At 38.1% G+C, this 288,358-nt stretch overlaps 1 protein-coding gene and 1 long non-coding RNA gene across 2 annotated transcripts; one reads left to right on the plus strand and one right to left on the minus strand.

The window, feature by feature from the left end:
* Positions 1-55,261: 55,261 nt before the first annotated feature.
* slc7a11.L (solute carrier family 7 member 11 L homeolog) lies at positions 55,262-172,876 on the plus strand. The gene is made up of 12 exons (XM_018268696.2): positions 55,262-55,858; positions 67,927-68,053; positions 71,688-71,803; positions 79,550-79,675; positions 81,468-81,567; positions 88,033-88,077; positions 137,019-137,142; positions 140,062-140,165; positions 142,496-142,592; positions 153,275-153,424; positions 153,883-154,060; positions 171,852-172,876. Exons 1-12 carry the CDS (start codon positions 55,588-55,590, stop codon positions 171,914-171,916), a joined length of 1,503 nt encoding a protein of 500 aa, XP_018124185.1. The 5' UTR covers positions 55,262-55,587; the 3' UTR covers positions 171,917-172,876.
* A 90,384-nt stretch (positions 172,877-263,260) lies between these two features.
* On the minus strand, positions 263,261-272,903 carry LOC121401171. Its single transcript, XR_005966156.1, has 3 exons — positions 272,561-272,903; positions 271,000-271,205; positions 263,261-263,473 (listed from the first exon to the last, which is right to left on the minus strand). It is a non-coding gene; the product is annotated as an uncharacterized LOC121401171 (long non-coding RNA).
* Positions 272,904-288,358: the final 15,455 nt, after the last annotated feature.

Genomic DNA, 288,358 nt, shown 5'->3' on the forward strand with positions numbered 1-288,358 from the left:
TTTGTGCTGAAAACTCTGTCCAGCGGGGGGCTCAGTTGCTCTGCCTGCACTCAGGCCCCGGTGCTGATTAAATTAAGGCCAAGGGTCAGATTTAGCAAAGGGCGAAAGTATAAAGCGAAATGGCGAAGGAGGAATACTTTTTTTAGGTACTCAAGTTCTTGGGTTTGATGTTGCAAAATCTTATCAGCACAAGATCACTAATGCTCCCATAAAGCTGGGTAAAGCCAGTTAATCATTTACAATTGCATATGTTACAAGATCAAAACTAGAAATGAGCAGATAGCATTTGTTTAATAATGTAACTGATCTTTAAAGCCCAATATTGGTAGCTGATTGGCTTTGTGGAGGAGCATTATGGGAAAATCTAACTCATTTCATTTAGCCAAAAATTAGTGAAACAGCAAATAATTTGCCAAATGTGTTGGTCAATGGGTGTTTCTTCATGCAGCGTTTTTCAAATTACGCAACATTTTTTTTACAGGAGAAGTTTGGCATTTTTTCACAGCTGGACACAGTGAAATATTTCCCCTTTACCTAAGCTATACTTACATTTAAGAAACGGACACTTCTCAAAGAGGTAGAATGTCTCATGGGTTTTAGACAAATGCAAGAGGTCCTCTGCACTCAACCCATTATAAATATATTTAAGACAGAGACATTGTTTGTTATAGTTAAACAGGAGCAGTGACCAGCTCCATGTTGTAGCTCCCACCCTTCCCAGCTATAGTCAGGTGATCCCACTGGTGTCTAATAAAAGGGCAGCCAAGTTTGGGAGTTTTACTTTGAAAGCAGCGAGTAAGTTGCAGGTAAAACCTAGTCCCTTTGTAAAATGTATAATGAAGCAATACAGTTCTTAATGAATCAGATGAAAATTGAGCATAGGACTGGCCAGATATGGGATGACTGACGTAGTTGGCCAGCTTAAATATATTGCAATATATGGACAAACAATCCCTGTTTTGTTTAAAGGGAAAGGCATTTTTCAGTAGCAGTATGCACAAAATGTCTCTGTCTTAAATATATTGATAATGGGTTGAGTGCAGAGGACTCTTGTATTTGTCTATATGTATTTTGTGGTCACAGCCTCATTGCACCCGCCTAATGTTTTTAAAAATTAGTGGTGAGCACAACTTTCCCTTGTTTGTTATATTGGGTTTTAATCAGAAGGGGTCAAACAGTAAACCAGAGAAATTCACTTGGCCTTTAAGCCCAAACATTACAGTACATACAGTATGATAGGAAGGGAGCACCATGCAGTAAGCTACTATATTTAAATTTAACTAACAGCCACATGAGGAGAAACTTGTCTGCCTTTATCATCAAGGAAAGAGACTTTAAAGTGTAGCTTTCGTCCATGACCTTGAAGGCCTTTGCGTGGGTCCTGACTTGCAACTTGGAGGAGGAAGAAGGAGAGCACAGAGCAGCAATCTGCTACATTTAATATACAAAAAAAACATTGTATATAGAAATTAGGATAGAACACAACCCAGTCATATATTGAAAATATCATGTGCCACAAAATATTTGACAGAATGACATGTTCTTGGAATATTTTCTGGCTCACATTGTTATAAATATTTGTTGAGACAGATTTTAAAGTAAATGCACTTTACATGATGTACAGATGTACAGATTTTAGAGCAACTATGCACATTTTATAGGCAGGGTGAAAAAAGAAGTTAAAGGTGCATCTAGTTATGAGGAGAACATGGCATTGGTATATTAGGATGGTATCAGAGGCATGGGACTTTTTTACTTGGCACACCATGTCAACACCTACAGGATATATAAATTGATTAAAGGTGTATTTGGAGACCAAATTAATCTGAATGTATAAGAATTTTATATTGCTTTAAAAAAATTCCATCTAAAACCTGGCCAACCAGGAACCCAACAAATATAACAATATAAATGCATAAAAAGATTTTTCAAAATGATTCAGGTAGGTGGTCACTTAAAATCACAGTAATGGGAATTTTCCAAATCTCCTAAGATGTATTGAATGATTCCCCCAGTCTTGCAACAATTATGTAGAGCAAAATTGAGTTATAGTTCTCCAACTTGGGAGTATTACAGTGTGAGATATAGTTCTCCAATTTGGTAATCAAGTAAGAGGTAGTTTCCCCAAATGGGTTGCCCGGCTTATTATGTGGAGATATATGTAGAGAAGGTTACAAAAAGGGGTTAAATGGGATGTCCCCCACACCCCCTCTCTTTTGAGCTACATATGCCCCCCAATAATGGACTGATCTCACCAGAGCCTGCGTTCCGGGCTTTCCTCAAGGGTACAGTTGGGCACGGTCACTTGGTGACAGGTCACTTAGCGCTGGATCCAATTGCCTTTTCGTGATGTCTCCACTTTACAAATAACTCTTTCCAAAAATCCAAGATGGCACCTGATGCATCTCAGCGTATTCATTGAGATAAACTCCGAATATGCTCACACCAAATCTCAGCAATTTACAGATTTTCATGGTTTCACAATATACGGAGTCCCGGTAGCTTGCCGATTTTCAAGATTTTGGGGTAAATTCACCAAAAATGTAATTTCAACCTTAGGAGTGCCACACCACCTAGATACTGATACTAAATGTGTTTGTGCATTTTTTTACCACATTGTACACCCTCACCCACAAAACTAAGTCTATGCTAGTGATATCCAAACTGTGTAGCTGACCACCCTATGAGAGACCAGAGAGGTTCTAGAAGCTTAGCCTCAGGGCCAATAAGGGTGGAATTTGGGCAGAATTTATTCTTGGAACAATGACTGAATAATTAATAAATATTTAACTCATACCTATAACATTTAATGGGTCGAAAATATGTGCCAAGGATGAAGTTGTGAAGTGTTCTCTTTCATAATTTCTTTTTACTTTATTCAGAGAAAGGTAACGAGAAAAAAAATGTTCCAATATGCTTCCAAGAAAATATCTTCCTGCATCATCTTTGTATTTATGTTAATAGCAGCTATAAAAAAGCTGCTATTTTCTTGTTTGCATTAAATCTGTGATTGATACAAAACAATGGGCTTGGTGATACAACCTTTTTTAGACAAAGACTTTCCATTGTTATTGTTCGTACAGTAGTACCCTTTATATGACTACAACTACAATGGCAAAACCTAATTTCTTTTAAGAGAGGACCTTCTGTCCTTCATAAATGTCTAATGATGAATAAGCCTCTGAATACCTATTGTATTTATATCTTACATATGTGTACAAAATAATCATATCCTCTTAAGTACCTCATCTCTCTCTGTCCATCTTATAGACAACCATATTGTACAACTGTAGTGTAAATGTTCATGCCATGGAAGAAACAAAGGTGTGGATATAGATGAAGATGATGGAGGCTGCATTGTTGATCAGAGTATAAATGTGGGGTCCACATCAGGAAATAACAATTATTTTGCTGGTGGTTTAGTTATTCTGTGGGCATTGTTTAACACACACGACAGATTTTTAGTGACTTAAGCAAAAGACAAATAAAACAGCAAGGCATTTTTTGGGCCTCCAGTCCTGAAGAAGGATATTAATGTGCTGGAAAAATCAGAGACATGCAACTTAACTGGTAAAAAGGATGGAAGAATTAAGCTATTAAAGTAGACTGTCGAAGTTGGGATTTCTCTCCCTGGAGAAAAGGCTCTTGCAAAGGGACATTATTCTTTACAAATACATCAGAAGACATTACAGACAGATAGTGAGAGGGATTTTTTCACATAGGTATGAACAAGAAGCCATCCCTTTTAGAACGGATTAACAAAGTTTCAACTTGAAGCAACGCAAATTGATTCTTTGTGGTAAGGGCAGTGAGGATGTGATGGCAGTATCCATTGATGCCTTCAAAAGTGGCTTGGATGACTTCTTGAATATGCACAATATCCAGCAGCCTCAAACAAATTATCACTATAACTATGAACTCAAGTTGATTAACTGATCCTCAAGTAATCAGTGGAGTAATAGATTAGTTGTCGTGTTCCTTGAACATATGTTACAAGCATGTGTATAACAAGCTTGCTCATTTTGTTCAAGCATATGCCCCAACCTGGTCAAAGCACTTGATAGATGTCTTTTAAGTGGTTTTAAAGAAGATGCAACATATTTACACATCAATATAGTGGCTTATGGTTATTACTCAAACTGCCAGGTGCCTCTCTCCAGCATGCAGATATCTCTCAGTGTTGCCTCAGGAATGGTGCACACTACACTGGGCCCTAACCAGTGGAGTTCCTAGAGTCTGGTTCCTTGAGTCTGGTCCGCAAAGTTAGACCTTGCATCTAGGATCCCGGCCATCCATATATTATGGCTAGAACCAGCAGAGTTGCTCTCAGGGGATGCACTGCAAAATTGGACTGGCTGTCACACCAGAGGTGCAGTCATCGGCTGTATCTTTCATTTGTCCAAAGGCTCTGTGATGGCGGTTGTGAGACAGGTTGCGTCTGGAGTAGTGATGGGCGAATTTGCGCCGTTTCGCTTCGCCGAAAAATTCGCGAAACGCCGAAAAATTCGCGAAACGCCGAAAAATTCGCGAAACAGGCCGTTTTCCGCGAATTTTCGCGGGCGTTTTGCGAATTTATTCGCTGGCGGCGAATCGCGCAAATTCGCCGCGAATTTGCGCCTGGCGAATAAATTCGCCCATCACTAGTCTGGAGCTAATAACACTGCACAAGGATTTCTTTACCACTTCTGTGTAGTGATGGGCGAATTTATTCGCCAGGCGCGAATTCGCGGCGAATTTGCGCGATTCGCCGCCAGCGAATAAATTCGCGAAACGCCCGCGAAAATTTGCTGAAAAAATTGCCGGCGCTGTTTCGCCCATCACTACTTCTGTGGTTACAAATGTCTTGTTTTTAACTGTAAGTGAAATGAACTAGGGGATATATATTGTCTAGTTTTTTATTTGTGTTTAAGTGTGGATTTTGTACAATGTAAGTATTTAAAGTGATAGTACTAATAGTGATTGCATTACTGATCATGTGACATTCACCAGCTGTCTTTTCCCGCCATTGTGTATATTTAAGGCGGCTTAATGCTCAGTTTGTTACTTTGAGAAAGGCTATGGATCTAGCCGACACGTTAGTCATATACAATAAATACTATTATTTTTATAAGCCCTGAGAGTGCGGACCTTCTTGCATATAGTCATATGGCTTGAAGTCCCTGTAGTTCAAAATACTGTAATTGTAAAGTTTTTTTTTTACATTTTCCAAAATCTAAGCCCAGAAAGAATTTTATGTAAAATAGATAAAAGAAAGAATGGTCCTTTCTACATTAAAGGGCATGTAAAGGCAAAAAAATTAAATCCCATTTTTACTTTCTTTAATGAAAAAGAAACCTATCTTCAATATACTTTAATTAAAAAATGTGTACTGTTATAAGAAACCTGACTGTATGCATTGAAATTCTCCCTTCATTTACTGCTGTGGATAGGAATTGTCAGATGGCCCCTAACTGCTGAGCAGGGAAACAATCATACTTATGAACAGCAGGGGGAGCCCCCGCCTTACTTTCAAGCAATGCAGAACTCAAGCAGCTTTGTTTATAACGATCCCTAAGCAGCCCAGACCACACTGAGCATGTGCACAGTCTTAGTCTTGCAAAGATGTTTAACAAAGTTACAAGATGGTGACCCCCTGTAGCCAACTTTGAAAGCATAAATTATTTGTTTGATTAGGCTTGGGGTGCAGTAAGTTCATGTTTATATTTAGTATACAAAATACAGCATTTCTAGCCTTATTCTCTTTTATACTTTACATGCCCTTTAAAGTGGCAATGATATAAATATCTATACAGTGGATATATACTTTATCCACAGATGTCCACACTCGCTCTCCTTTGTATTAAGATCAAATCACACTGGGTGCTGTGCTCAGTTTGGTAACAGATAAATATTTGAAATTAGCATGCACTCCTGTTCATTTGCCATGTATTGGATTTAAGGCATCATATCATCAGTGTTTCCGGTTCATGGACTAGAACCTTTGTCAAGATGTATTGCCATTATGGAAAACACTTGTATATTATAGCAAACAAGGGAAAGTTGTGCTCACCACTAATTTTTAAAAACTAACGGGGGTGCAATGAGGCTGTGACCACAAAATTCATACAGACAAATACAATACACTCAACCCATTAGCAATTTTGTTAAGGACATTGAGACATTTTGTGCCTTAAGCTACAAAAAAATGCCTTACCCTTCAAACAAAACAGGGATTTTTCGTCCATAAATTGCAATATATTTAAGGTGGTCAACTACATCCAAGTTTATATATATATATATATATATATATATATATATATATATATATATATATTGTCTACTTACTGTATCCATGAAGAAGACAGTGTAACTTCTTCCTCCAGCCCTCCTGGATGATCGTGAGTCTGCCACCCCATGTTAGTGCACCCTACACACACAAACACAAACTCATTTTACCAATACACACTTAGGGGCCAATTCACCAAGCTCGAGTGAAGGATTCGAAGTAAAAAAACTTCGAATTTCGAGTAGTTTTTTGTGCTCCTCGACTATCGAATTGGCGTAAATTCGCCTGAGTAGAATGATTCGAATAGATCGAGCGCAAAAACTCTGCGACTATTCGCCATTCGATAGTCGAAGTACTGGATCGAGCACAAAAACGCTGCGACTATTCGCCCATTCGATAGTCAAAGTACTGTCTCTTTTAAAAATACTTTGACTGCCTACTTCGCCACCTAAAACCTACCAAATTGCTTTAAAAGCCTATGGGAAAGTCCCATAGGCTCGTTTTCCAAGTTTTTGATCGAATAAAAAGGCATTCAATCGAATGAAAATCCTTCGAGCGAATATTTGATTGAGCGACTATTCGCCAGCGCGTAAATTTGCCCGAATTGCCTATTCGATTCTATTCGATTCTATTCCCCAGTCGAATTTCGAGGGATTTAACCCCTCGAAATTCGACCCTTGATGAATTTGCCCCTTACATTCACAGCACTCACACATGCTTGCACACGCACACAACACCCAATTCGCCAATTGTACAGACACACACAACTTTATTTTGGGACCTCTAAATGCCAGATACATATGCACAATGGGCACCAAACTGTTTGTAGGACCCCTGGCAATCATATTTAGGGTGCTTTTGCTTGGTACATAATGATACATGGGCCATATGATGATTGAAAGTTGAAGCTTTGAGGCAATTTTCAGATACTTCACCAAAACTGACAATTTTGGGAAAGCCTTGTGACTCATTACTTTGGAGAAGAAAGACATGGGTACCCATTTTAGATTAAAATATATTTCTGTGTTTTTACCCACACAAAAAATGCAGTCGATGTGATTTTTCATTACCTGAAGTTATCCACAGGACTATTTGTATGCACTAACTTTATTTTGGGGCCTCTAAATGCCAGATACTTTGGTAAACCTATGAACAACGGGCACCACACTATGCACAGTGGACCCCTGGCAATTATATTCAGGGTGTATTTTCTTGGTACCTAATACAGTGTGGGATATGCGGAGCAGCAAAATAAAAAAATAAAAATTATTCATAAACCAATGTTAGCAACAAATACATACAAATTCTATTTTATTCTGCGAGGCAGAAAATGGTGCTGTTTTATTGAACATTACCAGTTGCCTCGAGAGACAATAACCACATAAAATGAAAAAGTAATATCTTCAAAACAAAACTATATACTTGAAACAAGAACTTTTTTTTCTAATGTAGTGTTCTAAAATATCAATAAAACATGTGTGAATTTCAAACAATAGATTTTCAATGGTTTCCTCATCAATCAATTGGATCTGAGCCCTCCCAAGTCATCCTCCTGTGTATCTCAGGAACTGTCCAGACACCATGTTTGGACGAAAATGATAACTTTTGATGTTCTATGAAGAACAGTTGTACATACTGGAAAGGAGCTTCTCTAGCAAGGTAGGGCAATATATAGGCTATTGCACAGCTACAAACACCTTAATATTTTGCCTTCCTATAGACTTATTTCAGGAAAAATATTGCAGTTTCACAAAACAAAAAAAAGTTGCTGTTGAGAATATTTACATGATACAAAATGCTAATCACTAATTATTAAATTTGTTGGACCTCTTTTATAGAAATGTAAGGTGTTTCGTAAATGTTAAATTATGTAAAATGACAGCAATTTGGGGATTTACAGTTCTTCAATTCTGAAAAGTTCTATTTTGAGCTTACAGCGGAGATTGTACAGTATTTCGTAGCTGTTCTGTTGTCTCTGCTAACGTTGATTTGTTGCCATTCTAGCTATAGCATCATAACACAAATGCTTTTGTTAAAATCAGGCTGATCTGATTTTGGAAATGATGTGTTTTGAAAAGCGTGATGCACATGAACAATATCTGTCTATGTATGAGCCCCACACACAATGCACTTACAGTATGTACTGTATATACACTAACTTATAGTTCCGATCTGGAAAAAAACAAATCACTATTAAGAATGATATTGCCAGCACAGTCTCTGAAAATAAAACATATTTGGCTAGAAAATTCTGTGATTAAATGTAATAATAAAACAAATTCTTAGATGGCCAGATTATTTATTCCAATGATTATGACTAAAATAGGCAGTAAATGAGGGCTGCACAGAGCATATTAAATATGCTAAGTGGTATCCTTGATCCAGATTGTTAGTGGCTTGTGTATGAATCACTTGCTTTGTGTTTTACTTAAGAACCAGCAAACATTACACATTACGAAAACTGCACTCACAGGACTTTCAAAGTGGAAAAAAGTGCTTTTTTACATGTATTTATTGGTTTAATTTAAAAAGAATGTTTTTTTACTTTAAAAGTCCTGTAAGTGCAATTTTTGTATGCTGCTTTATTATAAAATAATCTGACACCCAGGCTTTCTAAATGGAGTGCACAATTGTGCTGTTTTTTAATGTGTGTGTGAGTTATTGCCTGGGTGATGGTTAAACCAATATTCACAATGCATAATAAATAACCACACTCACAGGACTTTCTCAAAATTAAAAAAAATGTATTCAACATTTCGGCCCTCAGAATCGAACCCACATCAGGAAGACTTCCTGAAGACGGCTCGATTCTAAGGGTCGAATTGTTAAATAATTTTTTTTTTGAATTTTGAGAAAGTCCTGTGAATGCGGTTATTTATTGTGCATTGTATATATATATATATATATATATATATATATATATATATATATATATATATTTATATTTATATATATATATATATATATATATATATATATATATATATATATATATATATATATATATATATATATATATATATATATATATATATATATATAGCTGTACTCCTGACACATAGGTTAGCATATTTGATCAGTCATCATGGAGTCTAGTTACTTCACCAATTGTAGTGAGATTATAAAAGTATAAAATATATCTGCTGCAGAGATCCCATGATCTGCCACTTGCTTTTTCCGGTGATATGAGGACTGTTTACAAAACAACCTTCAAAGCCCAATTTACCAGAACCACCCGGGGGCACATTTACTAAAGCGCAAATTCGCGAAACGGTGAAATATTTGGGAAACGGCGCCGGCATCTCGTTTTTGAAGCTGTCGTCCAAAAAACGGACGCCGGTGTCACTTTTTTTTGACGCCGGCGAATTTTCGTGCCCGTTTTGAGAATTTCTTCACCGGCGGCAAATTAATTCGCCCATAACTAACACTGAACCAAAATGCGCTACTATTCCCACTACAACTGTGCTCAACAGAGAGAAATGAAAGTTGCTTATAATAAAAGGCATTTTATTGTAAATCGGTCTAACCTTGTCTTCCATGTATAACTTAAGTAAGGATTTAAAATATTACTTTGTCTTTTAACCTGTGATGGCATAACAAATGAAAGATGCAACTTCTCACAATGTCAGTATTTAATTTCTATAGTGCATGGCTGCTTTATCTATTGATGATTGCTGATCAGTTTACCAGGCTAAGCTGATGACAGGCATGGTGTGCAGTCCAGCTGTTACTGCACTTTTAGATGTCAGCGATATCAGTATACAGGTATGGGACCTGTTATCCAGAATGCTCAGGACCTGTGGTAATCTGGATCTTCATACCTTAAGTCTACTAGAAAATTATGTAGATATAAAATTAACTTAATAGGCGTGTTCTGCTTCCAAAAAGGATTAAGTATATCTTAGTTTGGATCAAGTACAATGTACTGTTTTATTACTACAGAGAAAAAGGAAATACTTTTTTCAAATTTGGATTATTTGGATAAAATGGAGTTTATGGGAGACAGCCTTTTCGTAATTCGGAGCTTTCTGGATAATGGGTTTTAAGATAACGGATCCCATACCTGTACACCTATTATATAGGTGTACAGGTATGGGATCCGTTATGACTAAGGGATAACTCCCGAAACGCGTTAGGTTCTTCCAGCAGGAACTCCAATAAACCCTATTTTCAGAAGTGCCGTCTGCCTTTCGAGTCTTTGTCACCTATTATATACAATCGTCTTTTGCATCACCTGATCCTAGTATTTACCTTGTGGTGTCCTGTAATTAGCTTCTCGCATATTAACATACTAAACTGTTACATCTACCATGTCAAATAAATAAATACAGCCATTTGGTAATCACTGTCTCTCCTTCTCAAACTGGGTCACAAAATGTTACCATAAAAGATAAAATGCTCCCACTACTAGAAAATAGACTTATTAATTATTATTAGACTTATTAATATCAATTGAACTTGTAACACATTGGTATGTAACACCTCATATGGGTGTAGTAATGGCTTTATACAACATGCTATAAATTGCGCCAACTAGTTTATTATAATAATCTATTTATTGAAACTGAAAAGGTTCAAAATGCAGGTCTGGTTTAGAGCAATTACAGAATTATAATATATTTTTTGCACATTTTTTTTTTTCAATATTTCCATCGTACAGTAATTTACAGTAAGGCACATATTTTATATTTTTTGTGTTGGGATGAAATAACATAGTAAGGAGATCTGTAGAGATGGTGAATAGGGGATGGGTGAATTTTTTCCCGCAGAAATGACACCCAAAAAAACCAGACACGTGTCAAAAAAATTTTGACGCCCATAGACTTTAATGGGCGTCGTTGACATTTTGCCGGCAGCAAATTTTTGGCGAAGCAAAACGGGTCAAAATCGCCCAAGCCTAATGGTGAATGTCTATTTTCTCAAAAACTCAAATATACTACAGTAGATTGTAACAGAAACCAGCTGATAGTTGATCTGATTAACTGTTTGTATTAATTTCCATGAGCTTCCTTAATGAAGTGGAGGTTTACTTTATTACTGAATAAATTACTATGTAATGGGTATTTATCCTCAAAATACATTGTATATGGAACTTTACTTACAAATATCAGTTCCTGATTGTTACCAGTTGAATGGAGCAGATTTATAACTGAATCTAAATTATTTTATTTATCCACAATGAAAAAATAAATACACCTTACCTTATTAACCTTAACAAATCACAAAAATATAGTATAATCTCATTTAATGATTTTAAAAAGTTTTCTTTTTAAAAGAGTAATGAAATGCACATACAGTACATGCACGGACACTAAGGGGCAGATATATCAAGGGTCGAAGTGAGTTTTCTCGGGAATTTTCGAAGTAAAAAAATTAGAAATTCTATTTTTTCTGTAATGTGGCAAAAATATGTTGACATGTATGTCTCAAAGTATTAAATATATGCTTGCAAGTCAACTTGTAATTGTTGAAACTTCAATAAAGCATTTTTCTAAGTTTTTTTGAAGTCGAAGAAAAATCGTTCGATTGATGGATGAAATCCTTCATATCGTTCGATTCGAAGGATTTCATCGTTCGATCGAATTATTTTATTTCGACATTTGATGTAAAAAAACTTCGATATTCAAAGTCGAAGTATTCCAATTCGATGGTCGAATTTCTAAGCTTTTTCTACTTCGAAATTCGACCCTTGATAAATCTGCCCTTTAGAAAGCATAAAAGACAGCACTCAGAGGAAAGAAGTCAGAAACGGAAAAAACAAAATTTATTTTTATATATATATATATATATATATATATATATATTGTACATAGATTCTGTTTTTTCATTTCTGTTTTTATATTATTACTTTTTGTAAGAAAGAGATTTTGTACGGTGCAGTTTTTCCTTTTGTGTTTTCTATTATATTGCCTCAATTTCACCGGCTTCAGTTACAGTGCCATAGTGACACACACCAAGAAAGTTCACAGACCTTCTCCACTAGACACTGACTTACATGCCAAAATCCTCTTGTCAGATTTCCAATTCTTTGTTCCCTGACATGAGCACATGACCTTTATGTTCCGCTATGATGTACCGTACTCCTTTGACACAATGATACTGTGCCCTTACTAATCAAAGATGTCTGCTTCTTTTTGCTAATTCCAAAATAACACTTAAAAATGTCCTTTTCAATTTATAATTTGTGTTATTATTTTTGCTTTCTCTAGCAGTTCAGATTTTATATGTGTGTTTGTATATTAACTTGTGCAACACATTGTAATATTTTTCACAGATTTACCTGCTTCAGTTGTTTCTTTTTTTGAGTATGCAAAAATATTTCAAAACAGATGTTTTTGTTCAAGATATTTCTTAAAAATCTCAGCCTTACTTTTGAATTAAAGAAAAACTAAACCCCCCTAATGAGAAGAGCCCAATCCACTACCCTCCATACTTCTCCCTCCCCGCATTAGTGCAAAATATGTCTCTGAATCTTAATCTCATGAATAGCTGTAACTGAACTGAAAGTAACTGAAAACAATGGAGCTATGGAGCAAACGCTGGTATGAGTGTTTGTCAGGTGATTTAAATGTAAGACAATGGACTTTTGTACCAGCCCAAGGCAACCACAACAGTAAAGATCTGTACCTCCAAAAATGCCCCAATAGCTCCCCATCTTCTTGTACAATATACAGTACACAAAGAATAGAAATGTCACAATATAAGGCTGATTAGTAATTAAAGAGGTTGTTCACCTTTGAGATAACTTTTAGTACAGTATGATGTAGAGAGTGATATTGTGAGACAATTTGCATTTGGTTTTCATTTTTTATCATTGACGGTTTTTGAGTTATTTAGCTTTTTATTCAGCAACTCTTCAAGTTGCACTTAAAGCAATCTGGTAACTAGGGTTCAAATTACCCTAGCAACTATCCATTGATTTGAATAAGAGTCTGGAATATGAATAGGAGAGGACCTGAATATAAGGATCAGAAATAAAAAGTAACAATAACAATACATTTGCGGGGGAATGTAATAAAAATCGCTCACGGAAAAACTATTCTCAATGCGAAAAGGTATGCCTTTGCGCGAACAAATTTTGCTTTGTGCGAATTTAATATAGCTTTTGAAAGCCCGGAAACTGTTTAGCGACCACTTCCGACAGTTAAAGACCGTTTGCGAATTTTATCGTTTGCGCCAATGCGCAGTCAATGTAATAAAACTTCTTACTGAAAAAGTCGTTATGTTTGCTCCAAAAGAGTACGACACCTTCAAGCACTTCTTATGAGTGCGCAATTAAAATTCGCAATGCAATAACAGTTTAAAGAACAATATTACATTGCAAGATGTGGATTTTTAGTCTTATTGGTGCGAATTGTTTTGCTCTTTGCGACTTTTATTACATTCCCCTGTTGTAGCCTTATAGAGCTTTTGCTTTTTTAGAAGGGAGTCAGTGACGCTCATTTGAAAGTTGCAGAAGAGTCAGAAGAAAAAGGCAAATAACTATAAAATTATAGAAAATAAATAATAAAAACCAATTGAAAAGTTACTTAGCACTGGCTGTTTTATAACATAATAAAAGGTTATAAAGGTGACTCAGTTCTTTAATACAGATAATTTCTACATGGCAGCAAATAGCATCAGCATTTAATAATCAGCCCTGTAGCATCAGTTTCCATTACAAGCAAACCTCATTTTATTCTTGATAATTTGTGACGACCCCTAACCTCAGCTTCTCAACAGCTGCTCAGAGCCCACTGAGCATGTGAGTGTCACAGACACTTTCCAAGATGGTGACCCCCTGTGACAAGTTTCAAGTCTTGGATCATTGCTGCTATTGACAAGCTGAAACTTACTCTGGTGCAATACGTTCAGTATATAAAATATGGCATTTTTAACCATATTCATTTTTAGGGTTTAGTTCTCCTTTAAAGGACCTCCCAAACACCTGCTTTTGAAGAGTGTGCTTGAACTATAATTCCAAACATCTAAATATGAGTTCACTCTCATTTTATAGTTAGTCAGACTCAAAGACACTTCAGCCTACACAGAGCAGTTGTTTTATGTTTATCTTGATTGAATCATATTCTATATAGATCTAATGTTGTTATTGATTGAATAATATTCTGTACAGAGCTAATGTTTTCATTGATTGATTTATTTTCTATCTAAGAAAAGCGGCCGAAAAGCAAGAGCAACAAAATCTATAAAGAATGAAAGTACCAACTACGATAAATAACAAAGACCACTATAGACTTTTGCCAGCTTTCAATATCCCACAGCAAGGGAAATATTTATAAAACATTTTCTTAATTACATTTTATTCCCATGATAGAGTCTGCACAGCTAGTGTTTAATGGTAAAGAGACTGTTGAATGTGGCACTATAGATTGCTCTTAAACCTTACAAAATACTAGCTGAACTTGGAGTTCAAGGTAGAAACGGACTTGTTTTCAGCAAGAAGCTACTTGTAAGAGAATAAGCGTGCATTTTGTGTCACTAGCTGGTTTTCATTTTTTGAATGAGAGATTAAGAATCTAAAGGACGAGCTTGCAGGTTAGAGAGGAACCACAAACCAGAGAAGGTTGATAACTGAACAGACACTAATAGGAGTGATGGTAGCCTAGAGATTGTTGAGGTTAAAAAGGTGAGACTTGGTTGTCTGGTTATAAGATGATTCTGAGTTTCTGGTCCACAGCTAGCGAACTGCCACAGGTTTGCCCTTTTGAGTGAAGATTTTAAAGAGAACAGCTCTGAGCGGCATTCTGGTTTTCAGATCACTCTAAAAAGTCAACCAGTCTAATAAAAAAAGGAGTAGACTGTGGTCTGTGCTTGGTGCTAGGGCACATCATATAATGCAGCAAGTGGAAAAATATCTGGATCAGAAATTGGACAAACAGTTGAATGTAATAAATATTTGTCTGCTAAACAGCCCTCCACATGCTATTGCCTTTCGGGAGAGAAGATTATAAATCTAACTTGGTGGTTCCTGCAATCTGCAGAGACCTTTATAAAGACATCTAGTACCTGTAGGAATAGTTCAAACGTTGAGGGAATAAGGTTACTTTAGAAAAAAAATGCAGCATTTGAGCAACTTTTTGATGCTCTGGCAGACGGTTATACCTTTCATTTATAAACTCTAGGGATTTGTACCAACCATTAAGGGGAGTCCGATTAGGTTCATTGTGTTTTTTCTATGTTCTAGCGTAACTATATTACCATAGAGCTTAACGTTTGTCAATAAATATCATCTTTATAATTAACTTGATATTTTACTTACAGCACAATGCATTGAAAGTGAAATAAATGTTCCTGATTTTGTTCCTGAATCAGGTTTCCATTTGGCTCACGTTTTACAGAATTTCCAAAAATTCTAAATATGAGCTAAGAGGGAAAAATGATTTCGTTTGCTTACAAAGCTTGACATTTCCACATAATGAACAAATGCTTCAAAAAAGAAAATTAGCCTTTGGTTCAATAAAGCGTATTATTTTCACCTCCTTGGAGAGATCTTGCCTTTTTCTGTGATGTTACCTTTAAAATAAAATTGTGTTTGATCTTCTTTGAACACAACTTATATTGACGTCTTTGATTTCATATTAGGAAAAACAATAGTTGGTGAATAAATATCAAGTGCCTATCAAATAAATCTTTTTCCAGCATTTTTAAGTTTAGGACTGTATTTTACAATTTAAGACCCGTAACCTAATATAATTTTTCAGTCACTTAGCTATAAATTTAACATCGATTTTTATGTGCTTTTCCAATTCTACATTTTACATCCAACTCAGTGGACTTCTCAGGGGATCATCTCCATATCAGCTTTAAAATAGCTCAGGCAAATTGAACTTTTTTTAAAATATATAGCTGAAAGGATTTCTAAAATAAAATCCCAGGAACTGGGGATATTCTTTAATACTAGGATTGGGGAAGGTAGTCAATAGTTCAGGCAAGAGACAGCAGGGGCCCAAAAGCAAGATCGAGTGGGCAGAGGTCTGGTCATGCAGGAACATGTCTAGGCAGAAGAGGACAACATGGTCATAGAGAAGGAGAGATAAAACAATACAGATAGCATTACCCTTCTAATAAAATATCAAAACCCTCAGCATTCCTACAGATCTTCAAGCCAAGCAAAAATTACATGAGCTGATAAACTGAGACACTTAATATTATATGACGTTAAAATCACTATGTAAATAGATGCCACAAATAAATGAAGGTTAAGAATATACAAATATGGACCAGGCATAGAACAGAGCACACTGGTTACAGGATATGAGAATACTATGACAAGGCAGGGTAGGCAGGCTAGGATGCTTGAATGAATCAGGATGCTCATGCCTTTACAGATGGCAAGGCTTGCTGGACAAGCAAAGCAAGGCAGAATTAGCAAGAGCTAAGGGCAGACCACAGTGCTCAAGCTACAAGCAGTGATGAGTGCTAGATCCTCAGCCTCAATGTTCCCATGAAGTGCTGATCTTAAATTGCTGGCGAGGATAGTGAGATGGAACATACAGGTTTAGGAAGGCAGGATATAATTCCAATTTCACCAGTAATACCTCTGCCTTCCTGACCCATTGGCTGAGGTGGCTAAAAATGGGCTGATAAAAGCTGTCTCTTTCTGGAGTTTCTGGAGTCAGCAATGTATTGGCTCATGTATGGAGTCATCCAATGGGACTGACCAACTGATATCTATCCGAAAATAGGCAAGATAACGAATGGGCAGGTTGAAAAACCTTGTCAGGATAAGGGCTACATCATTGCGCTCTTCAGTTCTTGGCCTGGTGTCCTGCATTTACTGTTGTAGAGATCGATCAGCCTATCGCACACCTCAAGGTCAGAGGTCATAAACTGGAACATTCCATGTTTAAAGTCCATCAGAGCCAGAGTCCAGCAAGTAAAGTACATGCCATTACAAATTTTGCAGAACACTAACTCTAAGACCAGCTTGAAAGTGTAAAGTTTAAGCAAGCAAGAAGACATCCAAACAAGACTATTCACAAGACTTTTAATGGTGGTTTTCCACCATTCTCATTGTTGCTATGAAAAGGCTTGATGTGCCATAGCTCTTAAATGCTCTTCGGAAATTCTAAGTATACTCTGTATAAATGGTTCCATTAATTGATTCTTAAAAAGCAATAAGGTACTATGTTTAGTTATATCAGTGAACAAATAAAAGCCTGCCAGAACCATATTTAACTTGATTTTTAATGACGGCTTACAAATTTAAAAATATTATGCAGATTAGCAATGCATTCTAATTTATAAAATACTCACCCTGTCTACCTTAAAACAGGGTTTGTTATTCCTGGTGTAAATCTATTCACTTGGGAACATTCTACAGACTTTGCTAATTAGCAAAACAAATCTCCTGGTGTCAAGGAGATCTATTTATTTAATAATTTATCTTTCTAATAGGAATATTGAAATGGCTTCCAAAGGAATAAATACAGCACATTTTATCCAGCATACACCTTGAAAGTAACCCTTAATTGATTTGTCACAATTGATTTTTTTTTTTTTTCCATTCATGCCAAGTTGCTATTTTGAGAAAATCAACACTTCTTGTCCATCTAACTAACTTCAACACAGTTTGTATGTGCAAGTCTTTTATTAAATGCAGGAGTTCTTTACAAATAATTCTCTGTAAACTTGAAGGGTCAGGGCTTGCAGTAATGCAAACAAAAACACACAAACAAAAATGCAGACAGTAGGGCTCATATAGGAATGCAAGCAAAAGGGCAAAGTGCTAGACTTTTGCTAGACAAAATTGGGCCCACGTCAACAACATTTACATTGACCAGGAAGTAATACCAAGGTCCCCTAAGGAGTTACATGTATGGACTCAACAGAGCTGCAACTCTAGCCCTTGTCTCTTTACTACATATTTCATGTAAGAGTTGATCAACAAAGCTATATCTGTAAACCCCAAAATGTTGAATTAAGACTGAACCAGGAGATAAAGGCCAAAGAGTTTTCAGTTTCATAGACTGTCTGAGTTAAATATGTTATGGGAAAAGCCTATTCTCTCTGTGCAGTAGATTCCAGAACTTGTAGGGTTAGTGGGGATAGTAATTATATTTAATATCTTGAAATCAGCTCTTTCTGAGGCCGTCCTGATCTAGCTAGTTTTTATGAACGGCATGTGTGGGGGTTCCTCTCTTATTTTCTATCTGATCCACCCTTAGTTTTATTCCTTCATAATAGGTATCAATCTAGTGGATCATATTGTGAGAATATTGACGTTCAGCTGTCACATTCCATTCAGATTTTATATCTGTCTGGGAGGGTAAGAATAGAGAAAAGTTATAAAAACACTATAGATACAACTGATTGAAATATTTACAGTGTACACAAATAATTTGTCTTTATACAAAGAAAGGAGTAAGACAACCCCTTAAGAGAAAATTATTGGTTTCCAAACACTTGTTTTGTCAAATCCAGCTGTAATCTTTATATTACTAGTGTAGCAGTGCTTCATTCAACGGTTTCTGGAGAAATATGTCTATAATGTGTCTGATCATCAAAAATATAATCAGTTCAGTGGACATGAATATCAGCTTATTGCATACAACAAAGGGACCGGGTGCACAGGCTACAGACCTTCAGCAAGAGGAGTTAGCACAGGAATACTTTGTAGCAGGCATGACACCCATCAGGATCAAGTAGTTGAAACCAGGAGCCAAAATGTAGTTTAAAAGAATCTGAATTTATGTTACATTATGAATATATAAAATAAGAATATATCCTGTGTACTTACCTATAGTGTACAATACAATATAATAAAAACATCATTAATAAAAACATGGTCATTTTAAAAAGAGACCCTTTTCCAAATACAGGTATGGGACCTGTTATCCAGAATGCTCGTGAACTGATTTTTCTGTAATTTGGATCTTCTGTATCTTTTTCTGTAATTTGGATCTCCATACCTTAAGTATCATGTAAGCATTAAATAAAGCCAAGAGGCTGGTTTTGAATCCAATAAGGATTAATTATATCTTAGTTAGTAGTACAAGCTACTGTTTTATTATTACAGAGAAAAGGGAAATCATTTTTACAAATTCTAATTATTTGGATAAAATGGAGTCTATGGGAGACAGCATTTCCGTTATTCAGAGCTTTCTGGATAACGGGTATGGAAGTATTGTATCTAGGAACACAGAAACGTTGAGAAGTAAATTTACACCCAGTCTCATCCAAACTAATGACACTCAATTAGTGATGGGCGAATTTCTCCAGTTTCGCTTTGCGGAAAAATTTGTGATTTCCCAAGAAATTCACGAAACTGCGGAAAATTTGTGAAAAACTTGTCAAACCTGAAAATTTATGCCTGTGTCAATTTTGAGGCTGGCGTTAAAGTCAATGGGCGTCCCAATAGTGTTGACATGCGGTGATTTTGCTGCTAGCGACTTTTTGGACGTGCATTCTAAATTGTTTGATGCTGCCAAAATTTCTGGTGGCGAAACTCTGAAATTTGCCGCCATTTCGCGGCAGGTGAGTTTATTCACCCATCACTACATTTATTACAATGCTATGCACAAAGGGCATATACAAATGCGGGTCCAGACAATACATAACCTGTAAATATATAAACACAATCTTTTTTCTCTAACCACTACTTGCATAACCTGTCAAATCCAACACTATATTAACTGTAATACCAGAAATGGTATTTAAATTCTAACTTGTGAAAAATTAAAAAAAAAAAAAACATTATGTAGGACAAACCAGTGACAAACTTAAAGAAAGAATCAGGGAACATGTACTAACAATTAACTTTGATGAATAGCAAATATCTATAGCAAAACATTTTGCAGAGTGCAGTCATAGAACCCTTTCATTTGTATTAATTGGTATAGACAAAGTTATCTAGAATGTAAGAGGAGGGAACATAATCTCTGAGCTCTTAAAGTTTCACTGTTGTGAAAATGAAAATGTAATATACTGTAAGCTTCATCATACTGAAATAAGAAACTTTCTAAATATAATTAATTTTTATAAAAATTGTAGCGATTCTGAAATAATCAAGTTTATCTTCACATCTTTACTCTCAGCATCTGTTTCTCTTCATTCTGTCTTCTGTCTGGCAGCTTTTGTTATATGCATTGTACTGGATTACATATGTTCATATACTCCGTTATACTTCTCGTTGGGAGCTCCTCCCACCAATCTCTTATTGGCTCATATTCCTCTGAATATTGTATGTTCATGGCAAGTTAGTCTATGATTAAATGTTTTCCTTTTTGACTCAACACTCATAAGGCTTTTGTTTTTTATACATTCATAATGTAAAATAATTTAAAATTCTTTTAAACTACATTTTGGTTCCTGGCTAGTGATGGGCGAATTAATTCACCAGGCGCGAATTCCCACCAAAAACGGATGCCGGCGTCCAAAAAAAAATGGATTCCGGTGTCAAAAACGGACGCCGGTGCCGTTTTTCGCACATTTTTCGGCAAGCAAAAAGCCCGAAATTCGCCCATCACTATTCCTGGCTTCAACTACTTGCTCCAGATTGGTGTCAGCCTTCTACAAAGTATTCCTGTAACATGTAAAAATAAAATGTTGGTCCTATCTGCCAGGAACTCATTCTCAATACTTAGTATGTGAATGGTTAAAATAAAGTCTTTCTTCTGCACAAAGAACATTCCCTGCTAAGAGTAGCTAAGGCTGTCAGGCTATTTTCTAAAATAAAACTTCTAACAGAATGACTTGGTACCAAATAGAGATAATTTCACTATCGATATGCCATAGGCTAATTCACTGCTGGAAGGGACATGATTGTAAAGGGCTCTTTTTCAATTTGTTTGCAATGAAGTGAACCACATACTGTAGTTTACTTAATGGTTATGTGCCTCAGTAAAACTTTAAGCAATCTAAATTTATGTGGGAAGTTTTGTATTCTAAATCTCCGAGTGAAAAAACAAAGACGTATTTAATGTTTATATCCACGGATGTGAGTCAGCATCATTCATTTGGGAAATTTGGAACATTGGTAGATGAAGTACTAGTTATTGTTCTATTAACCTTTCAGTCAGAAAATGATTTTGTGGTTCTTTTAGCTCTAATTAGTAAAAGAGGGCCAGACAATTGAAGTGCTTTGGATGCCACAGTGCAAAAGCGTTAGATGAAGTTCTAGGCCACAATATAGTTCCCTCATCTAAATGATTAGATTTCTAGTCTTCTTGGCTGACAAATACATTCAGTAGGAACTGCAGCTCTGTTATTTTATTATTACATTTTCCTTTTGAGTTTCACTGACTGATTCCTGTTTCAGTGAATCGAACTGACTAACTTGTGTGACAGGTTTCGTCATGCTCTCTCTGGATTTGTTTACCCCTCTCTGTGGCTAGAGCATAAGGAAATGCAACCAATAACTATCAATGGAACTACACTTTCTATAATATTATAAGATTCAACGCACATTGTTAAAAGAACACTGTGGATAATACACAATATGCCAAAAAAATTGATTAAATATACGTATTCACATTTTTAAAGCCATATGGGTACAGCTACTGCAGGCATGGGATATGTGATCCAGAAACCCGTTATACAGGAAGGCCATCTCCCATAGACTCCGTTTTAATCAAATATTTTAGTTTTTTAAAAATGACAAGTACAGGTATGGGATCTGTTATCTGGAAAGCCGTTATCCAGAAAGTTCCAAATTATTAAAAGGCCATCTCCCATGGCAGGCCTGGACTGGGAGTCAAAATAGGCCCTGCCATTCCAAGTACACAGAGGACCAAAGAGCCCCGTACCAGCCCAAACAGCCCCCTACCAGCCCACTATATGGTAACTTTCTATGGAACCATACAGCAGCCCCTCTGGCATTTGCCAGAACCCACAGATTGCCAGTCCGGGCCTGTCCCATGGACTCCATTAAAATTAAATAATCTAAATTTTTAAAAATGATTTCCTTTTTTCTCTTTAATAATAAAACAGTAGCTTGTACTTGATCCAAACTAAGATATAATTAATCCTTATTGAAAGCAAAAACCTATTGGGTTTATTTAATGTTCACATGATTTTCTAGTAGACTTAAGGTATGAAGATACAAATTATGGAATGATCTTTTATCCGGAAAGCCCCAGGTCCCGAGCATTCTGGATAACAGGTCCTATACCTGTACCGTTACGATTGGTATCCCAAATCCAGAACATTTACCAAGGTCCCGGTCGCAGCTCAATCTTCCACCTACCTTTTGCTTCGGGAGGGGCCCTCCGAACCTCGGTTGCCACCAGGTCTTAGCATAAGAGGACCAAGGAGAATTCTGGGCAGGCAAGAGAACTGTTTGTGATGCAGGAATGAAGAACGATGATGTCACCCGTGTCGCCTCTTCAAAGCAGGAAGCAAGTGGTGCGGCAATCCCTTTCAGAACATTCATTGACACTCACGAAGATGGACGCGCCAGGCATCCCTGCCGTATGTGCAACGGATGTCCCTTTCACTCCCCCGCTAAACCACCAGAGAGAGAGAGAAAGAGGGTCACATGTGTCCTCCAAAACAACAGTTTGACATCCCTGGTCTAGGAGTATCAAAAAAAAAATCAAAAAAAGTTTGTATATTTTCCAGGACATGAAAAGTCTGCCTGTCCCTCTAAAAGTTTATTTAAGGTGAGGAGGAGAATGGCATTTGCAAGGGGAGAGGGAGGATGCTACGTGGTAGGAGCTGCCACGTGTGATCAAAAGAACAGTGTGCGAGGGTAGAGAGGGAGCTGTAGGACCTGCTGGGGTTTGGAACCACAGGACAAAGCTGATGAATTTTTAAAATCTCTACTAATTGATTTTCAGAAAGGATGTATGCAGTGGTTCTTATATATATTCCATTTATCTGTCATTTTATGCTTCATAAATGAGCTACATCAAAACAGTTTAAAAAAGCAGTCTGTGCATAGCAAGCATTTACCTTGCATTGAATGAGAGCCAAGACTAACACTCCTCTTGGTAAGCTGAGCTGGAAACCATTGTCCTTTAAGCATATGCTATGATCATACTGTAACAAGGCCTGGTGCCAAGAACTGTATGGTATGCATCTGCGCAGCTAGTACAAGTTGGCTAGTAAAAGCTTCAATAAAAAAAGAAAATACATTAGTAACACACCGTACCATGCTTGCTTTTTGCTACACAGAAATAGTAGACACAGTTTAAAAATAATACATAGCTGTCTAAAAAAATTACTTTGAAAGCCTTATGAAGGTTTTGTCGCCAAGAATGTCACTGTTACTAGATGGAGGGACTGATTTTTCAGAAGATAATTAAATTATTGTATACCGTATAATAACTCATATTTAACATTGAGGGGCACATTTACTTAGCTCGAGTGAAGGAATAGAATAAAAAATACTTTGAATTTCGAAGTATTTTTTTGGCTACTTCGACCATCAAATTGGCTACTTCGACCTTCGACCATTGGATAGTCGAAGTACTGTCTCTTTAAAAAAAACTTCGACCACCTACTTCGCCACCTAAAACCTACCGAGCATCAATGTTAGCCTATGGGGAAGGTCCCCATAGGCTTTCCTAGCTTTTTTTGATAGAAGGAAAATCGTTCGATCGATGGATTAAAATACTTCGAGTCGTTCGATTCAAAGGATTTAATGGTTCAATCGAAAGATTCTTCCTTTGATCGTACGAACGAAGGAAATGCGGTAAATCCTTCGACTTCGATATTCGAAGTCAAAGGATTTTACTGCGACGATTGAATATCGAGGGTTAATTAACCCTCGATATTCGACCCTAAGTAAATGTGCCCCTGTACGTTAGTCTTAATGTGAACATTTATTGACACAATCAGCAAATAAAATATAATTGTCCACTGTGCAATAAGGTAATTGCACATCTATAATACATGAATACAGTGTCAATCAATTCCCCAATGTGTAAGTCTTAAAGTGAATGGGAGGCTGAATGGGCAGTTTTACCCATTTGTTTACTTACAAAATACTGGATAGTTTCTCCACCAGCATGTGCTATTAGCCCAAAGCAGAGCAGAGTTAGCATCATGGAGACACGGAGCTCCTATCAGTTCAGGCAGCTGAATCATTCATTAGAGGTATCTAGTTTCATGTCCAGAATAGACTCTGTATAACATCAGTTGGTGGTGATGATGGGGGTACTAATAGAAATTTTCAAGGCAGCAGTAAAGTGCATTTTATAAGATTATAAGTTTATTACATACACTATGAACTATCACAAAATACAAATGACGCAATCTTTTTTCTGTTAACAGATGAAGTTCCTTATTTGCATACTTTTCCATGAACAACTTATTCTTAGGAAAATTCTGAAAGCCAGAAAGAACTTCTTTATGTGCTGAACATCTATCACTAAGGGTCGAATTTCGAAGTTAAAAATACTTCGAAATTCGACCCTCGAATTGAAATCCTTCGACTTCGAATATCGAAGTCGAAGGATTTAGCGCTAATCCTTCGAACGATTCGAACGATTTTAATTCAACGATCGAAGGAAAATCCTTCGATCAAAAAAAGATTAGCAAACCTATGGGGACCTTCCCCATAGGCTAACATTGACTTCGGTAGGTTTTACCTGCCGAAGTAGGGGGTCGAAGTTTTTTTTAAAGGGGAAGTACTTCGACTATCGAATGGTCGAATAGTCGAACGATTTTTCGTTCGATTCGTTCGATTTCGTTCGAATTCGAACGAATTTAACCAATTCGATGGTCGAAGTACCAAAAAAATACTTCGAAATTCGAAGTATTTTTCATTCGAATCCTTCACTCGAGCTTAGTGAATCAGCCCCCAATTGTTTCCCCCGTTACCCTGGTGGATTTGATGATAGCACAAAAGAAATTTCTAGGTTCTCAATTTTAAGGGGCAGGGATAATGGACAGAATGGGGGTACTAGATTAGGAAGGATTTTAAGATGTAAAAACAAAATTGTCGTACAGGTATTGGACCTGTTATCCAGAATGCTCGGGACCTGGGGTTTTCCGGATAATGGATCTTTCCGTAATTTGGGTCTTCATGCCTTAAGTCTACTTGAAATTCATTTAAACATTAAATAAACCCAATAGGCTGGTTTTGCATCCGATAAGGATTAATTATATCTTAGTTGGGATCAAGTACAAGTTATTGTTTTATTATTACAGAGAAAAAAGGAAATTATTTTTAAAAATTTTGATTATTTGGATAAAACGGAGTCTCTGGGAGACAGTCATTCCGTAATTCAGAGTTTTCTGGATATCGGGTTTCCGGATAAGGGATCCTATACCTGTAATTGTAAAAGATTTACAACAAAACCAAATCCATCACGTCAGCAATAAAATGAATTGTTTAAAAATAAATATTAAATGTGATTATATATGGAATTTTCCAGACAAGATGTGGAAACTAGTAGAGGAATAAAACACAATGGGGGTCATTTATAAACTTTGCGCAGGGCAGATTGGTTCGCAACGTGAATATATTTGCCCTGCACATGGTTTTATTTATAAAGCTGAATAAGAGGGCGCAAACAGAATTGCGATTTTTTTTTCACAATGCGAATGTCTATAGGAGCTTTTTAAATATGTCACAATTAGCAAGTTGTGAATATTTATGTGCACACTCTGCGAATAAATTACGCCAAAACTTTGGTGGCGGATAAAATATTCGCAAAACAGTTTTGCAAACTGTGAATTTAAGTTACTGTCAACGCTATTTTCGTGCACAACAACAACTCCAGTCTCATTTGCGCGCCATTTGCGAAAATGTATTCACACTGCAGGCAAGTCTATAACCACTTACATGAAGATATCAGCTTCTAACTATGATTTAGATTCTGCCCATAATAAAGTGGTTTAAAACATAAAGCTGAACATGTGTTTTTCCTTTCATGAAGTCCTTCTTCTTCCTTCTTCAAACTTTGCCTTACTTTATTTACTCCTGTTGCTTTTAACTTTGCCCTCTAACCATAGCATATTGCATGCTTTTTTCCAGTTACATTTTACTTTGTGATGTCCTCATCACCATTAACCTGTTTAGATTTCATGATATTGCAGGATATTAAAAAACGTATCTTCCATATTAAGGAGCACGTAGGACCTATTTTTTCTGCTATTAAAGTATAGAGGTTGAAACACGTTTTGTCACTATCTACAATTTGAACACCAAAGGCATATCATACATTTGTTGCATTTATGTTAGATTAAAATGCTTTTCAAAATGTTCCTACGTTTTCTTTCTCTAATCATCTAAGTGCCTTTTATCCCATGATCTGTTTTGTTCCAGCTTCCTTCATCTGAGTCCATAGAGGAAACAAAGTTCAAGATGAAATTAATGTGCATGTAAAAATTCCCTGGCAGAAAAAATTGCTTTAGAAATGTCTTTTACATTTCAGTATGTTCCAAAGAGCTTTCTACAGGCCCTTGTGAAAAATAGAACTGATGAACTTGATGAATCGTATAATGCATGAGAGGTTTTAAAGCGTTTGCATTTGTCACCTGAATTAATATTTTGCATTTATCTGTGTCTTCACTTTGAAGGTTGAGCACAGAAATAAAGTGCCTGAAAGATTCTGTCAAATCAAGGAAAGTGTTCTGATTTCAAGCTGTGTTGTTAAAGAGTGAGCATAGACTTTTTAACACATGAAAGTAACAATTCATTTTTTTTCTACAAAAAATACAAATTTTCCCCCTAAAAACTTTGACCAGAAAAAATCAAGGTTTAATAAAACGGATATCTAGTAAACCTTGGTAGTTGCTAAAAAGGGAAATACTCATAAGGAGTTACGTGGTTCAACCACATCTATAAGGATTGACACTGCGTTTCATTTATCAAGAAAAACTAAATACCAAGAAAAAAGTGTCTGCTATAGTCAATGGGCAGCTCACTGCGTATTGTACCTGGGAGTCAGAAGAATGATTCTCTTAGGATAATAGTAAGCATTTGTATTGAAAAGTATTTGTGAGAAAATCATTGTTAGTAGAGGTGTGGAGTGATAGGAAGTATAATGTGGCAGTTATTGTAGCTTTCAAGTATCATGACAAGAAAGCATATGGTTTTTGATAACTTTTAGCTTACAGGCATCCTTGACCTTCATGACTCTTCTATAGCATTACAGCATAGATATATACTATAAAATTAATATTATTATATCAGTCATCCAATCACAGCTACTAGGGGGCAGATTTATCAAGGGTCGAATTTCGAAGCGTAAAACACTTCGAAATTCGTCCATCGAATTAAAATACTTTGAATTCGAATATCAAAGTCAAAGTATTTTTTCACCGAATTTGGCCATCGAACCATCGAAGCAAATTGATTTGAACGATTCGAACGATTTTATCGTACGGACGAACCATTTTACTTCGATGTGTAAAGACTTAGAAAATGTAGAAGGTCCCCATAGGCTAACATAGCACTTCGGCAGGTTTAATTTGGCAAAGTATTGAAGTCGAAGTTTTTTTTAAAGAGACAGTACTTCGATTATCGAATGTCGAATATTCAAACTATTTTTACTTCAAATCGAATTCGAAGTAAATTCGAAGTCGTAGTATCCTATTCGATGGTCGAAGTATCCAAAAAATTACTTTGAATTTCGAATTTTTTACTCTAGAATTCACTTCGACCCTTGATAAATCTGCCCCTCAGTGTCTTCCACCATAAAAATATTTTCATTCAAGTATCAAGTTGGGAACCCTTAAAAAAGTCCAAAGTAGATATGTAACCTTCTTCTTCTATATTGGTGGTCTACTCATTTTAGCTTATTAGACATTTATTGAGTCTTATTACTATATTTTGATAATTTCTAGGAGTTCTCCTTTAATTCGTAGCCATCAAATTAACAAGCAGGCAACCAAAAGGGGCCAGGTCAACATAAATATTCTGCAACCCTCAGACCCATGGTCCAATAGAAGATGTGACTCTAGCAGAAGCCTGTAGATAATAGGACATGTGATGCTAAAAGCAGAAGAAGGTAGTTAAGATCTTTGCAACAGAAAAAAAACTCTTTTGAACATTACAAGAAAGGGTTAACTATTTCTTCCTTTATTTCTTTGTATTAGTACTGTTAATGTTTCTTGAAAAAGAATGGAAATAAATTTCTGTTTTAGATATGGTCACACTATAACATGGTTTTATTTATTAAAGAGTAAATGAATGCATTACACTGTGTTCACCACAATAAGCCATTGTTGTTTTCATTTTCTATGCAGTAATTCAGCAAACAAAGCGTTATCTTGTTTCCCGTACAGATGTTCTTTTTGGTGCAGCCAGTGATCCCCTACTAAGATAAATGGAATGTTCTGTATATGAAAACAGTATGGTTGTGCTTCCTACAGGTACAAGGTTCAGTGTCAAACAGAAGTATGTCGTTATTTTTGGCAATCTATATTCAAATACAAAGATGCTCTGTACACAGGAATCTATCAGATCTCTCACCCAGTTTTACTTCCAGATGGTAAGCATTTAATAATAGATGTGTCATTATATTTGAAATGGTTGGAAATGATAGGAAAAAAATTGGATAGAATTTACAGCAAAATAATGAAACACATTGGAGGAACAGGTTTAAAAGAAACTTAAAACACTTGCCAAACCGGGTTAGCAGATGAAATGTAAAATGGATAGTCCATAAATTCTGTCTTGAAATAGCACTGCTTATTAAATTATCTGCTATATAGAATTAATATAGGGTGTATAGAATTTATGTGAAAGTAGGGAGGGGTGTGTGTATGGATGCTGGGTTTTCATTTGGAGGGGTTGAACTTGATGGACTTTGTATTTTTCAACCCAATTTAACTATTTAACTATGTAACTATGCTCCTCTGCATTTTAATTTTGATTGTGATATGTTCATGGAAAAAATCTTTCTCTCTCCTTTCACAGTTATTGCATATACATGTGCTCACACTTACAAAGGACATTATTCAATTAGAAAAGTGTTTCTTCCTGCCTTTTTTTTAAATTAAATAATATTTATGCCAGGTTTGTATTTAGAATGATTGTATAGTTATGCTGTATTCAGTGGATATTTATTAATATGTTTTATTGTGTTTTTTAAGTCGACTTTTTTATTTTTATATTCTCCTTTATATTTATTTATAGCAATATCCATGGGTGTCTTCTAGGCTTGTCTAATCTCTTCTAATGTATTTCCTTGTGAAATTAGTTTGTTTAATGGGCGTGTCTATAAAAAGGTAAGCCTATAAATTTATTTTATTTATCTAGTAATATCTTGATAAAAGTCCCTGTTAAGAATTCCTTTAAAGGGCATGTAAAGTCTAAAATAGAATAAGGCTAGAAATGCTGTATTTTGTATACTAAATATAAATATGAACTTGCTGCACCACAAACCTAATCAAACAAATAATTTATGCTTTTAAAGTTGGCTACAGGGGGTCACCCTTTAGTTGCAAGACTAAGACTGTGCACATGCTCAGTGTGGTCTGTGCTGCTTAGGGGTCGTCATAAACAAAGCTGCTTGAGTTCTGCATGGCTGGAAAGTAAGGTGGGGGCTCCCCCTGCTGTTCATAAGTATGATTGTTTCCCTGCTCAGCAGTTAGGGACCATCTGACAATTCCTATCCACAGCAGTAAATGAAGGGAGAATTTCACTGCATACAGTCAGGTTTCTTATAAAAACGGTACATATTTTTAAATTAAAGTATATTGGAGATAGGTTTCTTTTTCATTAAAGAAATTAAAAATGGGATTTTATTTTTTTGCCTTTACATGCCCTTTAACAAGTCCTTCATATAAATCAGCATTATGTTACTGTATCCATATATACAAACACAATAAAGTCTTGAAAATAAGCTTTAAATATTTGTATTTTTTTTAATGTGCCTTCACTGTGTTTTCACTGAATTGTTAAGGGAGGCATGTATCCACATTAATGTTCTACCAGTTGAGTTGAGTTGTAAGGACACCCATTATCTGATGTTTCTGCTTCTTTTGCCAGGTTAAGTTGCTAAGAAAAAGCTTGTCTGGGATAAGTAAAGTCTTAGGAAAAGTGTAGAAGAGCCCACTATGTTTCTAAAATGTGGACCGTCATTTTTGAGGGAAAAAAATTTAGCAATTGCTATAAACTATTTTTCTTATCCACTTTGCCTGTGAATAATAGGCAAACAGAAAATATGTTGCATGCCATGTATCGATGGATATATTATTATTATTTATTTAGTACTGTACTTGTATATGTTTCACTCAGAGCCGGAACTAGGGGTAGGAAGAGTAGGCACGTGCCTAGGGCACAAAGCTGAGGAGTGCACCAGGCACGTACCTTCTCTGTCGCCTACCCCCAGTCCGGTCCCCTCTCTCCCCGACTCTCTGTGCTTTCTCCACCAATTCACGCATGCCCATGCAAGCGCCAGTTGTTACCACGTAAGGCCACATTGCTTAGGGCGTCTGGCCGGCCTGGCCTGGCTCTGGTTTCACTGTACATTTTAAACAAAACATTAATAGGAAAGATCAAACATTGCAATTAATAAGAAACCAATAAAATTTTCTAAAATGAGCAAATCCATGTTATTGACTGGTAGGGGCAGATTTACATAGGGTCGAATATCGAGGGTCAATTAACCCTCGATATTCGGCTGCCGAATGTAAATCCTTCAACTATCGAAGTCAAAGGATTTACCGTGAATAGTTCGATCGAACGATTAAATCCTTCGAATCGTTCGATTCGAAGGATTTTAATTAATCGATCGAACGATTTTTCTTCGACCTAAAAATTGTTACAAAGCCTATGGGGATCTATCCTATAGACTAACATGGCACCTCGGTAGGTTTTGGGTGGCGAACTTATTATTACAGTATTGTTAACTTTAACAGAAAGTTGTGGAGGTTGTTGCCATGCATACGTCCTTGGTTTGTCAATTCTGAATGTACATTTTGTCCAGGTCTTAACATTAGAAGCTATCTAATAATAGTCCTGTGTTGTCAACATGTACAGTGGTTTTACACTGTACTTTTTTGTAATAGAAATGGGAAATATTTTTTGGATATGTTAAATGAATAAAAATTATTTGTAAAATGAAATCATTCCCCTGTCAATGTGTCTGACTCCGCTTGTACTCTGCCTGCCCAACCCGGCCTGTTTTGACTACGCTTTCTACGCCTACGCCTTATACTGTGATCTTCTGCTTCTGCCCAATAGACTTTGCTTTACCGTCGTGCCCCTTTGCTTGTCCAGAACCCTTTGCTTGGCACCTCTCTTAATAAGACCTGGCAGCATCCGATTAGCCGAGGGCTCCTCCCGAGGTGAAAGGCGGCTGTTAAAGGCAGAAGCAAGAGCCGAGAACAGGTTACTTAGCATCGGTTCTGGATTTAGAGTGCCGACGTGGCACATAAGATCTGGGAAAAAGAACCGAGCATAGGGGAACAAGACCACAAATAATCTGGGAAACCATAAATTCGGGGGAAGTAAAATCAGGATTCTACTGTATTAACTAAAAATATTAAAGGATTAAACTGATGCATTATGTCCCTCAGTCTGATTTTGTCATGACATTCCATAAAAACTGACAACAAATAGGGAAACCTGAGCTTTAACTTGTTTTTAGATCCATTTCTCTTTAAGTTGTCTAATCCATTGCCATTTTCTATCACTGGTATGAATGAGATCTATTATGTTTCTTGCAACATACCAGACACCTGTTGTTGCTTTTTTTTTTTTTTAAATGTCAGCAGTTCGATGATCACAGAACTGCGAGCACAATTCATTGTAATGGTTTATGTTGTCTTTTTTTAAGCATTTGGACTAGAGCAATCTTTTATTACAACTGGTATGGATTTTTAGTTGAATAACAGCTGCTAAACACTTTTTCATTGCCATGCTTGCTACATGGGACAATATAGTCTTCTGTTTGCTATGTAACCTTGTTTTTTTTACATTATATCTGACACATTCTGACTGAGAACTTTAATATGTTATTGATTTTTTCTTTTGATATGTGGTATTAGAGAACTGTTATAGAAACTGGCCTGGAATTTAATACAACATTACAAAAACAGATTATCAAAAACATATCTTTTTGAACTCTCATTACACCTTCATTATTAGATTTCAGACCTTGGCATGTGATGCGGGAATGCAACCCAAACATTTCAGTTCATTTGATGAATTTCTGTTGGACGTGCTTATTAGACAGATAGATTCATGTCATGCTAATTTAAGCAATACATTATACCTTTAAAAAGTGCTTCTTTACAAAATTAAGATTTATTTTGCAAAAACACTTTTTTAAAAATAAATTTTTATGTCACCGTTTCCAATGTACACTATGATCCCAAAATAAGTGATTGGATTAGCTTTCTCAGTTGATTGTGTGCAAAACCATACAGCATACAATCCATCTTCAGTTTAACTAAATGTATTTATTTTAATGCTACTCTTCTAAATAAAGCAACCAAAGGAATACAGGCACATTTTATTTCTCATTTTAGTTTTTCATTTCAATATTTTTCTTAGCTTGGTGCAGAGCTCAGAAGTGGCAAGAAAAATAATAACGTTGTTTCAGATATTGGCATTTATCCTCTCTTCCAGAATTGTTTTAGATTTTTGTCTATAAAATATGTTTCAGGTAGACAAAAGCACCCAATGTATGTGTCACGGCTGGCACCCGATACCAGAACAAATGGCAAGCACCCTAGTCTCGGCTCGGCTTCACCAGTAGTGTGACCACCGTTGGGCTTCGGGAGGAGCCCTCAGCTTACTTGGGTGCCACCTGGACTTAACGAGGGGTGCAAGGCGAGTTGTTCTGGCTGGCGAAGGGGCACGGCTGTTTAGCAGAGTCTTTAGGCTGAAGGTCACGGTACAAATGGAGCAAGAGAGAAACGTCAGACAGGCTGGGTCGAGGCAGGCAGATAACAAGAATCGTCAGGCAGGCAAGGGTCAAACCGGGTAATCAAACAGAAGGGATCAGGCAGAAAGAGTAGTCAAAATGCAGGCAAGGGTCAGAGTTCGGATATTAGAATAGTCAGGAACAGACAGGGATCAAAAACCAGGAATCACAGATAAAGTTTACAAGAACAAACAGCACAAGGCTTCAGGAACCACTAGAATAACAATTCTATCACGGGCAATGCAAAAAGTAAAACTGTAGGTTTAAATACATTTTGAATTTCGCGCCATTACGCGCTGACGTAATTACACCAGCACGCATGCGCCTATAAAATGCAGAAGTGCGCCCCGCGCGCACACTAGGAAGCCGGCACACAGAGAGAAGAGGAGCGGCGTAGCGGGCATACCCGCCGATGGTGCGGCGACGTCCCCACCGCACCACTAGACTACCAGGGACAGGTAATTTTATTACAGTATGATTTTTTGTCCCTATATAATGAAAATAGGAATGTCCAGATTTTACTGATGCAGGGGTTTTATTTTAGTGATATTATACAATCAGGTGCTCCTGTCTGAATGAATCAGCATTCTGTGCCTTGGAGAATGTACCTTAACTATACTCAGTTAATAAGAAATACAGGGGATCCCTTATCTGGAAAACCCAATACAGGTATGGGACCTGTTATGCAGAATGCTTGGGACCTGGGATTTTTGGAGAAAGAATTCTTCCGTAATTTGGATCTTCATACCTTAAAGGAGAAACAAACCCCTTATTAAAAAAAAACGACCCCCTTCCCTTCTCTCCTAGCCTAGCTACTATCCTGGGCAAATGCCCCTAACTGTTTACTTACCCCTACGTGGGGTAGGGGGTAGAGTTTTTTTAAATAAGTGTTTTATTTCTCTTTTAAGTCTACTAGAAAATCATGTAAATATTAAATACAAAAAGTTGCTTCCAATAAGGATTAATTATATCTTAGTTGAGATCAAGTACAAGGTACTGTTTAATTATTACAGAGAATAAGGAAATCACTTTTAAGAATTAAGATTATTTGGAGAAAATGCCACACCCATTTAAAATAAATAATTCATTTTTTTTAAACACTTAATCATTTTTCTCTGTAATAACAAAGCAGTAGCTTGTAAATAAGTTGCATAAATCCATACTGGCAGCAAAACAATCCATTGGGTTCTTCTTTGTGTCAAGAAGTCATATTTAGCCCTTCTATTTAGAAATATTACTGAAAGCTTAAAGCCAGAGGAAAAAACATACAAATTGAAACCATAGGAGGAGGGTGATTTTTGTGTTTAAGAAGGCTAAAAGATATAATAACCCAAGATCTGTGTGACATTACTATGTAATGAATATAATTAAGCAAATCCTGTGGAAATGGTGGAATAGTTTGATATACTTGTTTCCTCACCTTTCTCGGCTTTCTTTTTTAAATACACATTAGAAACATTTCTCGCACCCACTTATAATTCAAGTAGTGTATAATGAAAGGAGAAGAGGTTTAGTGACTTTTGTCTGTTCCTACTAAAGTAAATACAAAAGGTACACTATGATCTTTCTATCTGTAAGTGTAGCTTTAAATGCACATATTGTAAGCCTAAATGTCACATGTTCAGTAAGATAGCAACGATTAAAAACACTATGAAATAACTAAACAGGAAATGACATGCTCTCTTTTTGCCTCCCCCCTCATTTTATTTTTCCAGTAATTGCATTTATTTAAATACATATATTTATTAATTGAGCTGGACATTTTTAAACATTGTCAGTGATTTCCTTACCTTAAACGTTTATAACTATATAAAGAGTCATAAAATATGGTATTTCGTAGAGAAAAGAGCAAATGAAAGCATTTTTAGGGTATCATTATCAAAGAGTATATATATATATAAGACCTATAAAAAGAGGGTAAGAGTAAAAGGGGAGCTATAAAATTGTATTTTGGTTAAATATGAAAAAAAATATTTTCAGCCTTTTATAAATATGCGCCATAAAAGGGAGTCACAGTTGTGTGCCCAGAGAAGCACCAATGCACTGCAAATAGGGATTGGCAAAAAAACCCATCCAATGTATTGGGGGGAAATTTGAACATTTGGAAAAAGAAAATCTCTTTAATATGATTGGCAAATATTCACGTTTTGCTAATTTTGGGGAAGCAAAATGGGACAGATTTGCCCATGACTAAGTGCAATGTCTTCTTATTATTAGTGGATCTAGGGTAGCAACATCCATCCAATATTAAGGTTAACTTATTAGATGTACCCTATGCAAAGTTCGTACAGGTTTCTTGTTTGTTTAAGAACTTCCTTAACCCATGGACATTTGGAATCCTGGCTAATTCTGGAATCTGGCTAGACATCATCTTTCATACTATGCAAATATAAATGATAAGGGAAACAACTGCACAAAGATTCTGGCCTCTTTGTATGAGTATTTACAAGGAAGATGCAACCACTTTTATTAACTGTGTGCTCAGCCCTCAGTCAATATAGTTTTCACTTTCACTGCGCTTAATGGGGTGGAAATTCCAGCGTAACTACTTTATGCTGCACATAGGAAAGATATATGCAACAGGAAAATATGTCAGTGCTGCCTTTCTATACACCTATAAAAAGTGTGTTTGAACCTGTATTTATACAATGAGAGTGATGAAAGGAAATGCAAAGTGAAGCAGGTTTGACCCATCCCAACCAATTAAACGAAACATATCATTCTCATTTACCTCTATGGAATTACATGGGAGGGGCACATTTACTTAATGGGGTGGTTCACCTTTAAGTTAGCTTTTAGTATATTATAGAATGGCTTATTCTAAGCAATTTTTTCAATTATTTATTTATTTTTATAGTTTTTTCATTATTTGCCAGCTAAAAACAAATGCTCCGTATGACTACAATCTTTTTGCTATGTCTGCTTTTTATTATTCCTCTTTCTATTCAGGTCCTCTCCTATTAATATTCCAATCTCCTATTTTTTTCACTTCATGGTTGCTTGGGTAATTTGTACTCTAGCAACCAGACTGCTTAAACTGCAAACTGGAGAGCTGCTGAATAAAAAGCTAAATAAATCAATAACTACAAGTAATAGAAAACGAAAACCAACTGCAAATTGTCTCAGAATATCACTCTGCATAATACTAAGAGGGTTATTTATTAGTGCTCTTACAGACGAGCATTTTTACCTGCGCACCCCTGCGTTCCGTTTTTCTGCGTTCAGCCGCAGGGGAGCGCAGGGATAGACGCATTACATTTTTTCCAATGGGGCTGTACTCACACAGGCGCATATAGGCGCCGAACGCAGGAAAAATGCAGCATGTTGCGTCTCAACCTGTGTTCGGCACCTACACGCGCCTGTGTGAGTACAGCCCCATTGGAAAAAATGTAATGCGTCTATCCCTGGGGAGCGCAGATAAAAACGCTCGTCTGTAAGAGCCCTTAAAATCCAAATTTATCTCATAATTAAAATAAAAAAAGCTCATCCAAATTCCCATGCCTGATTGTGCCTTATTTATTAATACAATTACTCGAATAAACCAGATCGGGAAAAATTTTTATAAAATCGAGCAAAAACCTGAAGCGTATGATTTTTTCAGACTTTTTCCCGTATTGTTCTGAGAAACCAGAATTTATTGGATTATTGGGCTAAACCCATCACAAACCACAATATCTTCAAATTGGGATAGTACATCGCCCATTGATTATACTGTACATGACCTTGACAGGTCTGAGATGGTAGATTTTTTGATTTTGGCAGCAAAATAAATCTACAGTACAATAAATCTCGAAAATTTTTTGGTTTTTTTCCCATGAAAAATTTGAGTTTTTGTCCCAAAAAACCTGACCAGATAAATTCAAGGTTCAGCGCACAAGAGGAATTCATGCTACCGCCACCTTTTTGCCTTTCTCCTATGGCGCACTATGCAAGTCAAATTCAAGCTGATGATTTGAAAAAATTCAAGGGGAATTACCTACTACTATAGCTGTTTTGGGGAGAATTAAGTATTAAAAAAATTGGTGTTACTGTTCCTTTAATAGATGCACTTGGGTATTTTTCCTCATGGTGTTGAGTGCAGTTATATATAAGTGCAGAGAGCGTGCTTGCCATCAAATGACCATCTAGATTTTTTTGTTATCTGGAAAGTGGTGGATCAAATCAGGCAATGTATCACCACGTCCAATAACTGACACGAACTTTAATCAAGTGGTAGTGTGCTGGACTGGCTTCATTACATGATGCACATATATAGGTAGAAATAAAAAAAAAATTTTGGCTGCTGATTTATGATCTTGTTACTGTTCCAAGTAAACATTAGTTCACTTTGCAGTTGGTAATGACTAAGTGGGAATCACATTCTGTGCTGAACTCTCAGATTTTGTCATCTCAGCAAGAATATGTTGCAAAGAACACCTTCAGTCACCACAAATAATAGGTTTGCTGCAGACTAGATAATCGCTGAGCTTGATCACAACCTGTACTTTCTGTAAGGCAAATTACTGTAATAAAAACTGTGTTTTAATTATCCTGCCTGACTCTGGGTTATTTATTACTGTATATCATCTCCTTTTATTTAAGAAGTCGCAGTGGGAAACATACAGTTCTTCTAAACTACAAAAAGGTATTAGCTTGCCCAAACATTCAAATAATATTAACTGGATTATAAAACACATCGTATAGTATAATCTGGCTGTGTATATAGAAACATAGGGGCAGATTTACTAAAGGGCGAAGTGACTAACGCTGGCGATGATTCGCCAGTGTTACCGTTTTTAGGCACTTCGCCGATCTACTAACGGGTGCATGCGTAACTTCGCTATGGAAAGAAACAGACACTAGTGCTCCTTCACACTCTATCGCCAGGCAAATTTTCGATCTGGCGAATGGACGTTACTCCGCAAATTAACTAAGAGGCGGATTTTACTGAACGTTACCTCTTTCGCCAGACTTGCCTTTACCAGCTCAGGCCAGGAGAAGTGCACTGCAGTGCATAGATCTTCCTCATTCCTCTGGTACTTACATCATATTTTTAGTGGAAAAAGTCCAAAAAACGCTGCATCTTTTCAATTTTTTCAGAGTGGTAGCCTGCAAAAGTCCTTAAAAATTTTTTTGGGTGAGAGAAAATTCGCCACGTTCGGATCCCTGGACACAAATTCGCATTTTAGTAAATTAGCACTGTCTGGGCGAATTATCGCCTGTCAAAGTGTTGCGATGGCTGCGAAGCAGTCACTGGTGAATTTTCACCGGTTAGTAAATTACCCCATAGTGCAGTACATTTACTAATAGGCTGCATCTGTGAAGATGTCAAAGTTAGACATTTGTTTTTGTGTTTTGCTGACACAATTTCTGGGGACCAATGAGTCAACTGATTTGGAATGTCTGATATCTGATGCTTGTGAAATGTGTAGCTTCCAAAGCAATATAAATATAGTGGTATAAATCGCCTTAGTTTTCAAAATTGCAGAACTCATTACAGGTATGTAAGTATCAAGTTTACTTTGTTTTTATTTGGTTAACATTCACATGGTTCTTTCTTTAAAAGGAAGAGGGACTGGTAGGGCGGCTTCAGGCTATAACAGATGGCAGTTTAGAGCTGTAGTTTAGAGAATTCGATACTGTTCTATTATGTATTCTGGAAGCTGGTATAAATTGGTAGTTTGGTTTGTACACACAAAGAGCTCCAATAAGACATATATTTGTGATGGGTTGCCATGAAACGAGCTTTGGAAATATCGCTGGATTTAGTTACTTTATGTGGGTTACATTAAACTACAGCTTTTCTGGGAAAATTTCATATTCAGATAAGGGGGAAAAAACAAACTGTGTTTGTGACCTTGAATGTGTGTGAAGCAGAAGTAACCAAAAGTTCTGGTTCTATAATATTGGCAACAAAGTGTGTGCAGTACACCTCTGTCTGTGTGTCTGGATTTCACTTGAAAACTTTCATATGCTTACACAAAAACGTTAATATCAATGAAGAAGGGAAGTGATGTACACGTAGTTGTCAATGCAATGAAAAAAAAATGCTGAAGTAGTGAAATATAGCTGAAATCTTAGTTGTTTAATAGATTTTCATTGACTTTGGTCAGATGATCAATGAAAAGTAAAATATTAATGACTCCTCTCTTTGCCAACCTGAAGTCCTTCACCCTTTAATAGGAGAAAAGCAAATTCAATTTGTGTTGGCACACACTCACTTTAAAGTTATCATTTGGTCACAGCGAAACTGAAAATTCTTTAGAAATAAGGTGAATTCAAAAAAATTGATTCTGCATCAGCCTTGGAATAGAACATTTCTGTCACGGATGTAAAATCAAAAAAAAATCTGCAAATATGTTCCTAATTTCAACACTAGTTTGCCATTGACCTCAATAAGACCTAACTGTTTATACAGCTGTACCTATCATTCACTTCCCTTAAATCTTATTGCATCTGTTAACCCTGAAAACTATTAATAGACAAATGTGGCTCTTTAGATCAAACTATGTCTTAAAACAGAACCTACTGTACATATAAATATTTTGTATATTTTACTTTTTAATAACAGAAATGTAGAAGAATTATTGAAACCGTATGATTCTCAAATATCTGCTATAAATGAGTTCAGTGGAAAAAATAAATAAGGACCATATTTAGAATTACACATAGCCCTGAAAGGGTCTTTACACAACAAAGCAGTTGAAATATATGAATCTGTGTTCTCACAGTTGCTAACACACTGCTCTGCTATCACAGGGAGTAGAGAGCTAAATAATGAATAAAAGCAAACACTTATGTTTACTTAAAGACTCACTGCTGATCTTGCCAAGCTGTGTTAATCTAGCAAGGAACTTGTATTATGTGAATCTGTTGTTCTTACATACGCTTTGACCCATGTATTGTGTTTGTTTTTCTAAATTGTATTTCATGTCTTTTCCTCATTTCCTTTAATCTTAGTGAGGTTGCAACATGTTTAGTAGTGTGATTATATACTAGCCATTTATCTTTGTTGCACCATTTAAAGGTGGCAGGGTTTGCTAGGGGAATAGGATTTTTTCTTTAAGGTGAAATTAAATCTGTTGACATGAGTTGTTATTATACGTTATTGGGCCATTTACAACTATTTCCATGTTACTACATATTCACAGAGAGTCTTGCCCAAAAATATTAGAGGAAATAGCAGGTATCTCTCAATAGCAAGATCAGTAACAGTGGGCAAAGGTGAAATAATAAACTACCAGCAGCTCAATGAGACCATGATAAGAACAGCGGAATTCACGAAGCAGCAAAAAATACGCAAACCGTGAATTTTGATGCCCGCATCAATTTTGACACCCGCGTCAATTCGTGTTAAAGTCAGTGGGTATCCGAATAATGTTGATGTGTTTTGTTGAACAACTGTTTTCAGGGAGCAGTGCTGGTTGTGTTGTGCTAAGACTATTATGTCTCAAACAATACAATCATTCTATTCATGTTCTTTAAGGGAAATGAGCCAGGAATAACCTATGCTGAAGCACTGAATCTCATTAAGCAAAACATACATGAGGTGTTGGACTGGTCCACCGGGATAATGAGAGCTATGCTGGTGGGCTCCAGTCCTAGTGGGCCCTATATCATCCATCTACATATTGTAGGGATCCCATCCAAGAGGACCCACTGTCCCTGGGTCAGCTGTTGACTAAGGCTCCATGAATCCCCAGCCCACAGAGATTGCAACCCTTAATATCAAAATAGCTATGGCCATTACCATTAGAAAGAAAAGGCAGCTGGGTTGGTGGGCCTTTAAGTCATGACCTCCGGTGGTCCCCAAGTGATCCAGTCTAACACTACATACATGTGTTCCTATGTCTGGTGTGTGTGTGGGGGGGGTAAAATGTATAAAAATACAGTGGTGTCTATTGGCCCTATACTTCTACTCTTCCCAGAGGTGTAGTAATAAGTGTAGTAATAATAGTCAGGGTTGTAGATCTACAGAAGAAGTTCCAGGTACCTCGTTCCATTTTTGATGTTCTATCTGGCATATAATATTTATAGATTTTTTTTAGAGGAAGTGAGTTATTTATTTGGATACTTTCTTCAATATAAATGGCTTTAAATAGACATTCTTACAGATTCTAAGATCCTGGATACACTAGGATAGGAATATAGCAGTTATATATTATTCAATCTAAATCAAACCCACTGCTCACCTTGAACTCAATTGCTGGGAAGCAGTATTGTCCTTGATTCTATTGAGGAAAAGTGCTGATAACATATATTCATTCAGTATTTGGCAGGTATCCGAAAATGCACCAAGGAACTGTATTCCCAGATGGTACAGTGGTTGGAATGAAGCCAAAAATATTCTTTGATTTCTGATATAGAGAATAAAATACTACTCATATGCTAGAATCCTTAGTATATGTTATGTATGAAATATAGAGCTGTGTATTTAACTGAATGCAGTTATGCAGATACAGGGACCAACATGACACTTGTGTAGGTATTTAAACTTAGAGACAATTGTGTTATAGCCAACTAGTATAACTGTATCTTTAGAAATTAGGAAGTTAATTTATTAAATAAAGGATGATTTAAAATTAGGAATATATGAAATGTCAGTAGATTTTATGTGCCTTTCACCCTAGCCTTGCATTCCTGTTAAAGGCAGAATCCAGGCCTCAAAACGGAAAAATCTATTTTGAAAATACAATCAGGTCTACATACAGTTTCAACTGTTACTATCCTTTACATATATATTTATATATATATTTATATTTATAAAAATATTTATAAACTATGAACAAGTTCCCTGAAGTAGTAATAGTACTTAAAGGAGAAGGGGGCACCTCTCAAGGGGGCAGATTCACTAAGTGCCGAATTGGCGCTAGTGTCCACTTCGCTCACATTACAACACTTCACCAGGCATAGATTCGCCAGGACAACGCTAATTCACTAAAATCAAAGTTGCGTCCAAATGCTGGCGAAGTTGCGTTATCGTTACTGCGGCAAGCAAAGCAAAGTTGCACTAGCGTTGCCTAATTTGCATACGGCAATAAGTTAAAGTTCAATGGGTTTATATGTTGCAGCCAATACATTACATTACACAAACCTGGGAAACCTTAATAAAATAAAATAGAGTTCTTATATTGCCCTACATATGAGCCCAGTGTATAGTTTATGTGCCATATGTTAGGAAATGTAGGGGGGAAGCCAGGTACCCCAGAAAAGATTTACGATCTTTTGCAGCCTATCACCCTGAAAAATGAAAAGCGAGCATTTTTTGGGACTTAAAAAATGTTCAACTATTTTTTGAAGAACTCCTATCTACTCTTTTGCACTTCGCCTGGTCTGAGGTGGCGAAGGCAAGTTTAGCGCAAGAGGTAACGTTCACGGGGCCCTGTACATCAAAATTTTCTGGGGCCCCTGGTCCCCACCCCCAAGCCCCACCCCATATCTCGCCCACCACACTGTAAAAAAGCCAAACAGACAGAGCTAAAACAGTAACTCCCCCTAAGTTATAAAAAGCCATTGGTGGATACCCCCCCCCCCACATGTTATAAAAAGCCATTGGAGATAAGGGCCCCCTGCAAGTAAAAAAACCCTCAGATTTTTTCCTGGTGTCCCACCAGCCCAGTCTGACCCTAGGTCCAGAGACGGTTCCTCTGCATCAATGGGAGCAACTGCACTAAATTTTTAACAGGAAATTGGAAGCACTGATTGGTGCCTATTTCAACTATATGGAAGACCATAATTTGACACACGCAGCTTTAATGAATGGGGTTTTGCATGCAACTGACTGCAATAAAATTGGTGCAATTGCAACTGAGGTAGTAATGTAATGTAATATGACCCATATTGTATGCTATGTCCAATATAATAAATGATCTGCATGTCTTTCCATAGTTATTTAGCTCTGCCGTATACAGTTTCAGTTGCATGTCGATTTCTAACAATTTATAATATTGCAGTTTATGAAGAATGCTGAGGCATAGTTCCCTTTAGGGGAGACCCAGGCATTCCTTTGTTCATATGTAATCTGCCAGTTTTACCTTTCTTTCTGAGCAGAAGAGAGACTAGAATTACATGATAATTGAATTACATGAAAAACAGAAATGAATGAGAAATGTACAACTTTTTTAAAAAAAAAAGAAAACTTCCCTTAGGCCAAAATCACAGGGTTTCTAAAATCGGTTCCGGTTGAACTATATCACAGAATAGATATCAAACTAGTAAATGATCGGAACAAGTTACTGGCAGATCTTCTAACATGAAGCATGTTCATGAGCAATTTTATGCTAAATAATGTTATTGGGAAAGACTTGAATGAACCTATTATTTGAATCTGCCTGTCACATGATTACAAATTGATTTCTTTCCTAATTATTGTACTAAATCGATGTTTAATTAATCCACTTTTTATTGTTAAGAACCAGTGGTGCCCAGTATATTTCTAAATTTATGTTGACATTGCATATGAGAGTTACAGTTCATCTAACCCAGATTAGCCAGTATAATTACAACAAAAAACTAATAATCAGCATATTAACTTCATTTGTGCCAGGTGTGGACATTTTTCAACTCCAGTTGGGTAAGGGGGGCTGGAGGGGTTGGATAGTGTCACACAGAATCACGGATCTGTGGGTGGAACAAATAAAAATCTGAATCTGGTAATAGGAGAAATACAGAAACCCCTCAGTACAGAGATCCATGTCATCAGTTGGTAACCCTATTGGCACTACTAGAATCAGGACTAGAATCAGGACTGAACACAATTTTACCCAAGTTATCAGTGTGAGTAACAGGTATAACCCCTTACAGAATGTGGGTAATGACAACACCGATACAATCATTAATAAAGGGGAGCAGCAACAGTCTGGCTTGCAGCCCAGGGATTTTAATTTATTACTGATACTATGGGGACAGAGGAGGGGAACCAGGGTGGGAAAAGAATCCAAAAGCAAAATGTACCTAAAATAAATAAACTCCCATCCAATAGATTGTTGTCAGTTGGGGAAATATCGGTCTTTAATAAACGTGCAACAAAATGTGCTACCCAAAATGCTCAGAATCTGGGGTTTTCTGGATAACAGATCTTTATGTAATTTTGATCTTTATACCTTAAGTCTAGTAGAAAATCATGTAAACATCAAATAAACCCAATAACCTGGTTCTGCTTCCAATAAGGATTCGTTCAATCTTAGTTTGGATCAAGTACAAGGTCCTGTTTTATTATTACAGAGAAAAGGGAAAACATTTCTAAATATGTGGATTATTTGATTACAATTGAGTCTATGGCAGATAACCTCTCTGTAATTCCGAGCTTTCTGGATAATACGTTTCCGAATAATGGATTGCATACCTATACTAGCTCTATCCATACCACCTACTGTTCTAAATTTCTTCCAATTTCTTCCGATTGCGCCTATTGATGCTGGTAGCTATATCGTCACTATTCTCACAGCAGTCTGTGTCAATATGCCAGAAATGAAGATATACTGCAACTGATTCCGATTGATGTCAAACTCAAGTGCATTGTGTATGTTTTAAGGCATCAGCAGCAACAATGATGATGGAATTGTAGAAAAAACACTGTATTCTGGGTTTAAAAAACATGGAAAATTGCTTCTTAAATGACACTTGGACTGTGACCTAAGGACACAAAACCCAGCAACTAGTAGCCCCTCTTTTCCCAAAAAAATTTATTTACTGCCGGCCTTAGGGGAACATAGGGTAAAAAAAACAAGAAATACTCAACACCAAAACAATGATAAAATTGGATAATATTTAGAGAAACTGAAAGGATAAAATAGGAGAACAGCAGCAGAAGCCACCAAAAGTGTCAGCACTGGGCGAAGACATAGAGAAATGGATGGACAAAAGTCACATTGCTGCAAATTTTATAGGGAACAAAGCACTATGATTCAGGAACCCTGTGTGTTACAGGAATGCATGCATACAATAGACAATTGCTGCAAGGGTTCATACTATAAGTAGTAACAAGAGCTCATTACCAGCAATGAGTTCTTCAAGGAGAGCAAAATAGATCAAGCAGCCTGGGAAGCAATATTCTAACCAGAGACAATTCCAAAGCTTCCAAAGCAACAGGTGCCCAAGGCAAACCCCTTGCCCTCATCCATCATCCATTGCACCCCCTTGCTCAACAACTCCAACAGGCAACAGAGGTATGCACCTAGGGTCCGAGTGTTCTCCCCCTTCCAAATGCCCAAATCCAATTCCCTGGCCATATCGAATCCTTAAAGAAGAAGGAAAGGCAAAATGCCTTTGGAGCCAAAATCAGCCCCAAGTGATTATATTCAGTTACCTGATGCCTCCGCTCTCTTGTTAGCAGGAAGCTGCAAGATTCTGAGGTTCTTCTCAGTGAGCACAATGGAACAATCATCTTCCTGCTTCTTCTTTCTTTGCATGGGTGTGCATGTACAGTAGCTGAACTTTAACAAAAATGTCAGCTTATTTGTGCATGCGTCAACCACTGGATTTTAAAGAAAGACAAAGGGAGGTAGAGAGTCATTCGCAAGTACCAAGGGACGGTGCCGTTTTTTGCTAACAGAAGCAACAACCAGGGTTATGACTAGTGATGGGGGAATTTGTCCTGTTTCACCACAAATTTCATGAAACTGGCAAAAAATTAGCAAAATGTCGATTTTGACGCCGGTGCCCATTAAAGTTAATGGGCGTCCGTTAATCGTCCCCAGCGTCAAAATTTTTTTCGACACCAGCAAATTTTCACGGCAAATCCACTAATTTATTCGCCAGTGGAGATACATGCAAATTCCCCGCAAATTCACGCCTGGCGAATAAATTTGCCCGTCACTAGTTGGTGATTACAATCTTTGAGGGTTTCCCTAACAGTTGGCACCACCCGCAGATTGGACCTTTCTTTTCCTTAAACATCATTTATCATATATATGGAGTGAAGAGTGCACCAGGGCCTCATCACAATTGCATATGGGCCTCACTATCAGCACCAGGGTAGAGAAGAAAGAGCAGAAGAAGAGAATAGCCATGGTGCTAGCTGAGCAAAACAATGGGCTGGTGCAACTTTCTGCTAACTGGAGCACCATCCCAACTAGGGTATTAGGTAAGTGAATTCAATGAGGGGACTTACATTTTGCACTCTTCCCAGAGATTTTCACCTTTCCTTCTCTTTTAAAATCACTTTTTTGTCACACAGGAAATTAATTTGTTTTTCTTGTGCAGTTTGCAGTTTGGTTCAGTTTGAGATTTGGCCGATTCCTTCATAAAAGTTTCGACCAAATCCCAAAATAGTGGATTTGGTGCGTCTTTAGTTTTTATAATACATGATTGATACGATTGATACTAGCCAAAGTGTTTCTCCAAAGTACATAGCATCTTCAGAATGAATCTTTGTTTGGGGAAATGTTTTAATTGGGAACAATTATTTGTGTAATATTGTATTAGTGTGAAAATAACTTTTTTTTACAGTTCCTGTAACATGACTGTCAGTAAAACTTGCTTTTTTTTTTGCCCAGCAGGGTATTGAATGTTGATATTTTGATATAAATCATATAAATCTCTAAATCTCTGCACTTTAAATGTTTCAGAGGTAAATGGATTTTCAAAGATCAGTGTCTATTGAGTGACATCATTAAATCTTGTTCATACAGAAAGGTTTATGGAGCTGGTGTGATTCAACCTGAGATTGGTATTTGAAAGCAGTTGACAACCCTTTCTAATCCTTTGGGATTAAACTGGAAATGTGGTGTATTACAAAGCCATAGTTACGGAGCTCACTTTAGTACAGATAAATGACAGTGTGTGCAAAGTGAAATCGGTTCTGTATGTCCATCGCCTCCAGTCTTACCATGCGTCTTTCTATTAAACTACAGGGCTCATTTACTCACCATCCGAAGTGTCCAAAGACGCAATCGCATATTTTTTAACCACAATGCATTTTTCCATAATTCCAGTGTCATTTGCCGAATAAGAGAAATATGAGAAATATGAGAAAAAATAAAAAGGTAAGAATGTTCACAGCTTTGCAACTAGTTTTTTTTGTAGATTGTGAAAAAAGGAACACAAAAAGGCAGAAATGGATGAGAAAGTATCTGTATGAATAACTTTACTGTAAATGGTGTGTTTCTGTTCAATCAGAATGTGATCTGGCAAACCCTACCACTTCAAACAAGTATTTAATTTAAGACTTAAATAAGTATGATGATGATGTGAAGTAATTATTTCTATGTTTAGTTTTGTGCTAATTTACGTGTATTACCTTTATACTGAGACCTCTATGGCTTCAGCAAGTCAGTTGTAATAGTGATAATTATGATTGTCATTGACTGAGAAAGTGAGAGATGTGATTGGACATTTTGCCCTTGAATGTAGTATTTCTAAGGGCTGGGACACACTGGGCGATTTGGGGAGATTTAGTCGCCTGGCGACTAATCGCAGCGACTTTTCTCCCCGAATGCTTCCCCTCGCTCTGCGCCTGGCTAAAATGAAAAATCGCCTGCGCTAATCACACGCGGCAATTCGTTTTCAGAAGTCGCCCGAAGTTGCCTCACGAGGAAACTTCGGGCGACTTCGGAAAACGAATCGCTGCGTGTGATTAGCGCAGGCGATTTTTCATTTTAGCCAGGCGCAGAGCGAGGGGAAGCATTCGGGGAAGATTGGTCGTGGAAAGTCGCGGCGATTAGTCGCCAGGCGACTAAATCTCCCCAAATCGCCCAGTGTGTCCCAGCCTTACTGTGGCTTCTTTTTTTCTATCTACGTATCTTGGTTGGGCTGCATCCTTATGTGTTTAGTAATGTACAGTGAGGTTATTTGCAATCTCATTGTTGTTTGGAATTCTTCCATTACAAACTCCTTAGTACATAAAGTTATACTTTGGTGTGCACTGATAGCTCTTGCAATGCAAGAAATAACTTACTCTTTGGTTTAGATATCTAGATTTATTTGACAAACCCAAAAAGGAATTGTTAATTAAATTGGGATTCGTTAGGTCATCTGAACAAGGAGATTGAAAATATTTAATGGAGATTGTATAATTATTTCCCATTTTATGTTCTAAGTGCTTTGATGCTTTTATTTCATGTATTTTTCTTTGCTCTTATTTAATTTTGGACCTCTACATTCAATATTTTGGAATTTTGTATATGTACTGCTCCATTATTGACTTGTTTATGAAAAACAATAAACACATTGTTAAAATGAGAAGAAAGAACTTACTGACCTCGCATTTTATTTTACTTATGTAACCCTATATTGGCTAAAACTGGCCATTTTCAGCTAGGAAGAATAACAATAACGTGGGAGCAACTTACTGGCTGTGGCATCACACTGTGCTACACCAATATCAAGCTCCCAGTCAGACGGCTGAATCCATACGAATGCCTAATATTACTATTGTTCGGCTAGTAAAGATAGAAATGATAAATGTCAGATACAATTACAGGCAGAGCAGAGGTCTGTGACACCACTGTGGAGGTAGCCTAGGAAGTTTAAAGTTTTTTAGCAAATGTGATCCGCATCGCTTACAGCAGAAATAGATCAAGGAGAAGAACAATAAGGTGAATGTTTTTTCAGATCTGTGGTCCCTTCACTTATGCTAGGGGCACACAGACTGAAGGCTCCGGCTGTTATCAGCCTGTGCTCACACACAGTGGAGCTGAAGCTGAGATCAGCACAGAGATGCCTCCTTTTGCATATTTGGGCTGACCTCAGCTTTAGCCCCATTGTGTGTGAGTGCACACAGGCTGATTGGATTCAAATCAATGAAGCGAAAATACCCGGGCTGTCAACAGCCAGAGCCTTCAGCCTGTGTGCCTGCAGCCTTAGGCTAACAGAGACCTCCAGCTATCAATCCTTGTTGGAGCACAGGCTGCTCTTTGTAACTAGTTCTGTCTGTCTCACCTTCCTAGAACATGCTATAACAGTAATTTAATCCTGTGCTGAATAAACCTGTTCCCCCGACTTTCCCTAGAAGGGTTGTCCCACTAGGGTAGAACAGCTTTACTGGGCCTTGTTGAACACAGGCTCAACAGATTAAGACCAAAGAGAGAGATTCACCCCTTTACAAACACAACATTAAAGTGTGGAAGGATCATAAGTCTATTGGCCAATAATGCTAATTTGAAAAAAAATATTGAATTTCGAGCTATTTTTGTGTACTTCGACTATCGAATAGGCCAAAATTTGATTCAAATTTGAATATTGAAATTTATGTATTGTCTCTTTAAAACTTCGACTTCGACCATTCTCCATCCTTGCTGTTTTAGCCTATGGGGGACCTCCTAGAACCTATTTCAATTGGTGAATAGGGATGTAGCGAACTGCCGATTTGGTGTTCGCGAACGCCGTTCGCGAACACCGGCAAAAAATGCGAACGTTCGCGAACAGTTCGCGAACTTCGAACACCCGCTAAAATTGTTCGATTCGAACGATCGAAGGATTTTAATCGTTCGATCGAACGATTTTCATTCGAATCGAACGATCGAAGCATTCGATCGAATGCTTTTCATTCGATCGAATGCTTACAATCGTTCGAACGAATGGAAATCGTTCGATTTTTAGCGGTCGAAGGAATTCGAATGGTCGAATGGTCGAACGATTTGTATTCGAATCGAACGCGAACTCAAAATGCGAACGTCGCGCGACGTTCGCGAACATTCGGCGGACGCGAACGGTCGAAGTTCGCGCGAACAAGTTCGCCGGCGAACAGTTCGCTACATCCCTATTGGTGGATCTTGAGAAATCAAAGTTTTTTATTGAAAATACTTTGAATCAAATTTGATACAATGTTACTTCAATTCGAACGATTCGAATACAGCCTATTCAACCGCAGAAAAAAACATTGTTTTTCAAATAAATGTTGGTTGATCTTTTTTTTTTCAAAAAAACTCTCATTACTTTGAAATTTGACCCTTGATAAATCTGCCCCTTATTGTTCATAAAATTGTACCTTTATTGCAGTAATGGTGATTATTTGTAAAGGCTGTTGACAAGTGGGAGCTTTCTCACTACATCCAACCCCAATAACAAAACCTAACTATGCAGTAGTTGTTGTTTTGGGGACAGATGGGAAATAAATAGCCTTCCTTTTAGTTTTCAACTTTCCAAAATGCTCTCCCCACCTACTCAGCAACTGCATGCTCTTTTTTACAGTAATTTTGGTGGCTAACTCCTAACCAGAAATACTGTAGCTACAGATAATACCACACTAGGGGCACAGTACCTGTGAGTTTTTATGAAGTGTGTATGTGCAGGTATTTAAGTTATATGATCACTTCATTTTTTACATCCGGATAATCCCATGCACTCCAATGTCAGCAAATACAGGCTTCATAATGTGGTGACAATAAAGAAAAAATTGTATATATATATATATATATATATATATATATATATATATATATATATATATATATATATATACTATAACAAACAAGGGAATTCTTAATGAATCAGATAAAATTGAGCATAGGACTGGCCAGATATGGGATGACTTTGACGTAGTTGGCCAGCTTAAATATATTGCAATATATGGACAAACAATCCCTGTTTTGTTTAAAGGGTAAGGCATTTTTTAGTAGCAGTATGCACAAAATGTCGCTGTCTTAAATATATTGATAATGGGTTGAGTGCAGAGGACTCTTGGATTTGACTATATATATATATATATATATATATATAGTGAAAAAGGATTGCGGCACTCACAGGGTTTTAGTGAAAAAACAAAAAATGTTTTATTATTAAGCCTCAACGTTCCGATCCCACACAGGGATCTTCGTCAGGAGCAAAAACAAACTCCTGACGAAGATCCCTGTGGGGGATCGAAACGTTGAGGCTTAATAATAAAACATTTTTTGTTTTTTCACTAAAACCCTGTGAGTGCCGCAATCCTTTTTCACTGCTTATTTCCCATGCTGGCACCCAGGTATTCATTTTGTCTAAGGAGTGCCACCATTCCTTTTGGTTATATATATATATATATATATATATATATATATATATATATATATATATATATATATATATATATATATATATATATATATAGTATATAGCTTTGATGTAACGTATTAGCTAATTTTTCCAGAGATATGAAGTAACCCTTATTTCATCTTGACACATAGTGAAGAAGAATTATAAAATCCAAGACTGAATCATAATCTTCCTAATGGAATGAGGCTAGTTTTAGCTAAAATGTGGTATTTACACTTCATTATATAATATTACTCACACACATACATGTTTTCTTTGCCAAGAACAATTCTTTGATCCTTAATATGTGCAAATAATTACTATATATACTGTATGGCTTCTGCCCTTTACCATCCTCTTGCACTTGTTTTATTAATCTGTGTGGGCTGTAGTGCCCTTGAAACCTTTTAAATCCATATTCAGTTCAACAAAGCTTTTCTGTTTCCAGTTTTCTAAATTTGTTCAGTGAATTATTTAATAAAAAAAGCGCATAATATAGGCATTTTATTGCATAATATACTGTAGGTATAGAATGTATTATCAGCAATGTCTGGGACCTGGGATCTTTACGGATAAGGATCTTTCTGTAATTTGGATCTCCATACCTTAAGTCTGATAAAAGAAACATTTAAATGACAATAGGATTGATTTGCCACCAATATGGATTCATGCTGCATAGGGATGGGCGAATTTTTTCGCCTTGTTTCACCGAAAAAATTACGCCCATAGACTTGTATGGCGTTGTGCGTCAAAAAAAAAAAAACGATACGGGTGAAATTCGCCCATCCCTCATGCAGCTTAGTTACCATCAAGTACAAGCTACTGTTTTATTATTACAGCGTAAAAGGAAAAAATTCGAATGACTTAAAATGTTTAATGTTGTAAAAGTTTAAAGTGAGCACAATGAATAGAGTTAATGCTAAAGATACCTGTGTCTGTTTTTATAATTAATAAATATCAATATGAATAAAATATGTTTTGGACTATGGTCATAGTTTTTATGGTCCCCAGCTGCTTGTTCATAGGTGCTGCAGTGCTGGTTGTATAGGGCTGGACTTAGAGAACTCATCACAGGTATGTGCTTAGCATCCCTGCTGCCACTTGTAAATTTTATCTATACAGCCCAGTTCTCTGAAGGGCTGTCCTGTATAATGTGTAACACTGTGTAAGTGTTTACAAATAAAATAGTGGATTACTGATTTCAGATTGCAGGACAAAAACATGACACTGGGACTCCTCAATTGACCCTTTGCCTTCAGCCATCCCATTGAACTCCTTAGTTACACACAGTAAAGAAACACAAGGAGCCAGAAATGGTGAAAATGGCCACAGCGTTTATTAACATTTTATCCAATAAATAGGACCTTGCCAGTCTCACCCCAAGGCAATATTCAAAGGCAGAATTCCATAAGGGGTCGCTACTATGCTCTGCTGCTCCTCACTTGAGATCAGCACTATGTCATTATATCTACCACTGAGTATTAAGCTGCCTCTACTTACAGAGAGTATGGCCCCAAACTCTGCTATGAGCAGGAGCTGCATCTCCAACCATTAATGAGGTTCAGCAGCCCTGCTGTTGGCCCTGAATCTGCAGTGTGTTAATGATAGGAAATCCAAGCACAAGCAGTAGTAGCGTCTGTATCAATCAACCCACTGTGCAGTCACAGGAGAGAACCTCCTTTCTCCCTCTTCTAAATTTACCTGTGCAGTACTCTGGCAAGGTCCTACCACTGCTGTGACAAATAAAACCAAAAATATCTTATCATATATCCATTGTTTTGATCCAGAGTAAGGCAAAAAACCCAGCCTGAAGCTACTGCCAATTATGCCTCAAGAGGGAAAAAATCCCTTCCTGACCCCAATGGCGATAGGAAACATTCCCTGGATCAAGAACTTGACATTCATTTAACATGAATAATAACATGCAAACTCTCTCATGTTTATACTGTATAAACCACAATATAGCAATACATACAGTAATACATTCACATCTGCTTATTAATAGATAATATGGGAACATAAAGAGAAACTCCTGGCATTTGACAAATTATGCAAAAAAAAAAAGGGCGGGGTGGGTTGGATGTTTCTACCTGCTTAGAAGATAAGGAAGTGAACAGCTTCTTCCCCTGACTAGGTATGGGCGAATTAGTTCGCCTTGTTTCGCCGAAAAAATGATATCCATAGACTTGTATGGCATTGTGCGTCAAAATAAAAAGACGCGCGTCATAAAAAATTTGCCGTGCGACGCCCATAGACTTTAATGGCCGTCGGCGACAAATTTTTGCTGAAACAAAACGGGTCAAATTCGCCCATCCCTACCCCTGACATCACATTCCTCTCTGTCTCCTTCCCCAGCCCAGCTTTCCCCTGCCTTAACTCTTTCCTTCTCACCCACTCACAGCTACATCTGATTCTGCCAATCTTTAAATATAAACCAGTGTAATTAGGCTGCTGGTCATTCAGATCCCTTGTCATGCAGCCCCTGCGTTTATAGCTCCAGGGCTTTCCTATATAGGCTGTATATCTTATGTCTACAGGGACAAGAGAGGAGCCATTTGGATCCATAACCAGATAACTTCAAGTCCCAAGAATTCCATATAATAGATCCTGTATCTGTATATCCTATAGCTGAAAAAATATGTACAACATGTAAGTCATATTGTTACTACTGTACATCTTCAGAATTCAAGGATGTTAAAACGTTGTACTTCAGTTGTGCCCAGTGTTAATAAATGAGTTACGGTGCTATTGTGACATGAAGACAGACATGCCAATAGTGAACATGATGTTCATAGACACAATATACTTTTGTTTGATGCCTCTGCTTAGGGTGGTGACACACGCTAAGATTCCCATCGACAAATCACCTCTCCTAATCTCCCCGAAATGCCTTCCCACCGACTAGAAAGTAAATTGCCGGCAGGATGGCACTCGGAACGTTTCGTTTTCCGAAGTGGCCCGAAATTTCCTCTTGAGGCAACTTTGGGCGAAAATTCCGAAAATGAAGCGTTCCAGGTGCCATCTCGCAGGCAATTTACATTCAAGCCGGCGGGAAAGCGTTTAGGGGAGATTAGTCGCCAGAAGAAGAGGCAATTTGTTGTCTGCCACCACCCTTATGCACAGCACACTCTTTGTAATGGTGATTTAGCCTTTTCAATGAAGCCCTGAGAACAAGAGTATGAATTGTATTTGCTTTAGGCAGCTATTAAAGGAGAACTAAACCCTAAACATTAATTTGGCTGAAAATGCCATATTTTGTATATTGAACTTATTGCACCAGCTTAAAGTTTCAGCTTCTCAATAGCAGCAATGATCCGGGACATCAAAGTTGTCACCATCTTGGAAAGTGTCTGTGACACTCACATGCTCAGTGGGCTCTGAGCAGCTGTTGAGAAACTAAGTGGTTATTACAAGCAGAAAATGAGGTTGGCCTGTAATATAACCTGATGCTACAAGGCTGATAAATTCTGATGCTAGTTGCTCTTGTTTCTGTGCTGCCATGTAGTAATTATCTGTATTAATTACTAATCAGCCTTATATTGTGACATTTATATTCTATGTGTACTGTATATTGTGAGTCAGTCCCTAAGCTCAGTAAGTGGCAGCAGAACAGAGCATGTGCAGTGGATAAGCAGAAAAGAAGACGGGAGCTACTGGGGCATCTTTGGATACACAGATCTTCACTGATAAAGTATTGTGGTTGCCTTGGGCTGGTACAGAATCTCAAAACATAATGTATAGCATTCCTAGCTTACTTCTTTAGTTAAGCTTTAGTTCTCCTTTAACACTATGATACCTGTGTAAAGTTGTCTATGTGACATGGGCATGGGACCTGTTATCCAGAATGCTTGGGACCTGGGGAGAAGGGGGTATTTCTGTAATTTGGATCTCCATACCTTAAAACTGCTAAGAAGTATTTAATAAATAAACCCAGTAGCATTGTTATGCCTCCAATAAGGATTAATTACATCTTAGTACAAGGTACCGTTCTATTTTTACAGAGAAAAAGGAAGTAATTTGTATACATTTTAATTATTTAATTAAAATGGAGTCTATGGGAGAAAGCCTCAGACCTTTCTGCATAATTGGTTTCCGGATAACAGATGACATACCTGTTTAGAAAACTTTCCCAAGTTATAATAAATTTGGCTGCCTAAGAGTAAATAGCCTTTGTTCTTCAGGCATTTTGCAAGTCACAATGATCTGCTTAAAACATCAGGAGTTTGTGTCACTCCTACAGATTCGGATAATCAGATCAGGCTTTGCCTTGTGCAACATGCTGTTTGTGGAAGTGCTGAGTAATGCAAAGATTTTCATGTGGCTGATGCAAACCTGTGGGATTTGCATCATCATCATCGGGCAGCAATAACCCAGAATGACAGGAGCACAATGAAACAGAAATGGTCAGAGGCATACGGAAGTTAGTCTAGTCTCTCACCGTAGATAAGAGTAGACCAGCAAACTACAGGTGTTGCTGAGAAGTGAAAGACTGCTCCTGGAATTATTCTTTGGAAAGTTAAAAAGTAGAGCAGATCTCGCCGCTCACGGCTGTCAGACTACAGAAACCACCTGCAAATCATTTTTTCTGAGTTGGAAAGGATCCCTGCTACTGTTCAGCTCATCATGTATAAGCAAGCAGCTGATGATGTATACTGTGTAACCAAAGGGAAGGACTCACTCCGTACGGTGCCCTCAGCTGATACAAAGATGTCTGAGAAAAGAGAAAAAGTGGTGCTGAAAAAGAAAGTTACTCTGTTGAGAGGAATTTCAATAATCATTGGAACTATTATTGGAGCTGGGATTTTTATTTCTCCCAAAGGAATCCTCCAAAATACAGGGAGTGTAGGAATGTCGCTGGTTGTATGGACGGCCTGTGGCATTCTCTCATTATTTGGTGAGTGAGGTGCTTGCTTTTGTATAATTTGCTATTTGTCGATGACTTTAGCCAAAATGTGGGTATCTAGCTTTTTTTTATTAGGCTGACTCAGCACAAATGGCAATTTGACATAAAAAAAAAGTTCAGCCAAAAGTAAACAAAAAGTTTTGGTGCATTAAAAAGTAAATGTATAGAATGTATCTTTCTCTTAATCTATATTGTTATTTTCTGAATTTGTTATTAAAGGGTATGTTAACCTTTAAATTAACTATATATATATATATATATATATATATATATATATATATATATATATATATATATATATATATACATATATATATATATATATATATATATATAATGGCCAATTCTAAGAAACTTTTTAATTGGTCTTCGTTATTTCTTTTTTTTTATAGGTTTTAAATTATTTGCCTTCTTCTTCTGACTCTTTCCAGCTTTCAAATGGGGGTCACTGACCCCATCTAAAAAAGGAATGCTCTGTAAGGCTGCACATTTATTGTTATTGCTACTTTTTATTACGCCTGTTTCTATTCAGGTGCTCTGCCATTCATATTGCAGTTTCTTATTCAAATCAATGCATGGTTGCTAGCGTAATTTGGACCCTAGTAACCAGATTGCTAAAATTGCTAACTGGAGGGCTGCTGAATAAAGAGCTAAAGAACTCAAAAACTAAAATGAATAAGAAATAAGAAATGAAAACCAACTGCAAATTGTCTCAGAATATTACTCTCTACTTTATGCTAAAATTTCTCTCAAAGGGACAACCCCTTTAACAACTGAAGCTGCTAAAATTAATAAATGCAGCTTAACGGGGAACTTATTTCCTAAATAAAGATGGCCCCATATGATAAGACCTAGGTAACAGGGTTGCTGTTGTTTCCTATGATCAGCTGATTGCTGGTTTTCAAGCCCCATTCCACAATTTCATTCCCCCCCCCCTGTTTTTATACCAAATACTCTTTTTTCCAAGTCCTCTTTATGCACTGCTTTATTTGCCTTTTAAAGTATTTGATTAAAATCGATGGGAGATCTGCTTTTTCTGGATAATGGGTTTCTAGGAAAAAATTAAATTTTTTCCATATACCCATTATCCAGAAAACTCAGATCTTTCATATATTTTAATCAAATAATTCAAAATGTTACAAAATATTTCCTTTTTTCTCTGTAGTTATAAAACAGTAACTTGTAGGTGATCCTGGCTGAGAGATAATTAATCCTTATTGGATGCAAACTATCCTATTGGGTTTAATTAATTAAAAAAAAATTTTTTAATTAAAAATCGTATGGAGATCCAAAATAAGGATAGACTTCATCTTGATAGCAAACAATCCTGTGCCTACATGAGACCATAGCTTCAACCATACTGGATATAAAATGAATATTTTTCCATGCATTGGCTGTGCAATAGATGTTCGTTTTTAATAGTCACGGGAGTCCTATAATCACTGTGCCGGCAGTTGGGTGGATACAAAACTTTTCCCCGAGTGCTGCCTGTACTTCAGCTGTTTGTTGTGACGTCGATAGGATGAGGCGTGTACTGCAATAACTGAGCTTCATAAGTGTGCTGGCTATTTCCATTCTGGTTAGGCAATGTGACTGTGTGCTTCACACGAGAATAATCATTTAAGTTTGGCGTGTTGGTTCATTTTAATAAAATAAAAAAAATTATTTATGCTCAAAAATATTTGATTATATTTAATGAAAAGAAAATGTTAAAGTCCCGCTGTATTACCCTGAACAATGATTTTAGTGCAATAATGTCCTTTTTTTATTTTTATTCTTCCCTTTCTAATTACATTTTATAAATAACTTTTTTTTATTTGGTTTCTCAAATAAAAATGACGGTCTGCCATATATAGGCATATTTCCCTGTGTCCGTCATGAAGATGATGAAGATTACGTTCTGTTAGTACCTGGTGATTCTAGTCTCAGTGACATGTTGGTACAGCTTTAAGCAAAACCTTTGTGTACATGTAAACAGTGGGGGCATGGTGGCACTGGTAAAGTAAAAGGAAAGCCACACGTGTTCTTTGTTTCTCAAGAAAGAATTACGTATAAGGAAATAATATTGATGCCTGCGACTGGGTGTGTAATTTGCCTTAAAGGTATATTATTATCATACTTAAATCAGTACAGATTTATGCGTCTTTTGTTGTTGAGTAAGACAAGGCTTTGCCAAGCAGGAAGAATTGTAGATGGAGAGAAATAGAACTGATTATTTGTTAAGGAGCCATTTGTTAGTTCTCATTCATTTAGGTAAACACAAAAATTCCAATAAGGATACTCGTGCAGAATGATCCAATCTAACATGATATACTAAACATCTATAGAAAAATTATAGGAATATAAACCTTACTTATGAATAGTGTATATTATTTAATTACATGAATCTTTCCAGTTATGAGCAAAGTTTATATTAAATGTATTTTCAAACAGAGAATCCCTCCCCCTGTGGCCATATTATCATGAATATTATGGAAAGCCTTGCTTTTCCAAATAAAGTAATGTTCAATGTCTGATTTTGAATCAGAGAGTCCAGTTTTTGCAAGAACCGTCTGGTTCCAAACTACCTGTCTAACAGGGGAATGTAATAAAAGTCGCAAAGAGCAAAACAATTCGCACCAATAAGACTAAAAATCCACATCTCGCAATGTAATATTGTTCCTTAAACTGTTATTGCATTGCGAATTTTAATTGCGCATTGCGACTTTTAATTGCGCATTGCGAATTTTAATTGCGCACTCATAAGAAGTGCTTGAAGGTGTCGTAATCTTTTGGAGCAAACATAACGACTTTTTCAGTAAGAAGTTTTATTACATTGACTGCGCATTGGCGCAAACTATAAAATTCGCACACGGTCTTTCACTGTCGGAAGTGGTCGCTAAACAGGGCTCGCAAAAGCTATATTAAATTCGCACAAAGCAAATTTTGTTCGCGCAAAGGCATAACTTTTCGCATTGCGAATAGTTTTTCCGTTAGCGATTTTTATTACATTCCCCCGTAAATGTTCTAAGTTAAATTACCAGAAAGGACTCTGCTCTGAATGATGTGGAGGTCATCCAATCATCGCCCGCCATGTCATATCCCTGCCCCATAATGATACATAATGATACATGTCTGCCCCTAAACATCATCACTCAGCAGCTGATGTCACCTGTCCTGCCCCCCTCTGGATTCTGTGTCATAAAGGTTAAAAAAATTGGGGCCCCAAAGACAATTTTTTAAAAAAACATTGGAGCCAGGGCCCCCTTAACAAGTTAAAAATAAATTAGGGTCCCAAAGAATATTTTTTTTAAAAAAACATTGGTGCCAGGGCCACCTTACAAATTAGAAAAAATTGGAGCCCCAAAGAACATTTTTGTAAAAAAACATCAGTGCCAGGGCACCCCTTACAAGTTAAACAAAAATTGGGGCCCCAAAGAATATTTTTTAAAAAAAACATTGGTGCCAGGGCCCCCCTTACAAATTAAAAAAAAATTGGGGCCCATAGAATATTTTTTAAAATAACATTGGCGCCAGGGCCCCCCTTACAAGTTAAAAAAAAAGTGGGGCCCAAAAAATATTTAAAAAAAAAAACATTGCTGGCAGTGGCCTATAGAGTATTAAAATAATACATTGGTGTCCAGGGGATTAAAAAAAACAAAAAAAACACATATTGGTGTTCAGAGGAATTGAACTTGTGACTTCAGGACTTCAACTTCGCCTCCTTTCGTGACTTTGGGTCTTTTCGCTGCTTCAGGAATTAAATTTTGTCTGTTTTTCGGCACTTCTGCATTTCAGCTGTTCAGGACTTCAGAAGGAGGCGGCAGGCTTCGGCGCTGTCAAGGGGGGCCCGGCTCTTTCGAAAATTTCAGCACTGCCAGGCCCCCCTTCAGGCCCGGGCCCGGTACACTTCTACCCCCTGTGCCCCCTGATGGCAGCCCTGATTCAGTGTATATAATAACCCACTGATTAAAATGCCACCTTTAAGTAGGTCTTTAAAATGTGCAATCTATATTTATCCATATTTGTCAAACAGGTTTGTTTGGTATCAACCGACCTACAGTATTTTAGATCTTAAATAATAGGCTTTAAATCCATCTATATGAGGCTCCCCCAGGACCTTGAACCCTGTGCAACTCACAGGCTGCCACCTAAGAAACCCTTGTTGTGCTCAGTTCTGTATGTTAATGCATATAACTAAATAACTGAAGTGATAACACAGTTTAAATATAAATCTTTATATGTTGCCTATTTATTATTATTTTAGACTGTGCTTGCTGTCCTCGTCGATTTTGTTAACATATTTCTTGTGTCTCTGGACCAAAAACATAACACATAAACTGACTGGCAAGATCTTTAAATCTAAGGGCAGTTGAGGCCACTGAGGCAGGCCGTACAGATACATACAATAGCTGTATGAGGAGTTTTTTCTTGGAAATACAGTGTGCTTCCTGCTCTCCATATATAATATGGAAAAAGTACTTTGTTGACTGCACCTTAACGTTATTATGATATATGACTTGTGCTACGATTATTTGTGGAAGGTTGGAGATTTGCAAAAGGGAGCTGGTAGGGATTAAGCAGTTGATGAAAGGCATAACAGAAAAAAAGTAAAATCTGAGGCACCATTTAAAACTCTGGTAGGGCGATGCCTAACATTAATTTTGTTACAGATTCCATAGGAAGGGTGAACATCTGATTAGCTGTGTTAAGTATGCTTGTGTGCATCTTAAAAAGGACAAGCAAAATGCAATGTCCTGTTAGAAATGAAGCAGTGAATAAAGAGAGTATCTGGAGGTGAACTGAAGAAATAGGGGGGTCATTAACAAAGGCCTAAGATGTAACTATAGGATCCATTATCCAGAAACTAGTTATCCAGAATGCTCCAAATTACAGGAAGGTTGTCTCCCCTAGACTCCCTTTAAATTAAATGAATCAACATTTTAAAACATATTTCCTTTTTCTCTGTAATAACAAAACAGAACGGCTATGGCATCCGCTATCTGGAAACCCGTTATCCAGAAAGTTCTGAATTACGGGAAGGCCATCTCCCATTGACTCAATTTTAATCAAATAATTTGAACTTTTTTAAAATAATTTCCCTGTCTCTGTGATAATAAAACAGTACCTTTCTACTTAAAGGAGAAACAAATCCTTAATGAAAAAACCCTACCTCCCTACCCTACATAGAACCCCCTCCTCCCCCCAGCCTAGCTGTCCCCCCGGGCAAATGCCCCTAAGTCTTTACTTACCCCTCCATGCAGATTCTGTCCAGCGGAGTTAATCCGCTTCGGTAATCTTCTGAATGAGACCGGCACTTTGGCAATTTTCGTGAGTTTGGGTGCATCTGCAGTGCGCATGTGCCGCTTCGCCAATCTAATTTCGAAGATTACAGAAGAAAAGAAGATGGCGTCCGTGAACTTCGCTGGTGAGAATCTGCAAGGAGGGGTAAGTAAAGAATTAAAGGCATTTGCCCGGGGAGGGGGGGGCAGCTAGGCTGGGGGGGAGAGGAGGGAGGGGGGTCTATGTAGAATAGAGGGGTAGGGTTTTTTTTATTAAGGGTTTGTTTCTCTTTTAACTTATTGGAAGCAAAACCAGCCTATTGGGCTTATTTAATGTTTCAATGATTTTTTATAGTTTTAGTGTATGGAGATCCAATTTATGGAAAGACTTCTTATCCATAAAACCCCAGGTGAGCATTCTGGATAACAGGTGGTACTAGACTACTTAGGGGTTTAAAAATCATGTTCCTAAGTGCTCATTTACTGTATGTGTACAGGGCCTTACTATGCTGTGCATCTCTGCAGCAGACTCAAGGCAGCCCTTTGCCATAGGAAAAGGCTCCTAGCATCCTGTGCACATTGACACTGCATAACTTATATTTATAAATGATGCGAAAGTTAGTGGGGTGGTAGTGGATGGCATGGGGGGATGCCCATGTGCCTTACCTTAAGCTTTTCATCTAGAAAGTGTGGGGCATGGTGCAAGAATGTCCCTTTTTGTACTTTGCACCTTGCAATTACACTATAAATAAACCAAGTTATATAACTGAATCAAAATCCATTTTTGGGTTCCTGGCTCCCAAGGGAACATTGCTCTAAACTTTAGAAATGTAGAGCACTTAGGATAACATTTACTTTTCTTCTACAGCTTGACAGAGTGTTCCTGTTAGCCTCTTTTCACAAAAAGGCAAGCAAACACATTCTAAGTTTGCTTTGGTGTTAATTGCCAACAATGCTTTTGCAAATAAACCGTTGTAAACAGTCCAAATTGTATACAAAGTTGTATTTACATTACAACACAAACACTGTACTAACACCCATAACAGTTACATTACTTTGCAGATAACCCATGACCACCAAAGGGCTTAACCACACACTTTTAATATTATCACATTTGAAGAGACATTGCAATGGAGTAACACAGGGTTTTCAAAAGGCACCAATTAATAATTCTCTACACATATAATCGTTTACTGTGTTTTTTTTTTAAATTAAACTTTTTTTTACTGTGCTTTTTTTTTTTACATTTACAGTATATACTTGAGTATCAGCCAACGCGAGTATAAGCCGAGGTACCTAATTTTACCTACAAAAACTGGGAAAACGTATTGACTCGAGTATAAGCCTAGGGAGAGAAATGCATTTTAGGACATCTTCAGCAGAACACACGCTCCTGATCCCGACTGTGTGCAGATGCCAGTGAAATACAAGCCAGTGAACTGAGCAGAGTGGGGGCTGGAGCTGAAGGAGGGCTGGGGAGAATGAGATTGAACATAGTTGTGTGGCCAGACCAGACGTGACAGGAAAGTTGCAGCAAGTTCTACTCCGCACACACTCACCTCCATGGCCTGTTCCAGCTCTAGATCAAATCCCACCACACACACAGCATGCAGCCAGGTGGAGAAGCGATCCAGGGAAGTGCTAAGGGATTCCTCGGCCCTCCCCTGTCCCATCCATCCCCAGAACTGACTACACTCCCCGCTCAGACTCTATATCCACAATAAACACACGGACACCGCCCATGTCTCACACACAAGCTGGGAGACATCGGTGCTACCTGAAGCCGTGGAAAAACAATCCAAAAGCGGACTGCCGCCAGGATGTGGGCACAAGCGTTTGCTTTAGCTGGGTTAGAGGGATAGGTTAAAGGGGTGGTTCATCTTTACGCAGGAGCGTGTGTTCTGCTGAAGATGTCCTAAAATGCTTTCTGTACTGCATACGTCTTCGTTGAGAGAGCGCACGCAGGAGCACTTGTTCTCCTGAAACGCAGCCATTCGCGTCGATCAGCTTATACTGACTCGAGTATAAGCCGAGGTAGAGTTTTTCAGCACATTTTGGGTGCTGAAAAACTTGGCTTATACTCAAGTATATGCAGTAACTTATAAAATAAAGACACCAGGCTAGACATTACGGTTATTTTCTAGGCCCCATTACCACTAGCTGATGTGCTTAGTGCTTTTTATTGGCAACATGTTGCAAAAGAATAGTTGTCCATAGTAACAAATGAATAATTTGTTTTTGTCTGCTACCAGTTAAAAACATTAAAAAGAAGATCCGAACGGTAACTATGGGCAACTGTACTGGTAACATTTTGCACCAATGTTAGTAAATAAGGCCCACTGAATGTTCTGTTTGTTGTCCAATATCTGTTTTATTTGAAGTTTTTACTACGTGGGCATGATGACTTTCCGTCCTGATAATATCAAGGTACAGTTTAGCAAAGGGGAAAGTCAAGGCAAGTTATTCAGAATTTCTCAGGAAACACAGTTTACAGCATTCCCTAGGGATTATTTAAACTCACAGAAACCAGTCTTTCTGAGGCATAGCTAGCAGGACACAGCTGGGCACTTTTAGAGTCCTTTAGCACAGTGCTTCAATGTCTCCTGTCTGGTCCCATCCTTCATGGTGGTTGTTAATTAGCAAACGGGCTGCCTTATTTAACATTTCTAATGAATTGCATTTATTTATGAAGATCAGAAACAATAAAGCATTTTGGAAATGGATTTATGCTTATGACTGAAATACTACACCTTCTTTACAGTCTTCATTTGTCTGGTAATAAAGATGAAATGCTGTAGGCAACTCATTGTTTTTATTTTTTATAAAGGGCTTTAATTACTGCCATCTCATTACTAATCTCAGAGGGAAGGATTCTAATGTAGCAAATAATGTAACGCTATCATTTATTCTTCTTTTATTGCTTTTAGTACAAAATAATTGACTCTTATTTGTAACTAAATGTAATATCTGCAATGGTTTCCCTAATGGAATGCACGCATAAGTAAATCTACATCAACATCAAACCATTTGAAACGTACTTGTGACAGTATATGTATAAAGGAGATAATAATTTGGGGCAGCAGAGTATAAATAACTAGCTTGCTTGGTATTTCTATTCTCATCACATAAGGAAACATATTTTTTTTCATGATTGTTTCTGCCAATGCCTCCAACAGCTATCCTCCATTTTCCTAATGGGATATGATCCGAAATTATTTTTACACTTGCAAACAATGTGTGATGTTTAGTTGATCAGAAAACAGATTTTTACATTTTTAAAGGATATATAATTCTAACTCCTTTCTAAAACCTGTAAATGGGATTGTTACATAAAGAGCAGTGTGTGAGTATTAAATAAGATGAATGTTATACAGGTATGGGATCCATTATCTGGAAACCCATTATGCAGAAAGTTCTGAATTATGGAAAGGCCATCTCTGATAGACTCCATTTCATACAAATAATCCCCATTTTTAAAAATGATTCCCTTTTCCTCTATAATATTATAAAAGTAATTTGTACTAGTTCCAAACTAAGATTTAATTAATCCTTATTGGAAGCAAAACCAGTCTATTTTGTTTATTTATGATTTCCTAGTAGTCTTAAGGTATAACGATCCAAATTATGTGAAGATCAATTATCCAAGCCCCCCAGATCCCGAGCATTCTGGATAACAGGTCCCATACCTGTATTGGACATGATTTGACAGAACATAGGGAGACATGAAATAGCAATCCATCAGGTTCACATGTTGATGGTTTATGGGTCCCTGTGGCATATTGTCTGGGAAAACTCTAGGGGGAAGGTACATATCTCCCAGAATGCTCTATAAGAACTCAGATATATATAGACTAACTGCCCTAAGTGGGAGCTAGGATTTTTCTGCAAGACCTGTAACAAGTCTGACAGTGAACCAGGTTGGTTTAAATACAAACCATTTGTTTGTTGCTTTTTTTAGTTATGCACTGCTACAAATTATTGTATCCCTTGAGAATTCTGTTGTGAATAAAACAGACAGATGTCTATTTAATGTTGCCCTGGAAGTCACTGCCTTTTTTAATTTGAGAAGTTATTACTAAAGCTGCTATCTGAGTGAATTCCCAAAGTCCCCCGTTTGATTTATATGTGGAAAGAGTCAAAATCTACATTGGAAACATGTCATATATTTACTTAACCAGCAGGCCACAAACAATGATATTTGTCACTTCAAACACAAACGCAGGCCCTGATTTGTGCGAGGCCACAAAGGCCCGGGCTTATAGGGGCAAAATTTCAGAGGCGGCATGCCACCACAGGTCCCCAGCGATCTGGCGCATGCATGCCTATGCACGCTCTTTCTTGCGGTGGGCGGTGAGCCCCAAAGGTGGCCGGCTCTAGGACCAGTTGGCCTAGGGGCACGATACAAGGAAATCCGGCCATGCACAAATGGCTGACCCAACCCCAGGGGAGTATCTGGATCCCAACCTAAGCATAGTTTTCTGTCTATAAAAGACACTTTTGGTTTTGGGACTGGCCCTCAGTTACTCGGGTGCCACCAGGACTTACCACATGTAAATCCAGTGACTCCCACAGGGGCAAGCAATGGAACCAAGTTTATACTGCAGGGAAGGAGCTGTAAGGACAGAGATGGACATAGTCAGACAGGTTGGGTCGGAAACCAGATAAGAAACATAAAATCGAAAGACAAAAGTCGGGAACAAACCACAGTCAAAACCAGGGAGTCAATACATGGGACAGGACCAGGAAACAGCAGTAGCAGGAATATGACCATCAAGGAACAAACAAGCTTGGCCTATAATGGGCAGTGAGTGAGTTCAGAGTTGAGAATTTTATAGACAGGCTGATAATTAAATCTGAGCCCCAACGTCCAGATTAGCAACAGTTGAACAAGTCATGTCTACCTGAAAATACAAAGTCACTAAAGCAATGACTCAGGACATTAGCTGTCTGCTCATATAGATCAGAGGTTTAACACTCTGCAGAGTAAGCTGCAGGTCACTGTTTTTAAATCTAACCCACCAAAAATACACCATAAAAAAATACACCATAGTTGTTATCACATACTTTTAAATTTTGTTAATCACGCATATTTAATAGTCCTAAAATCCTTAAGTCAGTGAAACTTTGCTCTTTAAATATACAGTACCAGCGGCATAAATAAAAAGGCTTTGTACCTCTGGATAGATGTGTATTTTATGTGCCGAAATAGACAACTGGAATCCTACAGCAACCCTACACTACTTATAAGAAAAGAGTGCAAGGCTTTATTCAAGCATTATTTTTAATCTAAATTAATATGTTCAGGTACTGAGGTCTTTAACTAATCTTTGGAAAATGTTACTTTTAATGTAGTGCCTTATTGGCATTTGCACAGTCATTTTAAGATATGTTAGGAAACACAACTCAACAATGTTTATGCTCTTTTACGGTTATTTAAATTCTACGCATCTTTCAGATATTCTGAAATTCAGGACGATGCAGAAAATGTAAAATTTGACAATGCAAAAGTTTTTTTGACGCCGGCGACAATTCCGACGCTGGCGACAATTCTGATGCCGATGACAATTAAATGAATGCCTAGTGACTTTAATAAGCGTGAAATTGTCGATTGCAGTTGAATGGTCATCTGTGTTGATTTTGATGCCCACAAATTGACGCCAATGTCAAAATTCGTATTTTTTGCCGTTTTGCGAATTTCGCAGGAAATTTGCACATTTTTTGGCGAAACGGGTCAAAATAGCCCATCGCTACTCTGTAACCCTGAGTTAGTCAGTGACTTTAAGAGGGGCCACATGGGACATAACTGTTCAGTGAGTTTGCAATTGATCCTTAGCATGCAGGTCAGATTCAGAAGCAAACAGTTATGACCCATGTCCCCCCCCTCTCAATTTACTGATTGGTAACTGCCTGGTAACCAATCAGTGGAAACCAAAAGAGCAGCAAAGCAGGAAGTAGTGTTCTGGCTTTTATGTTACACATCCAGTCACTACAGCCTTTATAGATTAAGTTTTTGTCTAACTGACTATGCTGAAAACATTTTCTGTTTTACCTTTAAATGCTGCATAGCAAATTACTGAACATAATCATTAAATGTAAAAGGCTCCTTCTTATACTAATGTGTGGCTGAATGTCATAGCTAACATCTAGTCTTCCAGCTTCTGAGCACATATCCTTACTACAAAATGTAAAAAGAAAATGTGATTACAAATGGTATAGATACCCAGTGGATATCGTCAATATTATGAGGCAGCTCCTTCCGCTTTGGCAATATAAATAATAATTAGCTTGTGCTCTTACTCCTGCCAAAGTGTAACCTTAATCTCCTGTTTATTGGCATCATAATAATTGCCCTGTAGTTTCTCAGATAGACATGTTATGTGGAGTTGTGGTTCTTACAACTCTCTTAATGGTCACTTAATAGAGCATAAGCTGCTAGTAATGATACCCTGTCTGCTGAATGGCTGTATCTTCTCTATGAAACACACATTTTGCCTGAAACCTACTGAGAGATCAATGCTTCTTGTATACTGTTGGGCTGCACACTCCATTATATGATCAGAGGTTTAGTTGCTTGAGCAAGCAGTCAAAATCTAGTCTACAGGAACATCATAGATTACCTCCTGAATGTTAATCTGCCATCTTGCCACCTATAGTTAAAGGTAGAGCATTTCTTGTTCATAGTAGAGTGTTTAAGAACAGCATCACTTTGATCTCTCTGTGTAATATGAGCCACAGGTAGGTTTGCTTTTTATTGATTGTCTAGCACATACAAAATATATTTTCTTTCTCTGTTAACAGGTGCTCTCTGCTATGCAGAGCTTGGAACTTGTATCAAAAAATCTGGGGGCCATTATACATATATTTTGGAAGCTTTTGGCCCATTACCTGCATTCATAAGAGTATGGGTAGAGCTCTTGGTTATACGGTGAGTAACTAGGAGTTTGATTTAACATTTTGTCTAAGCAAACGTAATGGAAATGTGTTCAGGTGTGGGATATGTTATCCAGAAAGCTCTGAATTACAAGAAGGCCATCTCCCATAGACTAAATTTTAATCAAATAATTGACATTTTTATAAATGATTTCCATTTTATCTTTAGTATTAAAGCAGTACCTTATACTTGATCCAAACTAAGATTTACTTAATCCATATTGGAGGCAAAACAAACCTATTGGTTTTATTTAATGATTTTGCAGACTTAAGGTCAAATTACCCCTTATCCGGAAAACCCCAGGTCCCGAGCATTCTGGATGATAGGTCCCATAACTGTAATTGCAAAATCCTTTTAAATATAAGGCCACGTGTTTAACAAAAAAAATCCCTCTGTAGTGCGACAAGATGCACAATTGTCGCTTGATATTCAATATAAGATGATTATTTCAACTTCCTCTAAAACTCATATGAGAATCACAACTTTTGGGATGACACTCGCCCTTACCTTATCTAATGTGGACCTGGAAGATCTAGTTGATAATCAGTTTGCTCACTGACAGTTGCAGAATCAAATCTGATCAGTGAAATAAGGTCCATATACAGGTCTGAAAAGATTACCCCTATCTTGATCTTATCCTCACTGGCTGCCTGGATGACCAAATCAGACAAATAGTTGTGTTTTTTTAGCCTATGTTGGGCTTTATTTACTGCCTTGTGTACATCTAGATCCTTTATAACAGACAGGTTGCAGTTTCCCTCTTTTTAAATATTTGACCATAATGTATTTTGCAAGAATTTCAACAGTTTTATTTGTAATTATTTTATCACATTCTAATTACACTCTTCTTCCAAGTTGTAAGAAATAGCTTAATTTGCATCACCGCCCTAATAAAGTGACTTACAAACATGCAGCAAACTTTCTAAATGGCTGTTTAATTACAGGAAGACCTGGCAGTTCCGAGTAAACAAACTCACTGCTCTGCAAATCACAGAAGACTAACAAACTACCCGCACTTGATAATTTTTCTTGTGCTAATGTCAGCCAAGTTTTAATAAGAAACTTGCAGATTGTTCTACTAGTTCATGCCAAAATAATAATCCATCTTAAAATGGAATCCTTGGAATGAAAATATGATTAATGGATAAATAAACTTACATTGGGTCCAGGATTGTGCCACTGTATACTCATTAGGCATCTAGTGCCTGCAGTCAAGTAGCACATTAATGACCATGGGAGTTACACAACAAGGCAAGGCAGTTGCAATTCTTTCAAATCTTGGGTCAGAACCAACAGTGCCAATTTGTTATCTATGAGTCCCATTATTTTGTTTTTTATTTATTCATATAACTTATAACATTGATACTTGTATGAATGATGTGTGACTCTTTAGTCATAGACATTATATACCCCCCCAAACGCAACAAGGGGTTCAACCAAGGAAATGTTTTATTATAATGTATGCCCTTCTGTGCCATAAAGCTTCTACTTATCTCCTCCTGCTTCCCAATGTAACAGGAGTGCTTCACCAGCCATTTCAGGCAAGAGTCGATAATCTTTTGCCCACAGACTTCTTTTTAATGTTCTCACTAGTGTTTGATTGGCCCAACATGTAAACCTCAAGATTGTTGTACACTACCATCACAAACTTAGCCTAAACGTCTTTGGTTGGATGAGCTGTTGTTGAATACTAGCAAGAGACTCACAACTATTCCTGATGTAAATATTAACGTTATTAGTTATTACACAGTCTAATAATTTATTTTACCAGGGGTACAGGGCTAGAATTCTCTTTGTCAACACTGAATGCAGTCCTGTTGACACCTGTAGTTTCATTCATCAATGTGGATGACTGCAAATAACCCGATATGTTGATTTCAAAGGCATGAAGGTGGATAAAAATGTGCAAAAATACAGAATGGCAAAATAGAAACTTTAACACTTTATTCAGTGCTGCTCTACCTGTAGCTACCTGCTAAATTATGCTTTTAAACTGGAGGCAAGGCAAAGTGTCACTGTTGCAATCTTGCCCTGCTCTACAGTTGTACACTAGCCACATCTATTATACTCACAACAGCTGCAGGCCATAGGTTGGATGAACTTATTTCATATAAACAGCAGGCCCATAAAGTCATTTTTGTACCCCAGTCCCTCCACCATTTTGGAAGGTACAGCACATGTGTATGGGTTAAAAGGAACCTGTCACCCAGAAACAAAATCTAAATTTTTAAATTAAATAAGACCCAAATTATTTTTTAAAATAAATCACCCATTCCTGTTATAAAGTTGTTTAAAAAACGTAGCTGTCAATCATACAGTATATTAACCGCCCCTCCTCTATTCCTTAGAGGCGTGGTAGGCAAATACTTTCTCTTTCCATTCTGCACTTCCTAGATATTACTACTCTCCCCAAATTCGCCCTCCTTACCATCTGTGTAGCATGTATATGGCCATGGCCATCGGTTGCCCAAGTCTGGTGCATAAACTAGATTTTGGCATGATGCAAAGCATGCCTCAATAACAGTGTCCACAAAATGGCTGCTGCCTACTTGCTGTTATTTTGAATTCCAAGACTGAAGGAAACAATATTTTAAATTATTTATATAGTCTAAGTGACATTTATTTTGCTTGACTAACAGCATAAAATTGAATTTGGATTTATTTCTTAGGGTGACTGGTCCCCTTTAAGATTTCATAACATAGGTTTTCTGGGCAAGAGAAAGCGACTAGCAGCCATATATAATTACAGTAATACACTGCCACATAATACTCCATGGAGGTTAGTGGTCCGTTAAAGAAAAATCATTTCAAGAATGGTTTACAATAGAAAGGTTTACCATTGATGGATATGAGACGTGATTTTTACACATCATAAAGTTTCTATACCAATACATAATTTAAGGGTCACTGAAATGTTTATTTAAACTAGCAATGCCAAGTCAATTTAGATGCCTCAAAGGCAAACCTCGCTCAGATCTAAACCTGTTATTTTTACACTGGTGTGGCAGCATAAGCAAAGCCTCAGAAGACTGAGAAGAGGATAAATGCAGAGTGTCTACAGAGCTCACTGCATGACTGATCTTGTCCTCGCTAATTGCCCTAATACACATCAGTAATTCATATATTCGCCTTTCTCACCCTGTCTCCTGAGGGATGTGAGATTACTGACAGTTTCCTTCTGTTACTGAAGCCAAAAGGCAAATTTTACACCAAAGAATTAGTTTCAACATCATTTCATTTCCCCTACATGGACAGTTTCAGATTTACATTCTGTCGAGTGCAACATTCTTTATATCTATGGCACTAATCAAGAACTTATGACTATGAAACTGAATCTACAACTACCACCATCCTATTGTAGCGAACAGCTGGTGTTTAAAAGTCCCATTCCAGTACAAATTGGTTCCGTTTTAATAATTAAATTGGTATAAATATGCATAAACAGCAAAAAGAAAAAACATTTTGTATAATCTGCATAATGACAAATATGTACTAAACCCAGGTCCCTATTAGCCTTTTTGCTATTGCAGAATAAAATGCATTAATAAACTTATCTTTGACTTTCAGTGAACAGAACTTTTATTCTAATTTCATTGGAATGATTGTCTTTTTTCCGCTTTCTTTTCAGCCCAGCTGCTACAGCGGTGATATCACTGGCATTTGGACGGTATATCCTGGAGCCTTTCTTTATACAATGTGAAATACCAGATCTTGCTATCAAGTTAGTGACAGCTTTGGGCATCAGTAAGTGGCAAAATTGAATACAACATACACATTTTTTATTCTTGCTTTTACCAGGTAAAGAAAATGCAACCAATCAAATAAATGGCTTCCCAATATATAAAGATGTGTGAGTTGAGAGATCAAATTTTGTTACCATTTATAGAAGACTGCATTATTAAGGATTTGAATTTGTTAAGTATTACAGCACTGTCATCTGATAAAGCTAACAACAAATTTCTTGTGAAACCAGGACTGCCAATTTCACAACCTGTCTGCTGCTATAGATGTATTTTATGCTGCAAACTCAAAACTTATATGTCTTGTGACCTTAGGTGGATGCGTTTGCCGCTTGAATTATACAGCCTTCTTCCTAAATGAGATTTATCAAACCCTTATTTAGCTTAGTTGTTTTTTTTTTCTTCAATAATCTCAATCATATAAGTAACATAGACCAAAGCTGAACTGTATATTCTAAATGGGGGTTTTAACAGTATTTTGTAAAGGGGAACAATGACCCTCTATACTATAAAAATGATAACTCTTTTAGTACAGGAGATTTTCCAAGTGGTTCTTATAACTTTTTAATGGAGAACAATCCACAAAGGAGATCACTGATATAACTTAGGTTGCAAATATTTGACAAATCATTATATACAAATAGCATTGTGAGCAGAGCATTCACCTTTATAGAACACTTAGATAGGAGTTTTCTTGTAATTCCTCTTAGAGTGGAACCAAGGTTGAACTATCTAGGCCCTAAGGCCTGTACACTGGTTCCCTTTCTTGGCAACAATGCCACTGGCAGCCGAGTCCCTTTAATACTCCTTGTTGGAGCCAAAATGTAAGATGTCTGCACAATGTTTGCCACAATATCACGATGTGTGCATAAATAAAGTCACAGATTAAGGTGGATGAAGGTCTCTGTTGATTTCATCCTGTGAGCGCAAAAGACGAGATCGGAGCTGTGGACTCCAGTGTAATTTCATGATTGCTGTTGCCAGGAGAGGAGACACGCCAACACACTATGGATTAGGGTGAGCTCAACTTTAAGCAAATCCCTTTGTTTTGCTGATATATGGAGACCAGGGACGCCATCAGGGGGGTACAGGGGGGACTGTTGTCCCGGGCCCTGGTGGTTTGGGGAGTTAAGGGGGGCCCGGCCGTGCTGCATTAACTTGCACTTACTTGCATTTACTTGCACAGCCGGGCCCCTGCATCAGAGCTCCGATGACTGGCTTCTTGTGTTCTGATTCGCCATGAAATGTAAGTCCCGGTAAAGCCACATGCGGATTGGTTGGGAGAAGTTTGAACCTCCCCTCTACTTTAACCAATCACCATGCGGGTTTACCGGGACTTACATTTCACTGGCGAATCAGAGCACAAGAAACTGAAGATACCGGCATCTGAACTCCCTGGCTAAGGTACGTGCAGTTTTTTTTTTCTTTTAACTTGTGGGGGCCCTGACCAATTGTTTATTTGTTTATTTTAAATGTATGGGGGCCCTGGATAATAGTTTTTTTTAAATGTGTGGGGGGCCTTTGCTATTTTTTTTTTTTAAAATGTGTGGGGGCCCTGACCAATTGTTTTTTTGAAATGTGTGGGGGCCTTGCTAATTGTTTGTTTTTTAAATGTGTGGGGGCCTGGCTAATTGTTTTTTTTAAATGTGTGGGGGCCCTTTGCTAGTTTTTTTTTTTTAAAGATGTGTGGGGGCCCTGGCTAATTCTTGTTTTTTTAAAAAAAATGTGGTGGCCCTGGCTATTTTTTTTTTTTGTTAAATGTGTGGGGGCCCTGGCTCATTGTTTATTTTTAAAATGTGTGGGGGCCCTTGCTAATTTTTTTTTTTTTAATGTGTGGGGGCCCTTTGCTAGTTTTTTTTTTTTAAAGATGTGTGGGGGCCCTGGCTAATTGTTGTTTTTTAAAAAAAAGTGTGGTGGCCCTGGCTATTTTTTTTTTTTAAATGTGTGGGGGCCCTGGCTCATTGTTTATTTTTAAAATGTGTGGGGGCCCTTGCTAATTGTTTTTTTTTAAATGTGTGGGGGCCCTTTGCTAGTTTTTTTTTTTGAAGATGTGTGGGGGCCCTGGCTAATTGTTGTTTTTTTAAAAAAAAGTGTGGTGGCCCTGGCTATTTTTTTTTTTTTAATTTGTGTGGGGGCCCTGGCTCATTGTTTATTTTTAAAATGTGTGGGGGCCTGGCCACAAATGATTTTTTTCTTTAACCACCACCTGACACCAAAACTTGTAGGAGGGGCCTGGGCACCAAAGTTATTTTTTTAACTCGTAGGGGGGCACTTAATGTTTTAATGCCTGTGTAATGCCTGTGTCTTGTGTGGCCTTCATACTAAGGGAAGGGTGGCGAGGGGGGCCCAGAAAATTTTGTTGTGCGGGGCCCCGTGATTTCTGATGGCAGCCCTGATGGAGACCAAAACTGCTTGGATAAATAGACCTGCACAAACTGTCTCAACTATAGAGACCTATAACAGGAAATAGCTGACCAGTTACTAGATCTTATCTGGAGTTCCACTCTTGACAACCTTCCCTTTATCAGAGAGTCTCTGACACAAAAGCCCTTAGAACCACATGGCTTCCAACTAAATATCCTTACACAATGCCATATTGTGGCTACACTAGGGAGCTCTAAGGGTCATAATTTCACAGAGGAAGAGGAGATTATCTCCTCTATGAACTATGGAGGCATTAATTACCAATTTGCTCTATAGAGACTGCACTATGTACAAGCCCCCTACAGAAATAAGAAACATTGTAAATATAATGAATAAAATGTATCAATTAAAAACACTGCACTGGCTGAGAAAAAAATCAAGTTACTCTTTAGTATCTCCTCTCAGCCAGCAACGAGAGAGACAGATTGCTGAGCATGATATTATAAAAATAAATGGATTATTTAGAAAATTTCCCTTTAACTCTACAACTTGTCTAAACCCTGTGCTCTTCATTCAATTATCTGTGTTTTTAGTAAGACTTTGGGACTACCAGCAGACAATAGGCATTAAGGAAAATAAACATACAGTCTTAATTCATTAAACAAAAATGAAGGTATATTATATTATAGTAAGACTGTGGGGAGGGGATAAATAAACTTGTGTCCTACTACCAGCAGACAATAGGCATAAGGAAGGTAAACATAATAGTAATACATTATACAGAATTGAAAGTATAGCAGTAGCCCTTTAATTTTCTGATAGCTGTAATTTATGCTATCATTCTTTTGTGAATAAACATCATATATAAAACCCCAACTTAGTGTAGTCATTCACTTACATACAGCATTCATCCAATAAGTCTACACAGATTCTCAATCAGGTTATATTCTGTAGTTTGATGTGACTGCCAGATAGAGCATATTCTGCCTTTAAATATTCAGGTTTGTATAAGTAGTAGTTACTGCCTCTAGCCTCTGAGTGGCATTTAAGAGCTTTAATGGGAGCCATAAACAGATGGAAGCAGGTCTGAGCAAGACAGATTTGCCTATTACTTAAGACAATACTTACTAAGACACCTAGAATATGTTTTCTTTTAAAACATTAGACTTCAAATCAGAACATATATTTGCATTCAGATTAAAAAAAAAAAACTTACAGTAGATGCCAGGTGTATGGTTTGCTTATGCTGATATGTTGACTATGAAAACCAGAAAAGCACAGTAAATACCAGGTGTACATATACATATTTGTCATCAAACTCAGCACTCAAAACTTATTTCAACCAGTAACATCTATAAAAGCATCTTTCCCCAATTTCAGCACTTTCTATACTTCTTTGAATGATGGCTGCATTTTAATTCCATTCCACTGTTTCAATCCTCGAAGTGTATAAAAAATAAATACTGAAGTAATACTTCTGAGAAATGCACGTTCTTTATTGGAATCTCTACTAATATTAGTAAATTAACTCGATTGTATTACACACTGCACTCAGTCCTCCTTCTGCATATTCCTATAAATGATTACAGGATATTTTTTTTATGTCAGATGACTTCTTAATTAGCTATGTCTTTCATATGACAAACCATGGTGTGGTCTCTAGTTAGGTTTAATATTGCCTCCACAAGAACTGCAGGTCTAGAGTCTTTGCATTAATAACCCTAGTGGATTTGCAAGATAGTTGTCATGCAAGCAATGGCATTAATGCTAATTATGTCATCATGTTAAAACAAAGGGTCAGAGAGCATTATGCCTGAATACAGAGCTGCATATTAAATAAATATTATTAAGAGATGTGAATATTTTATCTCCATGTTATTTGAGAGTGACAATTAATTAATTGGAAAACTAGATTGTATTTCCCTTAAGAATCATATGCATAAACGCAGCAAGATTTTTTTTTTTCTTAATTAATTCTTTTTCAATACATATTTTCCTTTTTCCAATTCTAAATAATAAAATATCTAAATTAGCGGACTGACCACCTGTTACAAGAAAAAGCCTTTTACGAACACAGGGGCATTAGTAATTAAACGGTGGCTGAAGTGCCAGATTGAGTTTTAGAGGTTAATTAATTTATTCATACTTCTCCTTAAAAAAAAAAAAGAGAAAATTGGAATGAAGCAGATGTTGTGAAACATCAAGGTCACTGAGATCACAGGAGCGTGAGAAAGCGGCTCCTCTGGCATAGCTTTACTGCTTGTAAATTCATGACGGAGGGTGACCACATTTGATAGCAATAATCCTAGGCTGCTAGTGGTAATTAACGAGAAGTGAAATGCCAGGGAGGGTGGAGATGCCAAGCAGTGCTTCCTTGTGGCAACTGAGAGGACATGACTCTGAGACATGGTGCTATGATAGCAGCGTCATGACTTCCTCTTTCATAAAAATATTTCATCAATATGTCCCTCATCACATAATGAATCTATGACACAATTCAAGCTTTAAATTCCTCATACGGAGACGTACAGGGAAAGCACTGATGTTCTGTTTTCTTTTGTAACCCCTTAATACTCCTTCAGGGTATTGTCATGGCAGCAGTTTAAAAGAACATGCAATTATTCTGACTCTTTGTAAGTACCAACATAAGGATCGGTAAAAGCAGTCAGGAATGAAGAGGGACCATACCTGTCTTTATAAATGCTCGATATGGTATAAATTTTGCTTGCCTGACACTTCAAACTTCCAAAATCACAGATTTGCTGAAATCTGAAACAGAATGTGAAGGCATTGCTTTTTTTTTTTATTATTAATAACATGTCTTTGAACTATAGTTATTAAATCTCATATCAGAATGGATAGAAAAAAAATATCTGCAGCTCCTTGACCTTATAACATCCCTTGAGTTTGATCTTAAAGTGTTGAGTTGGCAGCAAAATAGCAAAATATATAAACAGAAAAGAAAAAAGAAGGGGAATAAGAAATTGAACCCACATTAACTACAACAGACCTTCTAATGGCAAAAGGCAAAAAGAGATTCAAAAGGTCACCAGCATATTCAAGCTACACAGAGAAGAAAGCGCCCCATTTACTGTATAACTAAATCTGATGTTTATGCTTGTTAAAATGAAGAATTGTTGGTTATATCAGAAATAAAACATCTGTATCGTTACTTTAGGCACAATGATTTTGCTATCAGCCTAAGATGTATCACTTGATTCCTAAATTGGCATGTAATTATGGATGCTTCAGAATTGTGTGGAAATCTATGTGCACCTGCATAATGGTCAGCATCGTCCTTTCTTTAGTACTGTTTTTACCATTTAGTAGCTGCTCCAGTGCAGCTTAGAATCTACTATGCACACACTAACATGCAATCTGAAGACAGACTGCAGGACTCGCATTGTGCAAAGTACGAAAAAACAGACTCACTCCATAATTAATTTATTTATCTTTTGCATTTTGCATCCAGCCTAAATGATGTTATGCAGATTTCTGGCTTCTGCTTCTGATCTGGGGAAGGTCCCATGAGTACAGGTTGATGACAGCTCTGTATTCATGTGGGGCATGAGAGGGGAGGCACATAGGCACTAAGGGGCACTTTTGCTTAAAAGAGAAAACAAGAACACCTAAATAAAACCTCACATATCCATAGGAATAACATGCATACTCCATGTACATAGTTCCCTAGTAGTAAATGTACCCAGCATCACAGTTCTAAAAAGGTCACAGTGCTACCTCATAGTTCTTCATATTAATCTTCATATTGTTAATAATTGTTGGTAATTAAAGAACTTTCTGCCATCTGGTATGACTGTGGTGTATATACAGTATATAGTTCAGCACTCTCAGGTCTTAATAAAAAATAAAAGAATCATTTATTGTTCAATGTTTCGGCTAACATTAGAGTCTTCTACAGGAAAATAACACATTGAATATAAATACACATATCAACAACAGAAATTTTAAAAAATGTCACCAAAGTTCAGTGTATGATGTCATCATCATCATAGCCCTGTCCATTCAGTGGTTTTCAAGCAAGAAAAACAACAATTTTTAATCCGTTGAATTAAACATTTAGAACCCCCAAAAGTGAAGTGGATTAAAACAAGCATCCTGAGTATATCCACTGACTAGTATAAATAAATGTTTCCTGAACCTAGCAATAAAGTTATCCAAAAAATCATAAGTATACCCAGCAACCAGAGAGAGAGAGAGAGAGAGAGAGAGAGAGAGAGAGAGAGAGAGAGAGAGAGAGAGAGAGAGAGATAGATAGATAGATAGATAGATAGATAGATAATGGATAGACAGATAGATAGATAGATAGATAGATACATAGATAGATAGATAATAGATATATAGATAGATAGATAGATTGGACTGGGACACCGGGGGCCCATCAGAAAACCTTAGACCAGGGGCCCACTCTCAGTACTATATTATTATTTCTCTTCTCACTCAACCTTTGTTTTCCTAGTCTCTTTTCTTGACATACTATAATCTATTATTCCATCTATTAAGCCTCTATGTTCTCATAGAAATACAGAATGACCATGAAATATGCCAAATGTTTAGCAGCATGAGGGTCCACCAGGAGTTTTCCTGGTATCCCTGTTGGCCAGTCCGACACTGGATAGATAAATAGAGAGAGAGAGAGAGAGAGAGAGAGAGAGAGAGAGAGAGAGAGAGAGAGAGAGAGAGAGAGAGAGAGAGAGAGCGCGCGATATGATGATAAATAGATAGATAGATTATGATAGCTAGATGATAGAGAGAGAGAGAGAGAGAGAGAGAGATGATAGATAGATAGATAGATAGATAGATAGATAGATAGATGATGGATAGATAGATAGATAGATAGATAGATAGATAGATAGATAGATGATGGATAGATAGATAGATAGATAGATAGATAGATAGATAATTGATTGATAGATAGATAGATAGATAGATAGATAATTGATTGATTGATAGACAGACAGACAGACAGACAGACAGACAGACAGACAGATAGATAGATAGATAGATAGATAGATAGATAGCCTGCAATCAGTCCAGCCTGTAATCACTGCATTGTATAATACTATTGTGTGTCTCAGAAAAGAGAAAGTTGTAACTAAACTATTGACAGAAGGATGCTAATTGGTCTAATACCCTAATGACATAACAGTCATCTGTCATCTTGATGTGCGAGCATGAACTCCCGGAATGCTCTGGAATATGTTATAACATTGTGCTGCGATCATTCTCTTTTGCAAAAAGTTTGCATTTGGTTTAATATGTGTTGCTGTACAATATAGTTGTTTTGTTATACATGTTAAAACACACTGCCTGTAAAATCATTGTATTGTAAAAAAACCAAAAACTAATCATCTTTTCTTCATTTTAGCTATAGTAATGGTCTTGAACAGTATGAGTGTCAGCTGGAGCGCTCGGATACAGATTTTCTTGACCTTTTGCAAGCTTATAGCAATTCTGATAATTATAGTCCCTGGAGTTCTACAGCTAATTAAAGGTATGAACTAACATTTTGTTTCAGTTATATGCATTAACTTCAATTATTATCTTCCATCATATGCTTATGTGTGAGTCACCATCCTTTTTGTTTCAATTTAACTTTTTACCTTGTTACAATGCACACGTATAAAATAATATAAAGATAAATTATATCCGATTTTGGAGTGAATTGTTAATGCCTGTGGATGTGGATCAGGAGGCCATCGTATTTCACAATCAGTGATCAAAGACTTTGTTTGTAGTACTTTTGTTTCCAGCTTCTCTAGGTAAACAGAAATGAATCATTATACTTCACAGCATGTAGATTCATTTAAAAAGAAAAACAATGGTCTCAATTTCATATAAAGAAGAGCATAGCTTCACATGTATACAGTGCTAAAAGTTTTAATGCACCAACTAGAGAAACAAAAATTTGATTGGTTGTGATAAGGTTATGATCAGTGGCGTAACTAGATATTACTGGGCCCCACAGCAAATTATTTTTCAGGCCCCCAAAATGTTTAGAGGTTGACTTGTTTCTCCAATATTTATTGAAATTGTATATGAATTAGGGCCTCATGGGGCCCCTATACCTCCTGGGCCCCCCTGCAGCCGCAGGGTCTGCTTCCTCTATAGTTATCCTGGTTATGATAATGCAATCAAACTGCCCACCAACTGCCATTGCCATTGACATCGGAACAACGGAAAGTGGTGTGTGTCAGCCCACAATAGCAATTGTTACCCAAAAACATACACTATGGTTTGGGGGCCTTCCGTTAATGTGCAAGGTGTAGAAGGTGATGCCTTCTAGCAGCAATCAAGCTTTATACCATTATTTAACAGGCAAATGGGGCAATAATAAATCAACTGGGAATTGTAAAAAAGATGACAAAGATATCTTGAAAATGTGTACACATGAAAAGGGGGAAATAGGGCTGAACATAGGTTCCAAAGTACATTACTTTAGTTACCCATTATAACTAGTGATGGGCGAACTTGTCCTGTTTCAATTCGTTATGAAATTCACGGATTTCCCATGAAATTCGTGAAACAGGCGATAAATTTTCAAGACGCTGGCGTCAAAATTGACGCCGGCAACAATTCCGACGGGTGTCCGTTAAATTGTCGCCCGAGTCAAAACTTTGTCGCTGGCGTCAAACAAAACATTAAAAATCCACCGCAAATTTGTGCCTGGCGAATACATTCGTGAATCGCTTATTATAGCCATCCAGACCTTTGCTTTAATTTTCTAAAATATAGTTGACTGATCAAAACGAATTAGTTGCTATGGTAAACTTCATCAGTGCAATTAAGCACCTATGTAGCAAATGAGCTCCAGTATGTATTTGTCCAGGTTTAGAAATAAAAAAAACCTTTACCATACCATATCTGATTACCAATTACAAACGTTACATACAGATACGGTATCTAATCAGTGTTATCGGGTATCTTGCTGCTCTGATCTATTTTAGATAAGAGAGGAACACAAAACCAACTGGTTTGTTAAAGTGATTTATTGATTGATTGGCAAGTACATTTACTGCAGGTGTTACTTAAGATAGATGTTTCTTTTTCCTTGAAAATGTTAACGCTTTATGACTTCCTTTTCGTTATGTATTCTCTATGTAAGGGTTTCTTTGGCGTTTATCAGAAGGAAGATCAACACTTCTTTTCATGGTCTTTGACAGCTACATCTTAAATCTTGACTCATGCCATATTTTATAGAATAAGTGTTTCTGTGTAAACAAGACCAAATGACAAGATGTATTAAATCATATCAAAACAAACCATGTCTGAAATTTGCGTTGCAGGAGAGACACAGAACTTCAAAGATGCTTTTATTGGAAAAGACGTCAGTGTTATGGGGTTGCCCTTGGCATTCTATTCTGGAATGTATGCATATGCTGGATGGTAAGTAATATTGCTTCAGTTATATATTGCCTTATACTAGAGATGACCAAAAAGAGGATATTTAAAAATCTCTTACCGTTCCCCTATAGAAATATATATGTGGTGTTCCATGGCATTTAATTATCACTTCTTGTATTTCATAGTCTTTACCATAATGTCTCCCTACACCTGCAACCTTAATTCAAATTTTGGCAACAGCCAAAAAAATAACCACTGCTTTATAGGCACGAACAAATCCAGTAAAATATGAGAGTAAAGCTCCGACTTCTATTCATCTCTCTAAATATGTTAGTATTGCTTAGGATTATATGTTTTTGTTTGTTTGATCTATCATTAATAGGGATGTAGCGAACCGCCGAGTATGTGTTGGCGAACGCCGTTCGCGAACACCGGCAAAAATTGCGAACTGTTCGCGAACTTCGAACATCCGAAAATCGTTCGATTCAAACGATCGAAGGATTTTAATCGTTCGATCGAACGATTTTCGTTCGAATCGAACGAAAATCGTTCGATTTTAGCGATCGATTGGTCGAATGGTCGAACGATTTTGACGCGAACGCCTATTGGCGAACGTCGCGCGACGTTCGCGAACTTGCGGCGGACGCGAACAGTCGAAGTTCGCGCAAACTAGTTCGCCGGCGAACAGTTCGCTACATCCCTAATCATTAATACTACTTATCCTAAACCATACATATTATCAGGGCTGCCATCAGGGGGTACCGTCGTACAGGGCCTGGGCCTAAAGGGAGACCCAGCTGTGCTGCACTTTTTGAAGTAGCAGGGACCTCCTTGACATTGCCGAAGTCATGCGAGGAACCACAATTTTATTGTATGGGGTCCCCATTATTTCTGATGGTGGCCCTGCATATTATTAAGTACAGGTATAGGATCCATAATCTGGATGCCCACAAAACTCAGAATTACAGGCCATTTCCCATCCACTTCATGTTAATCAAATAATTCAAATATTTAGAAATTATTTGCTTTTTCTCTGTAATAAAAAAAGAGTACCTGATACTTTAGTACACATTAAATTATTAGAAACTTATTATTATTAGAAAGGTATTAGAAACCTGTGCATTTTATATATCATCTCTTGCTTAGTAAAGTAGGAGAACTTACACATGTCAGAGATGCTTAGATTAAATAGGTTAAACCAACACATGTATCAGGTAGCAAAGATGAAAACTTTAAATGAAAACTACTAAAATTAGAGGTTGCATGCTTTTTTACAATTTGAGAAATATGAAATACTTATCCTAATTCGAGTCTTCCGTACTTTAATTTTATTATTTATCTATTGGAAAAAATATCAAAAAGTATGATGAAAATATATAATCTCTCTAAATTTTATAGTTGTGGTAAGTTGGAATCAAATGGTTCAAGGAATCCGCTAGGATATAGAGGAAGTGTTAGTTAGTTAAAGGAAAACTATACCCCCCAAACAATGTAGGTCTCTATTAAAAGATACTGAGTAAAACAGCTCATGTGTAAAACCCTGCTTCATGTAAATGAACCATTGTCATAATAATATACTTTTTTAGTAGTATGTGCCATTGGGTAATCATAAATAGAAAATTGCCATTTTAAAAAATAAGGGCCGCCCCCTGAGATCGTACGATTCACTGTGCACACATACAAACCACATGTAAGGTCACATGAGCCAATTAACAGACAGAGTTCTGCCTTTTGCTTCCTCACTTCTTCCTGTTACAGTTAGAGTTGTAGTATTTCTGGTCAGGTGATCTCTGAGGCAGCACAGATAGAGTCACAAAATGGTGGTTCAAGGCAAGAGATGTAAAAGGGCAATATTTATGTAAATATATATTCCAGTTTGGTAAGATTCTTTAATATGTCATTAAATTTGATATAAACTATCTGTTGCTTAAGTATTCATTTTGGGGGTATAGTTTTCCTTTAAAAGTGATAGTTCAACCTATCCCAGATGGTTAACCGTGCAAACATTTAATAAGATGTATTCATTATGGGGCCTATTTTTTAAACTTCAATTTTTTTCTGGTCGAGTTTTTAAAGAGGAAAAACTAAAAAATTTTAGATCGAAAAAAAAACTTGCTTTTTTTGAGATTCATTATACCCCGAAGCTGCTAACTATACAAATCCAAAAATACTCCCTCTAAAATCTAACATGTAGAAGTCAATGGCAGATGTCCCTTTTACAATTGGAAGATGTTTAGTGACATTGGGTACTGCTCTGGTATTCATACTATAATGTGAAAAAGGCGAGGTTTTCCGGTAATGCCTCGAAAAAGTCGTACGTCAAATTGGAAAAAGTTGTACGATTCAAATTGCTGCACAATTTTGCAGAGACTTTTCCAAGCTGATTTTTTGAGGTAAAGGAGGTAAATTCGTGGATGGGAGTTAGGTTGACTTTGTTGTAATAAAAAATGGGAAAAAATTGAGTTTTAGTAAACCAAATTCCTATAGGAAAAACTTTAGATCCATAATATTGATTTTTCAGAAAGCATGTGTTGTTGGCCTTCCTTCAGCATAGGAGTTTTGGATAGGTTCTTCAATGTTGCACTATTATTACCTCCAAAGTGATCTAAGTACAATTTCAATTTTAGCAATTTACAATTATTACAGAGAAAAAATAATAATTATTAAAAATGTGGATTATTTGGATAAAATGTAATCTATGGGAGATTTGCTTTCCATAATTCAAATCTTTCTTGTCCTTCTTTCAGCATAGTTGTTTTGGGTTTTCTTCAATCTTAAACTATGATTACCTCAGAAGCAAACTATAATATATAAGCAAAATATATAAGTATAATATATGTAAAATTTCAATTTTAGCAATTCACAATAACATTAATACTAGTGAATGTGCTTTTACAGTTATATGATTTGTATTTTGACACTTCTAAAATGCTCTTGTGACATAGAGTCTTTACAAAGCAAATTCATCTGTGCTTATCCACCCTGAAAGTAACTTGTATAATATGAAATTTCAAAGTAAAACACACATCCAAGCTTTGCATCTCTATACTATTTAGGATGCAAATCTCTTTAAATTCTTCTCTTTATTCCTCTTGCGTACTCTTTAAATCAAGTGTGCTGCTGACTATTGAACTAGCTATCAAGCTGTCTGCATTCATCTCATGTAATCTATCAGAAGCTTAGTACTCCGTTTCTTAATAACATAAAAAAATGTAATAAATTTGTTTTCAAATTTGATGGATTTGATGCTACATCCAAAGACAATGCAAGGTTAGCACACATTAGAAGGCTGATGACAAGTTAAAAAAGAATGCAGTTTCTGTTTAAGAAAATGAATAAACCAGCTTTTTTTCTTAGCACTTGCAGTCGCACACTGAAATTATAATTTTAGTCGTTAGGATAGAGGCAGATGTCTAGTTCGAAACATGACACCCAAGTCAATTGATTTTCAGCTTGTAGTGTGCAATAATGAGCAATAATATTGTACAATAGGGCAAAGTCTAAGAGAAGTGAGAGAGAAGGACTTTGGTAATATGACAACTTTGTGAAATGGATTTATCTGGAAAAATACTTTCCTTTTCTGTGGCCCGAATGGCAGCATATACACTTTGGTCCACACCCAGCAGGACAGGAAATAAATGAATGTCCAATAAGAATCTAGAAATAACTGCAAGCCACCATCACCCAAGAAGATCATTATGGAGACAGACTGATGATGCCAAAATAATTTTATTCAGGAGAGAATTCTATACTGCCTTTCAGACAAAAGCAAAAGAAAATGTTCATGAAAGGCTAAACTTTTGTTTTTCTTTACATCCTGTAGGCAGCACGTACTGTACACTAAGGGGCATATTTATCAAGTTTCAATTTCAAATTTTGAAAACAAAATTTGAATGAAAAAAGTTTATGATCCAATAGGTCCATATTCGGCCAAATTCGAATTGTACAATTTTTTTTTACCAAAAAAACCTTAGATTTTTCAAAGTCCACCAATTGACTCCAAGTAGGTTCCAGAAGGTCCCCCAGAGGCTAAAACAGCAATTCAGCAGGTTTAAGATGGTGAATTTGGACTATTCCCTAGTCGAGGTACACAAAAATAACTCGAAATTCAATTTTTTTTTAAATTCAAAAATTCACCTCGACATTGGATAAATCTGCCCCTCAGAGATTAAATTAAACAACAAAAAAGGGGTATGGGTTGTTAAGCTTGACAAGCAATATTCTGCTGCTAAAGGCTGCGTTCTGAGAGGCTGGTAGATTCAGCATATAGAATTTTGCAAAAGTTTGTAGACTTGACCATGTCATAATTTTGCAGATTTTCACAATGTGAAGGTCTGCTCTGTCCAGAAAGTTTAAACTGCCCTTGTAGAGTGAGCCTTTAAATTTGGAGGAGGCACTTTTTAACTCAGTTCAATGGACATTGCCATCTTGACCCAGGTTGCAATAGTTGATTTTGAGAGATGTTTATTTAAATTTCCATTTCTTTATTTAAGACATCCAGGTACATTCAGAGAATTTAAGAAAAATGGTAGGATAACCTTAGATCTCGGGTTCTTCCATGAAAGTTATTTTGGTGTAATATACAACAAGGCTTTTAGAATAACTTTTTTTTGGGAAGGAAGACTGCGTACAGTGTATCTGCTGCCAGAATCTGAAGTTTCTTTACTCTTCTAGCTGAGGTAGTGGCAACTAAAAAGTCAGTTTTCCATGATAAATAAAAAGGAATCATTGACAAAGGCTCAAAGGGACTTAGAGCAGCTAGTATGATATTTCTGTCCCAAATAGAGGTTTTTATGAAAAGACTATTCAGAGGCTGGCAGCTATATTCTTGTAAAAAAATTGCTGACTAAGAAGAAATGTAGACTTTTAGGGGGTTATGTAATAAAAGGCACTAAGTTTTTTCAGGATCAGTAACCCATAGCAAACAATCAGGTAGCCTGGTCACCTGTTTAAAAGCAAAACTCATTGATTGCTATGGGTTACTGTTCCTGGGAAAACTTAGTGCCTTTTATTACATATGGGGTTTAGGATGTTGCTTGTTGGAGAAGCCATCTTGAAGAAAATCATGATGTAGATCTTAAATTCTGAGGATTTCGTCATAATGAAGTTTGCACTACATCATTATGAAGACCTTGTTCTAGCAAGCACTCCATATCAAGTGTGACACCATAAGGTTCAGCCTCCAGAACTGCCCTTTGAACAGATCTATCAGATCTGAGAAGCAAGATCTTTGGGCCACAATGGAGAGACCATAATCACTGCTGCTTTCTTTCCTGATTTTCCAAAGAAGATCAAGGGTATTCATGGAAAAACATAAGCTAGATTGAAGTTCCAGGAAATAACCATGCCATCCAGCAATGCCTGTCTTCTTAAGGAACACAATAGCCATTGTCTATTTGCAGTAGACCCTACTTCTCCACCAATTGATTAAATACTTAAAGTGTTGCTCCTTGATATTAGGAATGTCTGCTCAATGCATCTTAATTTGAAGTGCCCTGAGAATAAAAAGAATGTTCTCTGCCCAGATTGATTGATTGATCTTTTAACCCTCTTTTATCAATAAAGGAGCTCTGGTAAGCGACTGTCACCACATTTTGTAACTGAATCATCCGTTCTTGATTCAATAAGCAGAATCACTGCTGCAAGGTGATTTATTGCAGACTACCAAATACACCTAAGATTTCACTGACATTGCAGACTCTCAAGATATCTTCATAGACATCTTAGTAAGGTTTGGTATTCAGGACTACCAATCCACTTTTTGACGTATCAATGCATGTCAAATAAAGTGCTTCCTGATTAATGGTGTTTGGCGATGTCTTTAGTTATAGTTGTTGTAATCAGTGCTTAGTGATGCCTCTTGTGTCATGTGACACATTCAAATTGTGTCATATACTAATATCAAACTAGGGGAGATTGTGGATGCACACCTAAGGCCAATTTCAAAAAGTTTAAATATCAGATCTGTTTGTCTGCAGTGTTGTCTTTGCTTATATACAGGTTTGCTACATTATTGTTGCACTGTTACTATAATTCATCAGATAAATGTGTGCTAGAAAATGCTGATAACAGTTAATAACTGTTAATCTAATAAAACAGAAACAGTGATGAGTGAATTTTCGACAAGTGTGGATTTGCAGTGAAATCCCGCATTTTGCCATCTGCACATTTCACCACGAAAGAAAGTCCTAGAGACAAAAAAGTCACCGCAAGAAAATATGCTCATTTACTTAAATGCATTTTGAGAGAAAAAAACATGCGTGTGTAAAAATTTGTCAATGTGTTTTGCAAATTTTTCAGCAGTTTCATGAACTTTTCGGCGAAGCAAAACAGGACAGATTCGCTCATCACTAGCCACAAACATCATTTTTGTGATTTTGGGTATAACACTTGGCTTTGGACACAAACATCAATACTGCACCAAATAAAAGCCATTTTAAACATATTGTTTATTTATTATAGTTATTTTTACCAGTGACAGTAATTTCTTTTCACATTTGTTTGCAGGTTTTACCTTAACTTTGTTACTGAAGAAGTTGAAAACCCAGAAAAGTAAGTAAATATATTCTGTTACTCTTTGGCTGTCTCTTCTGATTTTACAACAGCTTGTAAATGAAGCATAATACTGTGCACAGAACTGGCAGTTTAGAAGGAGAACCATTGCAAGATGTATAATGTGTTCCAGTAGTGCATTTAATTGTTGACTCATGCTAGAATCAGCCAATTAGAGTAGGTGAAATCTGTCACTGATTCACATGAGTGTGGTTGTTGCTGCTGGAAAAAAATAGGTTGAAGAACTCAATAAATAAATCATGAAATATATAAATAATTGTTAGAAAAAAATTATACAAACCTATGAAAAAAAGATTTATTAAACAACCACTGCCACTCCATTACTAAATTACAATGTGTACATTGCAAACAATTCATTCTTCCATTTAAAATGTTATTCTTGATCCAATTAATGTATTTTTGATAATTTTTTTTATCCAATTAATTTTAATTTTAGTTTAATATTGATGTGTAGGCAGCTATCTCAGTTCATTTGTGCCTGATCCTGTGCTTTCAAAAAGAGCCAGCACATCCAATACAACTGTTTTCAGATAAGCTATTGTTTCTACTACTCAATGTAACTAGAGACATTGTGGTCGGACTTGTTTTACTATTGAGTGCTATTCTCATTTCTACTGGTAGGTAATAAATAGGAGCATTTTTTGCAATGTACAGGTTAAGGTTATCTTGTTACCTTCCCATTCTTCTGTTGATAATCTTTTTTGGGGGGGGGAGGAAGGGAGGTGATATCACTCCAACTTGCAGTGCAGCATTAAAGAGTGACTGAAGTTTATAACTGCATAAGTCATGTGGCTGAGGGTACTTTGAAAACTAAGAACATTTTTAGCCCCATGTAAAATTCTACAATGTAATATCTGTTTGTCTTTTGAAAAATGGATTTTAGTGCAGAATTCTGCTTGTGGAGCAATTGAGGATTCTGCTGGAAGAATGCTAATGCATTGTGTAAAAGAACAAGAATCCCTTTAACTTATTGCCCCTTGTATGAGCCATAGCCATGGTCTGCCTGTCTGTTATCTTGCTGGAAATCAGACAGATATTGTAAAGTCTCACCCTGGTGGTCTAGTGGGTCGGCAGGGATGCCCGCCGTGGTGATCCTTCTCTGTGGCTTGCCTGTTCTCCTATGGCGCGTGGTGCGCACTTCCGGAATTTACATGCCATGTGCGTGACTCCATCACATCTTTGGAGCGAAAATTTAAAGGGGCTTCAGGCCTAAAATCATTGCCGTTATTAGGTCAATTTGATTAGTTCCTGGGTGTGATTTCTGTCTGTGTATATCTGTTTTTTATCCCTGCCTGTCTGACTCTGCCAATCCTGACCTTTGCCTTCTTGAACTCTGCCTGTACCAACCCGGCCTGCCTGACTATTCTTGAACTCTGCCTGCACCGACCCCAGCCTACCTGACCACACTTTATTGTTTAATCCTTAAGTAGCTGGTGTTGCCTTCCGTCCTATCTTGGTAACAAACGTGCCCCTTTCTTCTTCAGAATGCTTGCTTTGCTTCTCTCGTGTTAAGACCTGGCGGAATCCGAGTAGCTGAGGGATCCTCCCGAGGCCAAAGGTGGCTGCTACAGGCAGAAGATTGAGCCGTGACTGGTAGGGATGTAGCGAACGTCGGAAAAAAAGTTCGCGAACATATTCGCGAACTTGCGCAAAAACGCGAGCGAACGGTTCGCGAACCCCATAGACTTCAATGGGAAGGCGAACTTTAACATCTAGAAAAGACATTTCTGGCCAGAAAAATGATTTTAAAGTTGTTTAAAGGGTGCAACGACCTGGACAGTGGCATGCCAGAGGGGGATCAAGGGCAAAAATGTATCTGAAAAATCTGCCTGTGTGTGCTTGGAAGAGATAGTGTAGGGGGAGAGCTGTTAGTGATTTCAGGGACAGATGATAGTAAGTTTGCTGGCTAGTAATCTGCTTGATACTGCTCTGTATTGGAGGGACAGAAGTCTGCAGGGATTTGAGGGACATTTTAGCTTAGGTAGCTTTGCTGGCTAGTAATCTGCTGTTCTCTTTAAACAACTGCCATACGTTGACCTTGTAGGCATTGTTTGCCCAGTTTTTTTGGACGCAGCCACTGAAGCACAGTTGCCAGAAAAAATATGCCATATAAATGCTGAAAATAGTCATTTTTCGCCATACGTTGACCTTGTAGACATTGTTTGCCCAGTTTTTTTGGACGCAGCCACTGAAGCACAGTTGCCAGAAAAATTATGCCATATAAATGCTGAAAATATAAATTTTTTTGGTTGCAGCCACTGAAGCACAGAGGCCAGAAAAATTATGCCATATAAATGCTGAAAATATGCATTTTTTTGGTCGCAGCCACTGAAGCACAGTTGACAGAAAAATTATGCCATATAAATGCTGAAAATATAAACTTTTTTGGTTGCAGCCACTGAAGCACAGAGGCCAGAAAAATTATGCCATATAAATGCAGAAAACATGCATTTTTTTGGTCGCAGCCACTGAAGCACAGTTGACAGAAAAATTATGCCATATAAATGCTGAAAATATAAATTTTTTTGGTTGCAGCCACTGAAGCACAGAGGCCAGAAAAATTATGCCATATAAATGCAGAAAATATGCATTTTTTTGGTCGCAGCCACTGAAGCACAGTTGCCAGAAAAAATATGCCATATAAATGCTGAAAATAGTCATTTTTTGCCATATACGTTGAGTCAACGTATGGCAAAAAATGACTATTTTCAGCATTTATATGGCATATTTTTTCTGGCCTCTGTGCTTCAGTGGCTGCGGCCAAAAAAACTGGGCAAACAATGCCTACAAGGTCAACGTCGTTGACCTTGTAGGCATTGTTTGCCCAGTTTTTTTGGCCGCAGCCACTGAAGCACAGAGGCCAGAAAAAATATGCCATATAAATGCTGAAAATAGTCATTTTTTTGGTCGCAGCCACTGAAGCACAGTTGCCAGAAAAATTATGCCATATAAATGCTGAAAATATAAATTTTTTTGGTTGCAGCCACTGAAGCACAGAGGCCAGAAAAATTATGCCATATAAATGCAGAAAATATGCATTTTTTTGGTTGCAGCCACTGAAGCACAGAGGCCAGAAAAATTATGCCATATAAATGCAGAAAATATGCATTTTTTTGGATGCAGCCACTGAAGCACAGTTGCCAGAAAAAATATGCCATATAAATGCTGAAAATAGTCATTTTTTGCCATACGTTGACCTTGTAGACATTGTTTGCCCAGTTTTTTTGGTTGCAGCCACTGAAGCACAGAGGCCAGAAAAAATTAAACCAGTAGGGTTTGCACCCTAGTTTGTAACGGTGGCGGAGGGAGGAGGAGGACGCTAAAGGACAGCTGTGTGTGGAGTCATGAGGCTTGAAGAGAAGGACAGCTGCATAGAAGTCAGAACAAGTCTTCCGGCGTGCAGTAACCCTCCGAGATCCACCCCTCATTCATTTTAATAAAGGTCAGGTAATCGACACTTTTGTGACCTAGGCGAGTTCTCTTCTCAGTTACAATCCCTCCTGCTGCACTGAAGGTCCTTTCTGAGAGCACACTTGAGGCTGGGCAAGACAAGAGGTTCATGGCAAATTGTGACAGCTCTGGCCACAGATCAAGCCTGCGCACCCAGTAGTCCAGGGGTTCATCGCTCCTCAGAGTGTCGATATCTGCAGTTAATGCCAGGTAGTCCGCTACCTGCCGGTCGAGGCGTTCTTTGAGGGTGGATCCAGAAGGGTTGTGGCGCTGCCTTGGACAGAAAAACATTTGCATGTCTGACGTTACAGACTGGCCAAAGGGCTTTGTCCTTGCAGGTGTGCTCGTGGCAGGATTACTGGCACCTCTGCCCCTGGAATGTTGATGAGTTCCTGAAGTGACATCACCCTTAAAAGCATTGTACAACATGTTTTGCAGGCTGGTTTGTAAATGCCGCATCTTTTCGGACTTGTGGTATGTTGGTAACATTTCTGACACTTTATGCTTGTACCGAGGGTCTAGTAGCGTTGCGACCCAGTACAGGTCCTTCTCCTTAAGCCTCTTGATACGGGGGTCCTTCAACAGGCATGACAGCATGAAAGACCCCATTCTCACAAGGTTGGATGCAGAGCTATCCATCTCCGCTTCCTCATTATCAAGGACTGCATCATCCACGGTCTCCTCCCCCAGCCACGTACAAGACCAGGGGTCCCCAAAAGGTCACCACTAGCCCCCTGGGAAGCCTGCTCCTGTTGGTCCTCCTCCTCCTCCTCCACAAAGCCACCTTCCTCCTCTGACTCCACTTCTGGCACCTCTCCCTGCGTTGCAGCAGGTGCCTGGGTTCGTTCTGGTGATTCCGACCAGAAATCGTGCGCTTCCAGCTCCTCGTCACGCTGGTCTACAGCCTCATCTGTCACTCGTCGCACGGCACGCTCCAGGAAGAAAGCGAAGGGTATTAGGTCGCTGATGGTGCCTTCGGTGCGACTGACCATATTTGTCACCTCTTCAAAAGGTCGCATGAGCCTGCAGGCATCGCGCATAAGCACCCAGTAACGGGGGAAAAAAATCCCCAGCTGTGCAGATCCAGTCCTACCACCCAGTTCAAAAAGGTACTCGTTGACGGCCCTTTGTTGTTGCAGCAGACGTTCCAACATAAGGAGCGTTGAATTCCAGCGAGTCTGGCTGTCAGAAATCAAACGCCTGACTGGCATGTTGTAGCGCTGCTGAATGTCAGCAAGGCGTGCCATGGCTGTGTAGGAACGTCTGAAATGGGCCGACACCTTTCTGGACTGGGTGAGAACGTCCTGGAATCCTGGGTACTTGGAGACAAAACGTTGGACTATTAAATTTAACACATGTGCCATGCAGGGCACATGTGTTAAATTGCCTAGTCTCAACGCTGCCAACAGATTGCTTCCATTGTCACACACCACTTTTCCGATCTGCAGTTGGTGTGGGGTCAGCCACCGATCGGCCTGTGACTGCAGAGATGACAGGAGTACAGATCCGGTATGGTTTTTGCTTTCCAGGCACGTCATCCCCAAGACAGCGTGACAACGGCGTACCTGGCACGTCGAATAGCCTAGGGGGAGCTGGGGGTGCACAGGTGTGGAGGAGGAGAAGGAGGACCCAGCAGCAGAGTAAGAAGAAGAAGAAGACGAGGTAGAGAGCGATGGAGGAGTAGAGGTGGTGGCAGAACCGCGTGCAATCCGTGGCGGTGACACCAACTCCACTGTTGTTGTTGAGCTACCCATTCCCTGCTTCCCAGCCATTACCAAGTTCACCCAGTGGGCAGTGTAGGTGACATACCTGCCCTGACCATGCTTGGAGGACCATGCGTCAGTAGTCATATGGACCTTTGGCCCAACACTAAGTGACAGAGATGCGGTAACTTGGCTCTGCACATGTTGGTACAGGTGTGGTATTCCCTTTTTAGAAAAAAAATTGCGGCTGGGTACCTTCCACTGCGGTGTCCCAATTGCTACAAATTTGCGGAAGGCCTCAGAGTCCACCAGCTGGTATGGTAAAAGCTGGCGGGCTAAGAGTGCAGACAAGCCAGCTGTCAGACGCCGGGCAAGGGGGTGACAGTCAGACATTGGCTTCTTACGCTCAAACATGGCCTTCACAGAAACTTGGCTGGTGGCAGATGACTGGGAATGGGAACAGGTGGTCAAGGTGGAAGGCGGAGTGGAGGGTGGTTCAGACGGGTCAAGGAGAGCAGAGGTAGAGCAGTAAGATGCTGGACCAGAAGGAGTGTGGCTTTTAGTTTGCCTGTTGCCTTTGAGGTGTTGCTCCCAAAGTGCTTTGTGCTTGCCGCTCATGTGCCTTCGCATAGAAGTTGTACCTATGTGGCTGTTGGGCTTACCAAGGCTCAGTTTCTGACTGCACTCATTGCAAATTACAATGCTTTTGTCAGAGGCACACACATTAAAAAAATCCCACACTGCTGACTTTTTGGAAGTGTGCGATCTGGCGGTAACAGTAGAAGTTGGCGGAGTTGGCGGTATTGGCGGCAATGGCGGGTGCGTTGGCCGGCTGAACACAGGTGCCGATACATGTTGTTGCCCTGCTGATCCCTGCGGGCTGTCCTCCCTGCTTCTTCTAAGTCTTATTCTCCTACTGCCTCTCTGACTCTCCGTCTCTCCATCTGAACTACCCTCCTCTTGCTCTCTTCTACTAGGCACCCACAAAACATCAATCTCCTCATCATCATTCTCCTCAGATGCATCAATTTCTTCTGACACATCACAGAAGGAAGCAGCAGCGGGGACCTCCTCCTCATCACTCATTATGTCCATCTCTATCGTGTTCTCTGCCAGAATTAAATCTGGTGTAAGGTCCTCATCTCCTTCATCTTCTTCTGGCAATAATGGTTGCGCATTACTCAGTTCAAGAAACTCATTGGAAAATAACTCCTCTGACCCCAGTGAAGAAGGGGCACCGGTGGTGGAGGAAGTGTTACGTGGGGTGGCCATAGCAGTGGAGGATGAGGAGGATGTTGTGGTAAAGTTAGAAACGGTAGAGGATGGGGTGTGCTGTGTAAGCCAGTCAACTACCTCTTCAGCATTTTGGGAGTTCAGGGTCATTGGCTTTTTAAAACTGGGCAATTTGCTAGGGCCACAGGATTGCATAGCAGCACGGCCCCTAGCACGGCCTCTGCGTGGCGGCCTGCCTTTGCCTGGCATTATTTTTAAAAAAACAACAACAACAACAAAAACTCAGTTGGTTTTTCTGGAAACGATAATACACACAGCTAGATGGCGGGTTGAAGAAAACACTGTGCAAATAATGCCTACAAAGTCAACGTATACACTACTACAGCGGTGGATACGGATTACGTAAAATATATGAATGCTGCTTGAAAAAAAGTAACTCAAGTGGTTTTTCTAGAGACGATAATATTATCAATATTTAGACAAAATGTGAACAAGGTCACACAGCTCGATGGCGGGTTGAAGAAAACAGTGTGCAAATAATGCCTACAAGGTCAACGTATACACTACTACAGCGGTGGATACGGATTACGTAAAATATATGAATGCTGCTTGAAAAAAGTGACTCCGGTGTTTTTTCTGGAGACGGTAATATTATGGATATTTAGACAGAATGGGAACAAGGTCACACAGCTCGATGGCGGGTTGAAGAAAACAGTGTGCAAATAATGCCTACAAGGTCAACGTATACACTACTACAGCGGTGGATACGGATTACGTAAAATATATGAATGCTGCTTGAAAAAAGTGACTCCGGTGTTTTTTCTGGAGACGGTAATATTATGGATATTTAGACAGAATGGGAACAAGGTCACACAGCTCGATGGCGGGTTGAAGAAAACACTGTGCAAATAATGCCTACAAGGTCAACGTATACACTACTACAGCGGTGGATACGGATTACGTAAAATATATTATGGCTGCTTGAAAAAAGTCACTCCGGTGTTTTTTCTGGAGACGGTAATATTATGGATATTTAGACAGAATGTGAACAAGGTCACACAGCTAGATGGCGGGTTGAAGAAAACACTGTGCAAATAATGCCTACAGGGCAAATAATGCCTAAAAGGTCAACTTATACACTACTACAGCGGTAGTAAAATAAAAAAAAGTAAAATAAAAAAAAATGAATATTAAAAAAAAAAAATTAAAGTTGGTGCTGCTGAACTACTAGGAGCAGCAGATTAGCACACCAGTCCCACTCCCCAACACTGCTAGACTAATAGCACTGGGCTCTTATAGTAGTAGTAGTAGTAGTAGTAGTAAAACAACAAAAAAATAAATAAAAGCAGTCCTTACAAGGACTACTGTTATTGCAGCAGTCAGCAGATGAGATCAGAAGCAGGACAGCTGCCCACTGCAGCTACATACAGAGCACTGCAGTAGAAGGTAGATTACTAGCCAGCAAAGCTACCTAAGCTTAAATGTCCCTCAAACCCCTGCAGACTTCTGTCCCTCCAATAACAGAGCAGTATCAAAACGATTACTAGCCAGCAAACTTTCAACTGTCCCTGAAATCACTAACAGGCAGCAGCTCTCTCCCTACACTATCTCTTCAGCACACACAGGCAGAGTGAAAAAACGCTGCAGGGCTTCGGTTTTTATAGGGAAGGGGAGTGGTCCAGGGGAGAGCTTCCTGATTGGCTGCCATGTACCTGCTGGTCTGGGGTGAGAGGGCAAAAAAAAGCGCCAACAATGGCGAACCCAAAATGGCGAACGTCGCGCGACGTTCGCGAACTTCCGGCGAGCGCGAACACCCGATGTTCGCGCGAACAAGTTCGCCGGCGAACAGTTCGCGACATCTCTAGTGACTGGGAGCTTAGCACTTGTTCTGAATTTAGGGAGCCGTACATGACAGATATCTATTTATACGGTTTTAAAATCTTGTCAGACCTCCATAGGCCACTATTATGACATAACTTTTGCCCTGAGTCTTCTTTTTTGATGATGTCAAAAAACAAGCCATAGAATACTTAAAATAAAGTATAAAAAATGATTTTGCTGTAGTGCAAAGTGTTGCGCTATGATTATTCTTTTAATGCACTGCTCTTTTATTGCTTGGCATAAGATTAGTAAATTTAGACAGTATCATAAAGGTACGGTGGGAAAACTGAACGGCAGAATTGTAATTGTAACTGACTTCTGTGCCTTATCCATACATATGCCAATATTAGCTGTCAGTCCAGCCTCTAAGGGACAAATTAAACCAAGGGGGCAGCTTATTGGCTCATGTATAGGGACAAAATGATGACCCATCTCACTGATATCTCCTGTCCTGATAGCTAATGTTTGAAAATACCATCTGAAGAGGTTCATATTGAGCCGGATAAGATTCCTTTTATTTGGTGTGCATAGCTAACTTTATTTGCTGCTTGACATGTCAGTAGGTTGTTAAAATGTCAAAAAAGTTAAGGAACAGATATAAAAATGACTGTAATATATGTGTGTATCTGCCCACACAAAAGTTTTTTTTCACATAGTAAACATTAAATCACTTCACATTCAGTAAACTCTGAGAAATGTTATTTTATGAGCCTATGCACCCAGTGCTAACATTATTTCTCTTGCTGATCACAATGCATATTCCAGATCATTGTTTCTACACTCCAACCACCTGCACATAATGATGAAAATGAGAACAAATAATCATAATGAAGCCTGATAAATATCTTAATCAAGCATATCATCTTTTGTACAAGTAAATTAAGGTCTATGCCTTCTCTTTGCTCACCAGCCCATACAGAATATGTTTATTTAATTTTTCTCGGAGAGTGTGATTGTTCACTAATCACCGAATTGTTCGCAGGAGTTCTAACTTTGTAGCTATTGTAGTTTTTACATTAATTGCCTAAACGCACAGATGCCATTATTGTGCTTCTTCCAGCTGCTTCTATTTGGAGCAATCTGCCTGTATTATTGTCAAGCTCTTTGGCTGGTATCTTTCTTCCTGAAGAAGACATTTAACTGAAACACAAAAATCGAAATTAATTTGCATTTGCATACAAGTTTTTCCATCCTGTATTTGTAAAAGCATTTACTTGGCACAATAAATAGTAGGGCTCATTAACTTACTGTAAAGGGCAATCACTGCGACCACCAGGGGAAGTAGTGCAGTGACATTGAAGTTCAATTGAAGCCCAGTTCTTTAAACAGTGTTTTCTTTGTGCACTTTGACAAAGCATGCATGAAGTTAACTCCACTTTTGAGGAGACACTAACTCCAGAGTTTCCCATGCATCAATTGCCTCTTTTGATTCACCTGAAAATATTCATCTGATATGTATTCATTGGCACCTGGCATCAAAACACACAAGTGCAAGAAAGATTTTGGGCATAAATTTTCTTTAATGGATGGAATCTATTTGTGTAAATACTGTGTGTTGTAAAGTTGAACAATTAAAGTTGAATGATTATTTTTAATACAATTAATATTAATAAATATTAATTAAAGTATAACTTAATTACACTTTAGAAATGGCATATTCCAGTGCATAGGAAGGGCCAACAATTGTATCACATGGAGAACTGTTCAGGATAGAGGACCAGGATCTGGTTATAATTTCATCACCATACATAACAATGGTTTGAGATCCTATCTGAAATCCATTTTTTCTTACATCCCTGTAGTATATTCAGATGTGTAATATAATTAATTAGCATGATAACTGAGACAAGAAAGCTTAAAAAGAGAAAACTCCACAAACCTCTAAATGAAATATTAAGGCTTAAATACCTCTTCTGCGGTAATGGAGTTGTGTGTGTCCATTCATTCCCCATATTGAAGTCTCAGTTCAAATCAATAGATAAGCATCAAAGGATTCCTGTGAGACAAAGATGCCTAAATCAGAGAATTATAACGTATTGATACTTCTTTTTTTATCAATATTTATTGCGTTGCAGGCATACTTTCCTATAGGATCAATCTGAATTACCCCGAGTCATAATTCATTATGTGAATTTATTCTGAACTTATCTAATTTGATCATGATTTTTTTTACAGATAGGTCAGGATTGATGCATTACATTGATAAATCTGCCCTCACCCCAACTCATAGGTTCTTACAGCTTTTCATATGAAATCTAGTTAATGTTGTTATTTTAAAGCTGTGCTATATGATCTCTCATGTCCTTCATGATATGAATTTGCATTGTCTTCCCATTACAAATATATTCTATAAAAACTTACAAACTGTCACTTTACTCTTTAAAGCCTTTGTTCTTATTAACATTTTCTCCACCCGTCAGGTTTTTGAAAAGAACAAATAAGCCTTTGTTTGGGAAATTCGCATACCTAGTTCACAGTGAAAAGGGTTTGTTGCTCTAAATTGTTCTTCTGTTCTCCCACTAAACATTCATTTCCCATTTTGCTTTTGTCCCTACAATAGCAACAGCCCTTAATGATGTGACAGTGACCATTTAAATGACATACTAGTATTAAAAAATACAATAGCACTAAAAAAAAAAAAAGGATCAATCTAAAATCTATCTCATATATAGTCATCCGCTGAAAAATGAATGCTCCGAGATACCTTTCAACTGGGCTTATGTGTGCATTAATAACAATAACAATGCTATAGAATGTATGAATTATGAAATACAGAAACTGCCAAGAGGCTCGAACTTCCTTGCTCATTATTAACAGTCACTATCATGAACTGGAGATAGCAGTTCCAAATCAATTTTTTCTATTGAATTGCATTTTGTGAGATCATCAGTGAACACAGTTGCACAAACAAAATTTATCATGGAATCAGTGCTAGTTTCAAGTAACAATGCAGAAAAAAAGATAAGAAAGAAAACCACCAAGGGCTTTTCAGTGCCAAGAATCATGTACCTTCAAGAGACAGGATTTAATAATATAGCAACTTGACTACAGAGCAGATCAGTTGTAGTTTTGGCAGGAGGTGGCGGTCAATGCCATATTTAGTAAGCATGCTGGTTGATTAAAGGTGGCCATACATGGAGAGATCCGCTCGTTACCAAACGAGCGGATCTCCCTCCGATATGCCCACCTTGAGTTGGGCAATATTGGGCTGATCCGATCGTGGGCCCTAGGGCCCAATGATCGGATCCTAATGATGCCTAACGGGCGGATCGCGGGACCGCATCAACAAACAGATGCGGCCGCGATCCGACGGGATTTTTAGTCCCTTCCGATCGAGATCTGGCCGACTTTCGGCCAGATCTCGATCGGGGAAGCCCATCGGGGGGCCCCATACACGGGCCAATAAACTGCCGACTCGGTCTGTCGGCAGCTTTTATCGGCCCGTGTATGGCCACCTTTAGACCAGTGATCCCCAACCAGTACCTCGTGAGCACCATGTTGCTCCCAACCCCTTGGATGTTGCTCCCAGTGGCCTCAAGGCAGAAGCTTATTTTTGAATTGTATTGCAAGTTTTGGTTGTATAAAAACCAGGTGCACTGCCAAACAGAGCCTCAATGTAGGTTGACAATCCACATAGGGGCAACCATATGGCCAATCACAGCACTTAATTGGCACCCCAAGAACATTTTTCATGCATGTGTTGCTCCCCAACTCCTTTTACTAAATATTTCTCACGGGTTCAAAAGGTTGGGGATCCTTGATTTAGACCATAAGTTATTGGCATCAGTCATTTAGTGAGATAATCATCACTTCAGCCCATTCATGGCCCTATAAAATTGCCAGTCCTTTTTTTGGGGGAGGGGGGACATAAGGGGCCTAATTTTCAAATATCTTACTCAGTACAAATGCCATAAGTTGGTGGAAAATAAAGGAGTTTTTTGCATCCCCCTAGTGTTCTCAAAATATGCTTTCAGAATGACTTGTAGGAGTCTTCTGGGTACACCTATTTTTCTCCAACCTTCTGTTCTTCCTGTATGTAGAGAAGGCACAGGAAGCAAAGAAAAAAAAATAGCACTTCATAAACGCCATAAACAAACCCAAATATCTGTCCATTTATGGGGACCTTGGGTGATGCGTGACCACTATTAAAATGTTACTAATTCATATATTTTCAGAAATACCTTAAACTCTAATAGGACTAGAAAACAGAAGGGTGAAAACTCTTCTATATTTCCATGCATACGATTACAATTGTTAAGCTTTCTTTGTGTTTATCATATGTTTGTGCTGCCATGGTACAGACTCACAGGGCAAAGTAAAATGAAAACTAAAATGAATTTTGTTTAATGCCATTGTTTTTTTTTACATTAAGAAGAGAAAATTAGAATTTTGCCACAGATCTGTACCAGCCAAAAACTTTTCTCATCCCTAAAGCTGGCCATAGACGCAAAGATCCGATCGTGCGAATCATCGTACGATTGGACTTTCCCATCTCCCGACCTGCCACTAACCATTCCGATCAAATAAAGTACAAAAGAACAGATCAGACGATGTTCTGCCCCTGACAGCAATCGTACAAAAGTTATGTCCGACCAAACTAGTCTCCCTCTGAAAATCGTATGATCGGCAATAGATGCAGAGATATTATCGGCAGCCGACAGAAATCTTTTTTTTTTTTTTGTAACTTAAATTTTATTTAGTTTAAAGAGTAGAAAAAAAAAGAAAAAAAAAAAAAGAAAAAATTGCAGTTACAGTCAAGGCAAAGTTCAAGGGATACATGCAGTTCACATTGCAGTTCACAGAAACAGATGATTACAGCTCTTCATATATGTATATTACGCCGCATAGCCTAAAACACATAATTCCGCAATTGCGGATTGTAATCTATGCAATTAAGAACAATGGGATCAAAGTAAATCAGAAATAAACAAAAAAAAAAAATAGATAGAATCAGAGAAAGAATAAAAAGACATAAAAGAGTAAGTAAACAGAACTAAGGTCAGACTCAATGCCATATAGTTCAGTTCCCATTAACTCAGTGGGACTAAGGATAGTGTAGTAGGTGCCCTCTAGTAAGTGTCCTCATCTCCTCCCAGGTCTATAGACCGTGGACTTAAGCAAAATTAAAGGAGGCGGAGGTCCCAGGGTGACCATATTTTTAGAAACTGAGGGATTTTGTTTTGTAGCAAAGCAATAGTATGCTCAAACCTTTTGTTACTGTCAATCCTATTGTTTATTTCCGACCAGGAGGGGATAGACGATGATTTCCATTTAGATGCTATAGAAATACGTACCACTGTCAATATATGGTTAATCAGTTTCTGAGTATGTTTAGGTTGGCTCTCAAAGGGCTTCCCCAACAAGAAGGTAGTAGCCTCCAAGGGAATGTCTTCATGCATCAAACCGTCTAGCAATTTTTTAACCTCTAACCAAAATCGCTGTATACAAGGGCACTCCCAGAATATATGATATAATGTGCCAATATTTAGGCACCCCCTCCAGCATAATGGCGAAACATCAGGGAATATATTATGTAATCTAGAAGGAGTGAGGTACCAACACATTAGTATCTTATATATGTTTTCTTTTTGCTTTACACAAGTAACGCTACTTTTAGCGTTGAGCCAAATATCCGACCAATCCCCCTCGGGGATTTAGTAACCAAGCAGAGTGTCCCATTTTTTCATATAGTTATGCTTGTAACCTGCTAGGTGAGTAGGGTCATTAATCAATCTATATATTTTAGAGATCAGGCCTTTCTGCGGTAAACCTTTGAGTGCTAAATTTTCAAATTGAGTAGGAGCTTCACCCCTAAATGTTCTAATAAATGGATTAGCATAGTGTCTCATTTGAAAGTAGAGATACCAGGGTATAGCAGTGCTAGATGTTTTAGCAATCAATTGAGACAGAAATCTTTTAACCTGTCCGATCAACCAAACGAACGATCTCCCCTGGACGAAAAATGTTGGGACTCTCCATACACGGTCCGAAAATCGTACGAATCCTCGATTTGTACGATCAGATCTTAGCGTCTACGGCCATCTTAACTAGTAATAGCTTCAAGTTTGTCTTTGTAAATTAAGAGATTTTAATGTAGGTCATCCAGTTGATCCTATACAGCAGTAATCCCTAACCAGTGGCTCGCGAGCAATATGTTGTTCACCAACCCCTTGAATGTTGCTCCCAGTGGCCTAAAAGCAGGTGCTTATTTTTGAATTCCAGGTTTGGAGGCAAGTTTTAGTTGTATAAAACCAGGTGTACTGCCAAATAGAGCCTGCTGCCGGCTGCCAGTCGACATAGGGGCTAATAAATGGACAATCACAACACTTATTTGGCACCCCAGGAAAATTTTTTATGCTTTTGTAGCCCCTACCTCTTTTTACAATAGAATGTTGCTCACGGGTTAAAAAAGGTTGGGGATCTCTGCTATACAGTATACATATCCCCAATAAAATCTAACTTCAGCGGACATTGCTCTTATCAGTTATAATTAATTCAAGTCCTTTAATCTATATAAATCTCTGGGGCCAGCAGGAGAGCCTACTAGAGCTGATAATACAAATAGTTCAAGTAATTTACTGACTTTACTTTGCTTATCCCTTTAAACAAGACATTCATTGTTAAAGGTGATAACCATTTTGCTATTTACCTTGTGTGTAATGCACTGCCCTTACAGGCTCAGCCCTTCTGTGATCCTAATTGTGCATTATCCATTTAAGGACAACTAAGGCTTCTAAGGTTGTACAGCATTATATACTTGGAACACTCCCCAACAAGGTTGAAAAGTGTGAATGCATGATTAGTAGCAAAGGAATGTATAAACGTACCCATATATGACAAGAGAGAAATCATAAACTGTATGTGCACCTTCCAGTTCAATAAAGACCATTAACTATCCTGGGAAATCTGATGAGATCATATATTTTTTCTAATGTACCTACAGTTATTACGTGGTTTTTATGTATATTTGTGTATACAAATAGCTTGGCGTTAGGGACACTGAACGTTCTATTGAACTTATATCCACTCAGTCAGGTACAGACTTACAGAAGACGTAGTGGTTGTAACCTGTGTGTTGGAATCTGTATTTAAATTTCCTGTTAGATTAGGCCATACACTATGCTGTAAAAATCTAGCATCATAGCTTTGGAACATATTCCAAACATTTAGGGGAATATTTATTGCAATTCAATCATCTGGTTCAGTATAACCCCTGCTAGAAAGTGCAAGTGTGTTCCTTAATGGGTTGTTCACCTTTAAATTAACTTTTTAGTATAGTTTTTAAGTTATTTAGCTTTTTGTTTAGCAGCTCTCCAGATGTCAATTTCAGCAATCTGGTTGTTACGGTCCAAATTACCCTAGCAAGCATGCATTGATTTGAATAAGAGACTTGAATATGGATAGGAGAGGGCCTGAATAGAAAGATAAGTAATAAAAGTAATAAAATTAGCAATTACAATAAATGTGTAGCCTTACAGAGCATTTATTTTTTAGATGTGGTCAGCGACCCCCATTTGAAAAATTAGAAAGAGTCAGAAAAAGAAGGTAAATCGGAAGAAGAGGTCAAATCATTAAAAAAAGATAAAAAAAGAAAAAATGAAGACCAATTGATAAGTTGCTTAGAACTGGCCATTCTATAACATAATAAAAGTTAACTTAAAGGTGAACTCACTAAAATGTTTGATGCTTTTTTTTTATTTTGCACAGAATTTTTTTCCCAAACATAAATGTTCACACATAAAACCTACAAGCTTTTTTTTTTTTTTTTTTTTAAACCCTCAAGGAGGGAACTATTGATGCCAGAAAATGTATTTTAATTTTCTGAAATTGTATCACCTGAACCCGGCCCTCAACAGGTAATAAATATACCTGTTTGTGTTCTAGTTATTTATTTACTGTATTAAATTCTGATTAAAAAGCTGTATTTTCCTTGCTCAAGTGGCACAGGCCTGCATAGGCAGTAGAAAAGTTGTGTAGAAACACAGCAGCTAGGTCTTTTTTATATACCGCACACACGCTCAGATCACACTGCATCCTAAAGAGATCTATGTGTCAGATTGCTCCAAGCTATTTTTTATTTAAAAGGGAGCAATACGAATGCCAAAAGGAATCAGTATGTTCCTGGTGCCTTTGAAATAAAACCTTTTTCAAAGGATTTTATCAGAGTATTTCATCCAGAATTTGTTGTATCATTATATAGTATAACCAGAGCCGGGCCAACCCAGCCAGGCGCCCTAGGCAACCTGTCGGGCCACGGCGCCGGCTCAGTACTGCGCATGGGCGAAACTTGGCTTGACCGCACTTGCGCGAAATTTGGCTTCAGTGCACATGCGCGAAACTTGGCTCCCACGCGCATGTGCAAAAATTGGCTCCAGCGCGCATGCGCAGAAGCGCATTTACGCGAAACATAACAGCAACCGTCGGGGAGAGAAGGGACAGGACACGGGGTAGGCGACAGAGCAGGTATGTGCCTGGCGCCCCTCCAGCTTTGCGCCCTAGGCACGTGCCTACTCTGCCTACCCTCCAGCTTTGCACCCTAGGCACGTGCCTACTCTGCCTACCCTCCAGCTTTGCGCCCTAGGCACGTGCCTACTCTGCCTACCCCTAGTTTGGCCCTGTGTATAACTATATGACATTATTTCTAAATAGCATGAAGGAAAATGGTCAGTAAAAAAAATAAAAGTAGTTGTGTACTTTGCATTGACAATCAAAAAAAAATGAGGAAGATGAAAATGCCTTTCCTCTTACTGCACATTATCACATTGAGTGCTAATGGCATGTGCACGGGCAGTCAGGAGTGTATTATTTTGGAAAGCTCTTATATATTTCGAAACGATCCCTGTCTAATAGTCCAAGAATGTTCCATAAATAGTATTTTTCCCATCTAAATGCATTAAGAAGAATTTTTGACCTCCGCTCTTCACTGAGAGACAGTACTTGTCAAAAACCTACTCACCTAGTGCATATTGTAAATGTATGATTCTTCACCACACTTTCATAAATAAAAGGCAATAACATGTTTCATCCGTTGTTTACAAGCTTCTTCCTAGTGAAAAGATTATGGTTTCTGTATTGTCATAAAACTATAAGGAGTTCAGAATGAAGTCTTAAAGGAGAAGGAAAGCTACGGAGGCATTTTATTGCCAATAGATTAGCTGCAATAGTGAAAGCTAGAATGCTATATTTATTCTGTAGAATGTTTTACCATACCTGAGTAAAAAGCTCTACAAGCTCTCTGTTTGTTTAGGATAGGAGCTGCAGTCTTAATGTGGTGTGACATCACTTCCTGCCTGAGTCTCTCCCTGCTCTGGGCTCAGATTACAGTAGAGAAGGGAGGGGTGGGGGGGAGAGGAGCAAACTGAGCATGCTCTAGCCCAGGGCAATGAGGTTTAAGCTGAAGGCAGGAAGTCTGATACAGAAGCCCATGTGTACACAATAGAAGGAAAGAAATGCAGTGTTTCTTTTGACAGGAGACTCAGAGCAGCACTACTTTGGGGGTTTACTGGTATATTTACATGGACCTTTCTGATAAGGCTTACTTAGTTTTTACCTTTCCTTCTCCTTTAAAGGGAACCTGTCACCCCAAGAAATAATTCCAAATCCTATACTATAATGTTAGTCAAGCAAAATAAACATAACTTACACTCAGCGGCGATCCTGCCCATTTTGCCGCCAAGACGGCCTTCGTTTTGCCGCCCCCGTCCCCACAGCACTCATCTTTTCATTGCCGGATGGGAGAGATGCTAGTACAGAGAGCGTAATTGCACTCTCTGCATTAGATGAGCTGAATTTCCGGAAATTCGTCTCTTAGGGGCCGATTCACCAAGGGTCAAATATCGAGGGTTAATTAACCCTCGATATTCGACTGGGAATTAAAATCCTTCCACTTCGAATATCGAAGTCGAAGGATTTTAGCGAACGATTCAAAGGATTTTAATCCAACGATCGAAGGATTATCCTTCAACCAAAAAAACTTAGGAAAGCCTATGGGGACCTTCCTCATAGGCTAACATTGACTTCGGTAGCTTTTAGATGGCGAACTAGGGGGTCGAAGTTTTTTCTTAAAGAGACAGTACTTCGACTATCGAATAGTCGAATAGTTGAACGATTTTTTGTTCGAATCCTTCGATTCGAAGTCAAAGTCGTAGTCGAAGGTCGAAGTAGCCCATTCAATGGTCGAAGTAGCACAAAAAACACTTCGAAATTCGAATTTTTTTTACTTCGAATCCTTCACTCGAAGTTAGTGAATCGGCCCCTTAAAGTTACCAGGAGCGGCATTTTTGTCTCAACTCGCCTCATTGGCTCCGCCCCTTCTTACACTATATAAATGGCAGCAGCCCTTTTATTGATGCTGTTATTAATAAAAGCTTTGCATCTCGCCAAAATCTTGTTTATGCCCCATGAAATGGCTACACAATTAGACAGCGAGGAGGGGGAATATAAAGCTGCCCAAAGACGCAAAGATCTGATTGTACGAATCAAGGATTCGCACGATTTTGGACCGTGTGTGGAGAGTCCCAACATTTTTCGTCCGGCTGAGATCGGTCGTTTGGTCGGACAGGTTAACAGATTTCTGTTGGCTGCCGATATATTCTCTGCATGTATTGCCAATCGTACGATTTTCAGTGGGAGTCTGTCACCAGCTTTGTCAGACATAACTTTCGTACGATTGCTGTCAGGGGCAGAACATTGGCTGATCTGTTCTTTTTCTACTTTATTTGGTCGTAATGGTTAGTGGCAGGTCGGGAGATGGGGAAGTCCGATCGTACAATGATTCGTATGATCGGATCTTTGCGTCTATGGCCAGCTTTAGGGATGAGAAAAGTTATTTTGGCTGGTACAGATCTGTGGCAAAATTCTAATTTAGGGGCAGATATATTAAGGGTAGAATAAAAAATTTGATTTCGAATTTTCAAATTGTTTTTTTGGTTGAAACTCTCAAATTCGAATTGGAAATAATCCAAACTCGATTTGAATTAGAAAATCGAGATTTATCAAACCTTGGCCCTTGGAACAATTTGAATTCTACTATTCACTACCTAAAACCTGCCGAATTCATGTAGAAGTCAATGGCAGAGGTCTAGCGACCCATTTGAAGATGTTAATAGCCTTCCTGACATTCAAGTTTTTTTCTGAGAAAAAACTCGATACGAGTTTAGTCGAATTCGAATCAAATTTGATTTGAGTTTTCGAGTCAGTAATATTCGTTCAAGTTTTAGAAGTTCTAAATTTTCCTTAAATAACCTTCCATTCAAATTTCGAGTTAATTTGAGTAAAAAAAAATTTGACCTTTGATAACTGGCCGTCAATGCGGCTCAATGGCGACTTTTTGAATTCTGACAATGGCACTATGACATAAAGAAAACAAGGTAGCAGTGGTACTAAAAGGAATTTGGAGAAGTAGATTTTTTATTCTGCCTCGTTAATTTCTATGGAATCTAGAAGGACATTTGACCATCTAGTATATAAAGCAAGCAATATATTACCTTTGTTCTATGATACTATTCTAGTCCTTGACATGCCATTAGTTTTTCTAATTTGTTCCTAATTGATTTGATTTGCTGATGCTCTCTGCATTGTTACAAAGATTTCATTTTGAGTAGTGCCATTTGATAAAATAAAAGAATTGCGGGCACAATGAATTAAAGTGGCATGCAGTCTTCTCTGAAAAATCAATTCCTTTGGGTGCAATTATCTTTTGTAGGCCCCTCTATACATTAATGGGCTGTTATCTTCCTAGCAGCAGGTTAAGCATTGCTTCTGTCTTTATTCTCCCTCCTGCTACCTCTTTGTGTTTTACCATTCTCTAATGTGTTCTCTTCTGGGGTACAGAGGTTCATGCATGTTTTGCTAATGGTGGGGGAAAGACATAGGTTTTATGTGCACTGGGTAATAGCAAATAAATAGATTTAATGCTGAGTTTGCAGACATTAATCTTTAACTTTGTTTCAGACAGTTTTATTGTGTATAGAAGAATGGCACAAAAAAAAGAATAGGTAACTAGCTAGGCAAACAATACATATAAGAATATGAATTGCTTGCCTGTATAGATTGTAATCAGTGGTAGGTTGTACTATATTAGGGACATTTTTTTCTACCTTTGAAGTACTTTCTTCCCGAAAACAATATCTCATTGCTCAAAATGTTAAGGTACATAGTGCATGGAATATATTATTGAAATGCATAGTGTTTCCAGCATCAGTACTGATAAATCACGTTTGATGCGACTGTGAAGCTGGAAATGAATTACCTCTCTATGACCTTGAGTCTGAAAGCTGAGCTTTTTTGCTTTTTTTTTTCACTTCTACTTTTTTTCCCCCTTAATTTATTTTGTTATTGATGTGCTGGGCAATTAGCTATTTGGTGTTTTTTTTCTTAAAAGTTACTGTATGTTGTAGGTACATATTAACCTATTAATTATTGTGCTCACATACTAAAATAGAGAGGATTGGCCAACATGTAAAATCTGGTTGACTAATAGCTCCCATATGTGCATGTATGGTGTCATTGGCTAACCTGGAGCAGAACAGATATAAAGGAATGTTATTGATCATGCTGCATTCTAATCAATGAGATCAGCCCAATCTTATTAAATAAATGGCTTCTGTATAGCCACAAGGTTTACTGAGCTTTGGAGTGTTATTTTATAAGGTATGGGGCTTCTAAAGCAACTAGGGTTGGCATCTATATGGTTTTGACCTGGACAGCCCTTTTTTGGAAAGGCTGCGTGGATCAAAACTTCCCGTCTGGTTTTCAAAATTAGGAATTCAGGATAGGACCTTCCCTAATTGAAGCAATGCCACATCACAACCCAACCCCCAAAGTCATGGCCACCACCCCAGTGGCACCTGTAATGTCACCAACCTGCCCCCTGTCCAGAATCAAAAGGTGGCAACCCCTTTACTCAAAGACATTATGGGGCAAATTCACTAAGCGCCGAAGCGCCGAACGCTAGCGTTAATTCGCTAGCGTTTGGCATTTTCGTTACTGCGCAAATTCACTAACGAACGCTGGCGTAGTTTTGCTAGTGTTACTTCGCACCCTTACGTCAGGCGAATTTTCGCTAGCGACGTAACTACGCAAATTCACTAACTTGCACAGTGTACTGAACGCTACCTTTTACGCTAGACTTCCTTCGCCACCTCAGACCTGGCGAAGCGCAATAGAGTAGATAGGGATTGTTTAAAAAAAAAATCAGATTTTTTTCAAAGTCCCAAAAAACGCTGGCGTGTTTTCTACATTATGGGTGATAGGCTGAAAAAGATCGAAACATTTTTTGGGGCTCCCCTTCCTCCCCCCTACATTTCCTGACTCATGGCAACTTACCTAGGCAGTGGGCACATGTGTAGGGCAAAATACAATTTTTATTTGCTGATTTGAAGGTTTTCTAGGCATTTGTAGTGCTGATACGTATTCCTCCATTGAAATTTGAATTTCGCGCCGTATGCAAATTAGCCTTCGCTAGCGTAACTTCGCTTTACATAGCGAATCAATGCTAGCGCAACTTTGCAACCTTACGCTAACCCTGAGCGCAACTTCGGATTTTAGTGAATTTGCGGAGCGCTGGCGAAACTACGCCTGGCGAAGTGCGGCGAATCGTGGCGAAGTTGCACCTGGCGCAACTTCGCATCTTAGTGAATTTGCCCCAATGGGTCATGTATGGTTCATCAGGAGGAATGGCTATGCTGTATACCTTGTAGTGTTTCGGAATGCCGGTCAGCCTAACTGCCTGCCATGTGCCACTTCCCAACTCCCCTATTAGGCAGCTGTCAATTGTGAAAGCCTACATAGTCATGTCCATTGTGAGATATTTCAAAAAACTTTCATTTTCTAAATTTTTTTTATTGTTGTTACTGTCCTGTTATTCCCCATGAATAATACAGTACCATCTTTTGCCTGCTGCTCCTTTCTACTATTGAAACAGAAAGCAATTTAAATACAAGTCCTTGTGAATGGTAAAGAAATGCATTTGTGAATGATGTTTTCTAGGATTAAATAAATAATTCATTGCTGTGCTCTCTTAGTATCATTATCTAACCCTGCTCTTTTTTGCTTTGGGGGAAAGAAAATGAGCACTTTTCAGTGCATCTTGTTCCGGTACCATCAACTGTAGGAAAACATCACAATGACATTCCACAGATGATTGTAACAGATGTCAGCCCACTGTAGGCAATGTGTCACTATACCCTAACTTTAACTCCTGACTTGAACTTAATACAAGGCAATTGGTATGCTGGTTGTTATGATGCTAAAAGTAGATTATTCCATGTGTTTGTTGTCAGTAACTGTGCCCTGTTATGTCTATCGTTAAAAGAGTGCACAACATAGTGAGGCAGCAAAGCACTTTAGAATTCTATCATTTGCCAGTTGTGCAAACCATTAAATGGCTTTTTGCCACCCAGGTTACACGTGGGGAACTGCCATCTGGGGTAAGGTTCTCGCTTTGTCTCATGGCATAAACACCCCTACTTTTACTTCTTCAGCACCATCCACCCCTCTCTGGCAAGTGTGGTCCAAAGATATATAACCACATGGTGATTCCCCACAGATGCATGGCCAATATAAGAACTACTAGGCATGGATCAAAACTTCCCATCTGGTTTTCGAAATTAGGAAATCAGGGTGATTTTTTTTCTTTGGGTAAGCTAAGTCTAATGTTACTTCAATAGTTTCTTCAACAGCAATTTTCCACTGGTGGAGTAACAGCTGATTCAGTCCCATGTAGTGATGGGCGAATTTGAGCCGTTTCGCTTCGCCGAAAAATTTGTGAATTTCGAGTGAAATTCGCGAAACGGCGAGAAAATTCACGAAACGGCGTCTTGTTTTTGACGCCAGCGCCCGTTTTTCACGCCGGCACCCGTTTTTTCGACACTGGCGCCTGTTTTTGACGCCGGCGCCCATTTTTTTCCGCGAATTTTCACGGGCGTTTTGCGAATTTATTCGCTGGCGGCGAATCGCGCAAATTCGCGCCTGGCGAATAAATTCACCCATCACTAGTCCCATGTTATAAGCACTGGTAAATATTAATTAAGTCTGAGCACTACAGTCTGAAATCTGTCCTATACATGGGCTGACTTAAGAGCTACTAACTGATGCTCCCACAGACAGCATGGTTGAATACAAAGTCATTTTACACTTGAAATGGACAAAGCACAGACTATTTTTTTTTTGCATTTTTCAGAGGCTCAGAAAAAAATAGTGTAAAATCAGATCAGGGAAAAGCATATATATTGGTGGAACCAAAAACAAAAAGGGGTAAATAGTGGGAAATGTTAAAATCAGGACAGGGCTGTGCTGTAGGCAACCCAACAATCAAACACGCCTCCTCATCCCTTGCAGACGCAAGTGGTTCTGCGAGCAAGCACGTACTGATGGTGCAATGCTGAGAGTGAAATTGTGAGGGGGTGGAGGGGGGACAATGGGCAGCACTAGAGTTAGGCAGAAGAGGAACATGCCTAGCACCCACCACCACCACCCTTGCACCCTAGGCAATTTCCTCTTCTGCCTATCCTTAATTCTGGCCCTGAATCAGGGTATTTCAAACTGACATTTAACTGTATATGAATATCTATAGTCTTTAATTGTAACAGTACAAATGTGTGCAAACTATCCCTTCAGCCAAACAAATCTGAGCAACCAAATTCATTAGCTAAACTGTCCCTGTTCTATGATATGATGGCATTTTTAATCACAACACTATTGTTCCTTGGTCAATTAAAATCTACAGTTGTGTCAAAGCATGCAATAGCCCCTGAAACATCAGAATAAAAACCTTCAAAATCCTTCTTTTGGCCTTATAGAATCGCAAAATTCATTTCGATATTACTTGTAATAATTATTTTTCTGCAGTCATGTAATGAAGGAACAATGTCAATTCAGTTATCTGAGAACAAAAAGTAGACTTAGAATATTGGGCAGATAGTGAATATTTAACAAGCAGAACATAGCTTTGAATGCCATTCTCTCTGATCAGCTCATGTTAAAGAAATCTTGGCACATAATCACATAGAGATAACAGGCAGGAAAATTTCCAAACCTCCTTTGTGAGACTAAACTCTTCTGGGGCATATCCAAACAAAACTGTAATGAAGAAAATGTGAGTGGAGAAAGAAATGATTTGCATGAATGACAACATGGGAGCCAGTGGAATGAAGCTTAGGAAAAGATATGCCAGGAATATAATGGTTAAAATACAACTTTTACTCCAACCTTCGTACCCCCAAAAAATGCTTGAAAAATGAAATATGAAAATAGATTTATAATCAAAATGGAACATAAGATGATACTAATAAAAAGCACAATAAGAATTCTTGCATTTGAAATTATTGGGCTACATAATCGTGTCCTACCTTGTATTGACAGCAGGATAAAGCTTAGATCCCTTGGGTGTTCCAGGGTGTTTTAGAATCTGTAGGGAAAAAAACTTTTTTTCATAATTGCATATTTACAAATATCTCAAATTGAAAAAACTTGATGGCATCAATTGGAACAAAATCAAATACAAAGAAAATCATGTTGTTTCATTCATTTTTGCAAATTTGAAAACTCAAAAATAAAATAACCTGAATGTTGAAAATACACCTTCCATTGATATAATAGGAGCTTAGAATGTGTTAGCTGCTTAAGTTTTTTTTATTTGAATTTTCGAGAGATACTTAATTGCTAAATTTTGAGTTTGGAAACCCCTATTTTCTTGTTTTTTCACCACAGTTTTCTTGAATTGAAAAACTAATTTGGAAAGTTCGGAAAAAAATGTAGGTTTGATTCTTTTTCAACAATTTCCTCAAATAATGGGAAATATTGCTCTCATTTTTTAATAAATAGACCTTTAATCTGAAAATATGCTCTCAAACCTTTATGGATCATATAATCAAACACCTTGATCTGCATGCATTCAGAAATGGTTTAATCAGCTGACAGCAATTTCAAAAAACATTTATACCAGGGGTCCCCCACTTTTTTTTACTTGTGAGCAACATTCAGATGCAAATAAAGTTGGGGAGCAACAAAAACATGAAAAATGTTCCTGGGTGGTTCAAAATAAGTGCTGTGATTGGCCATTTGGTAGACCCTCTGTGGACTGTCAGCTGACAGGAGACTCTGTTTGGCAGTGCACCTAGTTTTTATGCAACCAAAACATGTCTTCAAGCCAGGAATTGAAAAATAATCATCTGTGTTGAGGCCAATGGGAGCAACATCCAAGGAGTTGGTGAGCAACACATACCTCCCAACCGACTTTCATCGTAAAGGGCAATTTACCTTCATTAGCTAAACTGTTATAACACAAAACATTTCCCTAAAACTTACAGAAATGTGTTTAAACTTTCCATAAAGTGCCAAATTTTGTAAAATGAACATGGTATTTAGGGGGTGTGGCCATAAACTTGACGTGGCCAAACATTTTTCGCTACACACGCAGCTCTTTTCGGCCCTCTTTATGTTTTTTAAAAGTTGGGAGGTATGGAAATATGTTGCTCATTAGCCAATAGTTGGGAATCGTTGACTTAGACCAGTTAATCACTTTGCTGTGTATGCCATACAGGACATTATATAGATACTGTATATAGAATATAAATGTCAGAATATTAGGTTAATTACTAAATAATTCAGATATACAAGGCAGCTCAGAAACCAGTGAAATTAGCACAAATATGTTATAGTTAGCCCTGAACCATCAGCTTATTTGACAGGCTGATAATTTGTGACAAACCCTAACTTTAGCTTCCCAATAGCTGCCTAGAGCACACCAAGCAAAATACAAGATAGTGAGCTCCTGTGATAGATTTGAAGGCAGGGGTCCTTTTTGATATAAAGATGCTGACCCTTTAGGCTTGTGCAGTAAGAGCAGTATATAAAATATGGCATTTCTAGCCAGATTTCTGCAATCGCTCAGATGATAATCTTATTCCTATACTGAAGTCTTTGTTCATGCTTGCACATAATGGCCAAGCCATAAATGTTGAACAAATATTGAAAAAATATTTTTTTGTGAATCCACCTTCAGACCACCTCTTTAAACTAGGGTGGCAGAATTAGATACGGAATTCAGGCAAATCCAATCTTCAGGATTTGATTCCAACTCCAAATGACTAGCCTCACCAAATCAGAACCCTTAACAATGACAAAAATTGTTATGTGCATGCAATAAGTTTTGCTGCACTTGTTTTAATATTAATCCTTATGATAATACAGTATAGATACGAGCATTTGCACTGTATTATAATTATCTTTAGACTGACCCCTCATTATATCCAGAAGCAATTATAACGCATTTACTTATTGTATAATAAACTCATTTCTTATGTAGTATAATTAAACTGGGACATTTCTTCTTGTATTAATTAATGTTATTCATTGTAAGGAAATTCAATCTTAAGCCTACTTTGTTCATACTGCCAAATTTTGGAAATGAAACACAATATTAATATACTGTATGTATATTGAATTACATGGAAACTAGTTCATGAAACTAATACAATTTTGATTCTAAATCATATTTCTGCCACAAAAGAAAGGCAAAGAGTGATATGTACTGAATGAATGGGGCATTTTCTATGCTATTCTCCCTGTTGCTTAGGATACATAGCTAAATCTTTCAATATCAGAAGCTACATGGGTGTCCTATTGTAATCCAGTTTTGCTCAATTCTCGAGTCGCTTTGTGTCATATTGGAAGCTCAAGACTTAGCAGAGGTTCATTTATTGTCACACTATGGAAAAGGAAAAAGAAATTACATGTAGTTTAGACTTTAGTAATTTCTGCCACTGGAGGTTTCTTTCTGACAATCTATATGACCTAGAATTGGATTTCTCAGAAGTGCCAGCTGTCTGTTCCTTAGAAGTAGATGTCTTTTCCATCATGCTGTTGGATATCTCTAAAGTATTGTCTCTGTCTTAATGTGAAAGAGACAGAAGTGCAAAGCTCGACGGTTGTATTGGCAAATTGGAAACCATAAGAGACAGATGATTTTAATAACATACCAGGGTTTAGATTCTGCAAGTTCTTTCGAATTTGATAGCCCTGTTGAAGCTAATAAAAATACAGTGGGAATAAAGGAATCCAATGAATATTGCCACAGTGTGACTATCAAAGTAAATTAAATTATCACAGGGGGCTCGCTCTCTATGTATAGTTTACATAATAAAAAATTCTAGAACTGAACTGTAAAAGTGTTATCAGAAAAAGACAGGAGCAAGGAAACTTTGGGCCACCTGCCGACATCTCTGAACAACTGAAGAGTTTGTTATCAAATGAGGTTAAAAGTAAAAATATTAATCTTTGTTCTGCAGTAGACTAAAAATGGAGCTTGAGTACTAAATACATTTTGCCTCTTTTAACCATAAAACCTGTCCTGTTGATTATATGAACGGGTCTTCCATGTCAATCAAATGGAGAATTGTGTTTTATTCCTGGAAACCTGGGGATGAGTAGGATGATTAAGTGAGTCCCTGGTGATGTTTGTCTCCAATGTTAATATATATGCCCCTGAAGCAAAATCTTTTACCATGCCTCAAGCGCTGTTTGACTTGGAAATGGTATACACATGCCACAGGGCTCAGCATGCAAATGTAAACTGCAAGGAGAATATAATAATCAATAATATTGATTGTTATACTTCACGAAAATACCTACTTACCTAGATACATACTCTAGCAACATAAATGTAAAAGGAGTTTTTTTGGAATTATTGATCATTGTGCATAGTGATTGTTTGAATCAACACACTGCTTATAAGATACAAGTTTACACTTCTTCAGCGTTGTGTCTCTAGTGGGAACTACTGTTTTAGGATCATGTGTCTAGGAAGAATAATAAAGATGAACAAAAAAAAACTGTAGCAGAGATAGCCTCCTCCTACTGTGATTTGGCCCTATAATGACCAAAATGTCAACAGAGTCAAAGAAAGTCAAAAGCATACATATTCTAGCACAGGGAAGGGTTGGTTAGAGCTTGAAGGCCAGATTTCCTAAGTCTGTTCATAACCTATATTATCTAACTGTATCCACTTTATAATACAGCCTATTATTACAAGTACAATGCATAGAAACAGACAAGTTAATACATAGTAACATAGTAAGTTAGGTTGAAGAATAACACATGTCCATCAAGTTCTATGTCTATATATATCCTGCCGAACTGATAATTCATCCATGGGAAGGCAAAAAAAGGGGTATCTTCCTGATTCCAAACCAGCCCCAGTGGCGGAACTACCGGGGGAGCAGGGGGTGCGAGCGGGCCAGGGTCCGCACCCCCTCAGGGCCTCCGGCAGTCCGCGCGCCGATGTGCGGCGCATATTCCCGGCCAGTTACGGGTGTACAGAGGGGGGCGGGGGCCCGGCTGCGTGTCCCGCGCCAGGGCCCGCCCCCCTCTTGTTACGCTTCTGACCAGCCCCATGATCAATTTGTATTATCTTCCTCAACCCCTTATTTCCTCACTGGCTAAATTAGGTACCCTTCTCTGGACCCTCTCTAACTCAATAATATCCCATTTGAGAGATGGAAACCAAAACTGTACATCATATTCTAGGTGGGCTCCTTTCCAATGCTCTCTAAAGGGTGAATTGATGCCCCCTTTAAAAACAGCTCAACTTTGTTTGCCCTTGTAGCTGCTGACTTGCTACATCCTGTCTGATCACAAAAAGGCAGTGTTTTTCTGTAAAGTATAAAAATTGCTTTTTTCTAATAAAAAAAAGGTATGTTTTATGTGGAAGATAACCTTTGTTCCAAAGGTATTGCTTGTGATATTCATGTGTTTTATCATTTTTATTATAGTATGGTCACTGCATATATATAATAAAAAAGTAAGTATTGACTGTAGGCTATTATTCACACAAACTCATCAGTTAATTATTTTCTTTGTTCATGGAATTATCAAATATTCATTAATCCCCCTGGAATTCTATGAACCCAGTAGAAGTGAGACATGTAAATAGGTTCTGCCAAACAGCTCAGGATGCAGTAATTTAAAGGGTAAATTATGCCAAATTATTGACTGCATCATCAAGACTATGAATACATTTGCTATGGAGTTTATTAGTGTGCTGATGTGTCCTGAAACAATAAAGAGGAAACAGCCCAATGGCTTTCCTACTATAAACATTCTTTGTGCTTGACATATTATGAACAGGAAAAAACTGTAGTCCCCCTCACACAGCACATTTATCAACAGCTATATATGTGACCAAACTGCACATAATCTAAACCTTTGGGCTAAATGAATACAAGTCATTTGTGACAAGCTTTATACATACAGTATAATTCAGCAGCTCAGATTACTTTTATTTAAAGCTCCCCAGTGCTCTGAATACCCTCAGCACTTTCATGACCATAGTGGTGAGCCAAATGCAACAGAGAAAGAAGATGCTGTTGACTAGTGATGGGCGAATCTGTCCTGTTACGCTTCGTCGAATAATTCGCAAAACGCATTGAAGTCAATGGGCATCATAATAATCTTGACGCATGACAATTTTTGATGCGCAACTATATTGTCCAAATGCATTAAAGTCAATGGGCATCCAAACTATTTTGATGTGCGTCAATTTTTATGCACACCACAAAAAAAGATTTTTCAGCAGTGAATTTTTAACGCACTTTCGCGAAAACATTCGCGGGCGCTGGAAATTCGCCGGCAATCCATGCCTGATGAATGTATTTGCCCGTCACCACTGTTGACAGATTGGGTGGTATTTATCATAGACAAGACAATTAGGCTTAATGTAAGATGTTCTGTTTATCTTAGAATATAGACTACTCAGAATGTAAATTGCAATACCGGTAGAATAGTTGTAGACACATGTCAATTATCTCTTAGTATTTACTTAATTAGTTCTGTTTAAGCTTTGTTTTGCGGAAAAGACTGGGGATGTGCTCCCTTTTGGCGTGTGTGAGTAAATTCTCTTTAGTACCTGTATAATATTTATGAAATATGCCAATGACCCAAGTAAAAATGATGTGATAACATTTAGAAAAAGGAATGTTATTCAGAAAAGAAGTACTGTAATTTGCTCTATTTTTCATTGCTTCTTAATACAATTATGAGAGGACAAAACACTTTCCTAAACACTTCTATTACCAGACTGATTTAATAAAAGGCTGTTTGTCCATTGTACAAAAACAACCTAGAGCAGGTGATTTATATAATGACTGCACTCAACTAATGTTGTTTTAAAAACAATTATACAGCATGCGTTACCCTGGAAACACATTCATAGGATAATTTAATTGATTTGCTAAACTTTCTGGGTAGCCTGCAAATGTATCATTCTAAAAGCATCTGTTTTCACTTATGACTTTATTTTACCATTGCCTTTGTTGGTTAATGATATTCCGGTTTCCATGGTGTTGCAGTGGATACAAGTAGCTCTATTCATCAGCGAATGGTGCGATTCCTATTATTACTGTAATATCATTGGTAGCATACATCAGCAAACTGTTTCTTTATGATCTCTGACGTTGTTAAAATTCTCCCTTTAGAAATTAAATGTCAAAGATTCTTGATAGTATTAAAATCTGAACTGAGTTTCATGCTCTTATGAACTTTTGTAAATCATGTTTTCTTATTAAAGTGCTCATACAACTTCACCATACAAAAATAAATATTTTACAGACACTTTCTATTTCTAGATGTTTATAACACAAAACAGAACTGACTCATACATTTCTTCTCCCTTTGCATAATTAAGCAAACCGCTTCTATTTTTTTTTTCTCCTGCTGTCGGATGCAAATATTAACTGTTAAATATATACCTAACAATATTTCTTTTGGGAAACCTCCCCAGCTCATATAAAGGTTTTACTGATTGTAATATAATGTATAATGGATTTCGTAAAATTTTGGTTACATTTTCTGTTTTAAATTTACTTTTATCTTCTTTCAAATACCTCCTATTATGCTTCATTGTCTCTGCTATTTGCTTCATTTTTACTACACATTCATGAAATTTCACAGACTTTTTTCTGTTCTATGTTATAATATCTTCCTGTTCTCTCTATCAGGGTAGTGCCATGTGAATGTAGTACTCCACCATTCCACCATTCAGGATGTTTTGGCCTCCAAATTTCATCCTAACAGAGATGAAATTAGATTTTAAATTGGGGTTCCTGTAGGCTTACTTCCACTGTGGCAATCCATCGATTTTCTAAAGGAGGATTGATGAATTTGCAACATTATTTTTTTTTCTTTTATGATTAGTGGTTTTTAAGTTGATTAATGCAAACAATGATGCAATGAAACATTTTCAGTTGATTGGTCTGCATAAATTGATGGTGTTATTGATACTAGAGCCTTTTATTCCACAGCTAACGTTTTTTCATGTATTGCATAACATTGAGTGGGTTACATCTCTTTTTTGTTTTGCTGACCAAAAAATGGGATTATCAAAATACAATTTGAATTTTAAATAATTAATTCAGTTAATTCATTAAAAGTAATGATCAAGTATTGCTGCATCTCATGATCATATGATCATATATTACTTGTTTTGAATCCTTGTTTTGTTTCTAAAATGCTTAATTAATATTCCATTATATCACAGTCCATCCTTATTTAGACAAACAACTTGCATGAAAATTTATTATCGAATTGAAGAGCATCATTAAATTGGATCTTAATTACTGACTATCCTCTATGTACTACATCAAATGGGATTTGAGGTAGTTTTCATAATACACTTCCAAGATGAAACCACTGAACTGTATATACCGACAGTGCAGGCATTTTTCTGTATTATATTATATTGTAAATGAACTTCAGGAGGTCTGTCTTGTTTTATTAGAAATGATTTGGGCTTAGGGCAGTATTATCCAGCTCATAAATCAGGTATTCAGAGAAATTCAATAATTCATTCATATGAGAACCTACTGGGATAACATACATATTTTCTGATGTGGCTTAAAATATCTTTCAAATATTCGCTGAAATAAATCAAGTGAATCTTTTATATGGAACCTGTTGAAATCTGACAACTAGGTGGTGGTGATACAGTTCTGGAATTGAAATACATTCCAAGCCGTACTCACTTAAAATATTTTGACAATACTGTGTATTGTGTATTCTGTATGGATATGTTATTTTGTTTTAATGTGTTCATTCATAAAAATGCTACATAATTTATTTACGCAATGGTAAAAAGATTAATATGGTCAAAAAGATAAAGAGCAGTTAGGGAGTTCTACCACAGATATATCAATTCATAAATATTAGTGATGGGTGAATAAATTTGGCAGGTGCAAATTTGCGGCGAAGCTCCACGTTTCGCCGCTGGCAAAAATATTTGTGAAACTGCCACCAAAATGCAAATAAATTTTGGATGCACTCCGGAAAAGTCGCTCGCATCAAAACCATTGCGCGTCAACATTATTCGGATGTTTATTGACTTTTTGCAAGTTTTGCAAGAGGATGACATTTTTCTGAAACTTTTCCCAGACGGAAGTCTTGAGATCTGTGCACCTGGACACAGTATACATTTTTGAGAAGTTTTTTTTTTACTTTTTTGACTAATGCTTTAATAAAATCTGACCTTATTTTATTGTAAATGTTTCTATACTGTATACACAGTAATTAATTGGGTACCATTTGTTCGTTTTGCACCAGATATTATAGGACCAAATTGCTTGTGAAATGATATTAAAGCACTATTTTGAATTTTATGAAATAGTAACAATTTATTTTTTCATTTTTCCTTGCATGTGTGATTAAAATTTCTAAGCAAAATGTATACCACACATTTAAAGCTTGGTAGTGCATTCAGATCTCACTCTAGTGTTCTTTAATTTGCAGACATCTCTGACATAATGATATATGGAAACAAATGTTTTGACACAAAATGACGCCCATATACTCCAAAGGGTGAAAAAAATGGTCGCACGGCAAAAAAAATTGGACACCCATAGACTTCAATGCATTTTGACGAATTTTCAAAATTTTGCGAATCTTTGGCAAAGTGAAAGGGTCAGATTCACCCATCACTGGTTGTAACTTATATACTGTACTAGTTATAGCAGCTCTGCAATGAGGTATTAGTTTTATATAAGGATTTATATGTCTCCTTTGAAGTTTGGTAGACTGTTTTTGCATATTTTTATGTCAGCCCCAATGGCAGCAAGTAGAACATTAACAAATTATGGGGAAAAAAAGAAATACTTCTGAAGATAAAAATCTAAAACTTTTAATGGCTGCGATGTTAAGTGTATTGTTAATGTTGTATTATCTAGAAAAGAATGTATAGCTTTGTACAAAACAATTTATTTTACAATAGCTGAGTGTCTCAATGGAACCTACACCAAGGACGTACATAGACAAGGTAAAAGTAATAAAAATTGATTTAGCATAATACATTGCATAAATAACCTTGATTGTTACCTGTTGCCTGCTGACAAGTAGGTACAGTAGATGCATATTTACACAAAAAAGACTTGAGACATGACTAGTATGTTTACACAAACAATAAGGTATCACTTTAACTTTGAAAGTATGTCTGTATGAAAGAATGCAATCATAAAAAGCCCTTTCTAAAATGTCTCTTTGATATCAATCCCTAAGGCACATCCATTTATTCTTAAATTAATGCTGTGTTTCATTGTGTTAAAATGATTACATGCCTTTCACATAAGCCCAGGGGAGGTCACATTCATGAGTCTCTATGTAGATTAACAAATTATATAGAATAAAACCTCCCTTTATAAAAGGCTTTTTCAAAGAAGTGTTGACGGTAAGAAACTTGTTTAATGGTTTATGTGTCCAGTGAAGTGACTGCCTGCCAACAACATTGCTCAGAATTGTATGTAAGGAGTAGTGATGGGTGAATAAATTTACCAGGGGCAAATTTGCTGCAAGTTTCCGCGTAACACTGCTGGCGAATAAATTTGTGAAACTGCATCGGAAATTCACCCACGAAAAATCCAATGCATCAAAGAAATTTGGCCACACGTCAGAATAGTCGAACGCCTAAACAGTGGACGCCCATTGACTTTAATGTAATTGGCCAAATTAGGAGTGTGTATAAAAAATTTTGTGGGAGTGTAATACAAATGTTTGTTTTTGCTTTTTTGTTGATTTGCATTAGTGTCTAACTTAAGACCTACAGGTATAACAATACCGTCCTTTCCACATATCAACATCAAAGCCCCTTAAAGGGGACCTGTTACCCAGACATAAAAGCTGTTTAATAAAAGTCCTCTTCAAATTAAACATGAATCTCAGCTGTCAATCAAATATTGATTTCCTCTATGTCTTAGGCCAGAGATCCCCAACCTTTTTAAACCCGTGAGCAACATTCTATTGTAAAAAGAGGTAGGGGCTACAAAAGCATAAAAAATGTTCTTGGGGGTGCCAAATAAGTGTTGTGATTGTCCATTTATTAGCCCCTATGTGGACTGGCAGCCGACAGCAGGCTCTATTTGGCAGTACACCTGGTTTTTATACAACTAAAACTTGCTTCCAAGCCTGGAATTCAAAAATAAGCACCTGCTTTTAGGCCACTGGGAGCAACATTCAAGGGGTTGGTGAGCAACATATTGCTCGCGAGCCACTGGTTAGGGATTACTGTTGTATAGGATCAACTGGAAGACCTACATTAAAATCTCTTAATTTACAAAGACAAACTTGAAGCTATTACTAGTTAAGATGGCCATAGACGCAAAGATCTGATTGTACAAATCGAGGATTCGTGCGATTTTCGGATCGTATATGGAGAGTCCCAACATTTTTCGTCCAGGGGAGATCGGTCGTTTGGTTGATCGGACAGGTTAAAAGATTTCTGTCGGCTGCCGATAATTTCTCTGCATGTATTGCCGATCATACGATTTTCAGAGGGAGACTGTCACTAGTTTGGTCGGACATAGCTTTCATACGATTGCTGTCAGGGGCAGAACATCGACTGATCTGTTCTTTTGTACTTTATTTGATCGGAATGGTTAGTGGCAGGTTGGGAGATGGGAAAGTCGGATTGTACGATGATTCGTACGATCGGATCTTTGCGTCTATGGCCAGCTTTGGGGATGAGAAAAGTTTTTTGCTGGTACAGATCTGTGGCAAAATTCTAATTTTCTCTTCTTAATGTATAAAAACAACGGCATTAAACAAAATTCGTTTTAGTTTTCATTTTATTTTGCCCTGTGAGTCTGTACCATGGCAGCACAAACAAATGATAAACACAAAGAAAGCTTAACAATTGTAATCGTATGCATGGAAATATAGAAGAGTTTTCACCCTTCTGTTTTCTAGTCCTATTAGAGTTTAAGGTATTTCTGAAAATATATGAATTAGTAACATTTTAATAGTGGTCACGCATCACCCAAGGTCCCCATAAATGGACAGATATTTAGGTTTGTTTATGGCGTTTATGAAGTGCTATTTTTTTTTCTTTGCTTCCTTTGCCTTCTCTACATACAGGAAGAACAGAAGGTTGGAGAAAAATAGGTGTACCCAAAAGAGTTTTGGAAGCAATCCCTATCTACTCTATTGCGCTTCGCCTGGTCTGAGGTGGCGAAGGAAGTCTAGCGTAAAAGGTAGCGTTCAGTACACTGCGCGCGTTAGTGAATTTGCATAGTTACGTCCGTAGCGAAAATTCGCCAGGCGTAAGGGTGCGAAGTAACACTAGCGAATCTATGCCAGCGTTCGTTAGTGAATTTGCGAAGTAACGAAAATGCCCAACGCTAGCGAATTGACGCTAGCGTTCGGCACTTCGTGAATTTGCCCCCCTGTTTTCAGCATAAACCTCCAGGGCAGGGCTTGAGCATGCTCAGTTTTCTCCTCTCCGCCTCCCTCCTCTCATCTCTGCTGTAATCTGAGCCCAGAGCTATGAGTGAGCAGGGAAACCAAAGTGTCATTGGTGTGAACCAATGTCAATTTGTGCTAAGCCAATTATATTATTACAGTGTAAACTTCCATACATGGGCTCACTGTGTTTTGTATTAGGAAAAATATCAGTCTACCCATCTCTTGTACCCAAAATCATTTAATTTTTAATGAATGAACACTCTGCACCCTCTTGAATTACAGATAGCATTAATACATTCGGTTTTTTTCTTATACTCTTTTTCATACTCACTTTTTATTATATTTGCATATTGCTGCAAAAGTTTTACCTTTTTACCTCATTAGTTTCCTTACTTACTAAAAAAATGATCATTGTTTAAAAGAACGGAAAACTCTCACTTACACTTTCTTATCGGAGAATATATTTTCCTAATCCATGTGTCTGTGTGTTGAAGCAATGTTCTTTGAAATGTAAGATCTGCTTTCTTGAAGATTATCATCTCTATTGATCCAATTTATCTTTTTTGCAATATATATATCAAATTAGACAGTTACCAAGGCATTTCATTACTTGAACACTTGTAATACTTTCGGTGTTGTTACTAATCACCACCTACAACAGACCATCATTTCTGGTTAGTGCCTCCTGTCATGAGACATGAAATGTTCAGGCATCAAATGTAAAAACGTTGTTTTCTTTTACTGTGGGGGCAGTGAGAAATTTAGAAGGGACATTAATGCCTAAGATAATGCCCAACACATTTCAACCCCTGCAGGGCTGTTTTTAACGGGGACATGAGAAAACAAAATAAACAGAGTATTAAAATATAAATAACATATAGCAACTGTTTCACAATAATGGCTGCAGAAAACTAGGGTCTTGTACCATGAAAGTGTATTAATAAAGACAAACTCTCTAAATCCCTTGCAGAACATAAATGTGCATAGTTACATAGCTAAATCGGGTTAAAAAAGACAAAGTCCATCAAGTCCAACCCCTCCAAATGAAAACCCAGCATCCATACACACACCCCTCCCTACTTTGACATAAATTCTATATACCCATATCTATACTAACTATAGAGTTTAGTATCACAATAGCCTTTGATATTATGTCTGTCCAAAAAATCATCCAAGCCATTCTTAAAGGCATTAACAGAATCAGCCATCACAACATCACCCGGCAGTGCATTCCACAACCTCACTGTCCTGACTATGAAGAACCCCCTACGTTGCTTCAAATGAAAGTTCTTTTCTTCTATTCTAAAGGGGTGGCCTCTGGTACAGTGATCCTCTTTATGGGTAAAAAGGTCCCCTGCTATTTGTCTATAATGTCCTCTAATGTACTTGTAAAGTGTAATCATGTCCCCTCGCAAGCGCCTTTTTTCCAGAGAAAACAACCCCAACCTTGACAGTCTACCCTCATAATTTAAGCCTTCCATCCCTCTAACCAATTAGTTGCACGTCTCTGCACTCTCTCCAGCTCATTTATATCCCTCTTAAGGACTGGAGTCCAAAACTGCACTGCATACTCCGGATGAGGCCTCACCAAGGACCTATAAAGAGGCAAAATTATGTTTTCATCCCTTGAGTTAATGCCCTTTTTTATGCAAGACAGAACTTTATTTGCTTTAGTAGCCACAGAATGACACTTCCCAGAGTTAGACAACTTATTATATACAAAAAAACCCTAGTTCTGCACAATTTAGTATCATCTGCAAAAATAGAAACAGTACTTTCAATGCCCACCTCCAGGTCATTAATAAACAAGTTGAAAAGCAAGGGACCTAGTACAGAGCCCTGCGGTTCTCCACTAACAACACTGGTCCAATTAGAAAATGTTCCATTTACCACAATTCTTTGTAGTCTATCTTTTAGCCAGTTCTCTATCCAGGTACAAATACTATCTTCATACCTTAAGTCTACCAGAAAATCTTTTAAATATTAAGGGGTTATTTACTAATATCCAAATTTATCTCATAATTTAAATTAAAAAAGCTCGACCAAACTCCCATCCCCGATTTTGTCATATTTATTAATAAAATAACTCAAATAAATTAGATCAAGAAAAAACCCAATAAAATCTAGTTTTTTGCCTGAAAACCCTGAAAATATGGGAAAATCGAGGTGCAGTGCAAACCACAATAACTTCCAATTGGGACATGTCCCATTGACAAACATGAACTCAACAGGTCTGAGATGACTGATTTGTGGATTCTGTGTTTTTTCAGCATTTGGTTATAAAAAATCTTGAAAAATTCTATTTTTTTAAAAATTTAAGTTTTTGCCCCAAAAAGTCAGACCAGATAAATTCATGGTTTAGTAAATAAACCCCCAAATAAACCCAAGAGGCTGTTGTTGCTTTCAATAAGGATTAATTTAGTACTGTCTTATTTTTACAGAGAAAATGGAAATTATATTTAATAATTTGGCTTATTTGGATAAAATGGTCAAATTTACTAACAGGCAAAGAGTGTTTATTCGTGAAAATTCTGCAAAATAACAATTCGCAGGTATGCTAAGCGCAAGAGAAGTTTCGCCAGGTGAACGAACTTTAATCTGCAAATTTGTGAAAGTGCGAAGTTCCTAATACATTACCCTTTTCACCAAAGTCTATTTCACCAGGTTCTACTTGGTGAATTGATAAGATGAAGCTAGATCCTAAACATTATTATGTCAGTTTCATCATATCCTGTATTGCAAAACAGTCATAAAAAAAGACAAAATGCCGGTGTTCTTTCATATTTTAATGTGGGATTATGTCGTAAATCTAAGTATGCTAACAAAGTTTTGCTAGGTAGAAAGTAACGCTAGACAAAACTCACAAAATTATGTCATTTCTATCCATTAAAATGTAATATCAGGGAAATATGTTAGAACAACTTACTCTTCAAGTACTCAAATGATATAAGCACAGGGGTCAGTTTTACATTGAAATACAATATACTCTGTTAGTGACAATGGTAATGAATTGCAGTATTAATGTTACACTATGGGAGGCATGTGCAAGACCTCACATCACACACAGTCACATGTACAACCTAAAGCAATAAGTGATTTGTGTATGGCTAAATGGACTTGAGTATGTACAGACAGAAGCAAGTATGTATGCATCTGGTTAGCATTTCTTATCTTCTTTATTTCACTAATAATAACATTCATAGAGGACAGACAGCAATTTCTGGGAACATTGGGACATCTGATTGGATGTTGAACTTTGTGCAATCATTGTGATTTTTATAACAGGTAATACCTTAGTTTATAAGCTCCACTGGGGCAGTTATTAGTGTGAGTGGTCAACCATGCTCTTTAAAGCTGTGAGAAATACATGAATGCTAAATAATTAAAAGATAATAGCAAACTGAAATAAGAAGGGGCTACCAGTGGCTCATGACATTCTAATTACCAAGTATTCTCTGAGTGGATTGTAGTAATCAAAATGCCAAGTCGGTTGTTGTTAAATTACTACTGCCATAATGTTTAGTCTGCAATGTTAAAGGAAAACTATACCCCCCAAACAATGTAGGTCTCTATAAAAAGATATTGCATAAAACAGCTCATATGTAAAATCCTGATTCATGTAAATAAACCATATTCATAATAATATACTTTTCTAGTAGTATGTGCCATTGGGTAATCATAAATAGAAAATTGCCATTTTAAAAAATACGGGCCGCCCCCTGGGATCGTAGGATTCACTGTACTCACAAACATACCAACAAACCATACATGTTAGGTCACATGAGCCAATTAACAGACAGAGTTCTGTATTTTGCTTCCACACTTCTTCCTGTTACAGTTAGAGTTGTAGTATTTCTAGTCAGCTGATCTCTGAGGCAGCACAGAGACCATCACGAAATGGTGGCTCAAGGCAAGAGATGTAAAAGGGCAATATTTACTTAAATATATATTCCAGTTTGGTAAGATTCTTTAATATGCCACTTAATATGATATGAACTATCTGTTGCTTAAGTGTTCATTTTGGGGGTATAGTTTTCCTTTAAGCACTGTAATAAAATTTGAAATTGTTGCTGACCTATCACAGGCAGATGCTAGACTAGAGATATTTTGAAGATGTATCACCAGTGGTGTAACTAGATGCTACTTGGCCCCACAGAAAATTCCTTTTAGAGCCCCAACATATCCAGAGGTTGTCTTATTTAACCAATATATGTTGAAATTGCTCTTTATTTTGGACTCATGGGGCCTCGATACCTCCTGGGCCCCCCTACAGCTGCAGGGTCGGATTTATCAGTTATGCCCAAATGTATCACTCTGAGGAAGTTGTCCTGCCGGTTACTTGAGTGATTGTCAGATGACACATTTCCTAGTGAACTCTGCAGCCAAATTCTCACCTTGCTCATCTACCATATTCTCAGGGGCAGATTTACTAAGCTTGAGTGAAGAATTAGAATGAAAAAAAAAATCGAATTTCCAAGAATTTTTTTGGGTACTTCAACCATCGAATTGGTCAAATTTGATCAAATTAGATCGAATTGAATGATTCGAACGTTTCGAAGTAAAAATTGTTCGACTATTCGACCATTCAATAATCAAAGTACTGTCTCTTTAAAAAATACTTCGACTTCATACTTCACCACTTTAAACCTACCGGGCTGTAATGTTAGCCTATGGGGACCTTCCCCAGCACTTTTCTAACCTTTTTTTGATTGAATAAAAATCCTTCGATCGATCGATTAAAATCGTTCGATTTTTTATTTGATTGTTCGATATTTCAATTAGAAGGATTTAACTTCGACCCTTGATAAATCTGCCCCTAAGTGTCCCCACCCCAGTGCCATTATAATGTATCTTGCTTCTTATGAGGTCTATGTGAGTAGCTGTCGTCCCAAAATAAAACACTGTCAATGCCTTCAAATATGCTCAGAAAAGGAACACGGTGCTCTGACAACAACACCACCATTATCACTAAATGGGTTTGTTTCCAGGAAACTGATAAGACTTTTTAATGCATCTCAATGGAGTTGCGTCCAGATGAATTAAAATTAGCTCTGCATTTGGAAAAATACACAGAAACATATGAACTCAAGTAAAACTGTGCATCATTAAAAGGTTTTTTTGTGGTTATACACTGCTGATATATGACCAACTGCCAAGTACAGTCATGGATGATGTGTGTCTGTAACTGTAGTATCTCATATATAATTAGTGTTGAATGAATGTGTCCCGTTTCGAAAAATTCGCTAAACTGAGAAAAAATTTGCAGAACTGTGAAAAAATTCAGTAAACGCATTGAAGTCAATGAGAATCAACAATTTTTTTATGCACGCAAAATTTTTCTCACTCCAAATGCTTTTTTTTTTATAGACTTTTTTGTCAAAATGCATTAAAGTCAATGGGCGTTTTTCTCTGACTTTTTTATTGCTGCAATTTTTTTTTCTACAGTTTAGCGAAAAAAGTGTCAGATGGTGAAATGTGAATCCATGGCTGGCACAACAATTCGCTCATTACTGTATATAATGAATACATTAAACGTATTCTATTGATTAGGCTAGTGACCAGCTCTCCCTTCTTTTCCCAACATACTGGAAGATCACATGTGGCATTGATTTAAGCCTTTTCAAAAATTTGACCAGACAAAAGTTAATACTCCTTAGCTGAACACACTGCATGCGAATATCCTGTTGCATTTTAAACATCTAGAATACTACTGTATGTGTATACATTTTATGCTGATATTTCCTGCTGATATAACCCAAGTCATTTATCACAAACAAAATAAACCAGATTTTGGATAAATAATATTCACAGTTCATTTATGGGCTTTCAGTGGCATAGCTATAGAGGAAGCAGACCCTGCATTCACAGGTGGCCTGGGGAACAGGGGAGCCGGACTGTGAGGTCTGCTTCCTCTATAGTTAATAAAAAAATCGCTCCTCCCCAGCCGATCTCTCTTACCGGAGTGGGCAGACTTGGAGTGGGACATGGGTTGGGCAGGGGGGTATGGGAAGTGGGTGGGGGGGATCGGGATTGGAGTGCACTGGGCCCCTTTTTTTTTTTTAACACAAATGCTTTATTGTCACATCCACAAAAGCGTCACATACAGCATATTCAAAATAACTGTGGAATGGCACATACAATGACCTGCACTGAAATATTGCTACGCATTGTGAACAATAAACAGAAAACAGTAAATCTCTCATAACTGTGTCTCATCAATATGAATGTCGTCTCCATAGGTTGTCTAAAATTAACTGGGTAGCCGCATTAAAAGAAAAAGAAAAACAAAACATAAAGGGGGGTAGAAAAGGAAAAGGGAGGGGCAATAGAAGCAGGGAGGGCCTAGGGTGCATCTGCCTGACTGGATTTAGCAATATATTGCTGCCATGGCAGCCAAATTTTGTTATGCAGTTCCCGTTTAACCTCCAGAGTAGCTGCCATCTCTTCCATTTGTTCACTGGAAGAAAGCAGGGTGATGAAGTCCATATGAGCATAATCAGTATTGTTTCCATTTCCTAGCAATGATCGTAGCTGTCGCCGTAAAGATGTGGAACAACAGCTTCCTCATAGTGGGAGTAGAGTCCGGTGGGGCTGCATTAAGGAGTGCTATCTCTGGTTTGGTGGGTATTATCCATCCTAAGTGAGTTTTAATCCATGCAAAAGTTGAGGTCCAAAGCTTTTCACTTGCGGGCACTCCCACCACATATGTAACAGGGTACTCGTGGTATCACAACCTCTCCAGCATTTTGGGTTATAGGTAGGGTTGATGCAATGAATTTTAGCAGGTGTCAAGTGCCATCTGAAAAGAATTTTCTTGTGGTTAGTGCACCGAGTTGCGCCCTTAGAAGCTGAAAAGATCAAGTCCCAATCTTTTGGTGCAAGACTTATATTGAGATCCTGTTCCCATCGTAGCTGGTACAATAATTTCCGATCTGGGTCTTTCTGTATAAGCATTTTGAAACAGTCTGATAGCACTCCTTTGCACAGGGCCCCTTTGAAGATTTTTTTTCAGTGGGCCAAGCGCACTAGTTACGCCACTGTGGGCCATAATCCTATTAATCTCATTTTAAGAAATACATTTAGATCAGGAAATAACTGAGCGCTCCAGGAATGTTAACTGATGGCTACACTCCAACCTTCAGCAGCTGCGGCTGTGACTATAACTTTAGTCGCTCGTTGGGTGTCCACAAGTTACAGCGACTTGTTTTAAGATAAAAATGACCTGTACAACAGCTAGTGCAAATAGGAAAAAATCTAAGGATTTTCCTTGTTCGCAAAAAACTTTTGTTCCCAATGCAAAACGTGTGCTTCTTTAGCAGCGCTTGTCAATTTTGGATAACACAATTCTGATCAAAGCACTTGGAAGCAGTATGAGCTGTTGCCTTATCAAGCCTCCAGACTCCAGGTGAATGCCAGCTTACTGATGCTTTCAGCTATTAGCAGGGGTTAGTCCTTCTCAGCATACATAATAGATAAAAGCACAGCTGGCTAAATACAGCCATGTTTGAAAATGGTATTTTATTTTTTTCCTCTTCAATTTCACATTTTTCAAGGAAGCCGGCGGGTAAGTCCTTACAGTAATGGTACTGCTCCCTTGGAGAGCTCATAGTGGGCAGCCAGAATATCTAACCCAAGTTTCCTTGTGATCACAAAGGTCACTTACTTAACAGCATTTTGTGCTGCGTTACTTAATGGTCCCAAACTCACTAATATTATTCGTTATTTTTCTAGCTCTTTCATAAAAGGCATTATTACTAAAAAGTGTTATTTAACACAAAAGCATTATTAAACTCTTCTCATCCGCCGGCTGCAATTTCATTCAGAGTAGGTTTCACAAAGGGTAAGGACATTGCATCAGCATTTTAAATGTCATACGCCTGGCCTAAAGAAGTTCTTTCTCTGAGTTCGATGGGGCTCATTTTTAAAAGGTTATATTCTGTCTTGTTCCCCTTTCAAAACTGTTCAGACATCAAGAAGTAAAATATTCATTGGTACAATTCCATCTCACAATACATTCAATACTTTTTTTTACGTTGTATGAATTGATATAGATATATATTGTAATTATATGTATTTGAACATTTTTATATTCTGTGTATAAAGCTGATTCAGGCTAAGTGTAAGAAATCCAATGGTTTTGCTTTGTTGCTATAATGCATAATGCAAGCAGCCTAATCCCATCTGGGACAATGTAAAGTACATTTAATTGATGCAATAGCTAATGACATTACGGCGATATATTTATTGATAGTAATTTAACTTAGCGGCCATGTTAAATCACTGTTAATGGTTCAATGACATGCATGTGAGCAGCAAAGTGTTGTTATATTGTACATCCTTGTAAATAATGGAATTGTATTGACTGCTTTATTAAAATGCCAGCAACTGCCCTGTATTACTGGGTTTTATTTGCACACTGCCATTAATGTGTTTTGAAAATACTGAATACAAGTTTTTCTTGCAGTGGAAAATGACAAAATGCTGAACTACAATGCCATGGAAACATACAAGGGCCAGCATAAACATTTCTGCAATATAGAAATTTAGTTTTTTTCTGATGCTATCTTTAAATATATTCCAAATTAACAAGGTGCATTTTTGCTGTTGGTCAGGCAAACCTGGGAACCTGTATGGCGTCTACTTCTGCTTCCAGAGGTTCACTCAAATTTCAAAAGAGGCAATACATTTTCTAGAGGAGACAGCAACACCCTATTTAATATTATGATATCATGCGCCTGTGTTTCATTCACAGCAGGGTTATCCACATCATTGATTCTCCAAATCCACAGGAGACCAGTTGAGGTCTCCAATGTATTTAGTTTAGTATTTAGTATTAGTATTTAGTGAGAATACAGTACAGAGAAGGGAGGTGGTGACTCCTACCACTGAATGCTGACCTTCAATACACCAGCTTTATGAGCAGTAAGTCTTACGGAATTTGTTGATTGCATGTTATCCACATCATGAAACAATTTCTTTAGTTAGACTGTAAGCAGACTGTATACCTCAACAACCAGTGTTGACAAGGCCTTGGCTACTATTAGTGCTATTTAACTCAGAACACTATGAATGAGTTTTCCCTCAGCTTTTTACTTTCTGGGCACATGGGACGCCCAAAGCTATTTCACATTTTCCTAAGTAGTGGATTAATTCCAGCACCTGCATGGGCTCCCCAAGTCCAGCTGAACATTGCCCCTGTTATTCTCCCCATCTGCTGTGTTTCATAGAACATTCTAAGAAAGACATACCTTACCTCTCGGGTTTTTCCAGTCCCTAGCCTACATGCCATACTGGTAAACACTATAAGAATAAACATTATATAAGTATAAAGAAAAAAACTAAATACAATACAATAGTACATAAACGTTTTAGGTTTATGTCCCCATTTGGAAGAATCTCAGTTGATTGAGTTTATGTTAAAGTTGCTTGTATTTTCTCTCTTTAAAGGGATACTGTCATGGGGAAAAATTTTTTTTCAAAATGAATCAGTTAATAGTGCTGCTCCAGCAGAATTCTGCACTGAAATCCATTTCTCAAAATTTTGAAATCTGACATGGGGCTAGACATTTTGGGGCAGATTCACTAAGGGTTGAATTTCGAAGTTAAAAATACTTCGAAATTCGACCCTCGAATTGAAATCCTTCGACTTCGAATATCGAAGTTGAAGGATTTAGCGCTAAACGTTCGTTCGATCGATCGAAGGATTTTTCGTTCGATCGAACGATTAAATCCTTCGAATCGAACGATTCGAAGGATTTTAATCCAACGATCGAAGGAAAATCCTTCGATCAAAAAAAGTTTAGCAAGCCTATGGGGACCTTCCCCATAGGCTAACATTGACTTCGGTAGGTTTTATCTGCCGAAGTAGGGGGTCGAAGTTTTTTTTAAAGGGAAAGTACTTCGACTATCGAATGGTCGAATAGTCGAACGATTTTTCGTTCGAATCGTTCGATTTCGTTCGAATTCGAACGAATTTAACCAATTCGATGGTCGAAGTACCCAAAAAATACTTCGAAATTCGAATTTTTTTCATTCGAATCCTTCACTCGAAGTTAGTGAATCGGCCCCAAAGTCAATTTCCCAGCTGCCCCATGTCATGTGACTTGTGCCTGCACTTAAGGAGAGAAATGCTTTCTGGCAGGCTGCTGTTTTTCCTTCTCAATGTAACTGAATGTGTCTCAGTGAGACATGGGTTTTTACTATTGAGTGTTGTTCTTAGATCTACCGGGCAGCTGTTATCTTGTGTTAGGGAGCTGCTATCTGGTTACCTTCCCATTGTTCTGTTGTTAGGCTGGAGAGGGGGTGATATCACTCCAACTTGCAGTACAGCAGTAAAGAGTGATTGAAGTTTATCAGAGCACAAGTCACATGACATGGGGCAGCTGGGAAATTGACAAAATGTCTAGCCCCATGTCAGATTTCAAAATTGAATATAAAAAATTCTGTTTGCTCTTTTGAGAAATGGATTTCAGTGCAGAATTCTGCTGGAGCAGTACTATTAACTGATTCATTTTGAAATTTTTTTTTTCCCATTACAGTATCCCTTTAAAGATACAATCCCCTCAAAATCTCTAGTAAGGTTGTAAAGTCCCACCATAAGAGTTGTTATTAGTATTTAGGTTAAATTACCTTTCCAAAAGTATTTTTCACTGAATAATGGCATCTGATTCCACATAGCACATAGTAAACAAGGCATTCCCCATTAATAATCATCATGGTGAGTTAATAAACTTGTACTATGACCAGTAGCTTACACACTTGGGTAATGATACCAATCCTGTCTCTGACATGCCTCCTCTGGGCTGACTCTTTTAACAGTGCTTGGGTCAGCTCTTGGGCTTTAAAATTCGTGCTTTGGTTATTTTATTTTTAAAAGCTCTAAAAATTTGAGATTTATTAAGTTTAAAAACCAAAAAAACACTTCACCAGGTAAAAGTTGGTGAGGTCCTATTGAAGTCAATGGAAGCTGCTCTGATCCTATTTGACTGTTTAAAAACAATTTGGAATTCTAGAGGTTTTAAAAAAAATCACTAGGAATTGTCTGAAAAACTCAAATTTTTATAGGTTTTGGAGGTGTTCATATTTTTTAAGTGCATCGTTCATTGTAATCTTCCGTTCGTAACTTTTTATTTTTATTGTTTATAAATGTCATGACATTTGTAGTTTTAGAGTTTGTGAGTTTAGTTGTGGTTTGAAAAACCTCTAAAACCACTAAAATCCAACCTTTGATAAAGAGGCCTCTCTCACTATCTCCCTGCAGAATTATACGTTGTATAAAATGTGAGTTTCCACATTTCAAACATTGGGATTCATATGTAACACCAATTTCATGGTATTGAAAAATACATTGAGAGTATTAAAAGCATGATGATTGCGGCTGGGGACATTTGTTGAACTCCATGGTGATTTGTAACACAGCTATCTCCATCTCCATAATTTGTGTTTTCATACCTCACCATTCCTTCTCGGCTAGAATAACATTTAAACTAGAAATTTAACTTGGCACAATATGATTAAAATGGTAAACAGTAACAGAGATACTGTAAGAGTGTGTCAACTATAATTTGAGAAGCAAAATAATTCTGGAAGTTAAATGGCTACACATCTAGCCAGTTTGAACAAAATCACAGTACAAATCATGGCAAAAGTGTAATAAACATGATTTGTGCTAAGTTGTAATGGATTTAAGCAATGGCTCAATGATGTTAAGCATAATATTGGGAGAAAAATGTTCTAATAATTCTTCTGAGATTATGATCCTATTTATAGGTTTTCCAAATTAGTGACTTTAATGAACTGGTATGAACATGTAGAGTTGGACTGGAGGGTCCGAAGCCCAGCGGGGCTTCTGCCACGGGCCCCTAGTTTCCCCCCAGGGCCAGTACCAGCTGCAACCCTTCTCAGGCCCCCAGCCACAACCCCCCTTCTGACACCTGCACCTGTTCTGTTGTTTTGGTCGTGATCAGGTCCAGGGGGAAGGTCAGGGGACAGTGTGGGATCCACGAGGGTTGGGCTCACCATGTTTTTTTCCTAGTATCCCGCTGACCCAGACTGGCCTGTATACATGTCACATAGGAAGTATTATAATTCCATGTTTATTTGACTTTTTATAATTGCATTTACAAAAGATTACTAACACAGCTAAGATTACGAAGAAATAAAAAATCCATGGCTTTTCATAACAATCACTTGATCTTGGTTTTTGTGAAGCTGAAGTTATTCACACACTGTCAAGGTGGACAGAACTCATGGCTCTGTTTTGTGGTCGTGATCCATAAACTTGGCACCACTGGTTTAGAAGAAAAGGTGGAGTGAGACACTAGGAAAATCAATATCCTCATTTACATAAAGGGGCCGATTCACTAACTTCGAGTGAAGGATTCGAAGGTAAAAAATTTCGAATTTCGAAGTTTTTTTTGGGCTACTTCGACCATCGAATGGGCTACTTCGACCGTCGACTACGAATTGAAGGATTCGAACTAAAAATCGTTTGACTATTCGACCATACGATAGTCGAAGTACTGTCTCTTTAAAAAAAACTTCGACCCCCTAGTTCGCCATCTAAAAGCTACCGAAGTCAATGTTAGCCTATGGGGAAGGTCCCCATAGGCTTGGCTAACTTTTTTTGATCGAAGGATATTCCTTCGATCGTTGGATTTAAATCCTTCGATTAGAAGGATTTAATCATTCGATCGAAGGAATTATCCTTCGATCGTTTGATCAAACTATCTGCGCTAAATCCTTCGACTTTGATATTCGAAGTCGAAGGATTTTAAGTCCTAGTCGAATAACAAAGGTTAATTAACCACTGGTTTAGAAGAAAAGATGGAGTGAGCCACTTGGAAAATCAATATCCTCGTTTACATAAAGTATTAAAGATAAAATATAAGTATTATATTTATAAAATAAATATGCTGCTGACTTTTTGTCTTTCAGAAACGTGCCTCTTGCGATATGCATCTCGATGGCCATTGTTACAGTTGGCTATGTCTTAACTAACGTGGCCTACTACACAACCATAACTGCAGAAGAACTAGTCCTCTCCAGTGCTGTTGCCGTGGTAAGATAGATAAGCGTTAACACGATCGCAGTTGCTGTTTCAATTTTTCTATAAAATAATTTGATTTGGGAGATTGATACGGTATGGCGGGCTCAGACATATACGCAAGTGATCATAAGAACCGCAAGGATATTATTATAAGAGTAATCTCTCAATCAGTTTAAAAGCTTAACTACCTGTTTGGTCTATTGCCTTGGAAATCAGATTACATTTTATGACATACCTTCAGTTGCTATTAAATGAATAAGTAATATTTAATATAAACCCTTATATTAAAAAAGTTAAGCAATTTAAATAAAAGATCTTGCACACAAAAAAATCAATCCAACTTTAGGATAGCCATACGTTGTTTGATTTATTTGAAATAAAATCCCTTAAAAATGTAACAGTATTGTAGCATACATCATTGTGCAGTTAAATCTGCAGTTATTCCAAAGAGTATAGGAGGTATAATCACCATTTACATAGTTTCATATTTGTTAGAAAAGATGGGCAAGTTCAATATACTGTAGAGGATTACTCATATATCATCCATACAAGTTTTCTATACATTCATAATGATATACATTATAAATGTATCTTTTTTTCTTATCCAGAAATCTTAAATCTCAGTTTCAAATATCTCATTTAATAAGGCACTTTCAGAGTTTAGGTCACAGAGTCAATCATTCCTTACATGTCACAGAACACATTGTGCTATAATGTCATTTCTATATGTGCATTTCAGAATGATTTCCTTGTGGGGAAAAAAGGCAGAGAGAATATCCAGCTCATTTTTGCAGTTGCATCTTCTAAGATAAATTTTAGATTTTTGTACTCCTTGTTGCTATGCCTGAAGGTTACCCTGTAATTACTACTTAAATCTTGGAAAAAAGCAGTAATATTAAGGCAGTAGATTAATAGCATTCTAATTGCCTGTTCAGAAATGATTACTGACAATGTGAGGCGTATGTTGCTGAATTGTATATTACAGTAGGAAAGTTCGTTATTTGTGCTATCTTTATGAAATGCAAAATGAAACAGAATGATAAAATCTTATTGCATAATTTATGGGTATACATTGAGTTTGCTTAAGGTTGGATTTGAAGAAAAAAAACTTTCTACCAACAAACTTTTATAATATACTGTACAGGTATGGGACCTGTTATCCAGAATGCTTGGGACCTGGGGTTTTCAGGATAAGGGATCTTTCCATAATTTGTGTCTCTCTACTTTGTCTACTAAAAAATCATTTAAAGGAGAAGGCAAAACATGTCATACTTAGGGGTGACAAAAGTTAGGCACCCCCAAGTGATTGTATTTACTTACCGGAAGCCCCGTACCAGTGCTCTTCATAAAAATCAGAAGAAAACTGCACCAGCATTGGGTTCCTCCAGCAAGAACCATGGATCGATCGTCTTCCTTCTTCTTCTTTCTTCTCGCATGCACAGTAGAGCTAAAAGCCATGCTTTAACGAAAAAGCCAGCTATTGCGTTCTACTGCCCCAAGTAAATTTTTTTTTCTTCTCCTTTAAACAATAAAGAAACCATATAAGATTGTTTTACTCTAATAAGAATTAATCATATCTTAGTTGAGATAAAATGCAAGGTACTGTTGTATTACAGAGAAAATTAAAAAATGTCTCAAAAATGTGAATTATGTTATTAAAATGGAGTCTATGGGATATAAGCTTCACATAATTGGGAGCTTTCTGGATAAATGGGTTTCTGAATAACAGATCCCTTACCTGTACTGCAATAACAGCGTAGTGACTAAATAATGGTCTCTTTCACCTTATTCCTTGGGGGTATATTGATCAAAGAGCGAAATAAGATATCACCACAGTCTGCTAGAGTGAAATACCGCCTCTCTCCCTTCATTTCTATGGGATTTTTAACGGCGAATTTATCAAAAGGTGAAAGTAAACCCTTTGATAAATATGCCTTTAAAAATCCCATAGAAACGAGTGAAAAATGTGGCGGTATTTCACGCTAGTGGACTGTGGAGACATCTAACTTCACTCTTTGATAAATATACACCAATTATCTTTAATGAGGAATGAATTTGTCCTGTTCTCAAAACCGCTAGAAAATTGTGAAATGGTGAACATTTGCAAAATGCACTGAAGTCCATGGTCATTTTTTCTTGCATATTTTCCTGTGTCCTGTTTATTTATTTTTTTGGCAAATTTTCTTCTAAAAAAAAAATTGGAGTCTATTTGTGTTTTTTCGAGGCAACTTTTTTTCATGCAGAATTTTTCCTGCAAAATGTTGTGGCGGCTTTTGCGAAAATATTCACAAATGTTGAAGTACAGAATTTTCAAGAACTGTTGGAAAATTTTGCCCATCAATAATTATCTTCTCAAAAGCCATTGGGGCCTTAGTAAGGCAGACACTGTAATGTTAATAAAATAATACATTTTTATTTTGCATTTATTTTAAGAGAAATACATTTTGGGGCATATTTATCAAGGGTCGAATTTCATATTGAAAAAACGTCAACATTCGAATTCAAAAAGACCAACCGAAATTGTCTTTTTTTGGTTGAATAGGTCTGTTTTTGATCCAATAAGTCTGTATTCAGCTGAATTTGAATTGCACGAATCGAAGGAATAGCGCTTTCGATCAATTCAAAGTTTTTCCCCCAAAAAAACTTTGATTTTTCAAACTCCACCAATTGACTCCAAATAGGTTCTAGGAGGTCCCCCAGAGGCTAAAACAGCAATTCTGCAGGTTTTAGATGGTGAATGGTCGAAGTCTAATTTTTTAAGAGACAGTACATGATAGATTTCGAGATTCCAATTTTTTAATTTTTTTCAATTTCGATAACCTTTGATAAATCTGCCCCTTAAAGTAACTGGTTTATGTAAAGTAAGAAATGTTGTTCAGGAAATATTATCATGCTTTATTTAGGATGCTTTATAATGTTGTTCTTTTCCAGACATATGCCGAGCGCCTTTTCGGGAGCTTTTCACTTGCAGTCCCAATCTTTGTCGCTTTGTCTTGCTTTGGCTCAATGAATGGTGGTGTTTTTGCAGTTTCCAGGTAAATCATTTGGTTAGATATAGTAAAAAATGAGACAGAATAAAAAAAATGCAGTAGAGTTTGCTCTAGCTGTAGCAACTCCATAAATACTGTCAGTAGGTACCATCTACTAGTCTGCTGACTGGTTTCTATGCATTAATATAACTGTAGGAGAGAGCCTACAGTGAAAAAACAATGTTCTTGTCCTCGCATCTAATAAATCCCTTGCCGACTGTGGGATAGAATTGGGTGTACATTACATCCGGAGTCCTCCTTCACCCTGATAGTTATGTAAATGAAGTTCTCATACCCAATTTATAACTGGGGAGGTTCTGCAGCATATATTCTTACTCTATTTCTGGATAAGCTGAATATCATCATTATCTTTGTTATTTTAATGTCCTAGGCAACACTGACTTCTGGCAAGGATTTTTGTTGCTTGAAGATTCCCACTTGTTTATATTGTTCTGTGATTTAGCAAGGCATGAGTGTGTTGACTATTTTGGCTCTCACTTGTTTCTTCTGACATACCCATGAATCATATGGGTTACACGGAGTTCTTAAATAGTCAGAAATGTTCATTAAAGCTGGTCATACAAGGCTAATTTAAGTTGACCATACATGGGCCCCTTCAGACCAAGTTGATATCTGCCTGTGTATGGGCCTACCTGATATATATCTATTAGATCAGGGCAGGGGCCAAATGCATGCATTGATGAAGTCCTCTTGTGACAAGCAGGAGTAGGTACCCTGGGGCCAAATGATTGAATTAACACAATTTGATCCAAATAAAAGTGGCCAAATTGGGCAAATATTGTCTTATTTGGCAACCTCACCAAATGAGATTATCTTAAGGTGTATGACCAGCTTCACTTAACACTTTAGCTAGAATACTGCAACTGGCTGTAGCTGCTGGGGCCTATTTATCAACAGTCTCATTTTCATGGTTTGTGCGATTTTTGAACCCCCAACTTAACTCACAAACTCTAAAACCATGAATGTCACGAGATTTATTAAGAAATCCAAATAAAAAAGAATGAACAGAAAATTACACTGAACTCTGCGCTATAAAATATGAATAGCTCAAAAAACTGTAGAAAAATTTACAACTCCTAGCAAAAAAAAAAAAATACCAAAGGCTCTAAAATAATTTAAAAGGGTCCAAAAGGATCAGCGCAGCTCTCATTGACTTCTATAGGACCTTGACAACTTTTACTTGGCAAAGTTTTTGTATTAGCTTTAAAATAGCACTTGCATTAAGAAATAAGGCTTAGTTTGTGAGTACATGAATATTAAAGTGGCATGATGGGTGTAGTTTGGATTAAACTCTGCACATGGACTTTTACATAAAGGGGGATATGCAGAAACTGAAAACTTGAATAAATCGAGTTTTCGGTAGGAAAAAACCTCAATCACTCAAATTGATCGAGTTTTCAGGTAAAACCCTCTGAAAAAGCTCAAACCTCACAAAAGCTAGTAAAATCTACAAAAGGTCCAAGGGACCTCTGCCATTGACTCCTACATGACCTCGACAGGTTTTATATGTTAGTGCGTTTTTAGATTCAAGCTTTTTCCAGGGTTGGGGTGTAATAAATATTCAAAAAACTCAAAAATTTGTGGTTTGACAAAAAAAAAACAACCTAGAACAATCGTAATTTTATGTAAAACATAACTCAAAACTTAATAAACAACCCCCTAGTTATACAACTAATACTGAGAGGTCTACAACAGTGGCAGTAAAGATATGATGGTGCACAACTCAAACAAATGCTATACCCTCATTTTTTCCCTTGGTCTAATGGAAAAATGAAGATGTACCTGAATAATATTTTCCTTTTTCCACTACATTTTATGAAAGTGTTAATGTCTTGGGTTAGACTCTCTGTCTGGCCTTTTTTGCCACCTCCAATAGTGTTATAATTGCCATTAGTGATGGACGAATTTCTCCCATTTTGCTTTGACAGAAAATTTGTGAATTTCCCGTGAAATTTTCGAAACATTTGTGAAACGCGAAAATTGATGCCCGCATCAATTTTGACACTGGAGTTAAACTCAATGGGCGTCCGAATAGTGTTGACCATGGCGATTTTGATGTGAGCGACCTTTCGGACACGTGTCCAAAATTTTTTGACGCAGAGGAATTTTCACTTGAGTTCCGCAAATGTATTCGCGAAACACTAATGTTTACTGCAAATTCAGCCCAGGCGAATTTATTCGCCCATCACTAATTGCCATACAAGAAACCAGGGGTTATGGACAAATAACCAAAGGAATATATGATATAATTGGCTTATAGATAGAATTGTGAACACTAACTCACAATGGAAACACAATGTTTTTTACACCACCAGAATGTTTTATGTTGCATCCAGAGAGGGTCACCTTCCTGAAATTCTCTCCATGATTCATGTGCGCAAACACACTCCATTGCCAGCTGTCATTGTTTTGGTAAGTCAAACATTTATTGTGGATATATACTGTGCTCATTTTGGAGGAATCATTTCATTTTACAGGTTCTGAAGAGAGGATTTTATTTACATGGCTCATTATTTTTATTTATTTCACGTTACACGTAGATAAATAATTTTTCCAATTATCCAAATAATTTCACAGATGCTCTCAGAGGAGAACAGGCTGTTCTATAATAAGGTGTTCATAATTTAATTGACGGTACATGTCCATGTCACAGCTATAATTTGAACAAAAGCATGCACATCATAGCTGAACACACGAGCGCTCGCTCCTCCAATTTGAAGTGCTTTGTATCATACATGCGCATTTATACCATAAAATTGCTTTACAATAGTTGTATTTGTTTTCTGCTGTAAGACAGCAGCATTATTTAGAAAGCAACCTTCCTGTGATTTTTTGCTTCCAGCTGTGCCAAACAGAAAGTCAATTCCGGCAAGACACTGTGCATTTCACCATCTAGTTGTGCAAACATTAAAAACAGCTAGTAGATTTCGAATATATCTCAAATTATTGGGGTAATTTACAAAATGTAGGGTAAGGGGCAAAGTGTAAAAGAACAGATACATACAACCTGGGTTTTTATACGTTTGCACCATGTGTCACTTGATAATGGAGCACAAAGACATGTTTACTAACAGACTTCCTAAAATTTGAAAAACGCAATGAGGGACAAAAAGATGTGACACGTGTATCGCAGCAAAATGTTTGCTGGCCATGCCAGTTTTATGGCCCCCTAATTACCATGTCTATTTTTTGGCAAGTTATGAAAGTTTGAACACATTTCTGAGAGTTTTAGGGTCATGTTTTATGTGTCTTAACAGTTTTACTAATGAAGGTGAATTGCTCTTTAACCCTTTAAGTGCCAGCAGAGTTTCACATTTTGGTTACGTGAAATGCCAGCCGTTTTTGAAACATTTTGTGCTCTCTCACTTTAGGGGCATTTTCTGAGGGGAAACCTATAGTTTACCTAGGAAAACTATACATTGTTTTTTTCGGTAGAAACTGAGCTTTCTAAATCTGCCTGAGTTTTCATGTATTTACACCTGTGCAAAAAAATTTATAGTGCTAAATACCAAAAAAAAATGAAAAATTATGATTTTTCATCGTATATCAATTTATACCAGAAAAATATTTCATTTTACGGATGAAAATCCAACTGATTTGGAAAGCCTTATGTCTCTCGAACGTGCCAATACCAGATATGTATAGTTTTAGGGAGATTTAGGACTTCTGTACCTCAAAAACTCCCGGCAGTATATTACTGAATTTTGAAAGCACTAAGGCTGAAAACGGCATGCTTTAGATTCCAAGGCAAAAAATCCTGAAACCGTAGGTTTACCCCAGAAAACCATACATTTTTGAAAAGTACACATTCTGCCGATTACAAAATGGGTAACTATGTCTCTCTACTCCCAACTACTAAACATAAAAGCTTGTCTGAACATAGTGGTTTTTCAAAAAAAAATTCAAAATTCTGAAAAATCATTTCAAAGGTTTTATTTTGCTGCTCCGCATATCCAAAACTATATTAGGTACCAAGAAAAAGCACCTGAAATATGATTGCCAGGGGTCCACTGAACAGTTTGATACCCATTATGCATAGGTTTACCAAAGTATCTGGCATTTAGAGACACCAATATGAAGTTAGCACATCCAAATTGTTCAGGACTTTACTTCAGCTACTGAGAAATCAACACATTGACTGCATTTTTTGTGGGGTAAAAACACAGAAATATATGTTTACCCCCCAAACCCATATATTTTTGGAAAGTACACATTCTACAGAATCTAAAATGGGTACCCATGCCTTTCTGCTCCAAACTACTGAGTCGCAAGGCTTTCCCAAAATTGTCGGTTTTGGTGAAATATCTGAAAATTGCCTCAAACCTTCAACTTCCCAGCACCATATCACCCATGTATCGTTACGCAACAAGAAAAAGCACCCTAAATATGATTGCCATGGTTCCTCCGAACAGTTTGGTGGCCATTGTTCATAGGTTTACAAAAGTATCTGGCATTTAGAGGCCACAAAATGAAGTTAGCGCATACAAATAGTCCTGTGGGTAACTTCATCTAATGAGAAATCAACACATTGACTGCATTTTTGTGGGGTAAAAACACAGAAATATATGTTTACCCCCCAAAACCCATATATTTTTGGAAAGTACACATTCTACAGAATCTAAAATGGGTACCCATGCCTTTCTGCTCCAAACTACTGAGTCGCAAGGCTTTCCCACAATTGTCGGTTTTGGTGAAATATCTGAAAATTGCCTCAAAGCTTCAACTTCTCAGCACCATATCACCCATGTATCGTTACGCACCAAGAAAAAGCACCCTAAATATGATTGCCAGGGTTCCTCCAAACAGTTTGGTGGCCATTGTTCATAGGTTTACCAAAGTATCTGGCATTTAGAGGCCTCAAAATGAAGTTAGCGCATACAAATAGTCCTGTGGCTAACATCATCTAATGAAAAATCAACACATTGACTGCATTTTTGTGGGGTAAAAACACAGAAATATATGTTTACCCCCCAAAACCCATATATTTTTGGAAAGTACACATTCTACAGAATCTAAAATGGGTACCCATGCCTTTCTGCTCCAAACTACTGAGTCGCAAGGCTTTCCCACAATTGTCGGTTTTGGTGAAATATCTGAAAATTGGCTCAAAGCTTCAACTTCTCAGCACCATATCACCCATGTATCGTTATGCACCAAGAAAAAACACCCTAAATATGATTGCCAGGGTTCCTCCAAACAGTTTGGTGGCCATTGTTCATAGGTTTACCAAAGTATCTGGCATTTAGAGGCCCCAAAATGAAGTTAGCGCATACAAATAGTCCTGTGGGTAACTTCAGCTAATGAAAGATCAACACATTGACTGCATTTTTGTGGGGTAAAAACACAGAAATATATGTTTACCCCCCAAACCCATACATTTTTGGAAAGTACACATTCTACTGAATCTAAAATGGGTACCCATGCCTTATTGCTCCAAACTACTGAGTCGCAAGGCTTTCCCAAAGTTGTCGGTTTTGGTGAAATATCTGAAAATTGCCTCAAAGCTTCAACTTCCCAGCACCATATCACCCATGTGTCATTACGTACTAATAAAAAGCACCCTAAATATGATTGCCAGGGTTCCTCTGAACATTTTGGTGGCCATTGTTCATAAGTTTACCAAAGTATCTGGCATTTAGAGGCCCCAAAATGAAGTTAGCGCATACAAACAGTCCTGTGGGTAACTTCAGCTAATGAAAAATCAACACATTGACTGCATTTTTGTGGGGTAAAAACACAGAAATATATGTTTACCCCCCAAAACCCATATATTTTTGGAAAGTACACATTCTACAGAATCTAAAATGGGTACCCATGCCTTATTGCTCCAAACTACTGAGTTGCAACGCTTTCCCAAAATTGACGGGTTTTGTGAAATATCTGTAAATTGCCTCAATGCTTCAACTTTCCAGCACCATATCGCCCATGTATCATTACGTATCACAAAAAAGCACCCAAATTGTGATTGCCAGGGGTCCTCCAAACAGTTTGGTGCCCACTGTGCATAGGTTTACCAAAGTATATGGCATTTAGAGGCCCCAAAATGAAGTTAGCACATACAAATTGTCCTGTGGGTAACTTCAGCTAATGAAAAATCAACACATTGACTGCATTTTTGTGGGGTAAAAACACAGAAATATATGACCCCCCAAACCCATACATATTTGGAAAGTACACATTCTACAGAATCTAAAATGGGTACCCATGCCTTTCTGCTCGAAACTACTGAGTCGCAAGGCTTTGCCAAATTTGGCGGTTTTGGTGAAATATCTGAAAATTGCCTCAAAGCTTCAACTTTCCAGCATCCTATTGTCCATGTATCATTACCAGCATAAAGCATCCTAAATATAAACATAGGGGTCTACGAAACAGTTTGATGCCCAATATGCATAGATATACCAAACTATGTGGCGCACAGAGACCCCCAAATGACAATATGTATAGACATTTTCACGGCTGACGCGCTGGCTGCTGCGACATAACCACCCGGTGTGTGTATTATGTGACATTAGACCACCTAACAGTACAGATACCCCAGAAAACCATATATTTTCAGAAAGTACACATTCTGACGAATCCAATATGGGTAAATAAGTGTTTCTACTGCAAACTGCCAAACTGCAAAGCAATGCTGAACATAACGTTTTTTATCAAATTTCTGAAAATCGTCAGAAAGCTTGAATTTTACCCCATTATATGCCCCACATTTCGTAACTTATCAGCATAAAACATCCTAAATATGAACGCCCGGGGTCTACTAAACACGTTGATGCCCAATATGCATAGATATACCAAACTATGTGGCGCACAGAGACCCCCAAATGACAATAGTGTATATACATTTTCACGGCTGACGCGCTGGCTGCTGCAATATAAGCACCTGGTGTGTGTATTATGCGACATTAGACCCCCCTAACAGTACAGAGACCCCAGAAAACCATATATTTTCATAAAGTACACATTCTGACGAATCCAATATGGGTAAATAAGTGTTTCTACTGCAAACTGCCAAACTGCAAAGCAATGCTGAACATAACGTTTTTTATCAAATTTCTGAAAATCGTCACAAAGCTTGAATTCTACCCCATTATATGCCCCACATTTCGTAACTTATCAGCATAAAACATCCTAAATATGAACGCCCGGGGTCTACTAAACACGTTGATGCCCAATATGCATAGATATACCAAACTATGTGGCGCACAGAGACCCCCAAATGACAATAGTGTATATACATTTTCACGGCTGACGCGCTGGCTGCTGCAATATAAGCACCTGGTGTGTGTATTATGCGACATTAGACCCCCCTAACAGTACAGAGACCCCAGAAAACCATATATTTTCAGAAAGTACACATTCTGACGAATCCAATATGGGTAAATAAGTGTTTCTACTGCAAACTGCCAAACTGCAAAGCAATGCTGAACATAACGGTTTTTATCAAATTTCTGAAAATCGTCACAAAGCTTGAATTTTACCCCATTATATGCCCCACATTTCGTAACTTATCAGCATAAAACATTCTAAATATGAACGCCAGGGGTCTACTGAACACTTTGATGCCCAATATGCATAGATATACCAAACTATGTGGCGCACAGAGACCCCCAAATGACAATACTGTATATACATTTTCACAGCTGACGCGCTGGCTGCTGCAATATAAGCACCTGGTGTGTGTGTATTATGCGACATTAGACCCCCCTAACAGTACAGAGACCCCAGAAAACCATATATTTTTAGAAAGTACACATTCTGACAAATCCAATATGGGTAAATATGTGTTTCTACTGCATACTGCCAAACTGCAAAGCAATGCTGAACATAACGGTTTTTATCAAATTTCTGAAAATCGTCAGAAAGCTTGAATTTTACCCCATTATATGCCCCACATTTCGTAACGTATCAGCATAAAACATCCTAAATATGAACGCCAGGGGTCTACTGAATACTTTGATGCCCAATATGTATAGATATACCAAACTATGTGGCGCACAGAGACCCCCAAATGAATCTATAGCAGACAAAATTTCCATGGGCAAAACGAAGTAACATAGAACTGAGCCAAATGGTATAAAATCAGTAAAATCCAACAAAACCACAAAAATCAATGGCTTTTTTTTTTTAGCCTAATGTAATTAACGGTCAGAATCAAAGTTTGATTATTTTAGCATAGCTAAATAGGTTTTACAGATAGAAATAAGCGAACAACACCTACGCAAAGCTGAAAATGAAATAAAATGGCTAAACATGCAATAAAATGGCTAAAAATGTACAAATATCACTGAAATTGCAATATAATCACCGAAATAACATACAAAAGGTATTGCGCGGTGCAATTAGCAAATACGCTATTCGCAATGGCAATAAAACAGTTTTTACAGGCAAAAATACAGACGATGCGATAAAAGAAAATAAAAACACACAAAATAGCGTATGTGTGTGTACAACAGGCAAATTGTGTGTTGTATGCGTGTTGTTTGCATGTGCAAGTGTGTGCAAGCATGTGTAAGGGCTGTGAATATATGTGACCCCCCCTGATCCCCCAAAATTGAATGTATGTGTGTGTAAGTGTGAATATAAGTGGGAATGTAAGTGTATTAGTACAATAGGTGTGTGTGGGTGTGTGTTTGTGTGTATGTGTGTGGGGGGGGCACTAACCTGGGGTGGCAGGCTGTAGGTTGTCCAGGAGGGCTGCATGATGAGCTGGAATCGTCTTCATTGCTGGATCTGGTGAGTGGGCGGTGCTGTAGGGCTAGGAAGCACAGGCAGCAGCAGGGCACCTAGATTTCATTGTGCCTGCTGCTGCCTTGGGGCCCCTGGGCGATCGCGCCTCAGGGGCCACTCGTTCCCCGCTTCTGCTCGTTGCCTAGGGGCTGGGGGACGAGTATGAACGGAGCGAGCGGCTTTTTTAGCCGCTCCTCCGTTCAAAAAAAGCAGGCAGCAGGCAAACAGCAGCAGAGCACGTTTATTTTGCGTGCCTGCTGCTGCATTGGGGCCCCTGGGCGATCGCGACCCAGGGGCCCATTTTCCCTACGTAGGCTCGTTGCCTAGGGGAAGGGTAAGCTGGCAGGGACACTAAGAACGGAGCGAGCGGCTTGTAAAGCCGCTCCTCCGTTCTGAAAGTGCAGGCAGCAGCAGGGCACATATGCTGCACGTGCCTGCTGCTGCCTTGGGGCCCCTGGGCGATCGCGACCCAGGGGCCACTTGTTCCCCGCCTAGGCTCGTTGCCTAGGGGCTGGGGAACAAGCAGGAACGGAGCGAGCGGCTTTACAAACCGCTCCTCCGTTCCCAAATCTGCAAATGCTGCAGAACGTAGAATCTACGTTCTGTGGCATTTCAAGTTATTTGCTACAGAACGTAGATTCTACGTTCTGTGGCATTTAAAGGGTTAAGCTGTGAGTCAGCTTATTGGCACGTGTCTGGGGCCACCCGACAGACTTTCCCGATCAATATCTATCTGAAAGTCGCCAGATCTCGATTGGGGGGGGTTAAAAAAATCCAGTCGGATCGCGGCCGCATCTCTGCGTGTATGCAGTCCCGTGATTGGACAGTCCGTTCTCCTGCATTATGATCGTATCGCTGGGCCCTAGGGCCCACGATCGGATCAGTCCGATATCGCCCACTTCAATATTGGGCTTATCGGGCAGAGCGGATCTCTACGTCTATGTCCACCTTAAGTGCAGGTCCTGCGTGTTCTGAGCTGTCTGCCAAAAAGCCACTTATTTAATTCTCAGAAACGTTATATAGTACAGGAGATCAAAGAGAAACTTGGGACATTTCAGTAAGAAACCCACGACTTTGGCTTTCAGCAGCACTGTATTCATGAAGTGTAGGCTGGGGGTATCATATAGAGCAAGTGCCCTCAATCATGCCTCCTGCCCACCCCCTAACTGCACATATTTCAGATAGACAACTTAGGGAGTGTTGGCAGGCTGCATTCTGCTCCGCGAATGCTGTTCTAAGATCAATCTAAGCTATTTATATGGTCAGTGAATACTGCATTTGAGTGTAAACTAAGAATCAGCCCAGGCATAATGCAAATTCAATAAAATATGCAGCTGTATCTTGTGTCCTTGGATTTTGCAAGACACCACCAAATGTATAATGTGGTCCAGTGTTTTTATTGCACTTACTGATCTAGTTCCATCTATAAAGAATAGTCTTTGACTTTGGCATACGTTACTGACGCTCTTCAATGCAGCATACCTTAAAGGAGTTGTTCACCTTTAAATTCATTTTCAGTATGATGTAAAGAATTCTTAATTGGTTTTAATTTCATATGTGTAGTTTTTGAGCTATTTAGCTTTTTATTCAGCAACTCTCCAGTTTGCAATTTCAATCTGGTTGCTAGGGGCCAAATTGCCCAAGCAAACATGCGTTGATTTGAATAAGAGCCTGGAATATGAATAGCCTCAATAGAATGATGAGTAATACAAAGTAGCAATAACAATGAAATGTGTAGCCTTACAGAGCATTTGTTTCTTAGATGGCGTCAGTGACCCCCATTTGACAGCTGGAAAGAGTCAGAAAAAAAAGGCAAATAATTCAGAAACTATAAAAAGGAAAAAAAAAGGGTGAATTGAGAAGTTGCATTTTTGTCAATTTTCACGGCGGTTTTGTGAATTTATTCACTGGCGCCGAATCGCGGGAATTTGCCGCAAATTTGCGCCTGCCGAATAAATTCGCCCATCACTAATATTAATATAGCATATATGATGCCCATTATGTTTGGCATTGGATTAGAAATATTTATAGGCCACTCAATATATACAGTACCCTGTCCCCTTTGTCTTCTTCATGTATTCCAAGTAGAAATCAACCAATGCATACTTTGCTTCTAATAGGTGAAGCATTTCTTTTCTCATGTTCTGAACCTGCCCATATGACTTGTAAGCAAAAAGATGCATCGCTATTGTAAAATGCATTTCTTTTATAACACACTGCACTGCATTATGGGCTTCACTAGCAGATATGTGAACCTGCTACTGGTATTTAACTCTCGAAGGCAGAAGAGTAAATCATTTCTTATTAGACTGTATTTCCTGGGAGTGTGTGGATGGAAAGGGACTGATTATTTCAGCCTCTTTCTCAGACATGAAGTCTTTTGAAACAGAGGTATGACTAATAAAAGCTAAATTTGCTTAATTGGAAGTGAAGTAAAACTCTATCGTCTCAGAATTCACAGCGGACTCATCACAGGCTCCACTGTAATGAAGGACACAAACAAGTGTACGCATTTATAATGGAAAAAAGACTAGTCAGTAAATTGATTCTCTGGTTAAAAAGCATGTTTTACAGGGGATAAAAACAAAGAATGACTAAACAGTGAGTTATTGCTATCAAATGACAACACCTTGCTGGGTAAAAGATACAGTTTTACTGTAAAATGTACCTGTCACTTGAAAATTTTTAACCATTCCTACTGTATATTCGGTATATACAAACATATGTGCAACTTAATATATTTAATAAAGGGCCACACATCAGAATAAGATTATTTTTTTTAAACAGGTGTAAAAGCTAGTTCCGGTTTGATTGCTAGGGGTTACACCTCTATTAGTTAATGATGGATCCAAAATAAGCTACTGATATTAGTCTGTGTAGGGCTTAGTTACTAATATACAGTAGTTGTTTCCCCTTACCCCTGGAATAGGCATCCGCATAATATAAGTTGGAGTCAGGGCCTCCATCGAGAGGAGGGACAGTTTGGGACAAAGACATTATCCATAAACATTGCTGCAGTGCTGCTGCGTATCCCACTGCTGCTCCCTATTTTCCCTGGCATGCCCAGCAGTTGCAGAATCTGTTTTAGTGATATACAGGCACCCGTTTCTTACCCACTCATTTCCAATCCACACCCAAATGCAACTTCTGTTTATAGACCCATGCATGACCCGCCCATATTTGATGTCATGAAAAGAGGCGGGGCAGGTGCATGCCTATAAAAAGACATTGCCAGAAAATGAAGCCACCATAGGAAACACCCGCAAACTGTGTGTGGAAGTTGGTACGAATCCGCTCAACCTGGGGTTCTGTGGGTTTTGGTCCAGCCCGGACATCACTAACTTGCTTCCTCTATAGTAAAACGTCTGATTCTCAGTGGGTCATTATCATAATAGCTGTGTTTAAAAAAAAATATCACACAATCATCAAGTTTTTGTCCTAAAAAAAACCTGCTGGAGCGAAACGTTTTGGTACCAGACTCTTGTGTCTATTGGGGTTGGCCCCAGACAAATAACTTATACAGGGTCAGAAATTTCTGATGGCAGGCATCTTTTCATTGTAACCGATTATACACAAACACGCAGCAGGTATGGAAGGCAAGGGGACAATCAATGATGTCTGCTGGGAGCATTGTTTTCCATCAAAACAGGCCACATGGAGAAATTTCTCTATGAAATCGGTTGCCGCTGACAAAGCCATGAATTTCGACGCACATCTGTACCAAGCAAGAATGTCTACTAATCCTTAAACAAATACACTCCATATTATTGGATATGCAGCAAACCTTTATTATGTTCAGTTAGGGCTACTGATATTTCTTTTTATTTGTCACTCAAAGCTACCACTAATAGCAATCAGCGTAACAACTGTCAACTTTACACATGCAAGGTATATGTTGTAGTTAGTGCTTAGCAAAGCAAGTGAAAGGTTTTCTGGTTCAGTGTTCTCTCTATAGGCCGGCCCTGTCAAACCTAAGGTCATTCAACCACTTTAGAACTACTATTGTCTGTACCTTCTGACTCCTAAAGCCTTCTGTAGCTCGAGAGAGATGGAGGATCCCAGGCGAAACAGTCCTGCTACATTGCAGTCTTCATTTCTGACACATGCAGTTTCTCATATTCCATTAATAGACACAGACCCCCTGTGTTTCCCATTATAGCATTAAAGAAAGAGATCGGGGGAAAAAAGGCACTCACAAGACAGCTCTCAGTCATTCTACAGAGCTTTTTACAATGGGCACATTTCAAGTATCTGTATTAATGCATCTTGTATAGAAAGTACACGTGATAATGTACTTTAACAAAGGCATTTTGTAGAATTCTTCCCCCAACAGAGAATATGGATCACAAAATCCTTTTCTTTTACAGCTTCCGCTTACAATGGTAATGCTTTTCACTGGGGATATCTACAGCCTCCTGAATTTTTTCAGTTTCGTTAGGTGGCTTTTTATTGGCCTGGCTGTGGCTGGACTCATTTATCTGAGATACAAACGACCCGAGATGCATCGCCCTTTCAAGGTACATTCACCTCTGCGTCTGTTTACCATTAATCATTATCTGTTGCAATGAACCTCTCAGTGTCAACACATATTGAGAGAAATGCTTTATTACAAGCTCATAAAAATTACTTGTAACTGCACTAAGTAAAAGCAAATGACACTCGGAAACCCCTTCTGGCTTTACTAAATGTATAGGCGTTTAAAGCACCGACTGCAATATTTATTCCAACCATTTTATACTTACTTTAGCTCTCATTTTATTTCTTTGCATAATGTTTCCATTTTATGTAGAATTGATGCTTTTATGATTTATTATTTTCTGATGGTCATAAAAATATCATAGATGCTTGATGCAATTGTATTAATATACACAACCTTTACTCAATGAGTTACAGTATTTCAGTCTAGAATCATATTTTTTCCTGAAAAACAAAAATCCAGCGATTGCAAAAGTTAACCTTCTCTCTCCTGTTTCAGGTGCCAATATTTATACCAGCTTTATTCTCTTTCACCTGCCTCTTCATGGTTGCCTTGTCACTTTACGCAGACCCCATCAATACAGGGATTGGTTTTGCCATTACATTGACTGGAGTGCCTGCCTATTACCTGTTTATCATATGGGATAACAAACCAGAGTGGTTTCAGACATTCTCAGGTATTATACAAAATGTTGTTACTGTATTTCAAAAAAGTGTCTCTCTTCTTTGATGTGTTTTTAAAGAAACAGTTTAAATATGAACTGGGTAAATAGATAGGCTGTGCAAAATAAATAAATGTTTCCAATATAGTTAGCCAAAAATGTAATGTATAAAGGCTGGAGTGACTGGATGTGTAACATAATAGCCAGAACACTACTTCCTGCTTTGCAGCTCTGTAACCTCTTAGTTAGTCAGCGACTTTAAAGGGGGCCACATGGGACATAAATGTTCAGTGAGTTTGCTTTTGACCTTAGCATGCAGGTCAGATTCAAAAGCAAATGGTTATGACTTATATGGCTCCCCTTAAGTCACTGATTGGTTACTGCATGGTAACTAATCAGTAGAAGCCAATAGAGCTGCAAAGCAGGAAGTAGTGTTCTGGCTATTATATTAGACATCTGGACGCTCCAGCCTTCATAAATTATATTTTTGGCTAACTATATTAGAAACATTTTTTATTTTGCACAGCCTGTTTACCCAGTTTTCATTTTCACACTGAACAATTCATTTAATTATTTTGTATCTATCTATCTATCTATCATCTATCTATCATCTATCTATCTATCTATCTGTCTGTCTGTCTGTCTGTCTGTCTGTCTGTCTGTCTGTCTATCTATCTATCTATCTATCTATCCATCTATCTATAAATCAAATTAGATTGCAATGTGGTTGTTTGGGAATGTAACAGCTCTGTTATTGTTCAGAGTTGCTGAGATCATAAGTCAAATTCATTCATCTCTACTGCAACTTTATGGTTCGAGCACATCATTCATTCCAGCTAGATTTCCCTTAATGGGATTACACATCAGACGATTTCGACAAGATTAAAATGCTTAAAAGCAAGCCTTAACTATATTTGCTCTACATCTTTAGGTATAGGGTTATATCAATCTTAATTCAAAGTGCACAAATATACCTAATCTCAACAGTCACAGTACTGATATATTTATAGAGACGCTCATGTATGTACGTATGTATGTTTCTTTTTGAAATATGCCACCTGAGTCTGTAAAGGCTCTTAACTTGACAATTATAAACACATACATATAATCTATACATTGTATTACTTCTTGTAAAAACAATACAGTAATGTTGAGTATTTTCAAGATTTTCTCTGTGTGTGTGGGTTCACAGACACAAAAATTTCAAGATGTATAATAACAAAAATGTCTACAGACCTTTGCAGAAATATAAACGTCAGCAAAAAACACAAGTCCAGGTACAGGCCAAAATTCCAGGGTAGGCAGCAGACAAACATATGAGGGGCAGGCTAAAAGTCAGGACGGGCAGTTTATACAAGGTCAAAAACAGGCTGAGGTCAATACCGGGAGACTAAAAATCAGGAGTAACTGGGAGCAGAGAAGAAACAGAGCAGGGAAAACAAGGCAAGAACAAGACTAGATGAACCAGAATATTTCAGGAACAGGAGAACAGGATCAAGAACACAATCAGGGTATCACAAGGTCATGAGGCTTGGAGTCAGCAGTAGGGCCAATCATCCAGCACGCGGTATTGGGGAATCAGGCTTAAATAGCCCTCAAACGAGCAATTGCCCTCAGCTGGATAGAGGGCGTGTACTAAGGAAGGCTGAACTCGAGGCAGCAAAGCAACAGGCATCTTATCAGATCCAGGCCACCACCACATTGCCTCCTGTGGCTCAAGCAAGAGGATCAGTGCCTGGAACACAACAGGTCTCTGGTTCGAAACCAGCGAGTTCCTCACACTGTTTGATCCAGCCGGTATAAAATAACTTTTTAATTTTGCTCTTTGAGTTTCCATATACAATTTGTGGAATTTATATTATATTTTGTGACCTGCTCAGGTGGTTGAGTAGTAAAGGGTTAAGTGCAATAACATTGCCTCTGCAGTTTGTTCTGTTCTCTGTACTAAGAGCATTGTCCAGGTTAAGTTCACAGTGGGAGATCTGAACAGAAGTAACACACATTATTGTTCTTCCTATACAGTCACTGTTGAAATAAGTAACATCAATAGTATTTTATGAAGAAGCAAAGGGGGTATTTTGTTCTTGATTTGGAAGTAGCTGATTTGGAATTAGAAACTGGCCATCATGTTGTTTACACTTGATTGTGAGACTGCAGAATGGTGTAATACTAGCATGAATGTCAAACCAGCCATGAAGAGTACAAATTATTGTCAAATTATTAAAATGCATGCATATTCTGTGCTAACAGCCAATATAATTCTGCATCAGAATATGAGGTAATCTAGTTTCACATCTATTAGACTGTGTGGCCATCTTATATCAACTAATGTCACAAGGTTAGTACAGTATGTCCCAAATCTCGTCAGAATCCAAAACAAATTTTATAAGGATACCTGAAGTTGTGTTTTAGAAAGTAAATGGTTACGTTAGAGTGATACCGCCTAGGACATTTGTATAAAAAGTAAAAACGACTGTAAAAAAAAAAAAAACCTAGAAAGCTGAAACATAGTACAGGTATAGGATCCATTATCTGGAAACCCATAATCCGGAAAGCTCTGGATTATGGGAAGGCTATCCCCCATAGACTCAATTTTAATCAAATAATTCAAATGTTTAAAAATCATTTATTTTTTCTCTGTAATCATAAATTATTGGTGGCAAACAATCATGTTGGGTTTACTAAGTGGGCGATTCACTAACTTAAAGTGAAGGATTCGAAGTAAAAAAAACTTCGAATTTCGAAGTGTTTTTTGGGCTACTTCGACCATTGAATGGGCTACTTCGACCTTCTACTTCAACTACGACTTCGAATCGAAGGATTCAAACTAAAAATCGTTCGACTATTCAACCATTCTGTAGTCTAAGTACTGTCTCTTTAAGAAAAAACTTTGACTCCTAGTTCGCCATCTAAAAGCTACCGAACTCAATGTTAGCCTATGGGGAAGGTCCCCATAGGCTTTCCTAAGTTTTTTTGATCGAAGGATATTCCTTCGATCGTTGGATTTAAATCCTTCGAATCGTTCGATTCGAAGGATTTAATCGTTCGATCAAAGGATTATTCCTTCGATCGATCGCACTATTTGCGCTAAAATCCTTCGACTTCGAATATCGAAGTCGAAGGATTTTAATTCCCAGTCGAATATCGAGGGTTAATTAACCCTCGATATTCGACCCTTGGTGAATCGGCCCCTAAATGTTCAACTCAATGTTAATGTTTAAATGATTTTTTTAGTAGGTATAAGGTATAAAGATCCATTCTGGATAACAGGTTCCATACCTGTACTCTATATTGGAGAGATAGTTATGTGTAGTGCACATATATATCGAACATTGTTTGGTGTTTTGTAGTTGGCAAGCTTGAACTCTCGTGAAGATCTTTCTTATAAATAGTTAAATGAAAAAGGTGGGATAAAAAGATTTGTGCAGCACATAGATATTAACACTATTTACAAATAAGCATGCCTCCTGCAAAATCAATAGATGAAGCAGCAAGTATGAGCAGAAGGGCCTTATTTGTTATCAGAAGCATAATTAAAGACAATAAAGAAAGTGGCAAATTAGTCATGCAAAGCCTGTTATCCAATAGCGGTAATAATGTTCAAAGTAGTTGGTTTGTTGACTGACAGTGGCCAATATAAATTTGTGTAACTGAGCCTTGGGACTTAGATTTATTAACACTTTAATGAACAGCCAATTAAGATTAACCAATTAAGATTAAGTAGCAAGGTGTTAGTTATAAATGTTCAGTATATATATATATATATATATATATATATATATATATATATATATATATATATATATATATGCGTCCTGTGGGTATCAGCACTCGATACTTGTATGAGTTTGAGGTGCAGGATCAAATTAATGATACAGGTGATGCAAGGATCAGCACACTCATTTGTAGAAAAGCAAAGTGTATTTTATTTCAACACAGCATTGTGTCCAACGTTTCGGTTCCTCCTGGGAACCTTTTGGGACTTAGATTTATTAACACTTTAATGAACAGCCAATTAAGATTAACCAATTAAGATTAAGTAGCAAGGTGTTAGTTATAAATGTTCAGTATATATACTGTATATACTGTATATATATATATATATATATATATATATATATATATATATATATATATATATATATATATATATATATATATATATATATATATATATATATATGGGACCTGTTATCTAGAATTCTCAGGACCAGTGGTTTTCTGGATAATGGATCTTCAAACCTTAAATTTACTAGAAATTTACTGAATAAACCCAGTAGGCTGGTTCTGCTTCCAATAAGAATTATATATTATTTGGGATCAAGTACAAGGGACTGTTTTATTATTACAGAGAAAAAGGAAATAATTTTTTACGTTTTGGATTATTTCGCAAATTTGCAGCGCCAACTTTGACGCTGGCGCCCATTTTGATGCCGGTGAATTGCCTCCGGTGCCAAAATTGCAGTTTCGCTGGAAATTCACAAAATTCATGGCGAAGCAAAACGGGACAGTCCTGCTTTTGACAGCTCAACCTGCAGTCCTGGATATGTGCTGATATGTCCCCCAAAAAGTTTCTCTTTGATCTGCTGCACTGAACTACCAGAAAAAAAATACAAAGATTATAACTTAATTTGCTCTTGGCAAAGAGCCTAGAATACATACTTAACATACTTTTGCAATGGTTTTAGATAAGATAAGAACTTACACAACTTAAAGGGTAATTTACCATCATTAGCAAAACTGTAATAACACATAAAAAACACAGAAATGTGTTTAAACTTTCATAACCTGCCAAATTTTGTTAAATGGACATGGTTATTATTGGGTGTGGTCACAAAAATGGGCGTGGTCAATAAATTTTTTGTCCCTCTTTCTGTTTCCAACATGTCGGGAGGTATGCATAAATCCAGACATGAACATATATATTTTCTACAGTGACCCCTACAAATAAGAAAATGAAACCAGAGTTTTAGGTATGGCAATCTTTTAATAGGAAAAAGATGTACTCATCTCTTACATTTTTCAAATAAACAGTGCAACTGAAAGAAAGGGTTAGCGTGCCTTTAAGCATCAGAAGCCATTGTTAGCGTTATGGAACATTTCTCTTCATCCATATATTATGAAGAATCTGAGATCTTACATTGAAATGATCTCCTGGTTTAATGACCCAGTAACTCTGTTGCAAGTGACCGCAAGTTCAACATGCACTGACTTGGAAATCTATAAATTTTGAAAGCTAGAAAACACATAGACCTTTACATCTATACAATGATTTTATGCTTTGCGCAAAAGCTGGCATTTGGCAGCTGATAGAAATCAACTTTTACCTTAAAATAATGGTGTATAGTATTTAACTTTATTGGAAGCATTTATTAAGAAGACTCAGCACCAAAAGCAGGTCTAATGCTGCTGTTGTCACCACATGGTTTTCTATACTTCATCCTGCAGAGGAGGACCAACAGGTGCTGGCACCCAAGCTAGGTATTTATTTTTCCTCCTGCCCCTTCAGCATCCACCTCAATCACCTGCCACCCGCTCACCTGAAGTGTAGTGGAGCATGAAATATAGATTTTTTTTTCCGAATTGCCTCTTCTGTCTACCCCTGACATCATGCCATTCTGTGGTGGTAATTCTTGATGAGTGTCATGGGGAAATTGTATGTCCTGCAAATATAATTACTCTACAAACATATTGGGGTACACAGAGTAAAACAGCAGGGTACAATGCTGCACAATATGATGGCGCTGAGCATTGAAGGGTATAGGGATGGACTGGGCTGGTGGGACACTGGGAAAAACCTGATGGGCCCTGGTCCTCATGGGCCCCATCTACTGGGACCATATCCTCACCTGCCCTCGGTTGTTGCTCCCCTGCCTGCCCTCAGCCAATGGTCCCCAGCTGCCCTACCTCCTCCGATTGTGGCAGAAGTAGTTGTAGGACTGGGGCTCCTACCCAGGGGCCTCCACACCAGAGGCGATCCAGGGTAGGTGCCTGGTTGACTCTTCACACCTCAGTCTGACCCTAGTTGAGTATTACACTAATCACAGACACAACAATAGAGGAACACAGCAGCCTCAGCTTTTACAATTGTAAATAAATCCCCAATAGGGATGTAGCGAACCGCCGCCGATGTGTTCGCGAACGCCGTTCGCGAACACCGGCATAATTTGCGAACTGTTCGCGAACTGTTCGCGAACTTCGATCATCCGAAAATCGTTCGATTCGAACGATCGAAGGATTTTAATCGTTCGATCGAACGATTTTCGTTCGAATCGAACGAAAATCGTTCGATTTTAGCGATCGAATGGTCGAATGGGCGACCGATTTTGACGCGAACGCCTATTGGCGAACGTCGCGCGACGTTCGCGAACTTGCGGCGGACGCGAACAGTCGAAGTTCGCGCGAACTAGTTCGCCGGCGAACAGTTCGCTACATCCCTAATCCCCAACTCCCTAAGGGGCAAATTTAATTAGGTAATGTGAAAATTTGTCTCAGCAATTGAACGCTGGCATACTTTCCCAACGAAAATTCGCCAGCGAGAAAGTTTCTTAGCGGATTTTCTTTAGCGTTACTTTCTTCCTAGTGAAACTTAGCTGTCAATTTTAAATATGGCGGGTATATATATATATATATGTCATATACAGTATATGTCTTTATTAGTGATTGTTGGTGAAATTGCTTGAAGTGGCCACTTATTATTAAAAATGTCCAAGGAAGCAAAATAAAGACAAAGGAGATCCTCTATTGTCCTAGACATGAGCCCACCCTAAAACAAATGTGACATTAGCTTCAAATAGTTAAAAAAAAAGTGTAAATAATATATATTTAACAGTTACTACTTGTAAACATAATACCACATTAAAATATGAACCTGGCGAAACACACTTTGATAAATTTGCAGATTAAAGCTGGCCATAGACGCAAATATCCAATCGTACAAATCCTCGATTCGTACGATTTTCGGACCGTGTGTGGAGAGTCCCGAAAAAATAATCGGCTGCCGAATTTCTCTGCATGCAGGGCAGCCATCAGGGGGGGACAGGGGGGAGAGTTGTAGGGGGCCCCGAAGGTAAGGGGGGCCCGGCCATGCCACACTTACTTGAATAGCCGGGCCCCCCATCTTTCTGAGAGCTGCTGACTTTGGGATGGCATGGACATTTAAGGGGCCCTGGCCACCAATTTTCTTATAATGGGGGGGGCTGGCCACCAATTTTTTTTTCTCATGTGGGGTCCTAGCCACCAATATTTTTTAATGGGGGGCCCTGGCCACAAATGTTTTTTTATGGGGGGCCCTGACCACCAATATCTTTTTATTTTTTATTAACATGTGGGAACCCTAGCCACCAATATTTTTTTTGTTTTCATACTGTGTGGTGGGTGGCGGACCTGTGGGGTGGGGAGGGCGGACCTGTAGGTGGGGTTTGCGGTGGGTGCAGCCCAGGGGGCCCAGGAAATTTTGCCGTATGGGGCCCTGTGATTTCTGATGGCAGCTCTGTCTGCATGTATTGCCGATCAGATTTTCAGTGGGAGACTGTCACCAGCTTTGTCGGACATAACTTTCGTACGATTGCTGTTAGGGGCAGAACATCAGCTGATCTGTTCTTTTACTACTTTCTTTGATCAGAATGGTTAGTGGCAGGTCTGGAGATGGGGAAGTCCAATCGTACAATGATTCGAATGTTTGGAACTTTGCATCTATGGCCAGCTTTACGATCGTTCGACTGGGTGAAAAATTAGCCTAACAATGCAAAACTTCTCTTGCGCTGAACTTTTCGCTAGGAAATTGTCTTGTTCGTCTTTTAGTGAAATGCTGTTGTCCCTGGGAATTGTCATTGTCATTAAAAAAAACACTGCTCACCCTTAACTAAATTTGCCCCTAAGGGCTACAAAAAACCTGGCAGGCCAAACATTTTGAATTGTTATTGCTGTGAAACATCCCCGGGGGCCAGAATATTCTTTGTGTGCAAGACTCCATTTGCTTTTCCCCCATAGCATAGAAAATAAAGTATTAATTGAAGATATACACTTAGCCAAAGTGCAGGCACATTCTACTGCTCACGGTCCTTAGACACAAGTGTCATAAAAGCATTTCAGTAATCAAAATGCCAAATAATATTTTTCTTAAAATGCCTCTCAGAGATACAGTAAGTGCCGTAGAAAAGTTTTGCTTAGTATTGTAATTCAGCTGTAATTTTATTGCAGTAAACATCATCACAAAGCATCATTAGATGTGAGTTTAACAACCACTGCAGACCAAAGCAATGTTTGGCACACAGGATTAACTATAATTAAAACTCATCTAATTAAAATATGTTTTTTCTAGCAAGCTGTTCTTTCTATACAGGTCAGAACGCTATTGAACCCTGTCAGCAAGGGAGGAAGGGGCACCTTAAAAGAACAGCTTGCATCTTTTAGTAAGATTTCCATTGACTTGCATTATGCCTTCCAGCTTGTTAGTACACACAATGAGAGCGCCTCTGCACTAAATGCTTTTTATTACAGCAGCATTGTAGGCTTATATTGTAGCAGACAATGCACTCTAGCATGCAGCATGTTCCGCCTGGGTAATGTATACAATGTACAGGTATTGTGTTTTCATTTTGTGTTTTATAAGGCAATGCAAAAGAATCAGAGAGGACTTGGAGCGGTTTTATTAGAAGATTGTTGCAGGGGGAAAATACAATTGTGTCAGCCTTTATGAGTTGCCCAGTATACTCTAACTGGTTTTTAAAGATTGCAGCCATCCAAGTGTTTACTGTAAAAAGGCCCATTAGAGCCATGTATTATATTCTAGTGCAGTTGTCAGGCGGTCCCCATGAGGTTAGGTTACCGCTAAGTTACCTGTATGTTCATGAGAATAGAAAGGATTGACTTTTCTGTATGGTACTAACAGCTAAGCTTCATGTTTTCTGCCTTGTAGCTTAAAACTCAAGCAGCTCCACTGGGTATTGAGTAAATTGAGTGGAATATACTGGTGGTATAGAAATAGTCCATTAGATGGATTTTCAAACCACTGCTGGGCTTATACACTGGACAAGAGATACGGGGATGCTGGTATTTTTTTATGTGTCACGTAGAATAAAAACAGAGAGCATTTCACAGTGAAGAGAATACAAACCGACACGTTTTAAAATCCAAATCTGTTCTGTATCAGTGAAACCAAGCTGCACTTACATTAGAGGATTTATACCAGGTCCTCAGTCAAAAATCTTTTTTTATTGTATAGCGAAAGAAAATAGAAACATGAAAATAAAAGCAACTTTCTCAAATCCATTAGCTGAACTTTTTTTAATGATGTTTTTGAAAGTAATTGTAATTAAAAGCAGTAGCTGGCTTTCTGTTTATATTCTCTGCACTACTTGGTTCATTGAGAGGGTAGCGAGAGCTTCAAATAACAGAGGGTGGACTGGGTTGTTTTGTCCAATTCTTTTAAAGGGGTACATAAAATAAAAACTCGTAGGGTCTTGTGTTGTTTCATTAGGATGTCTTGGCCATATTGTTCTAGGTGCAGAACCATACATTTCTAGGAAAGCCAATGACCCAGCAATACACACTCCAGAAGGTTGTCAAACTGAGCCACTGATTATCCAATTTTGCACGGAAATTGATTGGTCACATCACTGAGCAGGGGTTTACACTTGAAGGATTATATAGTCAGTCAAACCTTATGAAAAATCTGTGCTTTACATCTATGGGGAGTATCAGCCTTCAAGTCTGTTGTATTGCACAAGATAATAGATTGTCATACGTTGTGGCTTAGTCCTTCTGAGGAGGATTTGTGCCAATGTTTAGGTACAGAGCTCCTGGTTGAATTCATATAAAACAGAGAGGTTTTTATTTTTTAAGATTTTCTGTAGAAAACACTGAGAATTGTAGATTGATACCGGGTAGCCGAAGGAGTTCTGTTTCGAAAGCACTGTTCCAATTGTGGCCCTGTGCCTTGAGGTACAGTTATGGGATCCATTATCTGGAAACACTTTATCCAGAAAGCTCCGATTACGGAAAGGCTGTCACCCACAGACTCCCTTTTATTCAAATATATATATATTTATAAATGATTTCCTTTTTCACTGTAATAATAAAACAGTATATTGTACTTGATCCCAACGAAGATATAATTCGTCCTTATTGGAAGTAAAACCAGCCTATTGGGTTTATGTATTGTTTACATGATTTTCTAGCAGACTTAAGGTATGAAGATCCAAATTATGGAAAGATCCATTATTCAGAAAACCCGAGATCCCAAGCATTCTAGATAACAGGTCCTATACCTGTAAAGCCTTGACTGTGTGTCTTCCACTAATGTTGTTGCAGGGGCACTGCAGGGCTGTAATTGCAGAAGTCTCTTTGTAAAGCACTATCCTCTGGCTTTATCTATCACTTAGCAGCACATCACAGATTTCAGACACAGCTACTAGTCACCGGTCTGCCCAGAAGTCAATGGAAATGAACATGTCCTTAGTGCTAGGATCTTTGCATACAGCAGAGCAACACACTGGATACTGCTGGACTACACGGCATCCGGTAGCCTTCAGCTATCAGTGAAATGTGGTTCAGTTTTGCCTGCCTGGTTTAGAATCTGTTTATTTTTTTAACACTGTTCAGTGTCTCTTAAATCCACAGTATGTTTTCTGTTTTGAAATGTATTCTCTACAAGTCTTCCTTTTATCCCTACAGTTTCTTCTGTCCTTTAAATAAACATGGGGCTCTGAATGCAAGCATTATTTTAGGATTGGTTTCTACATAATATTGATGTAACAAGGCTCTTGTTCTTTTTCCTTTTCCCAATGCAGAAAGCTCATTGTGAAACCCAGCTAGTGTGCATTTCCAAGCTGTGTGTTTTGCCTCTAGATGGCAGTGTTAAACCAGCTTTGTTTCATTTTCTTTCCCTGCCAAAGCCTAAGCGTTACCCTTAAAGGAGCTTTCACTATTTTTTCCAGCGATAGATTGGAAACAATCAGCTACAGTACATTTTTTTTTGTAAATTGAAGTAAATGTTGCTTTATTAGGGGTCATCTGAGTTAGATTATGTGTATTTAAAAATACCTTTTAAAGCAAATGAAAGTAGTGATGGGCAAATTTGCAAAAAAATCGTGAAAATAGAAAATTGACGCCCACATCCAATTTTAGACACACGTGCGAAAAGTCGATCATGTCAATTTTGACGCTGGCGTTAAAGTCAATGGGCATCTGAATAGTGTTGACACACAGTGATTTTGACGCCGGTGGATTTTCACTGGAGATTCGCAAATTTATTCGCCGGCAGCAAAACGCGCAAATTCACCGCGAGTTCATGCCAAGCAATTATTTTTCACCCATCACTAAATGAAAGTATAGGATCGCAGTGGTTTTTGAGTACAGACAATTACATTTGTGCATATTTACATGTATACAGGGGGTGGGTGTTGCTTTCATTAACAGAATTAGGTGTAGCAATTTTGCATAAGGAACCAAAACATAGACAGAGAATCTTAAAAGTTTAGGGAGGCATCCCAAAAATAGATCAACCATCATTTACAAGTATATAGTTATAAGCCTACCCATGCAAAGCAATCTATTTGTAGTCCACTCAATGAAACCACCCCCTTCCTCCCCTGAATTACTAATCCAAATAAAATAGGTATTATTCATACAGTTTAGGCAACAAATGCTTGTCTGGCACACTCACAACCAAATGATGTCCATACTGAGAAAGTAATTTCATAAACTCACAACTGTTCTTCCTTTTATGAACAATATTTACAGTGGCGCTGGCTCCTTTAGTCAATTGGGCCTTGTCTTTGAAACGGTTGTAGAAATGTATCTTTAAATGGCCAGTATATCCCACTATTCATCATGAGTGTACTAATAAGGGTTTCTGCTGAACATAGGGGCAAATTTACTTACCTGCGAAAATTCGCCAGCTCTGGCTTCGTGCACAACGCAACACTTCGCCAGGTATAAATTTTCCTGGAAAACGCTAATTCAAGAAAATCCAAAGTTGCGCACAAGGTTACCGAATGCATGCGAAGTTGCCCTAGCGAAAATACGATCAGTAGTTCGAAGTTACGCTAAATACAATGGCCGTATATTCTGCAGCAAATACATTACACTACACAAGGCCAGGGAACCTTAATAAAATTATATAGAGGTGTTATATTGCCCTACACCTGTGCCCACACCATAGTTTAGGTGCCATATGTTATCAAATTCAGCAAACAAGGAAACTATTTGATCTTTTTCAGAGTAATTGAATTCTGACCATATTTGGATATTTGTATATTCACATGCCAAGTTATTGGGTGCATAATACGTTATTGTTGGAGCATTTATTCTTAATGGTTTTGTATGTAGTGGGTGGGGGTTGTGCACATTTAAGGAAGGTGGAGGCTGGCTGCCGACAGCTTCTGAGGAAGTGGCAGGGAGCCACGAAACGCGTCAAGCGGGCAGCCTAAGTGTCTGTTTTGCTGCTGTAATTATGGAGATTTTAAATGAATTTTTGAATAAATTTTGACTTTTTAAAAAAATGTTAACAACTGGCCTCCTCGGTGCTCTGTTCTTTGAATCTATTATGGACATCACAGGCGTGGGGCTATGACATAGTGAATGTCGATTGGTCAATTGTCACGTCAGTCAAGTATAGTTCAGTTTTGCTAATTAGGAGAACCAAGCAGGCAGTTATGACCCGGACAGCTCTTCTGAAAACCGGACTGTCTGGGTCAGAACCGGAAAGGTGGCAACCCAATGTATGATTAATGACATACTGCTAATATTGAAGGAGAAGGAAAGGTATGGAGGCATTTTATTGCCAATAGTTTAGCTGCTTTAGTGCAAGCTAGAATGCTATATTTATTCTGTAGAATGTTTTACCACACCTGAGTCAAAGCTCTAGAAGCTCTCTGTTTGTTTAGAATAGCAGCTGCAGTATTAGCTTGGTGTGACATCACTTCCTGCCTGAGTCTCTCCTTGCTCACTCATAGCTCTGGACTCAGATTACAGCGGAGAAGGGAGGGGGGAGGAGAGGATCAAACTGTGTGTGCTCTTGCCCAGGGCAATGAGGTTTAAGCAGAAGGCAGGACGTCTGATACATCAGCCTATTTGTACACAATAGTACAGGGGTGTCCAAGCTGCGGCCTGAGGGAAGAGTGCGAGAGTCTCTTCAATCTCCCACAGGATGTAGTCACAGCACTGACTGACAGGCTGAACTCTGAAACTGTAACAGCCAAACTCCTCCCCTCTCACTCTCTGCACTGTGTGTTTCCAGCCTGCACATAGCTGTCTTATTCTGCTGCCTGATCAATCACATAACAATATACCTTAAATGTTCAACATAAAGCATAAGATGTGAAGGTTTATACTAACTGTAAATAATGCAATAGTAATATTTTCTTTTATTTATTTATGTACAACAGTATGCTCCTGTGTTTCCAGCAAATAGGCATCAGTCACAAATGTACCTGCCCAACTGGACATAATTTATAGTCCATAATACAATTGATATTGTATACTATGCAAATCCCTGCCTCTATTAAATTCTAAACATTATAAAAACAGTGTACATTAGTATTTACTGTTATGATATTCCATACCAGCAGCTGTAGGTTTGTATTCCTGCATTTTGAGATATGATCAGGTGCAGGGAGTTGCAAGAGAATAAATGCAGCAGTTCTGGGACAATTTATGACCAGGTGCTGGGAGTTGCAAGGGAAAATTTAGCTGTTGTGGAACAGTTTATGGTCAGGCACAGGGAGTTGCAAGGGAATACATGCAGCTGTTCTGAAACAATTTATGATCAGGTGCAGGAAATTGCAAGGTAAAATGCAGCTGTTCTGGAACAATTTATGTTTAGGTGCAGATAGTTACAAGGAAATACATACAGCTGTTCTGGAACAATTTATGATCAGATGCAGGGAGTTGCAAGGGAAAATGCAGCTGTTGTGGAACAGTTTATAGTCATGTGCATGGAGTTGCAAGGGATTAAATGCAGCTGTTCTGGAACAATTTATGTTTAGGTGCAGGGAGTTGCAAGGGAATAAATGCAGCTGATTCTATGTTACTGTAATAACAGATGCAGGGAGTTACAAAGGAAAACCGAAAAGATTTTGATTGCTTTTTGTATACAACATAATATTGTGTAGAAAATAACTATGGTAGTTACACTAACTGCTGATACACATTGCCCCCAGAAAAGAATAAAATACTTTTAGTAGCTGATTATGTTTTATATATACAGAAGTTTGTTTCTCTTTTTTCCCCCCAATTATTGCAAGGGAAAGGAACAAGCAGTGAAGGGAGGGGGGGGGGAAACGAACATGGCAGAGAGGGGGTTAAATGAACAGGACAGAGAGGGAGAGAAATGAATAGTGCACGGAAAGGAGGGGGGAAGGAACAGGACAGAAAGGGACAAAAAGGAGCAGCTCAGGGAAGGGAAAACAAGCAGTAAGGGTTAACAGATGTCTGCAGGGAGGCCTGAGTGTGACATCACAAACATCCCACTCCTCCCTCACTGGCTGTTGCACTGTAGCTTAGGCAGAAAGAGGGGCTCTACAGTCAGAGGGTGGAAAGTCTTGGACAGGAAGTTGCAAAGGGACTGAGCACAGTTTCGAAGCTAATACAGACATTTTTGACCCAAAAGGTATTAAATAAAACTATTTCTTCTATTTTACATTATTTTACATGGTTTGATGCCCTGTGAAAATGTATGCTATATGTCCCCTTTAAGCTTCCAACAGGAGCCATATCAACATAACTGAATGACCCACTGTATCTACCTACTGCTTGTAATATATTTAATTTTCTGTTGAGCTTGCTGTCAGTTTCATACACAGCACAGGAAAGTCAGGGTTACATATCTCTGCCTCAGTTCAACCAGACTGCACATTATACTATTCATTATGGCTAACCCAGCGAGCCTGGAAATGGCTCAGACTGTCTGTAGCTTATAGACAAGACTCTTTATTCTGAACAGTGCACAGGGGCATTACATTATGAACAGAAAATATGGGGCCCCGAGGTATTGTGCAGCCTTAAGTTTTTGCTTTTTAATTATGTCTGTCTTCCTTTTTATTTGTGGCAGAAGTAGAGAGACAACTTGTGTTTTTTATATGTTCTAGTAGGACATTCAAAAATGCCATTATTCTCAGGAACCATTTGGGGCAACAAGAAGTGTACACTGCTGTTCTTGAGGATTTATTTTCTAATAAATTCCTTGCACTCAAGTACCGATTACCGTCAGCTTTAAAATAATAAAGTCTGTTCTTAAGAAAACAATATCTCTATCATATTAGGGTGGTTGATGGGCTCCTCTGAAAAATGTTCTCCACTTCATTGTCAAGTTCACTTAGGCTGAATCTTGCAGATCTCAAGTACGATGTTTCACATATTGCAGGCAACTGGCACTCTTGCTGTCTTTTTGGAAACTAATTGAGCTAGTGATAGATGTGCAGTTGTATCTGATTTGCTTTACATCCTCTTTTTTTTTTTGAGGCATTCAAAAAAGTAACCTAGTTAGAACTCAATCCCCTGGGTTGTACTAAGATTGCAAAGGACTAGAAGACCCTCTTGGAAGTCAGATTATAGAAATTGATGTTTTAGGTGAAGGAACCTGGGCTTGTAAGACCTTTCAGTACATGGTTAACAAGATTCGAATACGTTAAGGGGCATATTAATTATATGTGGTGTAAAAAATGGTGGGATAATACACCACACATCACCAGGCTTCGCAGTGTAAAAAAAGCCTGTAAAATTTTTACATGGTGACTTACGTAAAATAACGGCGGTGTTCGCATGGCTTAAAACAAAACACATCTTGATAAATTGGCCATTTATTTTACACAGCTTTATACACAGTTTTCTCTGCAAATTTAGTATGCCCCAAAGCTTCCAACTGACCAACACAAAGAGGTACCTCAAGACATTTAATCGCTAGGTAATCTTTCATTAGCTTTTATATATAGAAATCCTATTTCTCCATATCCTATTGTAATTCAACTAAGGGTTGTAACTCTATATACCCATGAGAGCTATTAAATCTACTCAATTCTAGAAGTATTGACTGAGCCTGGCAAAACTAACTCTTAAGTTAGTGAATTTGTCACTTTCCTTTAAATTCCTGTGTTGCACGTGGACCCTCCTTGGCACTGATGTTAGTTGATATCCATGTTCAATTGCAGTAGATCCCTGTATGAGGTGCCTTTCCAAAAACAGTGACTTTGAATGTATGAATCTAACCCTCTAGAGATTCACAGGGCATATACAGCCCTATTCGGTCAAATTCTGCACCAAGCAGCTATCTGAAGGTTTATTTCAACAGTCTTTTGTTAAAGTATTATTAAATCATTATAAAACCATTAGCAAAACAATGGGAATGCAAAAGATAATAGCTCCCTGGCACAAGATAACAGCTTTTCGGTACATATGAAAATAGCATGCAGTAGTAAAAATCCAAGTCCCACCGTGACTCATTCTGTTACATTGAGTAGGAGAAAGAATAGCCTGTCAGAAAGCAGTTCCATTATGCAGCACTGGCTCTTTCTGAAAGCACAGGATCAGGCACAATGACCTGAGATGGCTGCCTTTACACAATATTCTAGCATTATTCTTTCTAACTTGTGGGTTCAGGAATCCAATTTTATATGGCGGAGTGAATTATTTGCAGTTTAAATAGTGTATTTAGAAATAAAAATAATAGGGGAGAGAGACTGAGAAAGTAGAAGTTGGAGTGAAAGCAGAACTAGAATAGGTATAAAGGAGCATCCGCAGGATTCCAACCTAAAATCAAATATTGTTCAATATTGTGCAGTTCCCCGTTTTATATGCCATATTGCCATTCTTTCCCCCTTTTCACTCTTTGCATGTGCCATTCTGCCCCCTTTGGCTTCACCCCATATGCGCTTCACTTTAATTTAACCTTTTCCTTTGTGCCAAAAATGTCTGATTCTCCTTTTTGGGCAGCTTCTTCTATTTCCAATTTCCAATCTGGCAGATGTAGACAGGGGGCTGACTTTCTTATATACAGTAGATATATATATATATACACATATACAGTAGTATATACTGTAGATCTGAAAATGCACATGAACATGTAGATTCCTTTCGGTATTGGCACATGGGGTGTCAGTTGCAACTATGTGGAAAAAGCTTCTTACTAGATGCCATTTAAGGATGTGGCCTATTTATATTAGAATGGGACCATTTTAATATTACTGAAGAAAGAAGGTACGGGCCGGCAGAATAAGACATTAGCCAAAAACGATATATTCTGCCACAATAAGTCATTTGTGATTATATTATATATTCTACCACAATATCATATTTTCTCCAGAATATGAACATTTTCAGGAAAGACCATTATTTCTATTAGAATCCACATCACCATTTGTAACATTCCTTTGTCAGACCACTTTCCTATTAAGGTATTTTGCTGATTATGGTTTTGTTATGAATTCATGGGTTTTCAAGCCTATGACCACACAATAGATGCAAATGACTCCGCAGTAATAAATATGCATCATTCTGCTGTGATTTGGTGTCTAAGGCGTTACATCTAATACATTTCAGAAGCCCTTTCCTAGCATCAGGCTTTGATTTTCTGTTTCGTTAGTAGTCAATTGCAATGAGAGCATTGATTTGACCTTCCTTGTTATTGAAATAAAACATTCCATGGCTGGTGAATGTCACTGAGAGATGCCATGTAAAATAAAAATGCATTATGTATATTATTGTTATGACAGGTAAAAAGCTTTACTAGATGATGAATACTGATCTATAAATCCTTCCAGAAGTCCCTCCTTTGCTACTTTTCATACTATTTTATTTCTCTTTCTAGAGAGAACCACTATGATGCTGCAAATACTCCTGGAAGTTGCACCTGCAGACAAGTACATTTCCTGAATGGAACCTTCAGTATGTGTTGCCAAAAAGAATATTTTGTTCTTCCAAGTTCTGAAAGGAGTGTCTGAATCTATAAATTCAATTAAGTGCCAGAAGACTTTACAATGCACTGCTGTTTTACACCCCTTTACGACTTGACTGACGGAATTTTGAAAAATGAAAGATGGGCATATTACTTTGTAAATATGTGGGAATTACTATGTTGAATATCAGTTTTTGATGCCAGTTATTTCACTCCAGGTGGGGATCATGTGTCTTTCTTGAGGATTTAGGCCATGTGGGCTGTTGAGCCCCAGCAATATCCATGCTGACATTCACTTTAATCTCTATGCAATAGACTGTATGCAAAATGATTTACTGTAGTACCTTCTAGTAATGGTATGTGTAGCTGACGGAAACACGCTTACATGCATCTCAACTTATACTTGCCCATGTGGCTTCAGCCAAAGGAACCCTCTTTGTTGTTGCTTTTAAGTAGAATCATAAATGCTATGACTAGTGATGGGCGAATTTGCGCCGCTTCGCCGAAAAATTTGCGAATTTTGCGCGAAATTCGTGAAACTGCGAAAAATTTGCGAAACGGCGCCGGCGTCTTTTTGATGCCAGCGGCCGTTTTTCGATGCGGTCGCCCGTTTTTGCCGCATTTTTTTCAACGAATTTTCGCGGGCGTTTCGCGAATTTATTCGCTGGACGTGAATCGCGCAAATTCGCGCCTAGCGAATAAATTCGCCCATCACTAGCTATGACCTTGCTACAGCCTAATGTCAGTGCTACTCTGCTGAATAAGTCACTCAACATAGCCTTATATTATGTATCTTACTTCAATGGGTAACAAAGCTATAGTAGCACCTGGCTTGTACAGTTTCTATGTTCCGATGCTCAGGAGACTGATAAGCAGTAGTGATGGGTGAATTTGTAGTAGTGATGGGTCTCGTTTTTGACGCCGGCGCCCGTTTTTTCGACGCCGGCACCCGTTTTTCGGAAAAAAAAATTTTGACGCCGGCGAATTTTCGCGGGCGTTTCGCGAATTTATTCGCCTGCCGCGAATCGCGCAAATTCGCCGTGAATTCGCGACTGGCGAATAAATTCGCCCATCACTAATAAGCAGGCCCCATGATTTCCCCACTGACATACCCTTGATGCTCGCAATATGGGCTGGCACCTCAATGTTTCAAGGTTCAGGGGATCTTTCAATTTACCCTAGCTGCAGACCTGAGCACAGATGTCAGTAGGAAAAGAGAATTTAGGGGGTTATTTATCAAAGGTCAAGTTTGTGACGCTTGTAAGATTTTTTCTACCTTGAATTCACAACTCAATGTTTGTCATGTTTGCTTATTTAAGAAAGAACCCAAATGTAAATGTAAAATCCTTAATTGAATGCAATCAGGGGGAAAAAACTTGAATACCTCAAATTTATCGAATATCGCAAACCACTGTAAAAAAAAAAAAAAATCATAAAGGATCATAATAACATCTTCTTATGGTTAAAAGGACCTCTGCCATTGACTTCTACATGACCTCGACAGGTTTTAGCTGGAGTATTTTCAGATTCTGGATTTTATGAGCTTCTGGCATAACAAATCTCCAAAAATTTTAATTTTTTTAGTGAAATATTTAATTTTTTTTTAGGAAAACACAACTCTAAATTTAATAAATAACCCCTTAGGGGCCGATTCATCAATAGTCGAATATCGAGGGTTAATTAACCCTCGATATTCGACTGGGAACTAAAATCGTTCGACTTCGAATATCGAAGTCGAACGATTTTGCGCAAATCCTGCGATCGATCGAACGATTAAATCCTTCGAATCGAACGATTCAAAGGATTTGAATCCAACGATCGAAGGAAAATCCTTCGAACAAAAAATCACAGGCAAGCCTATGGGGACCTTCCCCATAGGCTAACATTGACTTCGGTAGGTTTTATCTACCGAAGTAGGTGGTCGAAGTATTTTTTAAAGAGACAGTACTTCGATTATCGAATGGTCGAATAGTCGAACGATTTTTACTTCGAATCGTTCGAATTCGAACGAATTTAACCAATTCGATGGTCGAAGTACCCAAAAAATACTTCGAAATTCGAAGTTTTTTTACATTCGAATTCTTCACTCGAATTTTGTAAATCTGCCCCTTAGTGTTTTACTAGTGACCTTGGGTACCAATCTCTTCAGCATTATGTATTTGCACGTTTGGCAGCAGGCTGGCAGGGACGCTGTGCTAATGAAGTGAGTTGAGACAGTCATTTCATGCGTCAGCACCACATGAGTTACATGGGGCAGCAAAAAGTTGCTCCTGATATTTACGGTTTAAAACCTGGAAATTTGGCAATTCTAGTGCAAGAGAATGCAATTGCCCCCTGTACCCCTGAAAAGGTGAGTGTGGAAGGAGGGGAGTTGTAGCACAGACGCTGTCTTGTGAGGAACTGTTATTGTTTAATAAGAGGAATATAGAATTTATAAAATAGGAGGAATGGCATAAGTGAATCATGCTATGAAGGTATGGCCTTGCACACTACAAGGCTTATTGACAATCTCCCTGTGTTACTGAAGAGGGAAGAATTTGTATGTAATAACTGGCCTTTTTGGTAAATGGAGTTGAGCCAGGGGTATAAGATTGGTCAGACACAGCTTACTGCTGCACTTTGCACTCTAACAGAGTTCTAACAGCTGCACTTTGAACTTCTAATAGATGAGTTTAGCACCCTATCACAGGGCCCACAATTATTAAATACCAACTTTGAAGGGAAGGGGGAGAAGTGTCTTTTGTCAAAGTAATATGCCACCCAGCAGTCTAGCTGGTGATGCACTAGCATTTAGCATTCCCTGCATTCCCTGCAAGAGATACATCTCCAACTGTGCACCTGACTTTGAAAGATTATAGATATTTTACTGAGAGAGTTAGTGTGGTAGTGTAGCTTAAGTCAGTGAACTTTTTGCCTTTGTTTAACTGAATTTATATATATGAGGGGATGTGCCTTATTCATTACACTTGCTGAAATATTTTCTATAGATTTGAAAAGAATAGTACATGATTGCAGTACCAATTCATGAGTGAGAACACAAGTTTGCAGAGTTATTAAAGTCTTTATAGTCCATGTCAGGGAAAAAACTTTCCTGCAAAAGCATGCAATTTTTAAGGAATAATATGGTGGCATGAAGTACACAGTATTAGCTCAATGGACACAAATATGGTGCAAAACTAAAACACTCTTGTAGAAACCAACCAACAGAAATATTATTATGTGTTTTGTATTCCCATATGGAGAGTTCCTATTGTATGTATGATTCAATAATGTAATATTTCTAACTGTTGTCTGTATCATTTTCCTGATCCCTTTTTTTCCATGGCCCATCTTAAAGTAGCTCCATCAATACTGTTGCTCCTTTCTGTTGTTGTCTAAGAAATTGGATTCAAAAAGGCATTTCGCAGTTTGCCCAATAACATTCAAAATTGTCATGGTTTTTTTCTACCTTCAGTCATAGTACCTCAGTTTTATATTGTACTTTGACCAGTGTTTAGCTATCAATAAATGCATGGAAGGTAATACTGTATTTGAATAGAAAAGAACTTTGTATCCACAATCTGGTTCAGCAGTGAGAATTCTTATACAAAAAAATGCCAGGTTTTCAATGTGCCAAACTTTCTATTTTCCACTTTTTGATTCTGCTCCCTATCACATCTTTCAACACCCCAAATATTCAGCCACATTGCTAAGTATATCTGTATTTGAAGCCCATGTTGTGTTCACTATATATTTGCACATTCACAGATTTCTAATTTAATTGGGTGACATTTCATAATTCTAATTAAAAAGTGTATATAATGTAAAGGAATACCCCAAGATGTTGACTTTCATACGCTGTCCCGTACATTACCATTAAATCTTCCTAAGTTTAGTTTCTTTTTGTTTAAAAACGGTTTAATTAAAAACTAACAGTCCCTAGTTTTATATGACTGTGATGCTTTTGTTAAGCCTTGTATAGTATAAATATGCACAGGGAAATGTGGGTCATTACCAAACTTATTTAATCTGGGTTTACACAGCTTTATTAGCTGTTAGGGATGTAGCGAACGTCGGAAAAAAAGTTCGCGAACATATTCGCGAACTTGCGCAAAAACGCGAGCGGTTCGCGAACGGTTCGCGAACCCCATAGACTTCAATGGGAAGGCGAACTTTAACATCTAGAAAAGACATTTCTGGCCAGAAAAATGATTTTAAAGTTGTTTAAAGGGTGCAACGACCTGGACAGTGGCATGCCAGAGGGGGATCAAGGGCAAAAATGTATCTGAAAAATCTGCCTGTGTGTGCTTGGAAGAGATAGTGTAGGGGGAGAGCTGTTAGTGATTTCAGGGACAGATGATAGTAAGTTTGCTGGCTAGTAATCTGCTTGATACTGCTCTGTATTGGAGGGACAGAAGTCTGCAGGGATTTGAGGGACATTTTAGCTTAGGTAGCTTTGCTGGCTAGTAATCTACTGTTCTCTTTAAACAACTGCCATACGTTGACCTTGTAGGCATTGTTTGCCCAGTTTTTTTGGACGCAGCCACTGAAGCACAGTTGCCAGAAAAAATATGCCATATAAATGCTGAAAATAGTCATTTTTCGCCATACGTTGACCTTGTAGACATTGTTTGCCCAGTTTTTTTGGACGCAGCCACTGAAGCACAGTTGCCAGAAAAATTATGCCATATAAATGCTGAAAATATAAATTTTTTGGTTGCAGCCACTGAAGCACAGAGGCCAGAAAAATTATGCCATATAAATGCAGAAAATATGCATTTTTTTGGTCGCAGCCACTGAAGCACAGTTGACAGAAAAATTATGCCATATAAATGCTGAAAATATAAACTTTTTTGGTTGCAGCCACTGAAGCACAGAGGCCAGAAAAAATTATGCCATATAAATGCAGAAAACATGCATTTTTTTGGTCGCAGCCACTGAAGCACAGTTGACAGAAAAATTATGCCATATAAATGCTGAAAATATAAATTTTTTTGGTTGCAGCCACTGAAGCACAGAGGCCAGAAAAATTATGCCATATAAATGCAGAAAATATGCATTTTTTTGGTCGCAGCCACTGAAGCACAGTTGCCAGAAAAAATATGCCATATAAATGCTGAAAATAGTCATTTTTTGCCATATACGTTGAGTCAACGTATGGCAAAAAATGACTATTTTCAGCATTTATATGGCATATTTTTTCTGGCCTCTGTGCTTCAGTGGCTGCGGCCAAAAAAACTGGGCAAACAATGCCTACAAGGTCAACGTCGTTGACCTTGTAGGCATTGTTTGCCCAGTTTTTTTGGCCGCAGCCACTGAAGCACAGAGGCCAGAAAAAATATGCCATATAAATGCTGAAAATAGTCATTTTTTTGGTCGCAGCCACTGAAGCACAGTTGCCAGAAAAATTATGCCATATAAATGCTGAAAATATAAATTTTTTTGGTTGCAGCCACTGAAGCACAGAGGCCAGAAAAATTATGCCATATAAATGCAGAAAATATGCATTTTTTTGGTTGCAGCCACTGAAGCACAGAGGCCAGAAAAATTATGCCATATAAATGCAGAAAATATGCATTTTTTTGGATGCAGCCACTGAAGCACAGTTGCCAGAAAAAATATGCCATATAAATGCTGAAAATAGTCATTTTTTGCCATACGTTGACCTTGTAGACATTGTTTGCCCAGTTTTTTTGGTTGCAGCCACTGAAGCACAGAGGCCAGAAAAAATTAAACCAGTAGGGTTTGCACCCTAGTTTGTAACGGTGGCGGAGGGAGGAGGAGGACGCTAAAGGACAGCTGTGTGTGGAGTCATGAGGCTTGAAGAGAAGGACAGCTGCATAGAAGTCAGAACAAGTCTTCCGGCGTGCAGTAACCCTCCGAGATCCACCCCTCATTCATTTTAATAAAGGTCAGGTAATCGACACTTTTGTGACCTAGGCGAGTTCTCTTCTCAGTTACAATCCCTCCTGCTGCACTGAAGGTCCTTTCTGAGAGCACACTTGAGGCTGGGCAAGACAAGAGGTTCATGGCAAATTGTGACAGCTCTGGCCACAGATCAAGCCTGCGCACCCAGTAGTCCAGGGGTTCATCGCTCCTCAGAGTGTCGATATCTGCAGTTAATGCCAGGTAGTCCGCTACCTGCCGGTCGAGGCGTTCTTTGAGGGTGGATCCAGAAGGGTTGTGGCGCTGCCTTGGACAGAAAAACATTTGCATGTCTGACGTTACAGACTGGCCAAAGGGCTTTGTCCTTGCAGGTGTGCTCGTGGCAGGATTACTGGCACCTCTGCCCCTGGAATGTTGATGAGTTCCTGAAGTGACATCACCCTTAAAAGCATTGTACAACATGTTTTGCAGGCTGGTTTGTAAATGCCGCATCTTTTCGGACTTGTGGTATGTTGGTAACATTTCTGACACTTTATGCTTGTACCGAGGGTCTAGTAGCGTTGCGACCCAGTACAGGTCCTTCTCCTTAAGCCTCTTGATACGGGGGTCCTTCAACAGGCATGACAGCATGAAAGACCCCATTCTCACAAGGTTGGATGCAGAGCTATCCATCTCCGCTTCCTCATTATCAAGGACTGCATCATCCACGGTCTCCTCCCCCAGCCACGTACAAGACCAGGGGTCCCCAAAAGGTCACCACTAGCCCCCTGGGAAGCCTGCTCCTGTTGGTCCTCCTCCTCCTCCTCCACAAAGCCACCTTCCTCCTCTGACTCCACTTCTGGCACCTCTCCCTGCGTTGCAGCAGGTGCCTGGGTTCGTTCTGGTGATTCCGACCAGAAATCGTGCGCTTCCAGCTCCTCGTCACGCTGGTCTACAGCCTCATCTGTCACTCGTCGCACGGCACGCTCCAGGAAGAAAGCGAAGGGTATTAGGTCGCTGATGGTGCCTTCGGTGCGACTGACCATATTTGTCACCTCTTCAAAAGGTCGCATGAGCCTGCAGGCATCGCGCATAAGCACCCAGTAACGGGGGAAAAAAATCCCCAGCTGTGCAGATCCAGTCCTACCACCCAGTTCAAAAAGGTACTCGTTGACGGCCCTTTGTTGTTGCAGCAGACGTTCCAACATAAGGAGCGTTGAATTCCAGCGAGTCTGGCTGTCAGAAATCAAACGCCTGACTGGCATGTTGTAGCGCTGCTGAATGTCAGCAAGGCGTGCCATGGCTGTGTAGGAACGTCTGAAATGGGCCGACACCTTTCTGGACTGGGTGAGAACGTCCTGGAATCCTGGGTACTTGGAGACAAAACGTTGGACTATTAAATTTAACACATGTGCCATGCAGGGCACATGTGTTAAATTGCCTAGTCTCAACGCTGCCAACAGATTGCTTCCATTGTCACACACCACTTTTCCGATCTGCAGTTGGTGTGGGGTCAGCCACCGATCGGCCTGTGACTGCAGAGATGACAGGAGTACAGATCCGGTATGGTTTTTGCTTTCCAGGCACGTCATCCCCAAGACAGCGTGACAACGGCGTACCTGGCACGTCGAATAGCCTAGGGGGAGCTGGGGGTGCACAGGTGTGGAGGAGGAGAAGGAGGACCCAGCAGCAGAGTAAGAAGAAGAAGAAGACGAGGTAGAGAGCGATGGAGGAGTAGAGGTGGTGGCAGAACCGCGTGCAATCCGTGGCGGTGACACCAACTCCACTGTTGTTGTTGAGCTACCCATTCCCTGCTTCCCAGCCATTACCAAGTTCACCCAGTGGGCAGTGTAGGTGACATACCTGCCCTGACCATGCTTGGAGGACCATGCGTCAGTAGTCATATGGACCTTTGGCCCAACACTAAGTGACAGAGATGCGGTAACTTGGCTCTGCACATGTTGGTACAGGTGTGGTATTCCCTTTTTAGAAAAAAAATTGCGGCTGGGTACCTTCCACTGCGGTGTCCCAATTGCTACAAATTTGCGGAAGGCCTCAGAGTCCACCAGCTGGTATGGTAAAAGCTGGCGGGCTAAGAGTGCAGACAAGCCAGCTGTCAGACGCCGGGCAAGGGGGTGACAGTCAGACATTGGCTTCTTACGCTCAAACATGGCCTTCACAGAAACTTGGCTGGTGGCAGATGACTGGGAATGGGAACAGGTGGTCAAGGTGGAAGGCGGAGTGGAGGGTGGTTCAGACGGGTCAAGGAGAGCAGAGGTAGAGCAGTAAGATGCTGGACCAGAAGGAGTGTGGCTTTTAGTTTGCCTGTTGCCTTTGAGGTGTTGCTCCCAAAGTGCTTTGTGCTTGCCGCTCATGTGCCTTCGCATAGAAGTTGTACCTATGTGGCTGTTGGGCTTACCAAGGCTCAGTTTCTGACTGCACTCATTGCAAATTACAATGCTTTTGTCAGAGGCACACACATTAAAAAAATCCCACACTGCTGACTTTTTGGAAGTGTGCGATCTGGCGGTAACAGTAGAAGTTGGCGGAGTTGGCGGTATTGGCGGCAATGGCGGGTGCGTTGGCCGGCTGAACACAGGTGCCGATACATGTTGTTGCCCTGCTGATCCCTGCGGGCTGTCCTCCCTGCTTCTTCTAAGTCTTATTCTCCTACTGCCTCTCTGACTCTCCGTCTCTCCATCTGAACTACCCTCCTCTTGCTCTCTTCTACTAGGCACCCACAAAACATCAATCTCCTCATCATCATTCTCCTCAGATGCATCAATTTCTTCTGACACATCACAGAAGGAAGCAGCAGCGGGGACCTCCTCCTCATCACTCATTATGTCCATCTCTATCGTGTTCTCTGCCAGAATTAAATCTGGTGTAAGGTCCTCATCTCCTTCATCTTCTTCTGGCAATAATGGTTGCGCATTACTCAGTTCAAGAAACTCATTGGAAAATAACTCCTCTGACCCCAGTGAAGAAGGGGCACCGGTGGTGGAGGAAGTGTTACGTGGGGTGGCCATAGCAGTGGAGGATGAGGAGGATGTTGTGGTAAAGTTAGAAACGGTAGAGGATGGGGTGTGCTGTGTAAGCCAGTCAACTACCTCTTCAGCATTTTGGGAGTTCAGGGTCATTGGCTTTTTAAAACTGGGCAATTTGCTAGGGCCACAGGATTGCATAGCAGCACGGCCCCTAGCACGGCCTCTGCGTGGCGGCCTGCCTTTGCCTGGCATTATTTTTAAAAAACAACAACAACAACAAAAACTCAGTTGGTTTTTCTGGAAACGATAATACACACAGCTAGATGGCGGGTTGAAGAAAACACTGTGCAAATAATGCCTACAAAGTCAACGTATACACTACTACAGCGGTGGATACGGATTACGTAAAATATATGAATGCTGCTTGAAAAAAAGTAACTCAAGTGGTTTTTCTAGAGACGATAATATTATCAATATTTAGACAAAATGTGAACAAGGTCACACAGCTCGATGGCGGGTTGAAGAAAACAGTGTGCAAATAATGCCTACAAGGTCAACGTATACACTACTACAGCGGTGGATACGGATTACGTAAAATATATGAATGCTGCTTGAAAAAAAGTAACTCAAGTGGTTTTTCTAGAGACGATAATATTATCAATATTTAGACAAAATGTGAACAAGCTCACACAGCTCGATGGCGGGTTGAAGAAAACAGTGTGCAAATAATGCCTACAAGGTCAACGTATACACTACTACAGCGGTGGATACGGATTACGTAAAATATATGAATGCTGCTTGAAAAAAAGTAACTCAAGTGGTTTTTCTAGAGACGATAATATTATCAATATTTAGACAAAATGTGAACAAGCTCACACAGCTCGATGGCGGGTTGAAGAAAACACTGTGCAAATAATGCCTACAAGGCCAACGTATACACTACTACAGCGGTGGATACGGATTACGTAAAATATATGAATGCTGCTTGAAAAAAGTGACTCCGGTGTTTTTTCTGGAGACGGTAATATTATGGATATTTAGACAGAATGGGAACAAGGTCACACAGCTCGATGGCGGGTTGAAGAAAACAGTGTGCAAATAATGCCTACAAGGCCAACGTATACACTACTACAGCGGTGGATACGGATTACGTAAAATATATGAATGCTGCTTGAAAAAAGTGACTCCGGTGTTTTTTCTGGAGACGGTAATATTATGGATATTTAGACAGAATGGGAACAAGGTCACACAGCTCGATGGCGGGTTGAAGAAAACAGTGTGCAAATAATGCCTACAAGGTCAACGTATACACTACTACAGCGGTGGATACGGATTACGTAAAATATATGAATGCTGCTTGAAAAAAAGTAACTCAAGTGGTTTTTCTAGAGACGATAATATTATCAATATTTAGACAAAATGTGAACAAGCTCACACAGCTCGATGGCGGGTTGAAGAAAACACTGTGCAAATAATGCCTACAAGGCCAACGTATACACTACTACAGCGGTGGATACGGATTACGTAAAATATATGAATGCTGCTTGAAAAAAGTGACTCCGGTGTTTTTTCTGGAGACGGTAATATTATGGATATTTAGACAGAATGGGAACAAGGTCACACAGCTCGATGGCGGGTTGAAGAAAACAGTGTGCAAATAATGCCTACAAGGCCAACGTATACACTACTACAGCGGTGGATACGGATTACGTAAAATATATGAATGCTGCTTGAAAAAAGTGACTCCGGTGTTTTTTCTGGAGACGGTAATATTATGGATATTTAGACAGAATGGGAACAAGGTCACACAGCTCGATGGCGGGTTGAAGAAAACAGTGTGCAAATAATGCCTACAAGGTCAACGTATACACTACTACAGCGGTGGATACGGATTACGTAAAATATATGAATGCTGCTTGAAAAAAAGTAACTCAAGTGGTTTTTCTAGAGACGATAATATTATCAATATTTAGACAAAATGTGAACAAGGTCACACAGCTCGATGGCGGGTTGAAGAAAACAGTGTGCAAATAATGCCTACAAGGTCAACGTATACACTACTACAGCGGTGGATACGGATTACGTAAAATATATGAATGCTGCTTGAAAAAAAGTAACTCAAGTGGTTTTTCTAGAGACGATAATATTATCAATATTTAGACAAAATGTGAACAAGCTCACACAGCTCGATGGCGGGTTGAAGAAAACACTGTGCAAATAATGCCTACAAGGCCAACGTATACACTACTACAGCGGTGGATACGGATTACGTAAAATATATGAATGCTGCTTGAAAAAAGTGACTCCGGTGTTTTTTCTGGAGACGGTAATATTATGGATATTTAGACAGAATGGGAACAAGGTCACACAGCTCGATGGCGGGTTGAAGAAAACAGTGTGCAAATAATGCCTACAAGGCCAACGTATACACTACTACAGCGGTGGATACGGATTACGTAAAATATATGAATGCTGCTTGAAAAAAGTGACTCCGGTGTTTTTTCTGGAGACGGTAATATTATGGATATTTAGACAGAATGGGAACAAGGTCACACAGCTCGATGGCGGGTTGAAGAAAACAGTGTGCAAATAATGCCTACAAGGCCAACGTATACACTACTACAGCGGTGGATACGGATTACGTAAAATATATGAATGCTGCTTGAAAAAAGTGACTCCGGTGTTTTTTCTGGAGACGGTAATATTATGGATATTTAGACAGAATGGGAACAAGGTCACACAGCTCGATGGCGGGTTGAAGAAAACAGTGTGCAAATAATGCCTACAAGGCCAACGTATACACTACTACAGCGGTGGATACGGATTACGTAAAATATATTATGGCTGCTTGAAAAAAGTGACTCCGGTGTTTTTTCTGGAGACGGTAATATTATGGATATTTAGACAGAATGTGAACAAGGTCACACAGCTCGATGGCGGGTTGAAGAAAACAGTGTGCAAATAATGCCTACAGGGCAAATAATGCCTAAAAGGTCAACTTATACACTACTACAGCGGTAGTAAAATAAAAAAAAGTAAAATAAAAAAAAATGAATATTAAAAAAAAAAAATTAAAGTTGGTGCTGCTGAACTACTAGGAGCAGCAGATTAGCACACCAGTCCCACTCCCCAACACTGCTAGACTAATAGCACTGGGCTCTTATAGTAGTAGTAGTAGTAGTAGTAGTAAAACAACAAAAAAATAAATAAAAGCAGTCCTTACAAGGACTACTGTTATTGCAGCAGTCAGCAGATGAGATCAGAAGCAGGACAGCTGCCCACTGCAGCTACATACAGAGCACTGCAGTAGAAGGTAGATTACTAGCCAGCAAAGCTACCTAAGCTTAAATGTCCCTCAAACCCCTGCAGACTTCTGTCCCTCCAATAACAGAGCAGTATCAAAACGATTACTAGCCAGCAAACTTTCAACTGTCCCTGAAATCACTAACAGGCAGCAGCTCTCTCCCTACACTATCTCTTCAGCACACACAGGCAGAGTGAAAAAACGCTGCAGGGCTTCGGTTTTTATAGGGAAGGGGAGTGGTCCAGGGGAGAGCTTCCTGATTGGCTGCCATGTACCTGCTGGTCTGGGGTGAGAGGGCAAAAAAAAGCGCCAACAATGGCGAACCCAAAATGGCGAACGTCGCGCGACGTTCGCGAACTTCCGGCGAGCGCGAACACCCGATGTTCGCGCGAACAAGTTCGCCGGCGAACAGTTCGCGACATCTCTATTAGCTGTGCCAATTTGGCCAAAGATGGGTCTCCCTAAATAAAATCACATTTATGACATTCATGATAGCAGTGTGTCTGGTCAAATCCTTTAGGGAAAAAACTCTTATTTCTGTAAATAAGAGCAATCATTTCTTGATTTAAAGGAGAAAGAAAGGCCTATTTATTTCGGGTGAAAAAATGTAGGGTCCCCTAAGGGATTAGATATACCTACCTGAAATCCCGGGCTGTTGCTCCTATCAGAAGAACTGGAACAAGGATGAAGCAGAGCACACTCTTCAATTCTGTAAAAGAAGCCCCGGTGCACAGCGTAAAGGGTGCGGCAATCCCCAGACGAATACTTCAGGTAAGAATACACTGGCACACGGTGGTGCTCTCTATTGTGTATGTTAATTATTTTAATTGTTTCCTTGTTATATGGTGTGCACTTGGTCACGTTGTTATGCTTGAGAAAGGGGCTCGCCCCGAAACGTTGCACGTCCGCACAAATAAATAAGCAAGGGGTCACCCTGCATTGCATTGTACCTCGTGTGCCAGTGTATTCTTACCTGAAGTATCCTATCAGAAGAAAACTGCTCCAGTCCGGGGGTTCTTCCATCGAACACCATGGAGTGATTGGCTTCCTTCTTCTTCTATCTTCACCAGGGCAGATGCATGCGCAGTAGTACAAAATAGTCAACTTCTTAGTTAAAGTTCTGATTTTCGCGCTACTGTGCATAGGCACCCGCACAAAGAAAGAAGAAGCCAGAAGCCAATCCCTGGACCGTTGCAGTTTTCTTCTGATAGGAACACCACCCTGGGGTTTCAGGTAAGTACAGTATATACAATCACTTGGGGGTGCCTAACTTTTGTCACTCCCAAGTAAATACAGCCTTACCTTCTCCTTTAAATAGAGTACTGGAATAAGAGGGCCTATAACAAATATCAATAACAAATTTGTAGCCTTACAGAGCATTTGTTTTTTAGATAGGGACATTGTCCCCCATTTGAAAGCTGGAAAGAATCAGAAGAACAAAGCAAATAATTCAAAAACTCTAAAAAATAAAAATATAAAGGCCAGTTGCAAAGTTGCTTAGAATTAGCCATTCTATAACATACTAAAAGTTATTTAAAGGTGAACCTCTGTTTGAAATTGCACTCTATTTATCAGAACAGGTTGAACAGGGGAATTGTCCTTATGGCTGCATAATGTAAAGGAGCATGTAAACAAATAAGTACCTTTGGGAGAACCTTCAAATCTCGTTCAGCTAGCCTTTAATGCTTTGTAGATCATATGGTTTCATACATGAGCTCTCATGATGTATAAATGATGCTGAAGAAAGTAATTCTTAGAGATGAAATATAGTTAAAAAAGGAAAAGTACTTGTAAATGGAGATTTCCACTAGCATTGATAAAAAAATCAACAAAATGTGAATTCATACTGTGTCAATATAGTTTATATTAAATGAGCACAGAGATATAACTGCTTAGTGAACCTGTGATCTGCTGGTGGTCCATAAGGACCGGAATTTGCTTTACAATCAGTACTCCGTTGCCTTGGTTACCTTCACCGAACATAGAAGATGCTTAAATGTAGCTTGTTCAACACTCTATTCTTGATTAAGAACAGCACTGCATATTGTGCGTATTATATAAAAACTATAACTGTCCATCAATTAAGTTGATCAATCAGTGCAAACGAATCACATCTAGATATAAGGTCATTTTACTGATTCTTCATAAATCTATACCTCAGATTCACTGCTGTTGAAGCCATGAGGAAACAATAATACCGATTTTTATATTGCTAAACTGAGATGAACATTCCAAACACTGCACAGATGCTGAATATTTTAAAGATAATGCTACTATATACATGCATTCCATTTTAGCATCCACAGTTTATATTCTCATGTAAATGACAGTAATTAATAGACACGTTACTGCACTCTCAGTATTCTGCTGTCATATGCTGTGAATGCTTGAAACATAAGGAAGCTGTAACATTCTGCTGTATAATGCAATATTTTCTGCTATTTAGGGTAAATTGTGCCTGCAAAACCAGTAATTGTTTTTTTACAGCTCCATAATAGCGAATGTCCAAAATAATTCAGTTCATTTTTTACATGATTTGCAGTTTAGAGAGCATCATTAGGACTTTTTGTACGGCGTACAGTATACGTGGATGTGCTTTTCCTGTTGCGGATTCATTTATTGTTAACAATTCATTAGATTCCGTGTTACTAACTGAAATGTCACTGTGGCAGAAAATAAAAGCTGCCGGTTTAAATCAAAGTGCAATAAAAGAAATCAACACTGTATATTTTGTATCATGGAAAAAAAACCAATAAACTATGCTACACTGAACTAATGCATACAAATGTGAATTTTCTCTCTTCTAAATACAAATTTGTGACAACTGAACAATGAGTTAAGTAAAATGGGAATAAAAAGACAGATGTAGAACTGTAGTGTAACATTTGTTATGCGTTTATGTTTTTGAAATTATGGCTATACAGGATTTTATTTGTCATTTTCAATTAGTCAGGAGAGCAAATAAGTAAATCAGATTTTTACTTTTATCATTTGTTTGCTTATCCAGACATGATTCCCATCTGTGTGAGTTGATGAAGTAACAGGACAGTACTAATAAGTTGGTTTAGCAGGGAGGGAAGCTTTTGAAGTGTTTGCACAGTTGGTCTGGTTTTTCACTGTTAGGGTTTGACATAACACTGGAGGCAATAGCGCACAATTTATGATATTTGGCTGGTAGCGATAGCACACTACTGGGAAAGATAGAAGCAATTATATACTGTTGGTTAAACCAACTTACTTCTGGAGGTGCTAATGCCTGGATTACAGGAAGGACAGAATACTGAAGGAAATATTTCAGTGCTTGTGGGGCTATCATATTTCTGGACATACTCCTTGTAGGACAGCTAGACTTTTGAAAGCAGAAATGATGTGGGGTACTTTATACTTTGAATTCCAAATTTTGAAATTATTCAAATTTTTTATGCTCCTGACTTTGAATTATGCTTTAAAAACATTCCAATGTATGATATTTATTAAGGCAAAAAAATGCAAAAGAAATTCAAATTCTCAGAAATCCAGATGCTTTTAGAATCTAAAGGCTGTCCAGTTCATGTAAGAGTCAGTGGGAGCTGTCTATGTCAAATGTAGGGAATCAGACAAGTCCTTCCCCTATTTTTCTGTCTGAGACATCATCATTTAGTCCGGTTACAGGCTAGAAAGCCATCTGATTGGCTGGGTGCCCCAGCGCATCACTGGGAGAGGAAGAGGACCCAGGGGAGTGCCTTACTTTGGAGCCAAATGCAGTACCAGGCCAAGCCAGCTGGGCACCCTAGGCAACCCAGCTGGCTATGTCGCCCCCCCCTCCTCAAGCCTGCATGCAAAGAAGTGTGTGCACATGCATGGAAGCGTGCACAAGCACTTTGAGGATTCTTGAGTAGCTGCCAGCACAAGTGTGTGTGCACATGGAAGAGCGCACACAAGAGTGCAACATGCACAGGCTAGCGCAAAAAGACAGGAGGAACTGCAAGTGGTGGAGGACACAAGGGACTGAGCTAGGGGAAGGCAGCAGAAGAGGTACGTGCCTGGCACCCCTCCACCTTTGTGCCTTAGGCATGTGCCTCTTCTGCCTACCCCTAGCTCTGGCTCTGGCCAAATTCACAGGGTTACATACAGAGTTTATAAAGGAGCCTCTGCTGCAACAGTCAGCTATAGCCAGATCTGTGGAGTGTGACAGTGCAGCGTGTGAGTAAAGGAGCTGCAGCAACAAGAGAGAGACTGTGTGTGAGTTTCCAGTCTATAGGGAGAAGTTACACTGCATCCAGTTCAGCTGTTGGATGCTTGTTGAAACCCTTGTGTGAGGACAGGTCTTGAATGTGTGCCTGCCACATGGGAGCAGCTACTTAGGGAAAGGTTACAAAGGGAAAGGTACTTTTGGGAAAAAGGTAGCGCTACCTGGGGAATAAGAGCTCTTTAGGAAGGGACATTTCATTGGAACTGTATTGTAAAAGGACTGTGTTAGTTAAACAGTGGAATATCTACTAGTGAGTTAGATAAGATAAGTCCCCAGTGCAGGAGTGTTGTATGTATTATGTGTAGACTGCACAGTTTCTTCATCTTTCTTTTTTCTATAAAAGTTATTTTCCCTCTGAGGTGTGCTCCTCAGTGCCCACTAGGTGGAGGCAGTGCGCTGTAAAACCCAGTTCCCAGCATCTTTCATACGCAAAAATAAACCCAGGCCTGGATTGCAAAGGGTTCATTGCTATTTTAAAGACTATAACCAAATTAGAGTTATACAAGTTTTTAACTTTTTTTCAAAAAGTAGAAAAATTATTTTGATAAATATGCCTCTAATGAGGAAATGTAATATACTTGCAAAGACCATTGTGAATATTAGCATGTTTGAGTCCTTTTTTTACCAATTACAGACTTCAACGGCTTCCTTGCAACCAAATGGCTTTTGCAAACATTCACAGTGTATGTAATAAAATTTCACAATCGCAAAACATATTTCGCAAAACAATATTTAATGAAACTCCAGAGCATGTGTTAACGCTAACCTTTGCTTAGTGAAGTAATATTCGCCAGCGAATCATTATATGATTGCAACTTGCAAGCAGAACTAAACATTCGCAAAAACGCCATTCTGTCTTATATATATGTCCCACAAGAAGCAAATGCCGCCAGATGTTTGCCTTTCAAATAATAATCTCTTGTGTACTCATACAATACATGGCTTACTGACATAGTGACACAAATGTCCATATACAGAACTTTGTGACCCTTGGAACCCAAAGCATAGGAAGCACTGTGACTTGTCAGCATAAAATGCAACTCTGTGATTGCCAGCTAGTCCCAGTATAGGAAAAAACTATGAATCCAAACAAGCATAAAATGGAACTCTGTGACCCACAGCATGGCACAGCACAGTGATTTCCAGCAAATTTAAAATGTGACACTATGACCCCAGAATAGGACCAGCGTGGAACTGAACACAGTACAGAACAGAACTGTACTGTGACTCCCACCAGCATAAACTTGAAGTATGTGACCCTGTACAACATCTAGCATAGGACAGCAACGTGACTCCCAGAATAAAATAAAAATGTGACCCCAACAACCTGCTGCCTGCACAGAACAGCTCTGTGACTACCATCATGTGACACCAAAAGTACTAATACACCCAGCAGAAAGCCCCTCTGTTCCTTCCCCCAAAAAATGTAAGATAATTAGCGATGGGTGAATTTGTCCCATTTCGCTTCGATGGAAAATTTGTGAATTTCGCAAAAAAAATTCCAGAATGCATTGAAGTCAATGGGCATCAAAATGATTTTGACACGCGTCAATTGCGACGCATGTGATTATTGTTATACGCGCGCCTATTTTTTCCAAATGCAATAAAGTCAATGGGCGTCCGAATAATTTTGAGGTGACAATGTTTATGCGCGTGACTATTCTGACGCCCACCCAAATTTGTCCGACGTGGCAAATTTTTTCTCTGTGGAATTCTCGCAGCAGTTTCACAAATTTATTCACTGGTTGCGAAATGGGTCAATTTGCGTCTGGCAAATGTATTCGCCCATCACTAAAAATAATATGAAAGTAATGTGGCCTGTGATTGGTAGGTACAGTAGATAGGAAAAGCTTCCTGGTGTTATTATCATTTTAACACAAAAATGCTGTGTGCAAAAAAGGGGTTGCCTTAATATACAGTCTTATGAATGATGAACATATGCAAATACTTATCTCTGGGTTTTCTGGAGCCAACAAGAACAGTAGCAGTTGTTAATTGCAATGGTTTATCATTAGGCACAACAGAGCCAGCAGCTGCTGCAGGACCTATTAGTGTAGAGGGCCAAGTAATTGGTAGTTGTTTTTGGATGACCTTTTCAAAAACTTGGAATATTTGGATCCCTTAAAAAGATTTTTCTTCAGGGCCCAGTAAGTTCATACATTTCTCTCCAGTTGGCCTCATAAAGTGGTGGTTCACCTTAATTTTAATTTTTAGTATATTATAGAATGCTCATTCCAAGCAACATTTCAATTGGTCTTCATTATTTATAGTTATTTAATTATATGCAGTCTTCTTATCAGCTTCCAGGTGGGGGTCACTGACCCCCATTTAAAAACAAATGTCCTGTACAGCTGCAAAATTGTTGTTATTGTTACTTTTTTTTATTACTCATCTTTCTATTCAGGCCTCTCCTATTCATATCCCAGTGTCTTATTCAAATCAATGCACGGTTGCTAGGGTATTTTGGACCGTAGGAACCAGATTGCTGAAATTGCAAACTAGAGAGCTGCTGAATTAATTAATAACTCAGAAATCGCAAATACTAACAAATAAAGACCAATTGCAAATTGTGTCAGAATATCACTCTCTACATCAAGCCAAAAATTCATTTAAAGGGGAACAACCCCTTTATTGGCATATGCTACACCAGGAACAACATAGTTTTACTAAGACCATTTATTCCACAGCAAGTATCTCCCACCAGGTCATTTATTTTAAAGTGAATTTTTAACTGTTGTTTTTCATTGCCGGCTGCCTGATTTAAAATGTACATCTATTTTACGTTTGATATGCTTAATTAATCACTTTTAAAGGTGAAAGTTCTGCTTGCGCGGTGACAGTGAACTCTCCAGTGTTGTTGATTCAGTGCTGACCTCCTATTGAAAACAAGGTGAAATCTGTCTGGAGTTGTCGATAAGAAGGAGTCTGAGATATGCAAATGTCTGAACTTTTCTCCTCCACTTGCCGTCGTTGATGCCAATAGAAGTCAACAAGATCTAAAGTATAGAGATAATTGATTCAAAGATGATAAGTACAATGAGAGCGTGTCAATAATATAGGAAGAGGAATATATTAGAAGAATGGCTTTAGACAGTGAAGTACATCTAATCAATCTGAAGCAGAGAAGTTTAGAATGCAAACACTGAAGGCTGAACCTTATCAAAAATCATTTTGTCTCATATTAACTCATTCACTGCAGCAAGGTTGGAGAACAATTATTTTTGCAAGGCTGGTTATTTAGACATTACTTTTCTTGTACTGGAACCTTTTGGCAGAAAGTATAAAACAGGTATGGGATCTATTATCCAGACGGCTTGTGGCTTGGGGTTTTCCAGATAAGGAGTTTTTCAGTCATTTGTAGAGATGGGCAAATCTGTCCCGTTTCGCAAAAAGTAGAAAAAATTCGCGAAACGCTAAAAAAATTCACGAAGCGCATTGAAGTCAATGGGTGTCAAAATTATTTCGACACACAACAATTTTGACGCAATCTGCAATTTTTATACGCACAACTATTTTGTCCAAATGCATTAAAGTCACAACAATTTTTACAATTTTTATGCGCACTATTTTTTGTCAAATTTTCGCGGGTGGCGAAACATGGAAATTCACCGCAAATCCATGCCTGGCAAATTTATTCGCCCATTGCTAGTCATTTGGATCACTATACATTTAAACATTAAAGAAACCCAATTTGCCACCAATTTGGATTAATGTAGTTTAGTTGCCATCAAATACAAGGTACTGTATTATTATATAGAAAAGAAAAGGCAGCATTTGGTTAACTCCTGCTTGTTACTTTTTAAACAATGTTGCAAAAGTCTTAGTTCCCCATCAGGTCTGTTAGCTGCCTTGTCTTACATTGTATCAACAGTCTGCGTCATCAGGACAGAGAAAGACAGAAACAGGCAAACACTGATTTCAATAGCAATACATAGAAATTGAAAACCATAGAAAATTGTAATGAATGTGTATTGCAAAGCTGCTTGGAACTGGTTGACATTCATCTTAAAAGGAAAACAAGTGCACAAATATCACAAATAGATATAATTTTAGATTGGTCATATTCTCTGGCAATAGGCAGGTTGGGAAATAGGGATAGACATGAGCCTAGGATGCAACAGGTGACAGACCCAAGCATTGTAGTTTCAGTGAAAAAATGTATTTCTATTGGTGCACTTGATTCTGTTCTTCCATAGTTTTTTAAGATAAGATATATGGGTTACACCGTGATGCTTGCGTCCAGTGCCGAGGCTACAGGTGAGAGTGCCCAAAGGTTACACCCTTGATTGCCCCAACCAAACCTCACCTTCATTCACAGCTCACCTTAACACCCCAACACCCTTAGCTTGACTTGCAGAGAGGGAAAATTTGGGGCATCAGACTAAGAGAAGGGGAGAAACTAAGGGCATGCCTGCAGAAGTGGAATATTCCCAGTACCCTCCCACAGTTTCACCCTAGACCCATGCCTCTGCTACCTACCCCTAATTCCAGTCCCGCTTGTATCCGTCAGATATGTTCTAGGGTCAAACCTGAGTGCAGGGATGTAGAGTGTAGTCCACGTTGTCTAACAGTTATAACCCTCTTTGTAGATGATATATCATTACAACTGAAACATGGACATCAGGAATGCTCGGCCCTTCTACAGAATGGTAACCAATAACTAATAGCTATAAAGTCTGGCTAGTTAGTTCTCCAATCTATCTGTACATGTCCTCTTAATATCTTCCTGGACATCACTGCTTACAAAAATATGAGCCATGCAGTGTACAAGAATAATAATAAGAACTATACTAGGATAAGCTAAATATGAAATCATATTTTATTTTTAAAAGTATATATAAAGTATATAACCAGCGTTTGTCTTCTCTTTTCTATTTTTATTCTTTTAATTCAACAATGAAGATTGCATTACGCTGAAAAGAGCAGGTGCCCATCTGCTTATGATAGCTAATGGCTTTGTGATTGATAATTCACATGCAAAAGCAGCCGTCCAAATGTGGCCTCTCACCAACGGGAAACTTCATGTTTTTTCCATTAGCAATGGTACAATTATGCAAGGTCCTGTTCTCTAGCATTTCAGGTCTCTCATGCCGATGTTCCAGGTACTTGCTCTGGCAAAACAAACACTTTCAAGTATACTGTATAATGTGGTTGAAGGAGTTTTCAAAGGATGCAGTAACAAAAAAAAAAAAAAAAAAAAAAAAAATATATATATATATATATATATATATATATATATATATATATTGGGCTACGCAGCTGTTAGTATCCCATCAATAGCTGGAGAGTTTTCTGGAAGGTTTAGTTCAACAGCATCAGCAACTCCATAGCTTGCTCATCACTGAAAATGCATATAATTACTTATTTTAAGGGATAACCAATACTGAAAACACTTTAATATCAGAAAGACTAATCACTGATTGTCAAAAGGATTAAAAGATTATACTTTCCCACTTTTACTCTTCACAAAGTCCCACAACAGAAGGGATTCTGTCATGGGAAAATTCGTGTTTTACAAATTGTATCAGTTAATAGCAATAGTTCCTGTGTTGAAATTCATTTTTCAAAAGAGCAAATGGATTTTATATATTTACTTTTTAAATCTGACAGAGGACTAGACATGTTGTCAGTTTCCCAGGTGCCCTCAGTCATGTGACTTGTGCGACGACACCGTAAAAATCACGATAGAATGCTTTGAACATCAGAAGGCTCCTTTTTTGAATTCCACTATAAATCTCCTAGGCAGAATTATGGAACCATTTGTCAGTTATATTCCAAACTTAGTGCCACCCTAAAACTCCCAGCAAATATATGCAAGCTTGGGAAACCGATTTTCAATCCCCCCTTGACAATAAAATGGGATAGCATATGGCAATCTGTATGGGAAATATCCCCATATATAAGTATAAAGGAAACAGCCAATACATTCCTAACTAGATGGTATATAACACTTGTACAGAAAAATGACTCTTCTACATCTTACCCACCTATTTGTTTTCAAGGCTGTCAAAATTGTGTTGCTTATTTCCATTCCTGGTGGTCATGCCCTACTTTCAGCATTCATTCAGCTTCCTTTCTTCCAACAAACTCTCCCCGAAACAGAATAAACTGCTCTCCCAGATTTTGGTAGCAGCTTGCTGTGTAATAGCATTAACTGGGTATCGTTTCAACTAACCAGCTTAAAACCTTGATCAACTATGTACACTCTATGCATTATCATTCAGCACTTCTAAAAGACAACACAGAAATCCACGCAGAAATTTGGGAACACTGGACACTTTTCCAGTCACAAGAATTACAAGATTTGTAAATTACATGAATAGATACGACATTCCCCTCTAACAATAACCTGCTGGACTCCTTATTATCTAGTTTTAGGTAACAACACTCCTCTGAAACTGCCCTAACCTGACTAACTAATGACCTTCTAACAACAAAAGCCAACAACCACTTCTGACTACTTATACTTCTTGATCTCTCGGCTCCAATTGACACTGTGTATCATTCTCTCCTCCTCCAGTCTCTCCAAAGCTTGTCCTTGACATTCAAAGCACTTCATAACTCTGCCCCACCCCTACATCTCTGAACTGACCTCTAGATACTCACCCAACAGCTTACTATGCTCCTCTACTGACTATGCTCCTCTACTGACCTGCTCCTCACCCTTCTCTGGAATTCACTGCCACAGTCTGTCTGACTTTCTCCCAACCTTTCTGCTTTCAAAAGATCTCTTAAAACAAACTTATTTAAGGAGGCCTACCCTCATTCTGTAGCTACCAAATGCAGTACCATATGCTACATTTCTCACCTGCTTATTTTTGATCTTGCCCTCTCCCAGACTTTGTGTCTCATTCCCTCCCCCTTTAGATTGTAAGCTCTTCTGCACAGGGCCTTTCTCTCCTTTTGTACCAGTATTGGTCATTATGACCAGCATTTTCTGACTCCCACCTCTGGTTCTAAAGATCGCCTCCAAGTGGGTCGGTATATTTACCTTCTCTATGTGAACACAGTTGACCTCCCAGAGACTCCGTAGAAGTACTCACAGCCTGTATACACTTAATTACAATTTCGATTGAACTTTATTGCTTAATATGACGTTGCTATAACCACTTTGAACCTTGAAGTTTTGATGAAAACATGTAACCTTTTTTTGAAATGTAACCATTCTTCAAATGTAACCATTTTCTGACTTAATTGAACAATGTTACTAAGTACACTTTGTTGCTATCGCTACTGTTTCTTAGGTATGCACAATATGCTAGTGATACATGTTTCTGGTACTTTGGGCACTTAATTAACCCTGCGCATATAGAGTTCCCTTCCCTTTTACAAAGTTTGGCTGCATCTCCACACTTTACTCCAGCACTACCACCTATTCTCTGCCCCTGTGACACCAAAAGGAAGCACCTCCCCTCAGGCTGGAAAATATAATTGAGAAATGTGGCAACCCTAGTTATAAAGGAGGTGATATGAACAGACTAGGGTTAACTGAAAATTTTAAAATGAAAATATGCTTGATCTGGCAAAAAAACCTATAAATCATTACAACACAAATTATATAATGGTACAGGTAAGGCCCTGTTATCCAAAATGCCTAGGACCTGGGATTTAACAGATAATGGATCTTTCTGTTATTTGTATTTTCATACCTTAAGTCTACTAGAAAATCATGCAAATATTAAATAAACCCAATAGGCTGATTTTGCTTCCAATAAGGATCCATTATATCTTAGTTTGGTTCAAGCACAAGGTACTGTTTTATTATTACAGAGAAAAAGGAATTAAAACATTTTGGTAAAACAGAGTCTATGGGAGGCATTCTTTCTTTAATTCTGAGCTTTCTAGATAATGGGCTTCCGGATAACGGATCCCATACCTGTATTTCATATAATGATACATTTGTAACCTTACACCCGTTTGTTCAGAAAATATTAAAAAACATATATTATTAAGAAACTGTGACAAGTAATGTGGTCTGGAAATTTTTTTTGCAGAATGTGTAAAAAAAATTGTCGTGCGTCAAAATTATTTTGACACCCGTTGACTTCAATGTGTTTTGCGAATTTTCACAGTTTTGCTAATTTTTCCGCCCTTACGCGACTCATTCAGCGAAGCCAAATGTCCCAGATTAGCCCATCACTAGTTGTTGTTTCTGCATTTTCCCAAACAATCTCGTTTTTGTTTAGTTTCCCTTCGTTTTGGCCCAGACTTTAATATTAAACCTTTCTTTGAAAGTCAAGCAAATCCACTTAGGTGTAGATAAGATATAAGAGAAAGTACTACACAGTGATAATGCTGCCGTTCCTTGAGATCTGACATTTTTCATGACTGTCACCAGGCAGCTGGGGCAATGTTTGATTTTACAAAAGTACTTCTCAGATAAAAGTGCTCAAAGAGTTTATTTAAGATACAACACTATTCCATTTATCAAAACATACTGCAAGTTCATTGTTTTGACTCCCTACACATCAGAGACTGGATTCCTTTTATAAATGAAACATATGGTGTACATGCTACTCTTGAGAAGTCTCTTCCCATATCTAATGCAGGTAGAAGGCTCTTGAATGTTGCTGAAACACAAAGGATGAAATGCACATGTGTTTGTGTATCATCAGAGACATCATTTGTTGACTCTTCAGCTTGTTTATACCTCAAAGGTCACCTGCCAAAGAATTATTATGCATATGATTCTACCTGGCTAAAAGCAGAGGTATTCTTAGACTTTATACATTGATCAGTTAGCTTGCATGGAAGCATTTTATGATGAAGAATAGCAGGAAATATTTTTATACCTTCCAAAATGCCAATATGGACAAGGACTGAGCTGGCATTTCCTCAGCTGTTGTATTTAGAGTTGGCAGAAAAACACATTAGGGCAATGACACACTAAGTGCACAACTCGGTTAGCTCTTCAGGAAGCCTTCTCTCCTAATTAACCCTTCCCCCTGTTTCTCTGCAGTGTCCAACATACAATGCCCAAGCTATATATCGTAGGCTCCCTCTAACCTACACCTGAATGCTTTCAATTTACTAACCTGCACACAATAGCCTCAGGGACTCTACTCCGAAATTAAACAGACTGCCCTTGCTAACTAGCCTCTCTATCTCTCACTAGTGATGGGAGAATTTTGCCATTGGCATCAATTTGAGGGAGTCAAAATTGATGGTGGCAAAAGTTCAGCAGGCAAATTTTAGCAGCAATTTCACAAATGTATTCACCGGCAACAAAACTCAAAAATTCGCAGCGAAAATTGGCCCATCACTATCTCTCACTTCTACAGTGAACTCACACCCCACTACTAGCCCTAAAGGAAACAATCTCCACCTGGTCTGGCCACACTACTGTCTTCAGTCCTGCCTGCTTGATGTTCTTAGGCCACAGAGCAATGGCAAAGCTCCGGCAGGGGAATTCCCCTACAGGCCAACTTTAGGGGTTGCTCCATCTGCTGCTAAACTACAACATTGCCCAACTATTTATATATGAAAAATAAAAATTAGTTATCACTTTATAAGTGGGTCATACAGTTTGTGTGCCTTTGTCCTTAGTTATTATAAAGTGCAGGACATTGTGCAAAATCAAAAAAACAGGTGCAAACCACCATTTTTTTTCCATACTTGAGTCCCCACTTTTCTGTATTGCTGCAGGTTTCAACACTCTAAAATAGTGTGCAGAAGATGCCTGCATGTGCCAAATGGCTGTATCACTGTCTGCATATTCTTTAGGGATGGGCAGGGGTTAGGGTTGCCGCCTTTTCTGGAAAAAAAATACCAGCCTTCCTATATATTTTTCTTTTTTCCCTATTAATGACATCGGGATCAACCATCATTTTTACCGGCCAGGCTGGTAAAATACCAGCCAGGTGGCAACCCTAGCAGGGGTAGTAATATAAGCATCACCCTCCACACCCCTTTACATGCGACCTGCAAATTAAGGAGCATTGGCCAGTACAGTCTTCAGTGGATCTCTGTACTAATCATCTGGCAAGTAGTAAGGTCAGGAATGCCTTACATTAGTTTGCATTGCATTATACTAGTAGCACCTCCAATCCTTTGCAGACCCCCGGCACAAGTACTCTGAATGTGCACAAAGGGGCAACATTTTTGTATACCTTAGTGCTATAGTCCAGGGTCATAGTAAATAACTTATTTTATGTGCCATTGACCTTAATGTAAAAGACCAAATGGCTGTTAATAGAGCACACTGAATTATGTTCTTGTAGTGATCTAAATTTTAAAAAAAAAATCTCCCTTTTTTTAAAAGACTAGAAACAGATCTGCTTAAATGTGGATAAACATTTATGTGAAACAGATTTTTAGTGGATGTGTCACTTCTGGCATATGCTGTCCAATCATTTGAAAAAAAAAAAACCAATACTATAAATGAACATGTAGTTGTTCTAGTTAAAGATGAATAATAAACATGTCGAATATATTCATCTTAGTCGATATCATTACAGATAAATATGCCTGGTCCACAAGCCAGATGAAAACTATAACTATGCTATAATATAGTCTATAATATATAGTATATCATTATCAAGCCATAAAGAAAAACATGACACTTGTACCCTAACCTTTAACGTTTGTAAACTCTAATTTGTAGGGCCCTCTAATCCTATTGTACTCTGTAGCCCTTGTTTGTTATCCACCATTTATTCCCTGTTTGTTATAACTAAGGTAAAGCACTGCGTATCTTGTCGGCGCTATATAAATAAATGATGATGATGAATATAATGATGAAACACCTCTGTGTTGTTTGCTACAAAAAGAACATTTGATATTAAAGCAATCATGATTTACTTGTGTGCAATCCACGTAGGAAAATGGGATTGCCAAAACTATGGAAATCTATTTTACTTTGTTATACTTGAATCACAGATTTAAGTACCTTAACATTTAAGAAATGTTGAAAGAAAATGTCACTCTAAGCCAGTTTATACTATACGTTAATTAAACATTTTCAGCTGATTTATAGCTATTTGTAAATGTAATTGCAATTGAAAGCAGTATTTGTCTGTTCCTTTCTGCTCTGTTGGTTCTGACTCTTGAAACAAGTGTAGCAGAAGTCAGCACTCCTTCAGCATAGACTGTTTTCCCCACAATACCTTGCATGCATCTTTACAAGTCTGTCACTAGTAATTACATTTACAAGTTAGTTTAATGAAATATCAGAAATTTGTATAGAACATTTTCTATATTTTCTAAGATTTACATTTTCTTTCACTAGTCAAAATGTTATTGCATGGGTTCACAGCCCTTTAAACAAATATTAGATGAGCAGAGCCGGGCCAACCCAGAAGGGAACCCAAGGAAAGCCCCCGGCTTCATCTGCCTCCCCCCCCCCCAACTCTTCCCTCTGCTTAGCAACTCCTTTTCTCTGCTGCAGGTAGGGATCTTTGAATTTGACCCGTTTCGTTTCACCAAAAATTTGGCAAAATGCATTAAAGTGTATAGGCAAAAAATTTATTTTCTATGGGAGTCATTTCCACAGCGAAACTCAGTGAAAAAATTTGTTCATCCCTAATTTTCAGATTATCTGTATGGAAAAGGTTATTTAAGGTGATAAATCAGCAGTATATTCGCTTTGCCTACTTAGACCCAGGGTCGGACTGGGCTGGCAGGGCACTGGGAAAAAAATCTGGTGGGCCCTGGCCCTCTTGGTGTCCTTCAACCCAGACCTGCTCCCTTGGTGCTGCATCCTTATCTTCCTCGGGCCCGATCACGGCCGCAACAAGATAAACTAAGGTATGGCTGGGGAGGCGGGGTTATGGCTTGGGAGGGGGGGCCCAGGGGTGGGGGGGGCAGGTGTAGTAGGTGGTGTTGCGGCTGGGTAGGAGGCTCAGGGGCAAGGGGGATTGTGACTGGGGTAGGAGGTGGGGTTGTGGTTGGGTAGGGGGCCCAGGGGCAAGGGGGATTGTGACTGGGGTGGGGCCCTGGAGTAGGATGTACCCCAGTGATTCTATTTGCCTATTTAAACTCAATCCCCCATGTGTAATAAAAGTTTGCCCAGGAGCAGTAACTCATAGTAACCAATATGATGATACTTTTAAAAAGTTATCCAGTAAATGCCTGGTGATTGGTTGATATTGGTTACTGCTCCTGGGCAAACGTAGTGCCATTTATTAAATAATGCCAAATGAGTTTATTTCTCTTTATTCTAAAGTCTAAAAATATGTAATACTACAAAGTATTGCATAGTTGTCAACAGAAAGGGAAATGAAACAATACTCAGTTTGGTGAGTTCAAAGTGATTACTATATGGCCACTCAGGAGTTAACACTAAATTAAAATAAGACCTTGCCACTTAAACAATTTAAATCTAAACGGTTAACTCTGGAGTGGGCAAAATCTGCGGCTCATCCAATAGGCACAGTGACCCGGGTGTAGGAACCTCAGGTCCTGCTCTTGGGTCAGCAGTTCCTTCAAACAAAACATGAAGGTAACAAGCGGAGAAATTGTACTCACCAAATGAAGAGGGTGGCCCGGATGCGTCACCCCAAACCTGTAGCTAGAGGTGAATTGCAGTAGAAGAAAGATCAGCGAGCACTCCATGTCCACTCAAGTGTTAAAAACGAAGAACTTTATTTCAACAGATTAAAAGCAAACATGGTCCTGACGCGTTTCGTATCCACGATACGTAGTCATAGACCGATGACATTGCCGTATCGTGGATACGAAATGCATCAGGACCATGTTTGCTTTTAATCTGTTGAAATAAAGTTCTTCGTTTTTAACAATTGAATGGATGTGGAGTGATCACCGATCTTTCTTCTACTATAGTTATCAACAGACCTGGCTTTAATAGTGACTTCAGCATAAAAGACCAGAATATAAAAAAATGTCAATGAATAGAAAATGTTCTTTGAAATCATTATGAAATCATTAGGTAGTGTGTATGGATGGCAGAAAGTGAGAGAGAGGGCAGACGGGAGCACAGGGAGTTTGCAGTTTAAGTGGTGCCGGTCCTCCAAAGATTTTTTTGCAGGGGGGACCTGAATGCACCAAATCCCGGCATTTGATTTTTGATACTGTCTTTTTCAGCAGGATTTGGCCAAATCAAAGTGCCTAGCTGAACCAAACTGAATACATCAAATCATGTCACTCTTCATCACACAGGTAATTGCGTTTTTCCCCACATCCATGAGCTGCATGTGTAGTTCTTTTTAACCCTTGCTTTCCCTAATTTGAATATGCAGATGAGGGTTTGGATTTGCTTCGGGATTCAGTGCTAATGTACATAGTTTATATATAGGGCTTGGTTGTTGTGGTAGCACTGAACAATTGGATTTGCATTTATATGACTTAAATGCTCTGCAGCAGATGCACTTTTCAGGAGGAGAATCCTATGTGAACCTTTAAGGAAATTAAAAAGAAATGAATGATAATGATACAGTGTGCTTATAATTTTCCCTTTAGATGGCATTACTAGCCTATTAATATTATTTCCTACCCAGTTAGAAAAATGGTGTTCATTTTAGCTGTGACTAATATACATGATGTGGGCATTGCTCTGAGACAAACTTTATGTTGTGAATATTGACTTATGCTTACAGAGTGGAGCAAAGGTTTGCAGCTCAGGCTTCATTATGGATTTTATATTATCTAATTCTATGAGCCCTCCTTTGTCTTCATTACAAATATCAGTTCTTCATTATATGTTTTCTGTGATTTTGATTTATGATTCTGTTATGTACAAAATTGATTACAGTTAGCCTTAGACTTTTGCTGGCCAAACAAATACTTTTTGGGTTTAATGAATACAAGGCTACTGTTTGAATAAACGCAATAAGAAGATTTTATCTTCACCTTTGTTCTGTCCTGATATTTGCATGAATTGTAATACTAGTTAAAGAGGGATGTAAACCAGTAATACAATTTCTCCTAATGAAAGAATATGTAAATGTGATCCAATTTTGCAAAATACATTAATTAAATATGCCCAGTGTTGTTTATAGTTGATTTTAAATATAATTGCACTCCTGGGTTCAACAGTTGAAAAAATGTAGCAGATGTCAGCTGAAATGTTGAAATAAATGCCCCAAACAGAAACTGAAATCTTGGTGAAATGGGGAAATTTATGGAATAAAGCATCTTATGAAACATAGATAGTGGAGTGCAGACGATTTTATTGTATATTATGTACTGGTATTTCAGCCTGGCTGGGACAGCCCCTATTGTTTTGAATATCTGCTCTGTCTCATAGAGTATATATATATATATATATATAGATATATAGATATATATATATATACAAAGTGAGAATGAGAGAGAGGGGTAGAGAGTGTACAACAGTTGGCTGGCTTTCACTTGCCCATCTGATGCTATGCAGAAGGTGGACTGCATAGCAGGCAGCCAGTGTTGGTGGTGTGTACATTTGCAAGCATTAGTGATGGGCGAATTTATTCGCCGGCGACGAATTGCGCAAATTCGCACCTGCCGAATAAATTTGCCCATCATGCGAAACGGTGCGAAAATTCACCGGCGTCAAAAAATTCACAGCCAAATTTGCAAAACGTAAAAAAATTCGCAAAACGTCGCCGGTCTCGTCCAAAAAATGGACGCTGGCATCAAAAACAAGACGCTGGCACAGTTTCGCAAATTTTTCGCAAATTCGCCCATCACTAGCAAGCATTCCATTGGGGTACAACACAATATTGTTATTATTACTGGTTCTAAAATGTTGCACTTTAAATTGATGTACAGGTATGGGACCCATTATCCGGAAAACTGTTATCCAGAAAGCTCCGAATTAGGGAAAGGCCGTCTCCCATAGACTCTATTTTATCCAAATAATCCAGATTTGTAAAAATCTCTTTAAAAATTCAACTTCGACCATTCGCCATCTAAAACCTGCCCAATTGCCGTTTTATCCTATGGGGGACCTCCTAGAACCTATTTGGAGTCAGTTGGTGGACTGGAAAAATTGCAGGTTTTTTTGGAATTCAATCGAATGCGTTGTTACTTCGATTCGTACTATTCGAATTCGATCGAAAACAGACCTATTCGCCCAAAAAAACCTAGATTTTTTTGATAAATATCGATTGGTCTTTTTTAATTCGAATTTCGAAGTTCAAAAAAACTGATTGATAAATCTGCCCCTTAAGGTATAAATATCCAAATTACTGAAAACCCCAGGTCCCGAGCATTCTGGATAACAGGTCTCATACCTGTATATAGTGTATGCATTATCTTATTTTACTATGTGTTTAATAAAAGCTGTGGCCTTTTTTTCATCTTCATTGTCTCTGAAAAGGGCAGGGTTTTTGGCAAAAAGTACAGGGGTTTCTTATTCAAAAGGGAGAGGGGCATCCGGATTGACCCTGTGAGGAATCTCTCTGTAATTGGGATCTCCATACTTTTTGTAAACTAAAATATAATTTAAATATTAATTAAAATCAAGAGGATTTTTTTTGCCTCCAATAAGGATTATTATTACACAGAAAAAGGAAGTAATTTCTAAAAATTATTTGTAAAATTATTATAAAATTATTTGTAAAATTGAGTTTACGGGAGATGAGTTTTCCCATGTTTCTGGATAATGAGTACTATACCTGATATATAGAACTAGATGTAGATAAATATATTTTATGTGCATCTGAGAGCAGGGTTATAAACCAAAATCAGTATTTGTACGGATGTTTAGCTTTCTTTTTAAGACAAACCATTTGTTTGGATTTTTGTTGTGCAATTATATATGTTAATGTGACCTACATAATAAGAGGAGATGTTCAGCAAAGAACAACAAATTTTGTTCTTGAGAGAGAGAAATCTTGAAGAAGTGACTTATTTGAGATGAAAAAGAGATGGAGCTGAAAGCATTTCATTGCAATCATGTACTAGTACTTTCAGAAGTACACAGAATTGCTCTCTTGTTTTTAGAGTACATTTGTTTGGTAACATATTGTATCATTTTCATCTTCCCTACTGAGCGAGCACTAAGCAGGCTCATATTATTTGCTCTGGAACCCTACTTTGAATTAATCTTATATTAGACTTTCAATGAACTGCAAAATCAATAGGCAGTTTGGTTCATTTTCTTTGTAGATTCAGAGAGCAGAGGCATTACAGACTTTTATTTCTTTGGAGAATTGAGAGCAGAACTCTCCGTCATGGATGTTAATCTGTGATGTTATATTAAAAGAAATTGATTGGAGGCATCGCTCAATCTAATTTTCTTTTAGATTAAGATTGAATGCAGGATTGACACGTAATCTGTTTATTCAATGGGTCCAGATTGTTTGGATGCTGTGACTATTTCTCTTAGGAGTGAAGTTGGAAACTGCTGAAGTTGTCTTATTGCTGGAATGTGAAATATATGGTTATTAGGGATTTATGAGGATTATAATGGCAGTGTCTCTGAAGCAGGGGAAGTATGTCTGTGAGTTCTAGACAATCAATTTTGTATCAAAAAGAAATACTGTGTTATAAGGATTATGGAATCAAATTCAGAAAAATATTATATTTATAGTATATAATAATTATTATTATTATTATTATTATGAAAATGTGTGTTTTTTTCATGTCATCCTTCGCCACCCTGGGTAAGATTACTTTTTAAAGAAATGGTGAGCCAGCTTAGGGTATATTTCATAGTGTGATTACAAATTATTCAAGTTAGCAATGAATGGAAAATGTGTTAGGTATCAGCTTTTATCATCCTAACTGACCAATGTGTTTATACTTTCTCACTTATATACTGTTATACTGTACAGTATTATTAAGTACAGCCAACAGGTGTCACTATTCATATCACTGTGTGTCCAAAGTTTTCTATACAACTGTGACTTCGTAAGTTGCGCCAAGGGAAAAGGGATGCGGAGGTGTACTGCACCGAATTCCGCCGGTGGGCAGTGGAAACTGGGTGGAATGAAACTGGGTGAAAAAAAAAAAAATATATAGATATATATATATATTTTTTTTCACCCCATACATATATATATATATATATATATATATATAGTAAAGAATGGACCCGCACTCCAATGTTCTTAGTGAAAAAGATGATGTGTTTTATTCACAATGCATATCCAATGTTTCGGTCCACGCTGGGACCTTTCTCAAGGATCCTTGAGAAAGGTCCCAGCGTGGACCGAAACGTTGGATATGCATTGTGAATAAAACACATCATCTTTTTCACTAAGAACATTGGAGTGCGGGTCCATTCTTTACTACATATGCAAAAAACTTGACCAACGCACCCATCATCTAAAAAATCCGGTAAGAGTGCGCTCACCACAATTGACTTTATATATATATATATATATATATATATATATATATATATATATATATATATATATATATATATATATATATATATATATATATACACACACACACATAACTGGGTGAAGATATATACATATATATATATATTTTCACCCCATATATATATATATATTCACCCAGTTTCATTCCACCCAGTTACCACTGCCCACCGGCGGAATTCGTTGCAGTACACCTCCGCATCCCTTTTCCCTTGGCGCAACTTACGAATCGCGGTATCGGCAGAAGATGCACGATCCGGGTCATCGTAAAGAATTGCGATGCTTTTAAAGAAAGTGTCAAGGGAATAACGAGCAGGGTCTGAGGAAGGCAGCCTGAGGGCCCAAATTTGGGGGTAACCCAAAAGCAGGGTCATGACGAACCTTACTTTCTCCTCACCAGTTTGGAAAGAATGAGGAAAGAAACTAAGGTACAGCTTGCATGCCTCTTTAAAGACAAAAAATTTAGTGCGATCCCCACTGAACTTTTCGGGGAACACAATTTTGGGTTCATAGGGTCTAGTTGAACCCACGGGAGGAGGAAGAAGAGCAGGAACTGGAACAGGTTGCTGCTGTGAAGCTTGCGTATTCTCCAGCTGTCAGGTTAAATTGTGGAGGTAATTTTGCTTGCAGGAGGTAATTTTGCTTCTGTTCATGGTCCTCCAAACGCTGTAATAGAGTGGTAAGAAGCGCTTCGGTGGTGGTTGGAGGAGCAGCGGCAGCTTCATCGTGACTTTCGTCCTCCATAGCCCGTGATAATTACATGACCGGCACCCAATACCAGAACAAGTGCCAAGTACCCTGGTCTCGGCTTCACCAGTAGTGTGACCACCGTTGGACTTCGGGAGGAGCCCTCTGGTACAAGGCGAGATGTTCTGGCTGGCAAAGGGGCATGGCTGTTAGCAGGATTAGGCAGGCGGATGGTCAGACAGGCTGGGTCGAGGCAGGTGGATATCAGAATCCCTAGGCAGGCAATGGGTCAAACGGGGTGATCAAACAGACAGGAGGGATCAAGCAGAAGGAGGAGCCGTCAGGCAGGCAAGAGTCAAAAACCAAGTAGTCAATCGAAGGGTTAAGCAGGCTCGGGGTCAGGAAACAGGCAGAGGTCAGGATTCAGATGGCAGAATAATCAGAAACAGGCAGGGATCGAATACCGGATCAATAAACAGATTGCAGGAACAGGCAGAAAGCACAAGGCTCAGAAGCACCAGGAATAATTCCTATCACGGGGAAATCACTGACAAACCAACAGGCTTTAAATACTTAATAATTTTCGTGCCAATGCGCGCTGGCGCAATCACGCCGGCGCGCAGGCACGCCGCGTGCGTCCTAAGAAACCAAGATGGCACCGGCTCCCGGCACCTAAGAACCACGAGGCGGGCGTCCCCGCCGATGGCGTGGTGGGCGACCCCGCCGCACAGGTAATTTTATTACAGATTCTTTATGTTAAATATAAAAGCAAAAATGGTAATGAACTGTATGCAGAGAATATTTACTACTGATTCTTATTGATGTTTCAGTTAAACCTGAGTGTGTTATCTCTTATCCAAAAAAGGGGAAAAGGAACAATATTCGTTTAAACCACGAGGAGCTACAGTATCCAATGTTCTAATCCAGTAAACCTCTTTCTGTAGTAGCAACCGATCCCAATCACCACCCCTGTTAGGTTCGGTTGCTAGCGAAAGAGATAGACTCTAGCGGTACATCGCTCCCTTAGGCCTGGCAAAGTTGCGCTCTGGCGAATGGACATAACTACACAAATTCACTAAGATGCGGATTTTATTGAACGTTACTTCTTGCGCCAGACTTGCCTTCGCCACCCCAGGCCAGGCAATAGAGTAGATAGGACTTCCTCAAAAAATATTTGAAAAAGTTCCAAAAAACGCTGGCGACTTTTCATTTTTCAGGCTGCAAAATATCGTAAATTTTTTCTGGGGTACCCGGCTTTCCCCCTACATTTCCTAACATATGGCACATAAACTATACACTGTGCTCATGTGTAGGGCAATATAATAACTCTATTTTATTTTATTAAGGTTTCGGGATTGTGTAATGTAATATAATGGCTGCAACATATACGTCCATTGAACTTTAACTTCCCACCGTTGCTAGCGCAACTTCGCTTGCCACAGTAATGCTAGCAATACTTTGCCAGGGTTTGGCGCCCTAGACACAACTTCGGATTTTAGTGAATGCGCGTTGTCCTGGAGAATCTATACCTGGCGAAGTGTCACGATGTGAGTGAAGCTGTCGCTGGCCAATTTTCGGAGGTTAGTGAATTTGCCCCAATAACTCAAGAACCCTCTTCTTTTACCTCTCCTCTATATTCATGTCAGTTTGGACTTGCTTGTAATGCTCTTTTTAAAGCACTTGGATAGAAAGATGTAAAATGAAAGAACAGATATTTCTCAGTCTCAGTATCACAAACCTGAGTTGTATCTGCTTTCCATCCCATTATTTAAGTCTCCAGTGGCCAGAGCTGGACATGAAGAAGCAGCAACTATGACTGGTCTGCCTTCATCTTCTCACTAGCATTAACGTTGGTAAAAGACATAACGCAATAAAAATCAACAAAATAAAAAAATTGGCACTGTAATAGTATCCAGCCAGCTGAAATGACCAACAGGTAAAACGTGTAAATGGTGTGGTATTAGATCTTTTTGAAACCACGATTAAACTTTATTTCGCTAAAACCACGAATGCCGTGAAAATTAGTAAAAGATCCAAATATAAAAAGTACAATGGAAAAAACGCTGAACACTCTGAAAAAAAAATGAGGATCTCTCGTCTTCCTGCTTCTTCTCGTCACTGCGCATGCGCAGTAGAGCAAAAAGCAGTTACTTTAGTTGCAAACTTTAACTAAAAAGCCAGCTATTTTGTTCTTCTGCGCACGCATCTGCCCTGGGAAATTTGAAGAAAGAAAAAGCAGGAAGAGGATCACTCAGGCTATTTCGTTCTATTGCACATGCGTCTGTCCCAGGAAATTTGAAGAAAGAAGAAGCAGGAAGACGATTGCTCTGTGGTGCTCACTTGAAGACCCCTGGGCTGGTGCAGTTTTTTTGCTGATAGGAGCACCAACCCGGGGTGTCAGGTAAGTAAATCACTTGGGGTTGCCTAATTGTTGGCTCCCCCAATTAAAATGACTTTCCTTCTTCTTTAAACCTCTTTTTTTACTATAGAAAAAATATCTGAAAATCTCTGTCTGAAGGAAGTCTGAATGGGTTAAAAAAAAGTCCAATAGGATCAGCCCAGATCCCATTGACTTATATGGGACCTTGATTGCTTTTTGAGTTTTGTATTAGAGTTTTTCATGTTTTTTTTTTCACTTAATCTCAAATAAAATAAAATAAAAAAAAAGTTTAGAGAAAAAAAATACGATCCGTGAAAAAAAAAGAAATCTGAATGTTAGTAAATAGACCCCTTAATATCTTAAACATTTTTCAACATTTCACAGCACTTTCCCACACCAGCGGTTGTGAGTTTTTTTTTCCCAAAACTGCTACATTTCTAACTATTATTTTCAGGCACAATAGCGTTTGTCTACATCTTTCTTTGGTAGATACAGCTCCACCTTGCAAATGCACTCCTCTTCAATAAGCCATTACATTCCATGTTTGGCTTGATTATGAGATTATTTCCTTCTTAATACTCTTCACGTAATTATGGATTATGACTATATTTGATTTAAATAAAAGAAAGAGGCCACTTCACTAACTGTCACTGCTCCTTCATGCTCCTTCCCACTATTCAAGTCAAATGTGAGGATTTATAAGGGACACTCAAAACAATAGCTCTCATGTTAAGATCTTAAGCAGCTTTGAATATTTTCCACAATATTTGCTTTGCTTTGATGTAGTGGCATAAGACAGGTAGAGGAAATGTTTAATCATTAGAATAATTGCCCTGTTGTTCCTGACCTAAAATCTGTGAGTGCTCTTGAATTAATGGTGTCACACACAGGTAACATGTGACTATGCAGCTGCTTATATTACAATCGAATCACCCAGCAAATATATTTTATAACTTTGTATATACAGAAATGGGATCCGTTATCCGGAAACCCATTATCAAGAAAGTTTAGAATTATGGAAAGGCCATAGACTCCATTTTATCCAAATAATTATTTCCTTTTTTCTCTGTAATAATAAAACAGTACCTTGTACTTGATCCAAACTAAGATACAATTAATCCTTATTGGAAGCAAAAACAGCCTATTGGTTTTTTTTTAACGTTTACATGATTTTCTAGTAGACTAAGGTATGAAGATCCAAATTATGGAAACATCTATTGCCCAGAAAACCCCAGGTCCCGAGCACTCTGGATAACAGTTCCCATACCTGTAATATACGTATATATATTTGTGTATATATATATATATATATATATATATATATATATATATTAATGTGATGGGCGGCACACCGCTTCCAAACCTCACTCAGTTGCATGGTTAAAGCTTACATATATTTTCCAAAAAAGAACCAGCAACACCGGGATATTTTTCAAAATCAAAAAGCATGTATTTATTGAAGCATGTCTTAGAGACATGCTTCAAAAAATACATGCTTTTTGATTTTGAAAAATATCCCGGTGTTGCTGGTTCTTTTTTGGAAAAAAAAAAAAAAAAATATATATATATATATATATATATATATATATATATATATATATATATATATGTGAACCATATTCCACAAACCGCACTCCAAGGACTTTGTAGTGTGAACAAATTCAAAATCTTCAGGAAGGTGAAGACGGCCCGAGTAATGGCGCCGAAACGCCAAAAATAAAGGGTAATTGTTTGTCCTTGGCATGCGGTTTGTGGAATATGGTTCATGTAATTATTTGTTAGACCAGCACCCAGGCATTTTTTGTTCTTGGTTGTGAGTGCACCAGGCTGGACTTTTTGCAAACATTTTCCTCCAATTTGGCTCCAATATATTAATTATTTCCCTGTTTATTACAAAGTTACGTGGGTTTTTGCTTCTTTGACATTTGTTGACACTTCCCCCCTTTGTTCCCCCCTTTGTTCCCCCTGGTTGTTAATTAATTTAACAACATTTTTAGGAGAGACAATGTCTCTTCTATCCCATTTAATGAGCTGTAATGATGCTTTTAGCAGTGCAAAATAGCTTTTCTAAAATGTAAGGGTTATTGTTTTACCCCATCTGACTTTCTTTTTTTTCTGCAAGAATGGACCATACTGTGAACAATCTTTCTGAGAAACTGCCTCATTTAAATTTGAAATATGTTTTCTGCCATTTGTGAAATATTATTATATCTAACAAAGCTCCTTTTTTTGTTTTTTTTCTGTATGGCCTGTGGCAGAGAATTGTTTTAGAACTGAAGTTCTAAGGCCCATAGCAACCAATCAGGGCTGGAACTAGGGGTAGGCAGAAGAGGCACCTGCCTAGGGCACAACAATGTGGGGGCACTGTGCAGATACAAGGGTTGCTACCTTTCCTGGAAAAAAATATCGGCCTTCCTATATATTTATCTTTTTTCCCTATTAATAACAATGGTATCAACCATCATTTTTAGCAGCCACACAGGTAAAATACCGGCCAGGTGGCAACCCTAGCAGTAACCTCTTCTGCCCACCCCTGGTTCATAGTCGCCTCCCTGTGCTGGTCTACCTCTGCTCTTCCCCTCTCCTCTCTAGCCCTCCACTCTGCTGCTTCCCCTCCCCACTGCCTCCCTCTGCCACCTTCTACTTTCCACTCTGGCCCTCCCCTCTGCTGCTTCCCCTCCCCACTGCCTCCCTCTGCCACTTCCCCTCTCAACTCTGGCCTAGGGCGGCCCTGTTGGCTTGGCCTGGCCCTGCAACCAATCAGCAAGTAAGAAAAAAACTACCAGTTTGGTCTATCCCATCTGACAATAAAGACAGAACTCAGTCTAACATACATTTTAAAGATGACCAGCTGTGAGATGGGATATACAGCAATCACCTCCATCCATTAAATAGAGAATGGTTCATCCAATGTCTCAAATAGTGTCCTTACTTTTTTTGGGAAATGAGAACCTAAGTAACCAAAAAAATCACGTTCCCCTATCCTATAGCCAGTAACTGCCCGCTTACAATTTGGGATCCTTAAAACTTTTAGTATGTTATAGAATGCCTTTATTTTTATTTTTTATAGTTTTTGAATTATTTGCCTTCTTCTTTTGGCTACTTCCAGCTTTCAAATGGGGGTCAGTGACCCCCTCTAAAAAAACAAATGCAACCACATATTCATTGTTACTAAAATGCTTATTGTTGAAAATTGGAAATCTTCTGTTATACCAACAATTGAAGAAATTCTTAAAAAAGTGGATTTTAATCTTAAAGATGTGGTGATCTTCAGGCTTTTCAAAAAAGTCTATGGCCTTCGATTTATCCGGAGTCTAAGCTATCAGATGTTTAAATATATTGTATACTCACCTCTCACTAATAATTTTTGACTCGCTGACTCTGCTGGAGAGTAAAATAACAGTAACATCTTCAGATATCATAAACATGTTAATGACAGCATGTCCCGTTGTACCCTTTTCTTTTGTTAAGTTTTGTTGTTTTATAGAAAGAAGACTCCTATTGGAAGATTTTACTTTATTTTATTTAGACATACAGTATCTGTAGTTTCCTAATATGACCCATATTACATTTTCACCAATAAAACCCTCAAAATTGGACTACAATATAGGTAAAATGTGGATGCGACTCCCAGGAAATAAGCAGGGTGGTTTTAACCCTCCCAGTTCCTGAGAGGATCAACTCCATTTGGGAATCAAAACAAAAGCAGGTAAATTATAATTGGTGATAAATAACTCAACACTGAGTGGTTCTAATAGATGGAATTGTTATATCATCCTATTCAGATTCATCTATTATTGTTTTGAAGGGATTTGTATTACTTCCATCAGTATAGACTTCCAGATTACATTGCATCACAAGAATGATATGGATGCGACTTCTGGAATCTCAGTAGGGTGGTTTTAATCCTCCATTTTCCAGAAGGATTTGCTCCATTCAAGAAGGATCTTCAAGTAGATGTAATGTGACTACCTGTCGTTATATAATTTTAGAAGTGTGGATAATGTTATAGTACCATAATATTATAGACCTATTCTGTAGGATGTTTAAACAGGTCCTTATGTAACTGTACTTTATTATGTAAATATATGTTATTGATGTAAGTTATGTCATTTATATGACTGTCATGTCTTTTGAAAAATTCCAATAAAAATTATTGAAAACTAAAAAACAAATGCTCTTTAAGGCTACAAATTTATTGTTATTGCTACTTTTTATTAGCCAACTTTTTATTCAGGGCCTCTCCTATTCATATTCCAGTCTCTTGATCAAATTAATGCTGGTTTCTAGAGTAATTTGGACTTTAGTAATCAGATTGCTGAAATCCCAAACTAGAGAGCTACAGAATAAAAATCTAAAAATCACAAATAATAACAAATGAAATCCAAACTGTCCCAGTATATCACTCTCTACATCATACTAAAAGCTAATTTAAAGGTAAACAACCCCTTTAACACAGAAGTCATGGTACATAGTTGATCACAGAGAAAACCCTGCTGGAATCACAACAGTTTAGCAAGTCTTTAGTAGTGCATTATAGTTCTTCATTGTGACTGTCTTAAAAATTCTAATTAACTTATATCCAATCATTGGCAAGCCTTTCAAGTTACCAGTCAGATCAGCAACATTCACATATAATTGTTCTTCAGCTGTTGCTCAGAGTGTAATAGAAATGGATCTTTGAGTCAGAGTGAAATATAATATGCGCAACAGGTAACAAGCAATCTATGCAGTTGTATATCCATACTTATTTTGCTTGGGGTTGGAGCAGTACCCATCATACACTGTTACTAAGAAATTAGCTAATCAGGTTTAATCATTTCCCAAAATTCACCTTGCCTGCCAGATGAATCTGTTTGTAACATGTCTTTTGCAGTGCTACAGACACTACCATACAAACTACAAAGAAAGGGAGCGCATCAATATATAAGGTAGGGGTCTCCAAGTTAGTATAATATAATAACTCACCATATTTGGGAAGTGGCCCAGGTGCTCCGCCCTGAGCCCTCAGCATAGGATGCGGACAACTGAAACTTCTTTTAAGCAGGCATTTAAAAAGGCAGACTTCCACCAGGCAAAGGTTTTCAAAGTGAAATGTAATTTATTGTATCCTTAGCCTTACCCATTTCGTGTTAAGAAACACCTAATCATAGGCTAACTATAGAGAGACTTTCCAAGGTATTTAAACAAAAGTGCACCAATCAAAAAGCAACGTCAATTAAACACATGAACCAGTGGTAACACATCAATTAGTGAGGAATGGACCAATCACTATCCAGGATTTTTTTTAATATATGTATAGGTGTGGTTAGCAGTTCCACCATTTTTCTTTCTTTTGGGTGCCATATTGGTACACCTTTGTTGGTTGGAAAGCGATATGGTGCCAGGCTCGGATTTTTGGGAGGCCCCCAAGGCCCAGGCCACACCCACATTGGTTCAGAAACACTGGGGAGGCCAGCAGATATAATGTTTTCCAATTTCCAGTGAGCCAATCCCCATTGCTCTGGTCCCAATGATGAAAATTTGAGCGAATAAAATGGAGGGGACAGCGGGTAGGAATAAATATACATATAAAAATATAAAGATAGAAAAGGCGTATACATTTTTTTTATGTGTATACATTTAATTGTAAATATAAAATGCTAGTGAAGATTATATAATTAAAATCCATATTTGTGCAATACATAGTTGGACTCTCTGTATATATCTATGGAATGTTTCTAGACATATATCAAGTGAGTTTTAAATGAATTTTAAATGAATTGTAAATTAATTTCAGGTGGGAATTACATATTTTACATGGACTTTAGTGGAGACTCCATGTCCAAGGCTAAAGGGAGGGCACTAAAGAGAGCAAAACATTTAATTAATGCCAGAAAAGCAATAGCAAGAGTCAAAAAAGATCTTTTTGGTTCGGAAGTAACATGATACATCATACTCATTATTCAGCCCCATAGGGAACCTAGTGGCCAGGAGAAAGATCCAGTTAGTTTCAAAGTATAATAATTTCTTAGAAAGATCCCCTCTGCTCTGATCTGGTGTTATTCTTTGTATGCCCTGAATAGCAAAAAAGTACAGGGAAAGGTAACTGGCAATAGTTCAGTATGGAGGGGGGGGGGTTGACCACCGCAAGCCTTGACGCTGCCCTAGTCAATACTCTCTGCTGCATCCAGAACAGTTAGAGAATATATTTATACATGCACTGATTTAGGCATACACATAGTGGCAGATTTATCAAGGGTCTAAGTAAATATTTGAATTTTCGAAATTGAATTTTTAATTAGATTTTTTTTTTAAGTGGAATTTGACTAGGGAATAGTTAAAATTTGATTCGAGTTTTTAAAAAGATTCCAATTAGATTAGAAACTCGAATCAAAATTCGAGTTTGTGGGTCGATCCCATTTACACGAGTTTTTTGATGAATTTCGATTTGGTCATTTTTTTTTCGAATTTCGAGTTCATGGGAGTTAATGGAAGTTTTTACGAACTCCCATGAACTCTAAATTCGACCCTTGATAAATCTGCCCCACAATGTGTATGACTAATGTTAAAAACACTGTTATTCAGAAGTTGGAAGTGTTTAAACACACCCCTTGGTAAACTGAATTGTTTTTCCCAAGAGCAGTAAAGCAGCTGACAAACCTATTGTTATTGTCTGGTCCACAGAAAACTGTTCCATTTCATAACCATCTGTAAGGCTGGTGGGAGACGTGGCTACTAGGGGAGATTAGTCACCCAGCATCAGTAGCCACGTCTGCCACCACCCTAAGAATTATTGTATAGATTACAAATGTGCCTTTAGCCACAAGGCTCTGCTTTAAAATCTGTATGGGAGTTACTCTCAATTATTTAACTAAAAAATGCAATTCAAATGTAAAGGTGCCTTTGTTATAGCCAATTGAGGACCACTTGGTCACCTCTTATGCAGGAAACAAAGGCATAAGTCACTTTGTGTCAGGGCCGGACTGGCAATCTGTGGGTTCTGGCAAATGCCAGAGGGGCTGCTATAAGGTGCCATAGAAATTCAGTATTTAGTGGGCTGGTGGTGGCTGTTTAGGCCTCTGTGTGGGCAGAGTGGGCCTCTGTGTACCTGAAATGCCAGGGCCTATTTTCATTCTCAGTCCAGGCCTGCTTTGTGTAATTAATATTTAGTAAGTGTAAGACTCTAACATATGTGCAAACATCAAACCTGAGTCTTATACAATGATAGCAATCTCTTGATTACAGAAAATATTCACAGTGCAAAGTAGAACTGCCAGAGATTAAAAAAAACAAAAAAAAAACAGGTTCTACGGTTTATAAGGTAATCAAATATTATATCCAAAGAAGTAATGACTTTACTCTAGAACTGTGGTTCCCGTAATGTGGGAGGGTGCTTTTTTGCTTTTATTCCTTATGTAAAAAATTAATGACAGGTCATTAGAGTCTAATAAACTTTGCCATTTTTAATACCCCAAATCACATTTTCATTAAAAAATGGGGCTATACTATCTGAAAATAAAGTGCGAATGGTTAAGAATAATACATGCAAAATTCTAAATAACACTCTTGCTATTTTGCAAAATAATATTTGTGCATTAGGAACCTTCAATCACACAACAGAAGTTAAAAAACTAAAACCTGCTTGGGAGTGGCTTTTTTTGTCTCAAACTAATGACTCATCAGTTAGGACATTTTAGTACATATGGTGGGCAATGGTCAGATGAGTTTCTAAACACGCGTTGGTTTGGAAAGTTTCTGTTTATGCATATAATAAGCTTTGTTTGCTACAAAACATTACATTTTTGTTATTACATTTTATTTAGGTTTGTCTTTTGCATAAAAGTCCCCCAATTATCCCAGTAAAGTCACAGTAAAGGAGCACCTTCTATACACAGGGGCACTGGATGGCAGCAGGACAAACATTGCTTGAACCATTACCAATTTTAATTTCTTTATTTTGTTAGCACTATACTATATACTGCTGCATACTTCATGTGCCCCACAAACCTGTATTCCTTATTAATTTTAAAGCTCTTTATATTAAACATTTCCTTTTAACACTGGTGTACACCTGCAACGTATTCTGCAAAATCTGGAACTTTATTTATATAAATGCTTTTCCTCTTGGAGCCATTCTCCAGCTCTGACACCTGCTTATTTTGGCAGTGAACCAGTTCTCATTTTAGGCCCGGTGCCCTGAATTCTTACCATCTCCTGAAGTTAGTGAGAAAAGTTGACTAAAATTTGACATCCTCTTCTACATCCCCTGCTTTATACTTGTTTTTAAAAAAAACAATTCTAAAGATGAAATTGATGATTTGTAGATGGAGTTGCTCTTATAAAACAATGCAAAATGTCTGAACCAAGTTTTGTTTATATGATTGTAATATAAAATCTTTGGACACACAAAATAATGCAGGATTTCTAAATCATGATGGCAGCTTAGTTCTCTAGTATGTTACTTCGTTAATGTCAGGAAGGCAGGGGCCACTGTGGGCCACTAAGGGCCTCTGGTCCTGATTTAGTGATTAGCACACAACAAGATTTTACAGTCCTTCTTAGGACTCTTACAGGAACAGTTCAGTGTAAAACTAAAAAACTGAGTAAATAGATAGTTTGTGCAAAATAAAAAATGTTTCTGATATAGTTAGCTAGCCAAAAATGTGATGTATAAAGGCTGGAGTGACTGGATGTCTAACATAACAGAACATAACACTACTTCCTGCTTTTCAGTTCTCTAACTCTGTGTTTGTCAGCAACTTTAAAGAGCAGCTGACACCAAAAAAAAAAAAATAAATAAATAATACTTCATCTAAACCTACCTATAGGTCATTCAAAAGATTTTCTCCTTAGAGTTTTCTTTTGCACAGTAAATGCAATACTCAGTTTTTCTACCCGACTGTCTCCGACTGTTTCTCTCCCCTGCTTCCTGTTTTCAGTGTGGCTGGATGACGTCATCCATGGGAGGAGCTTTGAGCTTCATTTGCCCTTACTTTGAGCCTGCGTAAGTCGACCACGTGACCCTCCCATGTGACAACAGTTGCTGGTCTCTCTACAAGGAAAGCCGGAGCAGGCGTTTCCTATTGGCCGGCGATGTCACATGGTGCGGCGCAATGCGTGATGACGTCACGCGCGCCCGAAGCAGTAAGGGCAGAATCTCTTCAAGCAAGCAGACGCGTCGGATTGGCTCTTACAGTGATTGGCTCTTACAGTTTTTTTTTTCCAGCAGGAGGCGTTGTCGACAGGAAGCGCTGAATGGACTAGCCAACATGGATACCTCAAAGGCTGAACTGAAGATCGCCTTGTTTAGGTAAGAGAATCATCGTTTTAAAGAAAAAAAAGCACAGTAGCCATGCTGACAGGATGCAGAAACCCACAGGCAGGATAGAAAAAAAAAGAAAAAAGTGTCAGAATCGCTTTAAGGGGGCCCACATGGGACATAACTGTTTAGTGAGTTTGCAATTGATCCTCAGCATTCAACTCAGATTCAAAAGTAAACAGTTATGACCCATGTGACCCCCCCCCCCCCCCCTCAAGTCACTGATTGGCCACTGTCTGGTAACCAATCAGTGCAAATCAAGAGCGATGCAAAGCAGGAAGTTGTGTTCTGACAATTGTGTTAGATATCCCATCACTCCAACCTTTTTACATTAAAATTTTGCCTAACTAACTATATTAGAAACATTTTTATTTTGCACAGCCTATTTATTTACCCAGTTTTTATTTTTATACTGAACAATTCCTTTAAGAAACTGCCACATAAGTGGGATCCTCCAGCAGCTCAGAGAACAATCTGTAATATGATGTAAAGTTATCCTTGGCTGGCAGGCTGTATATATTAATTGTATTTAAATGTAGGGTGCAAATCAACCTTTCCTCTGTGTGTGATTGTGGATCAAAGAGAGTTTGGTATTACAGCCCATTCTGTCCTGACCCTGAGTGGAGGCAAGCCAAAATCATAGTATAACTGTTCTCCCATTTTGTGGACACACAGGACTCATGTAGCACCACAAATAAGGATATCAGTGCAGGATTTCCTTCAGCAGCAGAATAGGGCTACATGTGGCTTAAAGGACAAGAAAAATGAAACTAAACAAGTAGCTAGAAATGTTGTACATTTTGTTTTAGGCTTCTGTGCCAGCCCCAGACTACCAAAGCCCTTCATCTTCATTAAAAAGGTGCTGTTCATTATGCGATTGTTTGCTCTGCAGTGAATGGTGGCCACCTGCATACTTGGGGAGTATTGTGCTGACAAGAATTTATTCACTAAAAACTTATCTCGTATTTATAAATACATGAATAAACTCCATGTCCAATTTGACCTTATTAATTAAAAAACTAAAATCAATCGAATTGGGAAAAAACCCGATAAAATTTAAGCAAAACCTTTATTGTCTGATTTTTTCAGACTCTATTCTTGAATAGCATGATTTTTTTCAGGTTTTTGCCCAAAAACCCAGTGCGAACCATAATAACTATTGCCTCTTCCATTGTCTTATACAGGACCTTGAAGGGTCTGAGATGGCGGATTCAGGATTTCTGCAGCATCGGGGTTTATTAAATCTCAATAAATTCTAGGTTTTTTTTTTTAAGAAAAATTTGAGGTTTTGCCCCAAAAAACCCAACCAGATAAATTTGAGGTTTAGAAAATAACCCCCCTAATATGTTATATAATGGCCAATTCTAAGCAACTTTTCAATTGGTCATTATTATTTATTTTTTATAGTTATTTAATTACTTGCCTTCTTTTTCTGGCTCTTTCCCGCTTTCAAAAGAGGGTCACTGACCCCATCTAAAAAACAAATGCTCTGTAAGGCTACAAATGTATTGGCATTGCTGCTTTTTATTACACACCTTTCTATTCAGACCCTCTCCTATTCATATTCCAGTCTCTTATTGAAATCAATGCCTGTTTGCTAGAGTAATTTGGACCCTAGAAACCAGATTGCTGAAACTGCAAACTAGAGAGCTGCTGAATAAAAAGCTGAATAACTCAATAACCATAAATAATAAAAAATGAAAAACAAATGCAAATTGTGTCAGAATATCACTCTCTACGTCATACTAAAAGTTAACTCAAAGATGACCAACGCCTTTAATATAATTGCTATTAAACTCATAGCTATTGGGATTGGGAAGCATACTGTATATGTAGGAAAACTAACCACCCATATGAATCTGAATTTGTGTGCTGACCTAGAGCCATATAGAATAGTCTGCTTGACTTATATGGCTACTACTATATAACTAGTGGATATTTAAACACCTACAACACTGACAAAAGTTTTCAAGCTATTAAAGGCCATTAAAGGAGAAGTGCTGGTATGAATAAACTCTGCTATCTGTCAGCAAGTAATATTTAACTGCAGTACAATTCCCCCTTGCCTAAATTCATAACTGTTCCACTATGTCTCCTTGGGCCCCAATGAATTGCTTTACATTATGCTGATAACTTTTCTGGCACAATTATGGCTTAATAAGTGAATATCTTATCTGGGCCAGAACCATTTGTGTTAATTTAAAACCCGACAAACAAAGAAAATGACTTAGATCACATCCTAATGCACCAGACATAAAAATTAACTTCAGTAGCTATTTTTCAAGCAGCCTTCTGTCTGCACCAGTATATTCAAAGTGTATAATGCAAGAAGTCTGAATAAATGACTAGCTCATTCCTAAACCTGTTATAAACACTCACAGGCTAAGATTAGTGAATAAAGGACTCTGTCCAAAACCCTTCTCTCCGCTTCCAAGTAATCAGCGCTTCTATGCGCGTAGGAATCCTATTTAAAATCAGATTGATGTGACAAATCTTGGACAACCTCCCTGCTCCAATTCTTGGCATGGATAGCAACTACAGAACGACTTTGGCAGAATAAAAATGTGAGTGAATGTGCATATGTGATAGAGTTGCTGAAAGTACTTTGGATGAGTTCTTAGAGAAAAAGCTAGTAGACATCTGTGCACAAGGGAATCCCACTTGGAACTATGAAATATTATATGAGACGCAATCTTCCCTGCAGATTAAGCATCCAAAACTGTTTGTACATACACAAAAACAGAGATGTGGAATATTCCCCCACAATCGTGTAATCGTCAAAATGCATAACGTAGTACAACTGTTTATTATAGCACAGAAAATATCTTTGTGTACCCCTAAGGTGACACAAACAAGAACAAAAGAGCCGGCAGGGAAGGAGTTTGGTATAATACGCTTATATAAAATGAAGATACATCAGCTCAGTGTCTTCAGAATTATTCAGTGTGGAAATCAAGCGAAATGTGTTGGATTTCATTTACCACAGGTAATTTTGGACCTCAGAAATGGCTAATATTGCCTCTTAAAGAAGAAATTTATAGGCATTAATTGGAGGACGGAGAGAAGCCTTTTTGCCTCAAAGAGCCCATCAGCAAGCTGTCCTATCTGTTTTATCAGTAAGCAAAGCTGAAAACAAATAACAGATGGGGCTGTCCCTCGGCAGCAGCAGCAAAGGAATGCTTATGAAATATAGCACAATCTCTCTTTCGTATATAATGCCTCGAGTAGGTGAAGATCAGAAGAGGAGATGTGTGAGGGAAGATGAATGATTGCTTCAGATCAAAGATGATTTAGTTCCCGTAAACTCAACGTTAGACTGGAATCTGTGACCATCAACGCTGCATTTTATAAGCGCTGTAGCAGGGAAAGGTAACGGTTGATATTGAAGCAATAGTATTGGAAAGAAATGGAAATGTTGTCACTGTCCTGATACAATGTGGATTCCACTTGTGGCATTGTGCAGATGCATTGCTGCAGGGAACAGAAATGATGGTGTTTGGAACTGCTTCTAAGAAGCTTTCAAGATTTAAGATTCAGGCGTTATTTATTAAAGTCTGAATGCCAAAAACTCAAAAGAATTCGTGTTTTCTTTAGTATTAAATCTGAATTTTTAGTGGAAACAAAAAATCTTGAATTTTTTCAAAATGTATTATACCATGAGGATGGAAAAAGTCAGAATCCAAAAATCCTCCATCTCAGTCCTGCCAAGGTTGTATATAAGTCAATCGGAGATGTCCCTAACCTATTTGGAAGTTTCTGTGGTCTGTGCTGGATTAAGGCCGAAAATCTGACTATTTTGGGCTTTTCAGGCAAAAACTCAGACCTTTCGGGAATAGGCCCGAAAAAATCTAGCGATTCAGGAAAAGAAAATCCTAAATAATCGTACAATCTATTTTATCGAGTTTGTCCCCGATCCGATTAAATTGTGATTTTTTTTTTTTATAATAAATCAGGTCCAATAATGGATTCTAGTTTGGTCAGACTTTTTTTTATTTAAATACTTGGATTTTGATAAATAAGGCCCTCAATGTTTTATTTTCATATGTACATAGTACAATGAAATTCCTACTTGAATGAATTGTTTCACACAGTGGTGTAACTACCAGGGGTGCAAAGGGTGCGATTGCACCCGGGTCCACACCCTGTTGGGGCCCACAAAGCCGCAATGACTTTTACAGTGCACACGCCAGCAGCATTCTGGTGTAAGATTCATAGGGAGGAGGGCCCGACAGGGAGGCCTGGGTGGCCATCCTGTACCAGGGCCTGCCAGCGAGTAGTTGCGCCACTGGTTTCACAGACTAGACAATTAACACTCAGTGCAACATTACAATGCTAAAATAAATGACAATAAAGTGCTCTTTACTCTAGCTATATACAATTAAGTTGCAGTAAGGTCTGTCTGTCTAAATACAGTAAGCTGCTAATAAACTGACTCACTGTAATTCATATATCTTGTTTGCTGTGTAGAAACAAAACTAAAATAAAACAGCTTAAACTATTACTATATTATAGTATCAGCGTAGAGAGGTACATTTCTGTAGCAGGGCTTCTGACTTTACCTTGCAGCGTATTCCCTACCGATACACATCAGATCAATTTTCTCTCCCTCCTACACACAAGGGAAAACTGCCCATAGCTGCTAGCATCAGAATGGATGACAGATGGATTTCTTGGCATCCCACGCAGCCTGGAAATGGAGAGGATAGTAGGAGAGGAATAAAAGGCCACATTATCAGTGGTTAGATATGTATTGTGTGCCATGAGCAGATCTCCATCATTTGTTCCTAATAATGCTGCAGGTGGACGCAGGATGGAATTCAATCCACTGCTACAGAGATTTTATTGATTTGAAAGAAGACAAATTGGTAATATGAATCTGTATTCAACATTGTGTTATTAATGTGTCCCTAGATTCCACTTAGGACATTATGCCAGAGAAGTAAACAATTTATTTCCACTCTCCTTCTCTTTCCCAATTACTATATAAAAAAAACAAGGATAGGGAGGTTCCATGACCTAAGTGCACCTACTGGTCCACAAAAGTTTCTATGCCAAGTTATCTTTTAATTTTACCCTTACTGAACTCTGATCCACTGGACCTACCTTCCTCCTGAAGCATACACAAGTTAGTTAAGTGTCCTGCTTTGACCAGTGGGAGTTCTGGACCCAACTAACAACATGGGCACAAATAAAACTCATCAACTGTTGTTATTCCACCAAGGATTCTCTGTTGAACTGTGCTTTTAGTCTCTGTAAAATCAGTAGAACTACCAGAAACCTATTATCCAGAGAGCTCCAAATAGAGCTCCATAGAGTCAATTTAAGATAGTAATTTTTAATTTTATAAAATTATTTCCCTTTTCTCTGTAATAATAAAGTTGTCCTAATTAAGATGCATGAGCATATTAGTGGCAAAACAATTCTATTGGGTTAATATGTAAATGATTTTAGCAGACTTTGTGGGTTATTTATTTAAATCTAAATGGTAAAATCTCAAAATATTTGAGGCTTTTTTTCCGAGATCTATTAAACCCCAATACTGCAAAAGCCTGAATCTGAAAATCCTCCATGTCAGACCTGTTGAGGTTCTGCATAAGTCAATGGGAGAAGCACCTATCTCAATATGAAGTTTTCGAGGTCTTGTGCTGTGTTTCTTGTACAATAATGTTTTTTCAGGACACTTGTTTTGTTAATGTTAAGTATTGCTTATATATGTTCATCAAATTGTGTTGATGTTTGCACTGTTTTTTACTTTTTTTTGAAAACTTTTTTAGTTTTTTCATCAAAATAACAACACCTTCGAGCATGCCTTAAAAAAGCACAATTAAAATTTACAATGCAATAAACTGTCTAAGAATCAATATTACATTGTGAAATGTGATTTTTTTTATTTTTATTTGTTCAAATTTGTTTCTCATTTGTGACTTTTATTACATTTCCCCCTAGAAGTAGTACAAAGTCCAAAATAAATAATAATATTTTCAGGATTGAACCATACAGGGACAATCCATAGAAAAAAAAATGTCCAAATTCACTCCTTGCACTTCCATATAGTTGTGCTCAAAGCCACTCAGTCCCTCCTGCCTTCTGTTATGAATCAACAGAGCCTTTTAATACAGGGGATCCCTTTGCACCCACCATAAATAGGGGCAGCATGCTTGAACCTAAAGAATTGGGCACAGACAGGGCTGCCATTAGAAATCAAGGGGCCCCGTACAACAAAAGACACTGACGACCAAGCTCCACCACATATCCCACCCACTCCACATCGCAGTTAAAAGACCACACAGACATCAGCGCTAAAAAAGTAACCACCCCCCCCACACAAGTTATAAAAAGCTATTGATGGTCAGGGCCCCCTTATAAAAAAATTGGGGCCCCAAAAAAAAATTTTTTTTTTTTTTTAAAAAACATTGGTGGCAGGGGCCCCCTTATAAGTTAAAAACGAATTGGGGCCCAAAAAAAAAAATGGTGGCAGGGGCCCCCTTACACGTTAAAGAAAATTTGGGCCCCAAAATTTTTTTTTAAAAAAAAACATTGGTGGCAGGGGCCCCCTTACAAGTTAAAAAAATTGTGGCCCCCAAAAAAAATGTTAAAAAAAGATTGGTGGCAGGGGCCTATAGAATATTAAAATAATACATTGGTGGCCAGGGGATTAAAAAAAAAAAAAAACACACAAACTGGTGTTCAGTAGAATTGAACTCATGGCTTCAGTACTTCAACTTCGCCTCCTTCCGTGACTTTAGGTCTTTTCACCGCTTCAGGACTTCGGCTGTTTGCGTGACTTCGGGTATTTTTGGCGCTTCGTGACTTCGGGTCTTTTTGGCGCTTCGTGACTTCGGCTTTTTTCGTGACTTCGGGTCTTTTCGGCGCATCGGCTTCGGTTTTTTTGGCACTTCCGCATTCGGCAACGCAGAGCCAAGACATATGGCTCGGGCACTCGTAAGGGGGGCCCGGATCTTCAAAAAATGCAGAGCTGCCTGGCCCCCCTTCATGCCTGGGCCCGGTACGCTTGTTCCTGTGACTTTTTGTCACAAAACAAGGAAGTAAAAAATATTTACCCCTTCCCACCTCTAATTTGCATATGCATATTTTCGGATTTGGTTTGGTATTTGGCCGAATCTTTCACTAAGGGGCAGATTCACTAAGGGTCGAATTTCGAAGTTAAAAATACTTCGAAATTCGACCCTCGAATTGAAATCCTTTCGACTTCGAATATCGAAGTCGAAGGATTTAGCGCTAAACGTTCGTTCGATCGATCGAAGGATTTTTCGTTCGATCGAACGATTAAATCCTTCGAATCGAAGGATTTTAATCCAACGATCGAAGGAAAATCCTTCGATCAAAAAAAGTTTAGCAAGCCTATGGGGACCTTCCCCATAGGCTAACATTGACTTCGGTAGGTTTTATCTGCCGAAGTAGGGGGTCGAAGTTTTTTTTAAAGGGAAAGTACTTAGACTATCGAATGGTCGAATAGTCGAACGATTTTTCGTTCGATTCGTTCGATTTCGTTCGAATTCGAACGAATTTAACCAATTCGATGGTCGAAGTACCCAAAAAATACTTCGAAATTCGAATTTTTTTCATTCGAATCCTTCACTCGAGCTTAGTGAATCGGCCCCTAAGGATTCGGGGGTTCAGCCGAATCCAAAATAGTGTATTTGGTTCATCCCTACTAATGTGTGTTAATTATCTGTGTAATCATCTTTGAGAAACTGAGCTATGAAATGCATCAGACCTTTTTCTCTTAAACTTTTGATTTCAATGTAAAAATACATCAATGAAATATATATTATATTGGAAGAGTTCTGCAAACACAGATTTTTGTGGATACGTTCCAAGGACTTTTAATTAAGCAGTTTAGACTACTGTATATTTGAATTCATTTGCACTTTCTTCAAGAATTCCATATTACTAATTCTTAATGACATCAGTTTTGGGTAAAGTTAAATCCACCCAATGTATTAGTAGTTATCAAATGAATAGCTAACGTCTGTACAATAAAAAATAGTGACATCCAGTCCAGTCGGTATTATTGATGGCATGAGAGAATAGGAATTAAGATTTCTTACTGATCCATTTCTGCTACTGAGAGGCTTTCCAGAAACATGTTCTGTTGGTGAGAAGTGAGAAGAGTCTGTGCGGTACAGATTAACATTGACACCTGGAAAATACATGGGTAAATTAAACTGGCCTGGGCTTCTCCCAGAAACTCTTCATCTATTGTGACAAGCCCCAAACAAAGATTCGGGAGCTAACGGCTATAAATCATCCAATACTCAGTCACCTTAATTTATAGCTAAAACCTCAAGATAAAAAATTTCTAGCATATTAACTCATGCTGTGTCAGAATATTCACCCAATTGTTGGCTGCCTTAATTGGCAGGAACTGACCATCTATCTGTATCACTATATTCTTAGAAATACAATATTCATACAATTAACACTTTCAGTTGCAAGTGAAATTGTCCAGTAGTGTATTATCCCCATATTTATGATACCACAAATTTTGATAGATAATTGAATGGGCTTTAACAGACTAATAAAAAATAAAAGACATTTTATTAATTATCACACTCTAAAACCATAGAGACAGCTTAACTGGCTCCTGACAAAACTGACTCTAGTGTGTTTATATGAGTGTGATAGAACCTATAGATTGTAAGTTCCACTGGGGCAGGTACTTGATATTCATGCATAACCTCTGTAAAGTGCCATCAGCGTGATATAAATAAAGTATAATAATAATTTAACATACAAGCATTCTGGGAATGTATTTTTTGCAGCAACCATTTCAACAAATATCTCCATACATAAGCTATGTATAGAACACATTTGTTATTGTGTACGGAGGTAAAAAAATACATATTATTTGATAAATGTGAATAGTTCTGGCAATATTCAGAGCATCTAGGGTTGACCTGTAGGAGATTTCCCACTGAGCCAGACCAAGTGGGTACCTGATCCTTGCTAGGAATTGATAGTTAGTGGAAGTCAATAGCTCTCTCTAGGAGTGAAAGTTAGATAAATTACATTTGAGGTACTGCCCCAGTGGCAAATGTGCGCCAGAAAGGAAAGAGAGCATATAGTGACTAAGTTAGTGGCAGCCTAGTGGGACTGTTGTGGCCGGCAGTCCCGAGGAAGCTTGGGCACTGTATGTAGACACCACAGAGGGGAAGGGAGAGAGTCATTGGGAGAGGAGGCCACCTTTAAAGGCTAACACACTCTGCCGGTGCAATTCTACATGACAGGGATCTTGGAAGCTTCAGGTGTGTGATGGGTATTGTGAGAGGATCTCCTTGCAAGTGTACACAACCACTGGACCATTGGGACCATTGGGTCCCACCAGTTCCAAACCTTTCAGGAACCCTGCAGCACGCATACGTGAACACCGCCGCAGCGGGCTGCATTTCTTTTTTTTATGGGGCCAGTTGATCGGAGAGCGGTTCTGGGCCAGCGGGGGTCCATGAGGGCCGGACCCACAGAGATTTTTCCCGGTGTTCCGCCAGCCCAGTACGACCCTATCCATAACTAACTTATAAACGTAGAAGTTCCTGGTCATCTGTAACTCTGGTCTGCCCCTGTGAACCTGTGAGAAGTTGCTAATAAAAATATTCCGTGGTTCAATCGTATCAAGTGTTTCATGCCTACATCTCACAGCAAAGGCCAAGGGGGTGTCCTGGCTAGAAGTGTGCCAGTCATGGGTTGCCCCTGTTACATTTGTATTAATCATGATTTGAACTAGTTTTAAATATACACCAGGACATATTTATTGATGTGACATACAGTAATCAGTTGGCCATGCAAATATCTCTTGTCAAGATGGGCCCTACATACAGCTTGTACTTCAAATAATAGTTCCAAGTGGCTAAATTAAATAATTTGTGCAAAATAGCCCTGGCAATTCAGTACATTTGCTATCATACTGTTGGTGATATGATACCACAATGAGGAAAAAACTATGAAACTCGAAAAGTTTTAACACAAATTTCCGACAATCATGAGTTAAGAGGCTTCAGCCGGAGACTCTCTCTCACACTAATGTCTGAAGTGATAATGTTTAACAATTTCCATTAACTGTAATGTATTTTTACAGGTCAGATGGCACAGCAGACTGCTTATTCAAGGTAGCGGCAGTTAAATCCTAACCGTGTCAGATTAATAAAGCCATTACCTGGGAACTATGTTGCTCATGTAGACTCTTGCATGCTGATTTCCACTCATAATTAACCCATATATGAGGAAGTCTGTTAAACACTAAAGTTTAGGAGAGTCATTATAACATGTTGCCTGCAGTTTTTAAATCCATTTCTTCTTTTGCAATCAGTCCCTTGACTCTAGGCAACAAATAGAGAGAAAACGATATATCCTGCTGTCTCTACATTCTGATTAACCCCATAATCTTCGGCAACATAGCAGAGATACATTGAGGGCGTTATTTACTAAAATACGTATTTATCGCATAATGTTAATAAAAAAACCTTGACCAAACCCCATGCCTAATTTAAGCTTATTTATTAATAAAAAGACTTGATTTAATCGGATTGTGACAAGACTCGATAAAAACAACTTGAATCATAGTATTTGTTCTGGCTTTTTCCTGTATCCCTTGATTTTTTGGAAATTTTGCCCTTAACCCAGTGCAGATCATGGTAAATTTAAATTGGGATAGGTGCCTCTCCCATTGACTTATATAGGACCTCTACAGGTCTGAGATGGCAGATTTTTAGATTCTGGCTATTTGCAGCATCATAATACATTTCAAAAAAGATTGGTGTCGGGGTTAACACTTAATTTGAGGGTTGGAAAAATAAAATCTCACCTTGCTTCATGGCAGGAGTAGCCCTACTTCCTCATCATGATTCCAACCTCCATCAATATATTTTTGTAATAGATTTCTCCTCTGCAATGCCTAGTCAAATATGTCCTTGTCTTACAACCTTCCCCTGCTTCTGGATATCCTCTTATACCAAGACCTAAACCCCTTTAATTTGAAATCGGGTGGTTCTTCACAGTCAGGACAGTGAGGTTGTGGAATACACTGCTGGGTGATGTTGTGATGGATGATTCAGTTAATGCCTTTAAGAATGGCTTGGATGATTTTTTGGACAGACATAATATCAAAGGCTATTGTGATACTAAGCTCTATAGTTAGTATAGATATGGGTATATATAATTTATGTGAAAGTAGGGAGGGGTGTGTTTATGGATGCTGGGTTTTCATTTAGAGGGCTTGAACTTGATGGGCTTTGTCTTTTTTCAACCGAATTTAACTATGTAACTAACTATGTAACTATGTAACCTTTATCTGCTGCTTCAAAAGTTCCTCCTATCTGGGCAAGGAAGAAGACCATGCACCTGCTGGTGGGCCCAGGATGAATAGAGGGAAGGTCGAGTGAGACAGTGACTGAAGCAGTTTATGAAAAATGTCACATTTACATAATTTAAGGATGGACTTATAATGGTTTTGCTGTTGGGATCATTAACTTTTAATGACTTCACTGCATCCTCTCTGATACTGATTACACAATGGCCCATCTTTATGCACATTTTATAACTACCAAAAACCCTCTTTACATGAAACTATCAGCTGAACACTTACACGCTCCTGCCACCCCCACCTGCCTTCCACAACTCACTCCTAACAATTTGTTTCCACCATCCATTACCACCTCCAGCTCTTCTTAAAACTGACTACTTTGTTACTGATTATGTTTCTTAACACTGTTTATATTTACATGTATCATTTTTTTAAGCTTCTGTCTTAGCCCATTACTAATAAATATTAATAGATTTTAACGGATTCTGTGTTCCTCCTCTAGTCTAGATGAAACATAGAGTGAAAACTTGGATGCTTCCAGGAAACGAAACACATAAAGCACAAAATAATAACAAAAGTCGTTTTTATCCAGTTGTTTGTATAAAAAAAACACAGTTACCGATCCTGCTTTAGGGTGGATAGGTGAATGCTGCTTGCATCATCTACCATTTAGTTCTGTGATGTGCTGTTCTATAATTCATTTTGGAAGATAAATAGATACAGTTCTGCTGAAATGCCACTAGGGGTTGCACAGTGCAAAGAAAAAATAATTCAAGTAACTCAGATTTCTCCCAAAGAAGCATCTGTACAGGCTGCATAAAAAAGATATGCCGTAGAGAGGATTATTAATTAATACATTTGTGCATGATGTATCTGTCTGCTGCTCTCCCTCCCTGTGTTTTTGTGTCTTTTTGCTCTGGCTGCATGTCTTAATTTATTTCCTAATCCTAAACTTTGCCTCACTGTATAGGTTAATTAATAAACATGACAGACAACAGGAGGCTGGCAATATGCCCTTTCGTATCCTGCATACTGGCATATAAGCTTTATTTTGATTCGGTATCCAACTGGTAGAATTAACAGGGCTGTGTTTTGGAAAGACAGTGTCTATTAAATGAAACGGTTAATGTGACCACAGTGTTCCACCCCCTGCTAATTCTGCTGCCATCGTAAATCAGCCGCCTGTTTATTTCCATAAAAATTCAATTACGGCTCAACCAGTTTATTCTACTTATGTGAGCAATTAACTTTAGCACTCTTTATCCTATCAGAACTTTCAGACTTGCTGCCTGGCAAAACGGTGTTATGGTTATTTGTTGTATTCCTCCCCTGTGCTATTTTCTGTCAGTTATCATAGATTGACTGCAGTAAAAGCTGCTGAAAAGATCTTGTCTTTCCCACAGTAAGCCTGCAAAGTACATAGCTTGAGTGAGAGTGCCAGATGGTGCTCTGTTTCATACTAGCAGAATGCATACGCTTTGCCCTGATTGCTTCAAATCTTTGGGAAAAAAAATGCATAAATTTAAATCGTTTTTGATAGGACACCTGTATCATTCATATAATATTTTTTTCGTGTTGCAAAAAAGCCATAAATGGTTCCCTTTCCAAATGTTATTTTTATGTAAATACTAATGATTGTTTGCGATACAAAAATTAATTTTTTTGTAGTACAAGTTGTATTTCTGTTTTTTTGTATATAGAATTCTTACTATTTATAACTGCAAGAGACTTACCAATTAAATCTAGTGGCAGAGCTGGGCAGGTGAGGGGTACAGGGCCCATTGTAGTGAAATTTGGAAGTCAATGGGCCTCAAAATTATTTTGATGCACGTCAATTTTGATGCCCGCAACAATTTTTTTTTTATCATTTTGACACATTTTGTCCAAATGCATTAAAGTCAATGGGCAAAAATGTTTTTGATGCGGCTGTTTTTTCGCGGGAGATTATTCGCTGACGGTGAAACAGAAATTCGTAGCAAATTTTATTCGCCCATCACTATATGTAACTTCAACCTGTTATTCCACCCATTTTCCTTGAGTCAAGGCTACACAATTCTGTGCAATTTCCAGCATGCAGTACTAATATTATAAACCAAAACACAATACAATGGCCCCTTGTACTAAAGCAGGCTCCGAGCTGTTGTCTTCTAGTCTTTTATGTAAGCCAACATATTTGTTGTCAGCAGCTGGATAGCTACCAGTTGAACACCAATCTGAGGGTTCAAAAATGCCTCGCAGAGGTAGCCAGGAGGAGAAGAGACAGTTTCCAGATAGCTGCATGTGAGCCCATACAGTTGGAAGGCCTCACCATAGTGATCCTTTGGAACAGGATAATACAGGGAAAGAGGCTTTGAAGAATCCTCACTAGAGGAACAATGACTTACATGGAGATCCCTACCAGTCTAAAGGGGCAGGTAGTCACACTGCATACGTGTAAGGCAGTGATCCCCAACCAGTGACTCGTGAGAAACATTTTGCTCACCAACCCTTTGGATGTTGCTCCCAGTGGCCTCAAAGCAGGTGCTTATTTTTAAATTCCTGGTTTGGAGGCAAGTTTTGGTTGTATAAAAACCAGATGTACTGCCAAACAGAGACTCCTGCAGCCTGCCAGTCCACATAGGGGCTACCAAAAGCCAATCATAGCACTTATTTGCACCTCCAGGACCATTATTCATGCTTGTGTTGCTCCCAAACTCTTTTTACATTTGAATGTGGCTCACAGGTAAAAAAGATTGGGGATTAGTGGTGGGCGAATCTGTCCCATTTCGATTTGCCGTGGCAAATTTGCAACTTAATTCGTCGGCGGCGAATAAATTCACCCATCACAATTGGGGATCTCTGGTGTAAGGGATGGACAGGGCCGAAGTTTCATTGGGGGGTGTTATAAACTGTTTTTGGAGTGAGTCTTAATCTTTAAAGATGTATTTCAACAGAAAAGAAAGAACTCCGGCTCCGTAATTGGCTTAAGTACTTTGCGGGTTCGCGAAACCTCACTCACCGTAAATGTCGGTTGGTCCGGGTGCCAGATGCCCCGGATCCTACACTTGATTTAAAACACTGGATTTCCACAGTCTTCATTCATATAAAACAAGGTGAAGAAGCTGAAATCTTACCCTGCAATCATTGTGACCCGGCTGCAGCCGGTCACTAGGGGGAACGCCAACAGCAAGATAGTAGAATGGAGGCTGCGCACTCCTGGGTATCAGACAATAATCCCTTTTCTCCAGATCAGTAAAAAAAAATATACTTTATTTCAACATAGTATTAATCAAATAAACTTAGCATCTGAGGTCTGATGCGTTTCGTGATACAACACTTCCTCAGAGACCTCACTTCCTGTCATGACACAATAGGTTTAAATCCCCCCCAGCACACCTGTGTATTAATTAAGTTAATACAATAAATACGTATATACGTAAATACGTAAATATATATTTTTAAAAAAATGTACGTCAATCAATTCAAAAAATCATTTAAAAACAAGATAGTGTAACAAATCCATTTCCTAATTAATACTATGTACAAATGTCATTTACTTCCACATTTCATACCTTGAATATATAAGGGGTATTTGTGACTAGGGATGTAGCGAACTGCCGATTTGGTGTTCGCGAACGCCGTTCGCGAACACCGGCAAAAAATGCGAACGTTCGCGAACAGTTCGCGAACTTCGAACACCCGCTAAAATCGTTCGATTCGAACGATCGAAGGATTTTAATTGTTCGATCGAAGGATTTTCATTCGAATCGAACGATCGAAGCCATTCGATCGAATGCTTTTCATTCGATCGAATGCTTACAATCGTTCGAATGAATGGAAATCGTTCGATTTTTAGCGGTCGAAGGAATTCGAATGGTCGAATGGTCGAACGATCGAACGCGAACTCAAAATGCGAACGTTCGGCGGACGCGAACGGTCGAAGTTCGCGCGAACTAGTTCGCGGGCGAACAGTTCGCTACATCCCTATTTGTGACATTCAGTTCACTTACTAGCTTATCATTAGGATTTTATTTAACACGGTTGTAAATATCTGGAGACTCATAAAAACTTGTAACTAATTTGTTTCAACTTACTAAAGTGGCGATTACAAATTTTGTATATAAAATTCCAACGGACATATACAATGTTATTCTTTAAAGATATTAGCTTTAAAAATAGCAACTGATGTCAAAGATAGAGTTTAGCCCTTCGGGTTGTCTAGTGTGTAATTGGAAAATACATTTTACTTCTGTTTTTAATACTTTTGCTTGTAAATCACCACCTTTCGGGACCAAATTAACTCTTTCTATTCCTTGCACAGACATCCATTTGGTGTCTCCACCGTTACATTCTCTGAAATGTCTCGCCACAGGGGTATTTACTTTTTCAGAATTAATGTCATTAAGATGTTCTCGTATCCTATTTTTTAAATTCCTTATTGTGCAACCAACATACTGTTTATGTTTTTGTTCCTACTGGTGCCACTTACAAGTGTATCCTTAGATCCCAACAGGTGGCAGCATAGTTCCCAGTCTGTCCCCATATCACCAGCTGATCACAACATATTTACAATTATCTTTTCTTATCTCCTGTACTGATTTTGAAGAGAAAGGCAACCAATTATAGTAATTTCAGTCCTAGGCCAAACAGCTGGGATATATTAAGCTGCAAGTGCCCCAGAACAGAAGTCTATTCCAAACTGCCAATCTGTCTACATTCTATAGGGGTAATAGGTTTATACAGGTGAAGGTAAATACTAACCCCACCACCACCATTTACTGAACATTACTTCAAAGTGCTAAAAGAAACTCAAGTCAAAACCCTCCATTTAAACCAGCTCTATGCCACATGACACCTTAAATACATTTTACACTGTGAGTCCCATTTGCTGACTTAATGAGGATAGAACATGGGCTGCTTTTAAACAAGATTTCACTTAAACAATTAAAATTAAATAAAAAGTGACTGTTTAAAACAGAGCTTACTCCAGGCTCTCTGTTTTTTTGAAAGATTTAATTTAAAGATTAGATAAAAGTAAATGAGTTTGTACAATTTGTACCTCCTGCAGCCAGTGCATTGAAACAAATATCAAATGGCTGAGAGGATGAAAACAGACTTGACAAATTCCTATAGTTTAGCCTTGCCTGGTTCTTGAGCAGTTGATTCAAACGCAATGTAGAAATATGAAAAAAATGATTATTGTTTTTATGTGAGTGATACAATGAAAACCGACTTGCTCACATAAATAAAGTATGCCTCAGGAATGTCACTAACGGGTCATATAACATCATTTTTGCCAGGGTTGTTTCCTTTTACAGTAAATTCCTTTTGACATATCTATGTTGTATCTGTGTTCCAGTTTAAAGTTTGCAATGTGTCTGTGTTTATGTATGACTAGAGATACAGCCTTTGGTTGCTTTGGCTCTGTGCTTTGCAGTGGAAAAAAATTATTTAAAAAATGTATTTAAAAATTCTGACCCTAGGCCAATCTTTTCATATCCACTTGAACTTACTTAACCTTACAGATATATGGCTTACTAACCCTTTACATACCAGGCAAACATAGAAAGTATTTTGTTGATGTATTGCTGAAGTGCTGCATGTAAAACACCAGATGAAAAGCAAAGCCTGTGATGTTGTGGTACAGGTATGGGATCTGTTATCCAGAAAGCTCAGATTTAGGGAAGGCCATCTCTTATAGATTCCATTTTAATCAAATAAGTAATATTTAAAAAAAAAAATTTCCCTGTAATAATAAAACAATACCTTGTACTTGATCCCAACTAAGATATAATTAATCCTTATTGGAAGCAAAACAATCCCATTAGGTTTATTTAGGGGACTATTAATTACATTTTCTGGTCAAGTTTTTAAAGAGGGACATTTTTATGATTTATTATTATTATTATTATTATTATAAAGCTGCTGAAAATCTGAATTAAAAAATACTCCATCTCAAACCTGTTGAGGTCATGTAGAAGTCAATGGCAGATGACCCTGAAGATGTTTCTTGACATCATGATCTGCGATGGTTTTCATCCAATAACCCGATAAATATGAGTTGTGGCAGCGACAATTCAGTAAAGTAAATTTTTCGGAGGATCAATTCGAAAATGTCTAACAATTCGAATTGATAAATTTTTTTTTCGCACCGACTTTTTCTACAGCAATTATTGAGAAATTCTTTAAATTTGTGGATGGGAGTTAGGTCAACTTTGTTTTAATAAAAAATTAGATAAATATGACTTTTAGTAAACACCCCCCTTAATGTTTACTTGATTTTTTTAGCAGGTATAAAGATCAAAATTACAGAAATACTTCTTATCCAGAAAACCCCAAGTCCCAAGCATTCTGGATAACAGGTCCAATACCTGTACACTGAATTTGCTGGTCTATAAAAGCTGTATTTGGCATCTAGTTGAGCTCTCTTCTATACCTGTAATACTAGGTTCCACATTGCTCTGACAAATGAACTGTTGACTTTCTTTGCATCGTCAGACATTGGGAAAGGAGGGTTAAAGAGAGCAGTAAAGTCAATAATCCCTTTGAGTTTAGCGCATCAAAATTCAGTAACAAAGCCCATAGCAGGGAGACAATCATGTCAAATTTAACAATACATACAATGAGATGTCCATGTATTACATTATTTCTGGTCAAGGTTTTAGGGGGAACAGGAAGAAGACATCAGTATCAAGCCAGTTACCCGCCCCTTAAGTGAGGTAAAGATAGTAATTCCTGACATTGCACACTCATAGAGGTGTAAATTAGCAAACCCAGTTTAGAAAGGTCAATACTGGGTTTAACCTATTGTGAAGTTAGTTCTCCAAAACTACACCCTCCTAAGTATTACATGGAGGTATACTAGAGTGGTGAGACTAACTCTTCACATGTTCTAGCTCCCAAGTGTGTGGTTGTACTGTTCAATAAATCTAATTTAGTTTACAATCACTGATTGAACTGAGTTACAGTTTATCAGAATCAAACGTTTCCTCTACTCAATTGTGAGCATTGAGGTGCACATAGCATTAGCCCAAGATTATATGAATTTTATTCCATGATTTGAATTTATCCAAATCCAGAAGTGGATATAAAAGTGAATATTGTTTACTTACTTTATTTAATGAATAAAACCTCTACCCCTGAAAAGGTGAGGCACTCCAAATCAAATTACATTTGATGGACATGTACACAAATTATAACTTTAATGCCAGTCTTAATATTAATATATACTTGGGGGCTGATTCACTAACTTCGAGTGAAGGATTCGAAGTAAAAAAACTTAGAATTTCGAAGTTTTTTTTGGGCTACTTCGACCATCGAATGGGCTACTTCGACCTTCGACAACGACTACGACTTCGAATCTAAGGATTCGAAGTAAAAATCGTTTGACTATTCGACCATTCGATAGTCGAAGTACTGTCTCTTTAAAAAAAACCCTAGTTCGGCATCTAAAAGCTACCGAAGTCAATGTTAGCTTATGGGGAAGGTCCCCATAGGCTTGGCTAACTTTTTTTGATCGAAGGATATTCCTTCGATCGTTGGATTAAAATCCTTTGAAGGATTTTATCGTTCGATCGAAGGAATAATCCTTCGATCTTTCAATCGTACTATCTGCCCTAAATCCTTCGACTTAGATATTCGAAGTCGAAGGATTTTAGTTCCTAGTCGAATATCGAGGGTTAATTAACCCTTGATATTCGACCCTTAGGGGCTGATTCACTATGGGGCGAATATCGAGGGTTAATTAACCCTCGATATTCGACTAGGAATTGAAATCCTTCGACTTCGAATATCTAAGTCGAAGGATTTAGCGCAAATGCTACGATCCTTCGATCAAAAAAAGTTAGGCAAGCCTATGGGGACCTTCCCCATAGGCTAACATTGACTTCGGTAGCTTTTATCTGCCGAACTAGGGTCGAAGTTTTTTATAAAGAGACAGTACTTCGACTATCGAATGGTCGAATAGTCGAACGATTTTTACTTCGAATCCTTCGATTCGAAGTCGTAGTCGAAGGTCGAAGTAGCCCATTCGATGGTCAAAGTAGCCCAAAAAAACCTTTGAAATTCGAAGTTTTTTTACTTCGAATCCTTCACTGGAATTTAGTGAATCGGCCCCTTAGTGAATCGGCCCCCAAGTGTCTGTTCAATATCAAGTAATGGCTTCAAATCTTTTGGCAGCAAGCAGTGTGGCCTTAGCTAAAAACTGAAAACAATCTAATCCCCCTCATATTCAAAAAGGAAAGGCTCAAAAACAGATGTTAAAGAACAAATTTATTATAAAGCAGTAAGGAAGTTAATTTGGGAAGCCTAGTGATTAGCAAGTACAAGTATTTTTGAGGTATTATGTAGTATCGAATGTACTGTATATTTAATCCCATTTTGATGTCCTATGTGAGTCAAATCAACAAAAATATAGATGGGAGTGTGGTGCTCACATAGAAGGTATCACTAGGGTTAGATATAATAATCACAATTGGGTGCTTAACAAATAGATAATGAATATTTATCTTTTGGATGACATAGTAGTTTTAAACCAAAATTAAAAGAGACGGAAATAGATATTTTCATGTGATTTTTTTGTAGTTTCTGCAAGGTTTTAAGTTTTCCTATAAAACAAATTGTAACCTCCTGCTCTTGAAACACTCAGAAAACAAAGTCAGAAACACAGTGTTTTCGCATAGTGGAAATCAAATCAGCATAATGCCAAAGTAAAGTAAAAAATGTACAGCCTTCTTTAGAACTGGAACTGAGACTTCAGATCACAAAGAACACATTGTGATTTTTAAAGTCATTAGAATGTGATGAAGCCATAGCCTAGAACAACAACATCCCATGATGAAAAGAGAATTGCGAATACTGAGCAGTGTTTGAAACAAAAGCTTTCTCAAGTAAAAGGCAATTACTGTACATTCCTTCTTGATCATTATTTTGCTTTCTAAAAATAAAGACTTTTTACATTCTTTATAGGGTCTGCTTGGTCTGTTTGTTCTTCTCTGTTTCTCATGATAAAATAAATAGATTTCTTTCTTGATTTATTAGAGAACCTATATTCACATCGGAATTTTTTTTTTTAAATAAAATTCTGCCTGCAAAAGAAAAAAATTAAAAGCATTGGCGAATACATTTGTTGTTCATAAACTATTAAAAAATATAATTATTATAGTGAAAAGAACCTTAAACCTTTAAGAAATAATTTAACAAAATTCAGATTTTATTTTTAATTCTCAGCTTTTTTCGTGGATCGTCCGCACACACACGATTTTGCGCAATTTTATTTTTTGCATGAAAATAGATGAAAATATATTCTTTCCTGACTAAGGATTTCTCATAGATGACTTTTATAGGCAGTTTTAGTTTGGCAAGCAAAAATTCCTAGGCAAAAATCAATCAATGAACTTTAATAAATCAACAGTATAATGTCTAGACACACCAATTTTACTGGGCAGATTTATCAAGGGTCGAATTGAAAATTCTAATATTTTTTTTTTTTTTTTTTAGGTCAAATCGGTCAAATACAACTAGGGAGTTATTCAAATTCAATTAAAATTTTTAAATAAATTTGAATAAAATTTTTGAGATTTATCATACACTGGGCCTGTAAGAACTCAAATTTGACCACTTGCCACCTAAAACCTGCTGAATTGCTATTTAAGTCAATGGGAGATGTTCAGGGATCAATTTGGATTTTTTTGCAGCCTTCCTGACATTCGAGTTTTTTCTGGAGAACCAATTCGAATCAAGTTTCTTAAATACGAAATTAATTTGATTCAAATTCTTTTGGAGTTTTTGGGTCGATCCTAATAATCCAAGTTTTAAAAATTTGATTTTTATAAAAATTTCAATTGGTCGAATATCGAGTTCATGATAACATAGCACACACATATATATTGGAGGAGAAAATACTAGATTACTTACTACCATAGCAAAATGTACACAGCACAATTTTTATCTGTGATTTAATATACAAGTTTGCCCAATTTCCAGTGGATAGCAAATAATTTTAGTTTTCTTGTAGATGTTAAAGCTCCATGAATTAAATATTGTATCGATCACTAGCTGATGTGGTTGATTTTTGTGTTATTTGAAAGCACTGTAGGTCAGTTTTCTTATTAATTTCAGACTCTATACAGAAGTGTAATTTCATTATTGATTTCAGGCAATGTAGCCAGCTTTCCTGTATTCCATGCTGTACCTCTGCTTCTCTTTTTATTGTTAGTTCAGTGGGTCAGTTGATGTCAGGCTCTGTTGCTCAGCTTCTTTATAAGTTCAGGGCATCAATACACGGACCTCAAATACATGCACAGACACATGTAATAGTAAATATTTTTTGGGACCCACAAAAAATCCTAAAATATTCTTTACTTGATATTTTCTAAAGCAATGGTTCCTTGTATTACATATTAATTGGTACAGTACCATCTAAATGTGGAAACCACGAAAACCACTAATGTTGAGGTCCTATAGAAGTCAAAGGGAGCTGATCCTATTGAACTGTTTTAAATCGATTCAGACTTTTTTTCCCTAGTAATTGTCCAAGAACTATATTTTTTAGAGGTTTTAGAGGTATCTGTATTTTTTTAGATCAGCATTATTTTCTGTTTGTACTTTAATTTGGATATATTAATAAAAGTCTTGACATTTGTAGTTTTAGAGAAAATTAGTTTAGTCGTGGTAAAAAAAAAGAAATATATGGTGTTAGCAAGCAAATGTATGTTTGAACGATATACAGGTATGGAAAATGTTATCCAATATGCTCAGGACTTGGGGTTTTCCAGATAAGGGGTCTTTCTGTTATTTGGCTCACCATACTAAAAAAATCATTTAAACAATCTTTATTGTTATACCTCCACTAAAGATTAATTATATCTTTGTTGGACTCATGTCCAAGGTACTGCTTTATTATTACAGAGAAAAAGGAAATAATAGTTTAAAATAAGAATTATTTTATTAAAATGGAGCCTTTGGGAGATGGCATTGACGTAATTCCAAACTTTCTGGGAAATGGGTTTCCAGATATCGGATCCCATGCTTGTAATATCCAAGGCAGTGTAGGACCTATTTGGGCAATCTTGACCACAATTACTCAAAGTGTCCAGCTAACGGTATAAACATGGGCCATATTGTGACTTACACACAGGGTCAGGGCCTTCGCTAAGTGGAAGCTCTCCCTTTACGGTCTAGTGAAACTACAACCCACCAGGCTACTGTACACAAAAAGAGAAACTTGGGCGCCAGGAGGTTCTTTGGAGCAAACAAACAAATGGTTTATTGTCAGAGACAATGACCACAGGTTTACTCCCGCAGGAGATGAGGTTTTAGCACATGACACATACTATACAGCTCACACAGAAACTGATAGACTCACAAAGAGCTTATAGATAGAAACAGCATATGGAGAGACACATATAACTCACTCAGAGCTTTAGGTAATAGGTAATTCAGCTGAAGCAGAACCATTAGGCATTGCACCACTTCCCACTCTGGGATATTGCCTTTTTTTATTATTATAATTTCTGTAATTTGTAATTAAAGGTTGTTCTTAAAAAAAATGTAAATTGATGTTGAAGCACATACAGTTTAAATTTATTGCACTACTCCAATTTATCCAGCAGAGATTTCTCATGTAGCAAGATATGTAAATAAATATAATAAACTCTCCAGTGCCTTATTCACTGATACATTTTTCAATGGGACAAGGGCATACATTGAGATAAAAACAAGTAACGGGTTGTAGTAGTATTTCTCACAGTATGTCGTTTATCCAAGGTGGTCTGATAACATTTTCATGCATCTCAGGGAAATTGGAGACAGCTTTAAGGGTGTTTTTATTTCACTTTCTTCAGTATGTCTAAAAGTTAAGCAAGTGTCCTGGAAATTCAGGAACTGGAGACTAGCTTTGGGTAAATTTATTTGCCAGGCACAAATTCGTGGAGAATTTCCTCGTTTCGCATCAAAATTTGCGTTTCATGAATTTTTCACTATTTCACAAATTTTGCGGGAAATTCACAAATTTTTCGTGGGAAGGGACACGGGAGAAACTCGCCCATCACTACTGGGGACCATTTGAGATAAAAGACAGAAGTTTACTTGATAAACTTCGTAGATTCTGAACTCATGAAGAGCCAGAAACCTGTACAAAGGAATCATAGAGTTTTATTAATTGGGAACGTATGATATGAGTATGTATAGGAGTTACCTGTGAGAGAATAGAAATAGAAATATCACTCCACAGCACAGAAAAACAACTCCTCTTAGAGCCAAGAAAGTGGCTTTGCCTCAAGACCAGGGTACTAGTGACCAAGGCTAGCTTAAAAAGAGAATTCATCCAAGTCAGTGAGGCTCCTGGGGGGAATCTGCATACAGAGACTTTTATTCTTAAGAATTATTGAAGCATTATTTAAGGTACAGTATGTATTTCTTCTCAACCGTACCTTCTATGTAACTATACATGCTTAATGTGCTCTTCCTGTATTTTTTGACTGTTGGGGTATATTATCTGTGGATTTAGGATCTAGTAATATCACCAGGGTCGGACTGGGGGGGCCCAGGGCCCACCGAGACTAATGTCCAGGGCCCCCTCCGACCCCCGCCCCCTACTATGAGGCGCCGAGCTAATCATTGGGACTTCTCCCACTTATATGCAACCTTGACAGGTCTGAGATCCCGGATTTTCAGATTCTGACTTTTCCATCCTCGGGGGTTTAATAAATTCCGAAAATGTGTGATTTTTTTAAAAGTCCAATTTTATAAAAAAAAATTCACAAATTTTTTGTGATTTTTGCATCGGAGTTTAGTAAATAACCCCCTAAAAATTTTCTTTTGAAAATATTAAGCTACATGAAGGGCCACATTTATCAAGGGTCGAATATCGAGGGTTAATTAACCCTGGAATTCGACCCTCGAAGTTAAATCCTTCTAATTCCAATATCGAATTCGAAGGATTTAGCGCAAATACGATTCGAAGGATTTTAATCGATCGATCGAAGGATTTTTCTTCGACCAAAAAAAACTTAGGAAAGTGATGGGGAAGGTCCCCTTAGGCTAACATTGTACCTCGGTAGGTTTAAACTACCGAAGTATGTAATCAAAGAGAATGGTCGAATAGACGAACGATTTTTTATTTGAATCGTTTGAATCAAAGTCAAAGTCGAAGGTCGTAGAATATTCGATGGTCGAAGTACCCAAAAAAATACTTTGAAATTCTACGTTTTTTATATTCGAATCCTTCACTCGAGCTAAGTAAATGTGCCCCTAAGAGTTACCTATAGGTCATGTTGATGGTTTTTCACTGATAGTTCAGCTTTTGTAATTAATTGTCACTTGAAGTTCCTAAACCTGACTGTTTTGTCAACCAGGCTGTCCATTCTTAGCCTGTCAGTTAGAGTTTCTAATACTAACAGACTCCTGCTGCATAAAAATGGCAGCCCCCTCATAAAGGAACATTAGGGGTAAGAAGAGTAATGTAAAAGCATCAGGTAAATACTTTTATGGCAAAATTATAAATAGCATTCAAAGACAATGTTATGATAGATAATAAAAAAGGTTATTTTCTGATGTCAGTATCTCTTTAACTAACAAATATAGCATTTACAGCAAGTACAGGTACCAGTAGTGGTATAGCCTTCATGTAATTTGGAGCTTCTGGATAACATGCTTCCGGATAATGGATTCAATACCTGGTACATGGTACTGTACTCTTTTATAATTAAAATGAATAAGATAAAAAAATGTGAAAAATGTAAATAATTTGATTAAAGGGTTTTCTGTAATTCAAAGCTTTCTGGATAACAGGGTTCCAGATAAAGCATCCCATACTTGTTCCCATTACATACACTCAACACTGATGCAAACTATTATATGTGTGATCTCTCTTTAACTGCTGCATAGGGTCAATAGGTTGACAAAAGGTAAAATTGTTCACATGAAAGAAATTTTTGTCGCATTGGGAATTGTATGTAATTTTTATTTCCCAGCAAAATAAGCAGCACATCTGACACATTACATTTAAAATGAGACACAATTTTTAAGGGGAATCTTGAGATTCATTACAGTGAACAACATCTCTTAGGGTGAAAAATATGAAGAAAACAAAAGTTTATTCTGCAGCCTATATATAATGACAAACATGCACTAAAAATGGATAGAAATGCAGTTGCAATGATGTGCCTGCTTGATAAATATTCAGCTTTTGGGAGTCATCATTAGAGAACTGTCTTATAAACGACAACTTTAATAGCAGGTTTTAAGGCTAAGGGATAAAAATCATGGCCTCAAGTAATTGATATTTGAACACACTTGGTTTTATACGATTTAATAAAAGACAAGCAAAGGCAGGAACAAAATGTTACAGTGTTGCTTAAAGGGTATGTTTTCACTGAGAAGATTATTTCAGTTAAACTAACAGTATATATATATAGTACTATTTATTATTTTGTCTTAAAAATAACATTTGAACAGTACCTCATGTATTCAAAATTCTGTGAATAAATTCTTTTTGGCATAGCTACTTGATATTAAGGAAGAAATGTCAGCAAAATACTATTCTCATAATATATCTTTTTATCTGATATACCCACTCAGTTTGACTCTTCATGTTATTCAAGGTTGACATGCTTGCCTTTTTGCCAACTATTCAATGTACAGAGCTTATATATTTTTCTTGAAATGTGTAAATCAAATCATATTCAACTATTATTATGGTTTAGTTCTGGCTATGGGGCATATTTATCAAATAGTTAAATCTCTACTTGTGTCTTTGGGGCAAATTCACTAAGATTCGTAGTTGCGCCAGGCGTAACTTCGCCGCACTTCGCCGCACTTCGCCACACTTTGCCAGGAGTAGTTTCGCCAGCGCTTCGCAAATTCACTAAAATCCGAAGTTGCGCTCAGGGGTAGCGTAAGGTTGCGAAGTTGCGCTAGCGTTGATTCGCTAAGTAAAGCGAAGTTACGCTAGCGAAGGCTAATTTGCATACGGCGCCAAATTCAAATTTCAATGGAGGAATACGTATCAGCACTACAAATGGCTAGAAAAGCTTCAAAACATCAAATAAAATTTTTATTTTGCCCTACACATGTGCCCACTGTCTAGGTAAGTTGCCATGAGTCAGGAAATGTAAAGGGGAAGGAGGGGAGCCCCAAAAAATTTTTCAATCTTTTTCAGCCTATCACCCATAATGTAGAAAACACGCCAGCGTTTTTTGGGACTTAGAAAAATTTTTGACTTTTTTTGAAGCAATCCCTATCTACTCTATTGCGCTTCGCCTGGTCTGAGGTGGCGAAGGAAGTCTAGCGTAAAAGGTAGCGTTCAGTACACTGCGCGCGTTAGTGAATTTGCGTAGTTACGTCGCTAGCGAAACTTCGCCAGGCGTAAGGGTGCGAAGTAACACTAGCGAAACTACGCCAGCATTCGTTAGTGAATTTGCGCAGTAACGTAAATGTCAAACGCTAGCGAAGTAACGCTAGTGTTCGGCGCTTCGGCGCTTAGTGAATTTGCCCCTTTGTCTTTAAGCTGATGGCAGGCACTTAATAGAGGCAAGGATGTTACAGATGAGGAAACTCATCAAGGCAACAATTGCAAGGTGCTTGTTTGGCAATAATATACAGCACAAAGTATGTTCTACAAACAATGACATAGTACGACAAGGAAACAATACAATAGCACTGTTGCTGGTGGATGCTCTAGGACACAATTAATCGTGTGCTGCTAAGTAACTTAAAAGTTATGGATTGTAGGATAACTACAGCGCCTTTCTGATGAATTGGCCGTGACTTACGCAAGCCTTTCAAGATACTAAACATTTTACTTGGTTTCAGTTGTAATTTGAACTCGATTACTCAATTATGTATTTATTACATTCAAATTATTTATAACCAACAGTGAGGATTAGAAGAAGAAAAATCAAGTCTAGGAGAATATTGTGCATATCATCCTTAGCCTGGGTTGGTCAGGGCTAGTGATGGGCGAATTTGCGGCAAATTCCTGCGATTCGCCACCGGCAAATACATTTGTGAAACCACAGTGAAAATTCACCAGCGAATGTGCGCCAGCGTCCAAAAAAAATGGACGCCGGCGTCAAAAACGACAATTTTCCACCGTTTCGAGGGAAATTTGCAAAGCAAATGGGGCAAATTCGCCCATCACTAGTCAGGGCTAGTGAGGCAGCAGCCTGCCGAAGACCGCTTGTGTTTGCCATGCTCCCCCTGACTTCTGCCGATCATGGCTGCTAAGGACAGAAGGTAAAGGCAAATGAGGTTGGAGGAAGGAGAGAGCTGTGGCATCAGGTACTGCCTGGGGTCTCCTGAGGGTGTGTGTGGGTCCCTGAGTTGGCAGCCCAGTGAGCCCTGGACCCCCAGTCCAACCCTGTCCTTAGCACATGGAATATGAATAACTCCCAACAATTGGACATTTTGACCACGCCCATTTTTGTGGCCACACCCCAACTACCATCATGTTTTTTTCAAAATTTGGCAGGTTATGAAAGCTTGAACACATTTCTGTGGTTTTATGTGTTATTACAGTTTTGCTAATGAAGCTGAATTGCCCTTCAAGCTGCAAATCACAGTTTTCCCAAGAGACCTGCTTATCCTAAAGTAAAAACCAATTAATTTTTAGAAACTCTGTATCTTTTTCTGGCTGTTCTGTGCAAGTGATCAAAGAAAAAGTCAGGACATTTTAGTAAAAATACGGGACTGGGGGTTGAGCTGTCAAAATTGGGACTATCCTGCGAAAACCGGGACAGTTGGGAGTTATGAATAGTACAACTTTGAAGGGTGCAGGATATTTGTAATTCAGATAAAAGATTCTGCAAGACTGAAAATGTAACACTTTTGAAACAATCTGTACATACACAAAATTTTTGAAAGAAGGTGCCAAAGAGTAGAGGGATTCAAAACATACCAGTCACAGCAGAAATACTCCCTAGACTCTGCATATAGTTGCTGTTCTCCATTGAAGTGACTGGCTAGGCAATGCTCTACCTAAGCTAGAATAAATATAGGGAAATTGTGACAAGAACATACAAATATGCTCAATAAACATTTCATATGTACTTATTCTAGGCAGTTCTTGTTGAGTGCATTAGGAATTATAAAGTACTATTTCCCAGATGAAACAATTATATTAAAGGTTTTATTTGCATGTAGTAATGCTGCTTTAGAAAGTTAAAAAGTCAAGCTGTGAAACAACTAAGAAACTTAATAAAATTTACAGTAATAAAAGGTGCAAGGTTTGTTTACATCTAGTAACTCATAAGAACTAGTTTATTAACCAGTAAATGCTATTAGGCCTGTTTACTAACATTCAGATTTCTTTTTCTTCATGAATCATATTTTACGTCTAAAATTTTTTTTTATTTCTCTAAAAATTCAAGATATAAGTGCAAAAACCACGGAAAACTCTAATACAAACTTTGGCAAGTAAAAGCAGTTGAGGTCCTATACAAGTCAATGGGAGCTGCACTGATCCCATTGGACCTTTTTTAGCTATTCAGACTTATAGGGGGGAATTCACAAAAGTTTCGGGAACGAAAAAACGTCTTTTAAGGGGCCCATTTACTAAGCTCGAGTGAAGGAATAGAATAAAAAAAACGTTAAATTTCGAATGTTTTTTTTGGCTACTTCGACCATCGAATGGGCTACTTCGACCTTCGACTACGAATCGAACGATTCGAACTAAAAATCGTTCGACTATTCGACCATTCGATAGTCGAAGTACTGTCTCTTTAAAAAAGACTTTGATCCCCTAGTTCGCCACCTAAAACCTACCGAAGTCAATGTTAGCCTATGGGGAAGGTACCCATAGGCTTTGCTATCTTTTTTTGGTTGAAGAAAAATCGTTCGATCGATGGATTCAAATCCTTCTAATCGAATGATTTTTCGTTCGATTGAACGAATTGCGGTAAATCCTTTGACTTCGAAGTCGAAGGATTTCAATTCGGCAGTCGAATATCGAGGGTTAATTAATCCTCGATATTCGACCATAAGTAAATTTGCCCCTAAATTTCATAGAAAGTGTCGTAGTAACAGCCGACAAATTCACAGAGCATATACCCGCCAATTTTCTGACGTGTACGACACTTTTGAAATAGTGTCGTTAAAAGTGGGCGTGTTTTTTTCGGCGCCACTTTTCCTGACATTTTTATGAATTGCTCATAAACTCATTTGTTTTGCCGACAATTTTTCCGACACATTAGGCTCTCCAAAATTAAATATAGGTCAAATTGTCTTTTGAAAATGCTCAGTAAAATGTTGTCTGTCCGACGAGAAGATATACGACATTTTAGAAAATTGTCGGACTTATAAGACATTCAGAGACGGTAACATCTGCCTTTGTGAATTTGCCGTTTGTACGACATTTTACAAATTTGTCGACCGCCACTTCTAGGTTACTTATTTTACCGAAGGTATTCATGGTTTTTTTCTCATTATTCAGCATTTTTCCATTTGTCTTTTTTTAATTTGGATCTTTTTATAAATTTCATAATTTCGTGGTTTCAAAAAGCTCTAATACGATTAAAATGTGACCCCTTTGTCAGTTGGATGGTATAGGTCACTAGAGCAGAAAGAAACTTTGCACCTTTAATTACTGTAGCCCCTACAATGTCAAAACAAACATTTTTATCTTGAGCAGTTCACTGATCTCTATTTACAATCTCAAGATTTGTAGTAATGAACAGGGCACAAGAAACAGTGAGAGTTGTAAGATTTTACCCTGGCAAACAATTAATTTGATTATCAATGCCTGTTAACATTAATATGCTTCATTATGTGCTTTGACAGGTTTGTTATCGATAACATCGACATTAATAGAATAATTATATTTATCATCTGAAACTAATTGAGCAAAATGACACACTTATAAAAGTTAATAGAATGAGATTATGCCTATTAATAAAGAAAGGGAAAGACTTTTTCAATCGTCGTGGTTACATGCAAGTCAGTATTGTTTCCTTGTCTATGTAAAAATCATCATTGGGAATTAATAGGGCAGCATATGCATTTGAACACCATTGTTCAACAAGAGCAGACTAAATAGAACTAGAGTTGAAATTGTATTGTATCTATACTGTTTATTAAAAATCGATATTTTCATTATTTATCATAAAGCACTCATGCATCATTGTTTAATTTGTACTTGTCTTTTGAGTACAAGATGCAAAAGGTCCTTGTGCATTCCTTGCCTGCCATTACCTTTTTGTTTCCATACAGATTTCACTACCTGATGGTTTAGAACTGGTGCACCTGGATCTCATTTCTAATTTAAAATGTTTTTCTTGTGAGTATGCTCCTATGTTCAGTTTATTTTTGGTTTAATTAAATGGAGAAACTCCATGAGAAATTAAATAAAGCTTAGGAGGTAGTGTACAATGTTACTCTATCCTGGCCCTTGCCTTTTCCCTCACATCCTTTTACAACATTAACAAAGGAGATTGTCGCTTTTCTCCTCTCTAATTCCTGATTTACTTCCTAACTGATCCTTTTCTTCCTATCTACTATCTTCTCTTTAATCCATATTTGCCCTTTAAAACATATTTTTTTATTGATACATTTCTATTGCCATTCAAATGCACTGCCATGAAATAAAACCTAAAAAAAAAATCTCTGAATCCTCATCTTTAAACTCTCATCTTAATCCCTTTGATTCTTCCCCCACACACCATCTTATTTTAATTCCCCTTCCCTTTTAGATCTGCATGCAGAGACCTCACTCATATCAACCTTACTTTGCAGTTGTAACCTTGTGCTTCTGAGTCAAGGACATGTTTTTGTTTGGATGTGTTGGTAAATGTCTGTGAAGGTTCTCATTCACCCAGATCATGGTAGCTCGATAGTAATAAGTAGGGATGTAGCGAACTGTTCGCCCGCGAACTTCGACCGTTCGCGTCCGCCGAATGTTCGCGAACGTTTGGGAACGTTCGCATTTTGAGTTCGCGTTCGATCGTTCGACCATTCGACCATTCGAATTCCTTCGACCGCTAAAAATCGAACGATTTCCATTCGTTCGAACGATTGTAAGCATTCGATCGAATGAAAAGCATTCGATCGAATGGCTTCGATCGTTCGATTCGAATGAAAATCCTTCGATCGAACGATTAAAATCCTTCGAATCTAACGATTTTAGCGGGTGTTCGAAGTTCGCGAACTGTTCGCGAACGTTCGCATTTTTTGCGTTCGCGAACACCAAATCGGCAGTTCGCTACATCCCTAGTAATAAGTCAGATCAACTGGACTTGCTGTATTTTCATATTCCTTGAAGACATTTCGCTAGTCATTCAACTGGTGTTCTCAATTCAGAATGACCTGTAAAAAATTTTTGTGGTTTCCTTACTTCAAGGAAAAAGAAAATACAGCAAGTCCAGTTGATTTGACTTAATACTATAGATATGTGTGTAGTTTCCTGGGTGGGCAAAAAAAGAACTTCCCAGAATCCCTATTAATTTCACTGTTAAACGGGTGGTTTGCCTTTAAGTTCACTTTTCGTACGTTATAGAACAGCTGATTCTAAGATACTTTTCAATTGGCCATCATTAGTTTTTTTTTTTTTAATTATTGGCCTTCTTCTGACTCTCATATTCAAATCAGTGCATAGTTGCTAGGGTAATTTGGACCCAAGCAACCAGATTGCTGCAATTGCAGAGGGGTGGAGAGGTTTTCATTTTTTTTTACAAAACACTGTAAAATGATATGCCTAACAAGGGCAATGTGGTAAATGTAGAAACCTTCAATACACAGAATATCAAGGAAAGTTATTGCATGCTTGCTAAGGTTAATGAACTTGTCACACTAAGCTTGGAACCACTTGAGGTTCCTCACCACTGTATCCAAATCATGTTGTAATACATGTGGGGAAAGCTACTATCAAAGCTTTTCCAGTGTGGCCATTTCCATATGAGTTTTCTTCTCATAATCTGTGTGTAAGTTTCTTGCACATCTTTATTTATCAAGAAAAAACTGAAAATTTGTCCTTACCTGAAATTTTCTTTTTCTTTAGTCCGTAAGGCAGCACACAATGGGTTAAGGTTCGATCCAACCCTGATAGGACAGAAGCATAATGACCAATGAAAACGGCTACATTAGGACCCCCCCATTCCTCCCTCCAGCAGTGTTAATTGACAAGCTCATCTAGGAAGAATAAAACACAACAACAAATGCTGAATATTTTTATTGGGAGGGTCACACAAAATTTGTGCTGCCTTACGGACTAAAGAAAAAGAAAATTTCAGGTAAGGACAAATTTTCAGTTTTCTTAGCGTCCTACAGGCAGCACACAATGGGACTTAGCAAGCTAATAGGGCGGGTTTAACAAAAAAACTTATTGTGCCGCATGAAGTGCTGCTTCAAGAATTCTGCTGCCGAAGACTGTGTCTTGAGAGGCTGCTAAATCCAATTTGTAATGCTTAGCGAAAGTGTGCACATTGCTCCATGAGGCTGCTCTACAGATCTCTGTAATATCCACAGCCGATCTTTCTGCCCAGGAAGTAGCCATTGCTCTAGTTGAATGAGCTCGCAGAGGAAATGGTGGATCCATCTCTAACTCAGAGTAGGACTGGATAATAGCACTCTTCACCCAAGCGGCAATTGTTGCTTTTGAGGCTTTATCTCCTCTTCTTTTGCCAGAAAAGAGAATAAACAAACAGTCTGATGACCTGAATTGCTTTGATCTGTCAATATATATTGACAGACATCTGTGAAGATCCAGAAACTGTAACTTTTCTTCCACCGGATTAGTGGGTTGCTGGCAGAAAGCAGGCAAAACTATGTGAGAATTGATGTTCGTCAATGATGGTACTTTAGGCGTGAAATACGGCAATGTCCTCATGACTACTTTATCTGGGTAGAATATAGTATAAGGAGGTACTGCCGCCAAGGCTTGGAGTTCCCCAATTCTCCTTGCAGATGTTATCGCTACCAGAAAAGCTGCTTTCCATGACAGATGTCTCAGACTGGCTTCTTGTAAAGGCTCAAAGGGAAAAGCACACAACGCTGTCAGGACAGTGTTCAAATCCCACGGAGGCACAATGGAACGTAGTCTTGGCCTGAGTCTTGATACCGCTTTAACGAACCTCTTCACTAGAGGTTCAGCCGCCAAATTCCTAGAAAGGAAGACTGAGAGTGCTGATATGTGGACTTTCAAGGTGTTGGGCTTTAGTCCCTTAGAAAACCCATCCTGCAGGAACTGGAGAATCTCCGACAAGGGGCATGACTCTGGAGAAATATCCCTTACTGCGCACCAGGAACAAAAGACTCTCCATACTCTGGCATACACCTTAGAAGTTGACTGTTTCCTGGCCAGCAACAAAGTGTCTACCACTTCATGTGGGAGACCTTGCAGAATTAGTAATTGCCTTTCAGTCTCCAAGCGGTTAGGCTCCACCTGGCAGGATTCGGGTGTTTTATGCCCCTCTGAATGAGAAGATCTTCTATGTTGGGAAGAACCCAATATTCCCCCTTGGACATCACCATCAGATCTGAAAGCCACGTTCTCCTTGGCCAAAGGGGAGCAATCAAGATCACCGATGCCCGATCCTGTCTGATTTTTTGAAGCACCCTCTGAATCATCGGTAAGGGGGGAAAGATGTACGCCATTTTGAAAGTCCATGGAACTGACATTGCGTCCACAAAGGTCGGATTGTCTTCCTTCAACAGGGAGCAGAAAAGGGACAACTTCCTGTTCCCCCGTGTCGCCATCAGGTCTATCTCTGGACACCCCCATCTGATAGCGAGGTGATGAAACACTTGAGTATTGAGTTCCCATTCCCCCTGATTCACTGTCACTCTGCTCAGGGAATCTGCCACACAATTGTCCACCCCTCTTATGTGGACTGCCTTGATAAATTGAAGATTGCCTTCTGCCCAAGACATTATCTTGTGGCATTCTTCTATCAAGAGAGGAACCCTGGTCCCTCCCTGTTTGTTCAGATAGGCCACTGTTACCATGTTGTCGGAGTGTATCAGAACTTGGCGATTTCTCACCATATTCCTGAATTCTATCAATGCCAGTCTGACCGCTCTTAGCTCTCTGAAATTTGAGGACTGAGTCGCTTCCCATGATGACCACCTGTTTTGGATCATGTGCCCCCCTAGGTGAGCCCCCCAACCTAACGCAGATGCGTCTGTCGTCAGTGAAATAAACTCTGGCACCTCGAAGGATCTTCCACGACCTAGCATCTGAGACCTGTTCCACCAGATCAGATCTCTCCTGAGACTGGCTGAAACACGAAACTTTCTGTCTAGTGAGTTTGGTGACCGATCCCACTCTTGTAAGATTTGGCGTTGGAGAGGTCTGATATGAGCTTTCGCCCAAGGAACTGCCTCCAAGGAAGCCGTCATTAGTCCCAAGACCCTCATGGCATACCTCAACGAGACCTGATGGGAATGTTTTAGAGAACTTACTGCAGACTGCAGGGCCCGGATCTTGTCCTGGGGAAGGAAGACTTTCATCTCCTTTGTGTCTATCTGGAGCCCCAGAAACCTGATAGACGTTACAGGATCCAGGTTTGACTTCGCTCTGTTTATGATCCATCCATGGCTCTCCAACATATCCAGCACCAAATCTCTCTGCGAGAGTAACTCGGTGGAAGAGGAAGCCTTCAAGAGCCAGTCGTCTAGGTATGGTACCACATATATCCCCTGACTTCGGAGAGCTGCTGCTAAGACTACAATCACTTTTGTAAAGACTCTTGGGGCCGATGAAATCCCGAAAGGTAAGGCTTTGAACTGTAGATGGTGAAGAACAGAATTCAGTTCCACCGCTATCCGAAGAAACTTCCGGCTGTTCTGATGAATCGGAACATGCAGGTAAGCATCTTTCAAGTCTATGGTCACCATGAAATCTCCTTTTCGAAGAATGCCCAATGCCGACTTGATTGTTTCCATCCGGAATTTTTCTTTCTTTATAAATTGATTTAGAAATTTTAAGTCTATGACCAGTCTGAGTTGGCCATTTTGTTTTGGTACTAGAAAAACATGAGAGTAAATGCCCTTTTTTCTCTCTTCTGATGGAACATGCTCTAACACTTTCATGTTTATGAAATCTTTTATTGATTTTTCTAGAGCTTCTTGTTTCCTTCGGTCTGTCTTGGTGACGTTGATACAAAACCTTTGCTTGGGGGGAGAATGGAAATTTATGAAGTACCCTTCTTTCACTATACTGAGGACCCAAGAATCTGAAGTCGTCAGCTCCCAAGCTCGGAGGAAGAAGGATAGCCTGCCTCCTACTTCCTCCTGTATTCTGGCGTCAGAATGACCCTCCCTTTCCCTGGTCGGGTTCTTTCTTTTGTTTGGGTTCCTTATCAACCCATCTTGGTTTGAAATTATTATGCCTGGGCCTGAAACCTGCAGACCTGACAAACTCTCTGTCTGTTTTCTTAAAAGAGTCCGAGCGATGAGGCGATCTTCTTGGTGGGGGACGAAAGGATCTCTTTCTTGAAAAATTTTGTCTATCTTGTGGCAGAGTTTTTCCTTTTCCTGAAACCAGGCTGTCCAGAAGTTTGTCTAAGGGGCTACCAAACAACTTCCCCGGCTCAAAGGGAATTGAAATTAAACTATTTTTAGACGCCATATCTGCCGACCATGCCTTAAGCCAGAGAGCTCTTCTCCCCGCTGTTGACAATGCCATTGTCCTCGCCCCCAACTTTAAATTTTCGATGGACACATCACACAAATAGTCTGAAGCCAACTTAATTTTGCCCATCATATCTAGCAAGGACCCCCTTGAAGTTCCTGCTTCAATTTCCTCCTCCAAGGAGTTGACCCATAATTTTAATGCCCTGGAAACTGACACAGCTGCTAATGCTGGTTTACATGCATTTGAGCCTGCCATATACATTCTTCTCAATGAACACTCTGCCCGGCGATCCAATTGGTCTTTGATCGCGGACTCCTCCACCGGAATGGTTGTCCTCCTTGACAACCTAGCTACCGGTATATCTACTTTCGGGGGATCCTCCCACTGCCCAATGTCTTTTTCGTCAAAGGGAAACATAAGCTTAAACCTTTTTGAGATCTCAGGTTTTTTCCCCGGATCCCTCCATTCTTGCTCAATAACCTTCGAAATGGAGGGATGAACTGGAAAGGTGTTAGACTTCTTTTCCGAGAAAAAGGGTAACTGTTGACTAACTGCCGATGTCACAGGAGGCAACGTATTATAGCCTGAAACCTTTTTTACTTCTTTAATCAGTTTTGACACTTTCTCCACCGGAAAGAGAAACAACTCCTCCTATTGTATTTTTATACTGGCCGAGGATGAGGAAGAGGAATCATCAGAATGCACAGAGACCGTCTCGGACTCAGAACTATGGGCCTCAGGGGCATGCTGTTTTGAGGATACTGACTTAAAGTCCTGAAAAGCCTCTTTAAACCAAGCCATAAACTGATCCACCTTACTTCCACTAGAATCGGACTGGGAACAGAGGTCACATTTATCCCGAAGGAAGTTTTCAGGTAGAGGTTGATCACAGCCTAAACATAATCGGTGTCTGGATTTTCTCTTCTTTTTCCCAGATGCTCTGGCAAAGTCAGACATCTAAGAAAAAAAGAATGGAGGGGTGTAATAAGCCGTAATATACAAAAAAAGGCACCTTGGTTAGCATAGAAGGTCACAAACTGTACCTTCACAGCCTGTAGTACAATCTCAGCAGCCTGGCAGCGCGACCACAGGAACTGCTGCAGCACAAACGGCAATTGCAAGGAGCAGGAAGGGCCCCTAAATAGCTCCCAGATGGAGGCATAATTTAGCCCAAAAGCATAAAGGGATCTCCTACTCACCGCCATGAGACACAGCCTCTCTCTCTCGCTTCCATCCCTGCAGCCGAGGAACAGCGCACAGCGATGACGTCATCGCGCCTGCTCTCCCAGTGACACGCACCCGAAGCAGCAGCCGCATCCTGACAGAGACTCCCCTCCTGCACATGGCGCCGCCAGACCCTCTGCCGCACCATAAATCTGCCAGGTATGCCTAAGGGAGTTACGACCTCCTCCCCCTGGGTGACCCACCCTCAGGTGGTTACCCATGCGGCCCTCGAACCCCTTAGGGCCCGGATCTTCGGACCAAACGGTCCCTTGCTTCCTTCCTATCCTAGATAGGACAGAAAAAACACTGCTGGAGGGAGGAATGGGGGGGTCCTAATGTAGCCGTTTTCATTGGTCATTATGCTTCTGTCCTATCAGGGTTGGATCGAACCTTAACCCATTGTGTGCTGCCTGTAGGACGCTAAGAAAACTCCACATTTACGATGGCCATTAAGGTTACTGCAGCAACACAAATAAATGTTTGGCCCTGTCCCAGGGAATAAGTGAAAATTTAAATCGCTTATTATATGTGGTTTCATAAAAATAAATTGCATAAGGTTACAGTAACTGACATTGTAATTTATATCAGGATTTTATACTTGATATACATTGGATATTTAGCTATACATTATTCATGAAGGATTATTAAGATATACACAAACAACCTACACTCTGGTCAGTTTCCATATGTTTCAATCCACTGGTGGGCATCTAGTGGTTGAAAAATATAGTTTTTTAATCACATTTTCCCCATACATCTGGAAGACGAGGTTAAGGGTCCACAGTTTATCCAAGGAAAAAACGTTTTTGCAGAAACCATTTGTTTTTTCATCAGTATGTATATATTTATATCTATATATATATATATATATATATATATATATATACACACACACACACACACATACTTGTGATGAGCAACATTTTTTGTCAGACAACAATGCAGTTGCACAAAGAAATAAACTTGGTGAAGAAAAACCCATTGACTCCAATGCATTTTTGGCACAATAAAAAACACCCCAAAACTCTAATGCATTTGCATGGAAAAAAAGAGGTTTAAATAACGACCATTGATTCCAATTCATTTTGTGCAAAAAAGCCATTTGAGCACAGGTTTGGTCATCACTGACACAGAACAGCTAAGCTTTATAGTGTTTGGGGTGAAGTGCTATTGTATTCTTTTGGTAAGTTGGAGTTAATTTGTAAAAATTGTTTCTGCCAGTAAGACACTTGCGAAAGTAGGAACAGGACTTTCCAAATACAGAATAATTCAAAACATTTATTTCACAGGATGTCACCAAATGCATGTTAACACCCTGAAACATGCTGAATTTTTTCTCATGAAATAAACTTTTCAGTATTTATATTATTACTGGAGTGCCATTTGCTACTTTAATGTATTCAGCATCCATCTAATATTTAAAAGCATGATGAGTTTAACCCATAATGCAAAGAACTTAAAGGGATACAGTCATGGGAAAAAGATTTTTTTCAAAATGAATCAGTTAATAGTGCTGCTCCAGCAGAATTCTGCACTGAAATCCATTTCTCAAAAGAGCAAACAGATTTTTTTATATTCAATCTTGAAATCTGACATGGGGCTAGACATATTGTCAATTTCCCAGCTGCCCCCAGTCATGTGACTTGTGCTCTGATAAACTTCAATCACTCTTTACTGCTGTACTGCAAGTTGGAGTGATATCACCCCCCTTCCTTCCCCCCTCAGCAGCCAAACAAAAGAACAATGGGAAGGTAATCAGATAACAGCTCCCTAACACAAGATAACAGCTGCCTGGTAGATCTAAGAACAACATTCAATAGTAAAAACCCGTGTCCCACTAAGACACATTCAGTTGCATTGAGAAGGAAAAACAGCAGCCTGCCAGAAAGCATTTCTCTCCTAAAGTGCAGGCACAAGTCACATGACCAGGGACAGCTGGGAAATTTACAAAATGTCTAGTTCCATGTCAGATTTCAAAATTGAATATAAAAAAATCTGTTTGCTCTTTTGAGAAATGGATTGCAGTGCAGAATTCTGCTGGAGCAGCACTATTAACTGATTCATTTTGAAAAAATTTTTTTTCCCATGACAGTATCCCTTTAAGTTCACAGTTCTGTTTATCCATGAACCTCATAATTTTTATAGCCTTTCCTCTCTGACTTGTGATTTCTGCTATGTTAGATAGAAACATGAGTAAAAAAAACATTCTAGAGATTTGTTATAAGTACCAAATAAAATTTGAAAAGTTTTTTTTTTAACTGCATCCCACCTTCACCTGACCACGTCCACACCTACCACCTCCCCTTTAGCTATATGCCTGTTCCGCCTGCCCCACCAATCACATCACAAAAGGGTGCGCCTATAAAAACAGAAGCCAGAAGTAGGAAGCCAGCAGTGTACCTCAAAATGAGTGCTAATGCCGGCCCAAACCATGGGTGTCCACAGAAAATTTTCAGGGGGGGGGACTACTAAGCTAATATCACATAGGGCAGCATACCACTGAAGATGAACCAATTCATGACAATTCATGACCTAATTAAGACTTGCATTGGGGTGGAAAGTATAAATAAAGGTTTTGTGTTGTTGGAAATTAAATTTATAATTTCTTGGAATTATCTGAAGAAGTCAGGGTTGGGCAACTGCACCCTCTTGCCCCCTTCTGCAGACACCCATCGCCCAAACATCACTAATGCATGTCAATGTAAATGAAATTTTGGATCAATGTCCATACAGTTCTATATATAAACGGAATGAACATATATCAGAAATACTCTGACCTTAAATAGAATGGCCCTGCAACAGCCCTGTTCCTTTTATACATTAAAAACTCCAGGCCTTCTTAACGTATTTTTCAAATGTATATATACTTAATTGGTATTTAATAAAAACTAAAATATTTAGATCCTAATTTTGGAGGAATCAGTATGTGGTTGCTCCATGTAAAGGCTCCTCAGTGCCTGGACCAACCTTGTTAAACCACAGACTGTTGAAAATTGAGATTGAAACACTTCTTCTAATAGCTCATATGCTTGTTATATATCAAAAAAACAGGCAAATATGCTGCAGATAACTGCTATACACTTTTCTAGCAGTACTTCTATAATACAAGCATTCTTGAGAAGGAATCGTTTTCATTCCATGTCCGGTGCTTGAGAACACACAGTGCTGCTTATAAATAAAGTAAATTAGAATTTGGAAGTATTCCAGTGCTCTGTATTTCCTAATTAATGCACACTGTATAGTAACAATATACTCATTTGTTATTTATAGAATTTTATGCATAGCAGTCCTTAAATGGGGACAGCTCAAAGAAACCTTATAACTTTATTGGAATTCTAAAAATAGCAATCTAATATCTAGCATGATAATTCAAAAATGTTTTTTTCATGAAACCCTACATTAGTATAACTTAAAGCTTTCAAAGAACAATAAACAGAAACAATTTTATTTTGTAATCTCTGGAGTTTCAATCACTTACATAGGGGCCTATATACTAAGATTTGAATTTCATTTTTTTTTTTTTTTACAAATCTATTTTTTTTTCTGTAAAAAATCATGTTTTTTTCTCTAAAACTTGAAAGATTTGTGTAAAAACCACAAAAAAAAAATCTATTTCAAAACGTTGTCAAGTAAAAGCAGTCGAGGTTCTGTAGAAGTCAATGGGGGCCATGCTGATCCAGTTAGACTTTTTTTTTTTTTAGCCAATCAGTTGTTTTTCTAAAATAGAAGAAATGGGCCTTTAAAATTTGCCTCAAAATCTTCCTAGTGCCAGTTTGCCATTGCACTGGCTGCTTTCCCAATATTCTCAGGAGAGAGGTGCCACTCAGGACTTTGTACTGTAGCATGGCCAGTGAATCTGTATTTTGTGGGTGTGGAGCCTGCAGCTTAAAAGAAGTGCAGTTATTGAAGACAGAACTTTTTCTGGCAAACCACATTGTACTGTGTTTAAGACATGCTCGCCAATCACCAAGAGACATGGACCACAACAGATCCATGAGGAGCTCCAATAAATGTGTAATTTTTAAATGTAATCCTTTAAGCCAAAATGTTATATATTATTTATTATGGTCTACAAAAAACATTTTGGGAGTTATTTACTAAAACTTTAATTAGTTTCAGTTTTTTAATAAAACAAAATCCTATCCATGAACTGAACTCATTTATCAATCATTTTTCTTGAAAAAGTCAGAGCAATAAAACAGTGCTAAAAAGTCAAGCATCAATTCGTATGGCACGATTTACAATCCAAAAACTTGGTTTTATAAAACTTTTGCTGCAAAAACTCCACTTTATTGGATTATTAGATGAAAACCCCAGAATTCTTGGATTATCCAGCGCAGATCACAATGTCAAGAAACAACTTCAGGAACATCTGTCATTGACTTCTACATTACCACCACAGGTTTGAGATGGAATATTTTGGATTCTGATTTTTAGCAGCTTTGGGGTATAATAAATCTCAAAAAATCTGAGTTTTAAAAAAAACGGCCCCTGTATGTCCACTTTAAAGCAACACTAAGGGGGCAGATTTATCAAAGGTCGAATTGAAAATTGGATCTTTTAAATTTGAATTTCGAGTTTTTTTAAGTGTAATTTGACTAAGGAATAGTCCAAATTCGATTTGAATTAATTATTTTTTAAATGTATCATGTACTTTCAAATTAGATTATTCACCATCTAAAAACAGCTGAATTTGTGTTTTCGCCTATGGGGGACCTCCTATAATCAACTTGGAGTTATTTGGTGGACATTTGAAAAAAAACCAAAAAACATTTCGAACAAATCTCGAATCAAATTCGATTAGAATGAGCAGCTCTATCCTATTCACCCACTTTTAAAAAATTCGATTTTTTTAAATAAATTTTGATTGGTTGGTTTTTTTAAAATTTTTTCGAGTTTACGGGAGTTGATGGGAGTTTTTAGAAACTCCCATAAACTCGAAATTCGACCTTGATAAATCTCCGCCTAACTATTTCCTAAGAATGATCGGTATAAGTATCATTAATATTAATATTCTTGGCAGTGCTTTTTCTTCCTTAAATGACTGTTCTTAACAACCCCCAAACCATGTAGGGCTCGTAAACTATGACATATTCTTTGAACAGGTCACTGAACTCTGGGCTAAAGCTTGGCTTAGATTTCAGCTTTAGTCTACTATGTGATCACACCACCCCTTATAAATGTATATAAAATACACTGTCTGCCAACAGAGGAAGTGAATACTACAGCACTTATGGCGGCCAGTTTCATATTTCCAAATCTGAACATATTTCCAATATTTCATCTTCTTGCCTTCTAACTCTGTATGTTTTCCCTCATTTACAAGAACTCTAAAATCCATTGCATCAAGCTGAATACCCTGCTGCTTCATTGCTATTGCTTTTGGATTGTTACAGTACAAACTATTTTGGATCCTAAATTGAATGTCAGAAGTAATTCAGTATTGAAAATGTGATGCCTTTGACTGCATACAAAGATATTTATATGTCTCCTAGACTCTAAAATTAGTCACATTAATGCATTTGCAAGAAAGATGATATGCAGTTAGCTGATATTTCAATACACTTCCTGAATCATTGTCTTGCATTTTAACATAATCAAAAGTATTTCAATGTTAAATTATGTTATAGCCTTCTTGCCTTAAAGAAACATAATATTGAGCATTTTGTGTAAATGCCATGATGAAATTAGTACAAAAGGTTTTTTTTCCTGATCATTAGAGTGCAATTGTCCCATAGATTTATTTGTTGAAAATCACAAATATATAATCATTAAGCAAACTGAAAATTCTTCAAAAATGTGTAGTAAAGTAGAGATAAAGTAAGTATAGAGGTTAATGCCAATGGCAAAATTCTAGAGAACTAAAAGAACAAGTCTCTATAACAGGAACACTGAAGTAAGAACAAGGACTGCCCAAAATGTATAGAACACATCTAGAAGAAGAAACACAAAATAAGTAGGCAAATGAGGTAATAGAGGTTGACAACCTGTCTCTTGACCCTGGGAATGCTGAGGAAAGAATGATTTTAAGATTTCTGACCTATTGCTTAAATCGTATCTACTGGAAATACTATAAAGTCAATCCCCATGTGTGACAACAGTATATATCCAAAAACAGGGAGCATATCACCTCTCTCACACACTCACCTCCGTGCAACATCCGTCCCCCTTCGGATCAAATCCATAGACACAAAAACAATTTACGGAGCACCCAGAGTGGTGTATTAAAAATGTATAAACTTTAATAATCCATGTTAAAAAGTAGTTTCAGCGTATCAGCATACATAACATCAGATCCTGTGCTTGACGCGTTTCATGGCTTCGCACCACTTCTTCAGAAGAAATCACCTCCAAGTCAAATGAAATGCCCTGACTGGTGATGTTGTGATGGAAGATCATATTAATGCCTTTAAGAGGGGTTTGGATGATTTTTTTTTTTTATTTGATGTTTTGATTTGTTTTTCAAAGTGACAAAGAATCAGACATCACTCAATAGACCAAGCACAGTACTTTTGTGTTTCAATAACAATTGCAGCATTTATGGACTGACATCTGGTAACTGAGCTGGTGAAAAAAAGAAACAAAGAGAGGAAAAGATAGAGAAAAGGAGAAAGAGTGAAAGGTAAGATCTTAGAAAGCAGGTAAAAGGGAGGGAAATGCGGGGTAGTAAAACATGAGTAAAGAATCTGTCCTCTCTCCTTTGTAGGTGGGTGGTTATATCTGTGGTTATGTCTGTGGTCCTGGAACCTCATTGGGTGCCTGTGTGGTCATCATACTTTTGTTGGTAGGTAGTATTTCTCTCCAATGTTTCCGTTTGTTCATATGTAAGGTTTGAGTCCATTAGTAATACAAGTTCTGCTTTGGTAGGTACCTCAGTAGATTTCCAGTATATTGGTAATAGAAGTCTTCTGCAGTTAATATGTTGGATATCATGTGTTGGATCATCTTTGGATATCTGTTTAGTTAATAGTTTAGTAGTGGCAATGGTGGTGTTAATACTATTTGTAGGTATATTGCCTGTTCCAAAATGAGTTTTGTAGTGCTCCAGAGTCCACCATATGTGTAGCAGATTTCCCTCTTTATGCATTCTCTCTTTGAGTCTTTGAGAGGTCTTCGAGACATTTGGGTAGTATTGGTGCAGGAGAGATAGTGTTTAAACAACTTGTAGAACAGTTTCCTTGCATTCCTTGGGATGGTCTACAACTAGTTAGTTCTGTTTTATGATGGTAAAAAATAAGCTTAAGAAATGACACATTTATCAAACCATGTATGTGATGATTCATCGAAATGTGTTTCATATGAGATAATCAGTAAAACAGGCTTATTTTCTATAGGATGTCAGTGTTCAGTGCAGGTTAACAGTGGTAGTGACTAGCAGTTTTTATTCAAGTGCAGAAAGTTAAATTTTCAGTAGTAAAGGAGCAATAATGTTTTAGTATGCAGTAACTACAGTTAGTTAATAGGACAATTTCAAAAAATTGAGAAATTAATCCTATGTATTCCCTCTAATAATAATATATTCTTCGCTAAAAATGTCAATAACTAAATTAAAAAGATAATTGGTCTCTACACCATTATGTGTGCAATACTTATTTTTATTTATGATTTAATGATCTTGACTTATGTCATTGACTAAAACTAATGACATGTCTCAATGACATGTGGTCTTGGGATTTTTCTGTCTCATCAGACCCTTAGGCTCTTTTGAATTATTAAAACCAATCTGCTTTGGTTTTTACAGTTTATGGTAATTCCGAAGGAAATAACAATGGTGGGGTATACAAGTTGCAGATGATAAATAAAGTAGAGCAGTAATAGTGAAAACATGTCAATGATTATTAGAGTATGATCCCTATCATCACTGATATGCTTGCTCTCCTGGCATTAAATTTAATCTGTATTTAACAAATAATTTAAGCTTTTGCGCTGTAATATGATTATTGGTATGAGCATCTCTCTGACATGTTGTGGAGCTTGTGTCCTGTGACAAAAGTACTGTTTTCATTGTAGTCTATTCATTGCTCAAGAGCAGAAAGGGTAAGTGCAAATGACAATATATTCTTCTTTTGTTAAGAATCACAATTGTAGTTGATCTAAAATACTTTTGATCAGCAGGAAATGCTCAATGGTCATTCTTAATAGCTAACGACAAGGGAATGATTTAATTACAGCAGGTGACCGCAATATGCAACAGCAACATTTTTAAACAGTGCTTTAAAGTGATTATTCATCATTCACATCAGTTCCTGCCCTAGTGGAGAAATGAGGAATTACAACTACATAAAAAAAGATGCGAAAACAGACTTTGGCTTTAAATAGGCTTGTTTTATTAGTTTTATGGCACAGGGTCACACCCCAATCTTTTTACCTCCACCTTTAACTTTCTTTTTTGAAACCACGGCATGTAGAGTGTGTTGTCCGAATGTTTGCCCAGGTATACTCATAACTATAAGGAGAAGAATGAGAGAGAAAATATAAAAGCTAAACAAAGATGGATTTAAGGGAGATTATGGGCAGGACCATAACTTCACATTGTTCACATGGAATTGGATCATAGCAGAATCAAGTACAGCAAAAGGATTTCTACTTAGAGAAGAGCAACAGACCTAGTCTGGATAGAGAGTTGCAAAGACTATTAAATGAGTATATCATTTCAAGAGAGGAGGCAAGACATCAAATTTTAACTTGGAATGCACAGGAAATTAAAAGAAGAAGCCATGGTCATATTAACCTAAAACAAACATGGAGTATGGTCTGAGTATGTAATTTAATTGTTTTTCCAATTATAACTAGTGCTCTTCTCATTCTGTGCAACAATCTGATAAACAGTACCTGGATTTTATTATTATTATTAATATGTATTTATATAGCGCCAACATATTGCGTAGCACTGTAAAGTAAATGTGATTATACAACTAAATCACATGAATTATATACATAGAACATATGATTCCCTCTATATATTATCCAGAGATACAGATTGTCTTTCTACCAGTTCTGTTTGTTAACGTTTGTGCAGTCTTACCAAAACTGAATATAGTATCAGTTAACCTATGTTACTGTTCAGAACCATCAGCTATTTCACCCTCCCTCAATACCCCTAAAATTGCTGCCTTTCAAATATCTTTTACTTCCCTCCTCTTTCTTTCTGGCATTAACTAATAATTCTAGCATATGACAATTTCACTGACTTACTGCCTAATAATATAACTGAATTAGAAATAAGGCTTCACACATGGACAAAACCTGCCCAACAAAGGGAACAAAGAATACAAGCAGAAGAAGGAAGGATAGAATTATTGATGTATAAGAATAATTTTATAGATGCATAAAACACCCTACCTTGAATTTAAGTCCTTGTAAGTGATGGGCGAATAAATTCGCCTGGGGCGGATTTGCCACGAATTCTCGCAAAAAAAATCCCCTACGTCAAAAATTTTTTGGAAGTGCCGCCAAAAAGTCGCTCGCGTCAAAATTGCCGTGTGTCAATACTATTCGGACACCCATTGACTTTAAAGGGATACTGTCATGGGAAAAATGTTTTGTGACTTGTGCTCTGATAAACTTCAATCACTCTTTACTGCTGTACTGCAAGTTGGAGTGATATCACCCCCCTCCCTTCCCCCCCCAGGAGCCAAACAAAAGAACAATGGGAAAGTAACCAGATAACAGCTCCCTAACACAAGATAACAACTGCCTGGTAGATTTAAGAACAACACTCAATAGTAAAAACCCATGTCTCATTGAGACACATTCAGTTACATTGAAAAGGAAAAACAGCAGCCTGCCAGAAAGCATTTCTCTCCTAAAGTGCAGGCACAAGTCACATGACCAGGGGCAGCTGGGAAATTGACAAAATGTCTAGCCCCATGTCAGATTTCAAAACTGAATATAAAAAAATCTGTTTGCTCTTTTGAGAAATGGATTTCAGTGCAGAATCCTGCTGGAGTAGCACTATTAACTGATGCGTTTTGAAAAAAACATGTTTTCCGATGACAGTATCCCTTTAACGCCGGGTCAAAAATTCTATAATAATTTTTCGGCGAAGCGAAACGGGAGAAATTCGCCCATCCTTATTCCTTGTCAATAACATGTACAGGGTTCTCATGGTGCTGTGTGAAGCATAGTAGGTTAACCAGGGTTAGTAGTAAGGAGTTGCCTATCATGGCTTCCCTGGTAACCGACTTCTATATCCTGTCTTGTATCTTCCCCTTATTACTATTCCTCAGCATTCAGTGTCGGACTGGCCCGGCGGGCCAGACCCCCTCCCCCGATATTTTTTTTAAAAAAAAATCGCCGATGTGCAGCGCAGTGTGCGCATGCGTGCCAATGGTTGCCGAGTGTGCAAGCACACAGAGGGGGGCACCGTGCGTCGCAGTAGGGGGACGGGGGGCTGGAGAACTGGCTCAGGAAGTATAAAAACTGTAGGTTTAGAAATGGCCTTATTGAAACATTTCTACTTACATTCAGAAAATATAACTATGGCAATTTACTTCCAGTTCCATTTTAACTTTCTCACCTTTCCAAACATTATGCAATTACCTGTAGTCTATTATTTGAAATATGGGACACTGCAGCATTCTGCTGCTTCTTTCTTCCCTTTATACTAAAGCAAACAAAAGAAAAAAAAACTATATATACTTCTTATTGTTGTTTTTCTCCGAGGACAAACTGAGACAAATTTATGTGCACCTTTATATTCAGGCAGAGAACTCCAATTTTAGCACATTGTTTTGCCTACAGGCTCATCTTCCCTGGTTTAGATTTTTTTGTGGGAGCTGGGGAGTAGCTTAGGGCTAAACTGTATTTATATGTTTACATATCAAACTTAAAGCTCTGTCAATTTACAGTTCCCTGCATCTGAGTTTTTAAATATAAACTGTTCATCGTTTTGCCACAAGCCTTTCTAGGAAAATTGTCTGTTTCACCTGTGTGTTCTTTTTTTCTAAACTTGAACAGAAACATCGCTTCAGACTAACAGTGCCTGTTTGAAGAATAGATGAAATTGAAAATATTGTTGTGTTTGTGAATCTCATGGGATGCAAAAGTTCAAGTTCTTAAAATAAAAAATCAGCCCAAAAAATAAAATACAGCATTAAAGCAAAATCAATATGTGGCATACACATGGACTTCCAGTAGCATGTTCGTACCAAATGAAGCTGGAAATTGGTCTTATTGAGCTCTATCACTCTGAACCCACAGGGGTAGACCGTAACAATGAATTTAGACCAATAAAATGTTGGGTATGAAGCCTTCCTTAATATGCAGTATTTATTTTGGAACCAAACTTAGGGAATCTGCTTGATGACCCAATTATATTTGATATACTTATCAACCTTATTTTATTTAGTATTTTCTTAGTATGGGAGATATGTATTTATAGGGATTGTGGTGGCCCATCCTAAACAACAGGAATTTACAGATTTCTAAACTGTTTTTGTGCCACAGTATGGTACTCTGCCCTCGCTACAAAATTATTGTCTTTTTTAGTACTTGTTACATGTACAGTATATCAGAAATAATGAACATGTGACATATGTTAGGGTCATAACATTCCTGATGGGAAACTTTGAGGCCTGTGGCCCTATTTTTCTCCTCCTTATTTACCATAAACCCTTGATATTGTGCTGCCATATTGATTTTATATAGTTCTTTCAGCAAGTATTGTATTCATATAAGAAGGGTGTCACGACCGGCACCCAATACCAGAACAAGTGCCAAGTACCCTGGCTTCACCAGTAGTGTGACCACCTTTGGGCTTCGGAAGGAGCCCTCAGCTTACTTGGGTGCCACCTGGACTTAACGAGAGGTACAAGGCGAGATGTTCTGGCTGGCAAAGGGGCACGGCTTTTAGCAGAGTCTTTTGGGCCGAAGGTCATGGTACAAAAGGATTAGGCAGAAGGATGGTCAGACAGGCTGGGTCAAGGCAGGCGGATATCAGAATCGTCAGGCAGGCAAGGGTCAAAACCGGGTAGTCAATCAAGGGGTTAAGCTAGAAGAGTTGCCGTAGGCAGGCAAGGGTCAGGATACAGATTGTCAGAAAGCAGGCTGGGTCAAACACGGATAATCAGATCAGAATACAAGACAGATGCTCAGGAAACCACAAGAACTAAGTTCTATCACGGGCAAACGGCTGTACAATGAATGGCCCCTAAATAGCATTCAATTTCACAACAAAACGTGCACCAAACACGCCAGCGTGCCTGCGCCTTTAAGAGGCGCGCAGGCACGCCACACGCGCCCTAGAACAACATGGCGCCGGAGCTTTAAGGACCATGTGGCGGGCATTCCTGCCGCACAGGTACTTTTATTACAAAGGGATAATAGAAAATGTTTGTTTTATAGCTAAATATTCTTTCCTGCATTTATAGAGGAAATAGTATAATTACCTGTAATTTTCATTTTCTTTAATCCAGAAGGCAGCATATAGCAAAGGCTTCATGTCCAGAACATACAAATACATCTTATTATTTTTTATTATTACTGTTGCTAAAATCTGATTTTTACAATACATGACCTTTCTTTTTTTCCAGCATAATTCTCCCTTTTTAATGCACTATGCTTAATTTGGTCTCTTATCACTGGGAAGCACACTTCACATCCAAACCTCACACAGATCAACTTACAAAGAAGCTGATATTCAAATTTAAAGTGCCCTGCCCACAGGTTCATCTTTAAAATTACAGAATTAAATTATTGCTTCTTTTAAAATATCTCTGCTTTGTAATAAACTCCAGTTCCTTTACAAATTATATTCATCTGTAATTCCTGCAAAGCATGTACATAATAGAACGACCAATGACCACAAAATTCATCAGCTCATCATCAAATAATGAGATGTTTAGGGGCAGATTTATCAAGGGTCGAAGTGAATTTGAGGGAATTTACGAAGTAAAAAAAATTGGAAATTCAAAGTAATTTTTTGGATACTTCGACCATCGAATAGGATACTACGACTTAGAATTTACTTCAAATTTGATTCAAAGTAAAATTGTTCGAATATTCGACCATTCGATAATCGAAGTACTGTCTCTTTGACTTTAATACTTCGCCAAATTAAACCTGTCAAGTGCTCTGTTAGCCTATGGGACCTTCTACAGCATTTTTCTAAGGTTTTCGAAGTTAAAGTGAAAGCTTTCGATCGTACTATAAAATCATTTTAATCGTTCGATTCGAAGGCTTTAACTTCGACCGCAGAATACCCAAATTCGATGAAAAAAGTTTGAATTCGATATTCGAATTCAAAGTATTTCAATTCGATGGTCGAATTTCAAACTATTTTTTATTTCAAAATTCGACCCTTGATAAATCTGCCCCTTAATGTCTTAGTAAGCTATTACTTTAGTTTAATATAGGGAATTATTATAGGGCATTTTTCCTTCATCAAAATTTGCATATTTCTGTTCATTCATTTTTTGAATGAATGGCCATAATTGCCCTATGGAGGAAGTGTTCTACAAAAATGCTATTCAAACAATTCAAAAAATTGCATCTTTACTACACAGTAATCCAAGTTTCCTGGCAAAAATCACCATCAAGAAAGACAGACCATCTTCATGTGTTACAATAAACTCTAGCTCTACTATGGTGATTTTTGCCTGGGGTCTCAGCAGAATTGATATATGTTTTGATAGATATTTTGCTTGATCCCCTACAAGAGGACAGAGAGGTTGTGGAATGCACTGCTGGTTTTTGTACTTGTGATGGCTGATTCTGTTAATGCTTTTAAAAGTGGCTTGGATGATTTCTTGTACAAGCCAAATATCATAGACTATTGTGATAATAAACTCTATAGTTAGTATTGGTATGGGTATATATTATTTATGTGAAAGTAGGGAGGGGTGTGTGTGTATGGATGCTGGGTTTTCATTTGGAGGGGTTGAACTTGATGGACCTTGGTCTTTTTTTCAACCCGATTTAACTATGTAATTATGTATCTATGTAATTTTGCCTCACCAAAAACTGTAATTAGGTTTAATTGGTAGGCATTATCAAATGTTTCTTTTTGCATGATTGCGTTTAACGTGTACCCTGGTACTATGATTGGAAATATAGTGATATGATTTTGCACTCATCTGAAGCAACCAATGCACTTTGTAATCATGGGTATGTGTAATTCATCAACTAAGAAAGATAGATATCTAGTCTAGAGTTGAGTATTATATTTAGAGGATCCTCCCTGCTTTTTGTTGATCATTGTTGTGATTACTGGTGTGTCGTTTTTAGACAAAATACTTTTGTAAATTGTCACGATTTAGGCATGATATCTTGCTAAAATTCACGATGATGATATATGGTGATCTAAGCTTCCAACAATTTGCCTCCTATATTTACTTTTCATTGTTACTTTTCCAGAGAAATCACTTTTCACAGAGTTTTTACTTTTAAAACGTTTTATGTACAAGAGATAACATTTTAATTGCCTCTTTATTTGAGGAGTTTCAGTAATTATTTGCACAACAAACAAATGCAACCTATATTTCTTTGTGTATAAATCAAGTGTAACCTTTGGAAGCCTGCTTGCCACTCCATTTCTTGATAACAGTGTTGTGTTGTATTTCTCCAACGTTAAGTTCATACTGCTGGCTTTCCATCATTGTGTCAGAGAAGTGTTTCCAAATATTTTCTCTATTTTCAGAGTCATTTTTCAAAGTGTAGTATTTTATTCTTGTGGGACACTTTCAATTCAACTTACTTTAGCTTCCCTTCCCTTTCTTCTTTCAGGAAGTGCTGGAATCCAACTGCATTTGCTATGTAATATTTTTTTCATTAACTATACCTTATTATTTGAACAACAGACTACTTGCAAAAGCAAGAACCAAAAGCCTTTCTGGAATTCTGGTTTGCTCTTCTTCTAATGTCCTCTGTCAGGATACATACTGTACCTTTCTACGCACTAAGAAATAACACTAACAGAAAGAAAGAGTGAATTATTTTATGAGATATACATGATCAATCATGCATTCAGTAAACACTAAAGATTTGCATTCATCTTTCCAACCTCAACAGTCTTGTCTTAGGGAAATGTTAAAGGTACATTATCAAATATATTATTTTCTTTACTCGTGGTTAGAAATGGAAATAAATATAGTGCAATATACCCAAATGGGAAAACAATATAGGGCTGGTGGCTGCATTATATATAACAAACAAGTGAAAGTTGTGCTCACCACTAATTTTTAAAAACATTAAATGGGGGTGCAGTGAGGCTGTGACCACAAAATTCATAAAGACAAATACAAGAGTCCTCTGCACTCAACCCATTATCAATATATTAAGCTATTAAAAAATGCCTTTTAAACAAAACAGGAATTGTTTGTCCATATAATGCAATATATTTAAGATGGCCAACTATGTCAAAGTCATTCCCGGTATTGCCAATCCTACAGTTATCTTTCATCTGAATTCTATTGCTTCATTATACATTTTACACAGGGACTACGTTTTACCTGCAACTTACTTGCTGCTTTCAAGGTTAAAACTCCCAAACATGGTTGCCCTTTTATTGGCCACCACAGGGATCACCTGACTATAGCAGGAAAGGGTGGGAGCTACAACATTGAGCTGGCCAATGTTTTCTGTTTTCTAGATAGTCTGCCTTAGCTTGTAGAGCAGTTAACTTGCATGTATGCTTCTACAGTATGTTGGGGCACGGCTGTATTCTGTCCTCAAAGTCAGAGATGCGTCTCTCAGTTTCCAGTGTGTGATCTCTTAGAGTTTGAACATCCAGCTTTATAATATTGAAGTCAGTTTTCAGTACATCCACCTTATTCAAAACTCTTGCATGGTTGGAGCCCAGAAGGGCCACAATTTCCCTAGTGTGGGCTCAGGGAGACATGTGGGAGGAGGGGTGGAGGGTGAGCAATCAGTGAGATTAGGCAGAGTGGCAGCAGGAGGTATATTCCCTTCAGGGCTGTCAGTAGGTTGCTGTCTGGCATATTTGCTTAGTGTCTGTGTAGCATTTGTGCTTACCTTCCTGTTCTGCACTTGGTTCTGATTCTCCTCCACCTCCTCCAAGTCTGAAGCAGTGACAGCACCGCCATTTTGAGAAGATGCTTGCAGGGGGTCTTTGTATCTGGATTGTTGGGGTTCTCCTTTGTTTTTCCCATATTTGGTGCCTGGGTGATCGGCGATCATGAACTGTCTGCAGGGGACCAGATTCACTGTAGAAATCCAGTCTATTAGAGAAAGGACAGGATAGCTCTGCAGAGATGCGTCAGGTCATGCCCCCCAACTAAGTGCTTTTAGAGCACAGAACACATAGGGTGGTTGAGATGTTGTTTTAATACATTTTTTTTTTAATTTTAATATACTTTTTTGGTGACATGTGGTTGTCTTGAGTGCCTACCCCCTTTTTTGGCATATACGGTTTTCCACTTCCCTTGCTGAGCGTTTGAGATTGGTGCACCTGGAAACATTTGGGGGGATGTAGTAAAATTCGCAAAGACCAAAGCTTTGAGAATAAAAATTGCCTGTCGCAATGTAATATACTTTGTTAGGCTTTTCTTGCATTGTGAATCTTTATTGCGCATTGCGAACCTTTAACACATGCCCTGGTTGTTTTTACATACACTGCAAACGTTCACAAAAACCGTTTGGTCTCAAACTTTGCAAGGAAGTCTTTGAGGTCTTAATCAGTCAAAAATGGTGCAAATATGGTTGCTAACAGGCGCAAGCGTCTTTGCAAACGTTTTTTGAGATAACGAAGCATATCGCATTCCCCTTTGATTAGTTATCTTTTTAACTTTTCCTGTGAGATAAGTATTATTGCATATGGATTTAACCCCTTAATATTTTGCCCAATTTCTTACTTAGGAATCCAAATAGTACAATCATGCACTTGTTTTCACAAAATAACATTTCAGTCGTGTTGTTTAAAAGTTGTTCTTAGACTTTAAAGATAAATAAGCATAACTGCAAGCATAACAAAAGAGCATGAACAAATGGTAAATATCTTAAAACAAAGAATAGTTATGGTGGTCTAAGGCAGGCCCGGATGGCAATCTGTGGGTTTTGGCAAATGCCAAAGGGGCTGCTATAAGGTCTCATAGAAAGTCAGTATTTAGTGGGCTGGTGGGGGCTGTTTGGGCCTCGGTGTGGGCTGATTGGGCCTCTGTGTACCTGAAATGGCAGGGTCTTTTTCTAATTCTTAGTCCAGACCTGGTCTAAGGCTATGGACACACATGTGGAATTAGCAAGCGGTTTCAACGTGGTTCACACCAAGTTTTTCTTTTTTTTTAAAAAAAGCCGCCCCCCGTGTATCTACCCCAGCAGTTTAAGCTTAGGCAATGGCAGAATATCGCTAGCGTAAACGAGGCGATCAGCACCGAGGCGCAAAATAGCTACTTCCACATGTGTGTCTGTAGCATAAAAGTTCTTTCAGTGCATTAGTATTTGAATAGAACTTTTATAATGTAACATCTTTGCAATATTTAATGATGGTCTTATAACTGCATTGTCTATCATAAAATTAGCAACCATCAACATGAAACAAAACTGTTAGGCGCACCGGGAGACTGGCGCGTGTTCTTACCTTGAAGCGCGTCGGTCCCTGGTCTTCCTTGCGCATGCACGTCCAGATGTGATTGACCTCAGCAGTATGCCAGGACGCGTTCATGCGCAATATAGATATGATGCTTCTGGGCGCATGCACACTGTGTCCGTACTGACGTCATTGTTCAAAATAAAAGCCTGGATTCCCTAGTTTGTGTTGCCCAAGCTGTTGTTCAGTTCCCTGATTCTGCTCAAGCCTGTTTTCCATTGCTCCTATTGGTTTTGACTTCTTGCCTGGTTTTTGACTACTGAATCTAGCTGCCGCCATTGACCCATGTCTGACTATGACTTCGACCTTGCCTTATACTTTTCTAACTGCGCTTCTGTTCTACCTTGGCTGTGATTAGGATCCCTGCTCGCTCCGCAGCAGAAAGTTCCAGGCCCCAAAAGGGCGTTGGTGAAGACCGGGGGTTGGTAGGGCTCTCCTATTTCACCTAAGGGGTAGGTTTCTTGCAGTTTATGGCCTTCTCTACTTACTAGTCATAACAAATGGAGTCGGCCCTGTATTTTGAATTTTCCCATATTCATTTATTAATTAGTAATACTTTCTGGTAAAAGCTGACAGATATAATGACTAAACGAGAGATGGGCAATATCAGGCTGATCTGATCGTGGGCCCTTTGGCCCAACGATTGGATCCTAACAATGGGTAACGGGCAGTCGGATCAAGGGACAGCGTCAACGAACAGATGCGGCCGCGATTTTTAATCCCGACTTTTGGCCAGATATCGATCGGGGAAGCACGTCGGAGGGCCCCATACACGGTCTGTCGGCAGCTTTTATCGGCCCGTGTATGGCCACCTTAACCCTAACCTTTGGTTACCAAACCAGTTACAGGGATGCAATAACAAAACTATCAATTTTCCAGCAAGAAGATATATTGCTAGTGTTGAGTTAAGTTATATTTATGATAGAATCAAAACAGAGTCAGAGTGAGTGAAAATGTGATTACATTTTTCCATTATACACATGTTAATGAGATAAATGGTAGGTTCATTGAGGGTGCTGAACTCACAGCAATAGAACTGGAAGCTTATGGAAACGTTATACCTGACAACACAATTATCAAAACAGATTTGACTCGTTCGGTGCATATTAAACAGCATTTTAAGCACACAGGTCTAATAGGCTCAGCACAGCTCCCATCGAATTATATAGTACCTTAGGGGGATCCAAATTTTAGTAAATCGGCCCCCTTGTTTGAAAGGGCTACTTTTAGGAGCAAAGTGCAAAAGAACAAACCTTAAACCTGTAAACCTTTTAGGACAACATTGCTTCCATCTACCCCTTGGTAAATTTGGCCTATATAGTATTATAGTATCCTATTTTTATTAGCTGCATTATACATTTAAAACATTATTATTCTCGTCCTTAAGACAAATAGAATTATGTGAAAAGCTGGTCGTAGACGCAAAGATTTGATCGTACGAATCTTAATTTCGTACGATTTTCGGGCCATGTGTGGAGTGGTGATCGATCGTTCAGATGATCGGACAGGTTAGAAAGTTTCTGTCGGCTACCGATAATATCTCTGCATGTGTTGCCGATCTGATGATATCAGTGGAAGACTGTCAACAGCTTTTGTTGGACAAAACTTTCGTACGATTGCTGTAGGGGCAGAACATTGTCTGATCATAGAGATCATGAGATTAAAGAGAAAAGGTCAAATGGAAGAGAACAGGTAAAATGGAACAAAAGAAAAACAGAACGTTCAAGTTAAACACATAGAGAAAAAAGTAGTATTAAAAAAGTAATCCGGTTTTCTGGTTAATGTATCCAGTGTCGGACTGGGACACCAGGGGCCCACCCAAAAACCTTTGACTAGGGGCCCACCAATGAATCTTAGACTAGTGGCCCAATCTTAGTACTATTTTTTCCTCTTCCCGCTCAACCTCTATTCTCCTAGTCTCTTTTCTTTACCTACTATACTCTATTTTACATCTATTTAGCCTCTTTGTCCTCATAGAAATAGGGAATGGCCATGAAATAGGCCAAATATTTAGCAGTAGGAGGGCCCACTGACACCTGGGCCCACCGGGACTTTTCCTGGTATCCTGGTGGGCCAGTCCGACACTGAATGTATCTTTCCATTATTTGCATCTCCATACCTTAAGTCTGCATAAAAAATCATTTACACATTAAATAAACCCAATACAATTGCTTTGCCACCAATTATATCTTAGTTGGGATCAAGTACATGGTACAGTTATATTATTACAGAGAAAAAGGAAATCATTTTTAATTTTTTTTATTTTTTAATTACAATGGAGTCCTGTGGGAGACGGTCTTACTGTAATTTGGAGCTTTCTGGATAACATGTTCCTGGATAATGTATTTCATACCAGTAGTAACTAAAGAAGAGCCCTTGACTGAGGCACTTAGATACTACAAGTGTTGCTAATGTCCTTGCATGTTTGTATGTATACGTTTTCTTTTTTTTTGCATACATATAGATTAAAAAATTAAAGGACAACTCTGCAATAAAGAAAGCATGCAGTAGAATATAATTTGCACATTTCTTTCCCCCCAAAAATTCTGAAAACTAAAATACAAAATAAAAAAGAACATGAAGGTAAAGACCCAAAAATATAGCACACCTCTATACATATTTACAGTATCCCCTCCCATGAATTTTGAATAACTGCTCTTTACATTCCCACGTGATGTTTTCTTTTGGATGTCCCATTGGACATTCTAAAACTAAATTGGTTTCCTTTAGGAATTGCCGAAATTGTCATCTTTTATTAAGCATATATTTTGTGGTTTTCTGCTCTTCCGCACATTGCAGCTTCTAATAATTGGCTGTTCGTTTCCCATACACATTTTAGCAATATTTATCAATAATCTTGATATTTGCATGCATACATTGTTGAGATTCAGTACTGGGGTGTTTTTAACTGTCAACTACAAGAGGTCCTCTGCACTCAACCCATTATCAATATATTTAAGACAGAGACATTTTGTGCATACTGCTACTAAAAAATGCCTTGCCCTTTAAACAACACAGGGATTGTTTGTCCATATATTGCAATATATTTAAGCTGGCCAACTACGTCAAAGTCATCCCATATCTGGCCAGTCCTACGCTTAATTTTCATCTGATTAAGAATTCAATTGCTTAATTATACATTTTACAAAGGGACTAAGTTTTACCTGCAACTTACTAGCTGCTTTCAAAGTAAAACTCCCAAACTTGGCTGCCCTTTTATTAGACACCAGTGGGATCACCTGACTATAGCTGGGAAGGGTGGGAGCTACAACATGGAGCTGGTCATTGCTCCTGTATAACTATAACAAACAAGGGAAAGTTGTGCTCACCACTATTTTTTAAAACCATTAGGGCGGGGGTGCAATGAGGGTGTGACCACAAAATACATATAGTCAACTACAAGAGGTCCTCTGCACTCAACCCATTATCAATATATTTAACAGCGACATTTTGTGCATACTGCTAACAAAAATGCCTTGCCCTTTAAACAACACAGGGATTGTTTGTCCATATATTGCAATATATTTAAGCTGGCCAACTACGTCAAAGTCATCCCATATCTGGCCAGTCCTATGCACAAAATGTCGCTGTCTTAAATATATTGATAATGGGTTGAGTGCAGAGGACTCTTGTATTTGACTATATGTATTTTGTGGTCACAGCCTCATTGCACCCCCGCCTAATGGTTTTAAAAAACAGTGGTGAGCACAACTTTCCCTTGCTTGTGTTTTTAACTGTGACAATATGTTAAATCTGGCATTGATTTCCAACACGAGAGACCATAGAGATTTGAAATTCTGTGCAGGAAGCAAAATTTTTTTTTTTTTTAAAGAATTATTTTCAGGTTTCTCTCTAGTAAAAATACAGCGGTCAGACTTCAACCATTCAGACATACAACTGTATCTTTGGAATAATATTCACATTATTAATTCGGCAAATTTCTATATTGGAGAGCTGCCACATCTACGTGAAGGAAGTAGAATAAGGGCTTGTTCTAAGCTTATGAACCTCTTGGATAATAAGAGCTACAAGGAACTATGTGGTAGATTTACTGTACAATGTTATTGTGCATTGAATACTAAGATTGTATATTTAACTCTTTTTTTGAAGTTAGAAACATAAACCAGAAAATAAAGACTGCCTGATTTAAAGCACCATTTCTCCTGGTAGAAACATATTCAGCTGGAAAAAGGATGTTGACCATCATTATACATTCATAAATTCTATATACAAAACTAGTGGCATTGAGCAACATAATGACACAAATACCATCTCACAAAGATGGTGCTTTTGAAGCTTGAGTATTTAGGACCAGATTGGGTTCTATGTAGCATCAACATGTATCTTTGTGCCCATAGAATCTGAAGCCACTACCTGCAACTCCCCCCTTGACAGTAAAGTGCTGTACTCTTCTATATACGTTCCCATGTCCTGACTTCATACACCATGCACCAAAGCATTTAATTGACAATGTAAATTATGTCTATAGCTCTATCTATCATCTACCTATCATCTATCTATATATGATCTATCACTCTATCTATCTATCTATCTATCTATCTATCTATCTATCATCTATTTATCTATTTATCTCAAGTCACTGATTGGTTACTGCCTGGTAACCAATCAGTGGAAACAAAGAGAGCTGCAAAGCTGGAAGTTGGGTTCTGGCTATTATGTTATATATATGGTCACTCCAGCCTTTATAGATTATATTTTTGGATAACTAACTATATTAAAAGGTTTTTTATTTATCTATCTATTGTCCTATCTGTGGAGCTAGTTTCATCCTCTGGAAGGTTTATGTAGCATCTCCTAGGGATGAAGTTAGGGGCCTATTAATAACATTCGAATTTCTGTTAAAATTTGTTTGTTTTTTTATTACTCTAAAATAGTGATGGGCAAATTTGGGCTGTTTCGCTTCGGCAAAAAATTTCCTGCAAATTTTTTTGAAAAATTCACAAATTTCCTGAAAAATTCACAAAATCGCGGGAATTCTCTGCAAATTCGCACCTGGCGAATAAATTTGACCATCACTACTCTAAAACTCTAACAATTCTACGTATATAAAGTGAAAAATTATGGGAAACTCTAATACCAACTTAGGAAAGTAAAAGCAGTCGAGGTCCTATAGATGTCAATTTGGAGCTGTGCTGGATATTTTTCATTAGTAATTTTCTGAAAAAAATATCTTTTAATAATTACAAGGCATTCATGATTTTAAAGTGAGGCCTGTGTATCAAAGGTCAGATTTTAGTAGTTTTAGAGGTTATTGAAACCACAACTAAACTTACTTTCTCTAAAACTACAAATGTCATGACATTTTTTAAAAGATCCAAATAAAATAAATACAAACAGAAAAAAATGCTGAATGTATCTATATAAAATACAAATAACTCTAAAACCTCTAAAAATGTTTCTCAGACAATTCCTAGTGAAAAAAAAATCCAAAAACCTCTAAAAGTCCTACTTTTTTTGTTTAAATGGTCCAATAGGATCAGTGCAACTCCCATTGACTTCTACAGGACCTCCACAACCTGAGTGGTGTTTAGATGCTAAAGGTTTTAGTGGTTTTTATATTTATCAAATTTAAAATTTGTAAAGCTTTTAAAAAAAATGAAAAAAAACAATAATTTTTAAAGATTTGTGGAAAAAAAAATCAAAATTTGATTGTTAGTAAATGGGCCCCATAGAGTTTAATTGTAGTTTTAAAAAACTCCAAAACCACCACTAAAATTCATATGTTGCTAAATGGGCCCTCTCCCATTGCTTTTCTTTAATTCTAAAAATGAGTTTGAGGAAAATACCCATTGGAATATTTATTTGCAAAATATTTAGATCTACATGCAATACATGCGTTGACCAACAACTACTATGTTAGTAGTACTAGTATGACTCCAGCCATGAAATATGGACCTTCTCTGGGCTGTGCTTTTAAGACCTAATTAAATGTTTTTTTTTATGAAATATACTGGTCCAGTGCCATATTACATTTTTTGTTTTCTCCCCCTGAGCTTGAAATTAATTATGAATAATTATACAGTGTTTTGTGCAGAATCAATATAATTGCTCTTTATAGATGAAGCAGGCCCCATTATTATGTTTAATTGTTTTAACCTATTAGAATGTTATAGTACAAAGCGTTTGCTACAGCATATATACTGTAAATAGTCTGAAAACTCTTCTTTTAGTATGGAAGCTTCCATGGAAACTATTACTGTATATCTAACTCAAGTGACAACTGTCTATCATGAATTAGGGGCCATTGACTGAATAAAATAAGCTGGATCCATTAGAGTTTTTAAAATTACAATTTATATGTGGGGAGATTTTATTTCTACCCAGACCTGTTAACCTTCTTGGATTTATTGGGAGACACCCTTATTTATGCAGAGCAAGATAGATATAAACAAGGCATAACTGGGCACCACTGGGGACTAAATAGATGCGGAAGAGGCAAAAGACTTTACAAGACCATGGCCAAAAACATTCTAGTGTTTTTGTCCTAGGATGTTGACATCTCTGGAATACTGTTCCATTTTGAAGTTTAACTTTGCCCTTCCAGATTGCAGCTGCAAACACTTGACTGTATCAGCACTAAAAGCACATATACAGTTATGGGCTTCTTTATCCAGAAGACTCTCTCATAGAGCCCTTTTAAAGCAAATAGTTCTAACTTTTATAAATGATTTCCCTTTTCTTTGTAATAATAAAACAGTACCTTGTACTTGATTCTAACTAAGCTGCATTTCTCCATATTGGTGACAAACAATATTATTGGGTTTATTTAATGGTTTAATGACTTTTAGCAGACTTAGGGGCTGGTTTACTAAAACTCAAATTTAACTTTTGTTTTTAAAAAACAAAGTCGACCTAACTCTGTTACACAAATAAACTCATATATCAATAATTTTTCTGGAAATAATTGAAGCAATAAAACATCACAACAAAATCGAGCGTCAATTTGTATTATACGATCGACATTCTGAAAACTCGATATTAGCGAATTTCCGCTGCAAAAACTTGACTTTTTCGGATTATCAAATGAAAACCCCGACTTTATTGGATTATCCAGCACAGATCACAATGTCAAGAAACAATTTCCAGGACATTTGTCATTGACTTTTACATGACCTCGACATGACCCTAGCAGAATTAGGGTATAATAAATCTCTAAAAATTTGCGGGTTTTTTACCATTAAAAATTCAAGTTTTCCCCCTAAAAACCTCAACCAGAATAACTTGAGGTTTAATAAATGGGCCCCTTAAATTATGGTGATCCAAACTATGGAAAGATTCCTTATGCGAAAATAATAGATCCTATACCTGTATAACAAAATTATTTCTTTGGATTCTAAAGTCGAACCGACTATCATAAAGTCTACACATTTGTAAAGAAAAGTTTGTGGTCTGATTAGCAATTTAATTATTCAAACTTTGAATCCTTCAAAATTTGAATGGGAGCCAAATCTTAAAAAAATCTCAGTTTTCATTGTATATTATTTTGTTTGCATTTTTGCTTATGTTATGACATTCTAAGCCTCTTAAATGAGTTGTTCGCCTTTAAAATAACTTTAAGTATGATGTTAAGAGAAAAAATAAAAAAAAATAAAGGCCAATTGAAAAGTTGCTTAGAATTGGCCATTCTATCACATATGAAAGTTAACCTAAAGGCGAACCACCCCTTTAAAGGATAATTGAGATTTTTAACAAATTGTATCTGTCATAATTTTAGTAAAAATGTGTCCGAAAACTTTACGGTTTGTATAAATGATATAATACGCTAGCATGCTTTTTGGAATTCTCATTCTTTTTTAAGGTAGGGAAAGATCCACAGCAGTTTCTCTAGTCCAAGTTATTTTAGAGATGTCTTCTCACATTCCACACTGCAGATTTATTTTTTCTTCAGTTATTATTTTAGGGAGGGGGTGACATCTTTGCATAATACAGAGAACATTCGTCAGCATAACTCAGACCCTGCAGAGTTTGAGTCCCACAAAACATAAAGGGTTAGTAATTAGAATTTCAATAGCCTTGTCAATATACCATATAAATAAACATTTGCAGTCTTGTTTTGCTCATAAGCCTAATTAGGATATAGTGCAATTTAAAACACATAGCATTTAAAAAGCACATGACATTTTAGAAACGTGGCATTTTCAGCTAATTACTAATTTAGTGACTTTTGGGATTCACATAACGCTAATTAACATTCTCTTTAGTGCAAATGTTTCATTTTGGCAGCTGACCACTAGGGGGCATGATAGGGAAATAAGAGGAAAGAAGGTTTTGTATAAAATGCTTAAACCCATCTGAAAGATTCAGCTGGAATTAATTTATTTCTATGCTATTATTTCTACTGGATCGTAAAAAAAAATAAAAAATGGAAAAGTGGCAATTTTTAAACACGGAAACAGGCAAATGCTTATGGAACTGAGAGGAGGTTAGAACAAGACGGCAGAAACACAAGCTAGGCAGCAGGTATTAATTGCTATAAAGGGAGAATGTCATAAGGATTATTTAAAAAATGTCAAGATGTAGAGAGCATTTTCTTTTATCTTTAAACCTTTGGCTTCCAATGAGTCTGCCTTTAGTAAAGAATGTATGATTATTATGCGGAGAACTTAAAGCAAGTTTAAATTACTCTGCTCTTGTGAATGTCATTGCAGCCCAGCTGAGGAGCTAAAAAGAGCATTCCATAGATATAAAAGGCAAAGATTCCCTACCATAGTTCAGTTTAATGCATTTATCAGTCCAGTGAACACAAGTGGTGGACACAAGTGTACCCCGTGGTGTAACAGATATTAGATGATCAAGGCTTGCTTTCTTATTTCCTTGCATTTTACAATAATTGGTACATTATATCATGTACAGGTATGGGACCTGTTATCCAGAATGCTCGGGACCTGGGGTTTTCCAAATAACGGATCTTTACGTAATTTGTATCTTCATACCTTAAGTCTACTAGAAAAACATTTAAACATTAAATAAACCCAATAGGCTGGTTTTGCTTCCAATAAGGATTAATTATATCTTAGTTGGGATCAAGTACACACTACTGGTTTATTACTACAGAGAAAAAGGAAATCATTTTTAAACATTTGGATTATTTGGATAAAATGGAGAGACGGCCATTCCCTAATTTGGAGCTTTTTGGATAATGAGTTTCTGGATAATAGATCCCGTAACTTTAATATATTCTAAGTGGCACATATACTTAGGGTCGAGTATCAGGGGTTAATTAACCATCGATATTCGACTGTTGAAGTTAAATCCTTCGACTTCGAATAGCGAAGTCAAAGGATTTACCGCAATTCGTTCGATCGAACGATCGAACGAAAAATCCTATAAATCGACCGATTAGAAGGATTTTAATCCATCGATCAAACTATTTTCCTTCGACCAGAAATTTGTTAGAAAGCCTATGGGGACCTTCCCCATAGGCTAACATTCATGTTCGGTAGGTTTTACTTGGCAAAGTAGGGGGTCGAAGGTCGATGTAGCTAATTCGATGGTTGAAGTAGCCAAAAAAAGTTCGAAATTCGAAGTATCTTTTCTTCTATTCCTTCACTCGAGCTAAGTAAATGTGCCCCTAAGCATCACTATTTATAAGGATACATGTTACAGTTGGTTCATGGCTCTGTATATTATATTACACAGTTTCTTGTGGTTTGAAGTCCAACACTTCTCCTTATACACTTTACATAATGATGAGAACTAGAGCAAATAGTAAGAAATGTTATGCACTTGATTGTGTACTGTCATGAAGAATAACATATCACCAACTCAGAAGCATTTGTTTCATTCTTTTTTGGTTTCATACTTAATGAATATGAGGAGGGTGTCATCATATATTCATGATCTTTCAGTAATTTGGATCTTCTAAGCCTTCTAAAAATCATTTAAACATTAAATAAACCCAATAGGCTGATTTTAGTACCATTAAAGGGCACCTGTTGGGTAAAAATGTTATCCCCAACCAAAGGTCCGGATGGGGATAACAGTCGTTTTTGAAAAAAAAAAATGCCCCGCACCGGGAGGGAGCTCCCGGTTCGAGCAGCCATGTTGTGTCAATCACATGTGCATAACACACATGTGCCGTCACGCATAATGAGCAATTCGGGCTAGCTTTTCATTGTGAGCATGCGAGTGACCGGACATGGCTGCTCGCACCTGGAGCTCCCTCCTGGTGCAGGTAGCCTAGCGCTGGCGGGGGTCATTTTTTTTCTAAAAAAACTACTGTTATCCCCAAAAGGAATGTGGGCTCTATTAGCTTGCACCTTTGTTTGGGGATAACATTTTTACCCAACAGGTGCCCTTTAAGGATTAATTATATCTTAGTTTGGATCAAGTACAAGGTACTGTTTATATTATTACAGAGAAAAAGGAAATATGTTTTGAATTATTTGATTAAACTCTAGTATATGAGACATAACATTTTCGTAATTCAGAGATTTCCGGATAATGGGTTTGAGGATAACAGAACCCATACCTGTATTATGAAATCCCCCTCTATGTTTATGCATGTGTTTTTTGTATATCTTAATCTAGCAATACCCACCTTGTCTTGGAGTTTACTAGGTGGTAAATTCATATATTAAATGAACTGCAAGTCTGATTAAAACCTGTGTGCCGTGTGGCCTCTAGCAATGCTCTACTCTCTGTCTATGTCTAGGCGTACGTTTTGTAGATCTTCAACTGTTCCTTTAATACTTACAGTAGATGATCCTGTCACAATTCATTTTCTCTCTGACTGATTTTAGTCCCACAGAATTCCAGACCTTTGCTCTAAAGGTATTTCCAGCTAGGCCTTAAGTACACGAGTCATAGAACAATAAGTCAGTAGTATGTTTTTATTTCCACTTACACTGCACTTGATGGAAAAGTTTCCATTAAACACTATTTGTTTGCAAAGTTTTGCAACCCCACCAACAATAGCAGCAGTGCTTAGTAAACATTATATGGCAAAAGGCAAGTCTCCCAGGCTGGTGATAAGGGTAAAGGACTTGACTTTTACTGCCTCAATGCATGGAGGTCCATTTATTAAAAGTTGAATTTAATGGTATTAGAGCTTCTTGAAACCACGATTAAACTCTGTTTCTTTAAAATCACGAATGCCATGAAAGTTATTAAAAGAAACTAAAACTAAGAACTGAAAAATAGTGCTGAATGATCCAAACAAAAAAAAAATACGAATATCTCTAAAACCTGTAAGGGCAGAGACACACGCTCAGATTCGGGGAGATTAGTCTCCCAGCAACAAATCTCCTCTTCTTCGGGAAGACTAATCTCGTCAAACTGCCTTCCACCGGCTAGAATGTAAATCGCCGGCTGGATGGCAATCGGTGCACTTCATTTTTCCAAGTCGCCCCAAGTCGCCTCACGAGGAAACTTCGGGCAACATCGGAAAATGAAGCTCTCCGAGTGCCAACCCATCAGCGATTTAGATCCTAGCCAGTGGGAGGCAGTTCGGGGAGATTAGTCTCCCCGAAGAAGAGGCGATTTATCGCCGGGCTGCTAAATCTCCCTGAATCTGAGCGTGTGTCTCTGCCCTAAACATTCAAGTTTTTCAGACAACTAGAAATAACCAAAACCATTTAAATGTCTGAATGGTTAAAGAAAAGGTCCAAAAGGGTCAGACCAGCTCCCTTTGACTTTTATGGGATCCTCATTAACTGCTTTTACTTTGAGAGGTTTTGTAGTAGAGTTTTTAGAGGATGTTACACTTACTATATCTTGCAGTTATAGAGTTGTAGAGAAATTATAAAAAACTCTTTTTTTCACAAAATTTGTGAGAAAAAAAAGGAAATCCAAATTTTAGTAAATAGGCCCCAAGGTGTGTTAATACAGATGGAAAAGAGGCAGAGTTGGGCAATGTATTTCACCAGGGTGTTTGGAATGAATAAATTAGTACAATATAGTAACATTACTTCAGCCCTTGCTGAACTTTAATATTGGTATCCACCCACATGGGCAACCTGTTGGTATCCACATGCACACCCATTGCCTACACACCATACATGAGATGCAAAGGTAGGTGCACCTATGAGCATAAGGTGCATAGGAACTCTCTACTGCTAGCTCAGGCCCAAACATTAAGCTTGACTTTTAGATGTTTACTGTGAGAAATGCTCTAGCGATGCAAAGCATTGTGGTCTATTTTATAGAAAAGATAGCTGCTGAAATTTCACACCGGAGTTGAACAAAAAGCTAGACAATTAAAAAAAAAATAACATGAAAAATAAACAAAGGGAACTAATTAAAATGTATCATCCAAATGGTTATTGGTGAAGTTAAAAGAAGAAATTCTCAAAAAGTTATTGCTTTGGAATTGATTGCAAATTTTCCTTTTAAGGTCACACCCCTATTAGGGCTCATCAGAAGAATCTGTGTGGGGGCATGGGGTAGACTTCACATCTGATTTTGCATTTAATTTGTTATGGATTGTCTGATGCATTCATATGATCATTATAAATGAATTTGAATTAATCATTCCATAACAACCTTTAATAAATCACAACCTAAATCTCTCCATGTCAAGTATTCATTTATCTAATTGCCTTCTTAGACATTTTTCTCCTGATTGTGGATTTGCTTCTTGTCATATTATAAAAATGCTTAATTTTCAAGTAAAAGAAGAACAAATATAAAATATCTTGAAAATGGGTGAACGGAAAAATCTGCAGATTTATATGCAATGAAGCCATGTGCACATACATTTATATTCTATCACAAACTCCTATTGCTAGGAAATCTGTAAGATTTTAAAATAATGGTCATATCTCACTGTAATATAAATTGTGATTAAAGTCTCCTCATGGTCCTGACTACACTCTGGGGCATATTCTGAACTGTCAGATACTGTAATACACAGTCATATTGAAATTGCTGACAGATTGAACTTTTTTGCATCCCTTAAGCACCCAAAGCATTTAGTAAAACATGCTCCAGTTAAAATACATTTATTTTTACATTCCAGAATTGCAGTACCATTTCTCTCTTCAATAATATGCTGGTGTGCAGAGGGCAAACCATAATTAAAGAGAGGCTTGTATATATATATATATTTATGCATGAAACGTTGGGCTTTTTTACGAAGGATTGCAGGATTATTTTATTTTACTTACTGTACCTATACATAGCATGCTAACCATTTACCACATTATACAGCAAGTATAGCTAAGACAACAAAATAAGTTATTTAAATTTTTTTTATGATATAGCTTTGATGTGGAGATAATGCTAGATACCCCATGCTAATCTGAGTTAGAAGGGCCACAGTGGGCATTAAAGGTAAAGACAGGAGTTGTTGGGAAGAAATAGACTAATCACTTTTGAAAATGTTTTTTTTTTCTAACAAGGAATGTTTGGAGGCAGGTAAGGAGGATCAAAGTCTTATGCTGAAATGAAGGGGGCTCTAGATTTGGAAAAGTGTTGTTACATTCATAAATTTACATTAGAAGAGCAGCTGCTTACATAACATGTAAGTGAGGAAGACATTTCAGGAAAGACTGTATATGTATGTTATCTGGCCTAGATATGGTATTGAAAGTCAGTGGATAACAAATTTGCCAAGCAAAAAGGTCAACTTGGAAAAAAGGAAGGGACAAGCACTTGCAGTACCCCAACATACAATGCTATCCGAGTGGAAGAAGAACTTAAACAAGATAGAAAATTTGTGGTTTGAGAAATAAGAGAAAATCCATGAAAGTTTGCCATATATACAGCATGAGTGCAGAGTATCTAGATTTTAGCAAATGTATCAAAGATTGCAGAAAGATGAAGAAGTTTAATGACCGAGATATGAAGACTCTGCAGTCTGGGCAATAAATTCATATAAACTTTTGCCATGTCTGTTGGGTGGTTAAGGTGGAAACCATATTGGGGTGGATACGGTGCTTCAAGAAGATTTGGAGGTACGGTGAAGAAGAAACATAGGTCTTTAGCTAGTAGGGGAACTAAGGGGCCAAGGGATGCTTTTTTAAATATTGGTGTAATAAAGGCATGGAGGCAGAGGGTGAGATTGACTAAGGAACTGGTTATGTTGAGAACGGATAGGCCTAACGAGAAAAGCTTTGTAACCTTATCTACTTTTGCTGGTGTGAAGGTGCAAAATAAACTGAACTGAAGATAGAAGACCACTGTCTTGGGACTTATAACAGTCAATGTTACTGCAAATTGATTTGATTTTGCTATTAAAAGACTTTGCAAGACCTTTACTGTTGGGGGTTATGGGCTAGTGCACTGAAGGCATGGTAGGTTTTCTTAGAATGAATATATGACTGAGGACTATGCATTTTTGAATACAGAGTTTTAGGATTACAAAATTAATTGATGTCTGATTGGGAGTGGGAACAATATATTTTGTAATTGTGACTTGGTTGGAGCTATAGTGTCAATAGCTGTGGTGAGTAGTTATATATCAGGATGCTTGGTCTGAGCAAGTTATATTTTCAGAGAGAGAGTAGTAACAGAGTCAAGGGAGTTTGTGAAATGTCAAGGTTATATAACTGGTTGAGGGTTAAAAACACTTTCCTAATTATAGGTAGTTAATATTTGTATTTGTGTCCCAGAAAGAAGACACTGAGGAATTATACTATGAGAGAAGTATTATATGTATTGCTGTAATTAATTTAGTATAAACATGATATTTTAGAGCAATTACTACATGTTAATTAATAATAGAAATATGTGCTAACCTTGAGAAATTGCAGTACTTTATAACAATCCATCTGAGAAATACCGTAATCTCCACTGTTCAAATATGTTAAAAGAAAAGGAATCTGTCAGTGTTGTATTTCATTTCTGACTTGTGACAGTGAGCGCAGCTGTTTCATGCAATCATTGGTTTTCAGGAGTTTGAGACTTGTCAGACAGCAGGGGCTTTATTTGCACTCTTTCACTTATTATTATAATCACCTTCCTTGTTATTGTCTTTCATAGCCACAGATTGGAACAAAGTGATAGACTGCCTTTGGCATGCTACAAATCAAAGCTTCTGCTCCAAGATAAGGTGAGCTGAAGTTCATCAGAAGCCTGGAAGTTGGCACTAAGTACAGTTCCCCATGTTCCAAGCTGCTCAAGAACAGAAGCCTCTCACCTCTGCTAATCCTGAACGCACTTGTCATTTTTGTCTCTAGTTTGGTGGTATTTTTTGTTCAGAACAACTTATTACAAGTAAATGGCCATGGATAAATCAGTTCCTCCAAAGAGGAGATTGAGGAGCTCATTGAAGTAAGAGGCTTTTCGAATGACAGTTTCAAGTGACTGGATATCAAAAGGCAGGTAACTGCATACGGAATATGTAAAATCAAAAATAAAACATGACATATCCTAGTGATGCAAGTCTGTGAAAGGAAGGCTTTGAAGAAGACCCCTGTTTTAGTAGTTAAAACGTGTTGGGAGTCTTTATTATTTGTTTTTCAAATCCTGTTATTTTTTTTAGCAATCCTTTAGTGCCATGTGTGACTTTTTACTCACACATTTCTTAGAGAGTGGAGAGGAAGTACAGAGTCCTGAAAGGTAGTGGGGACAGGTAGAGCTTTTAAATGCCTACTCAGTGTAAAGCTGACTAGGAAAACAAGAGCAATCCCAGCAGAAGGCCAGGATGCACTGGTGTAACTACCAGGGTGCAGTGGGTGTACCCCCCATGGGGCCTGCCAGGGATACTATGGGGGTTATGTATTAAAGTTGAAATGCCAAAGCCCCGAAAAATTTGTGTTTTTTTTTTACTATAAAATGTGAATTTTTAGTTGAAAAATATATATCTTTTTCAAGATTTATTATACT

Source organism: Xenopus laevis, chromosome 1L (genome assembly GCF_017654675.1).
Source record: "Xenopus laevis strain J_2021 chromosome 1L, Xenopus_laevis_v10.1, whole genome shotgun sequence".
Taxonomy (NCBI): Eukaryota; Metazoa; Chordata; class Amphibia; order Anura; family Pipidae; genus Xenopus; species Xenopus laevis.

What these genes read in the sequence shown, in the direction of transcription:
- slc7a11.L (XM_018268696.2), top strand. Translation starts at nt 55,588, where the DNA reads ATGTATAAGCAAGCAGCTGATGATGTATACTGTGTAACCAAAGGGAAG. An exon ending in AGTGACAGCTTTGGGCATCA is followed by an intron (nt 71,804 to 79,549) that starts GTAAGTGGCAAA and finishes TCTTCATTTTAG; the next exon opens with CTATAGTAATGGTCTTGAAC. An exon ending in GAAGTTGAAAACCCAGAAAA is followed by an intron (nt 88,078 to 137,018) that starts GTAAGTAAATAT and finishes TTTGTCTTTCAG; the next exon opens with AAACGTGCCTCTTGCGATAT.